This window comes from Rattus rattus, chromosome 1 (assembly GCF_011064425.1).
Source record: "Rattus rattus isolate New Zealand chromosome 1, Rrattus_CSIRO_v1, whole genome shotgun sequence".
NCBI classification, from domain to species: Eukaryota; Metazoa; Chordata; class Mammalia; order Rodentia; family Muridae; genus Rattus; species Rattus rattus.
The window spans coordinates 93309400-93534828 of NC_046154.1; the positions used below are offsets into that span (position 1 = coordinate 93309400).

The window sequence follows — 225429 nt, forward strand, 5'->3', positions numbered from 1 at the left end:
CCATGCTTTCTGTCTCTTGACCTACCAGGATGTGAAGAAGCTGAGCGAGCAGTTCCCACTGCCATCAAGTCCTTCAGTCCGTCAGTGCCTTCTTTAGTCCAGTGATGGACTAAAACTGCCGGACTTAAGGAATGGACCCTGCTTCTGGCAGCTACTCACAGCGGCAGATACAGAGAGAGAAAAGAGTCTGCAAAAGTGTTGAGACAAGGAAGGAGGCAGCAGGCTCTGAGGCGTACCAACTCAACCATAGAAAATGACCTTAGGGGTGAGATGCTGAAAAGAAGTGTCCGTGGTAAGAAAGACTTGACAATGGTCACATGGTAAGATGAGTCAGTTGTGAGGGGCATGTCTTTCAGAGAGATAAAGGATAAAGAGATGGGAAGGGCCCTCTAGTTGGAAATTCCCTGAGAATGGGAAAAAGAAGCAAAGTCTAGGGGTTTCAGAACCAGGAGAAGAGGAAATCAACAAGTCAGAGAACTCACATCCCTCTCCATCCTCTAAAGAAAAGCAAAAGCCACCCAGGAGGAGGTTACCCCTTAGACTTTCCTTCGGGGAGGTAGAGTGACTAAAGAAAGCACTACAAAGAGGAGAGTTTATATATTTTTACTGATGTGCTCATACATTTTGGGGTTATTTAACTACTGTATCCCTTTTTTGTGTTTGCAGATTGTTTTCAATTAATAATAAGTCAGGAATATGATAAGAACAGGGATAATTTTTACTGTGGGGGTTTGAATAGGTTTGGCCCCATAAACTCATGTGCTTGAATGCTTGGCCCATAGGGAGTATCGCTATTAGGAGGTGTGGCCTTGTTGGAGTAGGTGTGGCCTTGTAGGAGGAAGTGTGTCACTGTGAGGATGGTCCTTGTGGTCCCCTATACTCAAGCTATGCCCAGAGTGGCCGCGCCTTCTGACCAAGTACATCTTGTCATGTAGGTAGACTCTTGGCTCCTTCAGCACCATGTCTGCCTGCAAACTGCCATGTTTTCTGCTATGATGATAATGGACTAAACCTCTGAACCTGTAAGCCAGCCCCAGTTAAATGTTTGCCTTTATAAGAATTGCCTTAGTTATGGTGTCTCTTCACAGCAGTGAAACCCAAACTATCATGCTTACTAAAGCTTTTCCCTGCCACTTTAAAATAGCTCTAATTTATGAACACTAAGGTGTAATTTTAAATCTCCAGTCCAACGAGCTTCAAACACATTCACAAATGTGTAAGCAACCAACAGCCAAGAAACAGGAATGACTCTCATGATTGATACTCTGCTCCCAACCTAAACCCCAGTCTTCTGCTCTCTGTGGTAGAACCATGACCTTTGCTTCAAGGTGGTAGAAGTGTGAGCGATCCCTGTGCAGACCACAGTGTCTACGTTCTTTCCGTGAAATATGCTTCTGGCAATCACATACGTCACTGGGAGCAATCAGAACTGGCTATTTCACCTAAGTATTTTCGTAACACGAGAAAGTCAAGTTAGCTCAAATATTGAATGAGTGTTCTATTATGCAAATGTGGTATCAGCATAAAGTTATCATTATATAAACTAAATCTTGATAGATTTAAATATTATTTTGCTGGTGATAAGTCTATAGGATATGGAATTATGGTTAGGAGACATTTTATTTTTTTTCCAAAACGTATAAAATAAGAAGCAGGCAAAGCAGTTCTAGAGGAAAGCACTGCTTGGATCGTCAATGTCTTGTATATGTTGTATAGTGTTTGCATTCACAACTGCTTTCAAATGCACATCAAGTCCCACTGTACCTACCGAGAATGAGAAGAAGAAATTGCTAATGTTTGTGAAGGACAAATGGGAAATACTGAGTACGAAAAGAAATTAAGCTGTAAGACACTGGAAGGTTGGAATGTAATGGCGGCCTAGGGAGGACCTGAGACACTTCCAGGCTGAAGGGAAGCAGCATCCCAGAAGGACTTCAGAAACAAGAGCGGCCTTAGTGACTCAGCGGCAAGGACTCAGTTCAATATCACCGCCTACATTCCTTGGGTGAGATCTGAATTACAGAGAAGCTGGGAGTAGTTAGAAGCCAATGTCTGGAAGGTTTGCTCTCACACCCAGATGAAGGACCAAAAGAACTCAGCATGGACTCTCCTAGACCCAGGCCACAGAGGCGGCCAGTTCTGACACCAGCTTGCAGAAGATGCTCAGTGATGCTTACTGTTAAGTGAATATCTTCCTATGGCACAACACTGAGAGTTTAGATGTGAAGATTATGAATACTAAACTACCCTTAGTATTCATACAACTCATAAGATTATGAATGAATGATACAGTGTATTATTTATGTGACTTCTACCTAAAGAGCACAGGAGAAAACCAACACCATCAATCACTTTGTAAGTCAACAACCAAGAGCCATTTCCAAAGAGAGCACAGACACGTGCTCACACGCACACACACACACACACACAGACACACACACCACACACACACACACCACACACACACACACATGCCATTCATCAAAGACTTTACTGCACAAACACTCACACACATACCACACCACACACACACACACACACATGCCATTCATCAAGGACTTTACTGCACACACACACACACACACACAAACACATACCGTTCATCAAGGAATTTGCTGCACATAAACACACACACCACACAAACACCACACACACACACACACACACACCACACACCATTCATCAAGGATTTTGCTGCACACACACAAACACACACACACAAACACATACCATTCATCAAGGAATTTGCTGCACATAAACACACACACCACACACACACCACACACCACACACACACACACACACACACACACACACACACACACCATTCATCAAACACTTTGGCACACACACACACACCATTCATCAAGGACTTTGCTGCACACACACACACACACACAACCCCACACACATACATACCACATACACACACACACCATTCATCAAGGACTTTGCTGCACACACACACACACACACACACACCATTCATCAAGGACTTTGCTGCACACACACACACACAACCCCACACACATACATACCACATACACACACACATCATTCATCAAGGACTTTGCTGCACACACACACACACACACACACACACACACACACACACACACAAATGCTGACTGACAGTGTGTCTATTGCATCTTCTATTAGTTCAGAAGTTTCCCCTCCTAATGTGGGAGGAGACGGGATGCACCTGACCTCAGGAACTGCTCTTGAATTAGATCATGTCTAGGAGGAAAACACCAATGGCACAAACTACAGCATTCATTCTCCACCAACAGAAACTTGCTTTTTATTTTGTTTTACTTACTTTATTTTGTTTACTTTTCCATTTTCCCCCCTTTTCTTTTGAAGTCTTTCAGCTCCTATCGGATTGACCACTGGAGGGCAGCAGAGACAAGATTTTTAACCAGCGCACTTTGTTCTTGGACTTACCCTATTCGACAATTTCACTAACCCATGACAACATATTACCTGGTGTCTTCTGGATTCCAGAACACCAAGGCAAGTTTCCAAGGGTGTGCTTTCGAGTAAGAGCGACAGAGAAGTAGGTGGCCGCTTCTGTTGGGAGACCGTCAAAGGGACACCCCCATCAGCCTTTGTGTCCTAGAGATTTTCCTAAGAAAACATTCACGGCTGAAACAACGCGAGGATAAGGAAGAGATGGGGATAAACCACTGAGAAGAGAACAAACGTTGGGCAGAACAGAAAGGTTTAAAAACCCAGATTGTGAGCTTAGAGGGGAGGCCGGGCCACCGAAAGGAATGCCGGAAACCATGTGAAGATGTTCGGACTTTACCGCGAAACACCATTTTAACTTTACAAAGCCAAGTGTGGCCAGTGTGTAAAAAAGATGGGTCAGAGTGGAAAATATTGTAGGAGATAGACCGATCACACCCAGAAAATGATGGTGAAGTTAAAAAGTCTCGATTCAGTCCAGAAGCTGATTCAGAATCTAGGTTTGGCAGGTTTTGAATACATTTCCAGAAGTGGTTTGGGGTGTGTTCGTAAATGGCTAACACTTCCATCTGGACTTTCCTGGGGAGACTACTGGACTGTTGCTATTCATTCAGCAACAATGTCAGCAACACTGTCTGGATGTCACTTACGGATACGTGCAAATTAAAAGCAAGGACGTTGAGTTCTACATGTTTAAAACATGCACTCAAAAAGCACTTTATCTTTCACTACTGCTGAAAAAAAACTGCAAATGCCTGGTGTTTCTCTAAGATAGCTTTCCATTTCAACGGGAACGTATTGACTTTATTGAAAACGTTTTAATTAAAAAAAAAAAAAGTACCTTAATTTTAGGTGTGTGGCTGTCTTGACCTAACTATGAGCACGCAGTGCCCTCAGAGGCCAGAAGAGGGCGTCGATTCCCCTGGAACTGGAGTTAAAGAAGTCTGTAAGCTACCTGATCAGTGCTGAGAATTGGACCTGAAACCTTTAGAAGAAAAGCCAGCGCTCTTAAACCCCTGAGCCGTCATCTCTCCAGCCCCACAGATTTATTCTGCTGGTAGAGCCGCTTCTGTTTGTGAACTTCCCTTTGACAAATGGTCTTGCTTATTATCTAGTCGTTTACTGAACAACTGCTTACTCATGAAATACGCAAGGTACTGTGCAAGTTCATCAAGGTTTGCGATTCAGCGTATAAAACCACATCCGTGTGTTTTAAAGAAAAACAGTGCCTTGGTGGTACGTATAATACCTAAAATACTCGCTCCTTGGGCAAATTATAAACATAGGTCTAGGGAAAACTTGAATGGGAAATGTGATTATGAGGGAAGGTCTGCGCCGCCGTGTGCTTTTTGATTAATTCATCTGCTGCTTATTAAGAAACGGGCTGCAAGGGATGGAAACCCTTCTGATGTGTTTTCTTTAACAAACTTCCCTGAAGGAACTTCAGAACTTCAGGGTCTGGGAGGGGGAACTTGGTGAACATGCCAAATACTAGCGCAGCAGATGGTACAGAGATTTTAGGCTGGGAAGAAGCTACAGTAAAGTTAGAGCAGTAAGTCAGGAAAATATTTTGAGCCTACAGATATTCATATTTCAGGGTGATCACTTGGTATCCGTGATGTTCATTTAAAACTGTTTAACTGAGCCTCGCCAAATTTTATCTTCAGTCACAAGCTGGCTGCTATGAGTTGCCAGGAAGATATAGAAAGGAAAAAAAAAACAAATTAGGCGAATGGCATTCCTTCAGGGATGTTTCGAGATGTAAATAATAATTGTTGACACATAATTATCAAAAGCACATGATAGCTCCCCCAGCTAGATAGTTCGAATCAAAATATATCACAATGTTCTGAGCCAAAAGTGAAAAAAAAAATAAACACTGTAAGTTGAAAGGGGCTTTATTGTGTACCTAAATTCATTCAGAACATTCCCTACCAACTTAGTTACATGAAAGCACATTTGAACAGGCCTTAAAGAACAGCCAAATCCCTACTGACACAGTGGGGTTATTCTTTCAAACTGCATGTGCTTAGTGAGTGAAATTATCACATGATCCGTGGACACAGAGGATTCTGGATGGCACCTGGATTAGCTAATGCAGGGGGTTGTCATCTGGAATATCAGAAGGGAATTCTCCATGGATGAATAATGGTCAGGGAATGGATGGATCGGAAGGTAGAAGGATTGGCGAGAATGACAGCTACAGCTTTTGATTCATCAACTCTGAGATACCCACAGCCCAGTGGATGATAGATTCAGATTGCAAATGTTTAAACAGAATGGAGGTTTCTGTCTCATGAATATTCATGGGGGGGACAACGTGAACCTAGAAATGGGAGTCTGCACTGAGAGCCTTCATGTGACGAGGAGAGAAAGCTGGGAGACCAGACAGAGGCAGAAGATGCTACACTGGAAACGGAAGTCACTGCTTACTGGCATGAGTCACAAACATTTGTCAAATGAGTCTAGATGTTAGAGACAGTCATCACCAAAGCTATGCTGCTTTCTTTAAAGTCTTTTGGTTAAAAGAGTGACAATTCCTTTTCTTGATTTCTATTCATTCTTTTCATATATATAAACAGAGCACCTCCATCCTATGTACCCAACTCTCTGTGGGTACCTCCAACATGGCCCCCTTGCCCCGTTGTATCCTCCCTGTTTTTGGCTAATGACCCACGAGTCCACCCAGCGCTGGCTGGTGGATGCTGGTGGATGCTGACCTGAGCTTGTGTGGGTAACCATAGCTGTCACGTGTTCACGGGCGAGGTGGACATGCTGTTGATCACACTTCTCTCTACCCTCTGGCTTTTGCATTCTTTCCTCCCCCTTTCCATGATTTCCCCTGAGCCTTGGGGGCAGGAATTCACACAGATGTCCCACGTCGGTCTGAGAATACAGTGACAAGAGCTGTTTCATGGTAGTGTGATTGGTGACCCAGCAGCCTTGGCCTGACACTGGGGACTGTGGGTTCATATTTAGTATAAAATTAAGCTGAATGAAAAATTAAATATGCAAACAAGGGACATAAAATAGAGCTGTGATTATAACCCAGAAGGCCTTAGAGTAATGAGAAAGACAATGGCCGTGTTGGAACTATGCCTTCTGGATGACAGTTCCTAGCCACAATGGCAGAGGGGACCCGGTTGGTAAATGCTAGCCTCACGTGCATGAGAACTTCAGTTTGGACTACTTGAACTCACACAAAATACTAAACAGGACAGCACACACAGTAATCCCAGCAATGATGAGATAGGAGTTGGAGACAGGGAGATCCTTGTAAGCTTTTAGGCCAACTAGACTCTGGCCTACTCCTAATACAGACGAGTGAGTCTCTGTGTCAAAGTAAAAGAGGTGAAAGGTACCCCAGAACTGATGCCTGAGATTGTCTATGCCTGGTGTCAGATGCACGTGTGCACGTACACACACCACACACACACACACACACACACACACACACACACACACACACACACACACACACACACAGAGGCCAGGATAGAATAGCAATCCAAAACAGCAGATACTGAAGAGTAACAGCTGTTACTAGACTCTGAAAGAAATTTCCAGTAGGTGTTGGACCAGCGAAAGTGAATTTATAACAAACCTGGTTTGTTTCTCTGCCATCATGGCTTTATGAAATAAACTGTTTCTGTCGCAGTGGAGTCTCTGGGACAATTGAAAGACAGCCTGTCTCAACGTCTTCATTGGTGAACCTTACTCACTGTGGCTTGCTTGAATGAATGGGGCTCCTCAGCTCAGCTAAACTGGCCATCCAAGTGCTTGGTACAAAGAAGAAGCAGACAGTAGCTTCTACGTGAATGCTACTCCATGCTGATAAATATCTCTGAGCAAAACCAGGAAGGAGGGAGAATCCGGAAGAGCAGACACCAGTCAGGAATGTTGACAGCTTGTCACAAGTTCTGGGGAGGAAGTTCCATCAGTGTGGAAATACTCACAGTGCGTACTGGGAGACGCTGGCTCTGCAGGATACCACCTAGAACACGAAGCAACGTTGGAATTCACAAATGATATGCCGTTTGTGCAGAAATAAATACTTATAGAGTAGAAGACTACAAAATTAGTAAGCCACTAAGTTCAACCCTAAAAATCGTGTGTGTGTGTGTGTGTGTGTGTGTGTGTGTGTGTGTGTATAGAGTTAAAGCTAGACCTCTTGTAAAATGGTCCCAGTGTAACTATTCATGAGTGTAGTGGCATTAGTCCCCCCACACACATACCCCAGCATTCACAGTTTTTAAAACAACAGTAAGTTTCTGGATTGGTTTCTGGATTAGTAACTTGCCAGTTACACTCTGGTTACACTTGACTCTCTGGCCCTCAGAGTGGACATGGGATTTGGAGTGACTGTGCAGGACTCTTGTAACCTTGCCAAAATGCTGGTGCCCTTTTGGGCCTTGCCAGGACCAGAAACCACTTGGGAGAATCCCGAGCCATGTGGCCAAAGGTGAGCAGAGGCTTCTTTTGTCCTTGGGGATGCAGCCACCCGATTGCTCCTGCAGTGAATAACCTTTCATCTGAGGCCTGCATGTCCTCTATTCCTGTCCCCATGACCACATTTTTATAAGCTAGAATCATCATCTTCAAGGTCACCAGGAGAGAGATAGAGATGGACAATTGGTGGGATTCAAAACAACCTCTTCGGCTCAATTAGTAGAAGGTTAAGGGTTGCTTGTCTAGCCAGAAACCTGTAAAACTTAACTTTAGGTAGCTATCCTGGTTCTAGGGCTTCTGTTGTCAAAGCTGTAAGTCTGGGTTTGTTGTTGATTTGTTTTGTTTTGTCTTTCTGGTCTTGTTTGGTTCACTGTCTAGTGTGTCCCAGGTTGACCTCTAACTCACCCTGTAGCAGAGGAGGATGACCTTGAACTTCTGATTCCCCCATTTGCTGGGATTATAGCTGTGTACAAGGTGTCTTTATTATGTGGTTCTGGGGTTCAAGACAAGAGACTCATGATATTAGGAAAGCACCCTCCTGACTCAGATCAGCTCCCATGATGTCAAATCTGGCTCAGCTGAGATCTGGAGAGAAAGCAATAGTTCTGACCATTTAATCTAATACCACTGACGTTCAAATTTAAATAAAAGGAAAAAAAACACAAAAGTTGTGCCTCACCATTTCACTGGTATATATTTATTACAGACATTACTGAGATGTCTGTGACATTTGATGTAAGTGTTCAAATTACACTGGACATCTCTTGCTCTCCCTTTCTCCTCCCCCTGCTTAATTTGTCTTCTCTGTTCCTCTAGATCACTGATGATATGCAACTGTGTCTGTGACATGTTGAGCTTGAGGTCCTTCAAGAGTTGGTACTCCTGGGTCATCTGTTACATCCGTATTAAATTTCGAGGGTGCTCCAAACTGATTTTCATGTTATCTGGGCATTGTGGAACTATTCTCAAACCCACCAGCAATATAAATGATGCCACAGAATCTTTTCAATATTCTAAAGCTTAGGCCTTCTCTGGACAGTTTCCTGACTACTCTATCAGACTAACCCTGGCCTACCCCACCTCTCAACTCTTCTCCCAGAGTCTCTGTCTCTGTCTCTGTCTTTGTCTCATATTCTCTCTCTCTCTCTCTCTCTCTCTCTCTCTCTCTCTCTCTCTCTCTCTCTTTCTCTCTCTAGAAGTTCTACCTTCAACTTCCTACTGCACTGTGGGCCGTCAGATCTTTATTAAATCCAATCAGATACAATTCTAGGTTGCCTTAGTCAGGTGAGGAAAGAACAAATATTTTCAAAGTAAGAGACCAGTGATAGGCCATAGAAATAATGAGACTAGGTCCTGCCAGCATTTAGCTCTCTGCTGGCACAGGATTGACGACTGGATACACAGAGACAGCTTCATGCAACTATCCCAACATCTGGGGAAGGCCCCTCTTTATTTCAAGGCGCTTTGAGTTTCCCGTCCAACCGAATCTGCTTGGTAATGGATTACCAGAAAAGGTGGCAGAGCTTAACAGGGAGTGGACTGTGTTTGGTAAGGAGCAATTTCAAATTCAGCAGCGTATGCTTGAAGTCAGGTAAACCTCTGACCTTGGGTGAGAGCACTGGGAGGGTATTCAAGCTCCACAACAGAATCTCCAGGGAGGGTTCTGTAGCTCTGTGCTTGTATAGCATGTGTAACACCCTGAGTCCCATCCCTACCATCTCCCCAAAAATTAAATAGGAAATCTTCATGCGTCTTTCCTATGTTTCTCATCAGCATTCTCCTTACTGCTGTTAGTGATCATTTTGTACCTAAAAGTAGAAATGTGATTCATTGGCTCCATTAGCTGTCCATAACTATAACAAATCACCCCCAGATAACCGGTTTATGAGAATTTTTTTTATTATTATTCCTAGGTGCCTTCATGTTTGAAAGTCAGTGTTCCAAGAGACAAAGGCTGTACAAGTTCATTGTGATAATAATTCAAATCATTGTGTCTTAGTCAGGGTTTCTATCCCTGCACAAAACATCATGACCAAGAAGCACATTGCTGTTTATCACCAAAGGTCAGGACTGGAACTCAAACAGGTCAGGAGGCAGGAGCTGATGCAGAGGCCATGGAGGGATGTTATTTACTGGCTTGCTTCCCCTGGCTTGCTCAGTTTACTTTCCTATAGAACTCAAGACCACCAGCCCAGGGATAGCACCACCCACAATGGGCTGGACCCTCCCCGCTTGATCACTAGTTGAGAAAGTGCCTTACAGCTGGATCTCATGGAGGCATTTCCTCAAGGGAGGCTCCTTTCTCTGTGATAACTCCAGCTTGTGTCAGGTTGACACACAAAACCAGCCAGTACACATTGGATGTTATTATGTGCATCAGAGATCATCATCAATGGGCATTAAACTTTATTATAATGGGGGTTGGGGATTTAGCTCAGCAGTAGAGCGCTTGCCTAGCAAGCACAAGGCCCTGGGTTCAGTCCCCAGCTCCGGAAGAAAAAAAAAGCAAAAAACAAAAAAAACTTTATTATAATGGTAGCAGAAAGTTTACTTTGTTCCTTTAATAATATTTCCTTTTTTCTTTCACTTACTGGACCGTAGGCCCTCTGATGAGATTGGTGTCACAGATGTGAGAAGCATTTTGAAGTGAAAGTCAAACCTTAACTTTAATATATATCAGGACCAGGAAGAGTAAACAACAACAACAACAACAACAACAACAACAACAAAGCAGAAGAGGAATATTTGACTTATAAAACAGAAATGCAGAAAGAAAACTGTGGTGAGGTGACAGGGGAGGGTAGACTCAAATCATGCAAGGAGCATTGGGGTCTTGGCTCAGAGAGATGTTAGTGGCAACGTTCATGTTCTTTGAAGTTTGGGAGAGCCTATCAGTGAGAATCTATGGTCACCATGTGTTGTACGGCAATTTCCTCTGAGATAAAACCATCTGTCTTGAAGGGAGGGAAGTTGTTAAGATACAGGATGTCTTAAAGGCAGGCTCTTTCAGTTCAGGAAATAAACAACTGAAAAACCTCAGGAAGTCTCTGAAATAGACCAGAATCACTGTCCTCCCCCAGGTATACATAAGCAGTAAAGACTGCTTAGAGACACTCTCAGACAAGCTGGCCAGAAAGAGGCTCTGACCATCAGAACCAATTAAAGAAGACTCTCTAACCTTCAAGTCATGTAATGAGCAACACATTTCCAGATTTCAGAGGCTGTCAGTCATTCTGCGGTGGACTGTTGGTGCTATACCTGTCCTAGGGTCATCTGTGCTCCTGTAAGCAACCCCATGCCCACGCGCCTATCTATAAGTAACCCCCATGAACTAATTGGTTCAAGTTGGACTTTGGTGGTATGTTTACTTTGTCTGCCACTGATTCCCCGTCTGGGTTGAGTAGACATTTGTTCCTGTCCTCCCCCAGAAACAGCACTTGGTGCTGAAATACAGATTATCGGAAGGATGATTCTGGGAGGAGTGATTGCATAGTCCTGGTTATGGGTCGTAAGGCAAGCAACTGAGGATGAGCAGCCCAAGGATGGAGTAACCACGGAGGCAGGGGATGAATCTTGTAGCCTTTCCCTGTACGGTATGGGACAGATAATGTGCCTTCTTGCTATGTCAGTGATTATGGGGCCTTTATGATGGAAGCTGAGGCCTACAACCAAGCCTAACTCCTCTATGCAGAAGTCTAGGTTAGGAGTCCATAGGAGAAACAGCAATATGATTAACTTTTCCCATATTATATATGATAGTGTGCTTTTGTGCTAGGTCATTAGTCATATGACCCTTACAACGGCTGCTGACGCACGCAACCGAGACTGAGTTCTCTAGTCAGAAGTAAACTCTAGGTGGGGAGTCTGTGGGATAAATACCAGTGAGGCCATCTTTCTTTATATGCTTTGGGGTATCATGCCTGCTTGCTGAATGGAGTCTGGTGTATGAGTATAGAAATGCCCTAAAAAAAAAAAAAAGGTTAATGCTTCAAAATAAGATTTAAGAGTGTTAATGTACTGCTTCAGGGGCCATTGCTATGGGCAATAAAAACTGTGTCTAAGGCTGAGACGAGTGCTCAGTGGGATTTGCTTGTGTAATAGAGGGTTACATGGTGTTGTAGACAAGAACAAGGGAGTATTAGTTAGATGTGCGCTAAAGAGTCCCATGGTTAGAATCAGTGAGTGAAGAGAAAAATGACAAGGTAGGATCAATGGAAGCTGTATCTTAGGTCAGACCTTTCATTTAAAAAGAAGATGAAAAATCTGTGATTCCACATAAAGACAGGCCTAATACTGATCCTGTACACAAAACTAAGGGACTTAGGAATGCACAGACCCTCACAGGGCTGAATTGAAAAGAACTGTTAATGGTGACAGGCTTGCCCTGCCTAGCTTGTGAGCCTATGGATTGTGGGCCAGGTGGGATCTGTTTAAATACCTCAGAAGCAGAAAAGCTGAGTGATACAAGCCCCTCTGTGTCCCCTAGAAAAAGGCTGAATAATCTGAAGCAGCATAAGGAAAATCAATCCTTGATGACTGACTCATTCAAGACATTAGAAACGCAGGCTAGGCCCCAAAGGAGGAAGACACACATAGGGTCCAAAGAGCCAGATGTAGGTTTAGTTAAGGTATAGCCCAAAGGAGGTGAACACAGGCCTATCCCAAAGGAGGCAGACATAAGAAGAGCCCAAGGAGACAGGTACTGTGCAACCTTTGGCCCTAGACTAAACTAAACATCTCTAGCCAACACCACTAAACTTACCATAGGTTGGAAATACCCAAGACCCCATGAGAATGGTCCAAGATAACAGGCTTGGATAACCCAGGGAGAGCAACTGTGAATTAAAGACTCCAATGAAATCCGGACCATCATTAGAGACTATTTGAAAATTTATACTCCAAAAAACTGGAAAACCTAGATGAAACTGATAGGTTTCTCTTCTTTTTTTTTTTCGGAGCTGGGGACCGAACCCAGGGTCTTGTGCTTGCTAGGCAAGCACTCTACCACTGAGCTAAATCCCCAACCCCAACTGATAGGTTTCTAAATGCATATCATCTATCTAAATTAAAGCCAGGAGCTATAAAGGAATCAGATTGACCCATCACAAGTAATGAGATTGAAAGGCAAAGCCTCACCTCACAGAAAAGCCCAGGACAGAATGCATTATCTCCTGAATTTCATAAAACTTTTGAGGAAGATCTCATAGTAACACTTCTTTTTCAAAAATATGGAAAGCAAAGGAATATTACTAAACTTATTCTACGAAGTCAGCATTATCCTACTACCCAAACAGCAAAATCACCACAAAAGGAAATTACAGACCAACTTCTTTGCTCAACGTAGTCACAAACAAAATACTTGCAAACTAACTTCAGGGACACATTCAGAAGGCAGACATAATGGCTAAGTGGGCCTCACTCTGGAGACGCAAGGTTGGTTTAACCTATGCAATTCAATAAATGTAAGGCACCACATAAACAAAGTTAAGAACAAAAACCACATAATCATCTCTATGGTGATGAAAAGGCATTGAAAGCCAAAGCCCAACAGACCAGCAGAGCTGCCCGGAAAAGTCACTCACCAGCCTCTGAGCTGCCTCAGAATGTGCTGTGAGCTCCAGGTCTCTGGGTGAGTCGTCATCCCTGCTGGCGTTGGCTGTTGGTGATGCTATTGTCATTGAATCATTTCTGCCCCTATACATAACCCTTCCCCATAATACAAACATCCTCAAAGAATTCACTGGTTTACGAAGAAGTTGGTCTTTGGTAGTTCCCTTATGTAGGTTTGTCCTGTCTTCCCATTCTGAGTTGAGTAGGCATTTATTCCCATCCGCCCAGATAGTATCACACAACACCATAGAACTAAAATTAGGAGTTTGGTGTAGAAGACAGCACACAGACCATGCCTTTCTGGTCTTAAATTGTAGTGATGGTCTTGGATGAGGGTCAGAATTTTCAAGGAGTGTGGGAGAGAAATGAGGCACAGCTCCGGTGGTTTAAAAACATCCATATTAAATATGGGGGTGGCTCCTGGGAAGCTCAAACATTCTAACTTTTTGGCTTAGTCAGTGACTCTATTGTACACTCCATTGCTCTCTCAAAATATGGCTGGGAAGGTCACTCTCCTCGTGTCTACCACATTACTAACAGAAGGCTGCCTGCAAGTGTGTACTTTTCCTCACAGGAATTAATTTGGAAAGATCCCTTTAAAATGAAGAGAAATGTATTGTCTTTAAAAATCAAAGAACAAAAGAACAATTAAAATTTTTAGGTAGAGGCGAGAGCTCTGTGTTCACTGTAAATTTTCTCTTAATAAACTAACTTAACAAAGACTGAAAAGAGAAGAGGGATCTGAGATGTATATACAGAACCGAGATGTATATCCAGAAACTGGAGTCTACAAGTCATAAAACGCACTATTCTTCCTTGGATTAGAGGAGAGAGTTAGAACAGATGTTCTGTTTGTGTCCTAACATTGCCACAGTTATTTGGGCAGGACCTTGGCTCTTCTGAGAACTCTGGTGGTTCTTGTATAGCAGGAAATAAGGCTCATGAGACAAGCCACGTGCTCTTGGTAATTGGTTGAGCTGGGGAACAGTGTTGCAAGACTTAAAGGAGAATGCTGTGTCGTGAAAATGATTGCACCACAGAAAAGTCAACCAGAGTCATTCAGCTCTGGGTCAGAACAGAGATGAACTCACAGGTCTGCAGAGAAGCCTCCAGGGTATCTCTGATGACATTAGATGGAGAGAGGTGCAGGAGAGGACAATAAGGGGAGGACTCCTGGATGGGAAGGCTAACCAGGCCGTCTTGCAAATGCTTCTGAAGACAGCTAAGCTGTTCAGGGTTCCTGAAGGCTGTAGTGGCTCTCACTCCTGATGAGTACGGTCTGGGAAAGAAGATACATGGAAGTAGTGGGTTATGGGGAAAAGGTCAGACCAGCCAAGGTTCAGATTAAGCTCTAATGGGAGCACTCAATGGTTCTAACTAAGTCCTGGAGAGTCTCCCAAAACAAGTACCCTCACTTTGATTTCAGGCGACTTCTTGTAGCTTGTAGATTTCAAGGAAGTGTCCCATCTTAACTAAATTATCAAGGCTATGTGTGTGGGTTGTCTGTAGTGTGTATTTTCCTTTCCACTTCCCTGGTCTATGGGGTCTGTAGTGATAGCACTTTCTGTTCCCCGGTTGGTCATTTTCTTCTCTTACACCGCCTTCCTCCCAGCTTCATGGTCTGATTGCCTAGTGTTTTATCAGAGGACTACTCTTTGTTTTGCTCATTTTCATCCATTGCTTTTCTCCTTTTCATTTTTTCACTGATCTAAGCACCATTGAGTTTTTCCTCCTTGAGTTCAATTTGCTCTGTTTTTTTTGTTTGTTTGTTTGTTTGTTTGTTTGTTTGTTTTGTGTTGTGTTTTTACTAGTTTCTTAAGAGGTTAGATGATCAAATTGAAGTCTCTTCTTTAAAAATACGAACATTTAAAGCTATAAAGATTTTTTAATGTGAGCATGAACGCTACAAAGTGTTCTGTAATACTCCCCTTAGCTGTTTCCATAAACTGTGATATATTTACATCTTTGTTCAGCTTAAAGTGTGTTCCAATTACCTTTGAGAATTTTTCTTTGGTCCACAGATAGTTTTAAGCTCTAAGTATTTGGAGAGCTTTTAGATATACTACTCACCAGTTTTCCATTTAATTCTATTATGATTGGCACATGCATTTTGCATGGTTTCAATTTTTATACATCATTTGATAGTGGTTCATGCCTCAGGTCGTGGATGGAGCACAAGTGTCAATCCTATTCTTTCATTTTCCTGCATCCTTCTCACTTGCCCTTCTAACCACAAGTAGACATCGCCCACGGATCCTGCAATTTACCTATGTTCTCTTTCATGTTTTGTTTTGTTTCTCTCTTCCTCTCCCTCTTCCTCCTCCTCTTCTTCTTCCTCTTCCTCCTCCTCCTCCTTCATGAAATTTGATTCTTGTCAGGGACAAACACTACAGGGTTTGTGTCTCTTTGGAGACTTCAGTCCGTATTTAATAGCCCTGTTTAGTCTTGATAATTTTTCTTCTCCTGGCTTTTACTCTGATGTGAACACAGTCACTCCAGTGTTCCTCTGAGTGGGATTCTCAGGTGTCTTTGGCTGATCTGCTATTGTCATCACAGAGGTGAGTTTAAAAATATTTTAATAAGATAGCTTCTTTTTATTGGTACATGTAGAATTATAGACGTTTTATATAAGTAGTTCCCCTTATGCAGTACCCTTCTAATACTATAGTTGTAACTATATTTACCTTGAAAATACCACCAGGAAACTCTCTAACGTTTACATTTGGTAGATATACTCACTGAGAGAACTTCAAAGGGCAAAAGCGGGCTGTTATGTTTACCTTTGTGTGTACGGTTTCTGCTGGGTTTGTTTCTGGAGCTCCTTGATTTCCCCTGGCTTTGTTTGGTTTGGTGTGGTTGGTATTTTTGTCTCTGCTGTGTTTGGTTTTTCATCTTAAGAACTGGGAGAAAAAGAGAGAGAGGTCTTTGACTCGACAGTTTGATTTTGTTTTGTCTGGACTTGGTTTCTTTGATTTTATCCCACGTGAGGTTCTCAGAGCCTTCTACTTTAGTAAAAAACAAAATCCCTATGGTCACAATATTTAATAATGGAGTACCTATGTTCCTTCCAAAACACTTTGTACCACTCTTCTCTCCTTCCTTTCCAGGCTCTAAAGTACAGTGTTAGATCTTCTGTGTCATGCACTGATGCTAGAGACAGTTTGCTCCCACACTCCGCTCCACCCCAGGGACTGCTCTTGTCCTTTCTTACTTCCTCCTTCCTCCGTCCTCCCTCCTCCCTCCTCCCTCCTCCTTCCTCTCTCTCTCTCTCTCTCTCTCTCTCTCTCTCTCTCGCTCGCTCGCTCTGCCTCTTCCTCTCCCTTTCCCTCTCCTCCGTCTCCATCTCCTCTCTTTCTATTTTTCACCAATTCAACTGTTTCTATTTTTGTTGAAATGAAACGTTCTTTCCTCTGCTATCTTTCTTCAGCCATTGAGCCCATTAATAAATTTTTATTATTTCAAAGGCTGTATTTTTCTGTTTTAAAATGAATGTATTTGACTTTTTTAATGGTTTCTCTGTTCTAAACTCCTATTTTTTCAGTTCGTTCTAAGGATTCTACTTTCACATATAAGCGAGTTTCTGAGAGGACATTTGACGTCTGTGACAATCAAACCTCGTTGAGTCTGCATGTATTGCCTGTCTCCTCTCTTGACAAGTGATTAGTTCGCTGTCTCTTTCTTTCTTAAAAATAATTCGGGATTGTGTTAACAATATTGTGACTTTCTCTGTTATTTAACCATCTTCTGGAGGTGGCTTTAGCTTGGTTTTGTTTGAGCAGTCCATAAACCCAGTGGGGTTTAGATCACAACCTCTCTCGCTTCTTGTGTAGGCTGCACCTCTCATCTTCAAAGCTTTTCCAACTCTTGTCCTGGGATATAGGTGGGAGTTTGTTTTCAAAGCTAGGCTGTTTGTGTCTGCTCCACATATTTGTGGATCCTAAGGAAGGACTTGTCAGTTTCCATGCCCAGTGAGGGAATTGTATCCCCCTAACACTCTCTGTACCCCATGACTCCTTTTCTTGGTTCCCTAACTATAAAGCTAAGGTATTTCTCAGAATTTGAGTACCTTACTCTGAGACTTCTCTCAGGATGAAGTGTCAACTGAAAAAGACAAAAATAGTGATTCTCTAAAGATCGCCTGGACCTCCAGAGACCTTTCTTAGCCAGTCACACACGTAAAGCTGGTACAATGATAATTTCCACCAAACACGACACAATGAACACTGAACATCTGACATTTTCAGTGATTTAGGATCTAGATTATGGTGCTGGGCAGGGCTGACAGACATCTCAAGGCTGATGGAGAAAGGGCTTATTTCCAAGGTCTCTCACAGGGATTTGGAAGCTCTGATTCCAAGTTCTTAGCGTTGACATGCTAAGGTCCTCCTCATTGGCTGTTGGCCAAAGACAGATTTTTTGCCATAGGGCACTTCAGAGCACAGCCACTGGCTTTCCTCAGAAGAAAAAGGAAGATGGGGGTGGGGTGGGTCTGACAAATATGAAAAACAGAGGCTTTCGTAGATTGATCTTTAAAACGTCATCTGAAAACTTTCTACTATATCTTGTTCAAGTGAATCATAGCCGGCCCTGTTCAAGAGAAAAGAATTACACAAGAACATCTAGAAGTTGCCTACAACACTAATCTTGAGCTTATTGTCTGGTGTCTTTGAGTTGGAATTATATATTTTACCTTCAGACCCTCACCAGAGGACAAGAAAAATTGTCATATGTTTTGTTTCTCTTTCCTGGCAAAATTAGACTCCATCTGGATTCAATCGAAACTAAGGATGTTAAAAACTGCAAAGCAGGCTGAGAAAGAGCCAAGGGTATGGCAAATGAGGGCGGGTGTGTTTGGTGCATCATTTTAATGCTAGAATGCTCTGCTAGTCTGAATATGTTAAGCAAACTAAATATAAGAAACATCTGGACGGAGGCAAACAAGGTACAAATTAATAGGATGAACAGAAGTTACCAAAGTATGTTCCAAAGGATTCAAGTCTTCACACACTGTAAATCTTAGATAAAAGCCCAGGGGATTAATTAAACTACTGTAACTATATGAAACAGTAGAGTGAGAAGTCCCTAAGTTTTTAGACTTTGCATCGGTTTAAGACTCACTGAATGCATTAAAGTTCTTGGTAAGAGCTAGCAAGTTGGAGGAATAAGGGAGAGAGCTTGAGAGTGATAGACTTGGGTCTAGTGTTGACTGACAAGGTGTAGCTTCCCAACTGGATCATGGCAGCACTGTGTCCTCTGCTCCGCATGGTCTGCTCTAGTATGAATCTAGACTGGACTCGGCTTGGCTTTGGCCATCGGAGTATGGCATACATGATGCTATGACAGCTCTACACATCACTCTTAGCAGATGTAGGAGTTTCTGTTTTCCACCTATTGGTGCCATGGGCTGCTGCGTAAGAAGTCCAGGCTGTCATCTGGGAGAGAGCAACATACAGTGCCCTGCATTTTATAAAGAGGAATTCTATTTGGAAGTCTATTAGCTGTGTCTTTAGATGGCTCCAACCTAGCGTTTGATTGTAGTCTCGTGGGAAACACCAAGTAGAAGTCACCCAGTTGCTCCACTCAGTTGACAGACTCATACAAAATAACAGCACATCAAGTCATTAGGTTGAAGGGTGGTTCGTACACAATGGATAATCAAAAATCATTATCTGCCTAAAATCAGAATTAGGAAAGCATTATGTGACATTTAAACTTCTTTGGATAGTCACAGTATTAAGTTATTTTAAATTAAGAATCCCATTAAATTATTAGTGTATGCCTGCCTATCTGTATATATACTCACTCACACACATTTATATATACTATGTATAAAAATACAATGAATAAAATAGTCAGCAGCAAGTTGGGTAAAATGATTACATATGTTTGCATTTCTCCTCATCAAAAAGTTGCATGATGTGAGCATGTATTTCATCTCCTCCCATCTTGCTAGAATGGAATACCTTCATAACTTTAAATAGGTTTAAAAACATAATACTGTGTAGATGGTCTTTGTTGCTTTTTAATTGTATTTTTGTTTACATTTTAAAAGTTGCTCAAATTCCTGGCTTCCCCTCCAGAAACCGGCTATCCACACCCCCTTGCCCACTGCCCCTACTTCTACAGGGTGCTTCCTCACCCACTCACCTACTCCCTCCCACCTCCCTGCCCTGACATTCCCCTACACTGGGACATTGAGCCCTGACAGGACCAGGGACCTCTCCTCCCATTGATGCCCTACAAGGTCATCCTCTGGATGGCCTTTCAGTCTCTGCTCCACACTTTATCTCCATTTATTTTTCTGTAAGTATTTTTGTTCCTCCTTCTAAGAAGGTCTGAAGCATCCACATATCGGTCTTCCTTCTTCTTGAGCTTCATGTGATTTGTGAATTGTGTCTTAGGTATTCTGAGCTTTAGGGCTAATATCCTCTTATCAGTGGGTGCATACCATGTGTGTGGGGTTTTCTGGGTTTTTTGTTGTTGTTGTTGTTGTTGTTGTTGTTGTTGTTTTCTTTTTGTGCTTGTGTTACCTCACTCAGGATATTTTCAAGTTCCACCCATTTATCTAAGAATTTAATGAAGTCATTGTTTTTAATAGCTGAGTAGTATTCCATTGTGTAAACATACCACATTTTCTGTATCCATCCTCCTGTTGAAGGGTATCTGGGTTCTTTCCAGCTTCTGGCTATTATAAATAAGGCTGCTATGAACATAGTAGAGCATGTGTCCTTGTTATATGTTGGAGCATTATTTGGGCGTATGCCCAAGAGTGGTATAGCTGGGTCCATAAGTAGTACTATGTCCAATCTTCTAAAGAACATCCTGACTGATTTCCAGAGTGGCCGTACCAGCTTGTAATCCCACCAACAATGGAGGAGTATTCATCTTTCTCTGTATCCTCGCCAGCATCTGCTGTCACATGAGTTTTTGATCTTAGCCATTCTGAGGTAGAATCTCAGGGTTGGTTAGATTTCCCTGATGACTTAGGATGTTGAACATTTCTTTAGGTGCTTCTCAGACATTCAATATTTCTCAGTTGAGAGTTCTTTGTTTAGTTCTGTATCCCATTTTTAAAGAGGTTATTTGACTCTCTGGAGTCTAATTTCTTGAGTCTTTGTATATATTGGATATTAGCCCTCTATTAGGTGTAGGATTGGTAAAGATCTGTTGGTTGTTATTTTGTCTTTTGCCTTACAGAAGCTTTGCAATTTTATGAAGTCCCATTGGTTGATTCTTGATCTTAGAGCATAAGCTGTTGGTGTTCTGTTCAGGAAAGTTTCCCCGGTGCCCACGTGTTTGAAGATCTTGCCTACTTTCTCTTCTATTAGTTTCAGTATATCGGGTTTTATGTGGCGGTCCTTGAACCACTTAGACGTCGTCAGCTTTGTACAGGATGATAAAAATAGATCCATTTGCATTCTGCTACATGCTGACCTCTAATTGAAGCAAAGCCATTTATTGAAAATGCTGCCCCCCCACCATGGTTTTAGTTCCTTTGTCGAAGATCAAGTGACCATAGATGTGTGGGTTCATTTCTGGGTCTTCAATTCTATTCCACTGATCTACCTGCTTGTCTCTGTACCAATACCATGCAGTTTTTATCACTATTGCTCTGTAATATACCTTGAAGTTAGGAATGGTGATTCTCCCAGAAGTTCTTTTATTGTTGAGGATAGTTTTCACTATCCTGGGTTTTTTGTTATTCCAGATGAATTTGTGAATTGCTCTTTCCAACTCTTGGATTGGATTGGAATTTTGAGGGGGATTGTATTGAATCTGTAGATTGCTTTGGGTAATATGGCCGTTTTTACTATATTAATCCTACTAATCCATGAGCATAGGAGATCTTTCCATCTTTTGAGATCTTTAATTTCTTTCTTCAGAGTCTTGAAGTTCTTGCCATACAGATCTTTCACTTGCTTGGTTAGAGTCAGACTGAGGTATTTTATATAATTTGTGACTATTGTAAAGGGTATCCTTTCCCTAATTTCTTTCTCAGCCTGTTTATCCTTTGAATAGAAAAAGGCTACTGATTTGTTTGAGTTAATTTTATATCCAGTCACTTTGCTGAAGTTGTTTATTAGCTGTAGGAGTTCTCTGGTGAAATTTTTGTGGTCATTTAAGTATACTATCATATCATCTGCAAATAGTGATATTTTGACTTTTTCTTTTCCAATTTGTATCACTTTGACCTCCTTTCCTTGTCTAATTGCTCTGGCTAGGACTTTGAGTACTATTTTGAATAAGTAGGGAGAGAGTGGTCAGCCTTGTCTAGTCCTTGATATTAGTGTGATTGCTTCAAGTTTCTCTCCATTTAGTTTGATTTTGGCTACCGACTTGCTGTATATTGCTTTTACTATGTTTAGGTGTCAGCCTTGAATTCCTGATCTTTCCAAGACTTTCATCATGAAGGGATGTTGAATTTTGTCAAAAGTTTTCTCAGCATCTAATGAGATGACTATGTGTTTTTTCCTTTGAGTTTGTTTATATAGTGGATTACATTGATTGGTATCCATATATTGAACCATCCCTGTATCACTGGGATGAAGCCTACTTGATCATGATGGATGATTGTTTTGATGTGTTCTTAGATTTGGTTTGCAAGAATCTAATTGAGTATTTTGGCATCGATATTCATAAGGGAAATTGGTCTGAAGTTCTCTTTCTTTGTTGTGTCTTTGCGTGGTTTAGGTATAAATGTAATTGTGGCTTCATAGAATTAATTAGATAGTGTTCCTTCTTTTTCTATTTTGTGAAATAGTTTGGAGAGTATTGGTATGAGGTCTTCTATGAAGGTCTGATAGAATTCAGCACTAAACCCATCTGGTCCTGAGCTGTTTTTGGTTGGGAGACTTTTAATGACTGATTCTATTTCTTTAGGGGTTATGGAACTGTTTAGATGGTTTATATGATCCTGATTTAACTTTGGTACCTGATGTCTGTCTAGAAAATTGTCCATTTCATCCAGATTTTCCAGTTTTGTTGAATATAGACTTTTGTAATAGGATCTGATATATTTGGAATTTCCTTGGTTTCTGTTGCTATGTCTCTTTCATTCCTGGTTTTGTTAATTTGGATATTGTCTCTATGCCCTCCACTTAGTCTGGCTAAGGGTTTATCTATCTTGTTGATTTTCTCAAAGAACCAGCTCCTAGTTTTGTTGATTTTTTTAGTTCCTTTTGTTTATACTTGGTTGATTTCAGCCCTGAGTTTGATTATTTCTTGCTGTCCACCTCTCTTGGGTGTATTTGCTTCTTTTTGTTCTAGAGCTTTCAGGTGTGCTGTCAAGCTGCTAGTGTATGCTCTCTCCAGTTTCTTTTTGGAGGTACTTGGAGCCATAAGTTTTCCTCTGAACATTGCTTTCATTGTGTCCCATAAGTCTGTTGTGCCTTCATTTTCATTAAATTCTAAGAAGTCTTTAATTTCTTTCTTTATTTCTTCCTTGACCAAGTTAGAGCGCTGTTCAGTTTCTATGTGTTTGTGGGCTTACTGTTGCTTTTGTTGTTATTGAAGACCAACCTATTGAAGTCTGTGGTGATTTGATAGGATGAATGGGATTATTTCAATCCTCTTATATCTGTTGAGACCTGTTTTGTCACCGATTATATGATCAAATTTGGAGAAGGTACCATGAGGTGCTGAGAAGAAAAATATATTCTTTTGTTTTAGGATGAAATGTTCTTTAGATATTTGTTAAATTCATTTGGTTCATAACTTTGTTAGTTTCACTGTGTCTGTTTAGTTTCTGTTTCCATGATCTGTCCATTGCTGAGAGTAAAGAGTTGAAGTCTCACACTATTATTGTGTGAGGTGCAATGTGTGCTTTGAATTTTAGTAAAGTTTCTTTTATGAATATGTGTGCCCTTGCATTTGGAGCATAGATATTCAGAAATGAGAGTTTGGTGGATTTTTCCTTTGAAGAGTATGGAGTGTCCTTCCTTATTCTTTTTGATAACTTTTGTTTGAAAGTTGCTTTTATTGGATATTTTTATTAGAATGGCTACTCCAGCTTGTTTCTTGGAACCATTTACTTAGAAATTTTTTTCCCAGCCTTTTACTCTGAGGAAGTGTCTGTCTTAGTCACTGAAGTGTGTTTCCTGTATGCAGCAAAATGCTGGGTCCTGTCTACATATCCAGTTTGTTAGTCTATGTCTTTTTATTGGGGAATTGAGTTCATTGATGTCGAGAGATATTAGGGACCAATGATTGTTGTTTCCTATTATTTTTGTTGTTAGAGATGGAACTATGTTTGTGTGACTATCTTCTTTTGGTTTTTTGCAAGAAGATTACTTTCCTGCTTTCTAGGGTGTAGTTTCCCTCCATGTTTGGAGTTTTCCATCTATTATCCTTTGTAGGACTGGATTTGTGGAAAGATATTGTGTAAATTTGGTTTTGTTATGGAATATCTTGGTTTTTCCATCTATGTTGAGAGTTTTGTTGGATATAGTAGTCTGAGCTGGCATTTGTGTTCTCTTAGGGTCTATGTGACATCTGCCCAGGATCTTCTAACTTTCATATTTTCTTTTGAAAAGTCTCTTGTAATTCTGATACATCTGCCTTTACATGTTCCTTGACCTTTCTCTCTTACTGCTTTTAATATTCTTCCATTGATTTTTGTGCTTTTGGTGTTTTGACTATTATGTGTCAGGAGGAATTTCTTTTCTGGTCCTATCTATTTGGAATTCTGTAGGCTTCTTGTATGTTTATGGGCACCTCTTTCTTTAGGTTAGGGAAGTTTTCTTCCATAATTTTGTTTAAGCTATTTACTCGCCCTTTAAGTTGGGAGTCTTTGCTGTCTTCTATACCTATTATCTTTAGGTTTGGTCTTCTCATTGTGTCCTGGAGTTAGGAGCCTTTTGCGTTTTACAGTTTCTTTGACTGTTGTGTCAATGTTTTCTATGGTATCTTCTGCACTTGATATTCTCTCTTCTATCTCTTGTATTCTGTTGGTGATGCTTGCATCTATGACTCCTTATCTCTTTTATAGGTTTTCTATCTCCAGGGTTGTTTCCCTTTATGATTTCTTTATTGTTTTTATTTCCATTTTTAGGTCCTGGATGGTTTTGTTTAATTCCTTTACCTGTTTGGTTTTGTTTTCCTGTAACTCTTTAAGTGATTTTTGTGTTTCCTCTTTAAGGGCTTTTACCTGTTTACCTGTGTCGTCCTGTACTCTTTAAGGGAGTTATTTATGTCCTTCTTAAAGTCCTCTATCATCATCATGAGATGTGATTTTAAATCAGAATCTTGCTTTTCTGGTGTGTTGGAGTATCTTGGACTTGCTGTGGTGGGAGAACTGGGTTCTGATGATGAAAGCAAGTGACCTTGCTTTCTGTTGGTTATGTTCTTGTGCTTGCCTCTTGCCATCTGGTTATCTCTAGTGTTAGCTAGTCTTGCTGTCTTTGACAGTGGCTTGACCCTTCTGCACTCTCAGGTGTGTCAGCACTCCTGGGAGACCAGCTTTCTCCCAGAGGGATATGGGCACAGTAGACTGTGGCTCAGGGCTAACTCTAGGCACAGATGAAAACCTGAAGGATCCTGTCCCAAGGGCTCCAGGTGGGTTCTAGGAGCAGAAGTGGTGGTTTCACCTGTGCTCCCAGGTGTGCCAGCACTCCTGGGAGACCAACTTTCTCCCAGCAGGATCTAGGCACAGAGTGGTGTGGCACAGGGTCAGTTCAGGGTGCAGATGGAAACCGGAAGTAGATGGTCTTTGATCCATCTAATGTACTTGGACCACTCTATTATTATTACTGGATAAAGGGGTTTCCAGAATTTCCAGTATTTACCTTAGGTAAATACAATCAGCCTCATCTATAAAAAAAACATGTGTGCTTACTTCTTACTATTTCCTCAGGAAACCTTTCTACACAAATGATAAACTCCTATTCATAACATTTAAAAATAAATATACTATTGAATCAACTCTACCAAGGGCTAACCATATAGAACAGATCTACTTTTATCAAGAATTTAGCTCATGAATGGCAGTTGTATTTTTCTGCAGCACCAGCACTGATTAATTAGTAGTGGTGACCTGGTAGTTTTATTTTGAAAAGGACTGTAAGAACACATCTGAGAACAGCAGCAAAAAAAAAAAAAAAAAAAAAAAAAAAAAAAAAAAAATAAGATAAATGAGTATCATTTAACCTTAAGGAGGGATGGAAGGCTGCAAGCACACATGTTTTGTGTCTGCATCCCCCAGCCATAGCCATCTCAACTGAAGATGTATTTGTTAACTTTTGCCAACATGAAATGCCAAAAGAGAGGCTCTTGCTTTCTTTGTACAATGCATATTTACATAATTGTAAGTGTGCTTGAATAGTTTTCCACAGCCTTGGGAAACTCTGTATTTATTCCTTTGTGAGCCGCTTTTCTAGTAAACCCACATTTTTAATTCTCTTGCTAATATGCACTTGAAGAGGGATTTATGTGTATATGAGGACTATTAGATTTTTCTGCCGTTTTAAAGTTTATCAGTTGCTTTTTCTTCTATTTACAGTAGTTCCTGATGAACAAAACAATAATTTCTATGTAGTCAAAGTAATTTCCCCTGTTCTTTTCTTTGTGTACGGGTTTAAAACGTTCTTCCCTGCACTGTGATCTTATAGTCACCTATGTATCATCTGACTTATTCATCATTCAATTTCCTTGTGATTCTTGTATATATGTATGTATATAAATATGTGTGTGTTCCAAGATGGCTACCAAATCAGTTATTTATTATTAATAGTAAGCTCTTCTTACTACCTTGACTCTCTTGCTGTCATAAGATGCATAAGTGGGAAAGCCATGAGTGAGTATAAGCAAAAACCATGTAGCTGATCCTCAAACCATGACCAACAATGAAACTGTAACTCGTTGTGAGTGGTCTGTTGGCTCCAAATTTTTCTGCTGTCTGGGTCCGGCTTTAACTAAGGCTGCATTTGTTTTATTCCCACAGTGTTCATACCGACGCTTCATACAGACTCATGGGTTATGTCTTAAAATCTAGGCTTTCCCATCGATTAGGAGCTACTCTGGGTTACATGAGATATGCTGTCTCAATTTACTTTTTAAATAAGTTTGGGTCCAATATAGAATACTACATGACAATGTCTAGAGAAAAAATGGTACATAGAAGCTAATATACATTTTTTGTTGTTTTTACAGCACATGTTTTTACAGCTGAGCTGATCACTTTTAATTACATATTTTTAAGGCAAGAGAAAGATATTTATCAATATGTAAAAAATCGAGTTTTATCTGGCAACACTGGTTTTCAATAGCAGCCATACTTTGTGTCTCCTCACTTTACCTGGGACATGCACAGAACAAATCACAGTCTTTGGCATCACACAAGTGCCATGCTACCTTCTCTCATGTTATAACTAGTGTGCATTCATTGTATCAAAATAAGTAAAGGTTATGCAAAAAAACAAAGAAGATAGGAATGTTTCTGCCTTCAGCAAAACCTAGAATATTTCATTTTAGAATTAAACGTATTTGTTGTCAAAAAAAATCTAGGCTTTCGAAGATTTGTCAGTATTCTTATTTTCATATCAAAGCATGCTTTTAAGGGTGAAGAATTGCTATGTGGTTAATTACCTGTTTATTTGCAGATACCTGGGAAGAAGGTAAACAGTAATAGGATGGGAGTCAGGGTTAGGGGTGGAGTCCTATGGTGGAGTGTGTGTGTGTGTGTGTGTGTGTGTGTGTGTGTGTGTCCAGAAGGTTGGTCGCTGTATTAGACAAAAACAAAATCTAGAAGCAAAACAACAATATGGAACTCAGCACATGCACAGATAACTAAGAGACCAGAATGCAGACATCTGTTAACAGGTAGAACATTATAATCGAATCAAGTATATCAACTGCTTTTTACTGAGTCATTTGTCTTATTGTATTTCTAAAAGAGGCTTTCAAGAAGAACAAATCCTCTCTATAATTTAGGAAGGAGAAAGTAGATTCCGTCACAGGAAGATCTGAAAGAGCACATGTCCATCGGCAGCACAAAGCAGATCCCTTGCTTTTAGAACTTAGAACCTAAGACCTGAATTCATGAACTTTATTCAGAATCATGTTCAACAAGGAACAATCATTCAACCTCTCCTAAAAACAGAAAATTGAAGACAAAAGCAGACTTGGCAAAAGTTTTTGAGATTAAGTACTAAGGAATATATAGATATGCAGTTTAGATATTCATCTATTAAAAATATTTTTATGGAGTTGCTCACCCACTTTCCTTTCATAGACAAAAATCACCATGAAGACGTCTCTATATAGCAAAAGAAGAACACAGCAAATAGAAGAATTGTAGGGCATTCTATATCCACCAGGGCCTTCATATATATGAATCCAGGTATATGAAGAGCTCCAAAGAAATAAAATTACATACCCAAGAAAGCAAAAATACCAAAACAAACAAACTCAATACATAAATGGGCAAGTTGAGCTGAACATACATCTCTCGAGAGAATACAAGTGATAAATAGATAGATAGATAGATAGATAAATAAATAAATAAATAAATAAATAAATAAATAAATGGAAAAGTTGCTAACATCTTTGGCTTGTAGGGAAAGGCTACAAAGAGATTTCATGTCCAAGTCAGAATGGCTGTGATTAAGAAGGAGAAGGAGGAGGGGGAGGGAGAAGGGTGGGGGGGAAGAAAAGAACAGAAAGACATTGAATGTTGGGTTAAAATTATGCATTGAATGTAGAATGTAGATTAATCCATCACTACAGAGATCAGCGTAGAAGTTTCTCAAAGCATTAACAGCAGAGCGGTGCAGCTAACTGAACTCCGAGAACACATTCCCAAACACTCACTCCATGGGAGACTCCTGTAGAGCTTTATGCATTCACAGCAGCCAAGAGGAGGTGCCCGCCAAGGCGCCCATTAATGAACGGGTAAAGTACGCAGTGGAGCATTACTCAGCACCAAGTAAGTTAGAGATTGGAACTGGAGGTTGTCTTGTTAGAAAAAAGTGATCAGTCTTATAAAGATAAGCACTGCGTATTTTCTCTCAAATGAGGAATTTGGGGGAGATGTGGGTATCAAACAAACGTATGTGGCTACGGAGGAGGAAAAGGGAGTGTAGGGAAGAGAGAAGAAAGGTTAATGAATCTGGTGAATCTGACCAAAGTACACTACATGTGATGAGTAGAAAGACACAAACTCCCACCATTTTGTACAAGTGATATGTACTAATAAAAATTGAAAAAAAGAAAATCCAGCACAGTCCATTAACTTCTTCAAAACTGTTGCTCCTCACTCCTGATGGAATTGGAACAAATAAAAAGCTCATTGCTAGTGTTTTACTCTAGTTTTAGTGACAGAGACGTTTCTTTCTTACCATACACACTTTGCACACATGGTGACACATGAGCTGTGTGCTGGTGTCTACACATTTTTCAATGCCATTGCATTTGGGCAACCAGATAGAGGTAGTGTAGGAGGCACTCAAAGCTTCCCATCTCGTTCACCTTTAAGAAGTGTTCTGTATGTGGCTCACGAAAACAACTTTTCTGTCATGATGCGTCTCCCGAATAACTGCACGTTATCCTGGTTTGGGGAATTTAAAAACTGAACAAAATCCAAAGCTATCAGATCCTTACTTTCTTGGGACTGTAATGTTGTCTGGATATTTGTTAAGAACACCACAGGTAAATGCAGTCGATGTTGAAAGTGTTCATTCTTGAAGCTGGAGAACAAAGGCTCTTTCCCTGAGGGTGACACCTGACTCTTCTAGGCTTTGTGGAAAACTCGTTGCTTTGCATTTTAGGTGATTCGTCCTAGTGTGTCTCTTGAAAGCGAGTACAGGAGCAATGCAAGGAATCCTGCTGCCTTCCCATTGTCTGCTAAGGACCAGGCTTGGACAGCCATAGCAGAGGCCATCTCAGACCCCAGATGTGCTGGAGCAGTACGTGGGAAAGATCGGAACAGTCAGCAAGCAAAGAAGGCCATGGAATTCCCTTACTTACTCTTTACAGGAAGCAAAACCCACACACAATTGAATTCTGCGGTGTCGGTAAGAAGGCCTAAGAAATAATTTTAAAGAGAGAGTTGTTTTCCATGTACAAGAGCAAAATCCAGGAAAGGGAGCTTAAAAAAAATGAAAATAAAATAAAATAAAACAGACCAAAAGCAAACAATAAAGGTCTTGGAAACTGGAGGTTCCACCATGGGTAATTATCTTTCAGGAAGACCAAATGTCCCAGATGCCAACCTCTGCATGGGGTAAGAGGTGGCTTTTGTCTTCTGGGATACTGGGACAGGATGATCCTAGTAACAGTTTGACTAGGGGTAGCTTCTGGGCTATTGGCCCAAGAGGAGCTTGCCAGGCTGAGAGGATGGAGATGTTCTTTCATTTTGTAGGTTTAGTTTGTCTTTTCCTTCCTGGGGATCTCTGGGTATTAAACCTTGGTCTTAGTACAGGACTGGTAAGAACACATTATAGCCCTGCAGTGCTCTGGGTTCCTAGGATTTCTCTACATTATCTCAGTGATTTCAGCGCGGACCTATACTGTGACATTTCTCTGGACCCTGGACTAGTTAAACACATAGTAGGCGAGTTAAGAAGAGTCATGAGCTTCAGAAATTGATTCTTTAATAGACACAAACTTCTAAGTTCAAAACTAAACCTTCAAAGTTGAATATCCAAATGAGCTTTACTCTTCCTTCCTCTTGTCTCTAGACCATTTAATAATTAGAACTTAAATAAGACTGAGCAATGCCAAGCATAGTAGAGCGCACCTGTAATGCCAGCACTTGGAAAGCTGAGGCAGGACAGGTTCTGACTAGACTGGGCTACATAATAAGACTCTGCTTAAAAAGAAATTACATCATGATATCACAGTATCCCAACAGCTAAAATGCTAGAGTGTGTGACATAGGAGGATGGGGAACAGACAGACGCATGGCATTGAAGTGCATGCCTCTTTTGGAGCAGAAATGAGACACATTTCCTAGAAGCTATGCTAATGTCACTTTACATCTCTTTGGTTAAACTGGAACATGGGACTGTGTGCTACAAGTGGAGATAAAACACACACATACACACACACAAACACACACACACACAAACACACACACACACACAAACACACACACACACACACTCACACACGAATAAAAACTAAAAATAAATCTTTACAAGTACCTACACTAAGTGAATAAACTTTAGTTGCATGTTCTTCGTGTTAGGAATGCTCACAGGAACTGTATAACTACTAGGAACATGTATGTATAAAACTCTAAAAACCATTCCAAACGTGAATCTTGAAAACACAAATACAAATTGTCAAGACTGCCAGACATGAACATACTCAGCCTCCTACAGATGGAAAAGATTAAAGTGAATGAAGACACAGCATTTGATTAATGCATATAATAAAGATGACTTATGAGACAGAAGAATTTATATCCTACAACTAAAGTTGCTCATTTTTTTTCCTCAAAATCTAATGGCATGTCATATCATATGCCATGTACCAGGGCGCAGACATTTTGATGAGTACAGAAGATGTGCGAGCCTGCTCTTTGGCCTTCATGAAATAATATCAAGAATGGATTAAGTGTAGGTTAACAAAACACACAAACACTTGGAGCTAAAATAACAAGATAAAAATGAAACTAACACTTCAATGATTTTTTGGACCAAAGAGAAAAATAAAACTCTAATTATAGATTGTTTAGAAAATAATAATGAAGCCACAGACAAGATACAGCTCATGTCATCGTCTGTGCTCTGCTTGATCTGGGAAAGCCCAACTTAAAGTGGCAGGAGGCAGAGGAGAGGGACCGGGGGTTAAGAGCGCACACGGCTTTTGCTGAGGACCTGAGTTAGGTTCTCAGCACCTACACTGGGCAGCACAAGCGTCTATAACTCCAGGCACAAGTGATCTAGTGTCCTCTTCTGCCTACAGAGAGCATTGCATTCACAAAGCCACACATAGACCCATAAATAAAACTTCAAAAAGTGCAACGCTTAAAAAAATGCAATTTTTAGAATGCTTGCCCAGCATGCTAGAAGCCCTGGGTTGATGCCTAGTCCACGTAAATCAGATAAGGTGATATACATCTATGCTGATCAAATAGGTATGGCCCCCATAGACTCATGTGTTTGAATGTTTGGCCATAGGGAGTGGCAGTATTAGGAGTTGTGGCCGCATTGGAGGGAGTGTGTCACGGTGGAGGTGGGCCTTGGGATCATATGATCTCAAGCTACAGCCATTGTGGCACACAGTCTCCTTCTGCTTTCTGGGGATCAAGATGCAGAACTCTCAGTTCCTTCTCCAGCATGAAGCCGGCCTGCATGCCACCATGCTTTTGGCCATGATGATAATGGACTCAACTTCTGAAACTGTTTGTTTCCTTTTATAAGAATTGCAGTGACCATGGTGTCTCTTCACAGCAAAGGAAACCCTAAGACTACACCTGTAATCCTAGGACTGGGAAAGAAAGGGAAGTGGATGCAGGAGGATCAGAGAGAGGTTCAATATTATCCTCAGTTATATAGTAAGTTCAAGGTCAACCTGGGATACATGGCACCACCCAAAACCAAAACAGCGCACACACACACACACACACACACACACACACACACACACTCATGCACACACAGGCACACACTCACGCACATACATACACACACACATGCACACACAGACACACACACACTCACGCACATATACACACATACACACATATACACACACTCATGCACACACAGACACACACACACTCACACAATATATACACACACTCACGTGCACACACACTCACACTCACACACTTATGCACACACAGACACACACACTCATGCACACACACATATGCACACATACACACACAGATACACACTCACACACATACAGACACACACACATATACAGACACACATATACAGACACATACATACGCACATACACACACACACATTCAGTACAATTAATAAAAATAGGTGAGAAAAAATTCAAGTCAAGGAACTATAGAATAAATTGTTTAGAACAATAGAATAAAATGTATTGAACAAGCACCCAGGTGTTAGATCTCTAAAAAACAATAAAACAGTCAGTTTTTCACAAATGTAACTAAGAGGGGGAAATTAAAGTATTAATGTAGGATATCAAAATTACATTAACTAATGTCATAGATAGATATGGAAGAGTTACAATAATTAGCAACAATATCCATGCTAATAAATGTTTACTTGCGGGGCTGGAGAGATGGCTCAGCAGTTAAGAGCACTGATTGCTCTTCCAGAGGTCCAGAGTTCAATTCCCAGCAACCACATGGTGGCTCATGATATCCGTAATGGGATCTGACGCCCTCTTTAGAGAGCAATATACTGCTCATATACATAAAATAAATAGATGTTCACGTGCTTTGGTTTAAGTTGAATACAACATCCTTAAGAAAATGTAGATTGCTAAATCTTTCTGAAGAGGTACCAAGCTTTAAATGGGAAGATAACCTTTAAGAGTGATGGTGGGAATGAAATTGTTAGTCAGATGAGAAACAATCCGGTTCTCAGTGGATTGAGCAGGTTCTTTCCAACGCTCCCTTCCATGGCACACAACTATGATCCACACAGAGAGCACAGAGTCTCTGTCAGGGAACAGGGAAAGGTTAACAGTAGCAGGTGGTTTGGGTGAGACACCAAAATCCACTGAGTTTTCTTATTTTATTCATAGATAGTTGTGAGCCACCATGTGGTTGCTGGGATTTGAAGTCAGGACCTTTGGAAGAGCAGGCAGTTCTCTTAACCACTGAGCCATTTCTCCAGCATAACCCTGAGTTTTCAAGCATATACACACATATATGTATTCATCCTCTGAGTCAAACGACCACCATACTGGGAGTTCAGCAGGGCCTGCTTGCTTAAGGTCATCACCCCTGGGCTTGTTGACTATTTACATCCCTCATGAGGGGAAAGGAGGGTCATGAGCTCCTCACCTGTGTACCAGCCACTCTGTGGCACCTGCTGTTAGTCACTCTGCCCTAATTGCACATGACCTTGGGGACGGACTGGAGTACATAGGAGGCCTGAGAGACAAGGGGAGGGAGACTCCATCTTTGCAGCTATGGGAAAACCATCATGCTTTCTGAGTAAGGAATGTTTTGTGTGGCCTTTTGAGGAGGGAATTGCCCACATTTCAGTAAGCAACCCTTCAGTCGTGCTCTGGAGGAGAGCCCAATAAAGTCACTGGTTTCCTAAAGTGAACTTTAGAGGAATTGTGCCTCCTTTTGTCATGAAGAACTTCAAAGGAGGGGTAAACGTTGCTTACACTTGCCCCTGGGGAAGAATTTTAGCAACGTGTCTGTGTATATGTGCACAAACACGTGACTACTAGATTGGGTGTAGGGTGAGTAGGAACTCACACAAGTCTGTCCTGAGTGAGAATAGGGCTGTAAACCTACTCTGGAAAATGCTCTGGCAATTCCTTATGAAGAAATCATAATTTTGTCATATGATCTAACAACTACATCCCTAGGGATTTACCCTATAGAAATGAAAAATTTAAATTCACACACAAAATCAGATGAACCTCCAAGTTACTACGCTAGGTGAAAAAGACATACCAGTCTTTTAAAAATTGCATACGGTTCCATTCTATCTATATGTCGTTCTCAAAAACACAAAACTGTAATGAAGAGTAGATCAATAGTTAGGGATGAGGCCAGGGTATAACAGAAAGGAAGTTTTTTGTAATGATGGAGCTGTACCATGACTGTGGCTGCTGCTCCATGAGGCGGTACGTGTATTGAGAATTCATGAAAACTTTGCCAAAGACAATGCTACTAGACCATAATTTTAAAAATAAATGTCTAAACTAAGCACAGCGAGAGGTGCTGCGGGTAGGAATGGTGGTAGTGTAGTTTATACCTAGGAAATTAACCCTTCATACCCCACCCTTGCACATTTCACACATCAGCGAGAGAAGGAAGAGAGGATGTGCCTTTTCCAAACCACCTTCAATCTACTTCTAGTGGGCACTCTATAGTGTCATCGTTATGATCACGAATTGCACACGGTTCAATCCTTGACCTCGGAAGGATATCTAGAAATGCATACTCTGGTTTTTATAGGTTAAAACTGATGGATCCTGGCACTTCTTTCGCAGCCTGTCAGAGAACCTAGAGAGGCCTTTCTTCGACAAGTGGCGTTCTAGAAGAGATGCTGCCTCCCACGTTACCTTTGGGAACTCGAAGGAGACAGGTAATATTTGGGGCATATTTTTCTGTGGTTTGTTTCTGAAGATGTCAATCAAAAAAGGTCATTGAACCTAAAGCCAGCTCAAAGCACTGCATGGAGAATCTGAAGGCATCACCCTTCACCAGTCCCAGACACATGCTTCGTGATGTTTAACTTAAGATAACCTCTACTGTTGTTTCGGCATCTCTCCTGGGGCTCAAATCTCATGTATATAAGGGCATCTGGTTTCCTGCTGTAGTACTTAAAAACCAACTTACTTTTTACCTAAAAAGGAAACAGATAAATAAACCCAGGAACACTGGGTCAACAGCCATCAACTGGAGGCATCGTCATTCCATTTGCAAAGCCAAGGGGTGATGGGGCCTGTCGCGCAAAAAACATAACTTTATAAAAATAAAGATAGTGTGTCTGATTTTGATTACATGTGCTTTTCCATATGAGGAATCCAATTAATGCCTATGTACTACAGGCTATGAGAGGGCGTGCCCGAGTGGTCCCAAGAGCTAGCACTATACCCGCTGAGGCAGTACAGGAAGGCAAGGAGCAGGTGATAAGTTTCGGAAGGGGGTTAGCTGGTGTGCTAGTGTGTTAGCTGTGTGTTAGCTGTGTGTTAGCTGTGTGTAGTGACTGCATGCTGCTCAGGTGGGAGGTCTCTTGATTACTTTCTGCGCAGTTTGTCAAGGCTCGATTTAGTTCAGTACTAGCAGAGGGCTCGTTATCTGAAGTAGTGGAGTTATCTGAGGTGGTACAGCGGAGATACAAATACAGGGAGTGACAAAGAAGGGCCTGATAGTGCTAATCCATCCCTGACAGCCCACAGAGCTGGAAAAACAGCGCACAGCAAGATGCAGCTCAGGACTATAACCCAGTATGTAGGAGGTAGAAGCAGGAGGATTGCTGTGAGTTCCAGGCCAACCTGGGATACTCAGTGAAGTCCGGGTGATCTTAAGTTGCTGAGTGAGAATTTTGGTCTCAAAACCCAAAAATAGAAGCAACACCTCGCCACCGGTCATGTATTGAAATGACACATGAAAACCCATTTATGTTCTCACAGGCATGTATTGCCTTATTTAGTCTTATTTCTTTGCCTTTAAAGCAGAGAGAACTATAATGTAAAAAGAGATAAATGTTAAATCCATTTTATTCTATAAGATAAAATAAAATAAAGTGATAGTCCTTCTCAAGTGTTTTGTCTACATCAAATATTATCACCAGACTATCAATATTAATTTACATTTCCTTTTTTTATTTCATTGTTCCCAGGGTCCCATCACCAGGGTCTCCCCACTGTAAACTCCATCTTGAGGTAATTACATAAAGCATAGAGTGGTGTGTTTTGCTAACCTCTGTATGACAGGAGATGTCTGGTAAATTCACAACACTGAGCTATTCTTATCGGATGTAGTCACAAGGGGGCATCGTCCTCCTGTCAGCTCTGCCTGCTGAACCATCCATCAGCAATGCTGCAGATTTCAAAGCAAACAGGATGTCATTTCCAGCAGGAATGGGGACTGGATTTTGTCCCACCTTTGCTCCCATTTTTTGGACTAGATTTTTGACGTCCCAGAAGGGTCTTTCCCAGAACCGCCCTTTGCTGTCTCCAGTCCCACTTCGGCCCTCCCACAGACACACATGTATCTTGCTTTGATTTAACACTGACAGTGACAGATGACTAGGGTGCTGTCCTCACCTCAGAAACTGGTCCCAGTAAGTACACAATTGATGCTCTCTGCTGACACTGAATCAGGATACAGGAGAGGTGAGCAGGCACCCTTTGTCTCCTGTCCACTAACACAATTTATTTCTCTTCCTAGAGTATTTATTTCACAAGATGAGGCCACAGCACTTCCCTTTGGTTCAGGTCTACATTGCCAATTTATTTAGGTTCTTTTCCTTCTTAATGGCAGTATTTTATCATTTCCTGTGCCTATTGCTATACTATTGTACAGGCCAGGAGTTCTCTCTGCCTTGGCACTGTACATGTGGTGGGATGATGGTTATTCATTGTCACGGCTGTTCAGGACACTCAATTATTTAGGCGCATTCCAGTCTTTATATGCTAGATGCCAGTAGCACACCCCTCCAACAGACATGCACGTACGCACGCACGCATATACACACTGCTCTGTTGTCATCTCAGTGCCCAGTGCTTGACAGAAACATTCTTAAGAGAGTCTAGCCTGGGGTGGCTGAGCCTCCAGAACCCCACAGACATGAGAGCATATGGAATACAAGGTAGTTCACTTCTTAGGACCAGAAGCAGAGAGGGCAGATTCAACCCCTTCAAAATACACTCCCCATGGCCTGCTTCTTTGGCTCTATACATTCTACACAGAAAACTGTGGCAATTTATGCAGGAGAGAGTAAACAAATAAAGGCATCTGCTGCCAGCCAGGCAGTGGTGACACATACCTTTGATCCCAGCACTAGGGAGGGGAAGGTGCGGGTGAATCTGTGAGTTCAAGGCCAGTCTAGTCTACTAATAAGAGAAATAAATTGTGTTAGTGGACAGGAGACAAAGGGTGCATGCTCACCTCTCCTGTATCCTGATTCAGTGTCAGCAGAGTACTAGAGTAAGTTGTAGGACAACCAAGACTGCACAGAAAAACTCTGTCTTGGAGGGAAGAGAGAGGGAGGGAGGGGAAGAGTAATAGAAGGAGGAGGAGGAGGAGGAGGAGGAGGAGGAGGAGGAGGAAGAGGAGGAGGGAGGGGAAGAGGAGGGAGAGGAAGAGGAGGAAGAGGAAGAGGAGGAGGAGAGGAAGAGGAGGAGGAGGAAGAGAAGAAGAGGAAGAGGAGGAAGAGGAGGAGGAGGAGGAGGGAGAAGAAGAAGAAGAAGAAGAAGAAGAAGAAGAAGAAGAAGAAGAAGAAGAAGAAGAAGAAGAAGAAGAAGAAGAAGAAGAAGAAGTGGAGGAGGAAGAAGAGGAGGAGGAGGGTGGGGAGTAGAACTGGCTTACAATCTAGTTGTGAAGTTATATCTAACTGCAGGAAGTATGGTAAAATGCACCTTTTACTCTAGATATCTTTGTGCTCAGCTGAAATTCAGGGACTCCGTTGCTTTTAAAGGGGAAGGCCTAGATGTCTGAGACTAGACTGATGGTTAGCTACGGTGAGTGTATGGTCTAAGTGGGGATGACTCTGTGACTGTCCTTGCTCTCAGAAAGCTACCTTAAAGTAATCCCATTCTGTTTTGTTTTGTTTTGTTTTGTTTTGTTTTGGTTTGGTTTGGTTTGGTTTGGTTTGGTTTGGTTTGGTTTTTCCAAGGTGATGATAGTGGTAGCTTTTGCTAAACTGGAGTTCATAGGCAAATATCTCATCTCATCTGGAAAAAAAGAGACTAAATGTAGCATGTAAAGAAAGAAGCATAAGTGGTTATGAGAGAGAGAGAGAGAGAGAGAGAGAGAGAGAGAGAGAGAGAGAGAGAGAGAGGGAATGAATATGGTGGCCAGGGTCCGATGTCAGGTATCATTCTCAATTGCTTACCACCCTATTCTGCAAGGTAGGATCTCTACTGAACCTTGAGCTCACCAATTCAGCTCGACTGCCTGGCCAAGGATCTGCCTGCCTCTGATGGCAGCTGCACATCACTGAGCTCCACTCTTTACATGGATGCTGCAACTCTGAACTCAGGGCCTCCTGCTTGCCTGGCAGGGACTTAACAGACTGAGCCATTTCCCCCAGCCCCCTGCCATACCCACACCCTGTTCTCTTTTTGAGGCAGGATTTTACTGTGGTCTGGGAGTCTCGACCCTCCTGCCTCAGCCTCTCAATGCAGGGACTATAGATTCAGGCAGGCTCCACTCTGCCTTCAGTTTCCAAGCCTGACTTCACCACCCAGGCCTTTCCCCAGTTTATTTACTTGAGCCAATCAATCCTTTCTTTGTTTAAACAAGGAAAAGCTGGACACTCATTGCTTGCAGCTAGAAGGTCTTAAAACAATTATCTACCTCCCGGGGACACACAGATAGTGTATAGAGCAGTTGCTGTGGTCCTTGAATGCTACCTCCTAAGGATGTATTTAAAATAACATGGGGTAGATGAAATTTGGAAACTCTAAAAGAGTTCCAAGTTGAAATGGGATCTTAGTCCTCCTCAGAAGACCCAAGATCTTCTTTCTCACTGTTCCTTGCCCCTCTTCTACACACACAGCAACTGTGGAACATTTTCTTCTGATGTAGCTTGACCTGGAGGATGGGGGTGGGATCCTATCTCACTTTTCATTTGTTAATATTTTGCATTCAACTAAGTACATTCTCGGTGATCAGTAAGAGGTGTTGGAAATGGGACTTGGACAACATTCATGACTAGAGGATGTGATATGAATGCCCAGTGTTTATTGTGCACATGCTGTGCTCTGAACACATTCCTAAGAGTTCTACTATTTTATGATTTAATCCTTAATATGTTATTGTTACTTCACTTTCCAGATGAGCAAACTGACACAACCAAATAAATAACACAGCCAGGGGTTCACGTCAGGGAAATTGATCCAAGAGCCCAACCACTTCAGCCTACACGCTCTGACACCTCTCATGTTGAAGGTGGCTTATTAAATAGAGTTAGAAACTCTGGAGTCATTTGATTCCAAGGCAAAATAAAAGTAGACACTGGGCCAAAGCCTGGAGGTGATGGGGGTTCATGTAACTACCAAGGGTTCCTCATTCTTAGCTGGAATCTTTTAGCCAAGGGTCCCACCTTCCATATAGCATGTAGGTGCTTCGTGCGTGTGCAGCTTTGAGGTCTTGGAAAAATCACTTCAAATAGCAGTTGGTATTCCAAAGGGTATATATGCCAGGGCGATCTATCTAATCTGTTGAATCAAATAAAAAAAGATCATTTTAAGACAACAGGGTCTCTACTTGATCCTCAGAGAAAGCTTGCCTGGCCTTGGCTAAGGCCAAGTTTGCCTTCTAAAGCTGTTTAACCAAGGTCAGCTGTAACTGGGTACATATATTTATATATCTCTGTGTGCACACATATGCATATGTAATCACCCATATTCACTTCATGTGTGAATGCCAAGTTGATGGCGACATCACTTTTACCTCTGACATGTTCCTAGACATGATCCATGTCGGTTTTTCCCTGCCCCTCCTCTTGTTACCTATAGAGCATCACAAGCTGCTCCTTGGAGGAAATCACAAACAAATACATGAGTGGTTAACTGCAGGAAAGGCATGTGATAATTCTGCATATGCGATACACAGGGGTGGGCCCCACTTCATCAGCCTGTGATTTGAACAGGTTCTCAGGAGCCTGCACCACAATCAGATAGGTCCTTCAGGAAAGTTATGCAAATATTCACTTTGGGAGGCTTAGACACGCAGCCGCCTCACCCCACGCCCAAGAGTGGAATGAACCCCAAAAGGTGAGCAAGCAGTTTTCAAAGCGAGCTTTCGACTCAGCCAGCCCCGCGCGCGTGTTTTCCTCTACAGTGTTTCCAATTACTGTGGCACTCTTGGTATCCAGATCCATCTCCAGCGAATTCCTCCGTAGCTCCTTGCCAGACATATGGGATCAATCAGTGCTCTTGTGAGGGAATGTTGACAGCATGACAGGCGAGGGGTTCTGGTGTCATGGAATCTACAAGAGTCTTTAGCTGGATCCCCGGGCAAGAGAGAGAGGGGGAGGAGAGAGATAGAGGAGAGATAGGGAGAGGAGAGGGAAAAGGAAGGAGAGGACAGACAGAAGGAGGGAAGCGACTCTGGCTTCACTGCCCCCTTCCTTCAAACATTTTATAGTCTTCTGGAGAAAGAAGGAGGAGGAGAGAGACCAAATAGCGGAGAGCCAGAGAAGCAGATCCCTTCAGTCCCTCCCGAGTCACAGAGCTGCCAGAGGAGTCTGGATCGTGTCCCCAGTGTCACATGCAAGAACGCTGAGGTTCGCGGCTGCTACCCAGGGTCCCCCTCCTCTCGGTCCAGGACCCCTGGCGCCTCTCTGCGCTCTCGGGGGACTGTCGCCTTGCACTCCCCGGGGCCACCGCTCGGTCCCCAGCGCGATGTGGACGCGTCTGGCCTTTTGTTGCTGGACTCTGGCACTGGTGTCGGGCTGGACCAACTTCCAGCCCATGGCCCCGTCGCTCAACTTCAGCTTCCGCCTGTTCCCCGAGGCCTCGCCGGGGGCTCTGGGCAGACTGGCCGTGCCTCCCCCGTCCGGTGAGGAGGAGGCAGTGGGGAGCAAAGTGGAGCGTCTGGGCCGAACGTTCCGGAGCCGCGTGCGGCGCCTGCGGGAGCTCAGCGACCGCCTGGAGCTCGTCTTCCTGGTGGACGAGTCGTCCAGCGTGGGCCAAACCAACTTCCTCAACGAGCTCAAATTCGTGCGCAAGCTGCTGTCCGACTTTCCCGTGGTGTCCACGGCCACGCGCGTGGCTATCGTCACCTTCTCGTCCAAGAACAACGTGGTGGCGCGCGTGGATTACATCTCCACCAGCCGCGCGCACCAGCACAAGTGCGCGCTGCTCAGCCGTGAGATTCCGGCCATCACCTACCGCGGTGGTGGCACCTATACCATGGGCGCCTTCCAGCAAGCTGCGGTAAGACTCCCCTACCCCCAGGCCTACGTCCCAGGGTCCCTTCCGCCCACCAATGCCAGCCTCTTCTCTAGCCCAGTTCAGCTCCAGCAAGGCTTAAGGTGCCCAAGATGAGCGTCCCCAAACGCGAACATTCTCCTGCTGTTCTTGTGAAGGTCCAGACTGAAATGGGTCTTAAACGCTTAGTGAGGTGTCACGTTTCTTAAAGGGTCCCTTTGAGGGACCCTAGTAGGAAGGGACCTTTAAGCTCACTTAAGCTTTCGAGGAAACTGTATATGTAAGCTGTAACAGGTATGGTTCACAAATATTTATGAAGATGGGACACGTAGTGAGCTGAGGACAGCCCTGATTCTTTTTCGTGACAGACTCTGTAACTTTGCTTTCAGTTAAATTGGTTATTATGTTTGTGATAGGTTCTGTCCTGTTTCCCAGACTGGTCTCCAACTTACAACATAGCAGAGGGTTTCCCTGAGTTATGATCCTCTGCCTCCGTCTCCCAAGCGCTGGGATGACAGCCATTGGCCACCAAGACGTTATGCTCTAGGTCTTACTAAATGTTTAGCATCTGACAGAAGTCACGTGCTAGACTTTAATAAAAATGGGTCTTTTTTTCCTAACTACCAAGTAATACACAGTTGATCATAATTTGGAATACTGAGAAATATTTAAGGCAATCCATCAAGTCAATGTTTGTAGAATAAATGGAACGAAAGAGAGTGGGGAACCTGAATAATCTCTTTATCCTTAAAATTCCAGCGGATATACAGTTGGATGTTGTCCAGTATGTTGTTCATATATCATTTCAACAAACTTGCTAACATTACAGCTTTGCAGCCTGCATTCTTCGGCTGTTGTATATGATTCAAATGTAATTAATTCATAGTATCCTGTGGCAGACAGCACTGGGTCCCCTGGAACTGCAGTTGCAGGCCGTTGTGAGCTGCCATCTGGGTGCTGGCAGCAGAACCCATGTACTCTACCTGAGGAGCCAGCGCTCCTAACCACCGAGCCACATCTCCAGCCTTAGGACAACTGAGTGCTGGGAACTGATGTGTGGGGAGCATGCATTCACGCCTTTTCAATAGGGAGTTTAGGAACCCCTCTTTGATTGCTTCTAAATTCCTTGTTTAGTAAAATATATAAACATTTTAAACTTCTTGGTTCACATTGACACCTCCTCTGGAGAGTTGTATAAATTTACATCTCCTGTCATATGCATGTGAATACATGGCTTTTTTATTTTAAAAAAGGCATCATTGCTAACTTGATAACTAGAGGAATTATTTTAGTAAGTTCAAGTTTTACAATCTTACATATAGCATTAGCTGGTGCATTACTGGGTATCTGTCTCTTTTTCTTTCCAGCCTGGTCATGGTTTTTGCCCATTTTGCCATTACAGGCAAATTTATTTATTCCTGCAAAAATTTTGCATAAACTTTTTTGTATTAAGGCCAGTGACCCTTTTTGCACATGCAGTGAATAAAATTTCCAGGTTTTTTGTATTTTACTTGTTTATTACACTCTTATTGAATGAATAGTTTAAACCTTTATTTGCTCAAATCTATCAAATTTTGTTTCTAAGACCCAGAGTTGGATGGCGGGGGAGAGAAGGCCCAGTAGTTAAAAGGTCTTACCTCAGCAGCCACTTGGTGGCTCACAGCCATCTTTAACCCCAGTGTCAGAGGATCCAGACCCCTCCTCTCACCTCCCTAGGCATGCACCTGGTGCATATATAGACAAGCAGACAAAGCACTCAGACACACAAAATAAATCTTTAAGAAAAAAAGTTCTTATATTTGCTTATTTTTTTTTGAATGAGTATCTTACTGCCCAAATGCCTTCCACTTAACATTTGCTTAATCTGGAACTTGCCTAGGGGGCCCCATACAAAGATGTCTCAGTGTTTGTTAATTTCCCAGCTCACTGATTTGCTCACTAGTCATTAACTCTTTCTCAGTTTAGTTGAATACGTTTTTAACCCTGTGAATACGAATGGGTACTTGGCCCCCTCCTGGTCTTCTATCTCATCTTAACTCTAAAGTTCACAAAGAGGACTTAGTTATTGTAACTACAATATGTGTAAGTGTGAGATAGTGAAAAAGAATCTCCTTTCTGGGTTGTCTTATCTTTCCTAGGCGTTATGTAATGTGAATTTTCAATTTATTTTCATATAGTTCCAATGAAGCTCATAGGGATTTTGATTTCAATATAGAAAACATTAAAGTAATTGGGAGCTATTGCATTTTTATGATGGTGTTATGTCCATCCAGACTTTTTCTATCAACCAATAGTAATACTTTTAAAAATGTAGACCTAATTATTTACAACATTTTTTTAAATCTATGAATCTATCTTTTGTGGTATTGAGGATCAAACCCAGGCTCTCACAAATGCTGTGTAAGTGCTCTATCACTGAGTTGTAGCCCAAGGTTTCTTCCCGGTTTTTTTTTTTTTTTTTTTTTTTTTTTTTTTTTTATTATTCCTTTGAACTTTTTACTGTTATGAGGCAAGGTCTCATTAGGTTACCCAGGCTAATCCTGTGCTATGATCTTCTCACCTCAGCTTCCTGAGTGGCTGGTGTTACAAGCCTGGACCAAGAGGCCCAATTCCTCTTTTAAATTTTATTTTAAACAGTTATTCTTGAAGTATCAAAAATCATCACTTTTGTATCTGTATTTCCTCTTCATGTATGCATGTATGATGTATCTTGGTCCTATCTTCCCCTCGCCTCTTTCTCAGCCCAGCCCTGAGCCTCCATCTGTCTCCCATCCCCCACCTCACCTCCTATCTTTATTTTTCTTTATCCTCCACAAAGTCCAGCTAGGGCTGCCATCTGTACATATATGGAGGACAGAATCTTACAGTGCTGACCAGGTCATCCTTGAACCCTGGAAACAGGGGGGCTCCCATCCCAGCTTCTCATGCAGCTAAAACTACAGGCAAGGGCCACCACACTTAGCAATCAGATTCTTAACGGATACTATGCGTCTCTTAGACTCATTCTTTTCCCTCTTCATAAATTTTACTTTACTGATAATGTATAGAAAATGAAACAATTTTAAAGTTTCCTCTAAACATACTGTGAATACATAACACAAGCATATTTGTGCCCATGCATAATGCATAAATAGTATGCGGACCTGAAAGTGAAGGAGCTGTTCACTCTATGTAGGTTTCTACGTCCCTTGTTTTTCATCCCACTATTTATAATGGAAAATTCCCTTCTACTTTACCAGGTTTTCTTACAGCCGCATAATTTTCCACTGTAGATTGTACCTTCATTTCCTCTTGTGATGAACTATTATTGTATATGGAGGCTGTTACAAACGGCGTAGGATATATTTGTCAGCATCTTTGATCATCTTATCAGTGTAAACTTTTGAAGGGACATCATTGCATTCGAGCATGTGTGTGCCCCTGTGCTGTGCAGAAAATGGCACCAGCTTGCACCCCAGTGTGGTGTCCATGTAGGCACTAGGATGCAGACTGGCCAACCCAAGCCAGTATTTAGATACTCCCCGATTTTGTGTGTGAGGAAATGTATTCCTCTCTATCAGCAAGGCTGAGCATGGTCTCAGGCACGCTGTCCAGTTCTATAGCTGGCCCCTTTTGAATACACATTTGAACATTTGGGGACTATTACTTTTTTTTTTTTAATTTTGGCATGATTCTTTTTCTTCCTGGATGGCAAACATACTTCAAATCTTAATCCAACCCCTCAGCTGCCAATTAGATGGCACCTATCATTTTATCAATCTACTGAATCTAGTTTTCTTTTCCTTTTCTTGTGAACTGTCTGGAACCCTAAAGGCTCTACCCCTTAAGGGATGAAGCAGAGACAGAGGATGCTCTCTCTTTATTGAAATATTTGAGCCGGGCAGAATTCACTTTTGGGCATACTCTGGCCTGGCTTCCACCCCCAGTACTCATCAGACCATCATAGCTGGGCTTACTGTTAATGCCACTCATTGCCTGCCTTGCCACAGGGGATCCCAGCTGCACTGGGAAGCCACACCTGATCCAGCTCTTCTGTTTGGCTTGCCCAGGCTTGCCCTGAGTTTCTGACAATGTTGGTCCATACGTGAAGTGGGGGATGAGTCAAGGGCACAGTGCTTCCACAAGATCTCCCCTTTTGCCGGCTCCCCCTTCCAAATACCATGTATTGTCTTGGAAAGCAGGGCTGCCAAAGCAAGGCTCCTGTCAGATTTATTCTCTTTGGAACCATCTGTGACTAGCAGGCCGAGGTTTCTCAGATGTTTCTTTTAACTGAACTTCGCCTTGACTTTATTTTTCTTTCCTCGTCTTGGTTGAGTTATGAGAAGGGACAGAGGTCAGCTGGATGCAGTCCTTGTCCGCACGGAACCTTCCTTATAGGCTTCACAAGCCCCTGATAGGCATATGCAGGTATAAAATATAATATTTAGATAAAAGTGACAAAAGAGAACCCACACCAGGACATGGTGCTAGTGAAGCTCTGACCCTGGTTTTTTGCATGTAGATCAGACACGGGCATTTCACTGCCAACTTTGTGTGCAAATGGTAAGTCATTGAGCTTGGGTTCAGATATGAAACTGACACTATTAGTTGGAAATGAAATAATTCATCAGGCTTCCCATGAGTTTGCAGAATGGTGGCACTTGAACTGCTGGGTCTTGGTCTTCATATGCAATACACAGATATACAAATAAATACTCTTACCTCTTACAAATTAGACGCTTTATTTCTCCTTTAAAAATATTTATTTTCAATCATACGTGTGTGCACGTGGCTTTGTCTATATGAAGACAGGCCAGAAGAGGGTGTTGGATCCACCGGAGCTGGAATTCTAAGTGTTTGTGAGCTGCCAACATGGGTGCCGAGAACTGAACTTGGGTCCTCTGCAAAAGCATGTGCTTCCTTAACCACTGAGCCATCTCTCCAGCCTTACTATGAAGAACTTGTATTACTAACATAAACACATTTTAATTGCCTAAACAAGAAGGATCGTAGTTGAGTGCTTTTAATCGTGCACCTTCTTGAGAACATGTGTGAGGACGCCTGTGATCAGCACCCTTGGTTGGAAAGGATGGACATCGGTGTAGACACACTGTCTCTAGCTACCTCCCCTGCATACACCAAAAAGTCTAGGGCCAGAGTAATGAGCTCTGTAGCCTGCACAAGCCTTGAGATGTGGGCACCTCCCTGTCTTGCCATCACTTGTGCACATGTCTATCCATGTCTTTAATATGCTGGGCTTCGTAGTTATCTCCCTTCTCTTTTCCTCCTCCTGTCCTTTCTCCCCATCTCCTCCTGTGTTCTCTCCTTCTTTTCCTTCCTCTCCTTTGCATGTTTCTATCTACTATCAGGAAGTCACTCCAGGACCTCAGCCAGAAGAAAAAGATAAAGGCAGTCACACTCCATTTAAGAGGACTCTTGTCATAGTACACATATTCTTTTCCTGTAGGTCTCATTGAGTGAGACTTGAGCTTATGCCCTGCCCTTAGTTTCAGGGAGCTTTCTTGATGAGAAGGAAGAGCAAACTAGGTGCTGACATATCTGATGCCTATCAGAGTCAATGAAATCATACTAGAAAAACTGTCCAGACACTGCCCTAAATTGAATAAAACTCTCAAGTATGAGTGCAGTATCAAAAACTCCCTCATACAATTTCGTTGGCAATTTTATTGGCAGTTAATGTTTGTCATTACCTGGATGTCATGCCATATGTCTCTAATACTAGCAGTTGGGAAGAAGAGTCAGAAAGATCAGGAGTTCAAGGTCAGCTTTGTCTTAGGAGCAAGTTTGAGGCCAGCCTGAGCTACATAAGACTCTGCCTTAAACAAACAATGTGTGTATGTGTGTGTGTGTGTGTGTGTGTGTGTGTGTGCGCGCACAGGCGCACGTGGGCAGCAAATAAACACCTAAAATATGACCAGTATTTATCTACACAGAATATATTTACCAATTTTAATGTATATTCCTCCATTTGTAAATGTAGTTGTAGTGAACATGTATAATTTATGTATTAATCTTGTATGTGAGTAAAAGTGACTGAAGGGGATAAAACCTTTGGGACTTTGAGAAGTACATTCTAGTATGATTGCTCTGAATCATAAAATGCTTTTAATCTCATTAAGATTTGTTTTATTTGTGTGAATGTTTGCCTATGCATGCATATGTGTATATGCACTCTGTGGGTACAGGGAAGAAAATTTAGGGCCCTCTCAAGAGCAACAAGTGCTCCTAACTGCTGAACCATCTCTCCAGTTCCCAAAATTCTTTTTAAATATCGGCTTCCCCCTCCATAATCTTCATAAGAACGCAGCATCCTGCCCTACAATACAGCTCTACTTTCAAAACCAAGAGGACATCAAAGTTTATTGACTGGAAGTTGAAATGATAGAATTCCAGTTTTGTTTTGTCAAGTGCCCGGGGCTATATAGCATTGAGTCTTTCAGGGTTTACAACAACCCTGTGGTGGAGGCAGGAGTCACCCTCAGTGCCCTCCTGCTCAGCCCGGCTATTCTGTACTCCCTCCAAATCCACACCAGATCCTGCAGGTACACATAAGAACCTGCAAACCAGTGGCAGTGGTCTTTTGGAGCCTGGACACCTCTCAGAACAATAGAACCGATAGTCAAGATGTAAGACCAAGCAAGGGTTGAGGCTGCAGATGGTAGACATAATTGACTCCATTCCCTTTCTGAGAGGGAAAATGTAGTCTTCCTTGGTTTGTCATACATGGATAGGTCAATGACTGACAGTCTGTCAGGTTTCTCATTCTTGCTAATAATGAGCATCAGAGAATATTTTTCAGGGATGGTCGAGGTCTTCCAACGTTTAATGCTGTCTCATGTAAAAAGCAATTGGATCAAAGGATCCATTGTCTTGGTTGATTCACCTTCCCTAGCTCCCAAGCTCTCCTCTGGTCCACAAAAGGCAGGCTCTTGGCTTCTCGTTGTCAGCCAAGATGCATGTTGCTTTCTCAGGGCACCTCATGGTGGCTCACTCTTTCCCCCTTATTCCGGGCCATCCTATTTGCAGAAGAAAACTGTACTTATTAGTCGTATTGTATAGACTCATCTTCCTAGCAGAACCTGAAATTGAGAAAAATAAAACCTTTCGCTTGCTTATTTCTGCTTTTATTTTCCCTGCAGCCCCCATTCCTAGCCAGGCTCTTTTAATTTTAGTTACATTTCCTCTCAAACTATGCGTGCTTGGCTTTGGAGTGTTGCTTCAAAAGTGATAGTTTCGGGAAGTTGCTGTTGGAATTTTCTGGCCTTGATGATACCAGCGTTAATGCTGTTTGTACACAGCCCAATCTAATTAGTAAAACCTCACATTGCAAGTAAGCTGCAAAGGACATTACATGGGATTTTTTTTTTCTGCCGCCCTAGATTCGGTGCCAAGACCCATGGCTCGCAGTAAGGAGCATTGTGCATTCCACATGTTAATGAGAAGCACTAACAGCTGAGAAGAATATCTTCCTCGGAGTTCATGGGTCCTGTGCAGATCCACCCCTGCAAAGTCAATCACACCCTTCCCTCTCCAGAGGCACCTTCCTCTGTCCAAGAGGAAAACAGAGAAACAGAGCCAGAATGGAGGTCTTAGATTTGGGCAGAGAGCAGTGTTCTTATAGAATAACAGATCTCCCCTAGCTTGCGTGTTCTGTGTTCCCTCGTTCCAGCTGGGCAGAGGGAAGACCCGTACTCTATGTGCCAGTTGTTAAATGAGTTGGACAGAGGCACTGAATTGACTCTCAGCCTATGCACTGAAGAAGTGACTAGAAATACAGCCAATGTCTTGGCTTAAATTTAGACAGAAATATAAGCCAGGAAGAGCATCTGAATGTAAGAGGTAGCTGATCTGGGAGGGGATCCAAGCAACTACGGGAGGGAGAGGAAGGAAGAGAGACAAGGAGAGGACGGATGCCAAAGACAACATGAGTGGTAGTTGGTGTTTAACTCCGATGGAACACTGGGAGCTAGTGTCCATTCAAGCCTCGAGTATCACAGCGGACAGTAGGGGATCTCAGGTCTTTCAAAACTCCCTCATGTCAGGCACAGTTAAGGGTTGCTACCGTGGTCAATTCTCTGTCACTCACATATCCTCTACATGCAGGCAGAGTGGTCTCCATGCAATCAGGAAAGCCTCAAGCAAAAGAGATGCTGGTATGAGAAGTCTGGGAAGGTGCAGAGAGGAAGGCGACTTGGTGGAACTAGACCGGGGCTATAGCTCAGTGGTATAGCAGATGCCTTGCAGATTTGAGGCCCAGGGTTCAATCAGCAGCACTACAAAGCAAAGATGCATGGCTTTACATGGGAGGTGAGCCTTGCAAAACATCTGTATGCAAGCGATGCTCTGGCATCTAAGCTGAACCCCAGTGCCTAACATTATATGTGCTATGGATGGTGGGAGAAGAGTGGAAAGTGATCCAGAGAGCTCACCATGGGCTAGCCTCTGACATCACACAAATACAGAAAGAGTCACTGGGTTTCCCCCTTGTCTCCTCTCACTCTTTCTGTTTCAAAATTCCCTTTCTCTTACAGTCAAAGAACTCAAGTGAGTATTTATGCAACAAAAGTGGTCCTCATATCAAGAGTGTATTTCTTTTCAGGAATTTTAAAAGTACTTCATTTGACATTCTCCCCACATGTGGGAGAAATAATGTTTCAGCTGATTCTCCTGTTGCTGACAAAAACAACTTCGGACAAGATTTACGCTGGCTCGCAGCCCAAAGGCATAGGCCGTTGAGGTGGGGGAGGTTACAGAAGTAGGGATATGAGGCAGCTGTCACATTGCATTTGCAGTCAGGAAGCAGGGAGCTAACGGTGTTAGTACCCTTCATGCTCAGGCTAGGGACCAAGCTTGGGGAATGGTGCTTCCAATGACACACCTCCTCCAAGACCACACCTCCTAATCCTTCCCAAACAATTCTACCAACTGGGAACCAAGTATACAAATAGATGAGCCCGTGGGAGTCATTTTTATTCAGACCATCACAGTAGACTTGTCTGCTGGATGATTCTAGAGCTTGTCAAGTTGATAATCATTGTCAATAATCACAACTAATACAGGGAAACCAAGGAATCAAGAATCCTGAGCAGTTAATACATGACTCATCCATAGCACTCATTGGCTTACTTTATATCTCCCTAGGACCTAGAGTACTCACTATAATCTCAGAGTCCTCAAATAGTCACAGTTTCAATGTGCTTAATGTCATTGCAATAAAGGGTACCTTGGTGCTTCCCTGACAGTTGGGATTCTCAGGGAATGGTCAGTGGATACTCCTCTTTTTAAATGACCAGTGAATTGGAACCAGTTCACCCTACAGATCATTTTCTTCCTCCTGGAGCAAGAGGAAGCATTGAGAATAATGGCACACAGGCATGGATTCCTGCAGCTTTCTCCCTAAAACATGGTTAGGGAACCTTATCTCAGCTCCTATAGAGAGAAGGCTGTGTGGTGAGTTCAAAGCTGCATGTTCTAAGCTCTGGGTTACACGTCACTATCAATACTACTTTTAGTCACCTCTAGAGTCCTCATCAGTATAGGGTCTGGGATCCATTTTTTTCCATTGCATGGCCAGAGCAATATCAAACCCTTCTTGTCTCTTGTGGCAACAAGCAGTTATTTGTCATAGAATCACGCTTTTTCAGAATCTCTGGAGCTACTCTGCCAGCTTCCGCAAGCACTCGGTTCCTAATAGAAATGTTGGCTTTACAGTAACAGACTTATGAGCTGACATGACCGTTCTGGCAACACAGTAGAATTAAGTCGCTGCAAACAGTGCTGAGTGACAGGCAGTTACCACGCACCCCTGACAGCACTTTTCCTATGTGAAGTCATGAAACCCTACGAGAGCAAACCTCAATTAGCTGATATTATTGTCATGATCCCCAAAGTCCAGGGGACACAGAGGAAATGGTTAAGACCAAAGTCATACAGTGGGTGCATGGGCAAACTGGAATTTACATCCAGTGGGAGCTCAAGTCTTAACTCTTCAGCCCTGTGCAAAGCTACCTCTTGTTACCTTCTAATGAAGGTCTAGTACATGCAAGATGTAACCGTGCGTGCTTGATGGTGATGTTGGCTGTGAAGTCTTTCTGGAGAGGGCAGCTGGGCAGAAGGATGAGAGTGGTGCAATAGAACACACACACTACCAAGGCCTATGAGCATTGGAGGCCGCCATTTTAATTAATGGATGTACCTGGTAATCCCTGCTGGCCCTCATTGTCCTCACTGATCCCGCCCCCTGCTGTCCAGACAGTGGTTTCTTATGTGCATTTTCATGTGCTGTAGCTGCATCAGCACCCATCTCCCACATCCCAGGCCAATCACTGCAGAGGCCACGCCCTGCAGATGTTATGGGATCATATCTAGTAACAAAATATGTGCTCTAGTCAGCCTTATTTGTATAGATTTATGAATTCTTAGGTTTACCTAATATAAGATCAGCACCAAGTCATATTCTTTATTAAAATAAAAATGTGATTCAAGCAAAAGAAATCAATATTTTTGGTACTAGACACCTCAGGTATAACTGTCAATCATGCAACCCAAGATTTAGCCCATGAATTTGAATATTGGTCTTTTAACTAAATTCCATTTATCCTGATTTGAGATCTTCAAAGTTCACCTTCACCCCTACCCCCTAAAGTATCTTTTAAAATACTGTAGGTATCAAACTAGGGCTGTTTATAAATCTTACTCACTAAAAAAAAAAGGTATGTGTGTATGTGTGTGTTCGCATGTGTGTATGTGTTTGCACTAGTATGCCTGTACATGTTAGTATGTGTGTGTGTGTGTTTTCATGCATGTATGTGTTTGCACTAGTATGCCTGAACATGTTGGTGTGTGTGTGTGTGTGTGTGTGTGTGTATGTGTGTGTGTGTGTTTGTGTAATTGCAGAATTATGTGTGTGCATGCCTGTGTCCATGCATGAGCTACAGTATGCTCATAGAGGTCAGAGGACAACTTCAGTTGTTGGTCCTTCCCTTCCACTGTATTTGAGATGGAATCTCATCTCCATCCAGCTTCAGGAGAATGTCATGTCTCTGCCTCCTGCCCCACAGAAGCACTGGGATTCCAGGCCTATGGGCTACTGAGCCCAATATGTTTGTGGGTTCTGGGGCTCTGACCTCATGCTCTAATTCATACCCACTAAGCTATCTTCCCAAGCCTTTAATGCATTTTTAAAGAACACTCAGTTTTCTAAAGGCATGCACATAAGTAAACTGTACAGACGATTTCATTCCCTAGAGACAACACTATACTCAAAGCAATTTAAAAGTCCACACCGTGGAACCATGACAGGGATAAATAGCACAGCAGCCCCCGACCAACAATTTAAATAAGACACCATTTGAGTAGGAGCAGAAATATTTGGGATTTCAGAATTCATTTTTAATTTTGGAATATTTGCATATTTACCATGTGGCATCTTGGAGATGGGACTTAATTCTAAGCATGAAACTTATCTACCTTTCATGAACACATAACCTATCGGTCATTTTATAGAATAGTGTTATGACTTCTCCTGTGGAGAGAAAGTTCATTGTTGGAATATTCCACACATGACATCAGAATGGAGTTAAAACATCCCTATTTTTGTAGCATTTTGGGTGTCAGACTCTCGGATTTAAGGTTCTGCACTTGGGATGCTGCATGCAATCTGTGAATAAAATTCAACCCTAAATCATGTGGGGCCTAGCTTGTGCTTTTTAAAGATATAAACAGAGCACTTTGCCCCATGTTTAATTAATGTGATTATTTTGTACCAAAAAAAGAATGAAAAGAAAAGTACAACAAACTTGTAACTATCATTTACTTGGAATGCTAATAAATGTCACAAATTAAATGTGTTTTTAAAAATAAATTTACGTAACTATAATAAATACAATACATCATAAGTTCATGAACTTAAAAGTCTGCCCTCAGCCCTCACCCCTGTGAGTCTTCCATTTCTTAATAGATCTGGCTTGAAGTCTCTCTGGCTCTCTGAAGTGTTGCAGATCAGCGCTGTGGAAACCTAAAGACTTTCAATTGAACAATTAGATTTCCCGAACTTTTTCTTACATCCTAAACACCTGCTGGTGCCTTCCTTCCTGATTGTTAAAATATGTCATGAAAATATATCATTCCTTTCCTAAGTGGCTTTAGATCATGAATAGTATTTTGATACTTTCTAAAAAACATTTTTACACTTGAGTTTGTCCAACTTCCACACCATGTTGCCCAGTATCTGGTATTCGTTTGGAGAGTTGACCTGATAAATTTTTAAATCATTTTCTCTACTGGAAACCTCTAAGTATACCATTAACTTATTTCTTTCTTCGAGGACCTCTGTTTTCAGCACATGTCAGTCAACAGCACCTTTCACTGACAATTACCCACCCACCTCGTGTCCTGACCACCCACGGAGGTTGCCTTTCTCCGGCTTTGTCAGTCTCTCAGAGGTTGAGATGGCTCCTTGTAATTTTTTTTCTAACAATTTGGACTGGGGTCCGAAGAGCCCAGGGAGAATAAATTTGTGTTTGCTTTAGTTTGATTTTACCAGTAATTACATAATGGCGTCGGTACATAGGACATAGGAATCCACCATTGTAAGGAAAGTGACCCAGGCATGAGGAGAGGTAGAGACCACCTGCTCTGTTGTCCTAGGGTGGAAGATTAAAGTCTCTTTGCTGGGGTGCAGCTTTTCCTCCTGGCCTTGGGTTGGAAAAGCTGTGTAGGCTCCCAGTAAACCTCCCACTTCATTTAAGGCAACTAAGGAGATATCCAAGCTTTGTGGACCACCAAATATGACTGAGGCATCCTTTGAAACTGTTTAACCTTAAATGTGAGGGTGATCAGATTGTACTGTATTCACGTACGACACTGATGAGAGGTAAATGTAATACTAAAGAAGAAAATGCTGTGCTTAACTTCGAAAAGCAGACAGCACTGTGTCTGTCATTTTCTTTTGACTCTTATCTTTATTGTGTACATGGGAATTCATCAACACTTACACGTAATACACAGGAAAAATACTTCCTTGTTTTTATTTCTGAAGTTGGACAATGAACGTTTTCCTTCTACAAGACGATCCTCTCCTAAATAACAGGTGTCAAGCATATGTTATGCTGTAGACACAATCATGACTGAACTGTTCAAAGCGTATCTTTTGTGTGTCTGTGGTGGCAGGGATGGAACCCAGTGCCTGGCACATACTCGAATAGCTGTATTGCTGAGCTGTGGGTCAGCCCTGAGCTGCACCCCCAACCCTGAGCTGCATCTCCAGCCCACAGTGGAATTTTTAAATCTACTCATTGTCATTTGTTACTATAACATTTTATAATTAAAATACTTATGTATACATTTTCTCAACTTCTCCTACTATTTCTTCATCTTGATTTCCTTTCATCTGAAATACAATTTTTTAAAGATGTATTTTTTTATATGAATACACTGTAGCTGTTTTCAGACACATCAGAAGAGGGCATCAGATCTCATTACAGATGGTTGTGAGCCACCAGGTGGTTGCTGGGATTTGAACTCAGGACCTCTGGAAGAGCAGTCAGTGCTCTTAACCAATGAGCCATCTCTCCAGCCCAATATAATTATTTTTATTGCTAAATTTACCTCTGTTTCTTGCATCGTATTAGCTAGCATTCCTACCTTCCAATAAATGGGGGAATTTTTGTCTCATTCTTGAACTTAATAAGGGTGCTTCAAGTATTATTTTGGCCATTATTTTGGCCATTGGTTGTATGATAATTCCGTTTGTCACATCAAGCGTCCTTCTGCTCTTCGCTTACTTCATTTGCAACATTATAAACATGTTGCCAGTTGCCAACGACATTTGTAGCACTTGAGATGGTCTTTGTCCTTTGATGTTCTGGTGTAAAGCACACAAATGAATTCTTTATATATGGTTTCAAGCACTAAATGCTATTTGGTAAAATTATGTAGACGTTTAATATATCAACTACATATATTTTTTACTTTTTATTGAGCGCGTATGTCAGATTTGTGTGTAGCACGTGTGTGGGTGCTGTCTGGAGGTCAAAAGACAACTTGTGAGGATAAGTTCTCTCCTTCCACCATACGAAGCCTGTTGGGGTTGGACTCAGGTTGCCAGGCTTGTTAGCAAGGACCTTTACTTCCTGCGCCATCTTGCCATCTGGATTGTGATTGTTTTCTAAAGTTTTTCACAACACTAACAATGGGGTTTAACTTGACATTATCTACAGTTGACTTAGCAGTTTGCTTGTATCTGGTAGCACGGTTGGCATTTGGGCAAGCCCATTTGTACCGTTCAGATTTTCCAGATCTCTGTGTGGAAAGAATGGATGCTGGAGGTTGTCATGAGGAGGAAATTGTTTGGTCCTTGCAAATCCATTCTGTTGTTTTATAGTCTGGACTATGTCTGCTACTCATCAACCCCTGTGCCCACCATTTTCCAATGTGGCGTCCTGTCCCCATGGGTCCATTTCAAATTGGTGTGTGTCCTTGTTTAATAACTAAGGCATGTGTGTGGGTGGATAAACTCTGGACCCATAAATCTGAGATGAAGCTCGCCTCTGACCCTCTGGTTCCTCTGTGATTTGGCTAGACTGTTACAAATAGTCCTAAGAATCCCCGAGCCAACATTTTTCCCTTTCTAGAATTTCAGTCTATTGAGGTTGAGTAAGAACTTCAAATAAATGAGACATGCTAAATATGATTCACTGTTGGGAACAACAGTAACTGGAAAGCCCTGTTGCTGGAAAATACTCCGCTTGTGCTTCTGACATTTGTGTCAGTCAGTTAGTGCCCCTCTCTTTCACACCTGATACCACGATCAGGAAAATCTCCACACAGTGCCTGTGTATTATAGAGGCTCAATATGAATCTATTCTCTTTGTCAGCTTCAGTTCAGAGGGGCACAACAAGACTCACTCTGACAGGTTTTGGTTGGGTTTATTATTTTGTCCTGCACATTGGAATATACCAAGCAAAACTTATAACATATATTTATTTGTTCATTTGCAACTTTCCATGTTAGTCTCAAAACAGGGTTTCATTCAACCCAGGCTGGTTTTGAACTCTTGATAGTACTGCCTCCACTCTGGGTTCCAGGCATGTGTCACCATGCCTGGCTCCTACTCACCAACAGAAGAAGAATATAAGACGAATCTGCAGACACCTTGCAGACATGCAAGCATTGGGTTAGTTTTCCTTCAGTGGGGTTAGAATAACGAAAGGGGAACAAGATCACCAAGATGAGTTTATTTTACGGCAGAAGAATTAGATGAACTTGGACCGAAGCGCTGGAAGACCAGGGAAAAGATGGGGGGCATATTAGAGAAAAATGAAAACAGGTCGTGAAGAGTGTTCAGGCCCTACAAACAGTAAGAAAGTATTGTTCGTTGCAAAAGCCCCAGCCTGGGTGGAATAGCTAAACCAGGGGGAGGAGAGGTGCGGTGAACTAAGGTGAGTCAGGGAAGAGGCTGGCAGGGTGAACTAGGACCAGATAGTAAAAGAACCCTGGTTTCACTTCACAGACAGATTGGCCATATTTAAGGACCAGAAAAATGATTGCATTGAGATTTCAGGAAAATAACCTTAATGGCAGGTCAGAAAACGGGTTTGAAAGAATCCGCTCCTCTAGAGATGTCTAAATGAGCACCTGGAGAAAGACTGGGAGGATACAGACAGACGGGTAACGTGGGGTGGAATGCCTTGGTTTGGGTGGCCACCGGTAGAGATGGAACAGGACAAAGGCATCCTAGATTACTCCAGGATGTTAATCGTGGAAGGTAGGGATATGGAGCCATATTGGAGGCATTGAAAGGGTGGAAAAGCCCTTATTTGTGTATGAAATGAAAATAGAGTGTTGGGAGGACCCTGTAGTGCATTCCTGCAGAGACACCCACCAGGCCACCAGGCCATCACAGGGTGCATTGGAGAGCTTAACTTGAATGTACGCTTAGGAGCCATTGACTTGTAGGTGAGACTCGAATGGTATATCCTCCAGGGGAAGCGCAGAGGAGAGGCAATGGAGAAAATATGGAAATGCTACAACTCTACATGGGAGAGGTAAATAAAAATCACTAGCCGGGGATAATTGAAATTTTGATGTGTGTGTCATCAGTACTACTTAAACATGCTTACACACATGTATTTACACACACACCCTACGTTCCCACTTCAGTGCTCATTTATGGTAGTGCTCTTAGGTGATGGCCTATTTATTTAGCATGTATTCTGTTGGAATTTCATAGTTTCTGATATTTTTTTATTATTTCAGATTACAGATTATTATATTCAGATACAAAGCCTTTCGATTGTGTGTGTGTGTGTGTGTGTGTGCGTGTGTGTTTATAATATTAATAGCTGTAGAATTTAAGGTCAAAGGTCAAATTATGTGAAAAATTTAAGACTTTGATCACTTTGTCAAATGACACTCCAAATGTTGCAGGTTCAGATGGGCTGTCTCAGAAGTCTCTGTTTCCCCACTTGTTTAATAACTAAACAATATTTAAACAAGCATAACCACATGAGAAGTCAAGAATGTTTGATTACTATTGAACTTTCTACCTTTTGGCATAATAAAACTAAATATTTTTGTATATTCTACCAATAGCCTGCTGTCCTCTTTCCCTCCCTCTCTTCCTTCTTTTGGTAGTTTTTCTTTCTTTCATTGTCTTTGTTTGGTTTACTGAAAACACACTCCTAGTTTCCTGTTATTTCTCTGTCTCTCTGTCTCTGCTTCTCTCTCTCTCCCTCTCTCTCTCTCTCTCTCTCTCTCTCTCTCTCTCTCTTTCTCTCTCTCTCTCTTTCTCTCTCTCGGTTAGAAATCTGTAAATTTTTCTTATCTTTTAAGAACACTAAAATTTTTTGAAAGACATAATATTATGCATATTTAAGTGTCATCAGTACTACTTAAACATGCTTACACACATGTATTTACACACACACCCTACATTCCCACTTCAGTGCTCATTTATGGTACTGGTCTTAGGTGATGGCCTATTTATTTACCATGTATTTGTTGGAATTTCATAGTTTCTGATTTTTTTATTATTTCAGATTACTCTAAGATACAAAGCCTTTTGATTGTGTGTGTATTTATAATATTAATACCTTTTATTATATATGCATATATATCATATACAGAGGGGGAGGGAAGAGGAGGCGGAGTAGTCACAAAACAAAGCAGCATTTTGTGCTGATGCATCTTACTGTGTGGCTAGACTTTTCAAAAGCATCTTAAACAATGGTGAAAAACTCGAATCACTGATTTATTCTTTATTTACTTGAGATCTGCTGAGTTTCTACAGTCAGCCATTGTTTTCACTTTTGTCCAAAGGTAAATAACTTTGGGCTGGTGAGATGGCTCAGTGGGTGAAGGTGCTCCGGCCACCCCTCACGACCTGAGCTCAAGCTCCAAGTTCCCTGTGTAGAACAAAAAACAGATTCAGAGAGGAGAAAAATGGATGACAACAGATTAAAATTAAGACAAAACTGGTTGAAAAGCTCAAAGAAGTAAAGAGAGAACTGAATGAAATAAAGAAAATTTGTAGCTAGAAAGTACAACGCTAATCTCAATTCTTTCATGCTCTTAAACATTTCCTATATATATGAAATATATGTGTATAGATCTGTGTGTATCTTTTTTGTTGTTGTTTGTTTAATGTTACTGTTTTCTTCCCTTCTACCTCTATTTAAGAATTGTGTGTGTGTATACAAAACTCTTTAATAGATACATATGTATATATGTGTGTATCATATCATAGATATTAAACGATGGTAGAGGAGAGGAAAATACCATTAAACAAACAACAACAGAAAAGATATGCTAGAAAAGGCTTGCGATGCTCCCACGGGGTCCGGGAGGCTTTGGGATGAGATCGAACTGGTGTGTGGGGGTGGGAGGGCTGGGCTGGGTGACACCCAGGGGATGGCGAATCAACAGAGAAACTTCTCTTCCTATAAACTGCAGGATATACATAAAGAAAATAATTCCCCGAGCCAAAGAATATCAGACAGTGTGAAATGAAATTAGTAACTAAATAACAGCTGAAATTTGGGGAAAGTTGGGGTGTGGACGTGAGGAATGTCTTCCACGTAGCGTCCAGTACTCAATTCGTTCTTTAATGTTTCCCAACAAGAGATTCCCTACAAATTGCCTCATGCCATTCTAAACAGATGATTGGACTTTTCCTCAGAAACAGTACTGAATAATATATGTGTTCAGATGAGTGTTTCAGCCCCTTCCAATTATTGTTTGCACTTATAGACACCCCCTTAATTATATATATATAATACATATATATATATATACATACATACACACACACACACACACACACACACACACACACTACGATTTTGCACTGTGTAGAAATCAAGCTGAAACTCTGGCTTAATTCACTGATTTTCCACTCCATGACAAAGTGGCACTCAGACACAGTCCCAGGGCGGGTTTGCCCCTGTATGACATGCATTAGAGGGTGACTAATGACCTTTGCTACTTGGCACACTTAGGGCAGGCGGGTTTAATGGGCTCCTATTGTGTTCTTCTGTGGCTCAGAGTTCAGGGTTCAGGAGAGAGTGTTGTCCCCTTCTGCTTCAACTGTCACCTATGTTGTCTTCAGTGTTTTTGCAACAGCTCTTTGAAGGAAAAGATTACTCTGGGCCGGTATGGGAGTTGGGGGTGCAGTCTTGTGTAATGGTGATGGATCTCCCTTGTTAAATCTGAGTTGCACAATCCCGCATTTTTATCATTCTGGTGACTTTTGCTGGCCTATGTTCCTTCCAGCTATTTATACAAGCACAGCAGAGGCTCGATGCAATGCAGATGGTGATAACCTTTTGCCATACAGACTCCCTCTCCAGTTTTTCTTTGGCAGCAAACCCTTTGTCCCATTCAGTATTCTGGAGGGGAAAAAAAATCTGTAGCAGATGATGTAAACGATTTCAGAAAGAGAAGAAAAATGCCAGAGTTCTACCACATTCCATGGCTATTACCACAGACCCATATGACTCCGAAGTCCTGGTATGAAAAGCTGTTTTAGTGAATTGTGACTTTACTCAAACATGATGAGGCAACGAGGGGAGAGCTGTAGATTATTTTCAGTCGTGCATCCTCCCTTATCCATCTTTAAAGCACATTCCAAACCCAGACCTTGTGTAACTCTGCCTGGACCACTCGTCCTCCCATCATTCTTGTTATCTTCAGCTTCATGTACGGACTTGCCAACCGAGCTCATGGCTCCTGCAAACACTCATCAGTGCCTCTGCAAGAAGAGAATAAACAGAACCACAGCTTAAAGTTTGTTTGTTTATTGATTTTTCTTTGTGTATGCTCGACGCCCATGGAGGTAAGAAGTGGGCATCAGATTCCCTGGTATGTGGCTGGATGTTTTTGAGCCACCATTTGTGTGCTGAGAACTGAACCTGGGACCTCTGCAATATTCGCAGGTGCGCTGAGCCCTGTCTCTGCCTCAAACCCAGTTTAAACCATGCTGTGTGTGATAAGCAGTAACCGTAGAAAGGAGATGCTGAAGTCCACACCAAGGTGGAGAAAGACTGGACTGAGGCTAACACTCCAGGAAATGGTTCCTCTATTCTAGAAGGCACAAAAAGAAAACCAAATGTTATTTTATATTAATGAGTGTTTTTATTCTTTGAAAGATTCATTCATTTATATGACATTTATTGATCATGTCTACCCTCTACTAACTCTCTCCAGCTCCTCCTGGAATGTTCTTGTATGAATACTATATGTTTACACACTCACATTCCTACTACTTACTCAAGACTAACTCACTCCAGTATCCTAGAGGTTACCCTCTCCACTCATTGAACAATCATTTATGAGCATATACTTCACACTATGTGCTATCAAGAGTAGCACAAAGAAAGAGAAAATTTACCTTTCTCTCTTTCCTTTTCCATTATTCTTCTCGAGTTCTCGAGGTCTTGCTTGCAGTTAGCTGCCATGACCTTGTCAACTATCAGTTCAAAGTGACGATGAGCATAGCGGAGATGTGACTTCTGAATAGAACTAGGGTAACTAGCTTTCATAGTGGAGAGCAAATGTGGAGAGCAAACCCACTGCATCCTGGACGGCTGGAACGAAGGCTTTCCTTCCCAACATGGAAAAATGGAATTTTACAAATTGCCTCGTCCTATTCTAAACATAGAATTCAGCTCAGAAATAACTGAGTATTATATGTGTTCATATGTTTGTTTCAGCCCATTCCAATCTCTGTTTATGCCTCCCCCTTTGGTATAGCTATACTACAATGTAAATACACACACACACACACACACACACACACACACACACACACACACACACCCCACAGGTCCAAATGACATTCCCTACTTAGCTCCCAAGGTATCCTGAGTTCCTGTTGGAATGAGTGACTGTGTGCTAAGACAAAACATCATCTTACAGCCTGGTGATGGTTTTTAAAACTCTATCTTACTATAACTGAGGAGAACGGTTATGCTGTGGGCTTGTCTTTAGTATTGTTTTAGGGATGGAGCCCAGGTGGGGGTCATGCTAGGAATGTGTTTTGCCTCCTCCCAGAACTTTTTCTTTGAGATGCCTTTCCTCCGTATGAGGAGACCAGACTGGCCGTCTATGGGCATCCAGGAAACCCCAACACTAGAACCAACACTAGAAGTTTCTAATACTTCCATTTCTAACCCTGAGTCATGTTTAGAATTCCTTTCTCCTTTTGCAAAGCTGACTGGGGAACATTCACTCCTCTGCTCTCTGCACTTCCGTTTTCTGAGTTGCACAATGGCCTAATTCATGGCCATGCTACCATCCTGAACATCCAAACGCAAAGAGGACCTGTGACCCTCAGTACCTCAGGAGACGTCTGTCTGTCATCTCCTCTGCGACTCAGTTGGGCGTGCAGACTTCAGAGTCTCACACAAGCTAAGAGCATCTCCTGTTCTCTTGTCTTTCCCCTCCCCTTGTCCCCAGAGGCTCTTGCCTTGGGATTAGAAAAGTCTCACACTTGTCACACATTCATCCCAGACCTCTTGTCCTTCATCAAGTAGACAGCGTTTTGAATCATGAGGACCAAAACCTTGAAGGCTATTGATTAAGGCCATGGTGTGTATTGAGGGAGATCTCTGTTAGCATTATGCATGCTCTTCTGATACACACACACACACACACACACACACACACACACACAGACATCTACATAAAGACACACACACAGACACACAGAGACACATACACACACACATACACACAGACACCTACATAAAGACACACACAAATGCACACAGACACACAGAGACACATACACACACACACACACACACACACACACAAATGCACACAGATACACACCCTTCTGTGCCTGATTCTCTAGGCTCCCATCAGATCTAGCTTGCTTTATTGTGCTTGATTCTTGAGGACTGTGGTGACATACTTAAACACCTCTTCTCAAACTGATGGTTTCTGGAGTCCTTTCCAGTTGGATTATCTTTAAATTCATGTTTGTCAGTTTGAGTTGCAGCTCACAATAGCAAAGTCTAGGTAAGAATAACTTGATTGTAAGTAGCATCTGTTAAGCAGATCGTGATAGACTTTCTTTTATACAGAAATCTGGAATAAATAGGCCTGTGACTCTAGTCCCTAAAGTAAATGGAACTGAACATATCTTTCAAATCATATCTTATTTTGAAAAAAAGGTAGGGTATAATTGTTGGTCTACCTTCTGAAAACACATTATATCTATTCTTAATCACTCATTATTGCTTAATGACCATGCTATCTTCAAAGAACTTGCTAAAAAAAAACGTATCCCGCCACTTCCTTGCCTTCTCGAGCAATTCTGAGGAAAGCCAGGATAGAAGTTGGATGGCAGTGCCAGATGGCACCGGAGTTTCTGGGCCTTTGGGTCTATAGTGTAAGGCGTCCCTGGCAATGAGGTGCTCAAGGCTTTGCCTTTGTCCTGTCTATGGTGAGGGAATCACACACATTGTAAAACAGATTGACCTGTCCTAAAAAAATAAAGCTCAAATGTCAGGCTTAGCGAACCCATGTTTTCTCATCAGACAGGCTCCTGCCAAAACCTGCTGATTTTATGCGAATCCTGGGTGGTCCAAAAAGATGGAGCATTGAATCAATTCTACACTTCTTGAAGGAGTTGTGGAAAAACAAATGTAGGAAGGAGGTCAGCCATCATAAGCCCTGGAAAAGACACATTCTGATAAAATTGTATTCTAGGAGGTCTGATGGTGGTTTACATAGAAAGACAGAGGTGCGGTGTAGATGCATAAAACTCAGGATTGGTTCGTGTTTCCAGGTCTGGAGAATGGATAGATTAGTTTCACAAGAAGTGGCCATTAGTGAGTCAGAGTCATTCTATAAACCTTTGCTCTTCTTCAGCAAGTTCAGTGGAGATGAGGATGACGGTGACCATGGTTGCAAGGATGATGACGATGACACATCACATTTTCAATGGTTTTGAGGCTCATTATGCATCTGTGAAGCTATTGCAGATCTCAGTCCGTGCCGGTTTCCGCTTTCCTCTCATTGACCCGTGTTTCCTGGATACTACCTTAGCCAGGAAAGGAAGTAGAGAGGCTGACGCCACTCACCCTCGGATCTTCTCTGTGTCTTTACAGCAAATTCTCCGTCACTCTAGAGAAAACTCCACCAAAGTCATATTTCTCATCACCGATGGCTATTCCAATGGCGGAGACCCCAGACCTATTGCGGCATCACTGAGGGACTTCGGAGTGGAGATCTTCACGTTCGGGATTTGGCAGGGGAATATCCGGGAACTGAATGACATGGCTTCCACCCCGAAGGAAGAACACTGCTACCTGCTCCACAGTTTTGAAGAATTTGAGGCTTTAGCTCGCAGGGCATTGCATGAAGGTAATAGAAGCTTATTAGAGTTACAGGTACCTTGAAATCTCTCTCTCTCTCTCTCTCTCTCTCTCTCTCTCTCTCTCTCTCTCTCCCCTCCCCCCTCCCGTCCTCCTCCCTTCCCTCTCCCTCTCTGTCCGCCTTCCTCCCCCTCCCCCCGCCCCTTTCCCTCTCTCCCCTTCCCCTACTTCATCTCTCTCTCTCTCTCTCTCTCTCTCTCTCTCTCTCTCTCTCTCTCTCTCTCTCTGCATGAAACTCATTGAAGAGTGACTTCAACCCCTCACACTGCTCTTAATGGAGGCTTGCAAGTGCTTTGGGTGTCAGGAGATACTCCGAACTGCCCGGAGATGGCATGCTGATCTGGCAACAACCCTGTTTTGCTTCATCTCTTAACAGCTGCGATGCATTCCCCTAGAACATCCATATGTCCCCACCTAGATCCATGGGATGAATTGAGGTGTGTTTGGAGGCCACACACAGAGTGGGAAGCCGTGACTGAGATCACATTCACAGCTATCTGGACGAATGAAGTAAACATTCTGAGACAGGAGCATTGAATCTCACCAGAATGTTTCCAGAAATACACAGGGAGATAGGACGCTGAATACTTAGCACGCACTTCTTGTCCTGACAACTCGGAGATAAATGGCTTCTGTCATAAGAGCGTGAGCCCTGGGGTGGGGGGATTAGCAAACGCATCCATTGTTGGTCTTGATGCCCTCGTTTAAGGATGTTTAACTGTACGGTTCTCAGTTAGATGAACTTGCCTGCTGAAATATGAACCCAGAGAAAAGAATACAGGCAGAGCGTGAGGCGTTGACAGAAGATTTAGCCATGTGCCTAACTGAGCCACAATTTCTGGCAGGTACTCAAGGAAAAAAATTCAATGTAAGACGGGAACCATAACAATATATTCAAAGAACCCGTGAGGCTCAAAAAAGCCAGGTTATCCCTGGTAGAATTCCAAGAGAAGATTTCAAGGGGGCTGTGAGTCTATTGCTGTGTCTCTAGTAAAAAGGATTAGCCTGTCCGTGGGTGGTTACTAGCTAACCTTATTGGAAATAAGACTCCTAGAAAAAATGGATGGGAGTATAGAGTGAGTTTGGGGAGGAAAACCAGGCTTAGATTTAAATCCTAGGCTTTTAACTGGCTTAATTTCTAAAAGGTTAGGCCATAAAAATTCCGAATTCTTGGATTTGGATCCTAGTTTCATCGTCTATTCAGTGAGTGATCTGAAGGCAAATTATCTATCTTTTAATACTTCTCAGGGTTCTGGTCAATGAGAGTAGTACTTCACAGGCTCGTTATTTGAGTTAACTAGATTAAGGCATAAAAAACAATTAAAGAAATCACTGATGGGACCTGAAAAATTATGGGGTAAAAGGTGCTTTGCTGGGTTGGGGATTTAGCTCAGTGGTAGAGCGCTTGCCTAGCAAGCACAAGGCCCTGGGTTCAGTCCCCAGCTCCGAAAAAAAAGAAGAAAAAAAAGGTGCTTTGCTGCTAAGATCTACAACCTGAGCTGGACCCCCGGGACCTACGGGGTTAAACAAGCAATCCAGTGTGTGCCCACATACACAGAGTAAATAGATACGACAAAAAGCAAATTACTGGTGGCACTTATAAAGGCTCAAAGACTAGTTTCATTGCACTTATCGAATATAAATAATAATGGGTTATTTGTTACTAATTCCTTCAGGTAATCAAGTACGGATTCCCATCTTTTCTCCCCTTTCAAACTAGGAGTTACACAGTAATCTGTTCCACAGGCTTCTGAAGAGGAAGAAGTCTCCACATCTCACCGAGGCTTCATTTCTAGCCTGTGGTCAGAAGTAGCCAGCAGCTCCTTTGTTTCCTCTCCTTTCTTTTAGAGAGTGGTGTACCATCTGGGGGAGCAGGGAGACTACAGCTGGGGATAGTGGCTGTTATTAGTCACAAGTATGAAGCTAGGGGTGCTGTGACCTATAGATGTGCTGTAGCAAATGGATCACTAGTCCAACTGTTCCTGTCTTTTGGGACAATTGCCTCTGCCCTAAATTGAGTTGGCGCCGAAATAAGAGCAGGCAGGACTTTCAAGGAAAAGGTTGTTTTGCTAGCATGCACTGGGACTTAGTGGAAAGTGCCGCCTTTCTTATACTAGACTCATGTCTAGAACATGTCAGATTTGGGTAGACTCTCCAGGGCCAGTAAGAAGCTCCACTTTTACTAAAAAGATACAACCACATGAGAGGAGAGCCCGATAACCTCTCCTCCTTACTCTTCTACTTAGGACACACTTCTGGCCTTCAGACGCTCATGTTTCTAAACACTCTCTGCAGCCCCAGGTTGCAGAACAGATTTCCACTTACTAAACCTCCACTTACTCCTCTCCTGGGTCCGAATGCTACTGTACCAGCATTGGTAGCCAGGCTTTCTTGGTTCCCTGAGGTCCTCTGTTGCCAACAAACCTCTGGTCCCATTTCTCAGTACGAATCCCCAGGGAACTCTGTGCAGACCTTCTACCCATAGCACTGTCTCTGGGCCGGAGGTGCCTGGTTCTACTGATCTCCTTTCCTTGAGGCTGAGTCTCCCTGAATTTCAGTCCCTCGTTGCTGTACAGACGTTTCCCATTAGAGACCATCTCTCCTCTCCTTCCCAAATCTTCCTCTGCAGACCTTGTACTCTGCCAACAGTCACCCACTTGCATTCTTACTAGGGGCCCATCCCTGTATCTGGACGAAGCAGCCTGACCCGAGCACTGGAATCCAGTCTAAGATTTTCTAGCTTCTTCAGCTGGAGATACAGACTAATCACTTGCTCCATTCCCGGCCATCCATCCAGGCTCAACCTTAACCCAGCCTTAAGTCAGTGTCTGAATGGCTGCACTCAAGGATTCCTGGAATGCTTTCTTCTAGCTCCCGCCTCAGATACTCAGTATGGTCTCTTTCTACAGACCATGTGTTTCCATACTGAAAACTAAAAAGCAGACTGGATTACGGTTTATGTTCTTAAATGTATGTGTTGATATTCTTGAATCAAACGACTATAGACATGATGCTACTTATTCTAAAAGTTAGTATCCCACAGTCAGCACTTTACGCAGTGGACAGGATGGTGGTTTTATTTCTAACTTGAACAGGATTTGGAAAGTCTGGCTACTGCTGCCTGACCTCACACAGAGGTCAGGGAATGCTGCTGTTGGAAGCCAGAGGAGTGATCTGAAGAACCAAGTGTGTTAATTACCTGCTACATCTGGAGATTCCAGTCTACACTGCTTCATTTCTGACTGACCCCGAGTGGCCTGAAACACTTGGGATGACGTCCCAGACTGAAATAACTGAATTGGCCAAAACTAACCCCCAGAGTATGTTCCTGCAAACAACACACATTCATATGTGGGTGGAGGTAGGGAACAGTGGGAAACAGAGAGATTAGAAGAGCTTTTTCCCTCCAGTTTGCTGTCCATTTGTAATGACTAGAAAAATGCAACAATCACTTGTTAAGGTTTTAAAATTGCCTTCTATCTTTCGTTCTTGCTAGACCTACCTTCTGGGAGTTTTATCCAAGAGGATATGGCCCACTGCTCTTATCTCTGTGAGGTTGGAAGAGACTGCTGTGACAGAATGGCCAGCTGCAAATGCGGGACACACACAGGTCAATTTGAATGCATCTGTGAGAAGGGCTATTATGGGAAAGGTCTACAGTACGAGTGCACAGGTGAGTCTCCGCTTTGAGCACACCTATGTCCGTTGTCTGTTGCTGGGTAACAAGTGAGCCTGAAACTTTATGGCTTTAAACATGTCTTACGAGTCTACCAAGCAACTCCTTTGGTCTCAACGATCCCGCTGTGTGGTGGTTAGGCTCTTAAGTGGGTTCTCTGAGATGTTTTGGAGTTGGCTGAATGTGGACTTGTCTAGGATGACGTCTTATGACAGAAGGGAGTCTGTCTGATATGAGGCTTCTCATAATCCGTCAGGCTGGCCTGCACTTGTTGAGTGAGGGGTGGTAGAGACGCACTGACAGGATAAGAAATAGAGCTTGCAAGGCCTCAGGACTTGGAGAAGATTTGAAGGTTTCTTTTATCTGTAGTTACCCTGACTCCTAGGTGCCTAAAGCTAAAATAAGCCTTGGTCTCTGACATTGAAGCCAGTGGGATTCTGGTCCCTGGTCTACAAATACTTGTCAGATGATGACAAAACCAGCAGTGCAACCCAGAAGACCTTTTAGCCTGCCACAGAGCCCTGCAAAAGGAAGTGGGAAGGTTCTAAAAGCGGCACCACTGAAAAAGAGAACTCACTCCCACTTCTCCACGACTCCTAAGAAGACCTTAACAGTCAATCCTGAGATGTTCTCAGGGGTCCTGCGCTCTGCATCCTATTATGTTAAGTAGAACTAATATTTATAAGTAGTCTGTCATTTTTCTGCATAGGATTGTATAGCTCCCAGGTTTCTATGACATGCTCTTTGGAAAACTGTATCCACAGAACCTGTTTCCACTGAGACCACACAGGAACAGGGGTCTGGTTTCCTCTGTATTACAAGGTTGCTCCCTTTTTTAAATTCACGAAGCATGATTTTGCTCTCGCATTTGGTTAGGAGGCCTGGGCTGCATCAGAGACACATGGGTGTCCCCTGTAGCTGCTCTTCTTCTTTGGTCATCCCTTCCTCCCTGCTTGTGGACACTGCCTCTGCGTCGCTGTATAACTCTCTCTTGTTCTTATTGTTCCTCCCCTTACCTCCCTTCATAGCTCCTGCCTCCCCTGGCTCCAATGCCAGATGGCAGACACATCCTTGCCAGGTCTGACCATCCGTGTTTCACCCAGCACAGCTGCTACTTTCTTGGACCCATTCCCACCCCACCAGGCAAGCTTCTCCACTTAAGCAGAAAGGGAAGAAAGATCAACCCATCGGCCTCCTGGCTGGCACAGGGCCTCCTCTTGATTCTTTTCCTTCTCTCAAATCTTCCCACACTCTCATCAACAGCCCAGCTTGGCACTCTCCACAACACCCCCTCCTCACCCCTCCCTTCATAACCTACCAAACGCAGGCAGAAAATCTCATTTCTGTTGCTTGATGCTGTGTGGTCAGCGTGTCTGCCTTCTGTGTGGTCCTAGACCGAACTGTTCCCTGCCACCAAACTGCTGTCATCACTGTGACTGCCTGGTGGCATTGGTCACTATGGGCCACAGTCCCCATTGCTCCAAGGCACTAGAATCTTGGTTCCCACCAGATAAGCTTCAAATAAAAAGAGGTCGCAGTTCACAACCCTCTGTCCCTGCTGGGAACTAAATGCTGAAAGGAACGACAGCCCACAGCATGGAGTTGTCATTGGAGCGTCAACAAAAGGGGTTGGAGACCTTCTGCTGTTCTTTCCCTTCAAGACCATTCGCAGAAGGATTCGTTTTTTTATTCCATCCTCTTGAATTAGTAAACCTCCATTCGATGCTTTCTGACGGTCCAGACCAAAATCAGATATAGTTAAATGTGCATTTTTGTCACCTCCAGCTATTGGTTTTAAGTGATAGAGGCAAGTGGGATTTGAACTCTGCCATACACACTGTGTCTTTGCATAGTTGGATAGGAATACTCATGGGTGAATTCTCTGCCCCAAGGGAAAATAAGCAGAGAGAAAATTGATCCTTCCGACAGCATGAAAGACTCCAGGACAGACTTGTCCTTTCAAAAGTCAGAGAGAAACGTTAGGTCTGTAGTATCCAGTACTGAAATCTTGAGAGGAAGGAGGGCCTTTTAGAATCTGTTATGAAGCAGCCTGTTCAACCGGAACCCGAAGGCATGCCCATTGCCTTGGGGCTTCACTCTATCCACATGGATCAATTTGTAATTACAAACTTCAGTCGATGCCATGGAATACAAATGCCCATGGTATGAAGCTCAGGCTCCCGGGAAGGCTAAAATGGCTCCGCTAGGTTTGTAGACCCATTCTGCTCAAGGGAGAGGATGCCAACACCCATTCTAGCATCGGAATTCTGAGTGTGCTGACTGTGCGCCCTCACAGAAGAATCACCTTTCAGAAGTCAGCCATGCCTTTTCAGAGCCAGAAGCAGCCTTGGAGATGATCTGTTTAAAACCCCTCAGTTTTGCAAGAGGAAATTGAGGCCTTGGAGAGATGAGCATTGCTCAGGGCAACATGTCTAGCCATCAATAGGACATAAAGCAAGCCAGGGGCGCTGTCCTTCAGGTTCTGTGTCCCTTCTAAGCTATCGTGCTGTGCATTTCTCCAGCTATAACTGCTTGTGGGTATTGCTTTCCCAAGACCAGAGATATGGGACTGGCTCAAAATATTTAAAAATGTAGAAATACAGGCTTAAATGTCTGCTAATTACTATTGGGTCCAAAGAGAACACCATTTCTCTGAAGTCCAGTGGTTAGACAAAAGCCAGTGCTCCTCGGAAATATGTAAAGTCAGTTCCCCTCCACCAAAGGATAGGACATTGGACAAGTCAATCTCTTTTGACTCTGAGTTTCTACTGTAAAATGGACTTAAAATTATGTGAACACACATGTTTATGTCTAGGTATACAGATTAATATTGATATATAGATATGTATGTGAACATATTTGGTGATGTGCATGTAGACAAATGCATATGCAATGATGGTGTTGAGGTGGCAACTTAATAGCAATTAAATAATAAGCACTAGATACAAGGTGCCTTTCTGAGCACTAGAATATATCAACTACTTTAACTCTCAAGTATTGGTTCATTTCAGAGAAGAAGAATTGAAAACTTGAAAGGTCAACTAATTTTGCCACAGAAACACAGCCACTAGAGATGAGATGGACCAACCCGAGTGTCTGGCTCCTCTGTTTCTTGTCTTAATCATAGACATTTAACAAACATGCTCAGATTAAAAACATAGGGTCAAGGTGACGAGCATAATGCTACATGCTCTCATCAAAGCCAGGCTGGGTTATATAGCAAGATGGATGCGATATATAAACTTTTAATATTAATGAGATTATCATTATTTGATCATTTTCAACTTACAAAATAGCAGCTCCATATGGTTCAACCATGTTCAAGAAAGAAGAGGATGAGCTATATGAGATCCAAGCCTGGTGGTCAAACATCCCTGCCTGCCGGTTAAACTATGATCCCTTCATAGGATAAGCTAACGCCCCACAGCATAACGTAAAGGATTTGCATGATCTGGTGCTTTCATTACCCTTGATCTTACAGTCAGAACTCTCATACTCTTCTCTGAATTCCATGCTATCTCATTCCCAGCCCTCGCCTCAAGCTTCTCGCTTCTTCTCTGAGCACAAATAACTGTTGTCTTTGTATCTACGTCATCACACTGATGCCCAGCAACTCCCTGTCCTGTGTGTTCAACTGCTTCCCTTCAGACCCCATGATAAACGTTAGAGAGACAATGAGAGAGTGCTCAGAGCCCATAATAAATATTGAAGAGACAATGACATAGAGTGTTAAGACCCCATAATAAATGTTCAAGAGACAACAACATGAGGTGCTCACATAGTGCACATAGACAGTGATATGGAGTGCTCCCATAATGCCCTCGTTACTTCATGCATTACTGGGACAGGACAGAGAGACCATGACACAAAACCAAGGTCACAGAGGGATGGGTTGTTTCACCTTCCTGTTTCAGTAGATTTATCCCTCATCACATGGAACTTAAGGCAGCAGAAAGTCAAAGTCAGGAAGCAAAGAGTGGCGAATGCTGGAGCTCAGTTCATTTTCACCTGTTTGTTCAGCCCAGGACCTCAGTTCAAGAAACAGTGCTCTCTGTACTTAGGGTGGGTCTCTCGCCCTCAATTTACCTCGCCCAGGAACTTCATCACAGACAGCACCGGATGTTTGTTTCCATGGCAATTATAAAATCCATCAAATCAAGACTCAAGATCAACCATTACATCTCACATGTCCAAAGTCTCACTGGGTTCAGTCTCTGGCTTTATAAAAGCCCTGAAAAAAAAAAAACTTAACTTTGATATCAGAATATTCTGGGACAAAAGTCACAACCGAAACCTCAAACATCTGTATTTATTTTCCTGTGCCTGCCTCACCACTACCAAATCCCCCAGCCAAAAACACGTGAGCATGTGGCACGACACATTTATTTCTTACAATGTGGTGGGTATATTTGAAACAAAAACATTTATATTTGGTTGGCTCTTGTCAACAATAAATTAAATGCGACATACAACAGATTTGCTAGAATAGCCATTTTAGGATGGCTAGATCATCAAGTCAGTTTCAAACAGCCGGGGAACTCTTGTAAACCCAAGTGGTTGCAGCTGCTCTGGATTCCCCAGGAGAGGACAGAGGCATGGAGTACAGGGCCATTAGGCATCTTGAGGACACGGCTTCTTTCCAGAGACTGACTATTTCAGTGACTGTGGAATGAACCAACTGAAATTGTACATCCATTTGGGCCAAGGACGAGGCCCCTAGGTAACTTGAACAAAGTTCTAGCTATATTGTATTTCCTCAAAGGGGATGCATGAACTCCTTACTCCTACCCTACACACACACACACACACACACACACACACACACACACACACACACACACGGTTTCCTTCTGTATAAATATTATGCCATTCCTTCGGTAAGAGAGGACAAAGAATTCTAGAAATTCTTGCCTGAAAACAAAAACATTTGGATCTTGTCCTCTGAACGGAGCTTAGCTGTTCCCTCCTCCTAACCCCCAAAAAGGATCCCCAGCGGTACTTAGTGATGGATTTATAAGGTGTAAGGAATGTGTGCAAAGAATTCCTTGCTGCTTTTTATGCAGCTAGTGTGTAGACACGGCTTCCTGTCAGCTCAAGGAGAACATTTGTACCTGCTGCCTAGAGCAGGCTGGTTTGCTCTGGTTTCCACTCAGTGGGGTGGGTGATCAGCCCTGAGGGTACTTTCCAGTCAATCACAATGATGTAGCAATAAAGCACACATAATCAGACCGTGAGTATATATCGGTATGTATTAGTTCACTTTCTGTTACTGTGATGAAATACCATGACCAAAAACATCTTACAGAAGAAATAATTTACTGTGGTTTAGGATTCCAGAGAGAGAGAGAGAGATTGAGTCCACAATGTTTGCTTGGGGATGGGGCTGGGGGAAGATGGTAATCAGTGGCGGAAGTGGGAGATCCCATCTTTATCCATACACAGGAAATGGGGGTGGGAGTCTGGCAGGAAGTGGGACAAGGTAAGGCTATAAAACCTTAAAGCCTGCCCCTCAATGACAAACTTCTCATAGGCTGAACTTTCCAGAAGAATCCATAGCTGCTGCAAACGGCACCACTGACTGGCATCCAAGTGTAATGCATGAGTCTCCGAGGATGTTATCATTCAAACCACTGCAGATGGGACGTATCATAAAAACTCTAGTGACAATGTACTTTACTCTGTAGAAATATGCATAGCAACTTACCCAGCAGCCTAAGAGTTTCAAGAGAAGAATCACAACCAATAATTCTGCTTCCCCTTGTAAAACAAAGCTTCCCCTCCACAGCCCCAACAAGTGGTTCTTTCCATTTACCCTGGCAAGGAGGCAAAGGAAGGCATTTAAAATCCGCTAAGCCACGCTGTCAAGCATTTTGGATCACATGCCAAAATATTGAAAAATCTGTGTATCCCTGATTGATTTCCAAGTTGGCTAAAATTTCTCAACGAGACTAAAAGCAGAATTAAAAGTGGGAAGCAGAAATAGGAACAAAGAGATCCAGCAAATCCCACAAGGCACTCCTGCTGATGGGAGGTCAAAGTTTAAACAAGGATGTTCACATTCAAGCAGCCCACAGCCAAGGCGTGGCCCTGCCCACTGTGACCCACCATTGTCCAGGCTTCATGCCGTCAGGTCTAACAGGTTGTTAAAATTTTGTATCCTCTGTGAGGAGACCAGTTTCCCCTCTAGCTGGAGCCTTCTCCTCCCATCATGAGATTCCTAAGCAAATCCCCATTCTCTGGCATCTATTAATTTAATAGCCTGATAATGTGATTGAAATCCAAGGGTCTCTGTAGAATATCTTCATTTCTGCCAGGCCTGTTACAAGCTGTGTTATGCTTCTGGGATTGAATTCTTGGAGTTCCTTCTAGCTTTCATGCCAAAGGTGACATCAGTTATCTGTCATCAAAAAAGTGCTATTAATGGCTTATCAGCTGATAATTCCTTAGAGTCCCTTCTCAACTCCATTGACATGCAGGAATTGGAAAACATTTAACTTATGAAATGAACTGGTACTGTGTTGATATTGGCATTGTGTTCTCGATTTTTGAGAAGGCTCCAAGAGGTATTTCTGGATGTGCTGACAGGCCGCCTCTTTGTGTCTCCCTTGCCAGGTTACATCCTGGAGCTGTGCTGTGCAGCATGGTTCCTGGGGTGAGGTGGGCTTCCAGGGCCTTGGTTATTGAGTTAAAAGGGGGTTGCACACAGTGACTATCCACTGTGGTAACAGCGATGGGAAGAGTAAACAGCAAATGAATTACCTTCTAGATCAGTCTTATAAAGGTATATATTGAATATATTTTGAGAGAGCTGTGAACCAAACAGCAAAGCACACTATCTATAGTCTTTAAAAGTGGACCACAAGAAGTCTCCATTGGAGAGAAATGTCTTGATGATTCTTATGAGCACGTTCATAGGTAGCCTCAGTTGTCAACTTGGTGTACCCGAGAGAGGGAACCTCAGGTCAGGAATTGCTTGCAGCTGATTGGCCTGTGCGCATGTCTGTGGAAGTCTTTTCTTCATGGCGAATCCATGTAGGAGGAGCCAACCCGCGGTAGGAGGGGCCCTCCCACAGTAGGCGGTGCCGTCCCTAGGCTATATAAAGAAAGGTAGATGGATGTGAGCCCAGAAAAGCCAGTAAGCAGCCTATCTCCCAGGTAGTCTCTGCTTCAGTTCCTGACTTCAGGTTCCTGCCTTGAGCTCACGCTGGAACTCTTAACTTGAGCTTCTGAATATGATGGGCTGTAACCTGTAAGCTAAAATAACCCTTTTATCCCCCAGGTTGATTTTGGTCAGTGTTTTATCAGATCAGCAAAAGACAAACTAGATCGCCCACGCAGTTTACTGACATGCTACGAGACAGATTGAGATTGGCGGCTGTACTGCTCTAGCTAGTGTGGGCCGCTGTGTGGTCCCTTAATATTAAGGTGGTGCCCTGTAGGCCTTGCAAGCATGGACGGTCCTCCATGAGCAAAGTTCAGTCTCGGTCCAAAAGTGGACTCAACGGGCTCTGGGCTGGAGCTCTGTCGTGTTATGTTACAAATTTCTTTAGCGAAGAGTCGATGATTCCTGGACCATGCCTGTGTAGATTCCTGATGGAGACTAGCTCTGTTTCCTAGCGTCTTATAGTGGCCCTACCTCCACAGGAAGGATGCATTTCTTTTGAAAGATGGAAGACAGACTGAAAGGTCTTAGACTCAAGTGGAAGCTGGGATAGATTACTGGGGGGCATGGGGCTTAGTAGAAGAAGTTTTAATGCCATAGACATACAACAGTATGGTGGGGGCTCTAGGATAGTACAGGCCCCAGTGCCAATGTCAGGATGAACAGGACTCTGAAGAGAAGAAATTGCGGTCCGTTGGCAGAAGTGGGGGAAGTTTTACAGCACATGACTGTCTCCAAGCTCTGTTCCCAGGCAGGAGTCAGGGGGTCTGAATCAGCAGGTGTGGCCACCAGTACCCACTTTGATGTAAGTCCTAGCATCTGGGGGGATCTGTTAGCTAAAGATTCAGAAGTAAGTCCTAGTAGGATGCCTGTGGGTATCTATGAGTTGGCAAGGGCAGCTGCTGCAGTCCTGTGGCCTGAGCAACAGTTGGCTTCTAAGGCTACATTCTTACATTTCAGTCTTTGTTAATATTTAGAAAGAGATAAAGGAAGGATAACGATGGGGAGAGAGGCACACATGATACTGGGTGTCGACTCCCTCTGACTTCTAAGCTGGACAGAGATGAGTATGAGGGTGGGCCGCCTCTTCTCCGGGGTAGCCTGGTCTTAGCCTCTCGGGCAAAGGTTGGCATCTGCACTTTTACATCAGGAGAATGTTGAGTCCAAGTAGCCTGGTAAGCATTATTGGTTATTTTTGGAATCTTGAAAACAACTTTTGGGGGTAAAACTACATTAAAGTAAAAACTCAGGAAGACAGCTCTGAAACACCCAATGTACATTCTTAAGCTGAACAGAAATGTTTATGACCTTGGGAGTAATCATAGGGTTTTATTATGCAACTTAAGCTTTTAAAATATGCTGATTTACATGTTTTAATACAAAGAGATGTTGTGTGTCTCATGACAGTGCTGACCAGCTAACGAGAACAAAAGACGAGTTATTTATATGGTAGCAACCTCTACAATAACATGTAATTATTTTGAATCCTTGGCACAAACATTTTGAAGAGGGCTTACTTGAAAGCTGCTAAATTTGAGAAAAGGCAGTGTATAGGTCAGAAGAAAAAAGATTTGGGAGGGAGAGTTTTGCCAGTGACTTTCAGTCGCTGGAAAAAGCTAAACCCAGTTTAAAGTAATAGTCAACCATCGAGGAGGCAAAGCGCAGGGGAAGAACCTTGGGGTACCCAGGTGGCTAGCTCAAATCCCCTCCTCCCTCAGACAGCGGTGGAAAGCGGCTTGCAGGTAGTCTCTTGGGCAGGTCCTTTGAGGGGCGTGTGCATGTCGATGCCCTAGAAATGTTCTGTGCCACATCGAGATGCCCCTTTGCCCACCCAGTTTCCTCATTTGCAAAAGAGGAGACAGTTCTAGAGGACCCAAGAAACTTCCTTAGCGGCATTCCACTGTAGGGGGTGGATCTCACACTCAGTGCAGAGAGACCAGCAAGAAGGAAAAGACTCTCACAGAGAAGACAGTGGGCAGAGAGATCTTTGCATGGGAAAACATTCTCCACATTGAGAATGGAGCTTGTGCAGAGGCCACTGCAGAGAAAAACACATCCATGGGATACGAACGGGCAGTGGGCAGTGAGAGACCTTCATGCTGACCTACGTGCTTATCAATATTTCCTAAAGTTTCTGGAACAGAAAGCTTCTCTGGGAAGGTATTTTCCTATTCAGATGATTGACAGGTCTATTCTGATTAATCCTGGTTCGTTATTAGAAAGCCTCCTTCTGCCTAATACACCGAGAATCTTTTAGCAGTAAAGATAATGTCTGTACCAAGGACCAGAGATATGACTTAGATCCCATTCATCTGACCAAAAATTATGTAACAGAGTAGATTAAATAGAATTAAAGAAAAACAAACAGATCTATAAAAAATACTGCAGGCTCTACCAGAAGTAAACAGAATTCCTTTAAAGGCTCCCAGCAATGTCCTGATGCTCCTTTCCTGCCTCTGGAATCTGTCGCTGTCCTTTCCAGCAATGCTTCACGTTCTCCTTCTTTTCACGCAGTCATAGTACTCCAAGTACTGAGGAGATTAAGTTGTAATATAGTTCTTCTCCTTTAAATGAATATGCTGCCAGGTATACAAGAGTTGGGGTCCTAAGCTGCTTGTGAGAGGGGTTCCATCCTTGACTTCCTGCTTGCTGATTTCTACCCAGCTCCCTGACACAGCTGTCTTCCATCCACTCATAGTTTGTATAATCATTGACCATCACAGAGATCATCACTGTGTGCTTTGGTCCGTGAACTTCCTGCCTCAGTTTATTTGTATGCCAAAGAGCATAGGTAATAGAAATCGGTAGAGAAAAATGGGTTTATTCATGGTTTGTCCAAAAGACGGGGAGAAGAAATTCTAATTTTCTCCCTTGATGCCTGTGGTCAGCTTACAGTTTGTAGGAAGCCTTTAGACAAGGCCTAGAGATATATAAAATTAATGGTGCCGTGTTAGTCGATCTTTTTCTCAGAGCAAAGAGACCTGGGTCTCAGGTCGCCTCTATTGTTTCTGCTCTTGCTTGCCATAGAGTTTTATAATTGATGTCAGAGTGGAGGAAAATGAGGTCTTAAAGAACCTCCATTCTTGAAGAGTCTCAAGGGGCCTTGTGGAATATAAGATCTCCTCAGCCCAAGTCTGACATAGTTCTTTGGCTCTAAGTTCATTCTTTTGATACAACATAATAGACATAGTTGGGACATTTCCATTGGATGTTGACTTGAACCCCTCTTAAATAACTATTAAACACACTGGGATTGATAGTGTCAATTGTCAAGTTTATAGAATAAATCTAGAATCATTTAGGGGCAGACTTCTAAGCATGCCTACCGGGAAATATCTTGACTATTAATTGAAATGAAAAGGCCCACCACTGTGAGTACCATCTCCTAGTTGGGATCCTGAGCTGCATAGTTGAGAAAGGTTACCAAGTAACATTTATTTGTCCCTCCATGCTACTTGATGATGGAAACAGTGTGACCAATCCCCTTAAGTTCCGGTGAGTGACTGTGGTCTGGAAGGCTGAACCAAAATAGACTCTTTCTCACTTAAGTTACTTTTCTCAGGACATTTTAGCCCAGCAAGATGCATAGATGAATGCATCTGTCTTTTCATGAGCACATTGTGTCTTTTCACAGAGTCAGGATTTATGAAGGACAAATTTGCAAGGTGCAGTTGTCTCATTGGTAGTAATTTTTCCAAATAGTCTCATTTAATTGATTTCCTTTGCTGAAGCAGATGCAAGTTATCTTATTCCAGTTTTAATTACGGATATTAACTGCCAACTCACATACTTCATTTCACATAGTAAATCTCCTTCCCCATCGTCCCTCCCTCTGTCCAGAGGAGGATTACAGAATGACTATAAAGAATTAGAGACAACGAATTACAGAGGCCCGAGAAGCCAGAGCTGAGTAGCTGAGTAAAGGAGTCTGTAAAGGTGACATTAAAAAAACCTCTTGGGGGGTTGTGGATTTAGCTCAGTGGTAGAGCGCTTGCCTAGCAAACGCAAGGCCCTGGGTTCGGTCCTCAGCTCCGAAAAAAAGAAAAAAAAAAGCCTCCTGGACATTCTCTGGAAAAGCATTTTAGGGTCAAAATGCAGAGTCAGAGCTGAGCTGTAGCGTTGAATGCAGCTACAGAGGAGACAAGGGAAGACCGGAGCCAGATGAAAAAATGGCTAGATGGACAGACAGGAGGTCCAGATGGGGCAACAGGATAGGCAAATATCTGTAATGGGGTCAACTTAGATCAAACATAACTCAAACACGAAGGAAATGCAGTTAACAAGAATTTATCGTAATCAAGCCACCGCTGATCCATCAGGTCCCGGAACAGATCGAGAGCTGAAGTGCGACGCTGGAGGGAAGTTGTACAGCATATTTAAAGGAGGAAACTGTAAAGCGAAGGGGAATGGGGCGGGCTGCAGCATTGTCCAATCATATTTTGACATAAGGGGTTGCAGCATGGGAGTTTCCACCAATCAGAATAGGAGCTGGTTCATGGGCCTCAGAACGTGAACTTAGCTTGACCCTTCCAGCAAGATAAGACAAGTTGTCCTTGAGATTGCTAACTGTCTCTTTGCAAGTTATCCCTGAGATGGCCAGACTCAGACAACTGTCTTCTTTACAACAGAGGCTGTTCGGCTACTGGGAAGACCCCAGCTCCCTTAGGGCTTAGGACTTTGAACTTAGTTTTCTCCCTGTGATTAAACAGAGTCTGAGAATAAAACGTCAGCACACATCAAATGAGTATGCTGTGTCAACAGCAGGGACTGAATTGGGCTGAAGCCCCTGAGACAGTCAGCAGTTCTCTGCCTGTTGGTCCTTTGACACAGGTCAGAGGAAGCTGGTGCCATCTGAGAATCAGATGTCCAACTCTCTGTGCGGTCCAAGTGGAGGAGGTCTACTATTTAATGGGGTGTTTTGGTCGTGGTTTTCCTGACATTTTATATGTGCATGTGTCCCTATTCACTCCCAATAAATTTATACAGTACTTTCATTTTTACTCCTGGAATTAGGTCATGTATTGATCTGTGCCACATGGGAGGTGTCAGACAGATGCCTTGCACGTGTCTACCCAGGTGCAGTCATCCTCTGTCCTCCAGAGGGAATGAAAAACAGCTTGTATGCAATGCTAGCAGCTTGAAAGTAATAGTCCAAACTAGAAAAAAAGCAGGCTATGATTGTTCACTGTTTCTTTTCCTCCAACTCAATGAAATCAGGATGTATCTTGGAGTAACACATTTTGTTTTTCCTGAGCAAAATATTCTTTTATCTTTATGGGTCTTGGTTTAACAGTGTTTAAGATGTGGCCAGGCATAGAAGAGTGCCCTAAAAATGAGATACAATGCTTATAAACATAGCCTCCAGAGAAGCTAGGTACACTCAGGAAGTAAACAACTCTAAGGCTTTAGGAAGTCCCTGAAGCTGACTAAATACAGTCTATCCCTTTCTGTCAAAACTGGCTTAGGCCGTAAAGACTTCTGAGAGACTCTCAGACTAGCCAAGCCACCTAAAAGCAGGACCATCTGAGTCGCTTAGAAGAGGCTCAGGCTGGTTGAGCTTCTAGAAGAGGCTTAGACCTACTGAGCTGCCCGGAAAGGAAACTTTGCGTCCTTTTGAACTGCCTTAAAGTCATGCAGTAAGCTTCAGGGTTCCGTCTTTTGTTAGGAACCACCCATACTTGAGTGAGCTTATTTTTGGTGATGCAGCTGTCCTTGTTTCTTTTCTGCTCCTGTAAGTAACCCCAACAACGCTCATTGGCTCACCCAGTTGGACTTCGGTAGTGTCCTTACTTTGATCTGTTGTAAGTTTCCCGTCTGAGATGAGTTGGCATTCTTCACATCTTCCCAGGAATAGTGTCACACCACATAAACCTATTAGAATCTACTCAGTAACAGGGTGGTAGCCAGGGAAGTTACAAGACATCTATAAAACCCACCTTCCAGTACCAGTAGCACAGACAGAAAAAAAACTACAATACTGACAAATTAAAAGTATGCATTTAAGTGAAATTTGCAAACACTGCTATGTCTGCTTTCAAAGAGTTTAAGATGCACCCCAGACTTGTGGTTGTGGGAAGATTGAATTCCTGCTTGAGTCACATCACAGCCATTTGCACTGCAGCTCTCTTTCTCAAACTTATAACTGTGCTTATGATTGTGAGGTTCTTGCTTGTGCCATTTGGTGTCCTGTGCCTAGAATCTTCTATGTTTAATTTAATCTCATGGTCTAATCATATGTGTCTGTTCAGCATTCACCTGCACTCCAATGCTCACAGCAAATGCTTCTCCAACACAATACTGACTTTGAACTCTTTCTCCCAAAGCTCATCGCTGACACAGGTGTAGGTGTTTGGGTTCTCTTAAACACCTTCTTGCTGTTTACCTAATGGGGGAAGCATTATTAGGCACATCTTCCTTCTGTATTTTGTGAGTTGCTTCAGGGTGTGGATGTGCTACTTTTAACTCATTATTATTACCATGTTTAATGGCACATAAACTAGGAGTGGACATCAGATTTTTAGTGCATGAATAAATGGGTAAATAAATGGAATGAGTTGCATGTTTAGATGCTAGAGCGCAGCATATGGGAACTCTGCTTGGTTCTCAATTTCCTGGGAAATTTCCATTCCTTGTAGAGAGAATTGGAGGTGAACAAATCTACTGACCCTGAGCAGCCCTGGCTCAGACTCAAAGAGAACCATCTGGAAGGCTGAGTCCAACGATAGGAAGTGGCTAATCACACATTTATCTCTTTCAAGTTATCTAGGTGCTAAGATTGCTTCCAAATCTATTACTAATTCCCTCTCTCTCTCTCTCTCTCTCTCTCTCTCTCTCTCTCTCTCTCTCTCCCTCCCTCCCTCTCCCTCTCCCTCCTCCCTCCTTCTCCTCTAACTCTTTGTGTGTGTGTGAGTCTGTCTGTGTGTGTGTGAGTCTGTCTGTGTGTGTGTAAATCTGTGTGTGTGTGTGAGTCTGTGTGTATGTGAGTCTGTCTGTGTGTGTGTGTTAGTCTGTCTGTGTGTGTGTTAATCTATCTGTGTGTGTATGTGTGTGTGTGTGCATGCGCCCGTGCACACACGAGCATTATTTGCCTACTCTGAAGGCCTGTGATAATGTTTTAGTTACAAGGTGGTCAGCATAAGGTATAGCATTCCAGGCTATCATACATTTTTCATCATTTAAGCAAGTCTTTAACAAATGCACAAAGCTAAGAATGATTACTGTATATAGCATGAGGTTAACAGTTGGGACTTCCTTGTTCAGATGAGATTTACAAGTCTTGTCCAAATACAGGAAAGCTATATGAAAATAAATTGCCAATGTAGAACAAATTTCGAGAAAAAAGTGTGCTTTATGTGAAATATGGCAAAAGGACAAAATTTCATAAAATAATATTCTTTTTCATATTTTATGCTTAAAATAAAAAGAATCTTATTTGCATGTTTTGCTCTTTCCCTCTGGAGAATCCAAAGGAATCAAGTGGAAACCCTTCACAGTAGTAGAATAGGTTTCTAAGACAGTCGGAGAAATACTTTGAAATCGATAAATTCCTCAGCAAGAAATAGTAAGCTTAAAAAGTAGTAATAAGAAACGTATATATGCCTCCCAAGAAGGATCCGAGAGAGCTTTTTGTGCCCCTCCTAAGCAGCTGTGAACTGGGCTGATGTGAGTGTGAATTTAATCTTCAACCTGCATTTCTAGTCAGAAGACTCCTGGGACGTGTTGTTGTTGTTGTTGTTGTTGTTGTTGTTATTGTTGTTTGTTTTTTTGTTTGTTTTTTCAAATTCTGGTTCTTATCTGGAGATATCTATAAAACACAAAGAGAGTTAACTTGAGATATCCAGTCTTTTGTAATTTCAAAGCTTGCTCTGTGCCTCCTCCAACAAGATCTATCCTTCCCAAACAGTTTCACCAACTAGTAACTAAGTATTCAAGCACATGAGACATTGTTCTTCAAATCTTGTCAGATAGTGACTTTGATGCCACCCTTTTGACTGCCACAATGGTCACCCAGTTGCTCTACTCAAGTGCTAACAACTTCCTCCAACTCCCAGCACCTCTGTAGCCCCCCCTTACCTCTGGAAACCATTACTCTGTTGTTTAATTATATAATGTCACTTCAAGAATGTTTTGTAAGTGGAATCATGTAGCGTTTTGAGACTGGTGCTGTTCATTCAGGTAGTTCTCTGGAGGCTCTCCCTGGTTTTTACATGTTAATCGTTTATTCCTTTGCCGGGTAAGTAATAGCGCCAGAAACATGACACAGTTTAACCACCTGTCTCTTAAAGAACATCTGGATGGTTTTCAGTTTAAGGATGTTTTCATTTCCTCTGTGTTGCTATCATAAAACACCCTGAGCAAAAAGTAACCTGGGCGTAAGGGTTTGTTTGGCTTACATTTCCAGACCACAGTCCAGCATTTAGCAGAAGTCAGGGCAGGAACTCAAGGCAGGAAACTTGAGGAAACGCTGCTTCCTGACTTGCTGTCTAGCCTGGTCTCCGGTACATGCTTAGCTAGCTTTTTCTCACAGCCCAAGACTTCCTGCCTAAGGATGGTATAACATACACTGGCTGGACTCCTCCTGCATCAGTTAATAATCAAAACAACTCCCAACAGGCATGACACAGACCTTCCTCTCAGATGGCTATAGACTGTGTCAAACTGACAATTGATGCTAACAAGGATGCATGGGAGTGGAGGGTTGGAAAGGAAATGGGAGGTTGGAGGAGTGGCCAGGGGATATGTTATGGCCAAGGCTGCTATAAATAATCTGTGCACACAGTTTTGTGTGAATATAGGTATTTATGGGCTAGATGTCCAGTGTTGACTTGGTATGGTAACATAGTAACTATGTGCTTAGTTTAACGAGCAAGCTAGCAAACAAACAAACAAATAAAAACCAATACGCTGTTTTGCATTCCCACCAGAAACATACAAGTAGGTTCAACATGATAGTATCTGCCTATATTGCTAGCATTCAAAGGTCTGACACAGGAAGATTCTGTGTCTGAGGCCAGTCTGTGCTACATAGCAAGTGGGTCTTTAAGGAGAAAATAAGAGAGAAGATGGAGGAGAGGGGAAGGGAGGGGAGAAAGAGGGATCTGTGACCCGACTTCTCCGTATCCTCTTTGGCATTTCTTGTTATTGATCCGAGTCATCCGGATAAGAAGGTGGTGGCATCTCATTTGCATTCGCCTGTCTCCGGTGAACCTAGACAGCTTTTGTGTGCCATGGATGCCTTCTTCCAAGAACTGCTGCTGCCTGTTGCTTGTCCTTATTCTAATTGGTTTCTTTAACTTTTTGTTTTTAAAGGATGAGAATTATTTGTATTTTATACATACTGGGTCTGTACCAGCTCTGTAATTTACAAATAGCATCCTTTATTCTGTGGCTTTTTTTTTCATTCTCTCCATTGTCTCCAGGTATAATTGTCCTTTTTTTATTAGTCGAATTTTGGGAGATGTGCAAGGTGATGGTTGTGCTGTATTTGCATGTACTTATACCCCTATGCATAACCCGACGCCCACATCCTGCCCTCTGACGGCTTCTCCTCTCCTAAACACTTCTGCCTTTGCCCTCTCATCTCCCATCCTTCAGACTTCTTCCTCTCTCATAATTAACTTTGTGCTCCTCTCTCTCTCTCTCTCTCTCTCTCTCTCTCTCTCTCTCTCTCTCTGACATATATTACATTTAAATCTACTCTTCCTGAGTCTCATTTCAGTCACCACGATGATCTCCAGATTCATTCATTTTCCTGAGAATGTCATAGTCTCGATCTTTATAACTCGCTAGGAATCCATTAGATGTATTTATCAATTTTTCTTTCTCTCTCTGATTGTACCTTGGCTGTTGGGCATAGAGTAATCATAGAGAAATCATCAGTATGGACCTGCAAATATCTCTATGGTTTGCTGACAGGGCATCCTCTGGGTACCATAGTCAGTAATGGCACAGCCGGGTCATGGCTCTATCTTTAGCCTTTTGAGATCCCACCCCATTGATTATACCAGTTTAAGTTCCCACCAGCGGTGTGTAAGAGTTCTTTTTCCCTCACACCCTTGCCAGCATTCGTCGTTGTTGTCTTGATGATAGCTGTTCTGTGGCATCTCTGTAGGTTTAATTAGCATTTCCCTGGTTGCTAAGGATGTTGAACAATTTTCCAATTATTTGTGGTCCATTTGTATGCTTCTTTCTATTCAACTAATTAGTCCTTTTGTCGACCGGATGGTATTTGGGGTGTTTAATTTGGGGGTTCCTTATGGTTGCTAGATGTTAATTCTTTGCCCTCCCTACATCTGTCAGTGATTCCTCTCCAACTCTTGGCTCTCCGCTCATGCGATTGATTTCCCCTTTGCCGTGAAGAAGCATTGAAACTCTGCATTCGTCCACCCCGGGAGACCTCACTGCTGCTGCTCTGGTCCTTGAGCTCTTGCTTATAATCAGCTCTTAAAGAGCTTTCTACTGGCTGTTTCAGAGTCTCCTGTCTCACATGAATGTGCCTGGTCTGTTTGAAGTTGGTTTTGTGTAAGGTGAGAGATAGGGATCTAGTGTCACTCTCTCAGGTGTGGGACTCGGTTTTGGTGCCATTATGAATGCTGGCGAACTCGAAGGAGTCCATTCAGCAACATTTCCATCTGTGCTTCATGCTTTTGCCTTCTTATAGACTGTGCCTTAGCCCTGCATGTATACTGACACACGTGCCACATGTTTTTTTTTTAATTTTTTTTTTTTTTTTTTTTTTTTTTTTTTATTAACTTTTTATTTTTTCCCTTTACATTTGGCAAACATCCCCTTCCCCCCCCCCCTTCCTTATGGGTGTTCCCTCCCCCCCCCCCCCTTGCTTCCCTCTCGCCAACAGTCTAGTTCACTGGGGGTTCAGTCTTAGCAGGACCCAGGGCTTCCCCTTCCACTGGTGCTCTTACTAGGATATTCATTGCTACCTATGAGGTCAGAGTCCAGGGTCAGTCCATGTATAGTCTTTGGGTAGTGGCTTAGTCCCTGAAGCTCTGTTTGGTTGGCCTTGCTGTACATATGGGGTCTCGAGCTCCTTCAAGCTCTTCCAGTTCTTTCTCTGATTCCTTCAACGGGGGTCCTATTCTCAGTTCAGTGGTTTCCTGCTGGCATACGCCTCTGTATTTGCTGTATTCTGGCTGTGTCTCTCAGGAGCGATATGCATTCACTTTTTGATCATCCGTCTTGAGTTTCATTTGTTCTAGGCATCTAGGGTAATTCGAGCATTTGGGCTAATAGCCACTTATCAATGAGTACATACCATGTATGTCTTTCTGTGATTGGGTTAGCTCACTCAGGATGATATTTTCCAGTTCCAACCATTTGCCTACAAATTTCATAAAGTCATTGTTTTTGATAGCTGAGTAATATTCCATTGTGTAGATGTACCACATTTTCTGTATCCATTCCTCTGTTGAAGGGCATCTGGGTTCTTTCCAGCTTCTGGCTATTATAAATAAGGCTGCGATGAACATAGTGGAGCAACACGTGCCACATGTTATCCTTAAGGTGTGAGGTTTATGGTTGATTGATTAGTTCGCTTGGGTATATCCAGTTCCTCCACACTATCCTGTAAAGGTGGTGATTCCCTCATTTTGTACTGTTGGATGCCGCAGCTTCCATTTCTTGGATACTGGATACTTTCTGTCCCATCAGCTACACTGTGTCAGTCTTTACAGTCCTGTGGAAATCCTTGAAACTGGCTGTGCTCCTTCTCCTTGATCAAAACCATTGTGGTTAATCTAGCCTCGTTATCTTTTCATATACAGTTTAGAATATTATCCTCCTGAGCAAAGAACCCTGCTCTAATTTTCATAGGTGCTATACTATTACCTGCATATCACTTGGTGAGAATTTGACACTTTTGTTATGTTGCAATTTCATATTTATAAGCACAAAGTTTGCTCAGATTTTTTTCAGCACTACGCTTCATGCATAAGTTCTCTTTGTATGATTGACACCCATATATTTGCTTCTGAGCCTCAGTAAGTAATTATTAGTGTGTGTGTGTGTGTGTGTGTGTGTTTTAATTTCAGCTGTGCGATCACTGCTAATCTATGAAAATGCAATGGAGTTTTGTTTGATTTCCTTGGATGCTACCTTTATTTAAGCCTACTCTCTGTTCCAGGAGGGATTCTGGTTCTGACAGAACCTCCTACAAAAAGAATTAGGATGTTTGCAAGTAGAACGTCTTCTTCAGGCTGGAGTGATTTCCCATGTCAAGTCAGCTTCACATCCCTGAAATAAGTCTCACGAGTTCATGGTATAAAATCTGTCCTCTGTATTACTAAGATTTTATTGAGGTTGTTCAGGTCAGCACTTCTGAGATACAGTTGTGTAAAGCGATTTTTACTCTTTATTTGTATTTTAGTGGTTTCCCCACCACCCCTTTCATTGTTTGGGGAGGTGGAAGTGTTTAAAACTACGACTTCAATTTTGTTAGCAACAGAGCCAAATAAACTATTTATCATTGTGTGCACCATGGTGGTTTGCAGGTTTTGAGGAACTTATCTGCTTCTTCTGAGTTGCCAAACATATCTAGACCCACTCTGAACAGTATTATCTCTCGTGCACACCTACAAGGTGTGTTTCGTTTCTGAAAGTGATCATTTGCATATCTTTCTTATTTCAGTTGGTCAAAGCTTTGCCACTTTTACTTGGTTTTTCAAAACTCTTTCATGATACCCACCAAGGCATCTCACCAGAGCCTTACATAGGAATTGGTCAGTTTTCCGTGATTGACAAAATAGCGGGGAAAATCAGCTCACAGTGGAGCAGCTTAACCTTGACTACTGTTCTCAAGGGTTTCCATTCATGGTGCTTGACTTTGTTCAGAGCCCGTGGTGGTAACAGAGCAGGTTGTGGATCAAAGCCTTGAGGTACATGGAGACAGAGCAAAGACTGCTACACGCCCTCCTAGGACACACCTCCAGCAAACCTACTTCTTCCAACCAGGTTCCCTCCCAGGAAACCTCATCACATGAGGCTTTGGGGAACATCTCCCATGGAAAGCGTAGCAACTAACTCGGCTTCTGCTGATGTGACAAGGTTGGAACGCAGGGCTGTTTGTTTAAGTGTTTGGTAGAAGGAATAGAGTACTGTTATCTAAAACATCCTCGCTGCTGGAGCACCCTTTCCCGATCCTTTGGCCAAGTAGAACACTTCTCATTGTTTTGTTTGCCTGTTTGTAGATTCTTCTTTTTTCGGAGCTGGGGACCGAACCCAGGGCCTTGTGCTTGCTAGGCAAGCGCTCTACCGCTGAGCTAAATCCCCAACCCCTTTCCTGTTTGTAGAATACTAGGTCTTCTATCCTGCTTGAACCCCCTTCGCCTTTGACATCATTCTGACCCCGCCCCTGACCACGCCCCCTGACCACGCTCCCGCTTTTGAGTTCTGGACAATGTCCTCTTTTGTTTTCATCTTTTTATTTATTTTTTAAAATTATTTTAATTAATAATTAAATTAATGCACAAACGTCACCCAGCTGATATGAGGAAGCCACTCAAACACTTGCCCAGTCCCACACTGTACATCTCAGAGAGCTTGTATGCAGTTAGAATGGCCCCTCTGAGGCTGTCGGGTTTTACATTTCCACAGCCAGTTACATGTATATTCTCTTACCCACTGTAAAGAAGAACTACGGGAGAATTTAAATTGGAAAAGCAAAAGAGACGTACAGCCTCTAGTCTTTAGTGTCCTGCATGGGTTCTGCTCTTCCTCAGCACTGACGTTACCCTCTCGTTCTCTTTTCTAAACTCCATCCCTCCTTTACAGCTGTTTGCACATGTACGTTACAGCTATGATGTGCGAATGAGGGAAAATACATGGTGTTTCTTTCACCTACTTAATAACCTTTCTAAATCGGGCCATTTTCTTACAAATTTTACTATTCTTTGCCCATGAACACTACTCTATTTTGAACATACACCACATTTTCATTGTTCATTCATCTGTTCATGGCATCTAAGGTGGTTCCTTTTCTTTTCCCCATAGCAGATAAAACAGTAATAATACAGATGTGCAAATATCTCTGTAGTAGGATGCAGAGCTCCTTCATGCACACATCCAGATGTGGAACAGTTGCATCATAGAGAGCCTCCAAGCAGATTTCCATAATGACATATTAATGTGCTCTGCCACCAGGACTCTTTCCAACATTGGCGGTCAGACTTTTTGATGCTGGCCATTCTGAAAGGCTGAGGTGGTACCTCTAAGTAGTTTTAACTTACATTGCCCTCATGACTAGTCTTGTTGAGTAGTTTAAAGAATAGTCATTGGTCATTTCCTTTGACATTTTCTGTTTAATTTCTTAGCCGTTGGGATAGTTTTGTTTCTTTGGTGTTCAGTTTCTTCACTCTTTGTAAATTCTGGACATTAGTACTCTGAGATTTTCTATTCCAGATGTTATCTGTGGGCCTCACCGAGTTTTGGGTTGCTTGGCTTGGTCTGTGAACAGAACTTCATTGCATGTGGTCCCATCTGTTGATACTTGGGGCTGGTTCTATCCTTGCCAAGCCCGGTGCCTTGAGGTATTTCCCCTACGTTGTCTTGTGATGCCGTACTTTCCCCTGCTTCATTGCCTGTGTGTGCTGATGTCCTGCAAAGGGGCACAGACGGGGTCCTAGCTTCTTCTTCATCCCCAATATCCCATTACTCCTTCTCATCCCTTTGGAGGGGCTCCAAATTTTAGTTAACAGCTTTGCTTGCCCATGCAGGAGTGATGGGGGGAAACCAGCTTTGTAATTAGTTACATAACTTAGGATCAGTTGCAAAGCCATCAGTAATTTAGGGAATTCTTTCCTCCACACCCTATCTTAATGGGTGAAATGGGAGGAAGATGACGACATAGAGAAATCTCGTGTGTTGACAGCATGGCAGTTGCCAAAGTAAAGCACTTGCAGTTTCATTTACACAAATACCATTCAGAAAACACTTCAGATGTTTTAATATGAGGGTCTAAAGGAAGAAAGCGTGACATGATACTTACTTCAAGAGTGTCAGACTAGACCACACAGGCAGGCCATTCTTTCCAAAACAGGTTTTATGGAAACACAGAAGAAAATCATGTAATTCTTTCGACTCCTTCAACTGTTTGAGTGACTATATTTAGATAGCAGATAAGACTGTTGCATAGTCTTCCCTTAAGATGGCTTACTATGAAATGAGGCTGTAACGACAGAAACAAGTCAGAAGAGGTGTCATGGCCAAGAATTATGAGTCACACATTTCTGTGTGTGCACATACATGCACACTATGTTCACACATGCCCGATTCACAGGTGTGAGTGTGGACATGCGTGTGTCCAGTGAACATGAGGAGATCAGTGAACAATCGCAGGTCTTGTCCCTTCCCTTCCATCTCACTTACAAGGACACTTTGTTGTCCAACCCTGTTCTACGTTCATTCACAAGTTCTTCTTTCTCTGCCTCCCATCTCACAGTGACAATGGACTATTGATAATTTTAAAACTGTTGTTACCTAGGGAAATGGCTCAGTTAGTAAGATGCTGTCCTTGCAGGTATAAGTACCTGAATTCAATCCCTCAAACCCAAGGAAAAAATGGTAGGCATGTTTGTGAACACTCATAACTCAACCCTGTGGAAGAAGAGACAGAAAGATCCCTGGGGCTTACTGAAAAATTGCTCTAGCTTCACAGGTAAACTCCATGCCAGTGAGAGATGCTATTGCCAAGGGCCAGTCTTGGCTTGAAAGAGAGTTCCTGAAAGAAGGGTTGTTTAAGAGTGGCAAAAATCATGTCTGTTCAAGACAACTTCCTCTAGAGATCACCAGACAACTAATTGAGATAGTTCAGTTCTCACAAACCAAAGCCCAGTCTTTTATTTACTTACCAATTCAGTCATTTACTCCAGGTTCCCTTTTGATTATCCAATGAAGCAGCATTCCATGATCCCAATCCCTTAACTCTTAAAAAGAGACATCAAGCGCATTCTTTTAAACACTTCAAATGAGTTCAGAGATCTGCCTGCCTCTGTAAGTACAGACAATAAGTTTAGCTAGGTAGGATCCTATCCTGAAATTGCCATTCCCACCCTGCCTGGGTCTGAACCTAACCTATCTCTGTCCCAGGCTGACTTTGAACTCAGGAATCTGCCTGCCTTTGTATCTTTCTGACAAGCTGGTTCATGCTGTAGCTATCTTGGTTCTTTTAGGTCTGTGAAGCTCCTTATACAATTCATTTTGCATCTTTATACTTTGCATAGTTGAGAAATTACATACTTTTTGAACTCTTGTTTTCAGAGTTCATTCCAACAGCCTTAAGGGCTATCCTGAAGGTCACAGCATTCCACCATTTTGCTGACACACAGACACACCCTTTCCTCCTGGGACTCATGCTGTCTCTGATTAGCCTAGTATTGTTAACCTTGGCAGAGAGGACATTTCTCAATAAGGAGAAGATTTCCAAAAGTAGGAACATGAAGTAAAATATACATATTTTTATACAAACAAGCCTCATACCTGCAACTGTTAACACTCATGGAGGCCCATGCTTTACTGGTTCTGTTCCAGGGGCAGGTAGCCATGTCATGCTGTCCCTTCCACACGGCCATGTAGGACTCAGCATCCTATCTCAAATGAGATTGATGGAAATTTTCAAATGACACCTAAAGTTGTTCACACACACACACACACACACACACACACACACACACACACACACTTTAAAAAAAAAACACTATTGCTAGGTGTGTTGGTGCATCCTTTAATCCCAAAATTTGAGAGACAGAGGCTGGTGCGTCTCTGTGAGTTTTAGTCTAGCCTGGCCTGTGCAGTTATTTGCAGGCCATCCAAGGCTCTATAATGAAACCCCCATCTCAAAAACTCAAGTAATAAAAGCCTGTTAAAAGAACCACCTCCCCATTGTATTTGTAAAGTACAGGTGAGGGGCAGGTACAGGATAGAAGGATGCCTGTCATTGGAGGAGAAGGAAGGATGGGCGGGAGAGAAGTTTGAAGGAAGAGGAGGAGACTAGGGGAGAGAGGAGGAGACAGGAGGGAGAGAGGGAGAGAAGCCGTGGCAGGACAAGATGGCAGGTGATGTTAAGATTCTGCTCTGTGTATTTACAGGTTGTTATTAATGTTCTCAAGGGATGGATGGTACCGGGCTTGTATGTTTAAGTGGGCAATTATATCTTACCAATTGGATCTAAAATAAATAAATAAATAAACAAACAAACAAACAAACAAAAAAGCCTGTTAATACCCCGTGAATGGGAGTACAGAAAGCCATGTGTCTGTAGCCTTGATGATGGGTGTCTTAGTCAGGTTTCTATTCCTGTACAAACATCATGACCAAGAAGCAAATTGGGGAGGAAAGGATTTATTCAGCTTACATTTCCACGTTTCTGTTCATCACCAAAAGAAGTCAGGACTGGAACTCAAGCAGGTCAGGAAGCAGGAGCTGATGCAGAGGCTGTGGAGGGATGTTTCTTACTGGCTTGTTTTCCCTAGCTTGCTCAGCTTGCTCTCTTATAGAACCCAAGACCACCAGCCCAGGGATGGCACCACCCACAATGGGCTGGGCCCTCCCCCTTGATCACTAGTTGAGAAAATGCCTTACAGCTGTGTCTCGTGGAGGCATTTCCTCAAGGGAGGCTCCTTTCTCTGTGGTAACGCCTTTTCTAGTCTCCACAGGCACTGCACACACATGGTGCACAAATATACATGCAAGCGAAACACTCATATACATAAAAGAAGAAAGTTCATATTTTGCTGAGAAATTTTTATAGTAAATCAGGGACTGGAAAAAGTACAATAATTTATATAAAGATTATGTAAAATTAGAAAAGGTAGGCATCAGGGTGAGCATCCAATGTTAAGAGAAACTAATAGATGATACGTTTTCTTCCCTTCTTTATGTGAATCTGAGTCACCAGCTCTTCTAGAAAGGAAAAATAAAGTCAAAGATAGCTCTAAAACTCAAAAAAGTGCTTCACCTAAAAGTGGATGCCCACAAAAGCTTAATTATAAAAATATAGTTGAGCTCCTGTCTTCAGACCATGAACTTTGTAACACAATTAAGAGAGCAGTTTCCAACAAAAAGAGTATTGTCTTCATATCTCATACTCAGGTTGTATACGCCAACTCATGTGTGTTTAAATTCTTAATACATGACAATTTCTTCACCAAGGCATCCCTTAAGGACTTGAGGGTTTTGGTTTTGACAGTTTAGGTAATACATCACTCTCCTGGCAAGTCTGAACAGGAAAGTCATCACAAGATGGACACCCTGTGGTTAAGGTGCCATTTGCTACTATGGCACCCCACAGGGTTCAAATTCACAATTTTGTTTAAATAGTCTGTACTCTAGCCAAATGATCTGACCGATTCCAAGAGAGAGAGAGTGGCAGGATACTTGTACATTCCACACAAGCACTGAAGTGTAAGACTCCAGGGTCACCTAATTCACTGACAAAATCATAATGGGCCAGAGCTGCCTAATGGAAATAAAATCCCTATGGGTGCAACTCCATCTTGTTTTTGTGAAAGTGTTGGCTCAACATTGGAGAAGGCAGCTTTTCCCCAGCAATGAAGTTTTAAACTCAAAATCCTAGCACATCTATGAAAATAGATTCTGTACTCAGACCAAATTTATAAGGTTGGAAGGACATGTGATGTTGTTATAACATCATGTTTGCTGCCCTGCCTAGGTAGAGCAGAAATGAAGACTTCTGGATGGTTCAACTCCACAGGCTGCCATTATACTCTACTTGAATGGGCATCCTGGCACCCTGCACACCACCAGATGCATCTCATGCAATCTCTCTGAAGCCACACTCCTTAAAATTATTCACTAACCCTTAAAGAGGAATTGTGCAAGAACCAAGGCTTTTGATTCTTATTATGATTTTAAAAGTAAACTTAGAGCATGTGTAAAAAAGAGTTTGATATAATGCTATTCTCTGCAGGTTGTGTGTTACACAGACAAATAATACACATTGTACAGTGTATGTTATCATTTAATAAGCCGGACAGATTAGAGAGCATAGAGGCCCCTCTCTTTTTACAGATTCCAAAATGGTTGGTGGTCACCGTCAATTGAAGGAAGATCTAATGTTTGTATGTGACAAATTCAAGACTCTCACTTCCAAGAATAGTAGCTAATCACCACCCACATGCTTCTGAAAAAGGAAAGTGTTTATTCCAACCACAACAAAAAGAGAAGTTAAGAAATAATATTTGGTTTACTCGTTTTAAACAGAAAAACAAAACCCAAACAAATAACGACTCCCCACTCCCTACACCTCTAACAAGCCTTGAGAAAGTTGTTCAAACCGCAGATTTATTTCGTCTCTTCAACTTCTGCTCAGTTTGGGATGAGGACATGGTTCACCCTTGAAAGTCCAGGAAACTGAATACACCTCTGCCCTAGAATTGTGTAATGCCTCCAAACTGTTCTCCTGGAGTCTGTTTCCCATCAGCACTGTGAATTTCACAATATGTTTCCAAATGGCTTTCAGATATTTTTATCCCAAACAGTATTCTCCAATGTTGTAAGCCCTTGACTATTCAAGGGAGCTTGGCAAATATAACGTAGGGTCAGTTTCTTCTCAAGTTCTATTATTTTTCAACATAAACTACCAAAAATCTGCATCTGGAGTCTGACTGCCCTCAGGGAATGCTTCTGCAGGTTGCTTTTTCCTAGTCTATTTGTGGAATTTTCACTCACATCACCTTAGGAAAAACCTTAGACTTCATTAGCTAAAACTTCCTAATGTGGTACATATGGAAAAGAAAACTCATGTTCCAGCACCCTGAGCTCGTGAGTGGGAGAGCCGAAATCATCAGTTGTCTTGACTTCCCTGTCCATCATCTCTCTTCATTCCATTGTTGCTCTTCATGACATTAGTGTGACCCCCACATAGGGCTGTCCTCCACTTACCTTCTAGCAAGTGCTATTTCTCCTTGTCCTCCTCTGATTGGATGACTTCAGACCCAGGCAGTGAGACAGACAGCTGTGAAGTCCAATGAATTGGAAAATTCTGTGAATTTACCAGAGTGTATTGCCCACTTAGAGAAAGACAGAGATGAGTGAACTATTACACACACTGGAACCAGAGCACGGGAGTGGGGGTGGTGATGTGTTGTGGGGCTCAGAAAAGAAGACAGCACAGTTGTCAAAAGAGGTTGGGGAAACTTTGAGGAGTAAACCAGAGTCTTGAAGGATGCCGGAAGTTCTCCTAGAGGAAGGGAAACATATGCAAAGGCAGAATCTAAGTGAAGGACAGGAAAGGGAAAGAAATGAAGGGATAACATTTACCAAGTGCCAAAACATTTATTACAACGCATCCAACAGAAGAATACTCCCCCTCTGTGTGGTTGGAAAGCAATGAGCTGGGCAGAGTATTCAAAGTTTACTGAATGGAGGATGGAGAGATGGGTCAGTTGCAAAGAGTTCTGGCTGCCCTTCCAGAGGACCCAAGTTTGATCCCCAGAACCTAAATGTCAGCTCACTCCAGTCTGTAACTCCAATTCCAGGGTATTCAATGCTCTCTTCTGGACTCCGAGAGCATCAGACATCCATGTAGCACACATACATACATGCAGACAAAACACATATGAAAATAATAGAATAATTTTACGACATTTAAAAACCATCACAGAGACAAAGTATGGAGCAGAGACTGAAGGAAAGGCCATCCAGAGACTGCCCCACTGGGGATCCAGCTCATATACAGCCACCAAACCCAGACACTATTACTGATGCCAAGAAGTGCAAGCTGACAGGAACCTGATGTAGCTGTCTCCTGAGAGGCTCTGCCAGAGCATGACAAATACAGAGGCGGATGCTTGCAGCCAACCATTGAACTGTGAATGGGGTCCCCAATGGAGGAGTTAGAGAAAGGATTGAAGGAGCTTAAGGGGTTTGCAACCCCATAAGAACAACAATACCAACCAACCAGAGCTCCCAGGGACTAAACCACCATCCAAACAGTACACATGGAGGGACCCATGGCTCCAGCTGCATATGTAGCAAAGGATGGCCTTGTTGGGCACCAATGGGAGGAGAAGCCTGTGGTCCTGTCAAGGCTGGACCCCCCCAGTGTAGGGGAATGTCAGGGCAGGGAGACAGGAAGGGGTGTGTTGGTGGGTGGAGGAACAACTTCATAGAACTGGGGCAGGGGGTGGTGGAGGGGGAGATGAGAGAGGGGGTTTATGGACAGAAAACCAGGAAAGGGGATAACATTTGAAATGTAAATAAAAAATCCAACAAAATAAAATCATTTAGATTACTGAATATTTAACTCTTTATTTGAAAGGGGGTGGGAGAATATGTGTGGTCACAGTCTGTGTATGTGAGTGTGTAGGTGGTGCCTGTGGAGGCCAGAGGTTGCTGTCTGCTGCCTTCCTCTATTGCTTGCCTTGGACCCTTTTTTTTTTTTTTTTTTTTTGAGACAGGATCTCTTTGAACTTGAAACTCACTGATTCAGCTACCCTGGCTGACCAGCAAACTTCAGTGACCTGCCCATCTCCATTCACCTTGGCCAGGGATTAGGATGGTTTTCTTTTTTTTTTGTTTGTGTGGTTTTTGGGTTTTTGCTGTTGTTTGTTTTTTTGTTTTTGCTTTTGTTTTTACATGATGCTTGATGCCTTGAACTCTGGTCTTCATGCTCACACAGGAAACACTGAGCCATCTCCGTAGCTCAGGGATTGTATTTCTATAGCCACTGTCTAATTGGTTGGCTGTGCCTTAAGAACTTAAGAAAGCCTTTCTCTGTGAACATTTGCATCGGGATAATAAATGGTGTCTAGTGTATGTTCTTGGTTATGTTTGGTCGGAACACCGTTGGAATCAGAACTCACTAAAGAGAACATGCTCCGTGCTTTCGGTGAATCCCCTCAGGCGGCCCTGTAGAAACATCACCTGCCTTTCTCAGCCCAGGAAAAGCCTTTTCTCCTCATCTCAGGCACCTATCTGTAGGAGGTGCTAGCATCCTTTGAGATGCTGCCAGATTAAAAGGCAGCCATTCCCTTTCACTTCATTCTGAGCAGTAAACTGTTTGCCCTGGGATTGTCGGCCACGAATATTTATTTTGTCCTGAGGAAGACTTACTTCTCTGTCACTTTATCCCTTAGCCACTTATCTCTGCCTTGCGTCCCACAAGCCCCACCCTGTTCTTCCTCTTCTCTCCCTTCTACCCTCTCTAAAAGGACTTGTTATGTAGCCTAGGGTAGCCTCAAACTCACAATTGCTCTGTCCCTGCCTCCTGAGTGGCGGAAGTTTGTGTCACTGCACCAGTCTGTTCTTTACATGTGTGTTTTTTATTTCTCCTTAAGATGCTAATTTGTTTCCTTCGCTGGGATATTTTGAAGGTTTTACTTATCTTTTAACAGCATACTGTTTTCACAGTGTAAGTCTGATGTATTTCAGGTTTCTATCCTATCAACAGATCAAAGAGATTGGTGGTTAGATAGACTCGTGGCTTCCCCCCTCCCACCTTAACTCATGTCCTTTTGCATTTCATTCCTTCCTGTTATTTCTTCCTCTCTTTTGTTTTCTATCTTTCAGATTTTCTTTGTCCTTTTCTCTCTGTTTGCTTGGAACTCGTATATTCTTTCTCTTATTCATAGTCCCACTGCATTAATGTACACATTGGGACCTGCCTTGTCGTTACCTTTGAAATGGGTGGCTCTCTCATTTCTGTGTGCCTGCCTGTTTCACCTCGAACCTTTCTTCTTTATCCGATGTAAAACTTATGCTCCCTCTGATCATCCCTTTTCCTGAGAAGAGGGAGGTTTACTTGATATTCGTTTCAGTCTTCACAATTATTTCAGTGAAATATTAGAGCGCCACTACCTGTTCCCCGAGCTTCTCGGGCTCGGGAAGTTTATCGAACACTATTTTTCTCTCACTTTTGTACTAGTGATGGATTTCCTTCTTAGCCAATGAACTGAGACTTATGTACTAAAGTCGTGCACACTGCCCAGCACCCCCTCTCTTGAGTCCCTTACCCAGCGCTCTATTTAGATTCAAATGTCCTTTTGCATAGCTGTCCACCTTCATCCGTGCTTTTTCCCTGCCATTTGTTCTTGCACTGGAGAAACGGAGCATCCGTTTGATTCCCATCCGTCTCTTACTTATTTTTCTCATTAACGTGTGACGTGCCGCCTTTATGTTGGGCGTGGCTTTCATAAACTTCACTTGGCTGTTGCTGTGCATCTTTGCACTAAAGCTTCCGGGTAAACACAGTCTCAGCACACAGTATGATGGTGACTGCCCCTGAGCCGACTTAGCTCTGCTGTCCTACAATTCTACTGCTCCAGTCAATTAGGCCCCTGGGCAAAGTTCATTTTGTCCTTACGAATGGCTGTCTTGATCTTAATGTCTTTCTCCTGCAAACTCTCACCTCTGTTTAAAGGAGACCTTGCCTTGCACTTAACTGAGGATCCTGGTCCTCAGCGTTGGGATGCAGAAGTGTAATTCAACAGCACCTCCCCGTTCACCAACAAAATGCTCTGATGGAAGTGTCCCTTCCCTTATGCCCTTAGGAAAGACCCCCCGATGAACTTTTATTAAGGACCAGTAGCCATATTAGTATTTTTAAATGCCTCCTTCATTTTTAAAGTTTTACATGGATTCGGACCTAGAATTTCCTAGCATGTGCCATGGGAGTTTGATATATTTTGCACCATAATGAAGAATTTTAGAACCATGGCCATTTCCCTGATAAGTGCATTCGATTATGAATCTTCTAGTGTGATTGCTTCACACTTCTGGATGAAAATACACACCTGTTAGCTGTGACTTCTCTAATCAGTAATCAAACCCACTTTATGGCTGTACTTTATTCAATTGCTTAGTGGAGTGTCCCCAAGTCCCCTTTATATTAAACAGCTTACTTTTGAGCTGTTTTCACAGATCGGCAACCCCAAAGGGTTGAAGCTACACATTCAAATCAGACCCTGTCAGCACAGGGGGGGATGACTGAAGCAAGATCAACCAGGTTCTGCTTTTAATCTTTTCTTGCTGTGAGCTGAGAGAAGTGGGATCTTCCCTTCCTTTTTCTTCAAAAGACCTTTTCCCATCATTTTCTCCTCTAGCCCTCCATGTTCTCCTTGTCCCTTGTCAAATGCTTCCAACAAACATGATGATGAAGAAGTGACTTCATCATGGATATCTACACGGAGTGGGCACAAGGATGTCAGGGCAGAGGTGGAGTCGGTCCCAGAATGGAAGCGCTGAAATATGGATGATTTCTGATTTGCTATAATTGGCTGCCTTGGGAGCTGGAGAGGTGGTTCAATGGTTAAGAGCACGGTCTGCTCTTCCAAGGGGCCTGTGTTTGATTCTCAGCAACCACATAGCATTGAGCGACCCTCTGTAACTCCAGTTTCAGGCAATCTGATGCCCTCTGCTAGCCTCTGTGGATAATGCATGCACATGATGTCCATGTCAGCAAAACACATGCATACAATAATTCTTCCTTTAAATTTGCTTTTTTGCTTGAGTTATGTAATGATTATTTCTGTGTAGAATGATTGTATCCTGCACCATTACTTTAAACATTCTTCTAACTTTCTATGAACGTATCACATACTTGACTTCTCTGGCCAATCGTATGCCCACAGCTTGCCCGCCTGGGACGTATAAGCCGGAAGCTTCTCCAGGAGGAATCAGCACGTGCATCCCATGTCCTGATGAAAACCACACCTCTCCACCTGGAAGCACAGCCCCTGAAGACTGCGTGTGCCGAGAGGGATACCAGAGATCTGGCCAGACCTGTGAGGGTAAGCTCCCCACTGCTAATGAATGGGATCTAGAAAGCTGGTCTTGATCTCTGTGATGCTGAATGGTGGTTGTGTCTGTTCACTGGGATTGTCTTTAACATCCCTGGCTTTGGTCACACCTCTTCGGGGGGGGGTGACCATTTGCTTCTATTACATAGCATTTGTTAGCACTAAACACATAAGCACCATGGTTCAGTGACAGGACCTGGGGCCACAGGAGTAATGTGGTTGCAGAAAGCATGAGTTAGTACTTAGAAATGAGGAATGCTACAACTTGGGTAATGAATTTGAATAGCAAATAAACGTATCTTGGCCCTGATGGTGCTCAAATTTATATAATTTTGTTCATAAATATTTCCCATCATGCTGAAAGTAGAAAGTATTTACATAGTATACAGCACGTGGTAGAAGCTGTGTTTTATAGTCTCTATCAATTAGACTGGCTTTTCTACTTTATTTTTGTTTGTTTTTTGTTGTTGTTGTTGTTGTTTTGTTTTGAGATACATTTTATCCTCATAGCCTTGGCAGTCCTAGAACTCACTCTGTAGCCAGGCTGGCCTCAAACTCACAAATCTGCCTGCCTCTGCCCCAGAGTGTGTGCCACCACTCCAGGCTGCGTGTTTCTTCATTGTACCTTACTAAGAGAGAAAGCAGTTAATGATCTATGAAAGTCAAGAATTAAGGACTAGGGTTATAGCTTGGTGGTAGAGCATGTGCTTAGCATACATGAGGAGGTCCTGGGGTCCAGCACCAAAGCTCTGGAAGAAAGCCTAGGAAATCTTGCATTTACCCTTGCCAAAATCAAAATGAAGCTGTTTGAAACTTAAAAAGTAGTGTTCGGCCTATATTACATTTTCATTGTTAGCAAATATCTACCAGGAGTCATATGTAAGAGTTCTTCTTCCAAACACACTGAGAAATCAGATGGATCAAATGGAAAACCATGGGGAATTACAATATATAAAAATAGATGTAGACAGACAGACAGGCAGGCAGACATAGAGACAGACAGACAGCATGCTTTGTTCAATAAACTGAAACAATGCAGTTCCACAGACAAACATCTGACTTTGCTTTTTTTGTTTTTCTCTCCGTGAACCTTAGTTGTCCACTGTCCTACACTGAAACCTCCTGAAAATGGTTTCTTTATACAAAACACTTGCAAAAACCACTTCAATGCTGCCTGTGGGGTCCGATGTCGCCCTGGATTTGACCTCGTGGGAAGCAGTATCCATTTGTGTCAACCCAATGGTTTGTGGTCTGGGACAGAAAGCTTCTGCAGAGGTATGGAGCCTGGCTAGTTTCTGTTGTTTCTTGCAGTCTTGCTTCACATTCAGTATTTAAAGTCTAATGGGCTAGTCAGTCATTTGCTGATTTTCTGATCTCAGAGATCATACTCCTTAGAAGCGAGAGTTGTAGGAAGGTTGAGAATTGCTAAGTTTCACTGACCTCAGCATTACAAACTATGTCATCCATATTCCTTCCATGATGGCTGTCTAGAGCACCAATTCTCAGCCTGTGGGTCATGACTGCTTTAGGGGCCAGATATCAGATATCCTGGCTATCAGAAATTTGCATTGCGATTCATAACAGCAGCAAAATTACAGTTGTGCAGTAACAACAAAAATAATTTTATGGTTGGAGTCACCACAACATGAGGAACCGTATAAAAGGATCAAAGCATTAGGAAGGTAGAGAGGTAAATGGGTGGGTTACTCAACTTACTATACAGGTAACAAGAACGTTAGGTCAGGCCACAAGCTCTGGGATAGTCAGAATTCTACCATGAGACATGAGTCATGCCAGAGCCTTGCGATGGAAGGACCTCAACTCAATCGTCCCCAGCTATAGAAAGTGGAAAATTTATTCTGGTAAGAGCCCAAGGAGCTAAGTCAAGGCAGCAAGAAAGAAGGTGGGAACAGCAGTGGAAGCATGGCTTCCACATCAAAGGCAGAATAGTATCTCAGGTCACTCCTATTTGGCTGTCTCCATTATGAGTTCCTAGTACTTACAACCACACAGACCAACCTCCAAAGGCTTCACAAGGGAAGGAAGAGGCTCCCAAGGGAAGACGAGAGCAAGCCAAGGACTTAAGGATCTCCAACAGCTTGGCCCAAGGCTGCGCTGTATAGTGTACTAGATTTGAGACATAGGTATATGTAAAATTTAATAATTGGTTTTTTTGAAGTTCAAACTTAGTTGAACATCTCAGTGGATTGATTTGTTGTTCATTGCTAAACCTGCAGCCATGCTCTCTCCATGGTCAACAGTCTTTGCTGAAGAGTTAACTTCTCCAAGACTCCATAATTCACCCAGATCTCTAGGCAAAAGATGGTGTCTCCTGGGAACCTGAGCTTCTATATCCACAGGGAAAGCTCATTGATCCGCTGTTTCAAGAGCATTTCAAAGTTCCACAGACGCCCATTGTCTGTGTTTATTGGCCACTGAAATCGAACCCAGTAGAAAACAGGAAGCTGTGCAAATCAGATCTCTGATGTGTATCCTACAAAAAGTCAAGGAGAAACCATGGCCAGAGGGTTGAATAAAATGACTGGCAGGGAAGCTTGGAAAAGTAAACGGGTGAGCCTCAAAGGCAAATGCAATGATAAAGTAAAAGTGGGACTCCGAAGACTTGAGGGGAAGTCTAAGAGCAATGAGATTCCTTAGCACGGGGGTGGGGGTGGGGGGATTTCAAGACTATTCACACAATGAAAACATAGTGGAAACCCAAATTAATAAATTGAAAAATGTAACCTGAGAAATTCCCTTGAAGGTAGAGGATAATTTCAAAGATAAAGAAATTCTGAGGGAAAAAAATGATGTGGCAGAAAAATAACCACTAGAAATATTCCTCTCTTGTTATGAATTCAGAGAGTGAGCAGTAACAGAAGATCAAAGTCTATCACCCCAAGGTGAAATCTTGAAAATAAATATGCACAATGCAAACCTTTGGATCTGCCTTAAAATCAGTTACTGGATGCCAGAAAAAAATATTAAAAACAGACCAATGTCTGGAAATAATCTTAGCAACATAATCTGAATGTCCCCAGAAAAACACAAAATAGCATTGACTTCCTAGTAACAAATAACATTACCTCCAAGAGGCTCCGGTCAGCCCGAGGCTGTTTACTGGACACACAAAATGTCTGAAGAATATATTTCTAGGATTCTGAGAGAAAAAGACTTAGAATATTTGCAGTCTCACAGCCACTGTTGAAGGGTGAGGGTGAAGGAAGGTCATTTTCTGTCAACCGGTAAAAGCCACACATCCTTCCTGAAGCAATTGTTCTGACCACATTTGAAACATTTTCCTTGGAGCCACCAGTTCTAGCAGCTGCCAGCTCCATGGGAAATGTCTACTCCTTCCTGCATAGTGGACAGGGAAGACGATGACATTTTAACTCTCTACCTGTGACTTTACAAAGAAGAGTGGGGCGATCAGTCCACTGTCCCTTCTGAGAAAGGTCCTGACCCTGCCTTCCTGCTTTTTAGAATCTAAACCCAAACCTTCTGTCCTACACTAACAGCCATAAAGGTCCATAGTACCTCTCTGAAAGCTTTGTTTGCACCCCTTGTCTCAGGCCTTTGATCTTTGTCTGCCTAGCCCTCACCCCTTGCCTACCTCTTCAGTCTGAGAGGCGTGACCCTGGAGTGCTCACTACAGCCCCCCATCATTCCAGCCCTAGGCTGTGTCAGGCTCACTCAAGGAAGCATGTGTGTTACTGGGTTAGGGATTTATTTTGGAGGTCAAACCCTATACAATTTGGGAAGGAAATTGAAGTAGAAAGCCCAGAAGATAAGTCGAAGCATCAGAATCCCCCAAGACTCGATCTGAGATCCCAGGCCTGTCAAGCTTCAGAGATGGAAACCACCAGGTACACTCAAACATTCTGTGGAGTCCAAGAAAGCCTTGCCCTCTATGTAGCCATGCCCCTGTGGCTCTGTAGCCAGAAGTGGACATGGGCCACCATGATTGTCTATGAGGATGTAGAGGCAAGTAGGGACAAGATGGAAGGCACTGGGCCTCCATACATTTGTCCATCACTGACCCTGACTACAGTGACCACTGCAACTCTTCTGTCTCCCAAAGCGAGTGTGGGCTTCTCTTCTGAGCAAGCCTGACCTGGGATCACAGTAAGAATTCTGACCGACATATTTCTAGCTTGACCAACCTCTTACATTAGCAGCTACCACAGCCATCTGCACTGCTGATTAACTGTTAGACTGTTAATATACACTGCTAATGTAGACTTAATGTAGAATGTATTCTTTCCTCTCCTCTCTCCCAAGTTATAACTCCAGCAAACGAAAAATTCCAACTCGACAGAGACGCATACTGATAAGCATACATTATACAACAATAGACATATATTCAGAGGTCTGAGTGAACCACCCATTAAAATAAAAAGCTCTCTTTTATGTGACTTCAGTTGCTATTCTGCTTTAGACATTGTGATCGCAAGTGGGAAGATTTGACAAGACCATGGGTTGTCCTAAAATTCCGGCAGCTTCACTACCGAGCCACTGCTTAGATCACCTTTAAGTAGACTTGTCCTGAGTGAAGACTTGGGTCCTTCCTGTCCCACATTGTCAATGCCTTCTGGGCTTACTTGAGATCCAATACAACAAAACGTATACTATATATCATCAAAGCCAAAGAGTATATTTCCTATTTTTGTGTCTGTAAAATCGGGATGCACCTTGAAAGCAGCAGCAAAAAGCAGGTTCACGGGCACAGCTGTGGCTTTAGCAGTGGCTCATACATAACGGTGCGTCTGGGACACGGAGATGTTTTGGTTGGGCACGGCTGGCTTCTGTTCCTGAGGGAGAGGTATGGCGACGTAGTATTTTATAGGTGTGACAAAGGGGCAGAGAGTAACTTTAATTATGTCGTAGTTTTTATAAAAATATACGATGGAGTCAGGAAGGAAACACTAGGGAAAATTCCTTGTCTTTGGACTACACTATCAATATTATGTAACGTTGGCTTCCTTCTTGTGCCTCTTAGTGGAGCACTCATTCCTCTTCATAAAGCACTCACGCTCATTTTTTTTTTAATTTTCTTTGAATTATGTGTCTCATTCTAAACCACAAAGGGAGGCTTTGGTTGTGCCTCGGGGACAGCTAGCTAAAACCCAGCAGCACAGAAAATTAAATCCTGGGATACTAGGTGTTTCCTGAGGAAAAGTTTCAACAGCAAGAAGCCTGTTACCATCAGATGCTCTCTGTTTCCAGTGATAGACAAAAGTCACAAATTGGACATGGACAGGAAATGTATATCAGGAAAAAACAATTCACCTTTAAGACAAGACCCACAGCACGTTTGTAGGCCTGCCGTTCGTTGTCTATGTTATTTAATAGATGGTTCTCTTATAGCACAAGACTGGGCTCCTGTGTCTATCTTCCAGCTTCAGTCGTCTTTCTAAATTACTCATGGTTGTATAACCTGCTCATAATAATTGTATACAGTTTTATGGAGTAGAGTGAGTCAGTACATGTGTACAATGAGGGTCAATTAGGGGAAGCTGCTGTTGTCTAAATTAACCACAGGAACGTCTCTGAAACAAATGCAAATTGAGAAACAAAAACAATTGTGAGCCGAATCTAGTAATTAAATGTCATAATATGAAAACATGTCAATAAACACCCACTCTTGAATGAAGAGTGTAAAAACGTTTAAGAAATAAATAGAAATGACTGCGCTTGATTTGCTTTCCCTGAGGAGCAATAGAAGGTTATTTAAAAGCCAACGTTTGAGAAGCGATACAGCTCGTATCTGTGACGCCAGCTCTAATTTGCCCTGAGCACTCAGGAGAGATGCTACAAATCCAGTTCATCTTGGCTCTGGGAAGCTGGGGTTTGGTTGTTTTGTTTGTTTGTTTGTTTGTTTGTTTGTTTTTGAGTTTTTTTTGAGGTTTTTTTTTTTTAACTGAAGCTAAAAGCAGTTGCCTGGCGTGATTTTCTATTTTATATATCTCAATCATAGAAATTTATCTCGCTTGCCTTTTAAACCAACTCAGCAGTAAGCATGACACTCTGTGTGGTGGTCACATTCGGTGACAGTCCTGTGTGGCAGGCAGAGTATTTTGATAAGCATTTTATTGCTAATTGCCTTCAGCCCAAATTGTCCCAGCCATGGCAAAGGACAGGGTTTCATATTTATCCTCTCACTTAATTCTTGAGTTTCCTCTATGGGGTAATAAATCTGAAACATATTTAATTCACTGACTATTTATGCCCTGTCAACTGATGTAACTTGAATGAGTTCCCACAAAATAAATTCTGCCAGTAACCAGTAGATATATGTATAAGCTTGAATATTTTTGTGAGTTTTCTTACAACCTATTTTCTTACAAACCTATTTTTTAAAAGTTTCGAAATAAACAAATACACAGTCTTGCTATTAAAATAAAACCGGCTCGTGCATAAACGCACAGCGAGAGTCCTCCCAATAGTCTTGTTTTCCAAATGCCATGTTGAGGATCCTCTGGGGACTGCTCTTCTGCCTTGAAGTGCTTCACGGTGCTGTCTGCAGTCCAGCTGAGCATGGCTCTTTCGTAGGGTCTTTTTGTTTGTCCTTTGTTCAGTATCTGTCCCTAAAGAACTGATGAAGGAAATGCTTGGTTGCTGCATTGAAAGAATTCGACTTGTATGTAGCTCCTGGTATCAACGTTCCAAATACCGATGCCTCGAGACCCAAGGGTTTTCTCTCATCTAAAAGGAGGATGGCGTAGACGGCCCAGAGCTGGTGGAAGAACCCCATCGGCACCGGAGACTAAGGCTTCTTTAGTGCTTCTGTGCCGTCATTGTAAGGCATGGCACTTTTCCTACGGTGCTGGTAAATGTGCAGCAGGATGCTGACGTCGCTTCTATGGGGAAAAGGGAGGAGAAAGGGAAGACAGAATAGCACCCCATCAACTGGGAAAAAATCTCACTTAAATTCAGCTGTATCTCGTTGGCGCTTGTTAGCTGCAGTGGAGTTGGGGAACAATGACTGGCACGTTATGAATGCTGGGTTACGCTGGGAAGAATTGGCTGCTGGGTGAGTAATTCACAGGCTCTGCTACAGCACCTGGAAACAAGCTATATCATTATATTAATGCAGATTGACAGTAAGAATGAGGTTTTGCAGGGAGTGTGTGAGAAGAAAGGAGAGAAAACACCGGGAGGATTAGAGTGACTATCAGAAAGTAGGATACTAAACTTAAGGTGGCAGAAAGTGGACAGGTTGGCCCAAGCTGTGACTATTGAAGAGCCCAGGGTGTATCTCGGAGGTCTAAGAGCTGAGTTGATCTTCAGCTTGAAACTTCTATCCTAGAAAAAGAAAAGCACTTCCTTTTGTTGGAACATAGCCTGGAAAGTCACAGCAAAGGCCCAGCGGAGGGCTGGCTGCAGGTACTTCTGTCTAGGAGCCAACGAGGGCGTGTTATATATCTCTTGACACATAAAGACAGAAAATTGTCCTGTTCATAACACAAAGTCGTTATTAAAGTAACAGTTCCACTTCTGTCTATGTTTAGTAAAATGTAACTGTTGACATTTTCTACAGTGAGAACATGTCCCCATCTCCGACAGCCCAAACACGGCCACATCAGCTGCTCCACTGTGGAAATGTCCTACAACACTGTGTGTTTGGTTACCTGCAATGAAGGATACAGATTAGAAGGACACGCTAAGCTTACCTGTCAAGGAAATGCCCAGTGGGATGGCACAGAGCCGCGGTGTGTGGGTAAGTGGCTGGAAGGCGTGAGGTCTGAGCAGGTCATTTGTCCAAGATTCTGCAAAGACCTGGAGCTGAACACGTGCTCTTGAAACATGTGGGTAAGCATGTACCTATACACATGTGCAGTGTTGTAGATGGACACATAAGGATAGATATGTTCATATGTGCATATGGATAAACATGCCCACACACAGTGCTGTAGATGAATATGTGTGGATAAACACGTACATATGCACATAATGCTGTAGATGTATGTGTATAGATAAATATGTTCATATGCACACGCAGTGCTGTAGATGAATACATGTGGATAAGCATATACATACGCACACACAGTGCTGTAGATGCATTGGCAAATACATTTGATACATGTAGACAAATATGTATGTATGCACACACAGTGCTGTAGGTGTATACATATGGATAAATATGTTCATATGCACACACAGTGCTATAGATGAATACGTGTGGACAAACACATACACATGCACACACACAGTGCTGTAGATGCACTCTGAGCCTTGGAACCTTTTACTCCTCTCTCCCCACATGACACTGCAAAACTTCCAATGCCCTCACTGTCGCCGCTCTTTGAGGCATAACTTATACAATGTGCCCAGTGAAAAGCCCCAGCTCCACTGTTAAGAAGATTCCAACCTTCAATTCGGTTTTCCAGCTCACTGAACTTTACAGCTCCAATGGGCAAGGCACACACGCATACAAGCACACACACACGTACACACACATGCACATGCACACGCACACACACATACGCACCCACACCAAGGAGAGCTTGAATGGATTTTCTAGAAAAGCAAAGGCTTTACGATCACTTTATTTGTTGAATGTCATTTCTCCTCATCTTGTGGAAAGGACGTAACTATAAACTAGCAAATTTTAAAATCTTTTTAGGGAAAAAATTAAATCCTGAGTGTTCAATTCCAAGTAAAGACAAGTTGCATGCAAATTTGACAATGATATAATTGTCAAAATAAAAGAAAATGAATGATAAGGGGGGTGAGATGTGGTAGAACTCTAATGGGAAAATATTTTAAATGAATTAATAAAATAGAATTTAAAATGTAAGACAGGGGAGAAGAATGAGCCAAAGGAGTTAGGGGAAAGCACAGAGGAGAGGGAAAGAGCTCTAACGTGAGGGGCTGCGTGACCCTGTGCATGGGAATAAAAAGCAGCTCACACAGCCCAGGGTTTCTAGGGAAGGGCAGATCCTGGAGTGAATTAAAAAGAAATCAGAAATGCAGGCAAGTACTACTCATAAAAACGGGGGAAATATTATCATAGTGGTAATCATCTCTCTGAAACTGCCTGAAGGATCAGGGAGTTGGAAAGTAAGGAGACTTTTTCAAACTAGAAAAAATTAAACTATTTAGAGTATGTGTAAGTGCCTACACACACCTGTACACACACATGTGTGCATGCGTGCACACACACACACACACATGCGCGCACGCGTGCGCGCGCACGAGTGCTTCTGCACATTCTCAGCCATGCCATGACACACATATGGAGGTCAAAGAACATGTTTCAAGGGTTAGTTCTCTCCTTGCCCCTATGGGCCCCAGGAATTGAACTCATGTTGTGAGGCTTGGTGGCAAGTGCCTTTATCTGATGAGCATCCCACTGACATCCTTCAAACTTTGGGGACAAAACCCAATAATTCTCAAGCCATGTAATTTGGTGTAGAAAGCTATCTAATTCATATTATCATTTTGCTCCCAACCTAGTAACTACTAACAATAACAACAAAACCCCGGAACCATAAACTAACTAGATATATAGAACTACTAACAAATATAAAAACAACCTACATCCAGAATGTTCTACCAAAACAAGGAGATTTTATCCTAGAACTCTAGTAAGGGTTTAAAATGGGGAAATATATCAGCATAACTCACTGCTTCATTACAGCAAATAGGAAAAAAGTCATGTGGTTGTTTAGTATAAGAGAAGAAGTGTACTCCATTTTAAGCACATTTTAAACAGAATCATAATTAAAGAGGTAGCTTACTAGCTAAGAGCACTCACTGCTCTTCAGATGTTCCAAGATCAATTCCCAGCACCCACGTGGAGGGTTATAATAGTCTGTAATTCCAGTTCCGGGGGATCTGATGTCCTCTCTGACCTCTGCGGGCACCACACCGTGCACATAGTGAGCACACGATGTCCGCCATAAACCTGCGACTATTAGGATGATTCTAAACAGACAGTGTTATAGAAACTGGGGGGAAAGAGAAGACTGAGATCAACCGCCCTGCTTCCTATCAACCCTAACAATGAACCACAAGATTGGGGGCACTGATACCCAATCTCTTCATTACTGGTGGATTGCTAAAAAGTAAAATTAATCTACCCCAAATACTGAGAGTTCATCCGAGTCGTAAGAGTAGCCATTAAGCAGCCAGTATTTATATTATGAGAATTAGGAGAGACGGTGAAGGTCACATTCACAAGATTGGTTTAAATGAGCTGGGAGTACAGTTCAGTGCTTACCTAGCAGGCATGGAGTCCAGGGTCCATCTCCCTGCACCTTATGAAAATGAACACTGCAGCACACATCTATAATTTTAAAAGCTTGGGAAGTAGAGGCAGGACAACCATAAGTTCAAAGTCATCCTTGGTTATTTAGCAAATTCAAGAACCTCCTGGATTTTTGAGTCACTGTTTCAAAGGACAAAACAAATAAAAACCTACAAAATACGCATATGTATTCATTTATAGTATATACACATATATGCGTTTATGTATGCATACACAAAATGCAGCCTTATTCCATAGCCTAAGTGGGGTTTATCTTTTGTGCCCCCCCTTTTAAAGTTAGAGAGTTCTTTCAGGGTTTTTCTAGAAAGTTATACAGTCAAAAATCACTAGGATAAGCACGAAAAAGAAGAGCAAAGGGTATAGTAAATAAAAGTTGATCTCCTTGATTTTAAATACATGCTAAAACTGCAAAACAATGAGATAATGTGAAGATTGCAGACATCTCAAGGGGCAACATAGCTCATGAAACTTACAGAGTTCATGTGTTACTAAGAAAACATCACAGATCAGTTAAGGACAAAAGATGTATTCAAGAGATCGCACAAGAAAATCTGTTAACTCTTTGGGGAGAAAAAATGAAAATTTTCCTTTTTTAAATTTAATTTTCTTTACTTATTCACTTTCCATCCTCCTCCCTGCCCCCTCCCAGCCACTCCCTTCCCACAATCTTTCTCCCTTTCTCCTCTGAGTGGATGGGAGACCCCTGGGTATCCCCGACCCATGACAATTTTCTTATTTCTCTAATTCACATCAATCGCTGGAGTAAATTCTTTTAAACATTAAAATATTCAGTAAAATAAATAAATAAAGCCACTAAAACATAAAAGGAAATCTGTTCCTATGTGTAAGTGAACACTAGCCAATTTCAGAATTTATTGAGCATAAAAGAAATAGGTATTGAAATATTAGGAAGGCAGACATCAGTATATTAGATGAGATAAAATTAAAAGCTATATTCACTTAAGTACAATGAGTAAGCAATAACAAAGAGGATAAAAATTCAACGATTCTCAGAGTCAACAGTGAACTGCGTTACATTGTGGAGGGTGGACCCTAACAAGGAACATCGAACTTTGAATATTCATTGCACTGGAACCAGCAATTTTACTGTGCTTTTCCTTCTGATCATAGCAGACAAGGAAGGATACTAGAGTAGGTCCACAAAGCTTACCCTGTTCAAACACAGAGATAAACTAGTTCCTTGGGAAAGAAGGCTTTCACTGTTCCAGAATGGATTGAGAGAAATCAAGTCAAGGAGGCGTGTGATAAGGCGTTTGCTGATAGTCTGCGTAGGAGCAGGCGTGTTCGGCCACTGTCTGCTGGGTGACAGGATACTTATTGCCGGGTTCCATGTATGCTCAGTTCTTTTGTTTGTAGTAGAGAATAGCAATACTTCTTCCCTATATGGGATTAAGTCAACACAAGCAAGCTCTGACAGCAAGGCGCTGCCACAGTAGGTACGGAACAAATGCTGACTTGTATTATGTGAAGAGGAGGAGAGACACTGTAAATAATAGCTTCCTAGAATCTCCACTATAATAAATTTCTATACATATACACACATGCACACACATACTATACATATACACACATGCACATACACATACTATACATATATACACATGCACACACATACTATTCATATACACACATGCACACACACATACTCTACATATATATACACACATGCACACACACACACACACACACACACACACACACACGGACTCCTAGCCTTGATTTACCACCTCTGTTTTCAGTGTACCTAACCCACCTGCTAGTCTTTGTGCTGAAGATAATAAGAGGGGTCAAGGCCCCCGTTGTAACACAGCCGTCTGTAGGAAGAGGTGAAGACTTTTCTCAAATACACTCATTTAATGAGAGGACCCAAAAGCTGATAAAAAAATAAAATCAGTTGCTGAAGACATCACTGAATCGATGAAAGATGGAGTCAAGTTTATCCTTCAAAAGCATAACTTATACCACCAATAGCAACTGAAGTTTCTAGAAGCAGATGATAAAAGTCACAATCAGTGAAATGCTAGAGACTTTAAGGTTTTGATACAGTAGTGAAATAGCAAAAGATGGTCTGGGGACATAGCTCAATCCATAGAGCGCTTGTTCACCCCATAGGAAACCTGGGGTTCGATCCCACATAAAACCAGGGGTAGCTGTTCACACCTTCAATCCGACCTCTCAGGAGGTTGGAAGCAGGAGGATGAGAAGTTCAGGGTCATTCTTGGCTGCATGGCAATTTGAGGCCAGCCTGGGCTATAGTTAAAGAGAGATAACCAAAGATGTCGTCTCATACTTGTGTAGTATATCACACACAAGCGTTTAGAGGTGGGCTACGTCAATCTAACATAGCAAGGTTACATTTGTGTGTGAGGTAAAGAGAATCTGTGTCCTTTCTAATTTGTGGAACCTGAGTAACATGGCTGTCATTTCTCTGAAACAGAACGCCACTGTGGCACTTTCCAGAAGCCCAAGGGCGTCATCATTTCTCCACCCAGCTGCGGCAAGCAGCTGGCCAAGCCTGGGATGGTCTGTCAGCTGAGCTGCCGCCAGGGGTACATTTTATCTGGGATCCGAGAAGTGAGATGCACCACATCTGGGAAGTGGAGTGCCAGAGTTCAGACAGCTGTGTGCAAAGGTAGGTCCTGCGTGAGGCAGGAGAAAAACCGAATTCCTGGACGCTGGCATGTGAGCGATGGGTAGGGCTGCCCCTCTGTGGGTCATGCTGCAAACCTACCGTTACATGAGAGGTAAAAGCTATGTGTGAATCAGAAAGACTCTGGTTCAAACAAGTGACTTTACAACAATCCAGTCAGGAGAGAAGGACAGAAGAAATTGAAATTCAAAGATGACACAAGTGCTGGAATCCGCTGAGAGCTCCCATTGGGAGATGGAGGCCTTTGAAGAAAGTCTGATGTATATAATGCAGGGGGCAGGAGGGGCCCAAAGGAACGAGAGCTGTGCGCCTTTGAAGCCTGTTAGAGTGTCATTTACCCCACAGCAAGAACAAACCGTGGTAATGACAGTGTTAAAAACAAGAAAGAGTCCTAAGAAATAAAAATAGTGTAAAAATAGTCCTGAGGAAAAAGTGTGTGTGTGTGTGCGAGTGCATGTGTGTGTGAGTGTGTGCAGGTGCGTGTGTGCATGTGTGCGTGTGTGCATGCGTGTGTGAGTGTGTGCAGGTGCATGTGTGCATTTGGATGTGTGCATGTGTACATTCGTGTGTGTGTGTGTGTGTGTGTGTGTGTGTGTGTGTGTGTGTGTGTGTTCCAGAAGATGAGGGAAATATAAGCATAAGAACCAGAACGGATATTGTTGAAATGTCGCTAATCTGGAGTGTCAAACTGAGGATCCCTTTGGAATAAACAGGTAATAAATAAGAAACCTGAGTACCTCAGCTGATTGAACCCAAGAGGCTGAAGTTAAGAGATGTGAATGAAATCAAGAGAGCACATATGTATCTCACAGACCCAGAAGTTGAGGGGGAAAGGGGTCCAGATGTAGAAAAGTGTTCCTAAGAGATCTTTAGTCCCCCGAGTAGCTTCTGAGCGCTGGGCTGACAGGCTGAAATTTCCCTGAGAGCTATTTCTAAGTTGCAGAGTTAATGAGGAAAACTCAAGTTTCTAGAGAAGAAGAAACTGTACCAAAGAACATGAGTCGGATTCACATCGCAACCAAGCCTCAGGAGATGGAGAGAAAACAAGCGTGAAAAAAATCAAATCCAACTCACTGATTAGTGAACAATGAATGAGAACTGCAATCGCTTTTCAAAAAAGAATTAACTGCTGTGCATCTTCCTAGGGAAAACTAGACATTGAATCCAATTCTAGAGAAACAATAAGATGAGATACACTATAGGCAATTCAGATACAACCACCTGGGAAATTTAGTAGACCTCATTTGACACCATTTAGAAGTAGAAGATGCATTCTAACCCACGACAAGAACTTGACTTTACTATGTGGCGCAGTACGATGCTAGCAAGCTCAAGTCAGCATTTGTAGTGTGTAAAGTGTTTCCACTGTAATGAGCCTCATTAGTTTTAATTTGCTGCTTGTTTAATAGCACATTCTGGGACTGCTAATTAATTCTGATTGATAGCCCCATTTTCAAGGGTAGTTTCTGCCCCAGTCAGCCTCCATTTTCCTCCATTTATTCATCTGTTTCATTAAATAAAATATTGACCAGGTCCCCACTGTCTGCTAGGCACTAAATAAAACAACAGGGTGAGAAATATGCTTTTTCTTCAACTAAATGGGGGGGTCTGTTTCACAATGGCATGCCACATTTTGTGGTTGGGAAGTACAGAGACTACGAAGTCTCTGGGAGTGAGCATGCCAAGTGTTTTGGGAGAGCCAGGAGCAGCTTTTGAGCTTAGTGTGAAAAGACTTGTAGTGCTCTTGAGGTATCGGGGAAGAAGGCATTAAGGCAGGCCAAGAAAAGAATCTGGGCAAAGGCCCAAGTACAGGGCAGACTGTAGAGAGTGCTTCATGGGCTACACAGCAAGGCCAGTCCAGAAAGGAGCCCCTAAGTCACACAAGATAAACCACACAAAATAGCCATGTGGTCTGCATTAAATGGTAATCAGCATATTAAAATAATAAAGTATTAATATGGCCAGATTTTTTACCACCTTTTAAAAATAAATGTATGTGTCAGGATGTTTCATTGAGTTATGGTTTTTTTCTGGGTCAGACGTGGAGGCTCCACAAATCAGCTGTCCAAATGACATCGAGGCAAAGACTGAGGGACAGCAGGACTCTGCTAATGTCACTTGGCAAGTCCCAACAGCTAAAGACAACTCTGGTGAAAAGGTAAGTCTGGCCTGAACATCCCCATCCTTCCCAAATGGATTCTAAATGAACTACATGAGAGAGGCAGAAATTCTACTATACCCTAACAATGAGGTGGAAATATATACTACACCCATAACTGCTAATGCCTCATCTGGAGACAACAACCAGCATTGAGTTTTTAAGTAGAAATGTCAGATAAGAATCTGACAGAAGGGCTGGAGAGATGGCTCAGTGGTTAAGAGCACTGACTGCTCTTCCAGAGGTCCTGAGTTCAAATCCCAGCAACTACATGGTGGCTCACAACCATCTGTAATGGGATCCGATGCCCTCTTCTGGTGTGCATGAAGACAGCGACAGTGTACTCACATAAAATAAATAAAATCTTTATAAAAAAAAAAGAATTTGACAGAAACATCTTGTTTCATAAGTTTGTTGTATTTCCACTAAGGTCTCATCATTGATGAGTTTTCATCCCTTGGGTAGTTCTGAAAAAAAAAAAAACTAGGAAAAGAAAGATGTGGAACCAACCTTGATTCCTAGTCCTGAAGCTGTCTTTTAGATGATAAACTCCAAAGGAATGCATTTTAACCAAATCTGAAGGATGTGATATGAGTATGTTTTCCAGAATCCAGCCTTACTCAGTATTTTAACATTACATGTACTCTAGTAGCTTCCCATCAGCTGGTAGGGAAAAGCTTAATTTAGGAATTAGGAATGTGGTTTCCTGTGTCCAGATGTAAGAAGATATCATTAAGCAGCATTTGCTTCCACGGCTGAGTATAAAAATAAGTGTAAGCTCTTCCAGGCAAACCAATAATAATTGTTCTGATAATTGTGTTGAATAGATTTATATTCAAAGTAGCTTTTAAAATTCTGACCTCCAGGACTAAACATAAGGAGGTGTCCTCAGGCACACTATGAATACTTTTTATTCAACACACAAACATGTGCATCCTCATCAATGTGGAGCATTAGGAAGCGCAGAGAGGGAGATGCATTTTAGGATCTGATGAGACAATGCAGCAAGTGTAGCATCTTTGTGTACAGGGATGCAGAAATCATATGTCCATTAGTCTCTGAGATAAGATAGCCCAGCAGCATCAATAGGAAGCAGGAAGCATGTCTTTATTTCCCCCTCCTAATCTTAGGCAGGGTCTCAAAGGCCGGACCAATACCGCTTTGTCTTTTATTCCCTATTGCCTAGAGAACCAACAATGAGGTTTTTCAGTGTTGCCTTTGTTTTTCTCAATCACTTCTCACATTCTTACACTCAACTCATGAAGTTGAGTCCAAATCCCATTGCCTGACTCTTGACTCCCAACCCAGTCACCATCACCCTGTCAGATAGTTCAACTCCTGCAACAAAAGCTAACAGGAAAAATATGAGGAATTTGCTGTGATAGTGCACCCCTGGGAATGTGTAGTCATTTTTAGAAAAGCTCTGTAAATGAGAAGAATGGATCCAGGGAAGCAGGATACTCCATGAAAGCAATACCTATCGTGGCTTATAGGATCCTGTGCATAGAAGACCAAATACATGCCTAGGAATCTATGGCTCATTAGCTCAACGAATGCTTTAATGTCTTAGTTAGGGTTTCCATTGCTACAAAGAGACCATGACCAAGGCAACTCTCATAAAAGACAACATTTAATCGGGGCTGGCTTACAGGCTCGGAGGTTCATTCCATTATCATCAAGGTGGGAGCATGGCAGCATCCAGGCAGACATGGCACAAGAGGAGCTGAGAGTTCTGCATCTTGTTCTGAAGGCCAACAGGAGAACACTGGCATCCTCAGGCAGCTAGGAGGAAGCTCTCTCAAAGCCCACCCCCACAGTGACATACTTCCTTCAAGAAGGCCACACCTACTCCAAGCAGGCCACACTTTCTAAGAGTGCCACTCCTTGAACCAAGGATACTGAAACTACCACATTCCACTCCCTGGGTCAAGCATATTCAAACTGCCATACTCGTATTAAGGAATGTAGACATTGTGTCAAAGAAAGGCCTCCCGACATTAGAGCAGACTCAATGGTAGTAAAATGGCACCATGAACATGTAGTCTCAACATTGCCATCATACAGACTGTGAGGTCACTACATTTAGCCCATCTGGATGAATCAGGATAATCTTTTCATTTTATAATTCTTAATTCAGTCATATCATCTAAATGCCTTTTGCTATATAAGGTAACGCTCACAAGTTCAAGAGAAGACCTGGATGTCTTTTGAGCTACCACAAAGGAGAAGAATGCAAATTTGCCTAAAAGAGGGGAAATAGAAATGGAAGGACCCATTTGTGGACCAAGAGGTTGGATATACATGAAAAGCTATTGTTTGTGGCCCGTGGTCAGACTCAAAGCAGAGTTGGAGGGGTCTTCCAGAAAAAGGGGGAGAGAGAGAGAGAGACAGAGAGAGAGAGAGAGAGAGAGAGAGAGAGAGAGAGAGAGAGAGAGAGAGATTCTGGAAGTTTGAAGAAAAAGAGGAGAGGGCCAACTAGAGAAATAGAGCGGGATTATTGGACACTGTTGAGAGATGGTTTGAGATTAGTGATCATTCATTAGAGCAAGATTGATCTCCACACTAATATCTTCAGAACCAGGAGGATTTTTTTGGAACAGGCATAATGAAGCAGGCGAGGTAGTTTTTCTGTAATATAGAATAGTAAAAAAAAAAAAAAAAAAAAGAGCAAGGTAAAGCAATTTCAGAGCTTACTGTAACAATGCCCAACAAACACGAACTCAAGGGGGATAAAAGAAAGAACAACCCAGGTTTCTGGGAGGAGCTTTTTCTAGACTGTTGCCTTTCCTCTGATCATCCCTTAGGGCAATTCAAAATGGGAGGTTTATTGGTGGGAAAATAGGATGCTAAATTATAGGTATAATGTGATAAAAAAAAAAACCCTCTAATTGTATGACTCAACTTGAACAAACTCAAGTGGGAAAAATATCAATAAAAAGAATAACTGGTTTTTCCCAGTCTTAGACTTGGTTACTTTGGGATATGAAAACAACTTCTTTCTGTAATTAAAATCCACTTGCAAGGATTAAAAAGAAGAATCTTGCTATCGAAATAAAAATTTGAATCTTATATGCACTTCAAAGCTTTGTCCTGTTATATAGCCCAGAGCTGGCCCAAGGGATAGAGAAATCAGCACGGTGAATGCTCTTTCATTTATTCTGTACCCACACCCAACTCCTCCTTGGGCTTCCCTAGAGTCAGAGTTGGTAACGTCAGTAGAATCACGACCACCGCAACAGTGTCTTTGTCCTCCAGCACCAGTGAATGTTCCATTCTAAAGCAAAAGAATTCTACAGATGTTATTAAAGAATAGATTTTGAGGTAGGAAGACTATCATTTGTTATCTAAGTGAGCCTTGCTCAAAAGCCATGGCCCTTAGGAAAGGAGCACCAGCCCCAGCTCTGGTTGGAGAGTTCTGATGGCAAAGGAGCTAGAGATGTGGGTGGGAGTGAGAAGGGCTCTAAGGGCATCGCTGGCTTAAGAAGCTGGAGGAAGGATCCATTCTGTACACTCCTATGCTATGGCCTTTATGTGAGAAAAGTGAAGAACCAGACGGACTTCTGCTAACACCTACTGGGGTTTAACTAGTTCCGCTCCCCCATTCACTGAGAGTCTGGGTGTTGGGGAACCACTAGAGTATGGGCAACCATCAATGACTATAGCCCTGAAAACAATGATTTCCTGTCTCCCAGCAGCCCTCAACTACCATCACTCCCAAGCAGGAGCCACTCTTTCAATCCCCTCGCAGACCTAGGAAAGATGCTAAGCTTTTGAGTCTCTTAATTGGTTAAAAAAAAATACCATCAAATACATACAAATCCTTATCAAATCACCTCATAAAGTGCTCTCTAAGCTTATTTGAAATACTTTAGAATTCTAGTGAAAATCAATGTATTTTACTATATAATATTTTTACCCGTGTGTCATTTCTTTGTTTTAAAATTTTTTAAAAATTTTATGTATCTGAGTACACTGTAGCTGTCTTCAGACACACCAGAAGGGGGCATCAGATCCCATTACAGATGGTTGTGAGCCACCATGTGGTTGCTGGGAATCGAACTCAGGTCCTCTGGAAGAGCAGTCAGTGCTCTTAATCACTGAGTCATCTCTCCGGCCCCTCATTTAACTTCTTAATGTAACAAACTGGGAAAAAAAACTTTAGACAGGTTATGAAGCTTATTATATAACATGCTAATATAGTTTTATTACTTCACAATTTCTAAGCTAATGGGGAAGAAAGAATCTATTGTAATATTATGGAAAGACGAGAATGTAATCTTTGCTGAACACTGAGAGACTTGGGTTGGGATATTGAACAGCATTGGAGAGCTTTGTGTAGCATGTATGAGACCCAAGTTTTCATCCACAGCACCACACGAATATCCCAAAATAAAAACATGACTAAAACTCGGGCCTGCACCAAACTTTTCACTTAACACAGTTAAAGGTATTTAATACAGGGCTGAGAACTCTGACACCATAGTCCCAGACAGAGGGGATGCAGACTGTTACTATGCTGTAGGAAAGAACATTTTATCACCTATCGGTAAAATACTGATAGGCTGGGGTCAAGTCGATAGTGCAAGGAAATAGTAAAAACATGTTTTAAATGGTATACAAAACTGTTTGCAAGAGTGACACTCAGAACCAAACTGAAAGGTCTTCAGCATATTCTCTGAAAGAAATAATATTTGTGTGCAGAACATGACAGAAGCACTTAAAAGTTGTTCTACGCTCTGAAGGCCGTGCAAGAGTATGAAAGCATTCTACTGTATTATGCTAAAAATCTAAGAAATAATATGTATGCTCCCTCTATAAACAGTGAATGAGCAGTCTCAAAAATCACCACGAGGACTTGCTTCCTCCCCTTTTTCCCTGTATGAAATGCCGTATCACCTTATTCATTTAGTGACCATATATAAATGAGAGGATGATGTACTACTGACATTATTAAATATTACTTGTCTCCATAAGGTGTCAGTCCATGTCCATCCAGCCTTCAGCCCACCTTACCTCTTCCCAATTGGAGAAGTGGCCATCACCTACACGGCAACCGACTCATCCGGTAACCAAGCCAGCTGCACTTTCTACATTAAGGTTATAGGTAAGTCTCCAAATCATGTAGTTTGTTTAGAAAGACAATCCTTTATATCGATCGCTGTCTGCGGCCCAGGTTCTTCCTCCTGGCATTGAAACCCTCATACCTCGCTCTCAGAGCCCTCCATATCTTTAACTGTCACCCTCTCTATTTCTGCCCAGATAAGCTCTTTGGAAAGTTCCAGATGGCTGGTACCTCTTTTTATTTACCTGCCATTTATTCTCAAAGTCATTTAAGACTAGACTCTGTGCCTTCTGCTCCTATAATATCATTGCCATCAAGGTCACCAACAATCTGTTGTGACTCTCAACTGCCATTCCTATGATCCCCTCCTAGACCCACGACTGAATATTGACCACCTGAGTCTCTTAATGATTTACTTAAGGTCCCATCAAATACATAAGCTGCTTATCGAATCACCTCATAACGAGCTCTCTGAGCTTAATTAAGCTTTTTAAAAACTCGAATGGAAAACAAGTAGATGTTACTATGTAAGCGTTTTCACTCGGGTATAATTTAACTTCTTAACCTAACGCAAGTATCACACTTGAAAAAAGTACTTTACATAATGTTTATTTTATAGCATGCTGTGGTATACAGCATTTTTTTCTGAAAGGAATCATACTTCATACTTCATATGATGGGGCCATTTAAAAGTTATCCTAAGTTCTGAAGGTCAAGTGTGCTCTCATTTTTTCATTCCTCTCTTACACAGTCTTTCCTCTGGGCTTATTTTCTTAGCCATCCCTTTCTTCCCTACCTCTTTTTCTCCCCTGGCTTCTCTGCCACCAGTCTGCGTTGGGCACTAACTCCCATCTTGCCTTTTCCTCCTTTGTTTCTTCATTACTTCTCAGACATTGATGAGCGCCCAAGCTTCCGGCCTTAGACCTCTACTCTTTCTCTGTGGTTTTCCTGTGTGGTTCTGTTGACTGACAACCCACACCTGTCTGTCTCCAGCTTGGATCTCTTTTCTGAAACCCAAACCTATGATTAATTAAATTAAATTAAAACTATGATTTAATTAAAGTAGTAAACCTCATCTAGGATGTGGCATGGTGACTCATGCCTGTAGTCCCAGCTCTAGGGAGGCTAAGACATAAGGATCATTCATGTAGCCTGGAATTCATAGCAAGTTCCAGGTTAGCCCAGGCTAGCCCGAGCTACCAGAGGAGCTTTGTCTAAAAGGAAAGACAAAAGGTTTTCCCACATGGATGTGCCACAGTCATCTCAGACCCAACTAATAGATGCCCAGCCCAGAAAAGTCAATGGCAGAGCTACAGAGCAAAATCCAGGAAGCTATCCTTGGCTCTTTCTCCTCAATCACCAAACCCAGTAAGTTATCAAATTCCATACAGTTCACCTACCTAATCTCTCCAGTCTCTCCATCGTCACAACCACTAAACTGACCCTCTGCCTCCACTGGTTCATCCAAAAGGACAGTGACGATCTGCTCCTCTATTAAGTGACCGTGGAGTTTTTAATAAGACATATAAATCACTTGAATCAAAGCCTGATACACATTATCTTTGTAAAAGCTAGATAACAACATATTCAATGTTTATTTTTATATGTATAGTGTATGAGTGTTTTGACTATATATATTTAATGTACAGTCATATCCCAGGAGGTTATGAAAGGACATCATATCTCCTAGAATTTAAGTTAAAGACGATTGAAAACCACCACGTGGGTGCTGGAGGGAAAACCTGGGACATCCGTAAGAGCAGCAAGTGTTCTTAACTGCTGACCCATCTCTCCAGCCCCTACATTTTGCTCTGGCTGTTATAGATCTATTTCCATTGCATTTAACTTAGGTATACTCAATTCATTTTATTGTATGAGGTTTACACAGCTCCTTAAAGTAAGGAATGTATCTCACACTGGCCTGACAGCCTGAGTTATAAGTTTAGATTAACATGGGACTCCAGTAAAATCTAATCAGCCTAACTCCTTTTCCAGTATTTAGCTTTCTAGCTGTTTTGTCCACGTTGTGTTAAATGCAGGCTTTACCTGCATGAAAAACAGATCTTTTTATCTGGTTTTATGACTTCAAATATGAAAGTGTGGCTTAAGAGTTTGCCAAGTATGTCTTTTATAAGAAGAGTTGGGATGATGAAGTAGAAAATGTGTACTTGTGTGCCTAGCTAGACATTAGCTGAATTTCCAAACTGGTAAAGAGAAAGTAGAGAGGGACACGGGAGGCAGATAACGGGTGATGGAGACAGGAAACACCCCCAAGTCTATATATTTCTCCTTGTCTCCGTGGTGCGGATGGGTAAGGGAGGCTGGTGCTGGCCTTCAGGACGGCTGCCTGCCTACAACAAACAGCGATTGATTAAGTTCCAGTCAGCTCCTGTACCCACGATTAACTTTTCAGATGTTCAGCTAAACCAGATAAGCTTAGATGACGTTGGAATGCTGGTTTGTTGTTTGGTTGGGGGTAAATAACGACTGCTTTCAGGTTAACCGTGAGCTGACTGATTCAGTGTTCTCGAAGAGCACTGGCCTGCCAGAAGCACTTCTCCTTCTGTTGCTTTATTTAAGCTCCTTGTTTTGAGCACCTGCTGGGGGCCAGGAGTTATGTTATTCAGTGGAGAAGGGACTCCATTTTACAGAGCTAGCCATCTAGGGTAGCACTAAGCCCAAGTTATTATACTCATAAAATGTCAAGTGAGTAAGAAAGACAGAGACTGGGCATTTACTCATAAAACCTAGGTTAAAATGGAAATACGTGTGTTCTCAGGGGTATACCTCAGTTTCAAGATGTGCTTTCATGAACAGACCCAAATGTCTTGGCCTTGGTTCAGTGACTACAAGTTATTAACTTAATGACTTCAAGCAAGTTCCTTAAGTTTGTCTGGTCTATGTCCTCACATAAAAAAAAAATTAAAATAGTAATTTGTACTTCATCCTTCAGACTTCAAAGGTGTATAATTAAGAACACTTTGAATATGTAAAATCTATAATGAGATTGAAATCCCTTCCTGAGTTATTTCTTTACTATCCTTTACTGATATGTACACATCAGTATATATTTATATATACACATATATGTATTGTACAACATATATAATATATAATACATATCGTATATACATACATATATATCAGTATATATATTTTTATGACATTCAACCAGTACTTTAAAACATGGCTTTCCCATTCCATCTCAAAACCAACTACTCTAAGCACACTTCTGTTATGATAAAATGCCCTGACATTTTCCAAAAGCAAAGGATTTATTTGGAGTACAATTCCAAGTTGCAGTTGATCACTCAGGGGAAGTTGAGGCAGGAACTCAAAGCCACTACTCACATCACCTCTACAGTCCAGAGCAAAGAGAAACAAATGCATCCATGCTGCATGGTTGCTTGCTCATGCCCCGCTAGATTTCTTAACTATTACACAGTTCAGGACCCTTGCCTAGGGAATGACACCTCCTATAGTTATGCCAAGTCTCCCCGCCCCAATCAGCAGTCAACACAGTTTCCCAAAGTCCTTCCCACAGATCACCAGGATCCTTCAGTCGAGACTCCTTACTCAAATGATTCTAGGTTGTGTCAAGGCAACGGTTAAAACTCACCAGCATGCCACCCGTCAATCTGAATTCTAGTGCTCAATAAATTCATCAAAGTTGAAGGTCACAGCCCAGGACCCAATCCAGGCTTGGCCACATATCCTCGATAACTGGTGAGTCAGATAAATACTGCAAAACTTAAAAAAATAGATGCATTCATTGCGGCTACATTGGGAAGAGGGATGAAGAGATCCGCAAACCCCCAAGTCTTCTGAAGTGGGGTTAAAACTTAAGTACAGACCAAGGATCTGACCATCTATACAGTTCACCTCAATGCCTGTCCCCCCCACCACTGACCATCATTGTCTGGGCTTCAGTCTCATCCTGTAAGGCGGTCTAACAAATTTCTAGAAGACAAAGTCCACCCTGGCCAGTGCCTTTTCCTTCTCCCAGTATGAGATTACCCAGGATCATATGGGGTCCTTTGTTCCAATAATCTGGGAGTCAGACTGGTAGTCTCAGTGTCTCCTGATGCTTTAAAGAGCAGGCATGACTTTTTTGTCTGATTCCATGTTCTGCAGACGTCGAGCCTCCTGTCATAGACTGGTGCCGATCTCCACCTCCAATCCAGGTTGTAGAGAAGGAGCACCCTGCCAGTTGGGACGAGCCTCAGTTCTCAGACAACTCCGGTGAGCACAAACAGATCTTGACATAGGCCAGGTGACCCCAGCCAGGTTTTACTCTTAAAAGTTCCTTCGAATGGCAAAAGAAGTGAAAGAAATAACAGCTAAGAAGAGTGAGAAATGGCGCCAGGTGGTGCGTTTCAATGCGAGTATAATTTAACGTGGGCGTCTGGCTCAGCCATGGGGATTTCACTCCCTTCAGTATTCACTGGGCATTTATTAAACTGTTGCTAGGTTTTGAACTTGTAGGTTGTGATGAGTTTACTAAATTGAGCCTATGATGCCCTGAAAAGATAAGAATTTCTACTGGCATCCCCGTCCAATTCTGTGTATTTGCACTTGTTCCCAAATGTTAGTTGAATGGGTTACAAAAGGTCATAGGAAGGTGGGGGGCGGGGACCCGAGCAAATGTAACTGGAGTCCATTTTTAAAACATTCCCTAAAACAACAGGGGAAGCAAACCGATTTCTTAAACCACCAAGCTTTCACCCAGCAGACTGAGTCAAAGACAGATAGTTTGTTTAACAAAATTCCCTAATTGAATAGGATTTTTGAGTCTATTTTTTCTGTGCTATGGCCTAAATGTTGAATCTTCTGTTCTCTAGTAGTAGACAAATCACACTGAGTGGGTTGCTCAGCCGGTTTGCATAAATAGAAAATGGAAGCACATCAGATGGAAGGCTAATGATCTAACTGCAGAGCGATGGACTCACACCCCTTCTTCCCTCCCTAGGGGCTGAACTGGTCATTACCAGCAGTCACACACAAGGCGACCTGTTTCCTCATGGGGAAACGGTGGTGTGGTATACAGCCACCGACCCCTCAGGCAACAACAGAACCTGCGACATCCACATTGTCATAAAAGGTACTCTCTTCACCAGACTCTCCCCCAGTCTAGCTAACATTTGATGTACATGATCACTGCAGTCCTCTGTTTTATGGGGGAAGATGATAAGTGCTGAATTTTCAAGATGAAATGCTGGCAGGTTGTAAGTTTCCTGTTGTCATCCTTGACCATGTGACAGATTGTCTATGCGGGTGGCTGCTAATTCCTGTGTTGACAAGAGTACCCCAGAGGACAAGAGCCAGTTATAAAGGGATTTACTGAATTGCCTTACATGATATTGGCTGGAGAGCCAGCTATGGTTTCTGCACGTGAGTGATGCAGAGAACCCAGCTGCTACTCGCTCCAGGAAGTTGGAAGCCTGGAGGGTGCATCCTTCATCCTCATGATGCAGTCCCAGGCCAGTGAGAAAGGCCTGGAAGCTCCTTGGAGGGTTGCTGGGAAACTAAAAGTTGAAAGAACCTGGATTCTTATGTCCAGGAGTGAAGGCAACAACAAGAGATTGTCCGACACAACAGTGGGCACATCTGCTGGCTTCTTCTTCCTCTCTTTTATCCCCACCCCATCTTATCTTATTAGATGGAACTGCCCACATTTGGGGCAGGTTCTTCCCAGATGATGACTGTCCCCACCTGCCAATCATCCCTGGAAACACCTTCAGCGACTCCCGGAGGGATAGCACTTTACTAATTTTAGAGGCATCAGTCAACCTGTTAAGCTCATAGTCAAGATTCAGCCTCACGTCTGCCCTTACATGAACCGTTTCCTCTGAGATTGCAAAGCGTTCTTTAAAGACCTTGAAAGGGTGTTTGCTATATAATGTTAGCCATGTTTTATTCAAGCAGTTATTCCAGAAACCATAGTACAAAGTCAGATATACTTTTACCTTCCTATAAAATGTGCATAACTCCTAATTGCATAGTGGTACAACTTTTCAACATCTGCCCACAGTACAGGAACCACAATACAGGAAAATGTAGTCAGTGCTGCTTTCCCGTCCTGGGGACCCTTGGTAAAATGTCCCAAGGGAGTAGTAGGCAGGAGTCCTCTCCTTGACTTAGCTTTAATTCCTAGACCACACTGCTCCTACAACTATAATTGAATAATACAGTGTTATTTTGACACAGGTTCTCCCTGTGAGGTTCCCTTCACCCCTGTAAACGGGGACTTTATCTGTGCCCAGGATAGTGCTGGAGTTAACTGCAGCCTGAGCTGCCGGGAGGGCTATGATTTCACAGAAGGGTCGACTGAGAAATACTACTGTGCTTTTGAAGATGGCATCTGGAGGCCACCGTATTCTACAGAATGGCCAGACTGTGCTAGTAAGTTTCAATCCCACGCCTTTTAAAGTGCACCACCATGTGCTTTTCTACATGGCACACAGAAAATGTGCCTTACAGTGAGAATTAATGGAAAGGTGTCATGAATCAGAAATGTGTATGGTTTAAAATATCAGCCAGTGGAGTCTTGCTAGAGATTGGGTTACTATAGAAAGGCAGAACTATCTTGATCTGCTCATGATTTACCAAGCATGCGTGAGGAAGTTTGTGAGCATGGAATTCTTTGCCTGAAGTTTCTTAGTGAAAGAACTTATGGGACTTAATGTCCAGTGTAGATGATAGAAAACAGTAGATTGATGGTGTCTAGATTTAACTTAGATCCAGAGCTGCTGAGCCTGTGTGTGGGGTGGGATGGAGTGTGGGGGAGGGACTGGAGGATGCTGGGGATCGAACCCCTGGACAAACTACATTCTAAACTCTAGCAGCCCATTTGTAGAAATTTGCCTTTGTGGAAATGATACTTTCAAGGATTACAACTATACATAACAGTTAAAATTTGTAAACGTCTGTTAGTTGAAAATATAAACACATAATAAAAACTTATATAAATTTAAACAACTTTGATGTCATCTAGATCAAAGGATCTCTGGTTCACTCCACTGCTACTTTTCTCATAGGACTGGAGGTTACAGAATATTAGATCAAAGCAAACTCACGTCAGTAGCAGGGCACAGTGCCTCTCCACTGTGGTTTATTGTAGCCAGGGGATGCCTGGAAACTGTCTCTCACTGCCACCTCTCACTACAAAAGAATCTTATACTTCATGTCAGAATCGAAAAATTATTCAACTTTAAAATATTCTTTAAGGGGCATATAAAATATTAGCCATCACTATGGAATTATCATATATGTGTCTGTCCTAATCCTTGTAGAGCGTCTTAGAGGTCAGTCCTCTTCTAGGATTCAAGTTTCGAATTTCAGTTTTTTCATAGAAAACTAAAGCTCTGGACTGGGGTTATAGCTCAGTGATAGAGCGCTTACCTAGCACAAGACAACGAAGGGAAGGAGGGAAGGAAGTCGGCAAGTAACAGAGGAGAAGGGGAGGAGGGGGAGGGAAAGAGAAAAGAAGAGGGAAAGGAAGGGAGGCAAGGGGAAGGATCAGGGGCGGGGAAAAGAAAGGAAGGAGAGGGAGTAAAAAAGAAATTAAATTTGTATTGAAACTCTACCCAACTGAAGCTGTTTTGCCTAAAATTTTCTAGTAAAACGTTTTGCAAACCATGGCTTCAAGTCCTTTGAGATGCTATACAAAACCACTCGCTGTGATGACATGGATCTGTTTAAGAAGTTTTCTGCAGCGTTTGAGACTACCCTGGGGAAAATGGTATGTCACCAGGAGTCTTTGGCTGTGTGTCATGTGTTGAAAGATACTACCAAAGCTGTCTTAACTAATCTGGGTCTCTTGCAACTGAGATTTCCATTCCTAAATGTGCTCTTCTTTGGGATCCAAATTTGTATTTGTAATTACTTATGCAATTTAGACTTCTGAGATAAGTTTTAATTCAGTTTGCAAACTTTCTGAATCAGAGAGTTTAAAAAGTTTAAAGTCTTTATAGTTTAAAAATACTTGCTTTATAAGTCACACACACACACACACACACACACACCAAAAAAGCCCAAACTTTTAAGTTATATTATTTTTAAGAACTAGTTGAACATTTGAACATTTCCCTTTTTTGTTGCTGCCCTTTGGGTTTGATTTTGGACTTTGAGAAAGGGTCTCCAGTAGCCCACAGTGGCCGAAAACTCACTATGTAGCCAAGGATGGCCTTGAACTGCTCGTCCTGTTGTCTCCACCTCCCTATCACACAGCACGAGTTCTCAATCTGTAGCTTGCGACCCTAAGACCGTCTGCCTGCATCTCAGATATTTACACCATGATTCATAACGGAAGCAAGATACAGTTAAAAAGTAGCGCTGAAAGTAAGTTTGTGGTTTGTTGGGCTCACCACAATATGAGGAACTGTATTGAAGGGTCCCAGCATTAGGAAGGCAGAGAGCCACTGGATTACAGGCCTGTACCACCACACCCAGTACGTGTTACAGGGATTGTACCCAGGGCTTCATGCATGCAAAGCAGGCACTCTACCAACCTGAGCTACATCCTCATACAGCAGGATTTTCTATTGTATACATTTTTGTCTAGATCTCAAGACCGAAATGCAATGGCCCTAACTGAACGGAATGTCTAGAAGGCAGGAGCCATGCTTTTGTGTGACAGAGTGGGTGGAGATTTGTTGATTTGCTAATAAACATTATTAAAGTGCTGCTTGCCAAATGCCAAGTGCTGTTATTAAAATGTTCAGTGTGTAAACTGGGATAAGCCCTTGCTTTAAAATGTTTTACTTAAGCTAACTTGGTAGGAAAACCAATGTTGCCATTGACAGAGAATGCAGGACCGCCTGTGTTCATCTGGTCACTGTGAGTTTCAGGTCTGTATTGTAAAGGGCACTGACACACTCATAGTTTTACACCCTAGTGCAAACTAGTGAGCTATTCCTCAAATAATAGTTAGAACTCACATTAGAAGCTGTGAGCATACTGCGGTAGGTTAAAGATGGGTAAAATGGATCAGAATGTGACATTAAATGTCACATTAGCCTTTAGTCAGCATCTATGCTCTATGGGATAACCTTGGCAAGCCTTATGTACTTGTAAACTTCACATCCCAGTGAATAGATGAACAATAAACCAATTACAGGGGAAATAGACAGCATGGCAGGTAGAGAGTGCTACAGAATGAAACAGTACAGAGCATGGGAAACCTCACCTGAGGGAGGTTTTCTGTGGGAAAAGGGGAAAGAAGAGATGAGAAAGAGGAAGTGTTGTTCATGACATGGCTTCTACAAAGAAGGACAGTGAAGGTGGAGCTGACACCTTGTGAGTCTTCAAGAAGGCAGAGGGGACATGAGGGTCTGGAAACAGAAGGAAAGCTTCACAGTGGGAGCTTCACTTCCAGAGCTGCAGAAGACCTGGATTTATAATGTTTCCAGAATCATCTTTCTGGAAAACAGTCCAGAACTCTGGAAAGTTGAGTTTCATTTAGAGCAAAGGTGAAGAGGATATAGAGAAAACACAACCTTGAAAACTTCTCTTGGACTGACTCAGTTTCAGAGAACACAGGGGAGAGTTAGGGGACTAGAGAGGGGTGGGACGTAACATCAGAAAACAGGGCTAAGGATCTATGGTAGTCTCAAGTCAGAAATAGCGCAGGAGTCCTGGGCTCCCTCTGGTGGGGGACACTAGTGGAGATTAAAATGCATGGATTTAATACTGGTGGTCTGAGACAGTGAAAGGCTGAAAGGTGAAGAGGATAAAGGGAGGGAGAGAGGAGTGGATGGATAGAGGGGGAAGGGTCTTTTCATAACATGTAGAGTTCTGTAAGCATAAAGGGCCCTCGCTCATCCCATTGATGGAGACGTGAGGTCCAGGGGAGCCAGGGGTCCTCCAGAAGTGCACGGTGACTTCTGTCCTCATCTTTATTTGCAGGTCCCATCCTTTTGTAGTGATGCTGATGACATTGACTGCAGACTGGAGGATCTGACCAAAAAATACTGCATCGAATATAATTACAACTATGAAAATGGCTTTGCAATTGGTAAATAGATTACTTGTGGTGCTGATTTGCAAGATGGATTGTCAAAACAAAATTACTCCACAGGAGTGGTGGAAAACAGAAAAAGAAAGAAAAAACTAACTTTTTTTCATCAAGTAGTTTAGCATGGCTATATAATCTGGCCCTGTGATAATTCACTATGGATATTTTAAATTTTGGTGTGAAATGTCACTTTAAAATATTAATGAAAGCACTTCAGGATAAAAGTCACACTGTGGTGGCAAAATTTAAAAAGTGACCTATTACAGAATATGATCATAACAGTTACAAAGTACTTAAAGATAATTTTTAAAATATAAAACTCTATGCAGTAGAAACTCCCAGTGTCCTATGAGGGTGACGCTAGGGAGGGCTCCCAGCAATAATTTTTTTAGCTTTGCAAGTAAGCCATTTATTCAAAACAGTCCAGCATGTGAAATATCCACAGTCCTCACACCCTGGTTATAAAACGCAGTTATTAGAAGTCTAAATGTCCAAGTCTAACAAAAATTTTGAATGCTTTTCCAAGTAGACCGAAAATTTTTATCAAAGATTTTTTTCTAAGTATGGTAAATCAACTTTCCATCATTGCTACATAGTATTTCTGGGAGACTATGTAAACTGAAATCACAGAAATACCGATTCCAGCTTTTTAAGTACACACAGAGAGCCAACGAATCTCTGAAGAAAGTTTACCTAAGTGGACAAACAGGATCTCAGGCACGACTTGTTTAAAGGACATAATTAAGTGTCAGTGTGACCGGAGCAACATGAATATCACGTAATTAGCTGACTTGATTAGTTGAGTCAGACATTAAAGCAGGCGGGGCGTATAAACAGTTCCCTCTATTACAGATGAAGCTATGAAGCCTGGCTCATTGTTCATATCTATTAATGAAGGGAATGGAGTTCAGGAAGATAAAAGCAATTTGGCTGGGTTTATACAATCATACGTCACACTTCTTGAACTGAAAACCTGGTGTCTGGCTGTCAATCACAGTGGCTTCAAGGGCACTTTAGACGTCACACATATCCATGTCTTCTCCAGAGGCACAAACCTGTTTTTTAAAGTCCAATTGCATTCATTAAGCGTATAAAGCCATAGGAGGAAGGTATAGAGGAGAACTCGGACTGATTAGAATTCTGCATGTCCCTCCCAATTACCCTTAAATTGAGGATAATTACCTGTTAACTTAAAGAAGTGACAAATTCTATACACCTTCATAAGTAAAAGGGTAATACATTAGTCTCTAAATTAAATGCAAAATGCTCCCAAAATAACAGGGTAAGGCTTGGGCCAAACTGCCTGCACACCAGGGGTAGTGAGTAAATGGTTGGGGACACTTTGACTTGTGGCGTTAGAACCTAAACATGGAGGAAGAGACACCTGCCTGACCACTTGTTTCTCTGCCCAATTCTCATCAGGACCAGGGGGCTGGGGTGCAGGTAACAGGCTGGATTACTCCTACGACCACTTCCTGGATGTTGTACAGGAAACGCCCGCCGATGTAGGCAAAACCAGATCATCACGGATTAAAAGAACTGTCCCATTGTCTGACCCCCAAATTCAGCTAATTTTTAACATCACAGGTAAGAGCAAATTTTCTATTTGCCAAAGCAGTATGAGGAGAAATTTGGAGCTGGGAAGCAAATTCTGAAATCTGTCGTGCTTTATGCTTATTAGGAAGTAACCCTAGAGATGAGAGCGAGAGAGAGAGAGAGCAGCTCGCTAAGCATGGCCATTGCTTTGCTGTTTGGTGTCACAGAGTCCTTTTCTGGCCCTTGAAAACACAAGCACCTGGTTTGCTTGCGTGTTGACAGGATAAACCAAAATGCCCATTTTTAATTTACCCTAATAATAATAATTCATCCCATGATGACGAATCCCCCCCGCAACAGGCGATTATTAACCCAGAATCGAAGAAAAGAATTCAGACAAACATACTACCCACGTGTGACGTATTCAGCGAGAACTGGTTGACTTTATTTTAAGTTAATCTTTTATGACGTACTTTAACATATGATTTCCTTGGGGTAAAAATTATTATTACAGTTAGCACCTAACACGTTTTCTGTACATGACTGTGGGTGCGAACATGCATGTTTAATATTGTCGTGTTTTTATCTCAGCTAGTGTGCCACTCCCAGAGGAAAGAAATGATACCGTTGAATTGGAAAATCAGCAGCGACTCATTAGGACCTTGGAAACAATCACAAATCGCCTGAAAAGCACCTTGAATAAAGGGCCCATGTATTCTTTCCAGCTAGCCTCGGAAACGGTGGTGGCTGACAGCAATTCCCTAGAAACAGAAAAGGCTTTTCTCTTCTGCAGACCAGGCTCGGTTCTGAGGGGGCGCATGTGTGGTAAGCCTCCTCTGGGACCCAGGCTCGGTGCTGAGGGGGCGCATGTGTGGTAAGCCTCCTCTGGGACCGGGCTCCGTGCTGAAGGGGCGCATGTGTGGTAAGATGCCCTGGGACCCAGGCTTGGTGCTGAGAGGGCGCGTATGTGGTAAGCCTCCGCTGGGACCCAGGCTCGGTGCTGAGGGGTGCATGTGTGGTAAGCCTCCGCTGGGACCCGGCTTCTCACTGTGCACAGATGTTGTCCAAGTGTGTCTAAAGAGCATTGATATGGAACGGGCCTTTTGCACTGTTGTGTGGTTGTTACCATACTATATTGTCTCAAGAAGCTGAGCACACACCATTGTTGGCGACAAGCCAAGTGTTTTGATGTGAAGGAAAGGAATCCTATTTCCGCTTATAGCTCTTTAAGCCTCATAGTGATGCTGGAGAAATGGTCAGTGGTTAGAGCACTGGCCGCTGTTGTAGGAGACCAGAGTTTAGTTTCCTCATCCACATGGGCAGCCCACAACCACTGGGGTTCTCCAGGGGTTCTGATTCCCTCTTCTGGCCTCTAAGGGCACATGTGTTCATGTACACACACACACACACACACACACACACACACACACACACACACACACACACTAAAATAAATCTTAAAAATGAAACCAGCTTCTTAACTTTTTATTAATTGCCCCAACAACAGTAACACATATTTGACCACTTCTGTCTGTTAGGTGTACACCTCTCCCATTTAATGTCATTAAGCATCTCTGTGATGCACTGTTAATGTCAATACACAGTAGAGAAAGCTAAAGCCAGGGAGTTACAGGACGTACTCAAAGACAGAAAGGGACATGGTAGACATTCCTAACCACACAGCCAACTATAGTGTTTCGATTACTTTTCAATTAGGGTAAAATTCACATGAATAAGTTCTTTTAAATGTACAATTCAATGGCATTAAGTTCATTCACAGGATGCAACCATCACTAGTCTATTTTCAGAACATCTTCAAAGTCTCCTGTACTCACCAGTCACCCCCCATTCCTCCTCCGTTTCCCCATTGTCACTTCTCTACACTGCTACAATCTGGATCAATTCCAACCTCTCTCTCTCTCTCTCTCTCTCTCTCTCTCTCTCTCTCTCTCTCTCTCTCTCTCACACACACACACACACACACACACACACACACACACCACCCACCACCACCACCACCACCACCACCACCACCACCACCATGAATGAGGTGAATCTCAGGTTAGTCTCCCTTAAGTCATGGCCCTTGTATCATGTTCATGAAGCCTCCTCCTTAAGTTCTAGCCATCACTCCTATAGCTTGCTTTTGCTTTTTCCCTAGTGTGACAAAAACCAACTCGTTGGAAGCTTTTAATATGAGCCTACTCTAGATTCTTCTTCCCTCTCTGAGAGAATCAGGAACTGACTTGAAATCAGTTGACTTGAAATCAGAAATTTCTCTCATCTCAGTGGGGTCTTCAGACCTGGGCCAATATAAAATGTTTGTGATGCATCATGGCTCAGCTTAGGGCCCACCCGAGAACTCATGCACCCGTCACCATAGCAATAGAGCAGAATCCATTTTCAATAGGCGCCCGGTAATAGCTGAATTCATTAGCATCTCCAGACCACCTGGTATGAAGTCCAGGCGACTCTCTAGAACATGTTGATAACCACTCGCTCAGGGAGCCTAACAAGCTATTTGACCTCAGAATTTCCATGACACTATAAATTCCAAAGTGTGCCCCTTGCCTTAGATGCCTTTGACAGAGGATACCTGAAACACTCCCTCCGAGGGCAAGCTTTCCCTCGCTGTTTTAGTCTTTCTGTGTGCGTCTGACTTCTATGTCTAGAAATGGCACTGCAATGGATAAGTAGTTTCGTTTTATTGGTGGGTGTGGGGGTGTTACATGCAGAAAGATAATTTAGAAAACATTTTCAGGGCTGGGGATTTAGCTCAGTGGTAGAGCGCTTACCTAGGAAGCGCATAAGGCCCTGGGTTCGGTCCCCAGCTCGAAAAAAAAAAAAAAAAAAAAAAACATTTTCAATATCAACCGAAGCCATCACAAGTTTAGTTAAATATTTGTTCTTTTATCCTTGCCTTCAGTTTTTCGTTGGCTAACTATATATTTTCTAAAATGCTTTCTGTAATGGTTTGTCATAGCTTTCCTCCCTCTTTCAAAGCCCTATCATATCAATCCCAGGATTGAGCAATAAACGTATACATCTTCTCAAAATAATAATCTACTACTATTGGTGTTTAGAAGTATGTATCCGGAAGGTCTACCCTCTGTGGGTGTAGAACTCTTACAGTGAAACCTAACGTAGACACAGTATACACAGTAGTTCCTAGACACACGCTTCATGGGGTAAGGAACTGATGGGTGGGTGCTTGGCTGCAGAGCTTCAATTCCCTGCCTGTTTTGTCCACAGTCAACTGCCCCCTGGGAACCTCTTACTCTCTGGAGCATTCCACCTGTGAAAGCTGCCTCATGGGATCCTATCAAGATGAAGAAGGGCAGCTGGAGTGCAAGCTCTGTCCCCCGAGGACCCACACGGAATATCTCCATTCAAGAAGCGTCTCAGAATGCAAAGGTGGGGGCTTAAGCTTTGACCGGAGATGGAGGGATTTTGTGCCCAGTTGTAATGGGAGGGAGGTTTCTTTGTCCATCACTTGGTCTTGGTCAAGGCTTCTGTATCGAAAGATAAATTAACAAGAGACAATCATACCCATTTATTTAATGAAAAATTTACATGGCATAGGAGCCTTTAGAAATGAAGACACAAACTAGGAAATGTGTGTTCTGTGCTGAGCTTGATGATGACGTGAGTGGCTATGTAGAATTACAAAGGGACAAAGAGTAAGAGAGTGTTGCCAAGGCCTGTTTGTCTGCATCCCCACCCCCACCCCCGGGCCCTAGTGTCCTCAGAGTCAAGGGTGCCCCTTTCCTCTGGGTAGCAGAATGAACAGGTCTCTTATGGTCTCAAGATCTACTGTGAGACAGGGAGATGGGGAGGTTCAGAGAGACCTGCCTGCTTCTACAATGCCCTCAAGTTCCTTTAGCTTAAAATATTCAGTATACAGCCATGTGTGGTGGTGCACAACTTTAATCACAGCATTTGGGAGGCAGAGGCAGGCGGATCTATGAGTTCAATGCTGACCTGGTCTATAGAGGGAGTTCCAGAACAAACAGGGCTACACAGAGAAATCTTGTCTGCAAAGCAAAACAACAACAAAAAATATTCAATATGCTCACTGCCATGCTTTGCAGCAGACCAGAAGTTCTCACCCTGTGGGTCAAAACTCCTTTGGGGATCAAAAGACCCTTCAATAGGGGTCGAATATCAGATATCCTGCATATCAGATTACATTAAGATTCATAACCGTAGCAACACTGCAGTTATAAGGTAGCAACAAAAATAGTTTTATGCTTAGGGTCACCACAGCAGGAGGAACTGTGTTGAAGGGTCACAGCATTAGGAATGGCGAGAACCACTGGGGTAGAGGGTTCTTAGCCCTGCCTCAATTCCTCAGTCTAAAAATAGGATGAAATAAAAGCAGTCCTAGAAGCAATTCTCCACATTCTTTCTTGTAGTTATAAAGTACTAATCGAATGTGTCCCTGGTCCAGAAAAATTATTTCTCTCTTCTTGGAACCATGCCTTGCTACACGCCTGCCCCTCTCTCTGACAAACTTCAATCCATTCACTAATTAGCCTGAGACTTTCACACTAATGAGTAGGAAGGACTTTCATGGCACTTCGCAATCAAGTTAGACGTAGGTATTATGTAACAAATACTGTTAGATTAGTGTTTGATATGAAATGATCGATTCTCTGTGGACTCGGAAATGAATCCCAGCCAACACAGATGAATAGATTCTTGCCTCTAGGAAAGGCGGCATTTTCTGCATTTCTCCTGTTCTTCACAATGCAAGTCTCTGTTGGAAACATTTTCTTTCATCATGAAGGAGGCACGCCTCACCTAAGTGATGGCTGGAAATTGTTCCTCCATGCTAAAGATGTGCAAGCAGTGGTCAGTGTTTAACGATAAATATAAATTCTAGGAGGTGACAGGTGGTTGAAAATGTCCCAAAACTGTTGGCAATACTGACAGTGAGAGTCTGTTGGAGAAACTGAAGGAAAAGGCCGTGGGTCAGTGAAACTGTTGGAGGAGGCGGCAGAAACCTGGAGATAGATGTGCACTGCTGTGTTTATAGGGATGGAGGCCAATTCGAGTTTCCCTTCCAGTCTCTCTTCCCAGTGCACAACTTGCTTTAAAGATAGTGCCTCACTGTGGTGTGGCTGAACCTCTGATAGGCAGCGATGGAAGGAACTGGGCATGTGTCTAAAACTTAGTGATATGCAAAACATGGCGTCTCTACCTTGTGTCGCTGGCTATAGAGGAAGTGTTCCTGTTTCCTTTTCCGTCCTGCCTTAGACCAGGGAAGCCCTACCCCACCCCCAACTAATTTTAAGCATCTTCATCCTGTTGCTCATTGCGTGGTATGTTTCCCCTCAGCTCAGTGTAAGCAAGGCACCTACTCTTCCAGTGGGCTGGAGACCTGCGAGTCGTGTCCGCTCGGTACTTATCAGCCAGAATTTGGATCCCGGAGCTGCCTCCCGTGCCCAGAAACCACCACGACTGTGAAAAGAGGAGCTGTGGACATCTCTGCTTGTGGAGGTTATCATCCACGCTTTCGATGTTTAGATTTATTTACATATGCTGAGCTCTCTGCATGGAGGAGTGGGATGCTTTTAGCAAAACTGAATTCCACAGTATGCGAAGAATGTAAATAAGCTGTGTCTCTTCGTGGGGAGCTCCTTGTTTCCAGCCCTCAGCGCTTCAGTGTAAACTATGGGCTCTCTGTGTACAGCACAAGACTTCTGTCCCGGCCTCAGTGATAAGCGTGAGGTTTCACGACTACCATAGATGTGCAGGTTTACGGGTTCTGTCCCTGGGGTACAACGTGCATTTCTACCTAGGATTCGGGCGGTGCCTACCTTTACTAGTCCCGGGATCACACTGTGGCAGCTACTGGTTTAAACAGAGATGAAGGGTCAGCATTCCACGTTGACTATCTGGAGCATCCTGGCTGACTATAGTTACCCAACCAGAAATTCCCAAAGATGTAAGCTAACGAGAAGATAAAAAGTCCACACTATCTCAAAACCAGAATGGACAGGCAAAACTCATCTGTGATGGGCTATGGAGATGGTTCAGTTACTTCAGGCTGTACAAACATGGGACCTAAGTTCAGATCAGCGGCACCTATGTGAGAAGCCAGGCACGGCAGCACATGTGTAATCCCAGCAGTGGGGGTGGGGCAGACAGGAGGACTTTTGGTGCTTGTTGACCAACCATTCTTGCCTATCCATGGGCTCCAGGTTCAGTGAGAGAGCCTGTTTTAAACAATAGCATGAAGAGTGATAGAGGAAGACACCCAAAGTTGACCTTTTGCCACACACACAAACACAAATGTATACATACACAAGTGTGTACACACACATGAAAATGCACACACACAAATGTCTACATACACATGAGCACATGCACAAATGTATCATAATAACTGTGTACACACACATGAACATACACATATACACATACTCATGATCATGCACACACATATACACTCCTAAATACACACGTGAACACATGTATGCATACAAAACTGTGTATACACACATACACACACATGAACACACACATGAATACACACACACACACACATGCATACACACACACACACAATCAACTTGTTGCTAGATACTCCAAAAGTTTGTTTCCCTGTAAAGCCAGTGGAGTTGTATTTAGAATAAATGGTTGGTTAACTGCCTCTGAAGTAACAGAGGCCAGCTAGAGCAAGCAGGTGTGCATGATGACTTTTAAAATGTGTGTTCTCCCATTCATGATCCTCTTACTTAAAAGCTCAAGATTTATAGCAAGAGAGTAACAAGACATTTTCTTGTTGAAAGAGTGATGCTCCTAAAAGCCAGCCTCTATCTGTCCCCATGCTCCAGGCTGCATAGCAAGGCATGCACACACTGTTACAGCCACGCATAGCTATAGGCAAAACCAGACTGAGATTCCTGGGACCTGGCCAAGTGAGGCGTTTACCTGTGACAGAGGGAGGGGTCTGAGCTGCATCTAAGGTAATGTAGTCCTCAGAAGTTCAGAGCCACGAGACATAGTGTGTTGGGTGACAAGTATTCTGTCTTCCCATCTGTTTAAACTGTCTCAGGGCACCAGGGTCATGGTAGAGAAATGTTTTAGACTTTAGATTCCTTGAGTAATGTTCATCAACCTACTGTTTGACCAAAGCTTTGAGAAGAGAAGATTTCTAAACGGTGGTTGAAGCGTATAAACCATGCCTGTGAGTCAAAGCAATCTCCAGGTTTGTTTGTTTTCTATGCCAGTGTCAAATAAACAATGCGCTTGAAACGGATCTGCTAGACACTCGTTGATTTTGCTAATACGTGAGCCAATTTGGAAAGAAAGTCCGCAGTAAAATAATATGGCCTGGGCCCCAACTTCCCCTGAGCACAAAGCAACTAGAATTTTTTAATAGGGAAGTGAATTCATATTTGACTTTTCTTTCAGTCTTCTAAGCAAGCCTTGAGGTTCGTCTAACACCAGCTTTGCAGTTAAGCAGTCCTAATTCCCAGAATGTGGCAGAGTTCTGGGAAATGCCCCCACACCTCCTCATGTTCCTACCCTAGTCAGCCACACTCTGCTCGTCATGGGTGACCAACTCAGCTATCTTTGTAGGTTTGGACCAACACTATTGCAGTTTAAACTGAGGAAGGTGTGACTTGTAAAATGGACCCTCACATAGTTTCTCTGAGTTTTCAACTCCCCTCCATCCTTCTTTCCTTCCATCAGTCTCTTTCTTTGTTGATTCCCTGTCTTTCTATATTGATCTGTTTATAGATGTGTTGTTCTGGGGGCTCTTTTGGTTTGGTTTTTGGTTTTTGGTTTTTGCTTGTTTGTTGCTGAGCTTATCTTACACTTCCTGAAAAGACAACACCTTTTATGTTTTAGCATGCTCAGAAGTGTTAGAATCCCTAATAGCAGTTACGCATCCTGCATTACTCCCAGGCTTATGCAATACAACTGTTTGCATCTCTTCTCACATACAAACCCTTTGACTGGTGGCCACAAATCTGAAATGAGCCCCATAAATGGCACCTTATCCGCCATTATTAACATATCCACCCCATGGGACAAAAGTCAACATTGTGTGAGGACCGGAACTATACCACCTCTCACTCTGACTCTTCCCGATGAAGTTAAAACAGACATTGAGGTGAAATTGTTGACCTCTGGCAAATAGCTTTGGAAGTATATTAATGTGTTTATTTATTTGTATATGTTTAGAGGAGGGTGTGGCATGTGGCATGTTGATCCATGTTGATTTATATGCTCACTGGGGTCAAACAAGCTTACACATCCCACCCTTTCACATTGGTATGCTTTTGTCCGTGGGAAAGGTTCCCGAAATCTATGCCATTGGCTTATAACCAAATTGTCCGGTAAACTTATTTAAAGGCCAGATTTATTGAGATCCATGACTACATTTGTTCTTCTTAACACCATTAGTAAACAGAACTTGCAAGGCAGGTTTCTCCCCGGCTATCTCAGTACACAATTTCAAATATGGTCTTACTATTAATATTAGCATTAAGTGAAGTCCCTGCATTTCCCTCACGATTGGAACATTAAGAATGTGTGTTCTGTGTGTGTTTAGCTTTGTGTTATGTATGAAATAGTGCTGCTATGAAGACATGAGCCACTGTTTACTGCATACATAAATACAGACGCAAGGTTTCTCATCTTATACATTGGTTGACTGCTTTAATTAGGTGTCTGGAACTTCCTCTTCCAAACCTAAGAGGTGACACCAGTATTTCAGTAGATTTCTCACGACAGAAGTTTAGGGATCTTGTTTTAAATGTAATGTGTAATCTATACACACAAATGATTTTTTTTCTTTGTAGTGCCCTGCCCAGTAGGAGAATTCTCCCGTTCTGGCTTAACACCCTGCTATCCTTGCCCTCGAGACTATTACCAACCCAATGCAGGAAAGTCCTTCTGCCTCGCTTGTCCCTTTTATGGAACTACAACCATCACTGGGGCCACGTCCATCACAGACTGCTCGAGTAAGTTCTCTGCTTCATCTACCAATCCCATGTTGAGTGTTGCCCATATCTGTCCCCCTGGTTTCTTCCGCTCTCAGCATCGCCCTCCGGGGTAGATTCCGATATCTGGGCTTATTAATTCACTCTTCTGTGGTCTTTTAAAACAATTTTATTACATTTGTTTATGTATGTATTAAGTGTATGTGTGCACTGGTGCGTGTATGCCCGCACACATGCACGTGCCACATCACTCGAGTGGCAGGAAAACAGTGTGGAGGATTCCTATTTCACAGTCTCTACCACGTGTGTCCTGGGGTGGAACTTGGACGCTCATGCTTGTCAACAAGCGCTTTTACTTACTAAGCCATCTTCCCAGATGAGTAAGGTCCTCTTGATGACAAGACTAGCAGAATTATTTTGGAAATGTTGCTCTTGGTAACCAACATAGGTCTCCCCCAGTGTCTAGGATGGAAGGACATGCCGCCCATGACTGTGTTTTCCTGTGCAGAATTACTGAAACAGAATACGTGTGGCTTGACTCACTCTGCAGCCAGATCTTACCCAGAGTATCTCCAGAGAGTGTAATTATGGGCCACACCAACCACACACTGACATTCTGCCCGTTTGTCTTGTTAGGTTTTAGCTCCACTTTCTCAGCAGCAGAAGAAAGCATAGTGCCCCTCGCAGCCCCTGGACCTACCCAAAACAAGTATGAAGTCAGCAGTCAGGCAAGTCTGCTTCCTACACAGAGTGTTTCTTTGATGGGATGCTTGAAGAATGATTTGCCATTCTATATATCGCAGAATACCAGGGTTGAAACACTAATCAGATTATGCATACTATAAAGGCCTATTTAGTTATGATTCTTAATAAGAATTTTTAAAAGATACAGTACTAGATGTTCTTAGAATCAAATATTGGAATTATTTCCCCCCAAATGCCTGCTCAGCAGTATGTAGATGTGGGAGGCTTTGATCACTAATTGACCCATCTTTGGGAAAAGGGGAATTTGGCTTACAAAGGCTTTTTAATAGGGGGTGAAAGATAATCCAGCTTTATTTCAAAATTATTTACATATTTTGTGACCAGAGAAATTGTTTCTTGGAATAATATGTGAAGAATTAAACACCATCACTCAGGAACATAACTAAACCAATTGTGTGTGTGTGTGTGTGTGTGTGTGTGTGTGTGTGTGTGTGTGTGTGTGTGTGTTCCTGGAACGGAACTGACAGACTCACAATGCCGGGTGGGTGTCCTGCCAAAACGTATATTCCCAGGCCTGCTTTCCAGTTCTGTTTTATTTTAGAAGATGGTCTGCTCTGTCAGATGCTATGTCAGGTATCTCGGATAGATTCTGTCCATCATCCTTAATTCATCCTACCCAAAAGCCCTGAGTCCTTTGCCTTGGATGGTTTTAAAGCCATCAATACTGTATTCCTTCTGTTATCCTCCTACAGTCTGCCACAGTGCGTCTACCTGAAAGTGGGCTGGCTGGACACAGAGACTTGCAGGACCCTCCAAAGTGTGGCACGATGGAGTCTACTGGCCACTTAAAAATAATATGGACTTCACACTGAGGCTCTGTTGTAACTGGCCTTGGTTGATATACGTTATATATTTCAAAAACATTTCTAGCGGATTGTAACATGCAGCCCACACATGGGAGCACTGTGTGTGTTTACCTGACTGTAGAATCAGCATTTGTGCCCATCCCTAACAGGCTGCTAAGATACAGCCGTACTCAGCTGCCTTGAATGAACTCACCTGGAAGCAGTGTCGTAACCTTCTAGCACCTAAGTAGGAATGCTCTGAACTGACCTGAGTGTTTCTCTGTAACACGTGCCTTTTGTGCCCCTGGTAGGTCTTTCACGAATGCTTCTTAAACCCTTGCCACAACAGTGGAACCTGCCAACAGCTTGGGCGTGGTTATGTCTGTCTCTGTCCACCTGGATACACAGGTACCATAGAGGAATACTAATTTTATCGAGTTCCATGTGAAATGTCTGCTGAATTAGACTTTGGGGTGCTAAACACAGACCATGTAAGACATTAGACAAGGTTAAGAAGAGGAAATATTGGGTTGAACGAGATAAAAGGCATGCATATCTAACAGTCTTCTTTGTACAGTTTGGAGGAAAGGGGAGGGCTTCACTATGAAAGCTAACACTATGACTAGGGGGTTAATTGGGTATAGTCTGGGGGTCCTATTCAAGGTTTTGTTCTAACACAAATTAAACTCTTGACATTCAACTTTGTCCAACAGAAACATTTTAAGACAAATTCCTAGCGATTACCATTGTTACTCAACTGTGGAAGTTCTTCTCCACCCTGATATCTGTTACTTTATTTCTAGATTCAAGAGAACACCAGGGATTTGGACTAGAGACTGTAAGAATTATGTTTACTTGTAGTTTGGTTCAAATTGTATCCACAATTGTTCACAATGTTCACATTGTTCACAAATGTGTCCAGAAGCAATTTTAGGAGAAAATAAACTACATCTTAAAATTGCAATTAATTCAAAAATAATCTATTTTCTTTAAAATATATCTTTTGCTTCAAAAGAAAAAGATATGTGGCAAACTCTGAAAGTTTTTTATAGAAAATTATATTTAAATAGAATTCACCAAAAAAGAAATAAGCAAAAAGAAATTTGGTAACAAAAGACACCTAACGCTAGCAAGAATATTGGCCTTCCAAGAATATTAGCCATGATTGGCTCTTATGTGTGCTTTCTTTTAAAAAATTCTGCTAACATTTCATAGGAAATACAGAACTTGCCAGGCTCAGGGTACAGGCATTTAATCCCAGCATTTGGAAGGCAGAGGCAGGGGGATCTCTTTGAGTTCAATGCCAGCTTAGTCTACAAAGTGAGTTCCAGGTCTGCTAGGGATGCACAGTGAGATCCTATTTAAAGAAGAAGGAGGAAGGGGAGGAGAGGGAGAAGAAGAAGTGGAGGGGGGAGGGGAAAGAGAAAGAGGAGGGTGGGGAGGGGAGGGGAGAGGAAGGAAGGATGGATGGATGGATGGATGGATGGATGGATGGATGGATGATGATTTCTAGGGATTCTACAATTGAGTGGCCATTTAAAGAAGGCATATAAATACTGCTTCTCATACATTATGCTTCTCATAACTAGAAGACTTGGGATATGGCATTTCTCTTTCATCCTAAGGTGATGCTGATGCTGATGCTGATGCTGATGCTGATGCTGAATATCTGAGTCCACCTGACAGAGAGGGATTTTAACAGAGCTATCCCAGGAAACGTGTGTGCACCCTACAGAAAGAAGTCCCACTGCAGGACATCTACTTTATGAGCTCAGATTTAGCAAAACTTGACCCCACCCCACCCTTTGAGCCAAGTGACCTTAGTACCTATTCTATATACTTTTGTGGGGGTTTTGCTTTATGACTAAAATTATAATTTGTGGCTCTGGTTTATAATTGCAAGCTTCCCTCTGCGTTCTCTTAAGGATGTAAGGCATTTTGCTGTTTCACGTGTAGTGTTCTAAGGTAGCTGAAGTCTGTATGAGAGCATGAAGTTCCCTCACTGAACTCAGCTGGACACTAGCTTTCCCTTATAAGCCTGGATTATGGAGCCATTACTTTCAAATGATCACGAGTGTTTATTACTCCCTCCCTTTGATTCATCACTTAGTGTTTGATGTACATTTTAGGCTTAAAGTGTGAGACCGATATTGATGAATGCAGCTCACTGCCTTGCCTCAACGGTGGAATCTGTAGAGACAAAGTTGGGGGGTTCACTTGTGAATGTTCATCGGGTTATACAGGTAAGGGCCAAGGCTCCACCTTTGCTATCTAAACCCGGTCTTGTTTTTGCATTATTTATGGACATTGGAAACATGTTTATATATCATTATGGGAGGAGAACAAGGTATCAATTTGAAATTGCCTACAAACAAGGTATCAATTTAAAATTGCTTACTGTTTATAAAATAGACAGGCCTGGTTCCCTCTTCATCCCCAAGATGGGAGCCTCCAAATGTTAGGTGCATAAAATGAAGATCAGGAAGCGAGAGGAAACACTGTTTTCCTGGTGGTAAACAGGTCCTTCCATAGCTCCTTACTAGCACCTTGCTGAGCTGTGGATCTGTGTGTGTGTGTGTGTGTGTGTGTGTGTGTGTGTGTGTGTTCATGTGTGTGTGTGTGTGTGTGTGTGTGCACGCGCGCGCACGTGCATGTGTGGTGGTTATTATGGAGCTGACACTTTTGCCATTATGGGCCCTGCTTTTCTCTTTAACTTGAGGGTGATCGTGTGTGTGTGTGTGTGTGTGTGTGTGTCAGAGAATTACAGCCTTCAAGTATCCTCCCTCCATCCACCTCACTATCAGTTCCCACGTTAAATTCCATTATAATGATTCTAGTATCGATAATAGAGACTTATGAAATAGAATGTGATTTATGATCTCAGAGGTAGTAACAACCTCATAATAGTGTCATGACAGCAATGGAGACCATATCAACAAGTTATCTCTGCACCTAACTCATGAAACGTTATACTAAGCTGCACTTAAATAACTATTTTAATTCTTGCATGTACATTATAGTCTGTATTTAATAAGTCCTTTACAATCCTTATTAAACATTTCCCAGGACTATATTATAAACACTTTATCACCAGCAAACAATTTTCCTGGTGAAATAAAAATGTTAACATGATTTAAGGTGACAATCCTTTGAACCACTTCTGACTTCTTCATTTGGGATGCATGACATGATGTTAGCCCTAGTCTTATGTGGAGGCACCTTGAGTTTATACAATAGAATTACGTGTTTCCTGGAAGTCTAATCAAAGATTTTTTTATTTATAAACTCTTTATTCAAAAAACTTGCAAACAGAAAAAAAACACACTAAGTTAACCAGACCCAAAGGCTATAGATCTCAATGAACTTCCGTGCAGTTTAAATAGTGATTCTAAAGCCATGGCATGCCACATTGGATTTTACACTTTCACTGTCAAATAGGTTGTATGCACTTATCACTCACTGATAAGTGGATATTAGCCCAAAAGCTTAGATTACCCAGGATATAATCCACAGACCATATGAAGCTCAAGAAGAAGGATGACAAAAGTGCAGATGCTTCAGTCCTTCTTAGAAGAGGGAACAAAAGTATTCATAGGAGGAGATATGGAGACAAAGTTTGGAGCAGAGACTGAAGGAATGGCCATTCAGAGCCTGCCTCACCTGGGGATCCAGCCCATATATAGCCCCAAACCCAGACAATATTGCTGAAGCCAAGAAGTGCATGCTGACAGGAGACCTATACAGCTGTCCCTTGAGAGGTTCTGCCATAGCCTGACAAATACAGAGGCGACTGCCCACAGCCAACCATTGAACAGAGAATGGGGTCCCCACTGGAGGAGTTAGAGAAAGAACTGAAGGAGCTAAAGGGGCTTGCAACCCCATAAGAACAACAATACCAACCAACCAGAGCTCCCAGGGACTAAACCACCATCCAAAGAGTACACATGGACAGACCCATGGCTCCAGCTGCATATGTAGCAGAGGATGGCCTTGTTGGGCACCAAAAGGAGGAGAAGCCCTTGGTCTTGCCAAGACTGGACCCCCCAGTGTAGAGGAATGTCAGGGCGGAAAGGCAGAAAGGGGGGTGGTTGGGGAGGGGAAAAGGGATAATGTTTGAAATGTAAATTTTTAAAAATGCAATTAAAAAATCCATGACAGAATTAGAACAGAAAACCCATTTGTTTTCAGTCCTCTTTCATAACGCATGTTCATGGCCTGCATTCCGGCCCTTATCATCCTCTAATATTTAGCCTTTCTCGTTTGCCTTCCCATATATTACACTGCACCCTCATGCACATTTGTTTATATACATTCAAAGATTTGTATAAGAAAAAGTCCTAAAGACTGAAAATAACCCCAAAGCTCCCTCCAGCTGGTAATCAGGCAGTCGCGGAACGTATGCCTGTGTATCTCTTACAAGAAGGACATAGCCTTTTGTTTGGTGAACACAAATTAAAGTGTGTGGTTTATTTTAGGGGCTGTGCCACATGGACCTGCCAAGAGGCAGAGGTGCTCAGGTTCTAACTGAGGGGCTGCAGATCCGCACACTTGCTGCCCACACTGAGGGCCTAGGCTCAGCAGGCGACCCACTGCCAGAGGCCCAGCCATTTCTGTTCATTTCCCATGCTCCCTCTCCTTGCTCTTTGCCTTATCCATATGGCTGCATTTCCATGTGCAATGGGAAGATGACGCGTCTCTGCATACATTTCTCTACTTAAAACCTGGGAGCTATTTTCTGTGCTCAGGACTTTTACAAAAATCTCTGAATGTATATGAACCAATGCGCATGAGGGTGCAGTTTAATATATAGAAAAGAGAACCCAGGTTTGAAACCAGCATTTTCGCCAGTACTTTTGGTCGATTTTGTGCCATTACAGCTCAACATCAGAAGGAATGCACAACAAAGAACGGTAACTATTGAATTTGTTAGAAAACGACTTTAAGATGATCACACCTCCTTAAAAATGTGGTCAGAGGGCCTGGAGGATGGCTCAGTGGTTTAGAGCACTGACTGCTCTTCCAGAGGTCCTGAGTTCAATTCCCAGCAACCACATGGTGGCTCACTACCATCTGTAATGGGATCTGATGCCCTCTTCTGGTGTGTCTGAAAATAAATAAATAAATCTTTAAAAAAAAAAAAAAAGGAAAACAAAAAAGAAAAAACCTCCACAAGCTCATTGGCCATAATTTCCAATTCCTGCTTTCACTCTGAAACACTTTCTTTAAAAAAAAAAAAAAACAAAAACAAAAAACCTCATATTTTCTCCAGCTCAAAGACTCTGTGGTTCTTTTCAGGTCAAATATGTGAAGAAAATATAAATGAGTGCAGCTCCAGCCCGTGCTTGAATAAAGGAACCTGCACTGACGGTTTGGCGAGCTACCGCTGCACCTGCGTGAGCGGATACGTCGGTAAGACGTGCGCATTTCCTCCCTTTCTCCAAAATTCTGTGAATAAAGGTCGCTGCACTGACCAATTGATGTGTCGTGTAAATATTATGTTACGTAATGCAATGTCTAAGTATTACACTTGGGTTTTATGAACATACTGTTGGAGACAGGTCGTGCAAATGTTGTTCATAAACTGAAGGTAAAGGACGCACAGTAATGTATCTTACAAACTGATGAAAGAAATGTGGATAAAGAAACATGTACTTAGTTGTTAGGGAAGAAGTCTGAGGGGGGAAATCCTAGGGGAGGAAACACATGAGGCCAAAGGAACAGGAAAAAAAAACAGAACTAGATTTGTCATCCTTTTGAACGTTGTTTTAGCTCAATGCCTGTTGCTGAGCATAGTGTAGAAAAAATGATAAAATGAGCTGAGTTTAGAAACTGCAGAATCCTGAAACGTCTCAGCAAAACCAGAGCCATTACAGGCTGCATCGTGAGCGGGTTTAGTGGCAGTGGCTCTGCAGCGTTCTGCCTTAGGTGCAGCCAGGGAGTCACATGTGGCTTGCTTGTCTTCTGGAGGGAACCCATCCAGCTCTTTCTCGTCCTCTCCCATCCCCAGGTGTGCACTGTGAAACAGACGTCAATGAATGCCAGTCGAGCCCCTGCTTAAACAATGCCGTTTGTAAAGACCAAGTTGGGGGTTTCTCGTGCAAATGCCCACCTGGATTTTTGGGTACTCGGTGTGAGAAAAATGTGGATGAGTGTCTCAGCCAGCCATGCCAAAACGGAGCCACTTGTAAGGATGGCGCCAACAGTTTCAGGTAAAAGGCCATGTCTAGAGTTTCACTTTCTGTTTCCCTGACTGAGTAGTCACTGGGGAGTCTGAATGGAGTATTAAATGCAAAGCCCCAAGTCAGCTATCCCCATGTGCTGACTCAAAAAAAGGCACCATAGAGTCTCACCACCACTTACGATAAGTCAGGACTAAGCCTAGATGTGAACCTAGAGAGTTTTCGTTGCTCTTGTTTGGTGCGTGCATGTGTCCGTGCATGTGTGCATGTGTGTTTTGTGATAGTCTCCTACACGTAGAACAGGCTAGCCTGGAACTCACCTATGTAGTCGAGGATGATTTTAAACCTCTGAGCCTCCTGCCTCTACCTGCCAAGTGCTGGAATCACATGAACGGACCATCGGGCCTGGTGTTCTGCAGTTTTGTGGGGATAGCCCACAGCTTCCTGCATGTTAGGTAAACATCACTGAACTATATACTTCCAACCCGAACCTGTAGTTTTAAGATAGGCAACCTAAGTTGTTTGCAGCCTATGCATGTAGTGAGAGCCAGGTTTAGAAACTTTGGCTCTTGGCAAATTCCAGAAGATGAAAGGAGAGGCTGGAGAGGTGGGCTGGCTGTCACGTGCTTGCTAAGAAAGCATGATCCCTTGCACCTGTGTAAAACAAAGCTCGATGTGGCAGGACGAATCTGTAATCACAAGGATGGGATGGCAGGGACAGGTGGATTCTAGGGCTCACTGGTCAGCCAGATTAGCCAAGATGGTGAACTCCGAGTTCAGTAAGATCCTGTGTAGACAATGATAGAGATATACACATGACACCAACCTCTGTCCACACACACACACACACACACACACACACACACCACACACATACACATACACACACACATACACACATACACACATACACACACATACACACATACACACACATACACACACACAAATACACACACACATACACACACACACACATACATACACACACACATATACACACACACACAGGAACACCATGTGCACACACATATGGGAACACACACATGTACACACACATGCATGAACAAGCACATGCACACATGAACATACACATGCATGCGTGAATGAGCACATATATGTATACACATACAACTTGGAAATGCACACACACGCATGCACACGCATGCATGAGCAAACACATACACATGGGAACATACACAAGAACACATACACACATATGCATGAATGAGTGCACACAAAGGAACATACAACACACAGGCACACATGCACACACACACATGTATGCATGAATGAGCACACACACATGATGAAAAGAAAGAAGGACAATCCCAGGGAACAGAAGTTAATATATTAGCACTAGACAAACACACACACACACACACACACACACACACATACAATATTTTCAAACATTTTACATTTGTTGCACTAACTATGTAAAGCTGACAATTCTTGCACTGAGTAAAATTAAAATGGGCTACATGACCATACTGCCTGAGAGCCCATGTGCATTGGAATTCTGTGCTGTTTTAACATCTACTTTAGAAATCTTTCATCATAAGAAACCTAACCAACGTGGGTACAGGTACAGTAATAAAAGCTGAGCCTTCGTGGGTGAAATACAAGTTTTTGGGAGACAGACTTTGCCTTCCTGAGGGAGCACTTAGGGTGTCAGTAGAATGTAGTTTACAAAATGGCCCCTCCATTGATCTTCTGGAGACGCCTGTGCATCCCCCAGCCTGCAGGGAGACACGGGAGACTGCATTTCTGCAGTGCAAAGCATAGGCTGCTCTTGCTGGTGAACCTTCGTGATTGCCATGGACCTAAAGCTGCTGCTGGGCCTATTAGCTCGCAAAATTAGCTAATAGCTCCAGATTTGCCCCTGCCATTTACCACCTTCCTACGAACAGCCAAAGCTGTATGCACATAAATATGTACAAGGAAGGGGGTTAGGCCAGAGAAATTTGTGTCGTCTGTGTGGAAGCGAAGTGTTATCGATATAACTTCATTTTCTCATGGAAGCTTCACATTTTCTAAGGTAGAGCATCTCGCCATAAGCGGTAAGAAATGTTCAGTTCTGACTTCATCCCTGGGTTCAAAACGATAGAAGAATGTGTAACTCATCTAGAGTCAGAGGAAAAGAGAAAATGAGCTGTCTCCAGGATGCAGTACTGTTGATTAAGTGAGCGTCATAGGCCGAGCTACGGCAGTGTCATACGGCAGTGTCGTGACGTCAGATAAAGATGAGTGAGCTGCTGGCCAAAACAGACTTACCATAAAGTGCCGAGACCCAGCCAAGATGGCCCCGCACGCTAAGATCTCCTTTTAAACTCCTCCAGTGGTGTACGCACCCTAGTCACCTCAGACCAAGGTCAAAGACAGCTCCAGGTGAATGTGCTAATGTTGACAATCTGACCTCCAGCCTCACGGAAAACTGAGAAGAATAATAAAGGCATGCATTCATCTCTATGATTAGCAACCCTTCATATCTGCCATAATTGATCCACACCTTTTGTTTTAAAAGAATAAGCTCTAAAGATAGAGTTGGATTCCCTCCAGTTTGCAAACACATACACAGCACACACACACACACACACACACACACACACACACACACACACACACTTTCCTACTAGTAATCAAAATCCTGAAATTTCCATATAGACATCTATAGGATTCATTTAGGGTTTATATTGTATGTCCACGAATGACTTAACAGCTGTGGCAAACTTTACCTCATCAGTAAAGAGGGAAGGACAGCAGCATTGTTATTATTTTAACATTGGCTTAATAAATCAAAGGGCTTTGAGCTGTCCACATTTTCCTAGGAATTTCTGTGGGGAGAAGACTCAGCATACATAAACTCTACAACTAGCCATATGTACACTTAGACCAGAATTACTTTTCTCTTTATTTTGTTCTGTTTGTGATATAGTCTTAAAGGTGTTCAATCACAATCAGGTGAATGGGAAAATAAATAATTTAAGCACTTTTCCCCCTAAGTCTTCTGAGACAAGGTTGTGGTTAGCTGGGGACATGGCTTCTTCAATAAATCCACTCATGGCTCTTGTTGCTGCATTTCATTTTCTTCCAGGTGTCAATGTCCAGCAGGCTTCACAGGGCCACACTGTGAACTGAACATCAATGAGTGTCAGTCCAACCCATGCAGGAACCAGGCCACCTGCGTGGATGAACTAAACTCATACAGTTGTAAATGTCGGCCAGGATTTTCAGGCCGCAGGTGTGAGACAGGTATGTTTGAACTCAGGTGTGAAAAGGGTATGTTTGAGCACAGGTGTGAGAGAGGTGTATATGGACTGAGGTGTAGGACAGGTGTGTATGAATCAAGGTGTGAGAGAGGTGTATATGGACTGAGGTGTGGGACAGGTGTGTATGAACTCAGGTGTGGGACAGGTTTGTATGAACTCAGGTGTGAGACAGGTTCATATGAACTCAGGTTGGGACATGTGTGTATGAATGCAGGTATAAGATAGCTGTATGACCTCAGGTATGGGAAAGGTATGTGTGAACTCAGGTGTGGGACAGGTGTGTATGAATGCAGGTGTGAAACAGCTGTATGACCTCAGGTGTGGGACAGGTTTGTATGAACTCAGGTGTGAGACAGGTGTGTATGAATGCAGGTGTGAGAGAGCTGTATGGCCTCAGATGTGGGACAGGTGTGTATGAACTCAAGTGTGAGAAACGTGTGTATTAACTCAGAATGACTGTCAGCAATACAGAGAATACTAATTGATCAGTGCCGGGTTTTACCCATGTCATGTACTGTCTATACTCTAGAGGCTCTGCTAAGCACTTGGTACTTATTTCATTGTCACAGCCACCAACAAGCAAGGCACTGCTGTCATTATCCCCAACAACATGCAAGAGGAAACCAAAGCTTAGAGAGCTAAGAGGGAAATGGAGAAAACAATTTGACAGAGGGGTTCCACATTTCCCCATTTAACCTTTAGGATTTTGCTGCGTGCATCCAGACTCTGCCACACGCCAGAAGATCAACTCTCATTACTCCTTCTTTCTCCTTCTCTCCCTCCTCTGAGGTCTTGTTAGTGCATGCATGCATGCCTTTGTGCACGTGTGTGCATGCACTCACATTCTCTTTGCATGTACATATATGTGAGAGTAGGAGTCAGAGGTCAGTGCCAACTGCCCCCTGCCTTATTTGTTTTTGAGGCAGAGTCTCACTGAACCAAGAGCTCACTGCCAAGTCTGGTAGACCAGCAAGCCCTAGAGACCTCCCTTCTCCACTTTCAGATTACAGATGTGTAACCATGTCTGGCTTTGCATGTCAGTGCTAAGTGTTGGGAGATCATGTCCTCAGCTGGCATAAGTTGGCACTTTACCCAGTAAGCCATCATCCTAATCCTAATCTTCTTAATTTTATGGTATTTTCACACGTGAATGTTGAAACATTACAGGAATATACATTTACAGAATATAAATAACATGTTATGATTTATAAATACAATGTAGAGTATTTAAAGCAATCTAGTTAACATATCTATTGCCCAACTGCTTCACATGTTTCGTTGTGAGAATTCTAAAAAGCACTGCCTTAGCAGTTTTATTCAGGTCATTGTTATTAACCATGTTTACCATATTATGAAGCTGAACTCAAACGAGTGAGCAAACCAAGTCCTGTCCTGTGAGACTGTGGAACCTTTAACCATCATTCTCCACTTCTCCCATGTGTTTAAAAGACCACTTGGTTTGGGCGGTGAAGGTTGGTGGAAAGGTAGATCAGAGAGTTGATAGAACAGCGCTCATATGCTCTTTCAGGAGACCTACGTCTTTTAGGCAAAAGACTTTTAGTATAGAGTAGGCTTTCTAGAGCTGAATAGAGAGAGAGCTGGATTGTTCATCAGTCATGGAAAAGACAGATCCTGAGTGAGGAAGGATGCTGTCCTTGAATCAGTCTCTTCCCTCCTCCACAGCATCAACCTCCCTTGCTCTCTCTCTCTCTCTCTCTCTCTCTCTCTCTCTCTCTCTCTCTCTCTCTCTCTCTCTCACACACACACACACACACACACACACACTCCTTCCCGTCACCATATGTGCCCCATATGAGACTTTATCAACTCTCAACCTTTCTACCTCTCCAACCCTTTTTTTTCTGCTCCCTTTCAGAGCTTACATACATATCATGTGTAATCACTGTTTAATTTTAAAATCACTTCCCAAATCTTCATGTTTGCTGAAATTAGCATCTTTGGAATTGGCACTTCTTGCCCACTGCTTTCCTTGTCAGCTGAGAGTGTGCCTGAAAACCACGTTCTGCACACTCTCCTTATCTGTTGCAGAACAGCCTTCGGGTTTTAACCTGGATTTTGAAGTTTCTGGCATCTACGGGTACGTCCTTCTAGATGGAGTGCTTCCAACACTCCATGCCATAACCTGCGCATTCTGGATGAAATCCTCTGATGTCATCAACTACGGAACGCCCATCTCCTATGCACTGGAGGGCGACAAAGACAACACCTTCCTCCTGACTGATTACAATGGGTAAGCAGGAGTTAGAATGGATGTGGCAGGGAGGGCTTCTCTTGACACCAAGTTAGAACTGAACCCTGTTCAGGGCTCACCTTCTGACATTAGGGTTGGGAACGAGGGAGCATGGAAGCATGGATGACCACAGACAACTGGAACATCTGGATGAGCTCTATGTTGGTGATAATTGTTCACATGTGAGTTGGGTGTTGCTGCATGGCTATTGGTTTATTCGATCTTAACAATTCCCTGAGGAAATACTGCCCCCTCTACAGATAGCAAAACAAATTTTTAGACAGACTAAATGAGCCTACAGGCTATATCACAGGAAGGTCAGGTCTAACTCTCAAGAGACTGATGCCCTTTCTTTATACAGCAGAACATCCAAAGATCAAGGGCCATCGGCAACACTTGTCTGCGGGAGACTGGTGGATTGAGGACCAGCACAGTTTCAGGGTACCAGGGGCACTCTTAGTTCCCTCAAGAGAAATTAAATCTAACTCCAGATCCTTCCCTCTGCACTGACTATAAAGTCATTCCATTTGTACCTAGAGTTTGCTGAAGAGACACAGACTTGGACAGGCCCAAACTTTGGTCACCTGTCCATATTAGTTATTGCTGGGCTGCTCGCCAGCTTGGCCTCTGGGATCCTTTGAAGACTCCAGCTCTTTTCTACATTTGCTTTCCTTGGCCGGACTGCAGGTCCACCCCCGGCTAGGCTGTATGGTTTTCCATGGGGCCCTTTCTTCTCAGGTTCACACGTAGCACTGCCCTAATGAGCAAGTTGCAGGTCCCAGAGACCTACTGGGAACTTTCTTCCTCTCAGGCTGGGGCAGTTTCACTCTTTTGGTAGAAATCTCATCAAACACAATTCTTTTTCATCAACTTGAACTTTCAGGGAGCAGAAATTTAGGGCATTTGCAAAGATTCGAGGTAAATTTTACATAAAGAGATAAACTTCTGCCTGCTTGGCTAAAGAGAGGAAAGGGGGAAACATCTAGAAAGAAAACAGCTGGTGCTCCAAGAATGTTCCTCTCCTGGGAATATAGTTGCTCAAGTCTGAGAAGACTTTTATCCTCCTCCACTTTCCATGGTCATTTCTTTGTTTCCGTTTGCCTTTGACAATTTCCACTTTAAACTGTTGGCTGTCTTTACACCACTTCCATGAGTGGTAGGGTTTCTGGAACTTCTTGTTGTTCTTTTCATTTTGACGTATGTATTTGGACTACTATATGACCAGTCTGGCAACTGTATTACTCTGTTTGGGCTAATATAAAAAGTCCAAGATCAAATCAATGGCAGAATCAGGCTCTAGGAAATGTGCCTTCCTGGTCTACAGATCCTATTCAGGCGTATTCTTCTGTGCCCTCAAAGACCGAGCAGCAAGGGGTTCCTGCTCACTTCTTTTTAACTTACTTACAGTAGTCCTTCCTGTTTAGAGACCCCTGTCCTCTTGACCTAGTCACCCTCAAAGGCCTCTCTTCTTGTACTGTTAGATTGCTAGGACTTTGAACACACAAATTTTGAGGGAACACAAATGCCCAGTCAATAGTATCAACCCCAAAGCAGACTTAGCTCCTATGGTCAACCGAAGTTTGTTTCTGGTCTTAGAAAACACATATTCTAGAGGAAGGGTATCAACCAGACATTTCAGCAACTCTCGCTGGTTCTGGACATTTCAAAGCATGGTAAATTGTCTCAATTATCTTGTCTTGTCTGAAGACTTTTCCTTGCTCATCGGTGTTTACATTGACCTAGAATTTAGTGTAATTAGTAACATAGATCTGTTTCTAAAATATTATCAGATGGAGGGGAGAAATGACTAATGGATTACATGAGTACTTTACACACACACACATGCACACACACACACACACACACACACACACACACACACACACACACGATAAATAATAATGTGCCACAGAGAATGAATCATGCATTGTGACCATTGACTGAATTCCCTGGACTCTTTCTCTCCACAGCTGGGTTCTTTATGTGAATGGAAAGGAAAAGATCACCAACTGCCCCTCTGTAAATGATGGCATTTGGCATCATATTGCAATCACATGGACAAGCACTGGTGGAGCCTGGAGGGTCTATATAGACGGGGAGTTATCTGACAGTGGTACCGGCCTCTCTGTTGGCAAAGCCATACCTGGTATGTTTTGTGAAATGGGTACATGTATATGAGACTCTAGAGGTGGTCATGCTTACATGGACATGGCATTGGCCAACCTGGTTGTCACTGCTTCCAGACGAAGACCCACAGTGATGTCTTTCCCTTACCACTCATCAGTTATCTAGACTGTAAGATACCAAATGCTTTTCCCTGGGTGAGCTACAGGACTGTAAGAGAGAAGCCTTGGGGATCTTGGTTTGACTCAGAAGCAAGCTAGGCTAGGAGCATTGGCTAAGCTGTGTTCTAAGCAAGCCATTAGCTGCTGGTATCCTGTTTGCTTGCTGGCTTGCTGGCTTGGTGGCTTGCTGGCTTGCTGGCTTGCTTGCTTCCTTGCTTATAACCTTTTAGGAGGCTTTCAGTTTTGTTTCGGGACAAACTATATCAACTGAATCACTGGGCACATTTTCCAGCTTTTGCGTCCGATATCAAGTGGAACTCAACGTTTCCTCTAAAGTCAATCTAAATATCCAGGGAGGTTTGGCAATGGAAGAGCTATGTGGATGTCATTATCTTCGCTTTCCTCATGTTTCCAGTACATAAAAATAGTGTCTGGATAAAATCAAATTCAACAAAAATATCTTAAAATATTAAAAATGAACTAGTATCTTCCAGAAGCAAGTTATATTGAACCAAGATAGGTCACTATAATCCTATAACGAGTTAAATCCGCATGAAAATGTGATGAGGTTACCTTTTCAGAGCCTCAAAGCAGATATTAAATTTATATTTTGGAAAATGTCCTTTTGTTTTACTTTGTAATACTAAAATATTATAGAAATGGCACCAAAATTTGTGACAATAGAGAATGTATACCAAGAACTCACTCCTTAAGTTGGGCACCCTTAGAGAAAAATCCATAAAATCTCTGCCGTCCACAAGGTGTCAGTGTGCAGGAGTAAGATATTTAGGTCCATTATCAGACGTAATTTCTAACTGAGGTAATCACTGAGGAGGAGTGGGAGGGACATAGTTCCATGACAGCCCACAGCCAAAGAGCTGTGTAGGGTAAATATTGGTGGAAGCAAGGGAGATGTCTTTCCTGAGTTCTAAGCCTAGCCAAGCATTAGTCGGTGAACAGATCAGATGTTGAAAGAATTAAATAAAGATCAATGGAAGTATCTGGAACACACATAGAAAAATAAATGTGCTATGCACTGCACAAGGCTGTAGAAAGAGGTAATGGCCAGTCATACAAAGTCTCATAGGACAGGTTAATAATCGAGGTTTTCATCCTAAGGTCAATGGAATATCACTGATGGCCTTAGGATGGGATATCGTGGTCAGAAGGGAGCAATCGAGTTTGTGTTGGGAAAAAAAATCTAAATAACAAAAATGTTTCTAACCAGAGAGGACAGTCCCCAGCAGAGATAGAGGATTAATATCAGGAGAATCTGGACCTCTTGGTCTGTCTCTACTGAGAGGGAAAGTCGTGTTTCAAGTGACAAACAGGAGACAACCACTGTTCCTTCAGCAATACTGATGTGACAGAGAGATGGCTCATGCACACCCACTGCGACATGAACCCCCACCTCCTGTTAAGGACCAAGTCAGTCAAGAGAGCAGCCTGGGAACTGAGCAGACATGACAGCCTCAATGGCGGCTAGCTATAGAAACAGGGACGGACGAGAGGTGTTATTGTGAGGGGAGAGGAGAATAGGAAAGTCTCAGGGTTTGATGAATGCAGGCAGCAAAGACAGTGTGCATGGGTGTGAATTAGGGAGGTTAACCCCGAAGAACCAGAAATCGTCCACCAGAAACAGTAGAGAAGTTGTTTATGCTAATATTACCTGGAGCCGGATATAGAAGCTGCTTTGGAAAACCATGTGGTTTGGACACAGCTTAGCGATGAGGGTTTGCCTATCATATGAGAGGCCCTGGGTTCAATTCCCAGTACTGATCCTTTAATTGTGTGATTATTTTTTTACAAGATCAGGACAGTATTTGCCAAGGCTTTGGTGAGACCACTCCACTCTCAATAAATTTAAAATATTTTGCCCTGAGTCAGGGTATGGTGGGAAATGCCTGGAATTGTAGCTCTTGGGAAGAAGGGGCAGGAGGGTCAGAAGTTCAAGGCCACCTTCAGCTACATAGTAAATTTGAAACCAGCCTGGGATGTGTGAGACAATGTCTCAAAGTAAACAAAATTAAACTTAAAAAAAAAAAAAAACTCATTCTAACAATATACGCCTCCCTGTGAAATATATTTGAACAGAAGGCCGCCACAGAACCCGCAACCTCCTTGTAATACTATTAATGCCTAATTACCCTTTCGGGATGGTTGGAAGAAGAGAGACTCCCAAAGTCAGCCTGCTGTGCTTACGTCTGAGTCCTCAGACTCACAACTGTGCACTGTACATTCTCTCGCGGCTGTACTGCTTGTAGAGAGTGCACACAGATGGAGTGGGCGTGGCCTATTGCAAACTCTAGCACACAGGCTGCTGGGGAGACCCAAGGGGCTGTAGAGTCCCTCGTAACCTCAGGCCCACACACCATGTAGTTATATTCCTTCTGGCATTCTACTCCTCTGCCCAGAAACTTTGTATCTTTTATCTGTATAAAACTAACCCTTAGTCAAACATGTCTTCAGAATCCCTCCATCCATCCCCCCTCCCTCTCTCTCTCTCTGTCCCAGGAGTGCTACTCTGCATACTTCTATTTTTTGTACTTACCGTCCTATACTGGAATACATTTCCCATGCACTTCTTCCCTTAGCATCACAACCCCACCCCATGCGGAAGAGCTGTCTGCTCTGCTGGGACCGTTCCCACCCTGATCGTGTAGGCAGCACGTCAGTAGGAGCTGCGTAAATGCCTGCGGCATTCAACAAGCCTGCCTTGAAGGCTGCAGCAGAGATGGCTAGACAAAGGAGAGGAGAAAAGCATCCCCCGTGGAAGAAACTCTAAGACCAGAGGCAGGGAGCCATGGGAACTTTCCACTGGAGCCTGGCGGGCTCACCCTCCTTCTGCCTTTAACTCTCCACATAAACTTAATTTCACTCTGTCCCTGCTGCTAAGCCATGCAATAAAGTTCCCTAGTTCAGCCTTCAACGACACTTTCATACATCTGTATTAGCTGCACTTTTATTAAATTAGCATTTGGGGGATAACAAACCACTGGGGTAGTTTCCACCTCTTTATTCACTCTCTCCTCCCTTCTCTTTCTCTCTAGGTGGTGGTGCATTAGTTCTTGGGCAAGAGCAAGACAAAAAAGGAGAGGGATTCAACCCGGCTGAGTCTTTTGTGGGCTCCATAAGCCAGCTCAACCTCTGGGACTATGTCCTGTCTCCACAGCAGGTCAATTCCATTTTCAGTGTATGACAGTAATGAGATACAAAGGTACAAACCTAGCAACCACGAACAGCCTAATGATGACATGTCTTCTTGTAAACTCCTAACTAGGATTTATCACCGGTATTGGATGGCGGTCTGTTAGTCGGTCGGTTATCCACAGCGATTTCCACTGATGACCCCTTTAGTTTCTAGGTGATATTCTGACATAAATGGGAACAAGCGTTTTATTTTTTTAAAAAAATTATAATTTCTGAGTTGGAAAGAACCAGAGAGAGTCCTACTTCAAATTTTCCTAACTAGACTCAAAATGGGCCTAAGAGCATCCACAGACATAAAGCAGATGGACTTGTATTTCAAGCCAGGCTCAAGTCTGCCTGAGATCCATCCCCAAGTTTAACCACAGTCGTCCTGGGATGTTTTCCATCATGTAGTCCCATCTCCCTAAACTTCATTTTCCATAACTATAAAGGAGAGAGAAAGACATTATGTAACAGAGTTCTGGCCGGAGTCAGAAAAGGCCACCTACACATTTGTGGGATTGTTTGCCCCATGGTGATGTCTTGATGTGTGTTCACTCTCAGAACCGTGCTGATAGATGTGGCTGGAGAGATGGCTCGGTGCTTTAGAACACTTGCTGCTCTTGCGAAGGACCCAAGCTCAGTTCCCAGAACCCATGTTAGATAACTCACAACTGCCTGGACACCAGCACCAGGGGATATGACGTACTCTTCTGGCTACTTCAAGCACCTTCACACAGGCGGCACATGGCACATGTGCACGCACGTGTGTGTGCACGCACACAAACACAAACACACACACACAGCTTAAGTAATATCTTTGGGGTTGGGGACAAACCTTAACATCTAGATAAGAATCTCTATGTAAAGAATTTTGAAATTTCAGGCAATTTGTGAGTCTTTTAAGTGGGAGAGATATTAGGGAGACCTAATGGTGGAGATTAGAAAAAGGAAGAAATTTCCCTGTGGCCTTTGTGATTGTACCATATTAAATTATGCTTCTCTTCACCTGTTGCTGACCCAGCAAGGCTAAGGTGATGTGTATACTCCATTTTAGCAGACGGTTTACCTACAAGCATGCTCTAAACTCACAGGTGAAGTCACTGGCCAGCTCCTGCCCAGAGGAACTCAGTCGGGGAAACGTGTTAGCATGGCCTGATTTCGTATCGGGGATCACTGGGAAGGTGAAGGTTGATTCCAGCAGCATCTTCTGCTCTGGTGAGGATTTCTCTCTTACACCTTTGCCAGATCTTGACTCTTCTGGAATGTTCTGTCCAAAGCACATACATGATTCAGAGAGTTCTCTTGTGGTCGTACATGCCAATCCTCCCCTAAATAGGAATCATACCTACCTTGGCCACCTAAGGACGTTTTCAATATTGAAATTCTTTCTTTGCAATAGGTACAAATAGTTGAGCAGGATATTCAGATAAAGATAAATTTAAGTTAAATAGATGGGTTTGGGGCCCTTTTTATTTTTTCTAGATTTTTAAATTTTATTTTTATGTGCACGTTTTGCGTGCACGTATGTCTGTGTATCACATCAGTACCTGGTGCCCATGAAGGGCAGGGGACGACACTGGACCCCTGGGAACTGGAGTTAGGGGTGGTTGTGATCTTCAGTGTGGGTCCTGGGAGCTGACCCTGGGTTCTCTACAAGATAACACCAGGCCACCTCTTCAGTCCCAATTTTTGCTCCTTTTTGAGATGAAGTTAATTTTGTGAAACAAATAAAAACCACTTCCTGTTCTCACCCGCTCACTGAACATTCACCCTGGATAACAGGAACTATTATCTAAACTCATTACATTTAGATGAATTTTTAAAGTGCAGAATTCATGATTTTAGATAATTTGCAAGGGGCTGGAGAGGTGGCTCAGTGGTTAAGAGCACTGACTGCTCTTCCAGAGGTCCTGAGTTCAAATCCCAGCAACCACATGGTGGCTCACAACCATGTGTAATGGGATCCGATGTCCTCTTCTGGTGTGTCTGAAGACAGCTACAGTGTGCTCATATACAAAATAAATAAATAAATCTAGATAATTTGCAAGAATGCTATTTGATCTTTTTAAAATACCCACAGGGCAGTAAGGGGTGCATGCACTTGGGAGGCAGAGGCAAGTGGATCTCTGAGTTCAAGGCCAGCTTGGTCTACAGAATGAGTCCAAGACAGCCAGGGCTACACGAAGAAACCCTGTCTTGGAAAAAAAATCCTTTTTAAAATACAAAAGATATTTCTTTTGAAAAAATTGCTTGATGACTCAGTAAGATTTCCCCCCTTATCATTAGTTTGTCAATGACTGGGGTATGGGGTAACTTGTCTGAACACAATAAAGCCGGTTTCCGGCTGGTGCAAGGGTTTGAGCCCCTTGACTCCGGACCCCTGCTGCTGTGTGTCTGACCTGCACTGTGCCTGTGCTCTTGGTCCTCAGATTGCCCATCTTTAGAAGGATCCGTGCCTCACCTGAGACCTGCATCCGGAGATCGAAAGCCAGGTTCCAAAGTCAGTCTGTTCTGTGACCCGGGCTTCCAGATGGTCGGGAATCCCGTGCAGTATTGTCTGAACCAAGGGCAGTGGACACAGCCACTCCCTCACTGTGAACGTGAGCAACCTTTGTCCAGCCCACTCGGTGGCCCTGGGAAGCTGTGGGACCCATATGAGAACTCGGGGAATGCTAGACAGATGCTCGCCAGATCCTGCCACAAACACAGCAGACGTCCAGTCTGTGCCCTGGCCCTGAGAGACTGAGCCAGGCACCATGGGGGAGGTGGGTGATGGGTACGAAAACGACTCCTGACAAATGCCTCTGAGGTGCTGGCAAGGAACTCAAAACAGGTAAAATAAGGTCCCTGTAGGGTAGATAGCCACCCTGAGGTGCGCCATTGCTGGATGAGGAAAGAGGGACAGGTGTCTCGAGCAGGATGTCCCAATCATTCATTAACTCTACAAGATTTAGCTGCACACTGATACATATTCTAAAGATGCTGGCCCCATTCTTGTGTTTACATTCTGGAGGAAGAGATGGGGGAGAGGGGATGTATATAATAAGGCTTGTTTATAACGAGTAAAATGGTGAAGACCAGAAAGACCCTAAGCAAGCAGCAAGGGCAGGAGGTGAGGAGAATTGTAGAGACAAGACACTGCCAAAAATAGACAGTAGTAGCTATCACCTGACACAGCATCCTTTTATCTTCGGTCTGTCCACCTCACTGGACAGGAAGCACCACAAAGCAGGAGTCCCATCCATTCAGTTCACTGCTGTAAGCCCAGCACCTAGGACAGGGCATAATGGGTACTAAGAGTACCACAGATGTTTTACAGATGAATGGATGGATGGGTGAATGAATGAATGGCATGCCTACTGTGAACCCGACAATGTGCCACATGCTGAGAGCACATGTGTGGCAAGCAGTGTAGAACACTCTAGTTACTAATGTTTGTACACCGTAGGGAAAGGGTAGCTACCTAAGGCAGCCACCGTGGAAGTAGGTCCATGCAAGCAAGATGCTCTTTGAGCACTTTGCACCAACTGCAGCGGTGTTCTTGCTGCCCTGTTCCAGGCATTCGCTGTGGGCTGCCTCCCACCTTGGAGAATGGCTTCTATTCAGCCGAGGACTTCCATGCTGGCAGCACAGTGACCTATCAGTGCACCAGTGGCTACTACCTGTTGGGTGACTCCAGAATGTTCTGTACAGACAACGGGAGCTGGAACGGCATTTCTCCATCCTGTCTCGGTGAGATAAATGCTGGCTGCTGCCCTGTGGAGTCACATCCATGCTCTTTGGCAAACATTTCCCACACATGTTAGGCTCTCCTGATATCACTGTGCTAAGTCCACCTCTCTTCCGCAAGCTCTGGGCAAGGGCTAATGGTAAAACAGATGTCTCTTCCAAGGGAAACCAAAAATGGTCCTCAATTTTAGTCAAGTTCAATATTAAAACGGTAGGCCCATCCCTGGTTTTTTACCTAACAATTAAGGGAGTCGTAGATTTTATTGGTCCTCCACAGAATAATCATGATGGTTGGATGGTTGCACTTAAACTTCATAAAATACACACACAGTTCTATGTGTTAAGTGACATGTAGCGACCTAGAAGCCATACAAATGTTTGACACATAAGAGAAATGAATTTGCTGGACTACTTGTGAACTGCCTCCGTTTCAGATGTTGATGAGTGTGCAGTCGGCTCGGACTGTAGTGAGCACGCCTCCTGCCTGAACACCAACGGATCCTACATATGCTCGTGCAAGCCCCCGTACACGGGAGATGGGAAGAACTGTGCAGGTACTGACGTTCTTACCTCAGGTGCTTAATCCAAGCATGCATTTTAAGGGTATGTTGTTCTAAAAGTAAGACAGGAGTGAGGTGTTCAAAGAGTAAATGGATAGCTGAGGAAGGTAACATTCTTCCGAAGGACACATGGTAGCCATTAAAGATACTCTTAATTAGCACTGAACTTCCCCTGGCTTCCCACTGTCTGGAGCACACAATGGAGTCAATTATATTGACAGAGGTCTAAGGAAATTATGAGAATAGCAGTAGACTTAGAGATATCATTTAGCCTCAAGCAGAGCGAGGAAGATGCATTTCAAGGCTTTCCCATCGATCTCTTCCCTCTGCCTCAGTTACACCAAATGATATCTTTGAAGGAAATTGACCTCTTGCCTTGCCACATCACCCTCCTCTGTGGTAGCTTTGATAGAGCTGGCTGACCTTCAACTCACTAATATCTTCCTAAATCTGTTATAAGCGTGTCTGCCAGAGCACCGTGAGAAAGGAAGTAAAGAGGATGTTTTAAAGAGGGCGTCAAAACACCGGGCTGTGGGCTGCCCCAGAGTAAAGTGATAACCATTTGAAACAGACAGGTGCTGTGAAATTCTGTTTCGGGGTGGGAGGGAAGGAGAGGAAGGAGAGAAACAGCAAATAAATATCAAGAAACAGGAAACAGTAGCAACAAGGAAAGCAGAGAACAGAAGAGTCCAAGATAGAAATAGAAACAAACTAGGTTATCCACAGAGATCTTCTTCGCTACAAAGAATGCCGATGTCTCCATCTGTATCATATTAGTCTCCAGCAGAAAGGATGGAAGGGCTATCCCTTACTGTGTGAGGGCTGGATGCAAAAGTTTCCCAGGATAATATCATATTTAGATGCTTTTCCTTTCTTTAAAAAGATGAGTTTTAAATGGGATAAGACATAAGAGCCTTGTTAAAAAAAATCCCCACTCAAAGAGAGGGAAAATCATCCTGAAAACGCAGACTGTGGCCCTGAGAGTGAGCTAACATGGGAACAGGAAATAGTTTCAAGAGGTGTCTTGTGCCTGATAGGAAACAAAGACTTAGTTATTATAATCTCGCATCCCCAGAGAGTCTGAGAATATAGCTTTAATTTCTGTTTTATAGTCCATCTCACGCATTTACTGTAAGTGACTTTCCCCTGAGTTTAACATCTGCTGTGGAAAACAATAAGCATTTGGATATCATTCTTCTGTTCACTTATGGCTATTTTTCCAAAATCCACTCCTATAATTACATTTACTTTTTGTTCCTTTAAAATCCTTAAAGGGCTGAGGGTGTGGCTAAACATAGAGCAATGGCTGAGCATGCTCTGTGCTGGTATCTAGCAGTATTAAGTAAATAAACAAACAAAATATTTGATATTCATAGCCCAGATGATCTTGAGTGAGATTAAGTCAACACAGCCTGTCCCCCCACCCCCATCTCTTGTGTTACTTGTGAAAGAGAGGTCAGAGGACAATTTGCAAGAGTCCCTCTAATGTGTGGGTCACAGGGATGGAAGCCAGGTCACCAACCTTGGGCAGCTCATAAATGCCTGTATACCCAGGTCCAAGGAATCTGTTGCTCTCTTCTGACTCCCGTGGGCACCTGCATACAGACACAGACAGACAGACAGACAGACAGACACACACACACACACACACACACACACACACACACACACACACTGGGCTGGAAAGATAAATGGCTGAGTTAAGAGCACACAATGGTCTTGCAGAGGACCTAAGTTTGATTCCCAGCAGCCACACTGGGCCATTCACAACTACCTGTAAATTCAAGTCCAAGGGGATGGGACATGCATGGTTTCCATGGGCATCAGCACTGAGGTGTGTATGCTGACACAGAGACATGTACACATTAAGTTAGAATAATAAAACTATTTGAAAGCAATAAAACTCTCTTTAAAATATTAATGTGTAAGTGCCTAATAAATGTATTATCTGGTAATGTCTAGCAAGTCCCTGGCGTTTTTGCCTCTCCCTTCAAAAGCCCTTGCCACATGTTTAGAGTCACCTTAACTGCTGTAGGTTTCTTTTGCTTTGAGACTTTCTATGGTTGTGTGAGCATTGCTTCTTATTCTACAAAAACTTTCCTTTAAGAACCTGTAAAATGTAAGCCTCCAGAAAATCCAGAGAATGGCCACTCTTTGGGCGAGATTTATAGCGTGGGTGCTGAAGTCACATTTTCCTGTGAAGAAGGGCACCAGCTGGTGGGAGTGAGAAAAATCATGTGTTTGGATTCTGGCGAGTGGGATCACCTCAGACCATCCTGTGAAGGTACAATGACAAAATGGCCGTGATCGCTGTATTGGGCAGTTCTAGAAAGATAAAATGGTTGGTGTGGAAAGCTCTAGGCCATGTCAGTCTTTGTTCTGAAAGCCAGGAATTGGGCTCATATTTAAACATGACAAGGGGATTAAAATCTGGAAGCTGGAAGCTGGAAGCTTTCAGAGGGCTTTGCATAGTTTCAGATAACCACACAGTTTGTTTCCTCCTTACAGCCATTTCCTGTGGTGCCCCACCTGTTCCTGAAAATGGCGGTGTTGACGGGTCAGCGTTCACATATGGCAGTAAGGTGAGGTACAGGTGAGTGTCTAACTTTAAAGACAGTGCAGTAGTTAACAGCATGCTAGCAGTAATAGAATACCAAGGAAAGGGGAAACAATCGCAGAGGGCTTTTATAAAATTTTCTCAATTTATGTGTCTGGGTGAGGCTGCCCCATGTGTGCAGTTACCCAGGGAGGCCAGAAGAGGGCATCAGATCTCCTGGAGCTATAGTCACAGGGGCTTCGAAAGTGCTGATGTAGATGCTGAGAACCAAGCTGTGGTCCTCAGATTCAGGTAGAGCTGGGTGCAGTCCCATGCAACTATAATCCTCATAGCTCTACAGGGAAATGGGGGTGGGCAGAACAAAGACAGGAGACTCCCCAGAACTCTCACGCCTGCTCACTAAAGGCAGCAGCAAAGAGATAGTGCCTCAAACAAGATGGAAGGCCAAGGACCAACACCCAAGGTTATCCTTCAGCCTCCCCGTGCACGACACGGCATGCACATGGCTGCACTCATACATGTGAACCAATGTTCATGCACTCACCATCATCCACTCACACAAGTTTAGAGTGTGCAACATAAAGCCATCCTTATTCAGCCATTTCCCCCTGTCTCTTCCAGGTGTGATAAAGGGTATACCTTGGCCGGGGATGAAGAGTCAGCATGCCTTGCTAGTGGTTCATGGAGTCACTCCTCTCCTGTGTGTGAGCTGGTAAAGTGTTCCCAGCCTGAGAACATAAATAACGGGAAATACATCCTAAGCGGGCTCACCTACCTTTCGATTGCATCGTATTCCTGTGAGAACGGATACAGGTAAAGGGGGGGACACCTGCCCAGCTCCCTACAGTCTTCCCGATGTCCCTAAGCTTGAGTGACTGAATTAGCTGGCTTTCAAAACAAGCATATAAAATTGGGGATATCCTAAAATCCATGTGACTCTTGGAGCCTGGCTTACAGCGAACGTCAGGGAGACTGTCCATCTGTGACTCCAGGAATCACACCAGTTCAAACACTGGAGCGGTCGGACTCTAAAGAGGAGAGCCAGGGGCTTGCAGGGCACCAAGCATGGAAGGGTCTTAATTCTCTAAGAAGTGTGTGTGTGTGTGTGTGTGTGTGTGTGTGTGTGTGTGTGTGTCTACGCGCACCTGCGTATCAGACTGTGCCCAGAAAGGTATTCATCAGGCTGCAAAGTGAATTAGATCAAGTGGATAGAAGTAAAGAATCAAGGGCCAGTAGAATGGCTCAGAGGATAAAGACGCTTGCATCTCAGCCTGATGGGGGGAAAGAAGGGTCTCCTTCAAGTTGTCCTCTGACCTCTCCACACATTCCCCAGCAACAACAACAGCAACAAAAGATAATTTTTTAAAAGAAATAATCAAGGGCTGGAGAGATGGCTCAGTGGTTAAGAGCACTGACTGCTCTTCCAGAGGTCCTGAGTTCAAATCCCAGCAACCACATGGTGGCTCACATCCATCTGTAATGAGATCTGATGCCGCCTTCTGGTGTGTCTGAAGACAGTGACAATGTACTCATATACATAAATAAATCAACAAAAAAAATGTTTAAAAAAAAGAACTAATCAAGAGTGTCAGAATCATGCTTGAAACATAGGTGGGTAAGCTATGCCATGGCTACAGGGTTTGTAAAGTCAAGGAACAGCCAGAGGTCAGAGTCATGAGCAACACAGCCCAAAGCTCAGGTCCTGGAAGGACAGCGCCTTTGACCTTGGTGACTCTGAACACCTGTCTCTTCAGGTGTCTAGCCTGCAGCTGGATAATAATTAACCCTTCTCATCCCAGTAACCTGTCAGTCAGAAGCTCTGGACTTCCCCTTTTACTAGTGAGCACATTAGACCTGAATTCTCCAAGTGATTGTTGTGTTTCTTTGCCCATTCGTTATTTTAAACGGTCTGACCCCTGTAAATTTCTTTTACATTCCTACAAAAGAATACGATGTGAAGAACTGCTATTTTGTGCACTAAAACTCAACATTCAGCGTGTATTTTCTTCCAAGTTCTATTTCTCCATGGAGTAAACAGACATCCAGTGAGACGAATGACCTGAGCCCTCTTTGATCTCTGTAGCTTACAGGGCCCGTCCCTCATTGAATGCACAGCTTCCGGCAGCTGGGACAGAGCGCCACCTAGCTGTCAACTTGTGTCCTGCGGAGAGCCTCCAATGGTCAAAGATGCCCTCACCACAGGGAGCAACTTCACTTTTGGGAACACGGTCACTTATACATGCAAGGAGGGGTAAGTAAAGCCTGTAAGGAGGGACTGTGGAGCATCCAGGACAGAAAATGAAACTCCCTGACAGCCAAGCCAGAGAGAGCTTCCTGATCTTATGTTCTGAGAGCGGAGAGGAGGCACATTTCACAGTGGGGGCACTATCTCCTTGGAATGTACTAGTTATTAAGTTAAGATTCAGATAGTAGCCAAAGAGCAATGCAGTACAAAGTATCTTTATACTTTAACCAAGAGTGCGGGAAAGCCATCGAAGCAAGTGTGTATCTGTCTATCACCAGCAAAGGTCACAGTGTAAGTCAGCAAGGGAATAAAAAGAGTGAAGCTCCGGTTTCTCATTTTAATAATCTTACTTGGAAAGTTGATATTTGGCAAAGCAGGAAACACATTGCAAAGGGCTTTGACTTGTGGCCCCCTTTGATGGTCAGGAGAGTCTTGTGAGGCAAAGAGAAGGGATGGATGCATCCCAGTGACAGCCTGTTTAGGACCTCAGGCCACCAGGGCATTGAGTGTGGTCCGACTGACCCTCCATTATGGGCACTGTGTTTCTTCCCTGTCTACACTTTCTTGATAACATTTTCACCATCCCTGGCACTTGCACACTCGAGTGCTCCCTGGATTTCTGTTCCGGCTGTATGCCCTCAGAGAAGCAGCGTGTCCTCTCTGTGTCTCGAATGTCCTCCTGTTGCAGTGGTTCTCAACTGTCCTAAGGCTGCAACCCTTTAATACAGTTCCTGATATTGTGGCGACCCCCCCCCACCATAAAATTATTTATGTTGCTACTTCATAACGGTAATTTTGCTACTGTTATGAATCATAACGTATCTGTGTTTTCTGATGGTTTTAGGTGACCCCTGTGAGAGGGTCGTTCAATACCCTCCCAACACGGGTCCCAACACCAACCCACAGACTGAAAAACACTTTCCCAGGTCAAGCTAGTTCACTAGGGGCTGATATTTGTGAGAGAACAAAGACTATGATGAGTGGCTTAGCAGGGGTGGGGCGAGGGGATGTCGTCAATAAAGCCCAAAATGAAGCTGTTAACTGGCCCTGGAGTGAGGGCATGGGGGTGCTGAGATGTCAGAGGACTCCATTCAGGTCACCAGTCCAGGCTGTGGTGATGCGTTTCTGAGGAGACCCAGGAGCAATGACTTTATCATTGAATGATTATCATATGGCGGGATGAGCCCCTGCTGGCTGCCTGTAATACAGGAGGGGATTGTCTGCAACGGGTGAACAAGTGCATAGTCACTCCACCACAAATCACAAATCATTGCCATTGTAATTTTTTATGAGAGACAAAAATCAACTACTAAAAGATAGTTTTCTTTGTCTGGAGTTCCAAGTTTTGATGATAGAACAGTAAGCCCCTTTGAGGAAGCCATCCTCTCCTCGGGGTGCTGTGGGAGCAGCCTCGCTGGAAAGAGAGTTTCTGTCTTGTTCCCTTGCCTTCCGGCCACAATTTTAACAGAGCCTTTGAACTATACAGATGTAAAAATAGCACAGCGCTCTGTTTAAAGTCACCTGTGTCCCCATTACAGAGATAGAAGCACGTGTTCAGTTTTTGCTATAATTAAGTAGTTTTAAGCAAGAAATACGATAGGACAGATTCTCCCGGAAACCAGCCTCAATGCCTGTCTACTCTCCTCATGTTAACAAATGCCCATCTGTCATAATTACAGGCATGTTTTCATAGGCAAATAGACTTTTAATTTACATGTTGATGTATGTTTGTACACATTGCCTCATTTATGCGGTATCATTTAAATCACTTCTCTCTTGCTAAATATTTATTTTATTTTTAATTATGTGTATGTAGATACACTACTTTTCCACTGGTATAAAATATGCCTGTATAAAAACAAGGCATCTTAGGGGCTGGAGAGATGGCTCGTTGGTTAAGAGCACTGACTGCCCTTCCAGAGGTCCTGAGTTCAATTCTCAGCAACCACATGGTGGCTCACAACCGTCTGTAATGGGGTCTGATGCCCTCTTCTGGTGTGTGGGTTTATATGCAGCAGAGCTCTCATACATTAAAATATATATATATATATATATATATATTTTTTTTAAAAGAACGAGTCATCTCTGGGTTGGTGAGATGACTCTGTGAGTAAGGTTCCTCATGAGGACTAAGTTCAGATCCCCAACAACCAGGTAAAAACTCGAGCAGTGTGGCACTTATCTTAACCCCAGTGCTGGTGGAAGCAGAGACAGGCAGATCCTGGTGGCTCCCTGTGTGGCCAGTCTAACCAAAAGAGCAAGTTCCAGGTTTAGTAGAGAACAAACTACAGAACAACAGAGAAAGACCACTGATGTTGACTTCTGGTGGGTGTGCGCATGTGTGTGTGTGTGTGTGTGTGTGTGTGTGTGTACATACACAGGCACCACAGAGGTGGTGACATGTTCTTGAGGAGACCTGGAGTCCCAAACACTGACATTAGAACGTTCTGAAATGCTAAATGAAAACAACAACAGCAGTAACTTTAGCATTGTAATATGATTATCATATGAAGTGATGCCCGTAATACAGGAGGGGATTGTCTTTGATGGCTAAACAAGTGAATAGTCATTTCACCACAAATCACAAGTCTCTAAATTACTCGTTTCTCTACAGTAGTAGACTAATTTGTTCCTGCTTTATTTGCTAATAAAAAGCAGAGCGTAGAGTACTCCTGCATGTTTCCTGGCATATATATAAAATGGGATATCCCTGGCCTAGACATTGGAAGCTGTAACCCAGATCATGGAATATGCATATTTGGAGCTTTGCAAGATATTATTAATAATTCAAAATTCAAAGTGACCCTGCCGGCTGAGTTAACTTACATGAGTAACTTACATGTGACTGCCAGCAGGTGGCAACAGCACCTTCAGTCCAATCATAAACAGCTATCTGGGATCCCAGATCTATTTGTTTACAACGCCCAAATGAAGAGAGGGTGGGAACTGTACAGAGCCAACAGACTAGGAAGCTGTCTGAGATAGTGAGTCTCCTAGAGATGTCAGGAAGCTGCACCCATAATACCTCAACAATGAGGCTCCTGGAACAAAACAACACCATTTCTCATGCTAAAGCAGAAGCTGGAATTCTCACCAGGCCAACCTCAGACAAAGATCTACAGGCAATTAAAGAATTCCCGAAAGAGGAAGAATTATTCTTACCAAGGGATGAGCCCCCTCATCGATTGTCCAACACCAAGTGATCAGCCCTAAACTCTTACAATCAACAGGTCGTACATAATGGGTCAGCAGCTTGCATTTCTATATTTATGCATATATATGTAACAGCGGGCCACCAATCTGAGAGGGAACAAGGCAGGGAGGCAGGGGAAAGACAGAAAGGAAGAAGGAGAAGGGAGTAAACAATGTAACTGTTTTAATTTTTAAAATGATACTTTAGAAACTGATACATGAAAGTCTAAAAAGTGTATTCGTTAATGGGGTATCACCTAATGCGTCCAGTACACAATGCCATTCTTCCTCCAGGTTAAATGTACCTACCTGCTTAGATATTTGTCATTTCTTTACGGTGAACACTTCCAGAATGACCTCTTGAAGCTTATTGAAATGTGCACGGCTCTTTCCTGCAGTCTCTCCTTCTCCCGTGTGCCTGTGACCTAGTGCCTTCTAGTCAACCTTTCCTATCCCCCCGCTCTTTCTGCTTTCTGATGCCTAGGAATCCACTCCAAGCTTCAGTAACACTGCTTGTTAAAACCCAGTATGCAAACAGTTCTCTTCTAGCATCTCATTCCTCAGAGCGCTATTCTTGCAAACCTTGTTCATGCTGAACCTTTCGTGATGGGGAACGTGCCTCTTGTCCTGGCCACTTCTATGTCAACTTGACACAAGTTAGAGTCAGCAGAGAGGAGCGAGCCTCAGTTGAGAAAATGCCTTCACAGATCAGGCTCTTAGCAAGCCTGTAAGGTGTTTTCTTAATTAGTGACTGACAGGGGAGGGCCCAGCTCATTATGGGTGGTGCCATCCCTGGGCTGGTGGTCCTGGATTCTATAAGAAAGCAGACTGAGCAAGCCATAAGGAGCAAGCCAGTAAGCAGCACCCCTCCATGACCTCGGGGGGGGGGGTCAGCTGCTGGCAGCAGGTCCCTGCCCTTCCTTTGAAGATGAACAGTGATATGGAAGTATAAGCCCCATAACCCCTCTCCTCCACAACTTGGTGTTTCATCATAATGATAATAATCCTAAGACACCTTAGGGTTGTGGCATGACTTGCCATTTCAGTCTCTCCTTACAGGAAAAAGGCTTACTGTGTCTACAACAACCCCTCATGATCTGGCTCTCTGGACTCTTTTCTACCAGCTATCCCAGGGCCCTCAGCTTCGTATTAATATATCGGTTTGAAAGGTTTTGCCTATAAAGTGTGTTGTGTGGATTGAAACCTGTATTAGGCACATTAGGCACATGAAATCTGTATTAGGCACAGATCTGTAGTTAGCAAGTACCTCACTTTTCCACCCAGATCTCTGCAAACACGGAGATGGACCAAATTTTGCAAGCTTGCCATGTTAACAAACCTCCTTCCGGGATGTGGATGCCTGCCAGACACGCCGTTACTAATTCAGTCGGAGGCTGTGTTTCTTTTCCTCTCTGGTTCCTTCCTTTGTCTGACCCAAAGGCAACCACAGCATTCGTTGGCAAAGCTTGCTTTGCTGGTTTCAATTTATTTTCTGGTTAGTCCAGCTATGCACTTAAATTGATGTCTGTTATATCTTATCAAGTATTATAGAGAGAATTTACAGATTGTGTGATAGCCAGAACCAGGAATCTGTTCTTGTCCTCTCTCTGTCTTTTCCATTTCTATTTTCCTCCCAGAGGCTTATGGAGCACAGCCTTGGCATCATGTTATATTAAGAATAGCATCATTGTATCCAAGCCGTGACTTGTAGATGGTGTGGCCTGCCTTGCTGTCTCCTCCATCCTGAACTCCTCCCTGAGGCTTGTGTAGCACACCCCTTGCATCTTGTTATATTAAGAATAGCATCATTGTATCCAAGCCGTGACTTCTAGGTAACATGGCCTGCCTTCTTTGTCCTCAGCTGCTCTCAAGCACAGGAAGGTGGAGTTTATCTCCTTTTCAATCTCCAGTCTGCTTTCCCTGTGCCCTCCATATGGTATAAGACACCCAGACCTCGATACCACGTGAACATGCAAACAGTCTTACTGTTGTCTCACTGTCATCATTTTAATATGATAGAATAGTTTATTAGTTCTTTGAGAATTTCCCACATGCATATGATGTAATTTGCTCATCTTCACTCCTCCCCACAAGTCCTCTAGGATCTGCCCCTGCTCCCTAAACCCTCCTCCCAACTTAATGGCCTCTGCTTTGATTTGATTGTTACCACACACTGAGTCCAATTTTTGCTGCCCATGCATGCATGAGTTTGGAACTGTTCCCTAGAACATGGACCACATAGAGGGGACCAATTCCTTAAGGAACACTGACTCTCCTTCACCCAACACTGCCAACTGTCAATAGGGATGGGTGCTGGACTGTTGTTGCTGGGTTGCTTGGTTAATTTTAACTTCTATACTCCCTGTGAGCTTTGAGGGAGACACTCCCTGAATCATGGGAGCAAGATACAGTCTCAAGTCTACAGTGAGGAGGCAAGGACTTCAAGTAGAATGGCCCATGTCCTTCTTTCAGGACAGTAAAGAAGCAAGCGATCCCATCCAACTCACCAGTGCAAATTCACCTGTTACCCACACAGTCAGCGTTTCTAAATTTCTATCCACATCCCAAATGCCAGAAGCAGCTGCTTCAGGCCAAATGGATGGGTGGCCAGTTCTTTCTCATTTTTTTCTTCTCATCGTTAGGTTGACATTTGATGATATGAAACTCAGGGGTGTGGAAGGGTTAATGATATCATAAAAACCTCCCCGGGTTTCCCTCTTTTGATTCTTCTCACATAGAAGCTTCTAAAGGGAATTATTGGATCTATTAAAACGAGAGCTTTGATCTTCAGTAGTCGTTATGAATTGAAGTAAGATTCATCACTGCCGCTTCTTCACACTTTCTATTATTCTCACTGACCAGCTGTTTAATGGGCGGCCTTTGCCTTTTAGAAGGGGACCAGATGGTGCTCTCAGGAGCTCACTCATAAAGCTCCCAGGCCCATGGTGTTTAGTAAGTAGGAACCCAACCACTGGATTCTGCCCATTTCCGAAGGATTCTTTTGTATTGCTGGAGTCCTAAGGCATCCTTGAGATGTTGATGGACTCCTTCCCCAGGGACATAGGGTGTGTGGCTGATTTTTAATAAAAGTATAAAAATTGTCCCCGTGACCTCTTGAACAAGAGAGCACAAGGGTTACAGAGAGTTGAAGTGAGTAAACCTCCGTCTTGGGTCGATACTGAATCCAGGTTTTTCTCACAGCTTAGACCTAGCCCAGTTTCACATTCTCTCACTTTGGTAGCCAGCAGTTATAGGGAATATGCGATCAACTATAAAATGCTTATTCTCTGAATGACCCCTCAACAAAATAAGCAAGTAAAAGATGTCCCCTATCATTCCAAATGTAACTCCAAACGTCTGACAGAATTAAATAGTGCAAGCAATTTGGTGCTTTACTGATTAAGCAATGGCTTACGGTGAATTCTGCTAGATGTCGTTTAGAATACATATCCTTTTTATCATCTTAAAATTCCAACCTTTTTAAAAAATGTTCATCTTTGTTTATCCTCTAACCTGTCTTTGCTGAGCAAAGCCCTGACCTGCTGGCACTTGGGGAATTACAAAGTCCTCAGGAACTCCATGTGAGGCCCAGGGCAGAGACAACTATGTATCTTGCAGTATTACAGTGTTACACTCTGTCTGCCACATTGTGTCATCGGTCACTACAAACAAGCACTTCACTAACACAGCATCAATGCCATGAGGAGGGTCATGTATGACGAGGCAGTGACACCATGTATGAAGAAACACGTTTTAACTGAAATGCATAAAGAAAAACAAAAGTCTTAATCCAGACTGGGGGAATACTGAAGATTCTAAAAACGAATTCTTTGCATTCGTATCTCTTTAAAGTGTGCATTCAATGGTCCTTGCCCATTCGGTTAGAGAGCTGGTTTGCTGTTAGTTTTTTCATTGGGAAAGAGTAGTTGGTGGAGAGCTTTCAGAAGGTCAAGGATCAGAGACACCCAAGCACTTCCAAGTTATATAACGTAGTTTTCACATTCTCAATAAGCTCTGTGGAATAAGGAAGATGCTAGAGACAGATGCTTATGCTTCAGGGCACCTGGAGCTGGGGAATAAAGGAAAAAAAACTTTATGTACAATGGATTCCTATAAACCAGGGCTGTCTAGGTCTGTGCATATTAACTTTAGCCAGTGAACGATGCCAGGTACATCGAGGGGTCAGGGACAAGGATAATGCATGTTTCAAAGTATGTAAATGATTCACGTTGAGCTGTAAGGTATCAGGAATCTCAATAAGATGTTCTACCCAGGACATGTCCTGTGCAGGGGCACTGAAATCAACAGGCCCAGCCTGGTGGGTTTTTTTAATAAATCTGATCTCTAAGCAGGCTGCCTGCGGGTGCCTTCCTGTAACTGTTAAGAGAAAAGTCATCTGGGGCTGGAGAGATGACTCAGTGGTTAAGAGCACTGACTGCTCTTCCAGAGGTCCTGAGTTCAAATCCCAGCAACCATGTGGTGGCTCACAACCATCTGTAAAGAGATCCGCTGCCCTCTTCTGGTGTGTCTGACAGCTACAGTGTACTTATATATAATAAATGATAAATCTTTTAAAAAAAAAGAGAGAGAGAGAAGTCATCTGATCTACCCACTAAGTCTGTATCTACTTGTGAAGACTGAGGTTTTCCCAAACCATGAGCTGAAGAGGCCCTAAGCAGAGACCTCCCTCAGCTACTGGGAATAAGAGAGTTCATGCAGACATGGCTTCTGCGCATTGCATGGCACACAGCCATAAGTGGGGCGGATGTACAGATGTCTCCTGGCATCTGTCACTTCTGTTGACTTGTCCATCAGTCTCCTGTACATATGGATGTCTGCTGAGGACGACGGAATCCCAATTTTTCTCTGATGGATTACTTCTTGTAGACTTAAAAGGGACCTCAGTAAAAGTTTTGGTTGCTAACGCCTTAAGAATCTTGGCTGAAACCCCATAAAAACAACAACGCCAACCAACCAGAGCTTCCAGGGACTAAACCACTACCCAAAGACTATACGTGGACTGACCCTGAACTCTGACCTCATAGGTAGCAATGAATAGCCTTGTTGGGCACCAGTGGAAGGGGAAGCCCTGGGTCCTGCCAAGGTTGGACCCCAGTGCAGATACAGTTCCTAACCACACAGCCTAATGTTCTGCTCTATTGAGATGGCCCTGGGGATCGCATTAATAATCTCTCGTCAGATAGAGGCAAAGAAAGGCTCAGATAGAGCAAAATGTATCCACACACTCATCACCTGACAAACACACATGCAGAGCAAAGCCTTTTAACTCTAACCCCACCGTCAGAGGTTTTTGGAAACCTCTAGATCCTAGAATAATAATCACTGTTTTAAAGTTCACTGGATGTGAGTGAGCAACTATAAGCTATGTCTAGGCTAAGTGTGGCCCACTAAAGCTTTTTCTTTACTATGACAGTTAAAATCAACACACTGAAACTATCAACTCTATGGCGGCCTAATATTGAGTTGAGTCAAATAGGACCAAATTATTTTTAAAAATGTGAAGTAGTCAGGGACTGGGGTCAGGCTCAGTTGGTGAAATGAGAACCTGGATGTGATCCTCTGCACCTGTGTGAGAAACTTGGCGTGGCCCGCTTTGTGGGGGCGTGGCCTGCTTGTGTGGGGGCGTGGCCTGCGTATAATTCTAGTACTGGGGAGGTGGTGACAAGCAGGTAAGCAGATCTCCGAGACTCACCAGTAAGCCAGCCTGCCTACGCTGCAATATTCAGGTCCCAGCAAACAAAACAAAACAAAACAACAACAAAACTGCCTCTAGAAAAGGGGGGTTGGGGATTTGGCTCAGTGGTAGAGCGCTTGCCTAGCAAGCGCAAGGCCCTGGGTTCAGTCCCCAGCTCCAAAAAAAAAGTAAGGTAGATGGCACCTAATAAATGATTGTGACCTCTGATCTCTCCTCTCTAAGCATGTACACATGTACAACTGCGAGCAAGCAAGCAAGCAAGAGAACACACACACAGCACACACACACACACACACACACACACACACACACGTGTAACTGTCATTGGAGTTCTTTAAATAGCAAAAGTTTTAAACCTATTTCCTTACTGATCGAGCATTAAAATCATTTTAACAATAAGTTTAATATTCAGTTGCTAAATAATATTTTTTTAAAAAACCAAAGAATACAGGCAAAGTAAGTGTTCGAAAGACTAAAAAAATGAAAAGAGAAGAGAATGCCTTTTGTCGATACGACATTGAGTTGTTTCTTTCCCTTCCTTCTCATAGCTACACCCTTGCCGGCCCTGACACCATCATATGCCAAGCCAACGGCAAGTGGAATTCAAGTAACCACCAGTGCCTGGCCGTCTCCTGCGACGAGCCCCCCAATGTGGACCACGCCTCTCCAGAGACTGCTCATAGGCTCTTCGGGGACACCGCGTTCTACTATTGTGCAGATGGTTACAGCCTGGCTGACAATTCCCAGCTCATCTGCAACGCCCAGGGGAACTGGGTTCCCCCCGAGGGCCAGGCTGTGCCCCGCTGCATAGCTCACTTCTGTGAAAAACCTCCATCTGTTTCCTACAGCATCTTGGAGTCTGTGAGCAAAGCAAAATTTGCCGCTGGCTCAGTAGTAAGCTTCAAGTGCATGGAGGGTTTTGTACTGAACACCTCAGCGAAGATTGAATGCCTGAGAGGCGGACACTGGAGCCCTTCTCCCTTGTCCATCCAGTGCATCCCAGTGCGGTGCGGAGAGCCTCCAAGCATCACAAATGGCTACCCGAGTGGAACGAACTACAGTTTCGGGGCCGTGGTGGCCTATAGCTGCCACAAGGGATTCTATATCAAAGGGGAGAAGAAGAGCACATGTGAGGCCACAGGACAGTGGAGTAGACCCCTGCCCACCTGCCACCCTGTATCCTGTAACGAACCACCTAAGGTTGAGAACGGCTTCCTGGAGGTAAGAAACTAGCAAATGATCCATCCCTCATTGGGCCACTACCGTGACTGAGTGAGTATTTCCAAGTAAAGGCAGTGAACAGATTGCTGAAACAGAAATGACTCTACACATATAGTCTACACATAGTGTGTGTTGAATAAAACCTAATCAAGATAATTAAGAAAACTTACAATATTTATCTTTTCAAATTCTTAGTTTATACATACAGGTATTTCCCTGACCATATAACCGTGCACCCTGTATGTTCAAGGAGGCCAGAAAAGGCATCAGATCCCATAGGACTAGAGTTACAGACAGTTGAGAGGCACCATGTGGGTGCTAAGGATTCAACCTTAGTCCTCTGGAGGACAGCCAATACTCTTAACCACTGTACCACCTCTCCAGCCCCCTCAGTATACATCTTTCTGCATTATAGAAACCTATCGTTAGGCCTTTGTAACCTAGCTTATCCATTAATAAGAAGTTAGAGCCAGTTTTCATGAAATTCCATTTTGCTGTTACCAAACTCATCGCCTAAACGGAACTCAGCGATGCTTATTGTTACTCCGATTTTTTTTTTTTTTTTTTTTTTTTTTTTTCCGAGCTGGGGACCCGAACCCAGGGCCTTGCGCTTCCTAGGCAAGCGCTCTACCACTGAGCTAAATCCCCAACCCCTTGTTACTCCGATTTTTAAGGGAACTGTGAGGTGCAGTTTTTGCATCGTTCTTTCGAGACATCTAAAGGTAATTTCACCACGGTGAGCCAGTTGTCAAGTGTGGTACGAATGTAATCTGCCTCCCACCCTAGAGTGTCTTCTCACTAAGTGTGTCAGGAAGACAGGAACAAAGGCTGTAGTGATAGCTCTGGAGGTAAAGTGCTCTCTGTGCAAGAGCGAGTGTGACCTTGATCTCCAGACCCCAGGGTAAGAAAAGCCAGGCACAGTGCCACACACCTGTAACCACAGGGCTGCCCGGGCAGAGACACCTGACTCCCCAGAGCTCACTGGCTTGTTGGCCTAGCCTGCCCGACAAGCAATAGTCAGAGACTGTCTCAGGAAATAAATAAAGCAAAACAAGGTGAATGGCACCTGAGATATGACACCTGAGTTTGGCAACAGGGCCCCACACATGCACCCACATATACCAAAAGAGAAGGGGACAAGGGATGAGGAAGAAAAAGAGGAGAAGGGAAGTAGTCTAGTCTCCCGAGTCAAAGACCACGGTGCCATTTTAAGTAGACAATATTTTAACTGAAATAGTTTCTAAAACATCTATGCATACCTTTTTTTAACATACTAAGTTCTCTATATATACTGTTGGCACTGCCCTTCAACTCACCAAGATCTGTGTAGACCCCTGATCTTATCTCTGTTGGGTTCCATAAGAATTTCTGCAGAGGATCTTCCACATTTTACCTCTGCGTTTTCCCTTCCCACAAAAATCAGAGCAGACCGGTTTTGAGCAGCATAAATCTTTACTCATGGACGTCCTAACTGATTCATTGTAAATGTCGGTCTTCGGGTTCTATTCTGTTTGCCTGTCAATGTGCTCTATGTTGGCTTGCCCGTTCTGCAGGCTGTGCTGACTTTTCTTTCCCTGTTGTTCAGCACACCACTGGCAGGACCTTTGAGAGCGAAGCAAGGTTCCAGTGCAACCCAGGTTACAAGGCAGTCGGAAGCCCTGTGTTTGTCTGCCAAGCCAACCGACACTGGCACAGTGACGCCCCTCTGTCCTGCACGCCTCTCAACTGTGGGAAACCCCCTCCCATTCAGAATGGCTTCTTGAGAGGAGAAAGCTTTGAAGTAGGGTCCAAGGTTCAGTTTGTCTGTAATGAGGGCTATGAGCTGGTTGGTGATAATTCTTGGACTTGCCAGAAATCTGGCAAATGGAGCAAGAAACCAAGCCCGAAGTGTGTCCCCACTAAGTGTGCAGAGCCTCCCCTCTTAGAAAACCAGCTCGTGCTGAACGAATTAACTTCTGAGGTAGGCGTGATGACCATTTCCTGTAAAGAGGGCCATGCCTTGCAGGGCCCCTCTGTCCTCAAGTGCTTGCCATCCGGGCAATGGAACGGTTCCTTTCCTGTTTGTAAGCTGGTCCTTTGTCAGTCGCCTCCCTTGATTCCCTTCGGCGTCCCCGCGTCTTCGGGTACTCTTCACTTTGGAAGTACCGTCAAGTATTTGTGTGTCGATGGGTTTTTCTTAAGAGGCAATCCAACCATCCTCTGCCAGGCTGACGGCACCTGGAGTTCTCCGTTGCCCGAGTGCGTTCCGGTGGAATGTCCCCAACCTGAGGAGATCCTCAACGGCATCATCCATGTGCAAGGGCTCGCCTACCTCAGCACCACGCTCTACACCTGCAAGCCAGGCTTCGAGTTAGTGGGCAACACCACCACCCTCTGTGGGGAAAATGGCCAGTGGCTTGGAGGAAAACCAATGTGCAGACCCATTGAATGCCCAGAGCCCAAGGAGATTCTAAATGGCCAATTCTCTTCCGTGAGCTTTCAGTATGGACAAACCATCACATACTCTTGTGACCGAGGCTTCCGGCTCGAAGGTCCCAAATCCCTGACCTGTTTAGAGACAGGTGACTGGGATATGGATGCCCCGTCTTGCAATGCCATCCACTGTAGTGACCCCCAGCCCATTGAAAATGGTTTCGTAGAAGGTGCGGATTACAGATACGGCGCCATGATTATCTATAGCTGTTTCCCTGGGTTTCAGGTGGTTGGGCATGCCATGCAGACCTGCGAAGAGACGGGGTGGTCGAGCTCCAGCCCGACGTGTGTACCCATAGACTGCGGTCTCCCTCCTCACATAGACTTTGGAGACTGTACTAGAGTCAGAGATGGCCAGGGATATTTTGACCAAGAAGACGACATGATGGAAGTCCCATATCTGACTCCTCACCCTCAACATTTGGAAGCGACAGCCAAAGTGTCGGAAATCACAAAGGAGTCCCTTGTACCACATGCATCCCAATTTCTATATGGCACAATGGTGTCTTACCGCTGTGAGCCTGGTTATGAACTGCTGGGAATCCCCGTGCTGGTCTGCCAGGAAGATGGCACATGGAATGGGACCGCACCCTCTTGTATTTCCATTGAATGTGATTTGCCCGTTGCTCCCGAAAATGGCTTTCTACATTTTACACAGACTACTATGGGCAGTGCCACCCAATATAGTTGCAAGCCGGGGCACGTTCTAGAAGGCTCCCACTTGAGACTTTGTCTACAGAATAAGCAGTGGAGTGGCACGGTTCCACGCTGTGAAGTCATCTCATGCAGTAAGCCAAACCCACTTGGGAATGGGTCCATCAAAGGAAACGACTACTCATACCTGGGTGTGTTGCACTACGAGTGTGACTCCGGCTATGTGCTCAATGGCACTGAGAAGAGAACATGCCAAGAAAATAAACAGTGGGATGGCCATGAGCCTGTATGTCTTCCTGTGGATTGTGGCTCACCCCCGGTCCCCACCAATGGCCAAGTGACGGGAGAAGAGTACACATTCCAAAAGGAGATTGCATACTCTTGTGGTGAAGGGTTCATACTTGAAGGAGCCAGGAGTCGTGTCTGTCTTACCAATGGAAGTTGGAGTGGTACCACTCCCAGCTGTGTGCCTGTCAGATGCCCTGCCCCACCACAGGTGACAAATGGGGTGACAGATGGCCTAGACTATGGGTTCAAGAAAGAAGTAACATTCCACTGTCTAGAGGGCTATGTGTTGCAGGGGACTCCGAAACTCACCTGTCAGTCCAATGGGACTTGGGATGCAGAAGTTCCCATCTGTAAACCAGCTACCTGTGGTCCTCCTGCCGATCTTCCCCAGGGCTTCCCTAATGGCTTTTCCTTTTTTCATGGGGGCCACATACAGTACCAGTGTTTTACTGGTTATAAGCTCCACGGAAACCCATCAAGGAGATGCCTTCCCGATGGTTCCTGGAGCGGCAGCACGCCTTCCTGTCTACCTTGCACGTGTTCCACACCCATCATTCAACAGGGGACCGTCAATGCAACTGATTTGGGCTGTGGAAAGACGGTCCAGATCGAGTGCTTCAAAGGCTTCAAACTGCTTGGACTTCCTGAAATCACCTGTGATGCCAACGGCCAATGGTCTGACTTCCCACTCTGTGAGCATGCTGATTGTGGCCCTCTCCCAACTGTACCCAACGGAATCGTCATCAAGGGTAGCCCTTCAGAAGACAACGTGGTAACTTACAGCTGCAGACCTGGCTACATCATGCAGGGTAGTTCTGATCTGATTTGTACAGAGAAGGGGATATGGAGCCAGCCTTACCCAACGTGTGAGCCCGTGTCCTGTGGACCCCCACCGACGGTTGCCAATGCAGTGGCAACAGGAGAGGCACATACCTATGAAAGCAAAGTGAAACTCAGGTAAGACCATGGGTGGCTGTGGAGTCCGCAAGGAGTGTAGGCGAGAAGATTCTAAAATGAAGTCAGAGGTCCAAAAGCAGCTAATTAGAAAGAGAACCACCATCTCTGGGCTGCCCTCCAAACCCCAAAGCTTTAACATTTTATTTACTCAGGACTATGTAGAAATCCACTTACTATGAAAATAAATGTAGACCCTTTCCAGACCACGGTTCTAAGCCCATCCTCATGGTGCTCACAAAGCTGCAAGGTCCTCTAACCAGCCTCGATTATGTTTGAATCACTGAGCAATATAAGTAAGAAGGCTATCCACCCTGCGCTACTTAAGCTCAGAATATGGTGCTCAGATAATACTCTGCTGTCTGAGGGGGATCGTGACATTAAATATTAAAATGAAAGATGTAAAAATTTGGAATGAACTTAGGAATCAAAAATGTTACTGGAATAAATAACTATCAGGTTCCAAAGCATCTCGATTGTCTCAAGAATTCGTTCATGTTCCTGGGAGAACTATGAGCATTAACGCCTCATACCTCATTGATAACTTAGCACCTCTTCTGGGGTGGCTCATTCTGAACGTTTTAGCCCCACCTTCACGTTACCCTGACTGTAGTAAAAAAGCAAAGTCTACGGAAGGATGGAATGTTAGCTCAAAACAAAAGAATGAGTGGCCAGTCGGTGACTTTGAAGTATATTTTAAGACTTCTGTGTAGATGTTGATATGTCAGGCACTTTGAGAGCCACGATGTCACCGGCTCATGAGGAGTCACCTGGGGCTTTGTCCTTGGCATGTGATGATGACCGATCTTTGCTTAGTTTCCACTAATCAGGTTGGTCCGATTGTAGGAGACTTCTGTCTCCCACCTAACCTGGTTAATAGGGGGAAATTAAAAGGTATCTTCCAATGATCACTATAAGTTAGTTAAATGGTTTAATTTGAAAGGCAGCATACGGGAGTGGTAGGAACATGGGTGCCAGACAACTCCCTCTAGAGAACTCAGTCTCTCCACATCTCACACTAACCATGCAGAGTCATGTGGCTTCAAGAAGGGTGCTAACCTCATCAATGCCAATGGGGGGCAGCCAATCAATGGCAGTGAGGAGCCAAATGGCACCTGCTCATGTGGCGGACGTGAGGATTGGACTCGTTGGTATTTGTGAAGCACACAGAGGGCTCCCCAGAAAATCATCCTTGTGTGGACCCACTCGATGCATTAGTATTTACATTTTTAAATCACTTGGGGACTTAAGAGCCAAGTTAACTTAAGTGTTAACTATTCTATGGCTATGACAGTGCTTAATGATCAAGTTTAAAAGGAGCACCTTGTACAAGCACCTCAGAGAGTACCGAGTGTTGAACAGGAGGCAAACCATAAACACCCTGTCATATCCCTACCAGTATCGGAGTCCAGTCCCTATAATTTCTTAAACTGGTGGCTATTTCAGAATGAACAGACAAGTAACCCCAGCAACCTCTAAGACGACTTTAGCCTTTGTTAGTCCTGAGTGTGAGTCACTAAGAATTTGTCTGGATGTTGCTTTATTAATGTCTTGTGCAGGGACGTTATCCATCTGACCTTTGAGCCAGTTTTCAGGTTTCTCACAGAATGTCCTGAGCCTAGGGCAGTTGTGTTCATCTGGGCATAGGTCGGTCACGGCGTGGTACCTTCTTGGTTTTCATCTTCTTGTTTGCATTGCAGGTGTCTGGAAGGGTATGTGATGGATACGGACACAGACACATTCGCCTGCCAGCAAGACGGTCGGTGGTTCCCTGAAAGAATCAACTGCAGTCCTAAAACATGTCCTGTGCCATCCAACAGGACGCGCATACGTGTTCACGGAGATGACTTCCAGGTGAATAGACAAGTTTCTGTGTCGTGCACAGAAGGGTTTACCTATGACGGAGCGGACCGGTCAACGTGCCAGGTAAGGTTCTGTCCGGCCTGGGATGTGTAAGTTAACTCTGGCATCTGTTACTATGAACAGAACTCATGTCTTGCCTGCCTGGAAAGAACAAATTCCTCAAGTTCTCATTTACATCCAAAGATTCGAGATGCTTCCTAGAAATAGAAGGTGGGGCGGGGGGATGGACTGGTGTTTAAGAGCACTTGCTGCCCCTCCAGAAGACCTAGGTTTGGCCCCCAGCACCCACATGGTGGCTTACAGCTGTAACTACAGGTCGGGGGATCTGATGTCCACAAGCACAGAGAAATGTACTGGCAAAATACTCACATGTATAAGATAAAATTATTTAACAAGGAGGAAAAAAGAAATGCAACTAGTGGTTTTTCCTAATTGTCCCAGTTTTAGATTAAGAAGGAGCCAAACTTAAGGGGAATGTTAAAACAGAGACAAAAACACAGGGCTGGAGAGATGGCTCAGAGGTTAAGAGCACTGACTGCTCTTCCAAAGGTCCTGAGTTCAACTCCCAGCAACCACATGGTGGCTCACAACCATCTGTAATGGGATCTGATGCCCTCTTCTGGTGTGTCTGAAGACAGATACAGGGTACTTATAGAAATTAGTTAATTAACCAGTTAATTAATTAATTAACCTATAGTGAGATATGCATAGCAAAGTATCCCATGCCCAGGTGAGTATCTGTATGGAGAAACCTGCCAGGGGCTGTGATGGTCTTAAGTAGAAGGCCCAGAAGTTGCACAAGCAGACAGGCAACAGCAGGGTTCCCTGGGATAAAAGGTGGGGTATCTGCACTAACCCTCCCTCAGCCCACCCTCTAGTTAGCATGCTGTACTAAAGACTTCCGTATGGGACGCCTCTGTTTGAGGGAAATTGTTTATTTTGTGTTTCTGAGATGTCAACAAGTGTTCAGTGCTGACTGTGTTTTTAAGACCTAGAGATAGGTAAGAAGCAACTTGATTCAACCCTGGGTCCTTTCGACTCTCACTTTGGGGATGAGTCTGCCATATAAACAGAACACCCATGTATAAATTCCAACTCTGATCCTGTGGTCTACTCTTTAGCCCGATGGTACATGGGAGCCACCGCTTTCCGAGGAATCCTGCATCCCGGTTGTCTGCGGGCAGCCTGAAAGTCCAGAGCATGGATTCGTGGTCGGCAGTGAATACAGCTTCGGAAGCACCGTTGTTTATCAGTGTGACCCTGGCTATGAATTAGAGGTACGCTAACAAGTCGTTTAACAAAAATTAATGTGCTGTTCTGATATGCTTGGGATTCTTCTTAATATTAGAATAAATTAGCTTTACCAACATTGCTTCTAAAAACATCCTATTATATTTTGTTACTTTACTTTCTTAACACTTTCTGGGGAGAAAAGTAGTTAAAAGATTTTTAAGCACCCAAAAATCATCAGCCAGGTGTGGTGACACGTTACCTGTGATCTCAGCTACTCAGAAGGAAGAGACTTGAGGTTGACAAGTTCAAGGCCTGCCTGGGCATGTGTCAAGGCTCTGTCACAAAACAGACAGAGAAGAAAGGGTCGAGGGACATAGCTCAGGGGTAGAGTGTTTATCTAGCTTGTTCAAGGTCCTGACTCAAATCTCAGCTTGAAAAACAAATTAAGGCTGGAGAGATGACTCAGCAGTTTGGAGCACTTGCTGCTCAAGCAGAGGACCTGAGTTAGGTTCCCAACACCCATGTCAGACAGCTCCAAACTGGTCCTACTATAGACCTATAGTCACTGTAGTCACTACTAGACTATATTGTCTCTACTATATAGTTCTATAGTCACTACAATAGTCACTATAGAAAACCTCAACAAGGAAGTACTAGACTGAAGCCAAGTACTTCACCAGCAGTAAGTGCACAGGACCCAGCAAGCTCTTACTTGAGATGCCAGGCTCCCTTGGGCCTTAATTTGGGTTTTGTTGCTGTGAAGAGATGCCTTGACCACTGCAACTCTTATAAAGGGAAACATATAATTGGGGCTGGCTTACAGTGTCAGAGGTTCAGTCCCTTATCATCATGGAGGGAAACATGGCAACGCACAGGCAGATGGGATGTTGGACATGCTGAGAGTTCTACATCTTGGTCCACAGGAGCAGAAGTGAAGGTTCAGACACACCCTTAGAAGCTCAGCTTCTAAGACCTCAAAGCCTGTCCCCCATCACCCACTTCCTCCAAGGCCACACCTACTCCAACAAGGCCACACCTCCTAATAGTGCCACACCCTAAGGGCCCCCATTCTAACACACAAGTCTGTGGGAGCCATTCCTAGTCAAACCATTACACCCCGTGATATATCTAGCCTGAAGCCCCTCAGAACTATACTTAGAAAACCTCCACTTTATCTGTAAGATGACTCCTAATTGCAGTATCATAGCCACAGCAGCAGCACCCATGAACTTTAATGGGAGAGCTGTAGTTGCTTCCTCTGAAAGCCTTATCTCGCCATCTAACTCTGTCTAAGAGAGCTGCTGTGAATCACAGGAGATCATCATCTGCCTTTTCAGGAATCGCTTGTGTTTACACACAGTGCTGTGGTTAAATGTTTGTGATGTTGCCTCCCTCCCCTGTTTGTGACTGTGAAATCAAAGAATCAAAGAGAGGGAGAAGCCCACGAGAACTGGAACCAGGTTTCTATGGTTATTTTATTTTCTCAAAGGTTAGGAAAATAAACATGAAAAGAAGAGTGGTAATCTAAGAATGGGTTGTTACCAGAGGATTTTCCTGGCTTTGAAATTGGGGCATTCCGTCCATGAGATTACTGATCTTGAAATTTCTTAAGAAAACATATATACATTTTTGAGACAAAATATACCAAAAACTCATGAAATTTGAAGAAGTTCGTACTTTAACTTAAACTGTTGGAGTAGCAGCCTCGTGTTAACTATGAAGCTGAATGAAGTTTATGAATTGCCGCTCTCATGTCCACACATTAAAATCACCTGAGAGTCCTTTCAAAGGATTTATGCCCAGCTTCTTGGGGAAATAATGACTATCAGTCTAGAGTGAGAGATGAAGAAGCCTGGAAACCCTCATCACCCAAGATAGTGGGAACCCAGAGGAGGCTGGAGACGTGGCTCAGCAGTTAAAAGCACCCTCTGCTCTCTCAGAGGACCTGAGTTTGATTCCCAGCACCCGTGGTAGTTCACAACCCACACACAGTACAGGGACTCTAATGTCCTTTACTGGTCTCTGTGGGCAGTGCAGACATGTGTGTGCGTGTGGTGCTCAGACATATATATATGCAGGCAAAACACCCATACACATGAAATAAAAGTAAGTAAGTCTTTAAGGAAAACATGGAGCCCACTGGAGGAAGTTTCAAAAATCATTTGAGCAGCAATCCAGGTGATTCTCCCTCCAGACTGACCGGTGTCCAACAGCATGGACAGAGACTCCTAATTGTCTAAAGAGCAATGGCCTGGAGTTATTAGCAGATGCTCCTGTGCAAACTTACGTCGAGAACGTGTAACTGAAGAGGAAGGGTTGGCTCCCTAGTACAGGCTGCATGTACAGGGAACCAAATGCTAGCAAAGGGACAGTCGCCTTCAAAAAACACGCCAGTGGATGAATGAAGACCAGAATTTGAGATCCGTATGAACCGCTGTATTTAACTTTGATCAGTTGTGCCTGTTGATGTCACGCATCCCAAAAAAAGATAACAGACATTTCATGTTTCTGGATGGAAACAACTCATGTGTGAAATGACTTGCTCCTTCCAGAAGGTGGAGGGGAGGAGGAGGAGGAGGAGGAGGAGGAAGAGGAGGAGGGGGAGGAGGGAGGGGCGAGAGGGGGCAGGGGGAGGAGGGAGGAGGAGGAGGAGGAGAAGGAGAAGGAACTTGATTTTATTAAGCTTCTAAGTCTGATAAACAGTATCAGTGACATCATAGAAAACAACTAGCAAAAAGTGTGTCTGAGAACATCAGTAGAACAAATAAGCTTTCTAGAATCTAAAGCAAATAAATTGACGGGAAATAGAGAAGGAACCTAGAGATTTATGAAAGCATGGATCTTTTTAAAATATATGACATATTGTTTAGTTACTGCCATCATGGTCTTCTGTGTAGGGCCATGCAGGTCAGTGTTTTGTTTTGTTTTGTCAGTTTGACCCGTGATAAGGTCATCTGGGAAGAGGCACTTCAATTGAGAAAATGCCTCCATTGGCTTAGCCTATAGATAGATGTGCCTGGCATGTTCATCACTAATGAGTGACATGGAAGAGCCCTCGCCCACTGTCATAGTCCTGAGTTGTCTAAAAAAGCAGCTTGCACAAGCCATGAGAGCAAGCCAGTAAGAGGCAGTCTTCTGTGGTTACCTCATCAGCTCCTGCTTTTAAGTTCCTGCCTTGAATCCCTGTCCCGACTTCTCATCATGATGAACTAACTGTAAGCAGTATCTTGAAATAATGCCTTTCACCCACAAGTCGCTTTTGGTCTTAGTGTTTTTCAATCACCACACTAGAAAACAAACTGGGTCAAAGGTTTGCATACGTAGCAAGCATTCAGCACCAGAGGTTGAGGGATGGGAAAGTAGCTGGGGATCAGCTCTTAGACCCAGCAGACTTCTGTGACAGGCCGTCTGTCCTGGCGGACCCGAAGGACACTGGGGCACTGATCTGCTCACTTCCATTCTGCGGACACGTGCCGTCCAGTAATTACAGGGCTGCGGTTGCTGTGGGCAATAACTGTGGCAAGAGCCATGCTCTCTGCATTGCCCCAAGTCTGTGCAGGATAACTGTGATCACGCACTCCCAGGACTTGAACTGTTACCAAAACCAAGCAAAACAATCAAGACACCCAATATAAATTATGTTACATTCTTCTGCTATGTAAATATGCCCTTACCTGTGTGTGAGGCAAATACCTTTTTATGAGCTATTTGAATATCGAAAAAAAAAATCCCTGAAAAAAATTTAAGAAAAACTAAAAATCAACTAAGAGAATTAATCAAAATAAACAACTAAAGATTGGGTTGGTTATTAAAAAAAAAAAATTCACGGGGCTGGAGAGATAGCTCTGCAGTTAGAAGCACTGACTGCTCTTCCAGAGGTCCTGAGTTCAATTCCCATCAACCACATGGTGGCTCACAACCCTCTGTAATGGGATCTGATGCCCTCTTCTGTATGTCTGAAGAGAGTGACAGTGAACTCATATAAATAAAGTAAATAAATCTTTAAAACAAATCACAGCCAGTCACTAATCAAATGGCTGTTAAGGCTCTAACAATCTAAGGCTCTAAAAATCTGGGCGAGTTGGTTGGAAACAGATTAGACAGGGGGAAGTGTGCTAATAAATAGGTCTAAAACTAAGACTTAATAGTAAGCGAGGCAAACGAAGGGCAGAGAAAGAAAAGGAAAAAATGCATGGTAAACGCTGCCAGTATCTAAAGAGGAAGTGGGGAGAATCGGTTTGCTTTTAAAAAGTGAACAGCTACTGATTCATTTGAATTTGTATTAGAGTAAACATTGACATAGTCAAACAGATTATTCACAATTTAAAGGTTAGAGGAAGAGAGCAAAGTGGAGGAACACTGAGAAAATGCAAAGCCACCTGACACCAAGAGTGCCTCATTTCTTAGAGAACTGGGTAGGTGGGCGCTTGTCTGATTCTTTTAAACTATTAAGGCCTGACATATGAGTTAGAAAAGTATTTTTCTGTCCAAAGAAAAAACACAAGGGTAAAATTTGTCTTTGGATGGAGGATTGTGGAAGCTGTATTTTTCTTTCATGTTTTTCAAGTATTCTACAATTTGATTAAGAGGAAGAAAAAAAATGTATTAAAAAGAAACTGAAATTTATGGAACCTAGGTTTTTTTGTTGTTTTGTTTAGGAAAGTCAGGACAGGACTTGTCCCATTAGCGTCAACAAGATCTTTACAAGTGAAGATTTATCAATAATTAAATGCAGGGCTCAAGTTAGAAATGCCTCCAGGGAGAACATTAAGGATATCAGTTACCAGAGATGAAAGCAAGCGGAAAGGATTAGCAGCTCCCTGGTTGTTGCTGATTCAGAACACAGCTAAAACACATACATACATACATACATACATACATACATACATACATACATACATTCATATGTACGTACATACATACATTCATACATACATGCATGCATACATACATATGTTTAGACATATGTACATACATTCATACATACATACATGCATGCATGCATGCATACATGCATAATCGTGATAAAGGGCTGGAGAGAAGGCTCAGCTGTTCTTCCAGAGGACCCAAGTTCAGTTCAGAGCACCCAAGTCAGCTGGCTCCCAACCACCTGCAATTCTAGCTCCAGGGAATCCATGACTCTCTTCTGGTCACCGTAAGCTTCCATATACATGTGACATGTACTGAAACATGCACAAGCATAAAGAAAACTAAAATAACAAATAGTTCACAAATCCCATGTGCTGAAGTTCACACTTACAATGAAGTTTCTGAAGACTTACTAAGGAAGCTGGAAAGATGCTTCTGGAAAGAGTGTTCACTGTACAACCATGAGGACCGGAATCTGAAAAACTAATACTCTCTCATTAAAAAGCCAGGGGTCTGCATACATGGCTGTAACCCCAGTGATGTGTGGATTGCAGACAAGAAGGTCCCTGGGGATTGCTGGGTGCCAGGCTAACTCCAGGTTCAGTAGGAACTAAGGTCCTTAGATATAGGTAAAGGATGGAGAGAGAGAGAAAGAGAGAGAGAGAGAGAGAGAGAGAGAGAGAGAGAGAGAGAGAGAGAGAGAAAGGAAGGAGAGGATACATTTGTGCACCAAACATACCACACATGAGAGGCAGGGGTGGGTGGGACTTAAAACTCGGTCCTTTTAATATGTAATGTTATAAGCCTTTAATTAGTTATTGTTTCATAGTTGATTAGAAGCATAATACGAGATGGGAACACAGATTGTTCTGGTAAGAGATAAAGAGAAAAATGTGAAACAAAGATCTACAAAAATGAAACTCAGGAATCCAAGAGCCGTGACTTAGATATCACTGCAGACAAGCAGCCTACATGGCCACAAAGAGCTATTGGGTATTGAAAAATATATCCCAATAATTACAAATGATTGTTCAAGAAAGTTGTCTTTCAGAAGGCAGAGGAGTAAAGCTTCGACTTTAACAGATGATTTAAAATGTTAACCGCATAGACTTAGGCATAGTAGATGAGTTTCGTGGTTGAAAATTTCAGCCCTCAGATCAATATAGTATCTCACAAGCTTTGTTTTATGCCTGAAGTATTGAAAGATAAATGCATTCAGAATTTTTTATTTTTGGGGGGAGGGGTTTTCCCATTCAAAATCTTTTTAAATATACTAAACAAGTTTATGTCCGACATCGCTGACCTGTTCTTCACACACCGTTGCCATGGATTATGACCAGCTGTCATTTAAAACAGAAGCTAAAGCCACGTCTGCCATCATCACATGACTCTGCCACGGAAGACTTTCGGTGGAATTATTTTTTCAGATTCTAAACTTTACACTATATTCTCCAGCGCCAAGCCACCCAAGTCCACGGCTAAGATGGCTTCCCAGTCCCTTCTTGTCTCTCTGTTATAAAATTAGGACCCTGTTCATGAGCCCTCTCTGTTCATTCACAGGGGAACAGGGAACGAGTCTGCCAGGAGAACAGACAGTGGAGTGGACGGGTGGCAGCATGCAGAGGTGAGTTAAGAACACCAAGGATCCTGGCAATGCTACCAAGGACACAAGATAGCACTGTGTCTCCATTTCCTTCGTACATCCGTTTTGTACAGTAGGCGGATAAACCACAAGAGAGCACTTAATAGCTTTTGTTCAAAGACCCCAAGCAATGAAGGTTAAAACCTGTGGTAGAGATCAGAAAGTAAGTGGAATAGGACTGCTGGCTTGACAACAGCACACACTTGTTTAGAAACCTGGGTTTCTTGGCTCTTTTGTGGCATTTTCTTAACAAGTATAAACTAGAGAGTTTGGAACGGTTGCTATAGGTGAAATAACTGGCCCTTGATGACATCATTTTTAAGTGATGTTGGAACATCAGTCAAGTAGATACCCACAGTCCAGCAAAATGTTGCAGGAACTCAAGTCTTGCCAAGTTTCTTTGGCGATGGGTGGATTATCTAATGCCCCCTTTTCTTCCCTTTGCTTCAGAGGCAGACAGGTGAAGTGACGCTGTGTCTTTAAGAGCCTTAAGTCTGTAAAGGAGTAATATGGTTATGATCCAGTGCAGAAAAATGTCTATTTTAGTTCCCAAAATCTTGGGTAAACATTACATTGAAAATAATTTTAAATATTCAGTAGCACCTCAAGTCATAGAAATACATTTGTTTACGACTTTGGGCAGTCCATGATAGTATTCCTTTTTTTAAAAAAATTATCCCAATATGTTTCTTTTTATTTCAAGTATATTTTATTTAATATCTGAATCAAGACACATATATCCAAATATAGTGTAACTTAATCATTTAATATTCTCTATCTACTTATTGCTCTTAAATCTTTATTTCATATGTTTATTAGACCTGGCATCACTAGGTAAGGGCATTTTACATGAGTCTATATCGCGTGGTGACCTTGCGCGTCTCAACCCCAGCAGCGTGCTATCTGAACTGCTCATGTTCAGAAAGTGTTTGTGCAGGGAACGGGAGCAAGGAACAAAGAGGAATACCACCTATCTGGCACTGGAAACCTTCACGGTGTTAATGAGTGGCCATTTTTAAGTTATTAGTCATACACACTAAGTTCAAGATATTAAACAACACAAACAGGTCACCCACTCAGAGTAAAGGTTATTAATATCTTGATGTTATTATACACTTTTAGGTATACTTAAAGCCACAAATATTTTTGGAGGTAGACAGAGAGAACCTAATTTGTAACTCCTTACATAATTCATGAAATTATTAAATTTCTTCATATGTTATCAGATTCCAAGGAAGCCCATGACGTCAGTAGATGCCCTTGACCAGTATTTCTCAAAAGTACAAACCCAGAGCAGGCCCAGAGGTACCGGTGATCTGGTTCAAACTTGTTTATACTGCTTATACAGGAGAGGAACTGACTAATATACTAAAATACCGTGGGGAATAGCAAGAACAGAGAACCAGGAGCTTGAAGGAAGGTGGAGGGGAGAATGTTTCTGACGTATCTTGTCTGAGTCCATCCCAATCCTACTGAACCAGCATGGGTGTCAACCAGATTCCTAAGCTGACATCCATGCACTGTAGTTGGAAAAGCCCGGTGCTCCACTCTGCAAAACATAATGCAGAAATCCTGAGTCATTTAACCTGAGTCTTAACCCCTGACACAAGAGCCTTCAGGCCAAATGTGAAGCTAAAATAGAAGTTATTGGCCCAAACCTCCATCTCTGTCTCCATAAAATTATAAAATGAGGCTTCAAACGCATTTTATTTTTTAGGATTCATTTACTTATGTACATAAGTACACTATCTCTGTCTTCAGACAGACCAGAGGAGGGGCACCAGATCCCATTACAGGTGGTTGTGAGCCACCATGTGGTTGCTGGGGATTGAACTCAGGACCTCTGGAAGAGCAGTCAGTGCTCTTAACCACTGAGCCATCTCTCCAGCCCCTTCAAGCCCAGTTTTTAAGGTTCTAGATCCTGCTTTCTCCAGCACATTCCCAGCAGTGACATTTCTCAAGTGTTCCGTGCCATTTTTCTATCCTATAGCTGTAATACAAGCTAGTATCATATCCTTACAGTTCAGACGCCCCTGAAAAGCAAATAAAATGGACTTTGCTCTAACTAACCCCACGCTCATGTCTGCCTCTTCCTGACCCTTTACCTCCCTACTTTATGTCACAGAAAGTTTACCTTTTCAATCTCCTTTGCAATTATTTTTTTGTTTTGAGTGTATGGAAAAGTGGAGATACATGAACCACCGTGTGCATCTGGAGGTCAAAGGGCAACTTTAGGGAGGTGACTCCTCCTTCCACCATGTGGGTCCCGAGGGCTGAACTCAGGCCGCAGGGCTCGGCTTCGTCACCTTTGCCACCTGAGTGATCTCAACCCACACTGTTTGATGTCTTTATAAGCAGAGTGGCCCTGACCAAGTTCTTTAGCTTTCCTGAAACTCATTCTCTTTTAGTGATTTTTGAACTCATTCCAGAATTGCTGCTGGATTTGGGAGAGAGAAATGTGCAGCAGTCGGCTAAATTTAAATTTCAGGTGGAAAATAATCTTAATATAAATATGGGCCACACAATATTTTTGAGAAGTATTTATTCTAAAATAAATGCTACTTATAGGTCATTCAATTTTATTTGAGAATCCTGTGTTTTCAGCTGGTCTTACAAACCAAGTGTTGTAAGAACAATAGTAAGGTTGGCATTCTGCAATAAGTTCACGGACATGAGATTCCTTTATTTGATGCACGTGTTCATCTAAACCACCCCACCACATCCACCCCTCTTAGCAAAATACATAAAGACAGATGAACTACGCAGGACTAAATAGCAATCTTCACCGTGAGCGTGTGGTAATTCAACAGATACATGCAGTATGTTTTCTCTGTATCAATGAATGTTATTGTGTTTCATTCATAAGTAGACATAAATGTTTATATGTATGTATATATATATATGTTTGGTGAATATATAAATATATATATGAGTACTCCACATGCACACACACACACACACACGCACACACACACACACGCACACACACACACACACACACACACACAGAGTACTTTCAAAAAGCAACTATAACAAGAGAAGCCAATGGGATTTGGGAAAGTATTTAATATAGACTGCATTCTTCCTTTTCTTCCTTTTAGAGAGCAGATGTGAGGCTCCGGCTGAGTTTCCCAATGGGAAGGCTGTCTTGGAAAACACCACATCTGGACCCAGCCTGCTGTTTTCCTGTCACAGAGGCTACACCCTGGAAGGGCCCCCTGAGGCACACTGCACTGCAAATGGAACCTGGAGTCACCTGGCTCCCCTCTGCAAACGTGTGTGTTGACTTTAGGGGTTGTTTTAATCACATTCTGCCCCACAGCTAGTTTCATACATATCTCTGCTTGAAGGGGAAATACTGATAAATGAGATCAGTCCCGGGAAGGCCGTCTGTGGCCATCAGACCCAACTTTATGGGCTATTTTAGAACTCTACTTATGATATATTATAACAGCCTGTCTACAAGTCAGCTTTTATCAGATTCCACTGCTGATTAAATTCAAGCATTAATAGAAATTACAAATTAATGAAAGCATTTTGAAACGAAGATATTGTGAATTCTATTGACATGAAGAAAGGGGGAGAAAGAAAGAAGATACGGTTAAAGTCTAATGTTAATATATAACATAAATGTGGTAAATAAGGATAATTTGACCACTTGAATGAAAACCATACAAATACAGCATGAGAATACAGCGTGAGAAGGCTTCTGACTAGTGTGTAAAGTACTGTAGCGTGTGAACACAGCCTTCAGAATTCAGAAGAGCCCTACCTCAGCAAAACTTACTTTCCACTTAAAATCAGAAAAACTGAAATAGCTTGAAGCCTGTGTCCGTATGTGTGGCATACTTTTGCTCTGAGCAAAGTCGAGCCCTAGCAACACGTCCTGTGCTTCCTCCTAAGCTGTGGAAACATCCTGTCTTTACCATCAGGCCCACAAATACAGCATGAGGTCCTGTCATTCTGTACCTCACAGTGCAGGTCTGAAGTCAGGCTCACCCTGCACGGCCAGGTCTGCTGCTTCTCTACTCCCGTCCTCCCTGAAGCATGTTCAGTAAGAGGATGGAGTTCAACAGAATTCACCATGCTGCTGACACTCATCAAATATTGAGAGACTACTCAGTGTGGCCCTTGGTTTCTTATATGCCTGATATTTAATCTTCACAAATAATTTTATGTGGGTGGAAAGCAAATCTGTGCTGATGCCTGAAGTTCTAAATCGTTAAACCCTTTGCTGGGCGTGGTGGGACTGAGTCAGGAGGGGCATGAGTTTGAGGCCAGAGTATTCCATTTTCATCTTAAAATTTATATTATTATTGTCATTGAAGACCCATGCTCTGTAGGCCTCTACTTTGTCTTCAAAGAGATAAATTAGAGAATGAGAAGACAGCTCAGTAAACATCTGACTCATCTTTTACAGCAAATCCATGCCCTGTTCCTTTTGTGATTCCTGAGAATGCCCTCCTTTCTGAGAAAGAGTTTTATGTCAACCAGAATGTATCTATCAAGTGCAGAGAAGGCTTCCTGCTCAAAGGCAACGGCATCATCACGTGCAACCCTGACGAGACTTGGACACAGACAAACGCTAGATGTGAAAGTGAGTCAACAGGCAGAGTCCAATGAAGCCCATGAGTATGCAAGGTTTTCCTATCTCTCCGAGTTTTTCTTTTTCCGTTAAAAAAAAAAGAGTATACATTTTATTTACGATTAATATGTGAGAGAGAAGGGGGGAAAGGGAAGATGGAGCGGGGAGAGAAAGAGGGACAGAGCAAGAGAGAATGGGTGTAACATAAAGCAAAAATATGGAGGTCACAGGGAAATCAGGTCCAAAGGACCCAGCTAAGATTCTCATGCATGATTTACAAGTACTTTTACTTGCTGTGTCATCTTTTTTGGCCAAAGTTTTAGGGTTTTTTATGTTAATTAGTGCTTGATTCTGTTTATGACAATTTTTTAATATTTGAATTTGTTCAGGTGTATGAGTGGTTTTGCCTGCACATATGTTTGTGTGCCATGTGCATGTTTGGTGCCTGTGGAGATCACAGGAGGGCATGTCAGAGCCCCTAGAATTGGAATCATATGTAGTTGTGAGTCACCATGTAGGTGTTGGGAACTGAACCTGGGCTTGCCTCCACATCATCAGAGCCTTCCTTCAGAGTATCCTTTAATAGGTTTCAGGTACTTCCTGCAAACAAAATTACCCGGAGATGCTTCTCAGTCTTGAGTGTGTGTCAGTAGAACTTCAAGAGCTCACTGAAACACAGATAACTGGGCGCCACCCCATAGTCTCTGAGTCTGTGTGGTTTTGGATGAGGCCAGATAACATCGTTTTCTAATAGTTCCTGGGTGTTGCTTATGGATATTGTTATGGTTTGACTATGGAAATGTCCCTCATCTACTTGTGGTCTGTGTGCTTGGTCTCTTGCTAGTGGCAATATTTTTGAGAAGTGCTGGAAACTCTAGGAGGTGATACCAAGCTGGAGGAAGGATACTGGGGGCAGAATCTTGATGGTTCCTTGTCCGTGGATATTCTCATTCTCTCATTCTCTTGTACTGCTTGTATGCTCTATGAGGTAAAGAACCATCTCTGCCCACAGTGCTCTGTCCAAGCATGAGCCCAACAACCATGGGCTGAACCATATGGAACTGTGAGCCTAGATAAGCCCTTCATCGCTCAGGTCATGCTGCACATGTATTTTGTTCACAGTGACAAATAGGTGGAGGAATACTGCTGGTCCAGGAGCTGTAACTTGAGAACGGCTGCTGGCCCAGCACCATGTTAGTCCACCCATGCTACAACACTGCCTCCCGCAGTCAGACTTAGCCTGCTATGACTATCTCCTGACCTCTATTACCACTTCCTGCTTCCATTTTAAACATCTCTCTGCCAACATCATACCACTTGTCTTCCTTGTTGCCTGAGCTACTCTGTCAACAGCAGTCAATAAAAATGTTCACTGGGTCTAACCACACACGAAGCTCTCGACTCCATAAGAATATTTTGCTCAAGGTATATTCCATCTTCATAGCACTCGTACTTCAAATAAGGAAACAAAACATATGCACATAAAGACACTAGAGGGTTTGAATTCTAGCCTCCAGAAGTTTAACTCTGAACTTACATAAATGCCCTAGCATCCTTTTAGTTTTAGGGTTCTCATTTGTTAATTGTAATAATAATACTTATCTTGTGAGTTTGTTTTCTAGAATAAATCAGTTGATGTATGCCGCATCAGCAGTTTCTCTAGATGAAAAAGAGATGCCCAGTAGCTCAAAGACATATACACCCATACACACGCGCACACATGCAAACACACACCAATTTTTTTAGCTAATAGTGTACTGCAGCATTAGAAACTATTAAACACACACACATAGACACACCGCGCAGAGAGAGAGACAGAGAGAGAGAGACAGAGACAGAGACAGACAGAGAGACAGAGACAGAGACAGACAGACAGAGAGACAGAGACAGAGACAGACAAACAGAGACAGAGACAGAGACAGAGAGAGAACACGTCTGAAAACTCCATACTCTACTTTTAGGATTTGCTCCTAGACACTTAGAAATCTACCACTACCCAAAGGGAGAGAAGCGAGCGTCCTTCAGATTTCTCTCTGGCCTTCTAGTCTAGTTTAAGCCACCTGCCCGGAGGGCATCAGGCCAAGTGGCCTCATTCTGCCCACGCATCCGCACCTTGGTTCTTGGCTCCCTGGCGCTTACCATTCAGGCCACTGGAAGCAAGAGCAGGGAGAGACGTGTGCTTGTTACAAATGCTCTTTCCATGCATGCCTGACGACAGTCAGTATTCTAGAGTGGATCACAGGTTGCCTTGGAGAGGAGCCGTTTCCATGATTGTTAATCCTCCAGCCTCTTTTACATTTTCTATCGGACAGGAAGTCTTCGGATTAAAACCGCGTATCCTTCCTTTGTCTGGGCAGCGACCTTCCACATCCTGCCTACCTGCTTCTCATATTAATTCCTGCAAACTGGTGCTTTAAAATGTAAAGCTCAGTGCAGGCTCACAAGTCAGAAACCCCAGAAATGTGTGTTAAAAAATACCAGATGATTCCCATGTAAGTGACCGGAAATCCATGCTTTGATTACCAGAGTGCTATAAGCCAAGCTTGAGTTTCCTGTGATCTGGTTGCCCGGATTTTAGAAACCTTCCAGCTCTGGTCCATCAGCACTCTCTAGCCTAGAACAAATGCCTCTTTCACTGTGGCTCATACTTTGACAACTCTAAGCACAGTCACATTTACCTCGACGTCTTCACGGCATCTCATCCTACTACACAGCTCACAGGAAGTTTATTACATCACGTGACCGACTTTCCTTATTAGCCTCTGATACACAGGCACTTCCTCTGCGCTGTTGGGCTACCTTGTCCAACCTCAGTGTGAGGCTTTTGGTTTTTAGTATTATATTTTATTTCGTCATGTTTGGTTGTTGTTTCTCAGAATTCTTTTCTTTTTTTTCCCCCATCTTTATTAAATTGGGTATTTCTTATTTACATTTCAATTGTTATTCCTTTTCTCGGTTTCCATGCCAACATCCCCCTAACCCCTCCCCCTCCTCTTCTATATGGGTGTTCCCCTCTCCATCCTCCCCCCATTACCACCCTCCCCTCAACAATCATGTTCACTGGGGGTTCAGTCTTGGCAGGACCAAGGGCTTCCCCTTCCACTGGTGCTCTTACTAGGCCATTCATTGCTACCTATGAGGTTGGAGCCCAGAGTCAATCCATGTATAGTCTTTGGGTAGTGGCTTAGTCCCTGGAAGCTCTGGTTGGTTGGCATTGTTGTTCATATGGGGTCTCAAGCCCCTTCAAGCTCTTCCAGTCCTTTCTCTGATTCCTTCAACGGGGGTCCCATTCTCAGTTCAGTGGTTTGCTGCTGGCATTCGCCTATGTGTTTGCTGTATTCTGGCTGTGTCTCTCAGGAGCGATCTACATCCGGTTCCTGTAGGCCTGCACTTCTTTGCTTCAGAAAGGGAATGGTTCTAGAGGGGAGAGGAGGTGGGGAGGAACTGGGAGGAGTAGAGGGAGGGGAAACTGTAATCAGGATATAGTTTATGAGAAAATAATGTTTTCAGTAAAAAGAAAGAAAAGAAAAAAAAAGAAAATGTAAAAACATCAGACAAACTTCTTTTCTCCTCTACCAAATCTGGCTAACACTGTGATAAACAAATGGCCTTCAGTAAGGCAGTTCATGAGGTCTGACCACCTGCTACATTTACACTAACTAGGTACCCAGCAGAACCTGGAGTTCAGCCCTGTGGTCAAAGCACCCCACAATTATCTTGAGATGTCTTATAAAAATCTTCAAAGCAAAAGCAGCTATAATAATCTCGATTTTAAATATACAGTACACATAGCTTTGAAGAAAAAAAAGGGGGAGAATGGTTACTCAATCTAACACAGATCCCCAGAGACACTTTGCAGCATCAAAAAGGGGTCTTGAATTTTATGAAACGTAGCCACCAGCTAGTACCAGCATCCATTCTAAACACACATTGAGCACTCACTGGGCTGAAGGCCCTGGTTTAGGCAGTAGCAATGTTTCATAATCCACGATCATTAATTACTCTGAAATGGTAGGCTATCACGCTTTATCCCCTGTACTAATTTGATAAACATTTTATTTCTACCTTTCTGGCAGCCACCTCATTGGCAAGGTCAGAGAGTTCACTCTTGCTCTGGGCCGCATGTCCTTGGGTTTCCAACAACTCTGCCTGGACATTTGAATCCCAGGCCAGGGACCCGGTTATCTTGTCACCTAATTTGACTAAAGCTGCAGATTATTTTCTCAGTTCCTAGCACTCTAGACGTGTTTCACAGGTGAAAAATAGCTCGTGTATGTGGTTTATCTATGCTCTTTAACCTGATTCAGTCTTCATGGTAAGGCTGTGTTCTGTCTGGGTTGGCTGGAAGGGCTTGATTGTTATCCGTGTCTTCCTATAGAAATCTCCTGTGGTCCTCCAACTCATGTGGAAAACGCAATTGCTCGAGGTGTGCATTACCAATATGGGGACATGGTCACCTTCTCCTGTTACAGTGGCTACATGCTAGAAGGTTCCCTCAGGAGTGTATGCCTAGGAAATGGAACATGGACACCACCTCCTATCTGCAGAGGTAAGGGGAAATTTGAATAATCGTTTCCCGGTGAGGTTGAAGGGAGATGTGGACCTCCAACGATTAGTACACACGCCCCTTTGATTTTGCTTGACTTTAAATTTGTCTTAGCCACTGTGCCGTTTTCTATAACTTGCTAATTTACATTTTTTGAAAACATGTACATTTCTTCAAAATGGAAAAAAGTAATAGGTCTCCAAGTACGGTGCTCTAGAGCTTGTATTTTCCTGACAACATCTGAATGTTCCTTTGAAATCACAGTTGCTTTATTCATTCTAAAAGTATTTGCAAAAAAAACAAGAACTGTGACACTGAGCGTGCAGTCTAAAATGGCCAAATTCAGAGTCGTGGAATGCAGCATTGGTTCAGGGGCTGAGGGAAAAGGCATCAGTAAGGGAATATAAAGTTTCTGTTAGTTAAGATGAACACAGTCTGAAGATCTAATGCATTCCTAAAGTTAACAATATTGTGTTGTAGTTTTGAAATTTGCAGGGAGGGATGAAAGGGGGAGGGGGAGGAAGGGAAGAAAGAAAAGGGGAAGAGGGAAGAGGGGAAAAACAACCGGTAATTACTTGTGCTAACAAATGGTAATTAGCTTGACTATGCATGTCTTATAATCCATGTATAAAACAATCAAGTTCTAAGTTGTCAATACGGTTTGCCTTTGATCATTTCTCCTCCATAGAGATGAGGGCAGCGTGACAGTAACAGCCAACAACGTGTGCCTCTCCTCATATGTTGAAATTCTTTCTTAGTGTCCAATTGTATTTTTCTTCCATAAAGCCTGAGTCATTTATGAGTTGTGAATGAGCCCCGTTCTTCAGTATCAGCTCTCCAGAATTCCCTGGAATCATGAATCACCTGTTCTCTTTCCAGCTGTCTGCCGGTTCCCATGTCAGAGTGGAGGGGTCTGCCAACGACCAAACGCTTGCTCCTGCCCAGACGGTTGGATGGGACGACTTTGTGAAGAGCGTGAGTCTGGCCTTGAGCATTGCTCTGAGCCCTTTTTATTTGCTGAGAAGCTGCAGGCTTAGGAGAGACAGTTCCTGGGAATTGCCTTCGCTGTCCCAAGGAACTGATCGCCTCAAACCCTTGCAGCGGCCCAGCATGCACAGGGCTCCTCTAACACATCATCGGGCTGCAGAAAATTCATCTACCGTATCTATCTATCTCTGAAAGTGTGGTTGCCTCATCTAGTGTCTCACGAGCCTCTTGGCGCCCAGCAACTGAGTCTTCTTAGGAGGGGGCTTTGTGAGTGTCACAGTCCTCTCTCCCCTTATCTCAGGTCAGTGCTATCTGGCCACAGCCTTTGCTACAGTTGGAATAATTGTGCATATCACAGGGCACTGCGCCTTTTGGAAAACATGGGAGTCCACCATGACACTTAGTCATGAGAAAGCCACTCCTAATTAAGAAAATAGGGAAAGTCACAAATCCTAATCTATATGATGTTTAGTAAATGAGCAGAATTTTCATGCTTAAACTACGCTTGGTTTATCAAAGGTGTATAAATAGCTCCCGTTTTTTTTCATTGTATTATTTGTGCCCACGCATGTGCCAAGGCAGAGGACAACTTTCAGGAGTTGGTTCTCTCCTTTCACCCAGGGTCCTGGGGACCAAACTCAGTCATCAGGCCTGCTTAGCAAGTGCATTTACCTGCGGAGCTGTCTGGATGGCCCTCCGTGAATTCTTTTAAATGATTTTACAGACTAACGTGTGTTAACTCAATGTCTTGATGTATAAGGATACAGCTGCGTGTATGGAGAGGCCCTGCTGAGTCCCTGATGTGACAGGAGTCAGGTTACACCTCTTGGGCTCTTTCCCTGCTGAACTCGAGGCTGACTCTAAAACTTATTCAATGTGACTTTTTCACCCTTTTTTTTTTTTAAAGGAAAATGAGTAATGGCTGTGATTAAGTCATCAAATCAAGGATTTTCACAATGGCTAATATTTTTTAAAGCTGCCACAGTTTTTCCTTCCCCCTCCTCATTCCTTTTCGTGTGGGGCTGGCTCCCAGGCTTCAGTGAGATAAATACTTAGGGTCCCATGATTCTGGGATACCCAAGTCACAGGCCAGGATAAGCCAGCTTAACTTGCTGAGCATTTACCTGCCCTTCTGCATAAAACAGAGGTGGGATCGCATACTTTAATTTGCACAGAAGCACTTTGAAGCGGCCTTAAGATGTAGAATCTCGTTCAATCGACCAAAGATGGGACAACGTGAGAGTCCGCCCTTCTAACCAGTTCCTAGTTCGTGCAAGGCAACGACTTCACATGCTCCACATCAGTCCTTGGCTCCTAGGAAAAAGAAGACATTGTCATATTACTACTAAAATATTGCAAGCAAGAGCCTATGGTACCTCCCAGCCAACTCCCATTCTCTCACGTGCAGTTCAAGAAGAAAGTCTGAGGCTGCATTTCACGCAGTTCTCAAAAGGAATTTGAAATGGTGATCAATGGAGTTTGTGCTGCTTATGTTACAAAGACCGGAAGCAAAGCAGTCAGCAAACAGTGCAGACAGAGTGTCCTCCAGGAAAGAGTGCTTTTGGTTACATCTGAGTAAGGATCAGTCTCCACCCTGATGTGCTTTCCCAGTGACACTCATTAATAAGCAGAGCGAATAAGCAGAGCGATACAGGGAGATCCTCTAGGGGGCCATTGTCAAGTTTCTCCTCCAGCAAAATGGATTGTGAACATTTGAGCCGATCTGAACATGAGTATCACGGTCAATGCTTTTCAACAGTTTTTTATGGTTTTTTTTAACTCTGTTTTGTTCTGTTCTTTTAGCAATATGCATACTCCCCTGTCTGAATGGTGGGCGCTGTGTGGCCCCTTATCGGTGTGACTGCCCCACAGGCTGGACTGGATCCCGCTGTCATACAGGTAAGCTTCCTCCCATGGTTTGTGTTCGTGATTTAGTTTCATGAAACCATACGAGACACAGATGGGTTGAACTTGGACTGAGCGGTGGTGTCACAACGGAAGGGCCCCAGCCAGCCATTCTGAGGCCATTTATCAGCGCTAAACTGGATCACCACCAAAAACTGCTTTTCAGGAAATTGCACTTAAAGAATGCCATCTACATTGGCACCTCGTCTTGATCCTTCCAGAACAATGTCTCTCACACCCTACTGAATCCTACCAGAGGTAAATGACCTCTTCTTTGGATCCTATCCAGCCGCTACTAGTTAATTCTCAGCTCCATTTCCAGGCCAACAGTCATGAATGATCACTGGATGATCATTCAAAGGCATGGAGCGTGCAGACATATAGTACAGACTGTTGTGTTAACTGATTCGCAGTCACCTCTGACGGAAGCCTTGAAGGAAACACAGGGGGCGTGGCTTGTAAAGATGGACAGGATCGAATCCGGAAACGTGCGCGCAGCAGCTTCAAGGCGCTGGTCTGTTCCTGGAGAGCACAGGAGCCCTGGAGGGTTTTAGGCAGGAACAATACTCAGTGATGGATGGGGCTGGAAAGATGGCTCGGTGGTTTAGAGCACCAGCTGCTCTTCCAGAAGACCAGGGTTCAATTTCCAACACCACGTGTCAATTCACAACTGAGAAATGATAATCAAAAACACGGTGGCTCTCTGAGAAGCTGGAAAAGGAGGATCGGTGCGACTTGGTGACAGATCTGACTGGAGGGGGGTTGGGAGAGGGGGAGGTGATGCCACTCTTTCTAGTCTGACCTCAGGAAATGAAACCAATACCACATACTGAGCTAGAGGAGCCAGGATAAACAGGCTGGTGTCTAGGCAAGGAGTGGAAGCTGAGGAGTCTGGGACACACTAGCGCGGCAGTCCGAAAGGCATGATAGTTTGGACACCCAGCAAATACAACTAGATTGAAGACAAATTTATGCATCACGAAGGAAGAGTGTGTACGGGAGAGAAAATGGCACAGTGCGGAAGCTACTTGGCATGAGTGACCGGGTGGACGTGAGTAGGATGGAGGGAGCGGTTGAGGAGTGAGAACATTTGCTAGTGTTGACTTCTGTCAGGGATCTCCTCGCACCGTGCTCCTGAGAGTGAGTTGTGTTTTCTTACCCCGCAAACGGAAACTGCGGGGAGTCGGACTGAGATGTTCTGGTTTTACTTTTGTTGGGTTTTATCTTGATTGTCTCAATATATATATTCTGATTAAATTATAAATAAGTATATCCTGCTGGCCCATTCTTACTGGCAAGAGCGTCCTTCAGGGGGAAAGCTTGGCATTTACTTCTTCATGCTCCTCTTCATCCATGGTCCTAGTTCCTGGTACCTGCCTAGCAGAGAGGTCGCTGTATTTTATAAAGCATGGGCTTTTCTTGCAGGAAAGGTCCTGCCTTGCTGTGTTAAAGTAAAACTCATAGCCAGCCCTCCCTCGACGGCTATCTGATTTTCTTCCTGTAAGGACTTACCTGACCGGTTGAGCTTGTGGGTAATAGACTTTCATCAATGTTTAGACTCCGTGCTGTCTTAACAGACAGGCTTGTGCACACGATGTAGGCTTGTGAAAAAGATGCCTGTATACTAGATCTTTGGACATTTTTTCAGGATTTCATCTGTGACTAATTTTAATTCTAGTTATGGTTCTCTAATTCTAATTGATGCTGATATTTATAATATATGTGTATATATTAATTTAAAAGAGCATGACAAGCGTCACCTGGCCACACAGGAAAGACTATTGGACGCATGTTTTATGTTAGGAGTGTTTTGCCTTCTCATATGTCTCTGCACCACTTGCATGCCTGGTGCCCAGAATCCTCTGGAACTGGAGTTACAGATAGCTGTGAACCACCATGTGGGTGCTAGGAACCAAACCCAGGTTTTCTGGAGGAGTAGCCAGCGCTCTTAACCACTGAGCCATCTCTCCAACCTCATGTTGTCCTGGGCACTCTGTATGACAGACTTAATCTCCTGTAAACTGCTGTCTGACTTAGTCAATCTAGATTTTATTGCCGGCTCCCTCCAGAAGAGCCATAAATTAACTGAGTATATAAAACACTTAGATTAGACCTAAGTGCCAGAACTGTTGCACACAGAATAATAATGCACACAGTAAAATATTTTAAAAGACAGAACCCAGTGGGCTTGGCATGCTTAATAAAGCTGACCTTAGTGTGGTGAAACTTAACATAGGGACTTGATGTGAAACTCCCCTGACCCATCCCCTACCCCACCCTGAATAGCTCAGTGGGGGCGGGGTATGATGCCACATACGGATGTAAAATGTGTGAGGAATGGCCAGTGGTAGATCAGGGGTAGAGCAAGTCCTACCCTGTGGGCGTCTGCGACCTCTTTAGAATGTCTAAGCGTTGATTAAGTGAATGAATGCATGTATTTCTTTCATCACAGCTACTTGTCAGTCTCCCTGCTTAAATGGCGGGAAATGCGTAAGACCAAACCGATGCCATTGTCTCTCATCCTGGACAGGACACGATTGCTCCAGGTAAGACAGCCTATTACAAAGACTGAGCCGAAACTCTTGGACCATTTCCAGAGTGGGAGGATGGAATTCAAGAGGCAGAAGGTATCTCTAGTTGGAGCGTAAACATTGTTAATCACAGGCTACCTAGATAGTCTCTCTAAACCTTCGCTAAACCCAAGGCTAGAAATAATCAAGTCAGGATTGAGGAAGAAGACAAGATCTCAAAAATAAACAGTACTGAGCGGCCTTCATCAGCACATATCCTAAAACTAGAAAAATAAGCGTGCGAACTTGAGTGCACACACACACACTTTAAATAAATACTAAATGTCAGTAAAGATTTACACAAATGATAAAAGTAATATTCTTGAACAGAAAGTACAAAATAAACACTATGGTTTATTGAAAACGTCCTAGCAAGATCCCATATGACAGTGCATACCTTTAAGCCCAGCATCCAGAGGGAAACAGGAAGGTCTCTGTGAGTTTTAGGCCAGCTATGGCTGTAGAATAAAACTCTGTCTTATAGAAAAAACAAAGGAAAGAAAGAAAGGGAGGGATGGAGGGAGGGAGGGAGGAAGGAAGGAAGAAAGGGAGGGATGGAGGGAGGAAGGAAGGAAAGGAGAGTATCCCAGCCATGTTTGAGGTATATAATTACAATAAAACTATTGAAGTTGAAAAAATGTTTAGTGATATTTTAATGTGTCCAAGCATCTTCCTTCTCCCCAGAAATGACCATCTTCCTAGAACGTATTGTTGCAGATGTGTATACTGGACTAAGATTATTGTCCCCTTTTCCACGAGCACCCCCAAAGTTTCCCCCACCTCTGTTCATCTTTCCTCTTGAACCTATAATTTCCTTATGTTTTCTTTCTTCAGGAAAAGGAGAAGCGGGCTTTAACCCCATACCCCACCACCTCTCCCAAAGCAGGATCATCTCCTTCCAGTAGCTCCTGGAACTCACACCAAGAAAGACCAACACGGTGCTGGGGCTTGTTTTGTTTTATAAGCTTGAGGTTGACGTTTTAATTTTTGTGATCTATTTTGTTATTTTTTTTTGTGACGTCCTTTCTTACATGTTTGCATTGTTTAAATATGCTTGCATTTTCTATATAAAAGTTATATTAAACGGACACTGCTCCATCGTCACCAGATGTACATACTCCACTGTCTGCTGGGAAAACCCCTGGATTTCGTTTTTATTCAATTACTTAAAGATGACTTTCCATTAAAATATATTTTGCTACTAAATAAGGTTTTTGCTGGGTAGTGCCATTTTTCCAAGGTGGCTATTGAACAAAGAAAAGAACTCATGAACTTCCTTCGTAATCCTCTGGCATCGCACATGAACCCACGTGGGGCACTGAACACTTATGATAAAGGAGGCCCTTCCTTTAGTCCTGTCTTGTTTGTTCAGTGTGTGACTGTAAAGGTTTTCTTTCTTCATTAAAGAAAAGTGAGTCAGACTTAGTGTCCCCAGCAAAGAAGTCTGTCCTGGGTGTTGAGGGTGACTTGGAGGATCCTTTTCCTATTTGGAAAGCTGTAGGCATGGAAATGGGTGCAGAATGACCATGATTTATAAGTAAATGTGCTCTAGAAAGTTCAGAGCTGGCTCTGGCTTTCCTGGAAAGGAAGAAAGGAACAAACAAAGAAAGAAGAAAGAGGGGCTGGAGAGATGGCTCAGTGGTTCGGAGCACTGACTGCTCTACCAAGGGTCCTGAGTTCAAATCCCAGCAACCACATGGTGGCTCACAACCATCTGTAATGGGATCTGATGCCCTCTTCTGATGTGTCTGAAGTCAGCTACAGTGTACTTATATATAATAAATAAATAAGTAAACAAATAAATAAGTAAATCTTTAAAAATAAAAGAAAGAAAGAAGATAGAGGGAGGGAGGAAATGAGGGAGGGAGCTAGGAAGGAAGGAAGAAAAAGAAAGAAAGATTAAAAAAAAGGAAGAATGGAAGCAGGGAGGCGGGGAAGGGAGGGCTATCTGCCCAGGAGACGGTCCAGCTGCCCCACCATTTCTGACGTCATCTACTGTCATCGTTTTACCTATTTCAGAATAAAGACTTTCCAGACTTCAGAAAAATAAAGCCAAACCCAAGATTCCATTTTAATGTAGGAAATGCGTAATCATATTGGCTCCATCCTCTGGGAGAACTTCCACAGGTACAGGGCACACTGGAGCACTGCAGGGAGATGCAGGACAGACGGGAAGGACCTTGCCCTTCCCTTGGTCTCGTAGCCATTGGCTTGTTCTCCTGACAACCTTCCCACTTCTCATCCATATGCCTGTCATTCAGTTTGTCCGCCACTTTCTTCCCATGTTTATCATTCTTTTACTTTGAATGGATTAAAAGGTTTATAATTCCAAAGTAAGACAGATTAGATGTGTTATGCAAGATTTTAAGGAAGCATATAAGTGGGTTTTTTTTTTTCAGTCTTTGGGCTGGGGATATATGATGTTGTGAGTGAGTGTGTGTGTGTGTGTGTGTGTGTGTGTGTGTGTGTGTGTGTGTGTGTGTGTGTGTGTGTGGTTGGTGTGTGTGGGGTGTGTGTGTGTGAGCTGGTGTGCTGGTGTGTGTGTGTGTGTGTGCTGGTGTGCTGGGTGTGTGTGTGTGTGTGTGTGTGTGATGTGTGTGTGTGTGATGGTGTGATGGTGTGTGTGTGTGTGTGTGTGTGTGCGCACGCGCGCGCACTTCACTTTCCCCCTTGTTTGAGACAAGGTCTCTCATTCACTATCACACACCCCAGGCTCACTGGACTGCAAGTTTCTAGGAACTCTATCTCTGTTTCTGTGATCTCTTGGTAGGAGCTGTGCAGTTGCAGACATGTGCTCATACTTGTAGCCCACAGTCCTCCAAGCAGAACACCGACCATCTTTATCAGGCCAGCTGTGCCTGCTTACAGTGGACCACCAGGAGTGGACCTGTGGTCATAACTGTTCCCTTGGAGAAGGAGGGGACAGGGAAGGTCCCTGGACCCCGACCTGAGACAAAGCTGAGTGAAAACCAAAGCATGCTGGAGAGAAAAGCAGCTCGCCATGGCACAGTCTTTATCAGTGACGTATGAACACAGGCAACATCTAACAACAGGAACCCTCAAGTGTGCTATCTCAATGTCTGCAGAATATTATGCAGCCTTCAAAAATAATACAATGCCATGGAAACTGTCAGATGCAGAAAGCTATGGAGTGACAGGGGTTGAAAATCAGGATACAGAACATTCTAGACCAGGGCGTAAATCAGTGGAAGACTCAGTGCTTACGTGGCAGGAGACCCTGCGTTTAAACCCAACCATCTCTCCTTTCAAGCTTCCATGCTCAGAAGCCTGAGAAAATCTACCTTTTTAAAAAAATAAGAAGGAAAATACTACAAATCATCCATATGTATTGTTGTCAAGGTAAAATGTGACATGGCTTAGTAGTTAAGAGCACTTCCTGCTCTTGTTGTTGCAGAGAACCACGTTCAGTTCTCAACACCCACGTCAGGTGCTTCCCAGCCACTCCTTAGAGTCTCCACAGGATTGCATACCTTCCAGGCCCTTCAGACAATTATACTAATACGCTAGACAAACACACAACTAAAAATATCAAACTACCTTTTCAAATTTAAGAAAGATACATACGGTCCTACGTAGCTATGGGTCAGATAATGTTAAGCCCCCGTGGCTTCTCTGCACAGGGCTAACCATGTCTGAAGGAGAAAGAAGCAACAGTGGACAGCACAGTGAAGTTTTCTATTTGTTCTTTGGAAGACAGGACAGGCCCTGGGGTGTCATCACAATACAGAGATGAGCACGGACATTATTACTATGATTTAAGACAAGTTTCTTTTTAATGAGACAATGAGGAATTGCTGAAATATCCTACTGACTCATAGGAGGATGTGACTTCAATTCTCAAGCCCCCATAATCAAGGCAGGTTTTAGCGTTATGACTACAAAGCAAATATTAAGGGATTGCAATCTGGAAATAGAAACAAGAAAAAAATCACTTAAGAGTAAGACCACATCCTAAATCATGGTTTCGTCTCTATATAATTAGATTTCATATTACTTCTCTTACATTGCTCATTTCCAAATTCTGTAGATTTCTTACACTAATGGCACAGATTAAAAACCCTTATTGTTAAAATTAGGATTGCTCGAAAGTTCACGGAGAGCAGTTCAGAAGAGTGTAAGGATGAATAACTGACCTAGGCAGTTATTAAAATGTAATTAAGCTTTGAGTAATTCAATTTGTACCCACTATAGAAAGACAGCTTGGTGTCTATGGAGTAAAATGAATAACCTAGAGACGCTGACATTAGGTGACAGAAAAGGCTTTCACATGTAGCTTGGACCCTCTGAGAGATGGATCAAGACAGGATTGGACAAGTGAGGAATGTATTAGGGGATGCTTGTGAGACAGTAGATGATGAGAACTAGAAGAAGCAAGGAGTTACCGGGCTGTGTTAGTCACACACTGTTACTATGACAAAATGTCTGAAGTAATCAGCTTAATAAAAGAAAAGGTTTGTTTTGGCCCATATGTCAGTCCAAAATTGCCTAGTCTTGTTTCTTTGGGCCTGTTACCACAGGACATCAGGGCAGGAGGAACGTGCTGGAGAAGGAAGCCTGTTTACCTCACGGGAAACAAAGACGCAGACAGGCATGGGACGGGGTCCCAAAAGTCATCTCAAGAGCAATGTCAGTGGCTTATATAATTTAAAAGAGCAAAGACTTGGCTCTGGGGTTATATGGGATTAAATATTAAAAGCCATTAAACATTTTTATAAACATATTAGCAAGATTGTTAATGTCATGGAAAAAAATCAGGGTTTCATGATGTGAATTGAAAATAGAATATAAAGTGTGTTTCCTGTGATTCTCAGTTGTCTAAAATATGTACATACAAAGCACGTGGAGATCTGCCAAATTCTGCTAATAATTACTTTCTGTAGGACAGGGAAGTGTGAGTCAATTTTACATCTTCATTCAATTCTCCCCTTTATATATCACTTGTTTTCAATGAAGATACATCACTGTTAGTGCCAGCTGTGGTGGGACAGGCCTGCAAATCCCAGCCCTCAGCAGGCTAAGGTGGGAGGATCCCAAGCATGGGGCCATCCTGTGCTATATGACAAGTGCCAAGCCCAACTGAGATAGAACGAAAGCCTATCTCAACATCAAAACCAAAATCCACATCATATTTACGTTTGCAAAAACACTTCCCCTTTCATAACAAGTGATGATCTCCATAAAAAACTAATTGAAATAAAATCTCGGCATAAATGCATAAGTACGTATATGACCGGTTCATCACATGCGTAGGCAGAGACCATATACGTGCAAAACCTGCCTCCATTTAGCCTTGTTTAAACACACCTTCAGAAACAACTGGAGAAGAATTAAGATCAAGAAGACTATTAGTTCAATATGATGTCGGATAGCCTTGTAGGGCACAGTTGTGTGCATAAGAGGACACTGCCTGGCGATTAAAGTAAGGTATTTATAAACGAAGCATTAAAAACACCCCCAATCGTTATCCTTGTGTACTATATATCCTCCAGGTAAAGGGTTCTGTAAGAGGTAGGTATTTATAATATGCTAAATTTTCCAGCCAAGTCCTGCTAGAATCACTTTCTGGGGCTTTCTTTAGCAACCAACATAACAAGGAGCCTTGGAAGATGGCTACTGAGGTACTCTCCTCCCGGATGACTTTAAGGCAATGACATCAACCTCCTTTTCTTAAGCTTAGATGAGTCAATTCCAGGGAACCTGGGCCCAGTGCCTGGGTCTGTATGAAACCTGAACGAACAAGCAGTCCTGACCGTGACCATGAAGAGCAATGAGGCAACTGCAAGGGCCACAGGGCTGCAGGGACACAATGTCACATGTTCTCAACTGCAGAACTCAGCAGCCAAAGCCGCTTGAGACACGTGCCACTCTGGGCTCGATGTCTCTGAATACTTCAGGTTTTTAAACAGAGTGAAGCCACAGACACAGCTACCCCCAGGAGACAGGCTGCAGATGATGGACCAACTGGAAGGCTGCTGGTCCCCCTCTTCTGAGGAACTGTGGATTCTGAAATGTTTACCAAGTGGGTTTTCTCATAAGCCTTAGGTCCCGAGATTGTCTAATTACACATGCACCCATCAGTCAGTCAATAAGATTTCTATTCTTGTCACGTCTGCTGTATCTTTTTACTCTCCAAGCTGGATCAAGGGAGGTTAATGCTTCTCAAAGTTAAAGAATATCCTGTCATGGAGGGTAATAGGGAACCAGATTTAACTAGAAAAACCTGATAGGAGAGACTGAGGCAAAATCCAATAAGGCCATCAGGGAGCATTTTCCCAAGGACATCACATTCTTCAAATCGATTCCTGTGAATATAGGACATGGTTAGAGTGGAGAGACTTCCAAAGTCTTACTTAGCATACCTTAAAGTTTGTATTCTGATTTGTCCCTTAAGAATACATTTTTCCCTACAACATCACATAAAGCTGTGAGAACTCAAAGCTCTGTGGGCGCCCATCATTTTATAAGTAACCAAATAAATCTTTGTTGGTGCTTCTTGTTCCTGCCTCCTGCTCAGCCCCTCACAGCCTGTCTCAGTACATTCTGCAAACCTCCTTTTCTCCGAAGGACTCAGAAGCTCAAAAGAGGGGTGTCCACGTGACCAACACCAAACCCAAGGTCAGGCTCAGCCAGGCCACCCAACGCCCTTTCCAGGTGAACCTTAGCTTAGCCCTGATCTCGGCGTTTTCAACCTCATGAAAGGTTTATTAGTGTAGTGGTTTGTTATTATAGCCCATGTGTCTAATGTTTGCCAAAGAAAACATGCTAATCACAAGGCAGCTCTGGTTTAGGAGTCCCACCAAGTGCCCCCAGGCTGTGTTTAAAGGACAGCCCAGATGTTCCAGAAGTCATAACTGCAAAACAAAGAAGTGTCCATGACGAATGGCTTCCGGCCTCTCATCTGGAGGCCTTTGCGTAAAATACTTCCCTTACTGATACGACTGTTCTCTATTCCCTGGTCCCACCTAGCTTCGCCATTGTGACCCCACCCTCGCAATAAATACTCTTGCTACATTTGTGTTCTTTACGTGTGTGTGTGTGTGTGTGTGTGTCTGTCTGTCTGTCTGTCTGTCTGTGAGAGAGAGAAAAGTGTGTGTGTGTGTGTCTGTCTGTCTGTGTGTGAAAGAGAGAGAGAGAAGTGTGTGTGTGTGTGTCTGTCTGTCTGTCTGTGTGTGTGAGAGAGAGAGAGAGAGAGAGAGAAAGAGAGAGAGAGAAAGAGAAAAGTGTGTGTGTGTCTGTCTGTCTGTCTGTCTGTGTGTCTGTGTGTGTGTCTGTCTGTCTGTCTGTGTGTCTGTGTGTCTGTGTGTCTGTGTGTCTGTGTGTCTGTGTCTGTGTGTGTGTGTCTGTGTGTGTGTCTGTCTGTCTGTCTGTGTGTGTCTGTCTGTCTGTCTGTGTGTGTGTGTGTGAGAGAGAGAGAGAGAGAGAGAAGTGTGTGTGTGTGTGTGAGAGAGAGAGAAGTGTGTGTGTGTCTGTCTGTCTGTCTGTCTGTGTGTCTGTGTGTCTGTGTGTCTGTGTGTGTGTGCGCACGCATGTGGAGGGCAAGAGGACAACCTTGGAAAGTCAGTCCTAAGTCACTGTTCTGTTCTTGAGACATCCTCTCTCACTGGCCTGAATCTCACCTAGTAGGCTGTAGACTCGTAGTTTGGTCAACAAACCACAGGGACCATCCTGTCTCCATTTTCCCCAGCATTGAGATTGTGAGCACTCACAGCCATGCCTGGCTTCTTTGATGTGGGTTCTGAGGCTCGAACTCAGACCCTTGTGTTTGCAAGGCAGGAGACTAAGCAGACGGAATCAACTCCCCAGAGGCTTCAGGTCCTGAGATCTCAGGTACCGTTGTCTTTGCTATACAACAAGGTCAATTGATGTAGGACAGTAAAAGAATGAACTCTGCCCTTCTCGGTCCCACGGTCCCTTCTGGTCAGTGATCAAAATGAGAACAGACAAATGAACACGGGTACCCGAACGTTGAAGGAAAACTGTGTGCTTGCGTGTGCCTATGATATAGCAGTGTTTTACTTTTCTGTTAGGGAGAGTCCTGCATGCTGGAAATGTGGAAAGGGAAAACAGGCACAAGCTGGGACTGGCACACGGGCTGCCAAGGTGGTCAAGCTGGCCAAACTACCACATAATCAGGGGTGGAAGCAGAAAAGTACCCCTTATTTTTTGTATCCTGATCTCAGGCACATCACTAAGGCACTAGACTATTTCGCTAATCCTGTAGTTCCACTGAAGGCAAGACAGAGGTTCACAACACAGACACATGCTTCTCCCCATCCAAGCAGCAGGACTCTTCACGGTCTGGTCTGCTCAGTGGCCATTTGCTTTTCGAACATCTTCCAAACCACAAGTGAGCACTTACCCTGAGGTGAAGCTAACCAGATCATAGGCCCTCCTGCTGCAGACTGCTTTCTTATGCTTTAGATTTCAACCATTAACACACCTAAGATTTCAGAGTCCAGAGACACAGCCAGAAGTAAAAAGTGCATAGGACACAGGAGAGCAGGGCAGTTAGCTTTCTCCATTCCTAGTGCTGATCCACGCAGCCTCCCTCTTAGACCTGAAAAACTACAAACTATTGTAGATAATTCTTTCTAGGTTCTTCCCTAATTTTGCATTTGGGTTCATTTAAATTCATGTATTTGCCTCTTTTTATTCTTGCTGCCTTCTCCCATATAATCATCTCCACACCCCTCTCATTTCGCATGGACTAGTTATGGTTGCCCTTCTGCTCAGGTATTGAGTGCAGTCTATGTATGAGCTGTCCCTGGCCTGACTCCCTTCTTAAAGACAGAATCATGGTGTCCTTTTCATTCGTTTATCCTTGGTAACATTTGGCATCTAGTAAATACGAATTAAGCTCTGAGGAAGAGAAAAAAAACCTAAGGGAAACAAATAATTCCTACAATTTAGAGAAAAACATTCGGGGAAGGTTCCAGGAATTGGGATAGTCTAGATATTTTTGTGTTTATACATATGCAAACACAGAGGCGAGCCACACCTGCCTCGGAAGCAACAAAACCTATTTTTTTTAAATGAGAGAAAAGTTTATCGTGGCTTACAATTCCAAAAGGAGAGTCCACAGGTGCGGATAGGCATGTGAGCAGGTAGGCAGAGCAGGAAGTTGGGAAATAACGTCTGTAACCATGAAGCGTAGAGCAAAATGGAAGTAGGGTAAGCCTATGAACTCTCAAAGCCTGCCCCCGGCGATATACTTCTGAAAGACACAACTGATGATAGTTTTCTTAAAGGTTGGCTCGGGTCATCGAGTGCCAAAAAAAGCGGCACATAGACACGCATCGCTATGACGTGAGGCTTTGGAAGAGGTTGATAGTGGAAATTTCTCTAATACTCTATCCAAAGAAAAATTCAGAAGCAGCATTATAGCACTGCCTTGGGAGGCTCCCGGTGGACGTGACCGCTTCACTCTGGAGTATGGCAGCCCAAACTCCACTGCAGCGCTCATCGGGTCAAGGGAACTTCCGGTTCTGTCACTGCGGACTGTTTATTGCTATACTCCAGGCTTTCAGTCTTATAAAGAGTTATGCTCTATCTGCTGCCCATAGAAACTCTTTCTTTTATCTCCTAACTACCTAATTGTTCCTTAAAAGGTTTTGATTCCATGGATACATGCTCTGAAAGTACTGAGCAATAAAATGTGTCGTTTCTTAAAATGACGATGTGGCCGCTTCACTCCCAGGTTACTTATTAGCAAGCTGCCTGGACCTAACTAGCTCATCCTTTGGGTTTCATACCACTTCAAACACATCTCCAGTAAAGCACATCTCTCTTTGCAGGCTGACTAGTTTATGTGTCTGGGTAGCTTTAATAGCAAGGTTTATTTCCTATTTATGGGTGCAGAGCTCTGGAACTCCACAACCCACATCAATGCTGACCAGGACCTTACCAGCCATGTGACTTGAACAAAGTGCTGTTCAAGTGTCTCACTCTCCGGCTGGAGTAATAGGAGCAGGCCTCACACTACCGGTACTTACCCAACCTGCTTGGTCAGTCAGTTTCTCTCAATAAGAATGCTTCCCCGGGAGTCCACGGTCACACTAACAGTTCACAAGACTAGCTCTGAGCTCTGATTTCCCAACTCCACACTGAATCCACTTAAGTGAGTTAAACTGAAGAAGTCCACACAGCAGGCACCACAATGGTGTTTGAAGCTGAGATACTCCCTTCCTGGGGGAAAGCACAACCAGCACATGGATCTGGAGCCTTAATGTTCCCAAACCTCTTCCAGGAAAGGACACTGCCCTACGCTTGCAATGGAGTTGAAGGACACTCACTCTTGACCTAATGTGCTCGGAGACCTAATGACCAAAACATTCCATATTCCTAACCTCCCTTCCTGGTGCCCCCGCTACAAACACATCAGCCCTCATCACTGAGTTTCACAGGCCTGTGTTCAATATTAAAGATATTAAAGGTGTTGAAGACTGATAAAAATCTCAGCCAGACACACCCCACCATACACCACTGGATTAGAGTATCCAAGTCAAACAAAATCTCAATCATACTATGCTACAGAGATAAGCCAGTGGACGTGTTTTATTCATCAAAAAAAAAGAGTATTTTTCACTTTTGACATCTGTGAAACAGGAATACCTCTCACAGCAGAAAGGCTCATGTAATTGGCTGAGAATTAGTGATGCCTCTTACAAACTTAGATTCAATTAAAACCAATAAAACTAATCCTGCCGTGTCTATCACTGTCTTGATGATATTGGCACACGAAAACTCACAATCTTGGGTGTAATCACCCAGGTCTCCAGAAGCATTTTCTGCATCTCAGAACACCTTGGGACGCTCTCGTCTGGGACCCTGTTCTTAAAAAACTGGACTGGAGAGATGGCTCAGCGGTTAAGAGCATTAGCTGCTCTTCCAGAGGACCTAGGTTCTAGCCCCAGTACCCATGTGATGGCTCACAATTGTCTGTAACTCCCCTCCCCGGAGATCCACCCACCTCCGGCCTTAGGCAGCAGGCACCCACTTGGTACACAGACATATATGAGGGAAAAACACTCATACACATTGAATGACTATAACTCTGCTACTTTTAAGAAAAGACAAAAACAAAGGAAAGCAGTATTGCCTGAGTTTTCTGAAACTCTGAACGCCTTAAGCATAGGTTTTTGGTTGGTTTGTTGGTTTTCTTAATGAATCACTTTGTGCTGTGCACCGACATGCTAAATTCTGACAGGACCCTCCTCACTGGTTCCCCAAAGAGTGGAGTAGAGACTTTGAGAACAAGGAGACGGTTGAGAGCTTCTCTTTGCCTTTTACAACAGGCTCATCCACTTTCACACAGCCAAACTGCCTTCTCCACCCAACGCTGGCCTGTCGTCTCTTCTCTGGTGAGTCAGAAACACACAGCAGGCCTACCTTTTTGGCAGCAGTATCTGGACTCCGCCCTCCCCTGTGGCTTTGCCTTTCTGTTGCTGATATGACTACCCTTCCTTTTTCTCCTGTTTGCTCCCACTTCAGATCGTGTGGAAAGTGTGTCCTCCTTCCCAGCAACCGGCTCCTGAGGTGAATGGGGGACTTCAGCCCCCTCCAGAATGCAGTGCTCGGAAGGCTCTTAGCTCAGGGCTGTGTGTGCATCAGCAAGCACCAGGGCCTGCCTTCATTTTCAGATCCAAAAATTAAGGCTCAGGCTGTGCGAGAGTTTCCAGAGTAAGGTCATCAGCAGTGAGAGAGTGGAAAAAACCTCACTGCCCCCAATCCTTCCATCCTCCAGATCCATGGCTCCTTCTGCTTGTTAGAGCCTCTCCCTGCTCAAGAGAAGCAGGTAAATTAGAGCACCAGAAAAGCATCATACACCACACAGTCCTGGAGTGTATAAAGGGTGTGAACACACACTTCTAACCGTGGCTTTGAAGGTACAACGTGGTCAAAAATGAGGTTAAGAACATGCTTGCGTGTGTTTTGGGGAGCAAGGAAGGAGGATGAGTGAATGGCTACATCGGTAAAGTGCTTGCTCCATAAAAGTAGGAAGATCTGAATTGGGCCACCCCAGAATCCACATAGAAAGCCAGGGATACCACATTTCTAACTCCCAGCACGAGGGAGGGGGGGCAGAAATAGGTGACTCCCTGGTGATCACTGGATGTTCAGCCTGCTGAATCAGTGGAAAGATAATAAATGACTGAGGAAGACCCCAAATAGCAAACTCTGAGCTCCACACATATGTGCACACTAATGCACACACACAAACACATCTGCACACATATACGAAGACTGACAAAGAGAACACAGTGTGAAGAATTGGTAATGACATGGTCTGAGCTTGCCCTTTGGCATTCTTACTCAGTCAAACAATAAGTTCCCACTTGGTCACGTCTCCTGGGTTGCTTTCCTGACAATATTTCCTCATTATCCAATTTTATAGCAAAATTATATGGTATTGACTGAGGAATGGTTGTTCTCCTCCCTAGACCTTTGCTATGGTGACTAAATTCTCTCTTGGACAAAAACATTCAGGAACACACACACACACAGAGAGAGAGAGAGAGAGAGAGAGAGAGAGAGAGAGAGAGAGAGAGACAGACAGACAGACAGACAGACAGACAGACAGACAGACAGACAGAGGAATGCACACAAACCATCCTATCAAGATTCAGTAATTCTGTACCATGTAAAGGCAACAAAATCAAAATACAGCAGATGTAACTGGTGGGGTATAAAGAACCTAGTACCTTCTGATCCAACCATTGACCCCTTGCTTTCTAAAGCAGTGTGGCCCCTTCCCTTCCAGACTTCAGTGGTGATGCCTCACATTATGGAGAAGCTGGGCCAGAGCTCTCCCATCTCTCCTACCTTCCCTTTAACATTCGTTCTCTCTCTCTTCCCTTCTCTTCCTTCTCTTCTCTTCTCTTCTCTTCTCTTCTCTTCTCTTCTCTCTCCTCTCCTCTCCTCTCCTCTCCTCTCCTCCTCCTCCTCCTTCTTCCTCTCTCTCTCTCTCTCTCTCTCTCTCTCTCTCTCTCTCTCCCCTCTCTCTCCTCTCTCTCCTCTCTCTCCTCTCTCTCTCTCTCTCTCTCTCTCTCTCTCTCTCTCTCTCTCTCTCTGGCTTGCTCTCTTCTCTCCCCTCTCCTCTCTTGCTCTCTCACTCTCTCTTCTCTCTCCCCCTCTCTCTCTCTCCCCCCCTCTTTCCCTCTCCCTCTCTCCCCCCCCCCTCTCTCCTTCTTTTCCCCCCTCTCCCCTCTCTCCCCCGTCCACCTGCACCCCCTCTGTCCCCCCTCTGTCCTCTCCCCTCTCTCCTCTCTCCCCCTCTTCCCTCTCTCCTCTTTTCCCCCTCTCCCTTCTCTCCCCTCTCTCTCCCCCATCTAACTGCACCCCGTCTCTCCTCTCTCTTCCCTCCCCCCTCCCTCTGGCACAGATTCCTAAGTACAAGACCTCTGTAATACATGTTGAGGAATTATCTTCAGCATTTGCCATTGCCTTTCCCTATCAGATGTCCCTCAGTCATACCTGCTTGTGACATGTTTATTACTACACACCCACTGTGGCAACAGTCTAGTGTGAAGGACAGCAGGGAACATGGCTCCCATGCCCAGTCATTTGGGAAATCCAGTCATTTTGAAGGTAAAAATGCTTCAGAGTGGGATAGAAGTCCATACCCTAAAAACCAGTGTCCCTAAATCCTGTTCTTTCCTCCCATGCCTTCCACAGAAAGCCTTTGAAGTTTCAACGTGTATAGTTTTCTGTTTTTGAAAGTGATTATGTAATATTCCGGGCCTCTCTGTATTGCTTTGATCTATGTTGTATCTTTGTTTTTAAGAGGTAGGTTGGATGGGAAAGATAAAAGAAAGGGGGAGGAAGAGCAGGGGAGAAGGGATAGAGTAGAGGAGAGGAACACCAGACGACTTCCAGGTTATAAGTTAGGCAGCTAATGATCAACTACGAGTATATTTATTCCAGCTTTATTCATATTAAGCAAACTTGGAGTCATGGACTATGCCTTCTCTATATCCTGCATACACCCAACAGACTCTGATGCAGTTTTCATATTAGACAATAACTGTCTTAGTTACTTTTCTATTGCTGTGACCAAACAACATGACCAAGGTAACTTATTTTTTTAAAGGGTTTATTTAATTGAACTTATGGTCTCAGAAGTCCATGGTGGCAGGAACAGCCGAGAGTTCACATCTTGCTCCAAAAGCAGAAGGCAAAGAGAGTTCACTGGAAATGGCCTAAGTCTTTTGAATCCTCAGTGCCTGCCCCCTCTGGCACATCACTAATAAAGCCACACCTTCTAATCCTTCCCAAACAGTTCCACTAACTGGCGATCCAGTGTTCGAATATATGAGTCTTTGGGATCCATTTTACCACTGCAAGAGTATGTGTACCAGGCAGAATTATGTTGAAAAATAACAGTGGCAAAAATCCTGAGGATCACAAGAGACTGTTGGTCATGCAAGAACTAGTGTTCTGGGAATGCAAGTTGGTGGTGGGGCACTTGACTAGCAGGTGCTGTATTCTAATCTAAGCTCTGGGAAAGGTGGTGGGGAAAGGGTGGGTCATCATTGTTTCTTTTCCTGCTATTATGATAATCTACCCTATAACTGCAACTTAAGGGAAGAAGGTCTATTTTAGATCACAGTTCTCAGTAGATACAATCCATCATGGTGGGGAAGATATGGCAGCAGGCAGCAAGGGCATGATGGCAGAAGCAGGAGGCTGGATCATCACATTTTCTTAAGAAGGAAAAAGAGGAGGAGGAGGAGGAGGAGGAGGAGGAGGAGGAGGAGGAGGAGGAGGAGGCAGCTTGCAAATAGTGAAATCTACCCTTTGTTTTCATATTGCATATATGTGCATACTAGCATGGCTTAAGATAAAAAGTGGATGTAAAGAATTGTTACTAACTTAGCTTAATTAAATTTCTCTGTATTGTAAATTCTGTGGATTTTTTCTTCTGTAATGAAATAGTTTTACCAAATTCCCAAACAAGCTGTAGAGAGAAAGTCCATTCCAATAAACTTAAGACATGGGCCTGATTTACTTTTAACTATTCCTCATTATTTCCAGTATAAGCACTGGGTGACTGTTAGCTTAGTGCTAAGTGAATGCTGTAATAATCTCCTGCATCTGTGGGGTGGATCACGGCTGACAGACTCACTACACAGATAATCTCATTTGATCCTCAAAACTCAGTAAGATTGCCCCACTCAGTGGATTAACAGCTGTCAAACATGTTTAAGTCTGGAACACACAGAAGTCATGGTGCCTTCTGAGAAACAGAATGAGTGGTGGTATTTAAATTAGATAGCAGTTCTTTATAGATTCTGAGGTAAGCAATATCTGACTACAAAGCAAACAAAAGCCATGTGGGCTTTGGGGAATGATGAGTCAAGACTCTTCAAAGAAAGAGAACCTGTGTGTGTGTGTGTGTGTGTGTGTGTGTGTGTGTGTGTGTGTGTGTGTGTGTGTGTGTGTGTGTGTGTCTTTATTGCACTAGCTCATAGGATTATCAAGTCCCATGATCTTCAAGAAGCAGACTCAGGAAAGCAGGTTAGTCTGAATCCTTTAGTCTGAATCTCAGGATTAGGACCAGGTCAAGGTCAAAAAAAGATAAGCTGAGGTATTCAGTGAGACTGAGAAGGAGAAGACGTCCTCTCTCCTCCACCTATGTATGCACCATTCATGCCCTCAGCAGATGGATGGTGTCCAGTCACATCCAGAAGAGTCATCTATTGGCGCTGTTCTCATGTGCCAGGACACACCCAGAAGGATCCTTGGTCTGGGCACATCATAGGAACAGCTCAGCTTAGTTCAGGGAGTGCCAGTGCTTTAAGAGAAAAGAGCTTAAGACAAACACCTATGAGTGAGAAATACCCACCCAGGAGAGGTCGAAGGGGTTTCTTTCTCTCTGCCACATAGGCAGCCAGGAAGAGTCAGTGTTCAATGCATTATCCCTGAAACAAAGCAGGCGTTACATTACATCCATGTAATGTGAAAATCAATAAGGCAGATTAATAATTAGAATAATATAAAAGTGGCAGTACTCTATTTTAAAAAATTACTAGTACTTGTACAGAAGAGGCAAGAGGATGTCTATGAGTTCCAGGCCAGCCTTATCTACAGAGCAAGTTCTAGGACAGCCAGGGCTATGCAAAGAAACCCTGTCTTGAAAAACCAAGAAAGAAAGAAAGAAAGAAAGAAAGAAAGAAGAAGAAAGAAAGAAAGAAAGAAAGAAAGAGGGAGGGAGGAGGGAAGAAGGAAGGAAGGAAGAAGGAAGGAAGGAAGGGAAGGAAGGAAGGAAGGAAGGAAGGAAGGACAGGACAGGACAGGGGAAGATAGGGGGGGGGGGGGAGGGAGGGGAGGAGAGGAGAGAGAGGAGAGGAGAGGAGAGAGAGAGAGAGGAGAGGAGAGGAGGAGAGGAGAGGAGAGGAGAGGAAAATGTCCTCCATCCCTTTGCAGTGAGATTCATGAGAAGCCAACAGGCTCTTTCAACCTACTGCCCTTATTTCTGCAGCAGGTGATCAACCTGCACTAATCCTTAGCATGTACCCAAGGGACCACACGCATTGTGGTACACCATGTTCACTGCTGCAGTGTTCACACTAACCAAGGCGCAGAACCAGCCTAGATGCCCATCAACTCATAGAGGGCAAAGAGCATGTACTATATGCTTATGGTGTGATCACTTTCAGGTATAAAAATGAAAACATGATATTTTCAGAAAAAAAAAATAAACCGGAAGAAACTGAAGACCATTATGTTAGGCAAATTATAAACCAGACTCAAAAAGGCAAATAATAATGCATGTTTCTTCTCAGACAAAGGTCTAGATTTAATACTGAATGTTGGGGTGGGGATGGGGTCGTAAAAGCAGGAGGGACTAGGGGAGAGGGGCAAGAGATCTTAAGGGAAGACAGGTGAACGAGACGGTAATAGAATGCATATACCATGAATTCAGTAGGACGACTGTCTGGGGAGAGGGATGGGACTAGCAAGAGGTAGAAATGGGGAAGGGCCAGGGCAGCGGGAGACAGGCATAAGTAAGGACGGTGCGGCGACACCCGTCTGAAGACACCATAATGAGTCGCGTTGGATCTTATGCCACCGTTAAAGGAATTGTGACTCTGGTGGCTCTAGAATGACCAAAATACCTGACGCGCCCCAGTCTTATCCACGGGATGGCATACGGCTCATCCCAATCCAGAATATTGCAAAGCATCCAGAAGAGACAATCCATTGTGTGTCCTGCTTGATCCACAGGATTCTCCTCTATCTCATCCTAGGACATGGGTCACCAAACTGAAGCCTCTGAGACAAATTCAGCACATTGCTTTTTTAGCAAAGTTTTAAAACACAACCATGCCCATCTATTTACTGCCCCTAGTTGCTTCTGTGGGACGGAAAACATGGTTGTTAACCTCCCTTTTAGAAGACAACATTCTTCTGGTCGGGATGATGCAATGCCTATAATCTCAGCACTCTAGAGGCAGAGGCAGGAGGATGACCAGAAGTTCAAACAACCAAACACAATAGAAGATAATGATATAAATACCAGTAAACGGTAATTTGCAGAAACAGGCAACTTGTGGTGACCCCCATAATATAGTAAGACTGCTATTGGCTGCTCACATGTCACCAAGAACAAGCCTGCTGTGCAGTCCTGTCAGAGCTGAGAGGGTAGTGGTCCATGGGATAGGGAGAACCACATGTCCTCTGCATAGATTTCTGAGCTTCACTTGAAAACAATCTACTTGAGATGACCAGGGGCTAAGTTTCTGCCCAGTTTTTAAAAAAGTGGTTTCTGTCCATACCACCCAGAATGTACTTACTTGTCAAGCAAAACAAAACAAAAATCCTTTGAAGACCAGAATGTGTTTGCTGAGAACATTGCTGTTCTGGTTTGACTGAGAAATGCCTCCCACGTGCTCGTGTATTTGAGGAATTCATGTTTGGCAGGCTGTTGTTAAAGGTTGTGGACTTGGGTGCCTAGCTGGACGGGTTAGAGTGAGAGTTCTCTCTGGTTCTGGCCCTAAGTCTTTTGTTTCCTGGTTCCCCAGGCTATGAGCAAGCTGTGGTACAAGCCACTGTTGAAGAGCCAAAGCAAAGCCTTCTTCCAGGAAGGGTGCTTCCTGATGGGCATTTGGTCACAGCTCCGATGGTGGTCACAGTGGCAGATACCGCTGCCATACTCAGAAAATGTTTCAGGGGGAAAGAACACACAGACTCCAGGAGGGGTACTGGGTGCCTCTCTACTCTACAACTACCTAGGGCAGAGTGTCAGGGAAAATGAATGAATGATTCTAAAGATGTTTCTCTGGTTAAAGAGTGTTGAGAAGTTTATCATACTCTTTTTTTTTTTTTTTCACATTTTTTTTTTATTCAACTTGGAATACTTTTATATACATTTCTGGTATTATTCCTTCCTGCTTCCGGGCAAACATCCCCCCCCTCCCCCTTCCTTCCTTATGGGTGTTCCTCCTGACCTCTCCCCCATTGCCGCCCCCGCAACAGTCTAGT

At 43.3% G+C, this 225429-nt stretch overlaps 1 protein-coding gene across 1 annotated transcript; it reads left to right on the forward strand.

The window, feature by feature from the left end:
- Positions 1 to 39656: 39656 nt before the first annotated feature.
- Svep1 (sushi, von Willebrand factor type A, EGF and pentraxin domain containing 1) lies at positions 39657 to 208134 on the forward strand. The gene is made up of 48 exons (XM_032903665.1): positions 39657 to 41253; positions 63865 to 64120; positions 67628 to 67804; positions 99566 to 99724; positions 100829 to 101008; positions 107274 to 107453; positions 112465 to 112659; positions 114717 to 114835; positions 119810 to 119939; positions 124032 to 124139; positions 124867 to 124998; positions 126105 to 126299; positions 127517 to 127638; positions 129804 to 129912; positions 131335 to 131499; positions 132040 to 132273; positions 134701 to 134862; positions 136789 to 136950; positions 140268 to 140429; positions 141045 to 141136; positions 142270 to 142366; positions 144088 to 144201; positions 147254 to 147367; positions 147966 to 148167; positions 151235 to 151392; positions 153459 to 153660; positions 155631 to 155806; positions 158996 to 159120; positions 160229 to 160352; positions 161567 to 161737; positions 162696 to 162869; positions 163301 to 163420; positions 165534 to 165710; positions 165935 to 166019; positions 166605 to 166796; positions 168067 to 168234; positions 177685 to 178357; positions 179943 to 182728; positions 184426 to 184651; positions 185710 to 185865; positions 192251 to 192314; positions 195434 to 195607; positions 196753 to 196929; positions 201296 to 201466; positions 202343 to 202438; positions 204254 to 204349; positions 206808 to 206901; positions 207760 to 208134. Exons 1-48 carry the CDS (start codon positions 40720 to 40722, stop codon positions 207779 to 207781), a joined length of 10707 nt encoding a protein of 3568 aa, XP_032759556.1. The 5' UTR covers positions 39657 to 40719; the 3' UTR covers positions 207782 to 208134.
- The last annotated feature ends 17295 nt before the right edge of the window (positions 208135 to 225429 follow it).

Coding starts and splice junctions, on each gene's coding strand:
- Svep1 (XM_032903665.1), top strand. CDS start 40,720: ATGTGGACGCGTCTGGCCTTTTGTTGCTGGACTCTGGCACTGGTGTCG. Junction 41,254..63,864: donor GCGCCTTCCAGCAAGCTGCG/GTAAGACTCCCC, acceptor GTGTCTTTACAG/CAAATTCTCCGTCACTCTAG. Junction 159,121..160,228: donor ATGTCCTGTCTCCACAGCAG/GTCAATTCCATT, acceptor CTAAACTCACAG/GTGAAGTCACTGGCCAGCTC.